We start from the raw sequence: 250102 nt of genomic DNA on the forward strand, positions 1-250102 counted from the left end.
GCTCCTTTGTCCATGGGATTCTGGAGTGGGTTGCCATGCCCTCCTCCAGGGGATCTTCCCAACCCAGGGATCGAACCCGTCTCACATCTCTTGAATTGGCAGGCAAGTTCTTTACCACTCCTGCCTCCTGGAAAACCCAAATTAACTATACTTCAATAAAATTTTTTTTTAAAAAAGAACTGCACTAGAGTAACCCTGGTCATCATGCAGAACTCCTGATCACCTGACCAAGGAGTCCCAGAAAAATTAGTGGTGGGGCCAAGGTGAAGCAGATGCCTAAGGCAATGGCACCCCACTCCAGTACTCTTGCCTGGAAAATCCCATGGATGGAGGAGCCTGGTAGGCTGCAGTCCATGGGGTCGCTAAGAGTCAGACACGACTGAGCGACTTCACTTTCACTTTTCACTTTCATGCATTGGAGGAGGAAATGGCAACTCACTCCAGTGTTCTTGCCTGGAGAATCCCAGGGATGGGGGAGCCTGGTGGGCTGCCGTCTATGGTGTTGCACAGAGTCGGACACAACTGAAGCAACTTAGCAGCAGTAGCAGCAGCAACCTAGGGTGTGGATGCTGGGGGTCAATGGTGGGGATACATGGAGGCTCCTGTGACCTGGAGAACTTGTTCTGTGCAGAGAGCAGCTTCTACTGCCCATACCATTTAACCCTTGTGACAGCTCTGTGTGTCTGGGCCTATTATTATTCCCACTCTACAGATGAGGAAATTGAGGCCCCAAAAGATTTAATAAATGGTTCTGGGTTCCAAAACAAGGATTTAGGGGAACCAGGGCTAGAATGCAGGTCTCTGGACACTCATAGCACTGCCCTGCCTCCCTGAGTGGGAGAAGTCACTTCTCCTCTTAAATGATCTTTCAAGTAAGGAATGGGGGAGTTTTCCTTCTCCTATTCCTTTCAGAAAGTGTCTAAGTCCTTACTAGGTGTGTTTTCCAAAGAAAACAAAAACAAGGCTTCCAGGGCCCAGGAGAGGTAGGATTCAGAGCCTTGCTGTACAAACTGAGTTGTAGGGCCCCAGCCAGGAACAATTGCCTGATCTTCTAAGAATCTCACAGCAGTGCCACATGCCTCGGCTTTCTCCAGGCAACAGAAGGAGGTGGTGGAGGCGGCGGTGGCAGCAGCAGCCTTAGCAGCAGCAGCAAATCTGTCCCCAGCGCACGACAGCACTGTTGTGCTGTGATGGAATACACGTGGCATATGTCTGCAGAGTTACTATCTTGAGAACGGATAGAAAGGGGATTTTTCATATGCCAGATTTCACTTTCCTTTTTGAAACAATCCTTGTAGTAAACAGAGGTTTTCTGATCTTGTGAAGATCCAGGAGATGGGAATTCCTTTACTCATTTTAAGCAAAACTATTGTCTTGTAGAGTCTCAGCCTATTGATGGTGCAAATGTTTTTTTTTTTTAATGTGGAAGCTCTCCTGCCCTCCCTCCAAAGGCCAGGACAGGAAGAGGCGCACCACCAACAGGTGACCAGCCTTGTTCTGGTCTCAGACCACCCCAGTGATGGGACCACCATCTGTCCTGTGACTGCCAGTCGTTGGGGTGGGTAAGAGGAAAGGCTTGCTGAGCATGGGAGTCCTGGGGCAAGAGGAGACAAAGAAGAACCAGGAAGCGAGCAGAATGTAATTTTTAGGAGGAGAATTATTTTGAACTGCGTCTTGTGCACTGACAGCATAATCATCATTATTAGGGCCTCAGATGTAACATGGAGCCCGCCCTGAAGTTAAATTTTCCCTTTCAGATAAGCATGGCCTGTCAACCCAGCCTAAGATGGCTCACTGCAGCCTCCTCCATGCTCGTGGGTAGGAACGCCCCAGCTGCTCCCTCACTGTTAACGTTCATTAAGGACATTGCTTTACTGGTAAACAGGGGCACCTGTTTAACTTAGCCTTATCAAATCAACCTGACAACTACATCATGCAAGCCCCCAGAGCTGTATTTTTCAACCCACTTTTCGTTTTGGGGTGCTTTCTCATAGAAGGGCAGACCTGTGGCCTGAATAATGCTCAGACAGATTGTGTTTAGCTTTCACCAGTATTTTAAAAAATACTTAGCTTAACCAGTATTTTAAAAACTGGTTTTCACGTCAAAATTCTGTTTGCTAGCTTCTCTGGAAAAAAAATCATAAGACTTGGCTACACCGGGCCAACTCCCCTGTGCCAAGTGGCTAGATAGTGGCTCCCTTTGCACAGAGCTTGTTCTCCAGTTTGCCATAATCCCACCACTTCGCATCATCCTCTTTCCACACTCGAAGAAAGGGTACAAATTAAAAGGCAGATGTGAAGGGACTTTCCTGTGGTCCAGTGGTTAAAACTCTGTGTTTCTAATGCAAGGGGCTCAGGTTCAATCCCTGGTAGGGGAACAAAGATCTCACATACCACATGGCATGGTCAAAAACAAATAAATAAATGATACAACCGTAAGAAATAAAATAATTTTTAAAAAGGCAGAAATGGATAAATGAGTTTCAATCTTGGCTCCACCCCTTACTTTCTAGGGCCTCTTAAACAGGTGTGTGCATCTCTCTGAATTCTGTTTTTAATCCCTAGGAAGAAGAAAATAACGAGAAAAGAGCGTTGGCCAAAAGCCTTGCCTTAGAGGACGCACTCGCAAAGAATTTGTCCTGCATGTTTACTGGTGATTATGACAATCCCTGTGAGTGACACAGAGGAGACCCAAAGCTGTATATGAATGGACACAGCTACTAAAATGTAAGTTTGATATAAGCAAGGATTTTGAAAATTTTGTTTTGCTTATTCCTACATCTCCAGAGCTTAGAACAGCCCCTGGCACGTGGTTGGTACTTAATACATGTGCTGAATGAATATGTGGATTTATTGTTTTCCCTGAGTTCATATTCTTCATATGTCAAGTGCTAAATCATCATTTGTTATCGTTTAGTGGCTAAGTCGTGTTCAACTCTTGGCGACCCCATGGACTGCAGCATGCCTGGCTTCCCTGTCCTTCACTATCTCTCTCGGAGTTTGCTCAAACTCGTGTCCTTTGATTCAGTGATGCCATCAACCCATCTCATCCTCTGTGGCTCCCTTCTCCATGAATCACTGGTTCATTGAATAAATATAAATGCAAACAGACATATAGGCTGAGTATCTCAAATTTATAGGTGCTGATTTTTTCCCCCTTATTTTCAAAATATCAGAAATCAGGGAGATTCTTAAGAGTTGATGAAAACTTCATACTCACTTGAGTCACAGCCTATGAGAAAAATGTGTTTTCCTCCAGGGCTGGGTTTCTAAGATCATAATCTAAATGCCAGGCCACTTTAGGAATCAGTGCTTCGAAAAGTCACAATTAAAATTGCACGCCTTTATGTGGTGCTTCTTGAGAACTCAAGGTGCTGTGCAAACACATTTAAAGCATGAAGTGCTCTCTGAAGCACTTTCCTCAGAAGTAATCCTTCCAGAGAAGAGAGTGCACTTAGGTAAAACCAGTGGTGGGTTCTATACCATGATCTCAACAAGGCTGAACCTCTCAGTGCTGGAGTTTGCCCCCCAGTGGATGCAATTTTCCTGGAAATACCGGAGGTGAGTTGGCTCCCAGTTAGAGTCAAAGCTACCCTTTTGGAATAATACTGGAATTTCATATTATTGAATACATGTGCCTACAGGACTCTTCAATAAGCTTGTGGTTTTGGTATCAGTGGCCTGTAGGGGTCAGCTGTGTTTTTTGTTTGCTAGGCATCTGTTCTTCCTAGTTCTGGTAACTAAATTTCAATTTTCCTGGGGAAGCTGTTTTTTCCGCACTTTCCAATGTGGGGTTTGAGAGATGGCTAGCCTTACCCCCAGTTCCAGATGACAGCACAAACTAGCCAAGATGCCACATCCCCTGGCCACAACCACACATTCAGAGAGAAGCAATTTACCCCAAGCCGATGCAAACAGTAAGACTCCAATCTGGAACTTTTCTTAGTAAAAAGTTCTCTGGGAAAGAGAAGACCTTTTGTCTGATTTGAGAATGTGCTTCTAACACTCTCAGAGGGGCTGCACTCTCAGAGAATGCACAGAAAAGAGAGCCGAGAGATAGAGCAAGAGAGATGATTCCTGGTGAAACTGTTTGAGTGCCTGGATCCAGCTATACCTGAAGTTCAGATTTGTGTCTGGACTCCTGGTTTCAAGAGCCAATAAATTCTCTCTCTCTCTTAAACTGATTTGAAGAGCATTTTAGTTCCTTGCAATGGAGACAATCCTGACTAGCAGATTGGAATCTGAAAATGTAAATCAGAAAAAAGATGTGTAAAACTGAAACTCATTGCTCAGGTGAAACCCCAAACCTTGAAGCACGGCCAAAAGCAGACTGACACCTTTCTCCTTCGCATGCACCTCAAATTCTGTTACAATCAGGCAGACCAATGAGCTAGCAAACAGAAGTGAAGCTGTTTTCCCCTTTCTTTAATATCCTCAAACATGAAAAGAATCTGATTTGTTTTTTTTTCTGGTTTTTGTGTATGTACTGGCCACATTCACTGGCTTTCCTTTCACATGTGTTCATTTGTCTGTTTCCACAGGAGGAAAGCCAGAAGCCAACTCTTAGTGGATTTCCCAGTGCTTTAAAACTCTGTTTTGAGAGGAGTTCCACAGTGTTTGCCACTGAGCCTGTGAGCTCCAGAAAGACATTATTTCACTTGTGCAGCATGTAGAGATGTTCATTTTAATAGGGTTTCTGTGCACCTCCACCTGCCAGGCTCCAACTGCCACACACATGTGAGCAAAAGACAGCCCTCCTCCTCTCCAGAAGGGGTGGTTTCTAGTCCTTGGTCAGCCCTTCCTCAGCTCTTGGGGCTGCACCTTTGCCCCTACTCTCCCTTCTGACCATGTCGGATGCTGCTGTTTCTTTACAAAACACTACATCCTCCAAAAGGAGGGGATATATGTACACATACAGCTGATCCACTTTGCCATACAGTAGAAACTAATACAACATTGTAAAGCAACTATACTCCAATAGAAATTTTAAAATAAATAAAAATATATTCTTAAAGAACAAACACAAAAACATTGCCTCCATTCCCACTTTCCATTCTGAGGAGCTTCAGTAGATTCCTATAGTTTTTGTATTGAATCCATACTCTTCTTCTCATGCCTTAATAAAACCAATACCAATAATAAAGAAAAGTGAACAGTTAGGAGCGCTTCAGTTCAGTCGCTCAGTCATGTCCGACTCTTTGCAACCCCATGGACTGCAGCATACCTGGCCTCCCTGTCCATCACCAACTCCCAGAGTTTACTCAAACTCATGTCCATTGAGTCAGTGATGCCATCCAACCATCTCATCCTCTGTGGTCCCCTTTTCCTCCTGCCCTCAATCTTTCCCAGCATCAGGGTCTTTTCAAATGAGTCAGCTCTTCGCATCAGGTGGCCAAAGTGTTGGAGTTTCAGCTTCAACATCAGTCCTTCCAATGAACATTCAGGACTGATCTCCTTTAGGAGGGACTGGTTGAATCTCCTTGCAGTCCAAGGGACTCGCAAGAGTCTTCTCCACCGTGGCGGATTCATGTTGATGTATGGCAAAACCAATACAATATTGTAAAGTAATTAGCCTCCAATTAAAATAAATAAATTTAGATTTTAATAAAAAGAGTCTCCAATACCACAGTTCAAAAGCATCTTTTCCAGTAGGAGCACTGACTAGGTGCCAAGCTCCATGTCTAGGTTTCATACACATCATCTTAGTTAATCTTCAAAATAACACTCTAGATACACTGTGGGTAGCGATGGGGTGGGAAAAAATCTATAAAGTAGATAACAATGTAATCCATATTTTTTTTTCCAAATGAGGACACTAACACAGAAAGAGGCTAAATAACTTTCTCAAGGACATGTGGCCAATAAGTGATAAGAGTTCGAATGCAACCCTGTCACCCTGGCTCCAGACCCTGTGCTGCTACCAGAAGATTCTGCTGTTTCAAAAGCTCCTCTTACAGTCTGCCCTGTCCCTACCTTGTTTCTCACAACTCTCCAGTTTCCACAGCCGACCTAGGCTGGGCTTATGCCTGGGCCCACCATTCCCTAATGGTATGGCCTTTGCTTATTTGTTCAATCTTTCATTCATTCATTTATTCACTCAGCAAATATTTACTAAGCCCCTGTCCCAGGTGTTCATGTCATCTGGATGACATGACCAAGAAAGCTCTTTTCTCTCACCACTTCTCCAAATCTTGCCTTTCCGGCTGTGTTCCAGACCCTCTCTTTCATACATCCCACCTTCCAATGCGGCCAGCATGGTGTCCCTCTTCGTGAATGCTAAGGGCAGAGAAGGGCATGACATAGTTTAGCCTTCAGTTTCACAGGGTCTTTGTGGAGCTCTCATACTGTCCCACTGTCCTGTCAGGAGTCTGAAGTCTGGAGGACCAAGTCAGAGAACTTGCTCCTTTCATATCCATCACAGTGTAGTGTGTGTATTAGGCATCCAAGAGACATTCTTTCATCTAGTTGGTGAGTGAACAAATGGGGCCAATGAAAATAGAGTGATTTTTTAAAAATATTTATGTATTTGGATGCATCAGGTCTTAGTTGCAGCATGCAGGATCTTCATTGCGCCATCCGTTATCTTTTGTTACGGGGCATAGACTCTCTCTAGTTGTGGTGAGTGGGCTCCCATGGGCTCAGTAGTTGTGGCACGGGCTAAGTTGCCCTGTGGCATATGGGCTCTTAGTTCCCTGACCAAGGATTGAATCTGCATCGTGCTCATTGCAAGGCAGATTCTTAACCACAGGACCACCAGGGAAGTCCCCCAAATACAATGAGTTTGAAAATGGCCTTCTGAAAACCTGAATCTGTGTCTTTCCTTTGACTTAGAATTCACATCGAGTTAATGACAGTCTCACGAAGTAGGTATTGTACCCATTTTACAGATAAGACTGAGGGACAAGGAAGGTGGATAACTTGTCTGATTTCACAAAATGGATAAATCACAGAGCATATGTTCCCCACCCCTGCATTATGCTGCCTCCACAATCCTTGGATGGTTTTCCTGAGCTCACAAATGTTGAAAATCCTTTGCCATTTCTGTGGCTAATCCATTCACAAAACTTTGCGTTGTCAGGACCTTCAGTTCAGCTCAGTTCAGTTCAGTCGCTCAGTCGTGTCCGACTCTTTGCAACCCCACGAATAGCAGCATGCCAGGCCTCCCTGTCCATCACCAACTCCTGGAGTTCACTCAGACTCACGTCCATTGAGTCGGTGATGCCATCCAGCCATCTCATCCTCTGTTGTCCCCTTCTCCTCCTGCCCCCAATCCCTCCTAGCATCAGAGTCTTTTCCAATAAGTCAACTCTTCTCATGAAGTGGCCAAAGACTGGAGTTTCAGAACCTTTCACACAGGCATTTTTCTGTATTTTCAGGAAAGAAAATTTGAAGAAACTCCAGCAACTTCTACATCTGGCTGACTATTCACTTCTGGGATTGGAAGTCAAATCCTAGAAATGGCCATGCTCCTTGGCCATGTCTCAGTTCTGGATTGCTGCCAAGTAACATTCCTTGAGTTTGTATTCATGATAGCGCTCCTTCCTCAAGGGAGTGGTGGGAATGAGAGTGGGGAACATTCTATTTTTCCTTTGATGGTTATGCCCCATCACACCCAAGTTCAGTTCAGTTCAGTCGCTCAGTTGTGTCCAACTCTTTGCGACCCCATGAATCCCAGCACGCCAGGCCTCCCTGTCCATCACCATCTCCTGGAGTTCACTCAAACTCACGTCCATCGAGTAGGTGATACCATCCAGCTGCCATCTCATCCTCTGTCATCCCCTTCTCCTCCTGCCCCCAATCCCTACCAGCATCAGAGTCTTTTCCAATGAGTCGACTCTTCACATGAGGTGGCCAAAGTACTGGAGTTTCAGCTTTAGCATCACCCAGGGCTGATCTCCTTTAGAATGGACTGGTTGGATCTCCTTGCAGTCCAAGGGACTCTCAAGAGTCTTCTCCAACTCCACAGTTCAAAAGCATCAATTCTTCAGGGCTCAGCTTTCTTTATAGTCCAAGTCTCACATCCATACATGACTACTGGAAAAACCATAGCTTTGGCTAGACGGACCTTTGTGGGCAAAGTAATGTCTCTGCTTTTTAATATGCTGTCTAGATTGGTCATAGCTTGTCTTCCAAGGAGCAAGCATATTTTAATTTCATGGATGCAGTCACCATCTGCAGTGATTTTGGAGCCCCCCAAAATAGTCTGTCACTCTTTCCACTGTTCCCCCATCTATTTGCCATGTGATGATGGGACCAGATGCCATGATCTTAGTTTTCTGAATGTTGAGTTTTAAGCCAACTTTTTCACTCTCCTCTTTCACTTTCATCAAGAGGCTCTTTAGTTCTTCTTCACTTTCTGCCATAAGAGTGGTGTCATCTGCATATCTGAGGTTACAATCTTGATTCCAGCTTGTTTTTCATCCAGTCCAGCATTTCTCATGATGTACTCTACATATAAGTTAAATAAGCAGGGTGACAATATACAGCCTTGACGTATTCCTTTCCCAATTTGGAACCAGTCTGTTGCTCCATGTCCAGTCTAACTGTTGCTTCTTGACCTGCATACAGATTTCTCAGGAGGCAGGTCAGGTGGTCTGGTATTCCCATTTCTTGAAGAATATTCCACAGTTTGTGGTGATTCACACAGTCAAAGTCTTTGGCGTAGTCAATAAAGCAGAAGTAGATGTTTCTCTGGAACTCTCTTGCTTTTTCGATGATCCAGTGAATGTTGGCAATTTGATCTCTGGTTCCTCTGCCTTTTCTAAATCCAGCTTGAACATCTGGAAGTTCTTGGTTCATGTACTGTTGAAGCCTATCTTGGAAAATTTTGGGCATTACTTTGCTAGCATATGAGATGACTGAAATTGTGCAATAGCTTGAGCATTCTTTAGCATTGCCTTTCTTTGGATTTGGAATGAAAACTGACCTTTTCCAGTCCTTTGGCCACTGCTAAGTTTTCCAAATTTGCTGGCATATTGAGTGTAGCACTTTCACAGCATCATCTTTTAGGATTTTGAAACAGCTCAACTGGAATTCCATCACCTCTACTAGCTTTGTTCGTAGTGATGCTTCCTAAGGTCCACTTGCCTTCTCATTCCAGGATGTCTGGCTCTAGGTGAGTGATCACACCATTGTGATTATCTGGGTCATGAAGATCTTTTTTTAATAGTTCTTCTGTGTATTCTTGCCACCTCTCCTTAATGTCTTCTGCTTCTGTTAGGTCCATACCATTTCTGTCCTTTATTGTGCCCATCTTTGCATAAAATGTTCCCTTGGTATCTCTAATTTTCTTGAAGAGATCTCTAGTCTTTCCCATCCTGTTGTTTTCCTCTATTTCTTTGCATTGATCGCTGAGGAAGGCTTTCTTATCTCTCCTTGCTAGTCTTTGGAACTCTGCACTCAGATGCTTATATCTTTCCTTTTCTCCTTTGCCTTTTGCTTCTCTTCTATTCACAGCTATTGTAAGGCCTCTCAGACAACCATTTTTCCTTTTTGCATTTCTTTTTCTTGGGGATGGTCTTGATCATTGCCTCCTATACAATGTTACGAACCTCTGTCCATAGTTCTTCAGGCACTCTGTCTATCAGATCTAATCCCTTGAATCTATTTCTCACTTCCATTGTATAATCGTAAGGGATTTGATTTAGGTCATACCTGAATGGTCTAGTGGTTTTCCCTACTTTCTTCAATTTAAGTCTGAATTTGGCAGTAAGGAGTTTATGACCCAAGCCACAGTCAGCTCCCAGTCTTGTTTTTGCTGACTGTATGGAGATGACAAGAGTGAACATCAACATTTTAGGAATCTGCGAACTAAAATGGACTGGTATGGGTAAATTTAACTCAGATGACCAGTATATCTACTACTGTGGGAAAGAATCCCTTAGAAGAAATGGAATAGCCATTATAGTCAACAAGAGTCAAGTACAACATATACAGTACTTGGATGCAATCTCAAAAATGACAAAATGATCTCTGTTTGTTTCCAAGGCAAACCATTCAATATCACAGTAATCCAAGTCTATGCCCTGATCAGTAATGCTGAAGAAGCTGAAGTTGAATGGTTCTGTGAAGACCTACAAGACCTTCTAGAACTAACACCCAAAAAAGATGTCCTTTTCATTATAGGGGACTGGAATGCAAAAATAGGAAGTCAAGAAATACCTGGAGTAACAGGCAAATTTGGCCTTGGCGTACAGAATGAAGCAAGGCAAAGGCTAACAGAGCTTTGCCAAGAGAATGCACTGGTCATAGCAAACACCCTCTTCCAACAACACAAGAGAAGACTCTACACGTGGACATCACCAGATGGTCAACACTGAAATCAGATTGATTATATTCTTTGCAGCCAAAGATGGAGAAGCTCTATACAGTCAGCAAAAACAAGACCAGGAGCTGACTGTGGCTCAGATCATGAACTGCTTATTGCCATCATCCCAAACAACTCAGTAAAATGGGAGTGGCCAAGGACCTTACTGAAAACACCATTCTTCTCCCACAGCATGGCCCTATATGTCCAGCTGCCCTCTCTTCCAAGGCAGTTAACCCTGCCCCCACTCTCATCTCACCTTGCTCTGCCCACATTACAGCCTCAGAAGCTCTGAGCTTTCCTGTAGGGCCTCCATCAGGTTCTTCTCACTGCTCCTCCTTCCTTGCAGTCCTCATTTTCGTAATCTCCCTTTCCTTAATGCTGTTAGCACACCCTTCCTTTCAGTAGTCCCTCCTCAAACCACTGTTCCTTCTTCCTCTAGATCCCCTCTCCATTCTCTCCACTCCCAGACTTCTCCCCTCTACTGCATCCCTCAAACCTCATTCCAGCCCAGCTCTTCCCCCACGCATCCCTAACCTGCACTTAGAGCTCCTCTCCTCAGCCCAACCAGCCACCCCAGGTCTGGCTGCCCCTGCTCTGCTCCCACCATCTTCCTGCCTCCTAATCTCTGCTCTTTGGGACCTGGGCTCATGTTTTAAATCTCTCTCCTTTTAGTACAACTCTGTCTGGAGCCATGATTCTTCTCTTTCACAGCTGTCTTCCCCCCACCCCATTTATATGCTAGTTTCTTTTTTAAATGTAAAAATAAACAAGTGTTTATTTTTTAATTTTTTTAATGTTTTTAATTTTTTTAATGTTAATTTAAAAAAATTTTTTTAAACTTTTTTAATGTTTCTTTTTTATATGCTAGTTTCTTTTTTAAATGTAAAAATAAACAAGTGTCACTTGAAACAAAACTATTAAGTAAACAGTACAGGTGGTACTTGGATATGAGATGCACCACTCATAAACTTTTAATCTTCAAGGATCGTGCCTTAAGCACCCATTGCCAGTCAAAGATGCTCACTAGAAGTTATTTATAAAGTAACTTTTGGGTTTAAAATCCCATACTCTAAGAGGGAAGGACAACATATATGAAACTTCCATAGTGGTGCAGGGTGTAGGAGAGTAAAACTTAAATGGAACTCAGAAAGAAGTAAAGGGATAGAATAAGCAGTGGCTCTCAAACCAGGACCTCCACAGGATCTTACATTTTCATTTTGAAACTGACGGTCTATGTCTAGTGACTGGAAAGTCACAGAGATGTAGGCATACCATTATAGTGAGCTAGGGGAGGAAACTGAAGGGAAAATCAATTTCTAAACTGAAAATAAATCGGACTTCAACTAGGACTTTCAGAGTTGTGCTAAGCTTTGCTCTGGGTGTTTCAGTGCTTTCTCTTTCTGTTGGCAGAGAAGGAGGGCTGCAGGACTGGAGGACTGGGCTGGCCTACAGCCTGTTCTTCATCCTGAGTGAATGGCTGCACTACTTGTTGTGAGGCTTATGGGTAAAGTTGCCAGAGAGCAATCCAGTTATCAACCTCAGCCCCAGTCCTCTCATGTACAGTTTTCGAAGCAAACCCTCGAACCTAGTTGGATCTAGAAGAAGACGCGGAGAGAAGCGGCCCACAAGCGAAGCCTGCAGCACGCTTAGCACTGAATCCCTTATGGATTCGGTGCGGACACAGGCCCTGAGGCCAGGCACTTGCCCTGACGGCGAGGGGATAACGTCTGGAGTCTCGGAGCACTGATCCAGCCTGAGGTGACTGCCTTTTGGAGCCTCGGGTATCCATGCCCACTTATCCGTGCCTACTTTAAGGCCAGAGCAGGGAAGCCGGAGCCGGACGGCCGGACCCGGACCTCGAGTTACCGTAAACCTCTCGGGAGCTCTCTGGGTGGCGCCTTCGGGCCTCGCTGCTGGGGGCGGGGCTCGCGCTGTGACACCGCCCCCCGCCTCGCCCCGCCCCGCGCGTGTTGCCAGGGTGATCAGGTGACTCCGCGCTCGCGGCGCTCGGGGAGGCCGTGACGTCAGGCGAGCCTAGTGTCCTCACTTGCTCCTTGGCAGGTGCGGCGCTACTTGTGCGGTCTCGTCAGGTTCCAGCGGGTCCCGGCCGAACCAGTGCTCAGCGGATTCGTAGAGAGGAGAGGTGAGGCCCGCGGTGGACCCGGGCCCAGCCAAGCTGGGACCAAGGAGGGGGTTAGGCGCGGGCAGCGCCCTTCCGGGCTTTTGCGCACCCCCGAGATCCCCAGAGGGCGCCGGGAGAGCGACGGGCTCCCGGGCGCGATGGGCGGACTCGAGCCGGGAAGCGAGCAGCTGGGGGAGAGGCCGGGAGCCGGCGGAGCTGTTGGAGCCGGCCTGATACACACCCCAGCGCTTAGCGGCTGCCCCTCCGGGTCCAGTCGCAGCGCCGCTGGCTGAGGCTGGGAAGATCCCGCACTGCCCGCCGGGGCCTCTGGGCCGAGGACTTAGGGGCTCCGCGTAGCGAGGAGTCGGCTGACTGAGAGCTAGGCTTGCCACACCCGGTCTCGAGGGACGTCTGCGGGAGGCGTCCGCGTCTCTTTGCCTTGAGCTGCGATTTCTAGAGTGCTGCGGGCGACCCACTCCATGCGCAGAACCGAGCCTGCTGGGGACGCGAGGCCGGGTGGGAGCTGGGACCAGAGGTGTTCAGAAAAGATGTTTCAATCCTGTTGAGTGCGGTTGATAGAAATGTGAATAGACCTGTTGGGGGGAGTGAAATCTGAGCGGAGCCCCAAGGGATGGGGCTAATCTCCGGCAGCTGTGGGGGTTGGAAGAGTAGGGGGAGGGAACGGGGACCTCTGGGAAAGAGACCTTGAGCTGGAAGTAAAGGAAAGACTTACTGGATTGAGTGCTAGGGCGGTTTTGGGGTCGGAGGAGAAGTTTGGAAAGTTAGGTTAGGGCCCATTTGAAAAAACTCTTCTGAGTGCTTAGCTGAGGGTTTGTGGGTGGGAGCCCATTGAAGCGTCGGCTGGATTGCGGTAGGGGGAATACTGGTATGGGGAGACTGAGGAGGCTGTTGTGACAGCCTGGAAAAGAGATGACAACGCCTAGAACTCTAATCTGTTGGGATTCTGGAAACCTTGCTTCGGAAATGTTTGTAGGAGACAGGGATGGGGGCGTAGGCAGCCAGGTGCCAATTATCCTAGAATTTTAAATAATTCCTTCTTCTGAGGGAAAAGAAGCACCCAGCTGCCTTCTCTTATCTCATTTGATCCGATCAGTTATGACTGTTTACGGGATTTGCCTTCCTCCATTTGCATTGAGGTTGTATTGTCCACAGCACTTACCCTTTAGAGGTTTCAGAGTGTTCTACAACACCTCTTATACCTTGCTGCTGCTAAGTCGCTTCAGTCGTGTCCGACTCAGTGTGACCCCATAGACGGCAGCCCACCAGGCTCCCCCGTCCCTGGGATTCTCCAGGCAAGAACACTGGAGTGGGTTGCCATTGCCTTCTCCTAGGTGAAACCCAAAGTCCAAGTGAATGATAGGAGATTTAATGGCACAGAAGTTCTTGAAGGATAATGAGTGCCCAAAACATGAATATGGGGGCACTGGGGAAGCTGAAAGGAGTTCCATGCTCTTTGTTAATTGTAGAACAAATTCCCCTCTTCCTACCTACTACTTTCAGTGTGTGGGCTTTCCAGGTAACGCTGCATAAGTGTTAATTGGCCATTTTTGTCTTAAATTCTTAAGAAGTGAAAAGAAGATATTTTGATTATTGAAGAGGAATGATTGATGTACAATTTTTTCCAACTCTGAAATTTACTGATCCTGTGGGGGAAAAAAAAAATTAAAAAAAAAAAAACCAGCTGTCCCTTTTATATTGAATCTTCCACAAACTTCTTTTTTCTGGAGGAAGTGAAATAGCTGAAACTTCTCACCAACTTATTTTGTATTTGCTTGACTCCAGAAAACAGAATTGAACCTCCAGGGATCCTGTACAGTAAAAGCCAGTTGAGGGAATTGCTGAGAACTTGGCAAGGTTTGTGTATAAATGGAGAAACCAGCACAGCACCCAAGGGAGGACAAATTCAGAGTGGTGGTATCTGGGGAAAGTGAACTTCCAGTCAGATCAGCAACATCATTCTCTGTAAATGACATCTTAAGACAGGCCATTTGAGCATTGAGCAATGTGTGTTTACAACATATTTCTACTAACCCGGAGAACTTTTCCCCTTGTGTGCTTATTCATTGGTAGGGTTTGTTAGTGTTTTTTATTGGGCTCTCCAGGAGCCCCATAATTTTAAGAATCACTGGAGATTAAATTTCTGGGCCACATTTTTAAAAAATTGTTATCAATTTTCTAAATCTCTTTGGAAATATTTGAAACAGCCAGTTAATCATGCTTTCTTTGTAAACGGTCCCCCCACCCTCCAAACACGATAACTAATAGGGATAGAGTAGGATAATCCCCTGGAGTAGGAAATGGCAACTCACTTCAGTATTCCTGCCTGGAAAATTCCATGGACAGAGGAGCCTGGTGGCCTGCAATCCATGGGATCGAAAAGAGTCGGACTGAGCGCACATGCAAGCAAGCACAAGGATAAGCAAATAGTTAGCTTAGAAACCCGGTTAGGGAATTGTAGATAGAGAGGGAACTTCAGGGGGCTTTGGGAGACTACAGTAAGATTAATGATCACTCAAGAAAATAATGGGAAGATTCTGAGACCATGTGCGCTTGCTTGACTCGTAAAGCAAAACAAGTCACTTAGCATCAAAGCCAGATTGGTTGGCTTAACAATAAAATCAAATCTAACCTGCTTAGCAACAAAACCATGCAACAGAAGCACAAGACATGCCCCCAGACAATAAAGCAGTGGTGGCTTGAGACCTACCTCCTACCCAGTGAGCTCAGTGAGTTAATGATCCCTAAAACATACTTTTTGACCCCTAAGACATGTTCATTGCACAGTGCCCCCCAAGCAATAAAACAATAGTAGAGAATAAGGCCCATAACCTACCCAGTAGCGTCATCAAGTTAATGACCCTCAGGACGTGCTCTGTGCACACAAAAACAGTCATTTATGGAAAGGTGACTTTTCAAAATGAAAGACCCACATTGTACTGAGACCCGAATAACTTCTCCAAAGTGCTATGACAGTCCTGGCCCGATCAAATAGGGACAAGAAAACTTGCCTGCTCTACCTGGGGGAAGAACTGATCATGGAAGTGTGACACTACTCAAGAAAGACAGAGATCTTCTCCCCCACCCCTCTCTTTTTCTGATTATAAAAATGTAACCCACTGAGTACTCAGGGCAGTGCAACACTTGCCTGCCTGCTTGTAAACCTTACAAGCATCTTGTTCTAGTAAATCTCATCTGTCACTTTGCCTCTCGCTGAATTCTTTTCTGTGCTGAGGCATAAAAGACTGGGAGCTCTTCGGAGGCCCCTGAGACGACACCCAGCGGTTTCCAAACTATGTGCTGTCAGGGCAGTTAGGTAAGCCAAGAGTTTTGGGAAATTTTCCGCTTTCATTCACCCTTGCTACCTCCACAAGTTTTCTACTGGTAGAGAATTTAAGACTCTGATAGGAAGAAAAAATAGTGTTTCCCTAAACACAGTCTATGATAAACACCAGGGCTGGTTGTTCTGTTGAAGAACAGAAATAACCTCCCTTAAGGGAAACTGGGCCCAGGTGAGAGGCAGGGCTGGGGTATGAGCCCGAGACCCCCATGGAACCTTCTAGGCCTGTGCCTTTGTCAGCCAACAGCAGGCCCTCCTTTCCTGGCTGGAAACATTCCTCACCCTTGAAATGGGGTAATGGGCAGTGCTCTCTTCACAGAGATTCTGAAGGAGTATTCATAGGACGCTTATATGAAATTTGAGCTCCTCCAAAGCAAATATTTTGCTTTGTTGGATGAATGGTATTTTTTTGAGATACCGTGAAATAAAAAAAAGAGGTGGACATTCTGAATTTTTATAAAAGCTTCATTGAGCACCCTAAGGTTTTTTTGTTTTTGTTTCCTGGTATATTTGGGTTTGGTCACCAGTAAACCAATAGTGTGATCTGGAGGCCTAAGGGTAAGTTCATGTTTGCATTTCATATGTAAATAAGTTCAGACTGTTTTACATTGTATCCAGCTGGTTTAGAGTGCCTGAAGTAAACCAGTAACCTAGCAGCCTCTTGGGCTTTTGACCCAGCATCCTTTCAACCCAGGAGTTAGTTATTAAGCTCTTCAGAGACTGAAGTGAGCAATAATGCTCACTAAATTGAATGAGGAGTGAAATAGTCACCTTTTAAAATTCCCCTCTCCTACTATGTCACTCTGCCAGTTCTTGGTCAGGTAGGGATTCAGGTGCTTGCTGAAGCATCCAGGGACCCTACAGAACTACAAAATCCATCTCTTAGACTTGTGGAGTAGTTATCACATGAGGGAAGTTGCTGACAGGAGAGGCTTCCTGTTTTTCTCATGCTGAATTGAAAGCTGTATTCTAGGCCTCCAACCTCCTCACACTTAACCAAGGCTACTAATTGACTTGGCTGTAAAATGGGAGTCAGTAATTAAAACCCAGCAGTTTAGAAGCAAGGGGAGTGGGCATGAGTTGACCCTCCAAGCTCTGACCAAAAAGTTCACACCATCTTGGATACTGTATATAAAGGGCTCTTCAAAAGGAAGTGAACTGAGAATGACTTCTTTTGTAGTTTTTGACGCACATGTGGAATATTACTGCAGAATCCGCCTGCAATATGGGAGACCTGGGTTCAATCCCTGGGTTGGGGAGATCTCCTGGAGAAGGGAACGGCTAACCACTCCAGTATTCTGGCCTGGAGAATTCCATGGATTATGTAGCCCTTGGGGTTGTAAAGAGTCGGACACGACTGAGCGACTTTCACTGTGCTGTGTGGAATATTAGTACTTATTTAAGCCTCAGAATCAGAGCTGGGAAACTGAATGGGCCCTCCCTTCTAAAGCAAGGGAGATAAATGCTTTGCATCCAGTCTCTGTGGGCAGGCAGCAAGTCTTTTATGTCTTTGCCAAAAACAAGAGATAGTGTCTATTTTTCTGAACCTTTCGATTATAGTGTCGACTTAAAAAATATTCACAACTTAAAGTTGAGTGTTATTTGGTGGGAATTTTGAGGACTTTTAAGCCCAGAAAACAGCTTCTGAAGTAATCCTGAGAAAATTGCTCCAAGGAGATGAGAAGGGGAGCCAGGTTATATAGAAATTTTGCAACAAAAGGCAGGTAGTCTGAACATCAAAAGGTTATTATCATTTAAAGAAAACCAGATAACCCAAGTTAAGGAATATATCTATTTTCTGTATGTGGAAGATGTGAGAGGCTGAGCTAACTGAGATTATTCCTTTGATATACACCTCAGCTATCAGGCCAGTATCCTGTGAATGAATATCCTCAGTTCATCAGGGCTTACTCTCACCGTAGGAAGAGGCTTGAGTCTGAGGGAGGCTGGATGGCAGGCATTCTCCTTCCTGAGTTCCCTTGGGGCTGCCTGGCTCAGGCTCACGATTGAGGGCTGCAATTGAATTGCTAATGATGGTGATATCCCTGTTTACTAATCGGGCAGGAAACACTCCATTTCTCAATAGGCCTCCCTCATTTTATTGTACTTGGCTCCGTTGTGCTTTGCATATACTGCGATTATTAGGGATTGAAGGTTTGTGGCAACCCTATGTCTGTCAATGTCATTTTTCAACAGCAGTTGTTCACTTTGTGTGTATGTGTCACATTTTGGTAATTGTCACAATACTTCAAACCTCCACCAGCAAAGAGATTACAATTTGCTGAAGGCTTGGATGTTTGTTAGCATTTTTCAGCAATAAAATATTTTTAAATTAGGTGCGTTCAGTTCAGTCGCTCGGCTGTGTCCGACTCTTTGCGACCCCATGGACTGCAGCACGCCAAGCTTCCCTGTCCATCACCAACTCCCAGAACTTTCTCAAACTCATGTCCAATGAGTCGATGATGCCATCCCACCATCTCATCCTCTGTCGTCCCCTTCTCCTGCTTTGTCTTTCCCAGCATCAGAGGTTGTACATTAAGGTGTGTACATTGTTTTTTTAGACGTAATACTTTTGCACCCTCAGACTATCGTATAGTGAATACATAACCTTTATCTGCACTGGGAAGCCAAAAAACTTGTGTTAGTTGCTTTATTGTGATATTCAGTTTATTGTGATGATGCAAGTAAATGATATAAGGGAGTCTTGGTAATCATGGTGAGAAGAGGGTTTGATTTACCTGAATTTACTCATTAGAGAGTAATACCTTATTCACAGATGCCTCTTATCACTTCTCTGATTTGTGCTAAAGAGTTATTAGTGTCAAGAAAATTGGCCCAGAAAATAGTTTTAATGACTGAAAACTATCTGACCTCGTGGCCAGTGTTCACAAAAAAGTAGGGGTTGGGGGCTGTTGAGTTGTAAAGTTCTCTGGGACGAAGAAGACCTGGGAAGTGGTGCCTGGCTTCTGGCCTCAGTACTTTGCCCATCAGCTTTCAGTGTTGGGACCTTGGGTAGGATCATGTGGGTACAAGACATGTGAAGAGGGGGACTTCTGTAGGAATGTGCCTAGCTCATGAGTCCTTATCTTTCAGCTTGTTTTTACTGCTTTCCTGCTGCCTGCCAGCTTCCCATAAACCCCAGACCCAGTGTCCCTCCTTCCCCCGCCCCCCAGCCTTTCTTCTGCAACACCCTAAGATTGTTTCTTCAGTCTCTGATGCAGTTTCTGCATCCTTCCGGTTCTGCTGACTTTGTGGAGCTAAACCTTGGCAAATCTTGATATGTGATGGTGGCAGTAGAAACACCAGTGATGGCTGTTGTTGCTATTTAGTTGCTCAGTCATGTCCAACTCTTTTGCAACCCCATGGACTGTAGCCTGCCAGGCTCCTCTGTCCATGGGATTTTCCAGGCAAGAATACTGGAGTGGGTTGCCATTTTCTATTCCAGGGGATCTTCCCAACCCAGGGATTGAACCCACGTGCACTGTGGATTCTTTACCACTGAGCCTCCTGGGAAGGCCCCAGTGAGGGCTAGTTGCATGCAAAGTCAAAGGGCTTGGAGGTGGATGCTTTACCTCTTTCTCACAGTTCATTTGTATTCCACCTGCATGATTTTTGTCTTATTTCTTTGCCATCAGTACTGTTAACATTTTTTTCTTTAAAATGTGCCATTTAAAAAAAAACCCTCCAGAAGTTATTTCAGGGGGGAACTATGATTGGCTTAAATTGGAAACAGCTATCACCTGACAAAGGCAAATCTTAAAAAGCATAACTGTTACAATTGTCCACATTCCCCACACCTGCCGTGTATCCCACTTGGAAAAATACTGCCTTCATCCAAAGATACGACTCACTGTGAGTTTTTTCGGGCGGCAGTAGACAGGTGATAGGGATGGTTTGAGGGTAGCCAGGTTTCAGAGCGGGCCCCTTGAACCCCACCTCTTGACACTCCTAGTGGCTCTGTGATACCAGGAAGACAGCAGAGTGAAGGGTCTAGGAACTAAAAAGAAATGCATGCAGTCAGTTGAAACCACTGCTGTTTTGATAGGTTTGCCAAAAGGAGGTCTGGGTGGTGGTGAACCTGTATACTATATCATCAATAAGTTCTAGGCCCTCTGCCAAGGATGTGACTTTATTGGTGCTGTGTTCTATTGCTCTTCCTGTGCAAGTGTGTGCTTGGAAAACTCAAAATTTTGCTCAGGGTGGATGCAGTTTGTGTTTTTTGTTTTGGTTTCAAGTAATTACCACCCCATACTCCTTTGATCTCCTTGGCTTCCATATATTAACATACAGTTGCTCTTGGTGGGTGTAACTAATGATAGAACTCTGAAGTTAGCATCTAGCCTCTGTTTTGTGTAACCTTTTTGTCTGTAATGCCTATTTTAAAAATTCTAAGAAAATGAAGAAAAGAAAGGAGGAAGAAATGAACTGCCCTGGGTTGTCTGGTCCTTGGGGTGACCACATGGCAGGTGTGACTGGTACTTGCTGGTGCGCAATGAAATCCACTCTTGTCCTTTGAAGCCGCCCTGCGGTGCTGACTGAGCTGCGGCTCCTGCAGAGGGTCAGGAGAGCTTGCTTTAATGATGAAGCAAAGCCAGGGCCGGTCTGGTAGCCGGCAGGAACCAGGAGTGCTCAGTTAAATTACCAGCACATGAAGCTGTAGGGGCCTCTTTCTAAGCTATCAAGATTTCAGCTATCCCACAAAGCCTAGTCTAATGCTCTGGGAGGGGGCAGGCAGAGCCCGTCTTTCAGGGGCCGTGCTGGTGGGGGACCTGGCCTGGGAAGTGGCCTCGTCAGCTTGTAGGAGGGACGGACCTGTGCCTTTCTAGTGTGTCCTCTCAAGTTAGCAGGGGGCAGAGTTCCTCCCTTTTTTCTCTCTCCCTGCTCTAACCTGTCCTTTCATCTCCTCAACTCACTTTCTCTATTAACAGCTTTCTTCCCTTTTACTTTTCCTTCTGTTCACTGCTGCTTTCGCTTCTGCCCTCCCTCTTGCTGAACTCATTTTCTCTCCATTGTCACTTTGAGGACTGGCTGTTTGAAGTTGCAGAGTGACAATGCCATCTTGTACATCCCAGTGACTAGATGTAATTCAGAGATCCCAGCCTTTCTTCCTGAGGAGGAGCCAGTCTTCACTTCCCCATGGCTTTCAGATAGCTACATTAGTGGGGTACTGACCAGAGTCCCTGAACTTATGGCCGGATGAAGCTGGACATTGGAGTTCCAAAGGAGGTAGTGAGAGGTGGGGGAATTGCTGGCATTTGGGGAGCTGTCTGTCAGACAAGGGGCTGAGTGAGGTCCACCTTTGAGGAGTCCTTCCAGAAGCTGAAGACAGTAGTCTGCCCTGCATTCAGGTGTCCTGTGGTTTCTGCAGAGAGCCATCCAAGATTAATAAAGGCTGGAGAAGGAGCCCTTGGTGAGGTTCGCCTAGAATCTATGGGTCTGTTCACAGCTGTGGATCCTGCCCTGAAGCTGGAACAAAACATATTCTCAGTAGTAGTTGGATGGTTGTTGGAAGCATCTAGAAGCGTGGCTTTCCAGCTCAATAAGTTAAGAAATAGGTTGTGTGCCTGTTCAGTCGTGTCCGACTCTTCACGACCTTATGAGCTATAGCCCGCCAGGTTCCTCTGTCCATGGAACTGTCCAGACAAGGATCCTGGAGTGGGTACATTCCCTCCTCCAGGGGATTTTTCCCGTCCAGGGATTGAACCTGAGTCTCCTGTGTCTCCTGTATTGACAGGTGGATTCTTTTCTACTGCACCACCTGGGTTCTCCTAAAAGCTATGAATAGACTTTACCTAAAGATAATTTCCATTTTTTACCATGTATAGTCACCTCTCAGTAGTTCCAGGACCCTCTCACCAAAATTATGTGGATGTTCAAATCTCTTAGATAAAATGACATAGTATTTGCATATAACCTATGCATATCCTCTGAATACTTTAAATTATCTCTGGATTACTTGTAATACCTAACACATTGTAAATGCTTTATAAATGGTTGCCATTCAAGCTTTCCTTTCTGGAACTCTCTGGGATTTTTTTTTTCTGAATATTTTTAATTTGCTGTTGGTTGAATCCAAGGTTGTGAAACCTGCAGATACAGAGGGCCAACTGTGTAGAAAAGTGTGTATGACAAAAAAAGTACAGTTTAATGAATAATTATATTCACTAATATAACTGTAACCTATTCAGGTCTAGAAATAGAACTTTATTTTTAAACCCAAATGAGATAGTAAGAATGCTTTGTATTGTAATTTGCTTTTTTCACTGTGTTCGCACTTTTCCATTATCAGTGCATATAATTCTACCTCATTCTTCTTAAGGGTCAAATAGAAATTCTGTGGTTTGGAAATTCCATTGCTTATTTAACTGTCCCCATATTGGTGGACCTTTAGGATGTTACCTATCATTTATGTATGTGTATGTATTTTATATATAATATATGTTATATAGTTATTATAAGCAAATATTATAATAAATATTTGTGTTTGTGGTGGCAAAGAATCAGCCTGCCAATGCTGGAGATTCAGGTTCTATCCCTGGGTGGAGAAGATCCCCTGGAGAAGGAAATGGCAACCCACTCCAGTATTCTTGCCTGGGAAATATCATGCACAGAGGAAGAGTTGGACGTGACTTAGTGACTAAACAACAAACAAATATATATGTATTTGTATGTATTTTATATATAATATGTTATATAGTTGTAAACAAATGTTATAGTAAATATTTGTGTTTGTGGTATAAAATTGTGTAAGTGGTGGGTTTTTTTTTTTTTGGCATACTGGCACTAGTCTATACCTGTAGGATAAATCCTAAAGGAGGAATTTCTCGTTCATAGAATAGACTTCTTTTTATTATTTGAAAGTTTCACTTAAAAATGAGTCTTTATTGAAGAATTTATAAGGAAAAAGAATGAACTCTCAATAAAAAGAAAGGGTGTTTCCTCCAAACATTAGAGAGGAATGGGATTCTGATGCCTGGATGGTTCAGCATACACTATTTTAGTTGTTGGTAGATATTTTCAGGGAGCGATTTTTGTTGTTTTTGCATTTGCATTTCTCTTTTTAAATTTTATTGAGGTATAGTTGATTTACAATGCTGTGTCAATTTCTGCTGTACAGCAGAGTGACTCAGTCATACATATATATTCTATCCATATTCTTTTCCCTCATAACTTGTCACAGGATATTGAATATAGTTCCCTGTGCTATTCAGTAGGACCTTGTTGTTATCCGTCGCATACATAAAAGTTTGCCTGTGCTAATCCCAGACTTCAGTCCTTTCCTCCCCTACTCCCTCTCCCCATTGGCAACCACAAGTCAGTTCTCTGTATCCGCGAGTCTGTTTATGTTCCGCAGATATGTTGACTTGTGTTGTCTTCTATATTCCACATGTAAGTGATAGCATATGGTATTTGTCTTTCTCTTTCTGATTTGCTTCACTTAGTATGGTAATCTCTAGGTCCATCCATGTTATTTCATTCTTTTTGATGGTTGAGTAATTCAGGAAGCTTTTTTTTTTTTTGAGGGCTGTTTAGTAAAGGTTATATATCTTATTCCTTAGGGAGTGACAGGCCTAGGATCCAGCCAGAGATTCTGTATAGAAAGCTTTATGCAGTGAGATTTTAGCAGATGATATGTTTTCTGTGTTGAGGGGAACTTCTCTGGATTCTCACAGTCTCCAAGGCTGCAAGTTTATTGTTGGAGGGAGATGAGATTGGCTATAGCCAGGTTTTCAAATAATATTGACCTATTGTGGATTATTAACGTGTGTATGACTTTTCAGACTTCATTGTTCTTCATCTAATATATCAGGACAAATGGAGAATGCTTATATCTTTGTGTTAGTTTAATTTTGGAGATAGTGGCTTAAAGCAGTTACCTGAGTGGCTTTAGCAAGCCATGTTACTAAACAATTTGTAGATTTTTTTAGTTTCATGTGTAACTCAGTTATATAAGCAATAAATAGTTTTTATAGCCTTTGTAAGAAGGGGAAACAAGACAGTCTGTGAAATTCTTCATTACTCTAGGACAGGGCCTCCAGGGGTGGATGATTCACTATTATTTTTTTGCCTCCCTTGTTCATTTTGAGGCCCTTGTTCAGTGAAGAGCCCATTTCTGAGCTCTGTGTCATTGTGCATTCCACTGAGAGGCTACTATGCTAAAGCCACAAGCCAAAATGCTGATACAAAAGGCATGCCCTGGTTTATTCATTCATTCATTATGTGAGGACAGCTCCAGGCCCAGTTAACTCTCTGGCAAACAAAAGATCATGAATGAAGTAGGGATGGTTAATAATATTTGGGAGATTGATACCAGAATCAGTATTTAGACAGTAATGAATAAAACAGCAGGTTGTCTCCTTCCCACCTGTTCCCCAAAGAAAAACAACTTAGGAAATGGTAACACAGCCAAACGTGTTACCCATCGTGAGGAAGTCATAAAAACAAAGATCTTGTCTATGTCACAGTATCAACTGTCAGAGTCTCCTGGTGTTGCTCTGTTATCGTGAATGTCACTGCCACCTTTTAGAAGGGAATCCTGGGAATTCCCTGGTGGTCCAGTGGTTAATACTCTGTGCTTTCACTGAGGAGGCCACAGGTTCAATCCCTGGTCCAGGAACTAAGATCCCATAAGCCATGCAGCATGGCCAAAAAAAAAAAAAATTCAGTTGAAGTGAACCCTTGCTGTTGCTGTTCCCCAGGGCCCCAGTGTGAAGCTTGCATGTCAGGAGTAGGTTCTTCCTAGATGAAGGCTTGTGGCTGTGGAATGCCTGTTCTTGTGGCTTTGGGGTTCAGATTTGATGCCGTTGCTTCTTTTCTTGGCCCACAGCAGACTCACACTATGTGGCCCACTTCCTCTGTTGGCAGGGTCATTCTCTACTTGTACATGAGTTTCAATAAACTTGAGTAACTCTTTGAAATAACTGCCCTCTGAACCAGGCAAAGCATCTGGTCTGTTTAGCCAAACCACCCACACCATACTCTTGAAATTTGGTGAACTTCCAGACTTTTCCATATGATGCAGTAACCAACAAATGGAAAAGATAATTTTATTTTTATTACCAGAGGTACTGAAGAGGAAGAGCAAGCCAGCCAGAGTTAGTTCTTCCTCTGATATCCTCATTACTGGGCCTGTCAGGTAGTAAATACTTAATGTTGAATAAACAAATGATCAGGGTTGCCTATAGTTTTCTGCAAAACAAAATTGCATGAATCCTATTAAAAGATATAAAGAATACCTAGAAAAAGTTATAAAAATAAGAGAAAAAGAAGCTGCAATGATCCTGAAAGTTTACTGTTAGCAAGGTTGTTTTTGAGTGTTGTCTCTGACAAGAGTGTGAGGTTTGAGTAATCTGAATTCCTCTTTCTGCCTAATTCTCGGTGTGATCGTTGCTTCTTCTTAAAAGCCTTCTCTGACTCCCCTGACCTGTTGTCTCTGCTTTTTTTAGAATGGCCAGATGACTGTGAATAGAATAAACAAACATGTCAACACCAAAATTAACGAAAACTATAAACCTGAGATGATAGAGCAGCACAGAACTAGTAATTCTAAAGCTTTTTTTTAGCACAGTCATACCCAAAATTATGGGTATGAGAATAAAAAAAAAACCTGAGTGACCTAGAATACAAAATAATCTATTCACAAAGATCCTATTAAAAGGCCAGCTAATTAGGGAGTTCAAAAAAAGACACAGAGGTCTTTAGAATAAGATCAGCTTTCATGTTTTCAAACTTTGCAGTTTTGTAAAATCCCCAAAAGGATATGTAAAGGGAGAGGGATAAGCATAACTTCTGGCTTTGAATGTAAGAATAGTTCCAAGGTGGGGAAAGTCTGTATGTAACCTAGAGAAATTTTTTTTTAACCCCAAGTTTGTTACTTAGCCAAATGACTTCTCAGTTTGAAGCAGAAGAAAACATTTAAACAGCTTAAGGAACTGTGGTGTCTTGTGAAGAAAAGAATCATGGGACTTGCCTGGCTGTTCAGTGGTTAAGACTCTGAGCTTATACGGCAGGCGGCACAGATTTGATCCTTGGTTGGGAACTAAGATCCTATATGCCTCGTGGTATAACCAAAAAAAAAAAAAAATCACAATTACAAAAATCACTGTAAAAAGCAGTGATGAGCAGATATAAAGTAGTTTATCCATAAAGGAGAATTTTTAGTAATAGGAAGGGAAATTAGTACTAGAAGGAGACAGAAGGTTTACAGAGGCATTCTAGCTATTAAAAAAAAAATAGGTGGGTAGCATGAAAACACCAAAAAGCACTAAGAAAACAATTTTTTTCTGACTGAAATGTTTAAAAATACAGAATAAATAACAATTGCCTGTAATTCTGGCACCCAGGGAAAACCACTATAAATGCTTTTTTTTTCCCCATCTAGCCAAATTTTATTTGTCTACTGTTACTGTACACTTAAAGCATGAAAATCTTAATGTACAACTCCAGGGGTATTCATGTAATCATGACTCAGCTTAAGATGGGAACATCTCCATTATCCCAGAAGTCACCTCCAGTGCCTCTTCCAGTCAATATCCGTAGATTCGTTTTGGCTGTTCTTGAACCTCATATAAATGGAATCTTAACAATATGAAGTCTAGGTTCTTTCATTGATCATTATCTGTTTGACTCATCCACGTTGCTGCAGATAGTAATCATTCTTTCCTTATTGGTGGGCAGTTTCTATTTGATAGACTATACTGTAATCTTTCTGTTCTGCTGTTGATGAACATTTGGATAGTTTCCAGTTTGAGGCTATAATAAATCAAGCTGCTTTGACCTTTTTTTTTTTGGTCCGGATCACACAGCATATGGGATCTTTAGTTCCCTGACCAGAGATAGCACCCACACCCCCTGTATTGGAGGTGCAGAATCTTAACCACTGGACCACCAGGGAAGTCACTGACGATTCTTGCATATGTCTTTGGTGTGCTTATGCACTCATTTTACTTCAGTGTATTTCTAAGAGAAAAGTTGCTAGGTCATAAGGTAAATACTGCCTGAGTCATGAATATATTATAAACTTTGTTCTAAAGGTATGATTGCTTTAGCTTTTATATAAAAATCCATGGTGTAGTATGAATTATTCATGGTTTATAAGGATGGAGATCATTTTTTTTTCTCCCATAAGAATAGTTGGCACTATTTATTGAAAAGACTAATTTTTACTTTCTGAGTTGCAGTGGTACCTTTCTATTAAATTAGGTGACTACTATGTGGGTCTCTTGTAGGATTCTTGATTCTGTAACATTGATCCTTTATTAATATTTATTTTAAAGAAAATCAGGATCATGCTATTGCATTTTTCTTACACTTAATATTATATCATGCTTTGAAAGCAAATTAAAAATAAGTGCAAAGAAACTATTATATAGATATACCATAATTTATTGTTTTGGTTTTTTTGGACATTTGGGTTTTCTTTCTTTTTTCTTTTTTGTTTTGCTCTTTTATGTTGCAGGCTTTCCGCAAATGTCTTGATAATCCTTGTTCATTCATTTATTTATGAGGCAATAAAAAGTCGATTAGAAGTTCTCTGTTCATGGGTTTTATTGTGGAATAACTGGGTGAGTCATTTCTTTGCACTCTCGAGTATCATTATCAATATATTTTTCCCCTTGGGGCTGCTCAGTTTTTCCAGAGGAACATTCTCCACCCTACTGCCTGCAAGGTCAGTGCCAAGATACCAGGTATCTTGTCATTTAAAAACTAACAACTTTGAAAAACTGTTCTTTCCTTCATCTCTACTTTACTGAGGTCTTTGACTGTTATCTCCATGGACCACTTTCTGAAAGAATAGTTTCTACTCTTCTCATTTTATGGTTGAATGACTGAAAATCCTGTGACTTCGAGCATGTCTTGAGTGGGATCATCAGATACTGTTCAATGCAGTCTTTTAAAAAAGTTTTTATTTTATATTGGGTTATAGTTGATTTATAATGTTGTGTTAGTTTCAGGTATATAGCAAAGTAATTCAGTTATTCATATTTAGGTATCTGTTCTTTTTCAGATTCTTTTCCCATTTAGATTGAGTAGAGTTCCCTGTGCTATACAGTAGGCCCTTGTTGGTTATCTATTTTAAATATAGTGTGTATATGTCAATCCCAAACTCATGTTTCCCCTTCAGTTACCATAAATTTGTTCTCTAAGTCTGTTTCTGTTTTATAAATAAGTTCATTTGTATCATCTTTTTTTAAGATTCTGCATATAAGCATTATCATATGATATTTGTCTTTGTCTGTCTGTCTTACTTCACTTAGTTATGATAATCTCCAGGTCCATCCATGTTGCTGCAAATGACATTATTGTTTTTATGGCTGAGCAATATTCCATTGTACGTATGTACCACATCTTTATCTGTTCATCTGTTGATGGACACTTAGGTTGCTTTCATGTCTTGGCTATTGTAAACAGTGCTGCAGTAAACATATGGGTGCATGAATTAAGACATGGGATTGCAAAAGAATCAGACATGGTTTATAACTAAACAACAAATCCTTGCAAACCGTGGTTTTCTCCAGATATGTGCCCAGGAGTGGAATTGCTGGATCATATAGTAGCTCTGTTTTTAGTTTTTTAAGGAACCTTTGTACTGTTCTCCTTAGGGGCCGCACCAGTGTACATTCCCACCAACGGTGTAGGGAGGGCTTCCCTTTTCTCCACACCCTCTCCAGTATCTGTTGTTCATAGACTTTTGGATGATGACCGTGCTGACTGATGTGAAGTGATAGATAATTAGCAATGTTGAGCATCTTTTCATGTGCCTATTGGCCATCTGTATGTCTTCTTTGGAGAAATGTCTATTTAGGTCTTCTGCCTGTTTTTTGATTAGGTTGTTTCTTTGATGTTGGGGTACATGAGTTGTTTGTATATTTTGGAGATTAATCCCTGTTGGTCACATCATTGGCAAATATTTTCTCCCATTCTGTGGGTTGTCTTTTCACTTTGTTTATAGTTTGCTGTGCAAAAGCTTTTGAGTTTAATTAGGTCCTATTTGTTTATTTTTGTTTTTATTTCCATTACTTTCAGAGTCAGATGAAAAAGACATTGCTGTGTTTTATGTCATAGAGCATTCTGACTGTTTTCCTCTAAGTTTTATAGTATCTGGTCTTATATTTAGGTCTTTTAATCTATTTTGAGTTTATTTCTGTGTATGGTGTTTAAAAAAAAATTATTTCATTCTTTTACATGTAGCTGTCCAGTTTTCCCAGCACCACTTATTGAAGAGACTCTGTTTCCTCCATTGTATATTTTTGTTTCCTTTGTCATAGATTAATTGACCATAGTAGCTTGGCTTTATTTCTGGGTTTTCTATCCTGTTCCATTGGTCTATATTTCTGTTTTTGTGCCAGTACCATATTGTTTTTATGACTCTAGCTTTGTAGTATAGTCTGAAGTCAGGGAACCTAACTCCTTCAACCATTTTTCTTTCTCAAAATTGCTTTGACTATTCAGGGTCTTTTGTGTCTCCATAAAAATTTTTAAATGTTTTGTTCTAGTTATGTGAAAAATGCCACTGGTAATTTAATAGGGATTGCATTGAATCTGTAGATTGCCTTGAGTGTTATAGTCATTTTGACAATATTGATTCTTCCAGTCCAAGAACATGGTATTTCTTTCCATCTGTTTGTGTCATCTTCGATTTCTTTCATCAGTGTCTTACAGTTTTCAGAGTACAGGTCTTTTGTCTCCTTAGGCAGGTTTATTACTAGGTATTTCATTCTTTTTGATGCAATGGAAAATGGGATTGTTTCTTTAATTCTCTTTCATTGTTAGTGTAGAGAAATGCAACAGATTGCTGTGTGTTAATTTTGTATTCTACAATGTTACCAAGTTCCTTGATGAACTCTAGTAGTTACCCAGTAGCCTCTTTAGGATTTTTTATGTATAGTATCATGCCATCTGTAAAGAGTGAAAGTTTTACTTCTTCTGCAGTTTGAATTCCTTTTATTTCTTTTTCTCCTCTGATTGCCATGGCTAGGACTTCCAACACTATGTTGAGTAACAGTGGCAAGAGGGGACATCCTTCTCTTGTTCCTGATCTTAGAGAAAATGCTTTCAGCTTTTCACCATTGAGTGTGAGGTTAGCTGTGGGTTTGTCATATATGGCCTTTATTATGTTGAGGTTAGCTCCCTCTATGCCCACTTTCTGGAGAGTTTTATCATAAATGGATGTTGAATTTTGTCATAAAGTTGTTCTGCATCTATTGAGATGATCGTATTTATTCTTCAGGTTGTTGATGGTGTATCACATTGATTGGTTTGTGTATATTAAAGAGTCTTTGCATCCCTGGGATAAATTCCACTTGATTATGATGTATAAGCCTTTTAATATATTGTTGACTTTGATTTGCTAGTATTTTGTTGAGTATTTTTGCATTTATGTTCATCAGTGATACTGGCCTCTAATTTTCTATTTTTGTAGCATCTTTGTCAGGTTTTAGTAGCAGGGTGATGGTGGCCTCATAGAATGAATTAAGGAGTGTTCCTTTCTCTGAAATTTTTTTTGAATAGTTTCATAAGGGTAGATGTACAATTTTCTCTAAATGTTTGATAGAATTTGCCTGTGAAGCCATCTGGTCCTGGACTTTTCTTTGTTGGGAATTTTAAATCATAGTTTCAGTACTTGTGATTGATCTTTTCATATTTTCTATTTCTTCTTGGTTCAGTTCTGCAAGTTTGTACCTTTCTAAGAATTTGTCCATTTCTTCTAGGTTGTCCATTTTATTGGCATATAGTTGTTTGTAGTCTCTTATGATCGTTTGTATTTTTGTGGTGTCAGTGTAATATCTTTTTCATTTCTATTTTATTGATTTGAGCACTCTCCCTTTTTTCATGATGAATCTGACTAAAGGTTTATCAATTTTATCTTTTCAGAGAACCAGCTTTTAATTTCATTGATTGTTTCTGGGTTTGTGTGTGTGTGTGTGTCTATTTCATTTATTTCTGCTCTAATCTTTAGGATTTATTTCCTTTTATTAACTTTGGGTTTTGTTTGTCCTTTCTCTAGTTGCTTTAGATGTCAGGTTAGGTTGTTAGATATTTTTCTTGTTTCCTGAGGTAAGATTATATTGCTATAAACCTCTCTCTACTTCTAGAACTACTTTTGTTGCATCCCGTAGGTTTTAGGTTGTTGTGTTTTCACTGTTGTTTGTCTACAGGTGTTTGTTTTTTTTTTTTTTTTTAATTTCCTCCTTGATTTCATTGGTGATCCATTGGTTGTTTAGTAACAGTGTTTAGCCTCCACGTGTCTGTGTTTTTTACAGTTTTTTCCCTGTAATTGATTTCTAATCTCATAGCATTGTGGTTGGATAAGATGTTTGATATTATTTTAATTTTCTTAAATTTACTGAGACTTGCTTTGTGGCCCAGCATGTGATCATTCTTGGAGTATGTTCCATGTGCACTTGAAAAGAATGTGTATTCATCTGATTTGGGGATGGAATGTTCTATAAATATCAGTTAAGTCTTTGTAGTCTAATGTGTCATTTAAGACCTGTGTTTCCTTTTAAATTTTCTGTCTTTATGATCTGTCCTTTGATGAAAGTGGGGTCTTAAAGTCCCTCACTATTATTGTGTTACTGTCATTTCCTCGTTTTGTGGTTGTTAGTATTTATCTTAAATATTGAGATGCTCCTATGTTGGGTGCATATATATATTTACAATTGTTATATCTTGTTCTTGAATTGATCCCTTGATCATTATGTAGTGTCCTTCCTTGTCTCTTGTAACAGTCTTTATTTTAAAGTCTATTTTGTCTGCTATGAGTATTGACACTCCAGGTTTCTTTTGATTTCCATTTGCATGGAGATTTCCGTTCCCTCACTTTTAGTCTGTATGCATCCCTAGATCTGAATTGGGTCTCTTGTAGGGAGAGAAAAATAGGTCTTGTCTTTTTTAAGACAGGCAGTTTCTGTCTTCTGTTGGAACATTTAATCCGTTTATATTTAGGGTAATTATTGGTATGTATGTTCTTATTGCCATTTTGTTAATTGTTTTGGATTTGTTTTTGTAAGTCTTTTTTCCTCTTTGTTCTTGTCTCTTGTGATTTGATAACTAACTTTAGTGTTGTTTTGGATTGCTTTTCTTTGTGTGTGGGTTGGTTTTTCTTTTTTTTCATCTATTGTGGATTTTTGGTTTGTGGTTTCCATGAAGTTTTGATACAGTGGTCTATATATAAACAAAACTGTTTTAAGTTGCTGGTCTTTTAATTTCAAATGCATTTTCAATATCCTGCATTGTGCTTTCCTCTTCTTATGATTGCGGGTTTTGATATCATATTTGTATGTGGATGATTTCCTACCTTTACTATATGTTTGCTTTGCTGGTGAGCTTTTCCATTCATAATTTTCCTGTTTCTAGTTTAGCCTTTTCTTTTCCACCTAGAGAAGCTCCTTTAGCGTTTGTTGGAAAGTTGGTCGGCTCGTGCTAAATTCTCTTAGCTCTTGCTTGTCTGTAAAGCTTTTGATTTCTCCATCAAATTTGAATGAGAGTCCAGCTGGGTGGAGTTCTTGGTTGTGGGTTCTTCCCTTTCATCACTTTAAATATAGTGTGCCACTCCCTTCTGGCCTGCAGAATTTCTGCTGAAAAATCAGCTGATAACCTTAGGGGAATTCTTATATATGGTTTCTTTTTTTGGTTTTGTTTCTCCACTGTGCAGCTTATGGGATTTTAGTTCTACCAGGGTTCTTGAACTCGGGATATGGCAATGAAAGTGCCATATCCTAACCACTGGACCAACAGAGAACTTCCCCCTTGTATGTTATTTGTTGCTTTTCCCTTGTTGCTTTTAACAACTTAATGACTGGAGACATATTAATATATCTGTTATCCAAGCATTATTGACTGGAAACATTTCAGTATTCACTTACATAAGAAATTGCCAGCCACAGGCATTAGTTTCTGCAGAAATCTCCCAGTCAATAATGTATTAATATTTTCTGTCAGTTTGATTACTATGCCTCTCAGCACACTCTTCCTTGGGTTTATTCTGCCTGGGACTCTCTGTGCTTCCTGGACTTGGGTATGACTGTTTGCTTTCCCACGATAGGGTAGTTTTCAGCTATTATCTCTTCAGGTATTTTTTTCAGGTCCTTTCTTTTTTCCTTCTGGGACCCCTATAATGCAAGTTGTGTGTTTAGTGTTGTCCCAGAGGTCTCTGAGACCATCCTTTTTTTTTTTTTCCATTATTTTTTCTTTATTCGGTTCCATGGCAATAATTTACACTGTTCTGTCTTCCAGCTCACTTACCAATCCTTCTGCCTCATTTATTCTGCTATTGATTTTTTTCTAGCATATTTTTCATTTCAGTTAGTGTTCATCTCTGTTTATTCTTTAGATTTTCTACCTCTTTGTTAAACAGTTCTTGTATCTTCTTGATCTGTGCCTCCATTCTTTCTCTGAGACCTTGGATCATATTTACTGTCATTACTCTGAATTCTTTTTCAGATGGATTCAATGCAGTCTTAATTGATCCTGGCTGCTGCTTGCTTTGAACGGTCTTTTTTGGAGCTCTGCTGCTGCTGCTGCTAAGTTGCTTCAGTTGTGTCTGACTCTGTGCGACCCCATAGACAGCAGCCCACCAGGCTCCCCCGTCCCTGGGATTCTCCAGGAAAGAACACTGGAGTGGGTTGCCATTTCCTTCTCCAATGCATGAAAGTGAAAAGTGAAAGGGAAGTCGCTCAGTCGTGTCCAACTCTTAGCGACCCCATGGACTGTAGCTTACCAGGCTCCTCTGTCCATGGGATTTTCCAGGCAAGAGTACTGGAGTGGGTTGCCATTGCCGTCTCCGTTTGGAGCTGTGAACTGTCCTTAATGCTGCAGTTTCCACTGTTTACATTTGATCTTCAGTATAACACACTCTCCCAGAGCAGTGCTTACATTTCACCCAACCAAATTTATAATGGAAAAATTCATGTTTTAAAGTTTTGTATCATACCTTAAATTTAAAGCTCATTTATATTTTTGTTATGTTAAATGGTTTGTACTAGACTGTGTTAATGTGAGGGAATCTTTCTTTACTTGGGTTTGCTTCTGTGCAAACTTGGGAACAATTGATTCCCACTGGGTGAACTCCTGCTTTTCAAAAAGATGCCAGCTCTGGAATCCTTGATCTCAACATAGATGGAGTTTCTGTGATTTTTGATGTTCTCTTCTTGGAATTTTTTTCCAGCCTAGAGGACACTGAAAATAAATCCAGATTTTATTGCCCTAAGATGATTGTGTTCTGGGAAAACAGGGACAGAGTGTGCAGTAGGGTTGGGTCGTGACAGTAGAGCACTGTTGGGTTTATCCTCTTTATAAGTGCCTCTGAGTAGCACATGAGGTTCCCCCCAACCCCAGACATCAAGCAATTTGTCAGGCAGGAGAAAGATATGCACCAAAAATGAGGGGGAAACATGATTGAGGGAGAAGAGGGAAGATACATTTATTTGAGAGAGTTTTGAGGGTCCCAGGAATAGTGAGGAATACATACACAGAAATCAATCAAGAAAAGTCATGAAACATTGAGGTGTGAGGTTGTGATATTTCTAAATACTTTGTTCTCTTTTCCTTTTCACTGCTCATTGTTTTTAGAAGGGCAGTGTCTTCAGAGAAATATAGGTCTAGATTTTGCTAGAGGGAGAACAATCATTATTACAGGGTCTTGTTGGATTAATGAAGTTATTAAACTAGTTTTGATGGAATTAGGTCAATTCAGAGGATACCCACTGACCCCACCCCCTATACACACACACTGAATTTTAGGAAAGAATAGTTATGATGGCTGTGTTCTGTAACTAATGGAATAGCCATAGGGGATTAATAAGACTGATTACTGTATTAGCCAGGGCTCACTAGCTTTACCACAGCCTTCCAGGTAGGAGAGAGGAAATGCAGAAGTAGTCAGCAGTTAAGTATGCTCAGATTCATGTGATGATTGCGGTGTTAGTCACCACCAGCCTTTGCCTTAGGTTAAAGGGAAAGTCATTCTCAGCTCAGAGTATGATGCCATGTTGGAATAGGCCAGAGAGCAAAGAGGGAAAAGAACTCCCATTCTTTTCTGAATCCCTGTTAGGCCCCTGGAAAAAGAAGAATGGAGACAGAAGACAGATGTGGTCAAAAGAGAGAGTGTCCAGCCATTCTGACTCCATATTATAAAGTTTCAGTTTATTATCACCTCCTTCAAATGACAGTCTCCTCACTCACACCTCCTCCTACTGGGTTTAAGCCCCTACTCCAGCCCAGTAATCTGTTTACCACCTTTTCTAAAAAACACCATCCTTATGTTTCTCTTTTTAACCCATTGTCCAGGGAAGGATTTGAACCATGTTCATTTCTATACCCCGCTGCTTAGACCAGTGCCAGGCATAGTCAGCACTACATAAAAGTCTGCTTGCTTGAACATCACTCAGGGATTCCTTAGCTTACCTTACTATTGGCTCCTAGCACTGGAAATTCTACAGAGGTAGTAGCTTAGGTTAGGTTTGGATTCAGTCTGATTTATGAGCTATTATAAAGTCATCTTTTAATTTCATGGCTGCAATCACCATCTGCAGTGATTTTGGACCCCCAAAAAAATGAAGTCTGACACTGTTTCCGCTGTTTCCCTGTCTCTTTGCCATGAAGTGATGGGACCAGATGCCATGATCTTCGTTTTCTGAATGTTGAGCTTTAAGCCAACTTTTTCACTCTCTTCTTTCACTTTCATCAAGAGGCTTTTTAGTTCCTCTTCACTTTCTGTCATAAGGGTGGTGTCATCTGCATATCTGAGGTTATTGATATTTCTCCCGGCAATCCGATTCCAGCTTGTGCTTCTTCCAGCCCAGCGTTTCTCATGATGTATTCTGCATATAAGTTAAATAAGCAGGGTGACAATATACAGCCTTGATGTACTCCTTTTCCTATTTGGAACCAGTCTGTTGTTCCATGTCCAGTTCTAACTGTTGCTTCCTGACCTGCATATAGGTTTCTCAAGAGGCTGATCAGGTGGTCTGGTATTCCCATCTCTTTCAGAATTTTCCACAGTTTATTGTGATCCACACAGTCAAAGGCTTTGGCGTAGTCAATAAAGCAGAAATAGATGTTTTTCTGGAACTCTCTTGCTTTTTTGATGATCCAGCAGATGTTGGCAATTTGATCTCTGGTTCCTCTGCCTTTTCTAAAACCAGCTTGAACATCTGGAAGTTCATGGTTCACATATTGCTGAAGCCTGGCTTGGAGAATTTTGAGCATTACTTTGCTAGCGTGTGAGATGAGTGCAATTGTGTGGTAGTTTGAGCATTCTTTGGGATTGGAATGAAAACTGACCTTTTCCAGTCCTGTGGCCACTGCTGAGTTTTCCAAATTTGCTGGCATATTGAGTGCAGCACTTTCACAGCATCATCTTTCAGGATTATGACCAACCTAGATAGCATATTCAAAAGCAGAGACATTATTTTGCCAACAAAGGTCTGTCTAGTCAAGGCTATGGTTTTTCCAGTAGTCATGTATGGATGTGAGAGTTGGACTGTGAAGAAAGCTGAGCGCCAAAGAATTGATGCTTTTGAACTGTGGTGTTGGAGAAGACTCTTGAGAGTCCTTGGACTGCAAGGAGATCCAACCATTCCATCCTAAAGGAGATCAGTCCTAGGTGTTCTTTGGAAGGAATGATGCTAAAACTGAAACTCCAGTACTTTAGCCACCTCATGCGAAGAGTTGACTCATTGGAAAATACCCTAATGCTGGGAGGGATTAGGGGCAGGAGGAAAAGGGGACAACAGAGGATGAGATGGCTGGATGGCATCACCGACTCGATGGACCTCAGTTTGAGTGAACTCCTGGAGTTGTTGATGGACAGGGAGGCCTGGCGTGCTGCAATTCATGAGGTCACAAAGAGTCGGACACGACTGAGCGACTGAACTGAACTGAACTGATAAAGTCATCTGGAATTCCATTTCTTTCCTTCTTCCTGCTGTACCTTTCTAAAGTACCTACTTCATCTTAAGGCTGGTGACCCCCTCAGGGCTGAAGATTGGCTGTCAGCAATTTGTAGCCCATGTCCTTGGTGGACTATGTGTTTGCCTATGTTAAGGCAAAAGGACGTTTGGGAGCGTGTTTGAAGAGCCCTAAGATTTTAACTGATCAAACCACTTTAGAAATAATCCGAGTGGCCAAGGGTTGCCATTTGTGATTGGCTTAGTCCTAAATTCCTTGAATCAATCTTGATGGAAAAGAGGAAAGGGTCACCTGGATTGGCTTAGGTTAGACTGGGTTTACCCTGGAGCTGGTAAGGAATGAGCTTCCTATGAAGCACATGAACTGCAGGAGGAAAGAATGGATCCGTAACTGGAAATCTGACTTCTTATGAAGGGGTATATGGTTGTTGTGTGGGCAGCCAGCAAAGTCCACTATTTTAATCCATATTTTTTAGGGAGGCTTACCTTATTTATAAGTAAGAAAAGTAATTTATTACTTTATAAGAAGTTGTTCTCTTCTTTTTATAGAGTCATTTATGAATTTGTTGATTGCATGTTATAAAGAATTAATGGTGAAATTATTAAATTTTGAGCAAGAGACTCTTTCCTTTATTAACTTAGATAAAACATTACATATCAGCACAGGAGAGGGGTAAAAGTACCAGGCAGCAAGATGGCAGTATCCGATTCATCCAGCGTGTGTGGACTTTGCATTCCGCAGTAATGCTTTTAATCAGGAAGTCCTTGATCAGGCACTTCGGGGGCTACAGAGATGATAGAAAGGAGATGCTGACCCCCTCCAGACTTCAGGCCTTATCAAGAAAATGGATAAAAGGCTCTGGGTGCTGGGAGGAAGTGGCCTCCCTCACAGAAGAAAGCACCCAGAACAGGAACTGTAAGACAGTGGGGGTTCCTGGTGAGCCCTCCAGAGTCCTGGGAGCCTGGATGGTCAGAGAAGATGCTTGGCATCCTCTGTAAATAGCTCTACCCTTTGCGCGGTGCCACCGAGCACACTGCTCAGCTGCGCAGAGCTGGGGTCTGGGGCGAGCGACCAGGCCACCCAGCGCCCGGGGCGGAGCAGCCCTTACCCCGTCCCTGGTCACTCACTGCTGGCGTGGCTGCCTGGCCTGATTCCTGGGGTCACAGCCTGTCGTCTAGTGAGGCAGGCAGACAGAAAGCAATCAGATACTTAAGATATTTGCCAGTAGTGAGAAGAAAACAAAATGGGCAGAGCTGAAAGTGTGCAAGAGGTTTAGGAAATCTCTAAGGCAATTTGTAAATTGTCTCATGATTACAGTTTTTTTCTAATGATTTTGTCAGGTTAAAAACAAATAACTTTCACCGTTTATCTCCTAGGTGTACTCTGAAGTCCCTGATGAACCAAGGGAACCCTCCGCCGTATCCAGGCCCCGGTCCGACGGCCCCGTATCCCCCTTATCCATCGCAACCGATGGGGCCTGGGTACTACCCTCCAGGACCTCCAGGGGGACCCTACCCACCTCCTCAGGGCGGGTACCCCTACCAAGGATACCCGCAGTATGGCTGGCAGGGCGGACCTCAGGAGCCTCCTAAAACCACAGGTACTATGACGTGAATGGGGTGGGTGCACAGTCGGCCCTCCATGTCTGTGGGTTCCGTACCCATGAGTTCAGCCAACCACCAGATTGAAAATGTTTGGGGAAAGAAATTCTGGAAATTTCCAAAAAGCAGAATTTGAGTTTGCTGCACTCTAGAAACTACTCCCATAACATTCCTGTTGTATTTACAACTATTTAAACAACGTTTACATTGTGTTGGGTGTTATAAATAATCTATAAGTGATTTAAAGCATGCAGAAGGACTTGTGTAGGTTATATGCCAATGCCTTTCATATAAATATGTATATATAAGGCACTCGAGGCACCACAGGTGTTGGTGTCATGTGGGTCCTAGAACAAGTAAGTCCCCACAGACACTGAGGGACGACTGTGTGTGCCTGGGTGCACATGTGCAGTCCCACGTCACCAAAGGAGATGTTTGCTTTGCATGTTTTCCTTGGCAGAGGAGAAACTCTGGCCTTTGTGTGCTGTGGTTGACATTCCCAAAGCTTGCTGACTGCATAGGTTGGCTTCTAACTCAGGAGCGTTGACTCAGTTCTGCTTCCTTCTTCACATCTCTTGACCCCTTCCTTCCTTCACATCACTTCCTGGCCGGCATGTTTTCTGAGGGCACCTCCTCAAGCAGCGAATGGGGGCAAATTAGCAGTTGGATTCTTGCTCTGGCAGCCAGTTTTGTTTTCCAAGTTTAGCCTGTTGGGATTATTTTATCTCTCAACTTGTTGACCCTCAAGTCATCCTCTTGCCCCTGCTGTTGAGGTTGGTTTTCTTTGCTAACGTGTCTTCATAATTCTGTGTAACCTGCTGGCTGAGTTGTCAGCAGGCTCGTGGTCCGTCTTGTGTGCCAGAACAGTGCTTCTCAAAGTTTACTCCGGAGACAAGGGCCAGTCCGTGAGCAGCTTTCAGGCTGCCATGAGGTAAATACAGAAAGTGCAAACATTTTTAGAGTAAACATCTAAAAGCTTTGAAAATAGTTTGACATTGCTGTGACATTCAAGCCTGTAGTCCTGCATTTTACAAAAGTAGCCGCCTGTGAAGGGCTGGAAGGAAACACCTTGAGAAGCGCTGTGTGTGTCCGGGTGACTGCTGTGACTGCTCTATAACCTTGCGGTTTGCAGAGTTGCTCTCTTAGAGCTTCCAGCTTTTGAATATAGCTCATTCTTACCGAGTGCTTATTATGTGCCGGGTGCTTTCCTAAGAGCTTTATATACATTCACATTTAATCCTTGCAACAGTCTTACGAGGTTATTCCCATTTTCCAGGGAAGTGATTGAGGCACAGAGTGGAGTAATGACTTGCCCAAGGCCCCCCAGCTAGAAATGGCAGAGCCCAGATCTGAATCCTGACAGGTTAACTGTGGACTCTGTACCTGTATCTTGTTGCTGTTGTCCCTCTCCTCTCTTTTCTGAACTGCCACATTCGTCTGAATTTTAGAACCTTAAGCTGCCTCAGAGATTTTCTGAGGTTAATTTACAGTTTAACCCCTAAGGTTTAATAGTTTAACCCCTAAGGTTAAATTTTATAGTTTAACCCCTCACTAATCAAAAGTAGTAACAGAATTGAAGGTTATTTTTATTTCAGAATTTGAGGGTTCTTTAGAATGGGTGGATACCAAGGAAGAAAAATAGGTTTAAGAGGAGTTGTGGGCTCAGTATGGGAAAGATTACACTTTTATGGTATTAAGTCAGAGGCTATATTAAGGTTGAATAGATTTGAATACCTTTAAAAGATTTAGTTTATTTTGAAGAAAAACTTCTACAATCCAAGGCTCTGTTTTAAAGTGTTACAACGTGTGCTTGGAGGAGTTCAGGAAGTACAACCAGTATAATCAGAATAGTTGGCATCCAGGTCTGTGACATCAGAGGGGGATTTCCTGAAAATAAAGCTCAGTTTCTAGGTTTCTGTTTCAAAATAAGGTAACCCTGTGATGAATGAAAGAAGGCAGTCTGAAAAGACCACACAATGTATGATTCTGTTTATGTGCAGTTCAAGACTAAGCCAAACTAACCTGTGGTTCTGGAGATCCAAATAGTGGAGTGGGGGGCTAGGGTGGGGTTTGTTATTGACTGGGAAGGGACCAGGGAACCTTCTGGGTATTAGGAGTATGCTTTTATCTTAATCTGGGTATAAACATTTTACAAGCCTCAAACTTTATATCTGTGCACTTTAGTATATATGTCAATTAAAAAAAAGTCAGCCCAGCATTTGTATTAAACAATAGACTCAGTCCAGTGCCTCCCTAGGTTGTATCTTTCACCCAGAGCCCTTCTGGCCTATATAATACAGGCAGTACAGGCCTTCCAAACATTTCCGGGCCTGTATTGTTTGTACTGATTATAAGTAGCATTCAGTGGATAGGAATGTTCCAGAGCTTGTCTAGAATAAGTGCTTCCTGGGCTCGGTGGACCTTGTCCCCTCATGCAGAAAATATTTATGGGTTTGGCCCTCTTTCTTAACTTTGGTGTCATTTAAGTGTTAATATTATGTCAGCATTTTTGAGGAAAAAATAGGATCTTAATTGTTCTTAGGATTAAAAGGTTCTTTTAGTTCAGTGTTATCAGTTTGTCATGATTTCATAAATGCAGTTGAAAGCTGTTGAACATCCTTCTCTACAGGATTTCTCGCTCACATCAGTCTGGGTATTGTTAATTGCCTACACCCATTCTGCACCAGACTTGGCAGGCGATGCCAGATGGTGAAGTCCTTCTCTCAGCCTGGGTTCTGGGGGATCCAGATTCTGTGAATGGGACCCCCTGACCCCCCTCACTAAGAGATGCACCTTTAGGGAACCCGTTTCATTTATTTCTCTCTGTTGCTCCTGGGATTCTCAGTCAGAATCATTTTTGGGGCCTATATTCTAAGCACGAGAATTTGAGCGCCCTGAAGAAATTTAAAGGGTTTTTTTTCCTCTAGCAGGATGATTTTAGATGTATCTACTGCTGCATATGCCATCTCTCAGCTGGAGTTCTAGTGTGTAGTCCATTCTGTTAACAGCCACCTAGGTGGAAATTATTCTAAGGTCTTAGTGAAAGTGAAAGTTGCTCAGTTGTGTCTAACTCTTTGTGATCCCATGGACTATACAGTCCATGGGATTCTCCAAGCCAGAATGTTGGGGTGGGTAGCCTTTCCCTTCTCCAGGGTATCTTCCCAACCCAGGGATTGAACCCAGGTCTCCCGCATTGCAGGCAGATTCTTTACCAGCCGAGCTGGAGGGGGGTCTTAGCTATTCTTAATTGATGTTTGGTAATTAGTAAGGATTTAATAAAGATGTGTTGAATGTACAAGAAGGTAGGTAGATGCCTGATCTAAGCAGACCCTTTTTTGGTACTCTGTTTATAGTTCAAATTTCATTTTCTCAGATATTATATTTTTTTAAGCCTTTGTTTTTCTCAGCAAACCAGCTTTTCGGGAACCATGTGATTGGAAGGAGCAGGTGTTTGTGAGAATGAGGCTTCCCTGGGGAGCACACCCTCAATATGTCAAGGATCTCCGGGGATGATTTTTAATAATAATAGTTAATATTTCTTGCATTGGCATTAGCTTCCCATGATTGTCACAGTGACCCTCTGGCATTAGTCCCATGTTATAGTGGAATATGAGGCTCAGTTACTATTGTATAACATATCACTCAGAAACTAAGTGGCTTAAAACAACAGTGATTTATTATTTCTCATGGTCCAGTGTGTTGGCTTTAGGGGATCTCTCCTGGGGTCACTTGCATGACTTAATTCAGCTGTCAGCCTGGCTGGAGCCGAAATGTCCAAGACGACCTCACTCACATGACTAAGACCTCGTTTACCTCTATGAGGCCTCTCTCTGCACATCTCCCTGTCCTTCAAGAGTCTGAAAGCAGCAGCTGCCAGGCTTTTAATAGTGAGGCCTGTATCCTGTTGCGCAAAGGCTGGCCAGGTTCAGCAGGAGGGGAAATAGATGCCATCTCCCCCACTTCTGCTTTTTTGGTAACAGTTTGGTTTAGATACAATTCGCGTAGCATACAGCTATCCTACTTCAAGTGTACAGTCCAATGGGTTTTGGTGTAGTCACAGAGTTGTGTGACCATCACCACTAATTCCAGAACATTTTCATCACCCTGAAAAGAGACTCTTTGGCAGTTACTCCCCATATCCTTAAATCTCCTCCTCCATTAATTTATTTTCTGTCTCTGTAGATTTGTCTGTGCTGAACTTTGAATCATGTAATATGTAGTCTTTTATGACTGGCTTCTTTTACTGAGTGTAATGTTTTCAAGGTTCATCCACGTTGTAGCAAATATCAGTGCTCCATTCCTTTGCCAAATAATACTGTATGGATATACCATATTTTATTCATCCTTTCATTAGTTGATGGATATTTTCTTTTTAAATCTTATGAATAATAAATAAATGGCTGTTACAAACATTGGTGTAAAACAGACTTCATCTCACTAGGAGGAATAGGGGCTTCCTAGGTGGCTCAGTGTGATAAGGAATCTGCAGTGTGGGAGACGCAGGAGACGGGTTCAATCCCTGGGTCGGGAAGATCCCCTGGAGGAGGAAATGGCAACCCACTCCAGTATTCTTGCCTGGAGAATCCCATGGACAGAGGAACCTGGCGGGCTACTGTCCATAGGATTGCAGATTTGAATGCAACTGAACAGGCACACACTAGGAGAAACAGCATGGGAATCCAGGGTGAGAGGAGCTGTGGCCGTCTTGGCAATTGGTCCACCACGCTCTGGTCTTTGCTTTTAACAGTTCACATCCCTCCCATGTGAAAAATATACCCACCCCCTTATTAGACTATCAGATGTCTCATCCAGTAACTACCCTGGCTTGGAGTTAAGGCTCTCACCACTGAGGATGGCCTCAAACCAGCCATGTTGCTCCCTTCAGTCCCTGCTCCTCATTCTCATTCTGCCCAATCCTACAGAGAGATCACACAGAATATCAGTACCTCCATGAAACTTTCCCACCTGAATCCCACAACTTCCGTAGACTTACCACTCCTAGGTGCTTCAGCTGCACTCCATACAGACTTCTTTCAAAGCACTTCCTCTCAGCAAATTCAGTTAGGTTTCATGTTCCGTAAAGAACCTCTTAAATGACTGACTGCAGTCAACCTTGCTCTTACTGTTTTAGTTTAGACTTCACCATTTGTGTTAGTCAAGACTCATAAGACTGCAAGTAATAGAATCTCAGCCTTAAATATTAACGAACAACAGAGGATCTTCAGAGACCTGAGTAAAGGCCCCAAATGATAAGACGGGAAAAAGGGTCACTGAGGGAACAGAGGCAACACAGGGAGCAAAAACCTTGCTAGAAAAAGAAAGGGAGGAGAGGAATCTTATAGTATTCTTAGATATGCAAGATTTCTTATTGAAATAAGAGTAGGGATGCTCTATAAAAAGCAACTCAGGAAACAAAAGCACTTGGGCAAGGAGCTATATCAGCCCAAGGATTTGGTTCAAAGACCCTTTTGGAAAGCCAGGTCTTACCAAACCAGAATTTAAGGCTTTTTCCCTCAGGTGGAAGTTTGACATGTGTTTTGGGTGTCTATTACTATGTAGTCAGTCACTTTAGTCGCTCAGTCTCATCCGACTCTTTGTGACCCCGCAGACTGCAACACACCAGGCTTCCCTGTCCATCACCAACTCCCGGAGTTCACTCAAACTCATGTCCATTGAGTCAGTGATGCCATCCAACCATCTCATCCTCTGTCGCCCCTTCTCCTCCTGCCTTCAATCTTTCCCAGCATCAGGGTCTTTTCCAGTGAGTCAGCTCTTCGCACCAGGTGGCCAAAGTATTGGAGTTTCAGCTTCAGCATCAGTCCTTCCAATGGATATTCAGGACTGATTTCCTTTAGGATGGACTGGTTGGATCTCCCTGCAGTAATACACATTCAGTTCAGTTCAGTTCAGTCGCTCAGTCGTGTGCAACTCTTTGCGACCCCAGGAATTGCAGCACGCCAGGCCTCCCTGTCCATCACCCAGAGTTCACTCAAACTCACGTCCATCGAGTCGGTGATGCATCCAGCCATCTCATCCTCTGTCGTCCCCTTTTCCTCCTGCCCCCAATCCCTCCCAGCATCAGGGTATTTTCCAATGAGTCAACTCTTGCATGAGGTGGCACGAAGAGTCAGCTCTTCAGCATGAGCTGAAACTGGAGTTTCAGCTTTAGTATCATTCCTTCCAAAGAACACCCAGGGCTGATCTCCTTTAGAATGGACTGGTTGGATCTCCTTGCAGTCCAAGGGACTCTCAAGAGTCTTCTCCCACACCACAGTTCAAAAGCATCAATTCTTCGGCACTCAGCTTTCTTCACAGTCCAACTCTCGCATCCATACATGACCACTGGAAAAACCATAGCCTTGACTAAACAGATCTTTGTGTAGTAAATTACCCTAAATTTTGCCATTAATGATTCTATAATTTGGCAGAACTTAGCCAGAAAGATGTGTCTCTGCTCGCTGGGGCTGGAGCATAGAGGATGACCTAGAGGGGGCTGGGCTGAGTCTGTGTGCTTTCTACCCTTGAATGGGATTTACACACTTTCCTTCTTGGCTTTCATATTTATAGCTGTCTAAAGGGATACTCTTGGTTTGGCTTACACCTGTATCACAGAGGAAGAAGCTATTTGGTTTGGCAGATTCTTTGGAAGGGAGAGGGAGGTAAGGGCATGACTGGCTGTCTCACTGCTGGGAGAGGTCAGGTGATGCACAGGCTGAGAAGTTACTCTCTTCATCTGTATGCAGTCCAGGCTTGGGCTTTTCCACTCCTACTGGCTTGATCTGACCCTTTTATTTCCCATGGAAGTTTAAGTTTTGTAGCATTCTGTCAGTTGTTTCAGTTTCAGTGAAATCTTATACTTCTGCTTCATTATAACAAGAAATTGTTCTTTCAAATGCAAAAATGAAACAAACAAAAAACCCCAAATGCATCTGGTGTCCTTTCCGCCTCCAGCTGCCTCCACATGGCCCCTCAGTGAGGCTGACTGGGGCCACACAGTGTGACAGCCTCAGGAGGTCTGGGCTCCTTTGGCATCAGAGTGCAAAAGTAGCAGCTCCCAGGCCTTCCTTACAAAAAAAAGAAAAGAAACAAAAAACTTTTCATTTAACTTCTAATTTTGAAAAAATTCCAGACTTTATAAAAGCTTTGCAGAAATAGTACAAGCAGTTCTGTGTACCTTTCACCCAGATTTCCCCAAACTTTATATAACTTCAGAGTAATGATCAGCCTGGCTTTTTCACTGCCCGGACTGACAAGTCTCAGCATGTCACTTCCATCACACTCTCTCAGTCAGAGAAGGCACAGGCCTATGCAGCAAAACTTCAGTGTGTGTGTGTGTGTGTGTGTGTGTGTGTGTGTGTGTGAGCTCATGTTCAGTGAAGCATTCTAAATAACAAAAGTCTTTCTAGGTTCTTGGGCATATGCCATAGTAACAAAACTATTTAAGGTGGCAGTTAAACACAGCAGCATCTCCAGTCTTATGTCAGAAAATAGGCCATCTGTCTTTTTAAGGAAAACTCTGTGAATTGGTTAGAAAGTCAGGAAGTCAGAGGTTTTTAAATTCTGTCACCAAAATTGAAATGGCTCCCACTCGGATACCTCAAATCATCAAAAGTGTCGGGTTGCCCAGCTTATCACTCTCCCAAGCTCATGGGAGATGTCACTCACCAATTCCAGCTCTATCTGCTCAGCCCAAATGTGGCTTCAGAAGCCTCCTTACCAAAGGGTCCTAGGCAGCAGCTATGAACAAGGCTTAAATTGTTTGTTAGGTAGGATGCGGCCATTTACCATTCCTTGTGCCCTCTTTCTTCAGTTCAGAAGAACTGTCTATCAGCAACTCCCGGAGTTTACCCAAACTCATGTACATTGAGTCGGTGATGCCATCCAACCATCTCATCCTCTGTCGTTCCCTTCTCCTCCTGCCTTCAATCTTTCCCAGCATCAGGGTCTTTTCAAATGAGTCAGCTCTTCGCATCAGGTGGCCAGAGTATCGGAGTTTCAGCTTCAACATCAGTCCCTCCAATAAAGACCCAGGACTGATCTCCTTTAGGAGGGACTGGTTGGATCTCCTTGCAGTCCAAGGGATTCTCAAGAGTCTTCTCCAACAGTTCAAAAGCATCAGTTATTTGGCGCTCAGCTTTCTTTATAGTCTAACTCTCACACCCATACATGACTACTGGAAAAACCGTAGCCTTGACAAGACAGGCCTTTGTTGGCAAAGTAACGTCTCTGCTTTTTTTTTTTTTTTTTTTTGTCTCTGCTTTTTAATACTGTCTAGGTTGGTCATAACTTTCCTTCCAAGGAGTAAGCATCTTTTAATTTCATGGCTGCAATCACCATCTACAGTGATTTTGGAGCCTTCCAAAATAAAGTCAGCCACTGTTTCCACTCTTTCCCTGTCTGTTTGCCGTGAAGTGATGGGACTGGATGCCATGATCTTAGTTTTCTGAATGTTGAGCTTTAAGCCAACTTTCTTATTCTCCTCTTTCACTTTCCTCAAGAGGCTCTTTAGTTCTTCTTCACTTTCTGCCATAAGGGTGGTATCATCTGCATATCTGAGGTTATTGATATTTCTCCCAGCAGTCTTGATTCCAGCTTGTGCTTCATCCAGCCTGGCATTTTGCATGATGTATTCTGCATATAAGTTAAAGAAGCAGGAATACAGCCTTGACATACTCCTTTTCCTTTTTGGAACCAGTCTGTTGTTCCATGTCCAGTTCTAACTGTTGCTTCCTGACCTGGATACAGGTTTCTCAAGAGGCAGGTCAGGTGGTCTGGTATTCCCATCTCTTGAAGAATTTTCCAGTTTGTGGTAGTCCACACAGTCAAAGGCTTTGGCATAGTCAATAAAACAGAAATAGATGTTTTTCTGGAACTCTCTTGCTTTTTCAATGATCCAACAGATGTTGGCAATTTGATCTCTGGTTCCTCTGCCTTTTCCAAAACCAGCTTGAACATCTGGAAGTTCACGGTTCACATATTGCTGAAGCCTGGCTTGGAGAATTTTGAGCATTACTTTACTAGCGTGTGAGATGAGTGCAATTGTGCGGTAGCTTGAGCATTCTTTGGGGTTGCCTTTCTTTGGGATTGGAATGAAAACGGACCTTTTCCAGGCCTGTGGCCACTGCTAAGTTTTCCAACTTTGCTGACGTATTGAGTGCAGCACTTCCACAGCATCCTTTAGTATTTGAAATAGCTCAACTGGAATTCCATCACCTCCACTAGCTTTGTTCGTAGTGAAGCTTCCTAAGGCCCACTTGCCTTCACATTCCAGGATGTCTGGCTCTAGGCCCTCTTTCTTAGAGATACTGAAATACAGAGAGGTTTAGTGACTTGCTGGGTGCTTGTGTTTTGACAAGGACCTAAGTCCTGAATCCAGGCTGAATGCATTTCCTCTTTACTGCATGCTGCTGCGATCCAGCACTGATCCGCAGCAGCCCTCAGACACCCATCCGAGGAAAGTACCTTCTTCTCAGCCTATTTCTTCCCCTGTCTCCCCCTCTGTTTCCTCCCTCCCCCTCGCCCCCCAGCCACAGAAAGAAACACAGAAAGCTGGTAGTTATAACAGGGATAACCACTTTCCTAGTAGACAGGTGGCAAGTGTGATAAAAGCTGAATTTAAATCCCCTTATTAGTGCTAGGACCTGGGTAGATGGGTTAACCTCTCAGATCTTTGAGTGTGCCTGCTTCCCCTTGTAAGCTTCAGGAAGGTGATCTTTTTCTCTCAGCCTCTGTTTCCACAGAACCTAGAACAGTGCTAACTCATGGTATACGCTCAGTAAATGTCTGCTGAATGGATGGAAATAACATCAGTTCGAAAGATGTTTGTGAATTCATGTTCCATTTCTGGTCCCCTTTCCCTTTGAGACTCTTCCCTTGCTATTTAACTGTCATAGGTCCAGATACTGGGGTTTTATTCATGTTCTTCTGGGTTAGGACTGACATTTGGCAATGTATGGATGTAAATGAAATCTGCTTCAGCAGAGTCCCTAGGATGTCCCCATGGAGTTCAGAAGGCTGATTGGCCTTTGCACGGGGTTTCTGAGCCTGTAAAGTGTGCCTGTTTTTGCTCTTTGTAATTTGAAGATGCAAAGGTGAGTGCTTGCGGGAGGAGAGCCCTACCCGGGTCACTGGCCAACCAGCCGGCCTGTCCCCAGTCCACAGTCGGTGCAGGCTGGCGGCACAGCCTGGTTTGCCTGCGCACCACCTTCATGTCTGATGCTGCTCTTTCAGCACAGGGGTAAACAAAGAAAGACTTGAACGATCCAGAATCTCTGCTAAGAAATTACAGCTGGCTTGTTTGAGCCATTTATGCTTTTTTTTTAAAATCAGAAACTCTGATGAGGCATATTTCATTGCCCCGGGAAGCCTTTCCAGGGTAAAGCCCAGCACAGTACCTTCTTCACCAGGTGTCAGATGACAGAATGTCCCAGCAAGGACTCTGCGTGGAGCCACCAAAAGCCACACTGGCTCAGGAATCTAGGTGGAGTCTCTCCAGTTCCCTGAGCTTCCGCTTCCTTATCTGTCATACTGTGATCGCGGGACTGAGGCGAAACATAAAGTCATATACTGTCCAGTGTACAGGCAGGGAGGACTCAGCACCCTCCCTTGGCCCACACCACTATTCTGAATTTTTGCTTGGGGGTGGATGGGGCTGCTGAAGACAGGAAGCTGTCAGGGGAAAGGTGGGGATCCCAGTTGGTGAGAGTCATTCCGGATCTCCCCGCCAGAATCCCCACCGGCCTGAGGCAGCCATGGGACCCTCAACTCCAGAGTCACGTCATCCGCCTTATAACTGGTCTCCCTCCTCCTGCTCTTGCCCCTGCTGTCTGCTTTCTCCCCCAGACCCTCTAGATGCTTCCCTTGTCACTCAGAGTAAAAACCAGTCCTTAGGTGACCAGCCAGGCCCTCCATGGGCAGGCTGCCACTATGCACTGCTCCAGTACTCCTTGGTATTTGTGGTATTTGCCGTTCCCTTCCCCTCTGCCTTTCTCTTTGCTCCGAAATCCACCCGGCCTGTGTTCTCTTGATTCTTGCTCAGCTGTCACCTAGTCAGAGAGGCCTTCCACCCACCTTCCCTCTCCCCACCGCATCAATCGTAACACCCTAGCCTGCACTCTCTCCCCACTCTGCCCGCCTCTTTTCCCTTCCCAGCACATTGCTCGCGGGTTCCTTGGCTGCCTTCGTCCTCCTGCTGGAACGTAGGTTGCTTGAAGGCAGGGCCTTTTGTACATCATGTTTTTTACTTGATTCCAAGGGTGTGTTGGCTGGCAGGCTGTCCCCTCCAGGGTCCTCTGCCTGCACAGGTGTCTCTGCAGCACCCTCCTTGTGACGTTACCTTGGGTTCCTCTCCCTTCTCATCTTCTCTGTATAGAATCCTGGGAGTGGCTCTGAGTTTTTGCTGTGGGTCAGACCTGGTGCTGAACACTGTATATCCTTCAGCTTTTAATTAGGGGACAGCTCCATGAGGTAGGTCTTATTAAAGAAGAGTTTGCCCAAGGTCAGAGCTAGTAAGTGGCAAGCAGTCATTCTAACACCATGTGTGACCTGAGACAGACCCAGTGACCACAAGGAGGAAGGTCTCTAGAAAGGGAGGAGGAAGAAGAGGATGAGCAAAGAAGGGGTATGAGATGGAGACAGTAAGGTGCCCAGAGCTGGCACAGTAGCTGGTAGTGAGTAGGGTTTCCAGAAAGAGCTATAGAAAGCATCAATCCCAGGGCCTGTCCAGACAAAGGCACAGAAATGGGGCAAAAGGGACAGCTGCCTGTGGTCTGGGCCAGCCTGAACACGCTCACCCCTTAACCAGGAGGGGGTGGGCTGCTTGTGGGGTCCTCCGGGGATTTGTGGCTCTTGACAAGGGCTGTGGCACCAGCTATTTCTCTCAGCACTGCAGACCTCCCCTCTCCCTGATGCAGGGGGGGCCAGGACTGCGGCCCACTGGGCTTTCAGCTTGCTCATCCTTACTTTGGAGAGAAAACTGCTCCTCCTTACTTTTGGTCATGGTCTCTTGGCTTCCATTTAGTTTGAGGCTTTGCTGCTGGCCTGGGTTTCTGTGTGATAGGCCAGAAGTTTTGATTTACCTGAAGATAAAGAGGTTTTGGGGAGAGCTGTTCCTCACCTAACCCTTGAGTGTGCCAGAGTAGAACCTATAAAAGTTAAGGGTTTAAACATTTCTTTTCCCTTCCTATTATTAGAATAAAGACCAACATTTCCAAAGGCCTTGAGAGGTCCTTCATGTTCTAGCCTTGCTAGCAGATTCTGTTTCCACTTCCTCAACCTCCCTAGGCCTCTCCTCCCGTATGGCTTTTGCAAATGGTGTTTCCTCTGTATGGCTTGCAAAATCATACCTTTCTTGACTCAGTGCGAGTAACTCTTATTAATCCTTCCCATCTCGCTCTTGCGTCGCATCAGTGACACTGAGTGGTACCTCACCCTCACTCCCCAGCGTAGCCTGGGTCAGCTCTCTGCCCTTCATAGCATGCTCTAGGTTTGTAATTTTACAGCCTTGGCTCTAGTTAGAGAATTAAGGTCTCCACCACTGTCCAAAAGTGTCCTGATTGCAGAGACCTTGAATAAATTGACTGACCCCTTGATTCCCCGGTGAGTACTTGAGTGATTAAAGATGAAGAGGAGTTTGAACATACACAGGAGAGAGGACAGAGTGAGTTTCTGGAGTAAGCTTTGTCAAGTTGTTAAACTTTAAACCTGAATTTGCAGAAAGGATCATTTACACCCCTTTCCCCTCCCTCGTGTAATTCATTTGTTGGTCTGGGCTCTGAGCAGGATATTCAGAGTCACGGGTGTGTGAATTATCAGAACTGAGAGGTGCAGCTTTGGGTCATTTTTGCTTCCACTGAGTGGTCTGGTCACTGAATATAGTAACAACTCTCATAGAAAAAAATTTTTTCCACTCGTAGTCCAGATACCCCATTATCTCAAATCATTTTTGTGTTCTCATTCGCCCAGCAGTTCTTGCTGAGATGCGCGTGTTGTCTGCACCTGGCGGCCACTGTCGTGTAGAGCCCGTTGTGTGTCGGGTCCCGTCCTCCACCCCACGTACCTGTATAAGCAGATTCCCTGTAGGGCAGGGTGTCTCACCCTTGGCACCTTGATATTTGGGTTGGATGGTTTTGGCAGGGGGAACACAGAGCTGCCCTGTGCACTGTGTGGTTGGCAGCATCCCTGGCCTCTGCCCACTATGTGCCAGTAGTATCCGCTCAGTTATGACAACCAGCAGTGTCGTCCAGACGTTACCAGATGTTCCTGAGGGGCTCAGATCACTTGCCTTTGAGAACCACTTCTATAGAGTCTTTCATATGAAAGCTGTAAGTTGGGCTTTTGAGCCCAGTGGACGAAAAGCTTTATCAGCAGCTAAAAAATTCATGACGTTTTTTTGGTGGCCAGCCCAGGAAAAAGCCTCCAGGAACCTGGAGCTTTAAAGAATTCACTCATGACTTCTTACTGGATAGACAAGCTTTGTTTCTGAGCCTCTCTGCAGGTGGGCCTGGAGAATCTGGGTGTCTGAAAGCAATTCCTAGGTTAAAACTAGCAGGACAAGAAGAGTTTGAGGCCAGTGTTCTTAGTTTTTGAACATTTAATATTAATTATTAATTGTTGAATAATTAATAAAAGCTAAATAAAAGAACGAATAGTTATCAAGTGGTTATGGTGTATCAGGCATTTTTATGAGTCAGCTCTTTTAGTCCTTGTAACAACCCTGTGAAATAGGTTTCTTACCATCCCCATCATACAGATCAGAGGTCCCCAAGCCCCGGGCCCCAGACTGCTGCCAGTCTGTGGTCTTTTAGGAACTGGGCCCCACAGCAGGTGGTGAGCAGTGAGTGAGTGAGTGAAGCTTCATCTGTATTTAAAGCCGCTCCCCACTGTTCACGTTACCACCTGAGCTCCACCTCCTGCCAGATCAGCCACATTAGATTCTCAAGTTCAGGCCCTACTGTGAACTGAACCTGCAAGGGATCGGGGTTGGGGGCTGCTTATGAGAATATGAGAATCGTCCCAAAACCATCCTCCTCGCCCCATCCATGAAAAATGAAAAATAATTGTCTTCCACGAAACTGGTCCCCAGTGCCTAAAAGCTAGGGACCACTGGTATAGATGAAGGAACTGAAGCAGAGAAAGCATGAACCTTGTTCATGGTCCTACAACTAGGAGGTTGTAGGGCTGAGATTCAGACCCACCAGTCTTAACCCCAAAGCCTGTGCTCCTCTGTGACTACTGAGCACCTAGTGAGGTACCCCATGCTGGGCTGGAAGCTCTATGGACATGGCTTTGATTCTTTCTATAGTCCTCCTGGGTAAGTTATCCCAGACCTTACAGTCAGGGAACCTGAGTCTTAGGCTGTGATGGCTTGACCATGGTTCCCCGGGGATCTGACCCAAAGCCTGACACGCTTCCATGTATCATTCGGCCTCCCATGAATGAATGTAAGTTTTTTTCTGTTTTTTTTTTTTTTTTTAATAACTTTGTCTTTCACTTTTCCTTGGAATCTCACCTCTTGCTCCAATAGTTGTTAAATGCCTTGTGTAATTTAGTGCCAAGCACTAAGTAAATGTTGCTGTTTCTAATTAGATCTTGTTCAGGTGTTTTGTGTATATTATCTTATTTAATCCGTACAGCAGTCCTGTGCTGGTGGTTTCCTATTTCAGAGATGCGGACACAGGTTCAGAGAGATGAATTTAACTGGCCTAAAGTCAGAGAGTAACTCCCTGAGCCTTGAATTGAACCCACGTCTGTCTGGTTTCAAATTGTGTTCTTAACTTGCATGCTTATTTACATTACATTAGAAAATGCCCTTGAAATACTTCAAAATATTAATAATATCTATAATAGTTTAAATATAAAATGTATAATATTCATAACAATAACATACATTGTTAACAGCAATGAAGAGGCAGGCTCACCTCTTCTCTCTGGGACCCTCAGTTGCAACTCTTCACAAAAGCAGATGAGACTAGTCTTTAGTGAGTGGGCTCTTGGCACCAGTTTTGATTCTGAGTCCCCAGGTTTGTGACCTCAGGCTTTGACTTGACAGATCTGCTCCGGTAGGCCTGCGCTTAAATGAAGCCCCATGCCCTGTCCCCCACTCCCTAGTGACAGCCCAAGGTCTGGGACGTGGCGTCACATGAAGACAGCCTGGTCACAAGGACACTGGGAGACCACAGGCTCCTAAAGATGGCCTTGGGCTTTTAATTCTTTTTGGATTTAGAGACACAGTCTGTTTTGGTCAAGTGCTTAATGCAAAACACTTTTGCTTTTTCAAAAGCCTTGGCCCGCCCAGCACTCAGGGGTAATGGAGTATAAAAGGGCGGCTGCTCTTTGCAGGTCCAGTCTGCTCAGCTGGCCAGGGGCATGTGGCAGGGGTTTGAAGTCCTGCCTGCCCCCAGACAACTCTGCCGCACTGCTTCCTCAGCCTCCCCCGCCCTCCAGATGCAGCTGGGGTTTTCTGCTCTAATACTGCTCTCATCCCGGAGAAGGCAATGGCACCCCACTCCAGTACTCTTGCCTGGAAAATCCTATGGACGGAGGAGCCTGGTGGGCTGCAGTCCATGGGCTCGCTGAGGGTCGGACACGACTGAGCAGCTTCACTTTCACTTTTCATTTTCATGCATTGGAGAAGGAAATGGCAACCCACTCCAGTGTTCTTTCCTGGAGAATCCCAGGGACAACAGAGCCTGGTGGGCTGCCGTCTACGGGGTCGCACAGAGTCAGACAAACGACTTAGCAGCAACTGCTCTCATCCAGTCTTGAAAGTTGACAAACGCCTTTCCTTCACATCTCACATAAGCCTTTTCAGTTAGGTTGGTATAAACAATGAGGAAATTGGTTTGGCGGGCAAGGAGAGGAAGGCTGCTTTTGGTGAAAGGTATCCAGGGAAACTGGGAGGCGCGGGTGGGCTTGGAGCCAGCACCAGGGTGTTGGGACTGCCCTGTGAGTGTGAGGCCATTAGAGTGGCAGGGTCTTTCCCTAGGATGAACCCTTCCAAACAGAAGTAAGACTAGCCTTGTTGAGAGGCGGCCCAGGCCCGAGCACAGGCCCTGAGGCTCTGCCTGCACCCGTGCTGCTGTGGCCCTGTGCCCACGGGCACCTGCTTCCCCGCAGTCAGTGTGGTTAGCCACCGGGGAAAAAATCTATATTCGGTTTACATTGTGGCTCCCCAGAGTTGAGATTCTCTAAAAGGTGGGATGCAACATGGGATGGTTGTAACTAAAATGCTGGCATTGAAGATGGTAAGGACTGACAGCCTCATTAGTGGATGAGGGCTTTGCCCAGCAGACGCTGACACGTGTGTGGGGATCAAGCCCAGTGTGGTCAGGGGCCAGAGTGGCTTTCTCCAAACCCTGACTTGGTGCCGCTTATCCAGAGCCCAGGCCGCTGCTCCTGGGGACAACCAGGTTCTCACACAGAAAAACATGGCTTTGTTTTTAAAGAACTTTTTAATTTACAGAAATAGCTCTTCTTTATAAAAAGTAATATGCCCATACTTTTGCTATCCAGAGACAATAGTTAACATTTTCATGTAAATCTTTTGGTCTGTGTTTAGTTCTTCATGATGCAGCCCTTTTGAAATTTGACTGTTATGTTCATCTCTGTCCAGGAGATCTATTTGTAGCTGATATAAATGCTGCATAAAAGTGTGGTTGGGTGTTCTGAGTTTTTTTCCTTCTTCTTAAATTCATTAAGTCTGTATCTCCTCAGCTGCATCTTGGCCCCATACAATGTGGGAGTCTTGTGAGCAGTGAGCAGTGGCTCTCAGTGAGGTCTCCATGCAGATGTCAGTCTCACCATGCTGACTTAATGCCTGCCCTCCACCCAGTCGCCAGAAGTGCCTTTCCTTCTAGCCCTTTATTTTTTTACAGTAACAGTAATACTTACAGTATATTATCCACTTACTTCGTGCCTGGCACTGTGCTGCTTTTCAAGTTAGTCATCTAATCTTTATAACAATCCCAAGAGGTGGGTGGTGGTATTGCCTCCATTTTTCAGATGAGCCACAGAGAAGTGAAGGGAAATAAGTGCATTTTATTGAAATGGGCTATTTTCGGTGTGGCAGGCTTAGCCCCAGAGCCAGTGAAGCCAGATCTGCAGCTGCTGGATTGGGCCGGGGGTGGGGCACTACAGGGATGAGGAGAGCCCAGCTCCTGCCCTGAGAGCTGGTCTCAAACCCACCGAGAACCGCCAGCGAGCGGATCGTGGCAGTATTAGTAGCCTGCCCTGGCCTTCTGGCTGTTCCACACTTGGCCTTGGCTCCTTGAGGGAGTGGCTTCCTCCTCCAGGAAATGCGTTTTCCTATCCACTCTTCTGGGAAGCCTTATCAGCTTGCAACCAGGAAGCTTGCTGCAGTGTGCTGTCAAGGCTGCCCACCCTTGTAGAGAAGATCAGGAGCGTTCAGGGTGGTATGGCTGTAGATGCCAACCCTTTTAGTTTCGAGAAGCCAGTACCGCTTGCCTCCTTGTCCCAGTGCTGGGCTTGGTGGCTTTTTCCTCAGATCTGTGGTGCGATGAAAAAGGTGACTCCCTCCCTCCGGCTGCCCTTACACATTCTCAGCCTTTTAGACTCTAGAGGTTTTCTGAAGCTGGAGAAGGGCAACCCCACCCCCCACGCACATGTACAAGTGCAGGCACACGCACACACTTTTCCTCTAGAGGTTATCCCTGGGTGTATGTGGTGACATGGAGAGCTTTGTTCTTGGGATCCCAGGCATCAGAGTCTTTTCCCAGGGACATGCCTGCTTCAAGACTGTAAATCAGAAATGGTCCAGGGAAGATTCTAGTGCCTTTCAATTGCATTTTCCTTAGGGGAAAAAAAGAATTCCATTAGATTTTCTTTTTGGTAGTGTCTTGATTCCCTCTGAGCTTTTCCATTTACCCCTGAAATAAGTCCATTTGGTAGCCTGGGATACCTTGTCAGCCTGGAGGATTTTAGAGTGGACCAGATTGCTTTTGAGTAAAAATGGATTTTTGCTTCTGAGAGTAGGCATATCATGGGTAGTTTATAAAGGATCAGTATTCCCCTCTCCACCCCAGTCCCTGTCCAGCACCCCGGGCAGCCGTGGGTAACCATGAATTCCTCACAGCTATGGGCGCAGTGCCCTAGGCCTACGGATCTGAAGGAAAGGCTCTCAGGAGGGTCCCCCTCTTGAGAAGGTGAAGCCTGGGGCTGTGGGGCCCACTCTCCCCAGCCCAGCCAGGCCTGGCATCCTGAGCTGTTTGTGCTGGCTTCACTCATTCCAAGATATCCTCCTAGTCACATGGATTCCTTCTGGGATAGAGTGATGGCCCTGATACCCTCAACCATTTCAGAGAAGTTCAGGATGAGCCAAGATCTCTCGAAGGATTTAAATTGACCAAAGTGAGAGTGGCACCTTCCTTCAGAACTTGAGACTGACAGGATATTCATATCTTTTCTTAGTCGCACTCTGCCATTGCTTCAGAGAGGAGCCAGCTGAGGCTGTATCTGAGCTTGCCTGCAAGGCCAGCTACAAACAGCTTTTCCAGCTGAGGTAAAAGGTGCAAGACACCTTTTGTTCAGTCCTCCATTCATTCACTCATTCATTCCATGTCTCCTGTACCTCAGGTCTGTGGAGTAGACTCGGGGCGTGGTTAGTAACGTTGGCGTGTGCAGCATAGAATCGGGAGCTAAGGGTCACCAGACTTCATCTTGGAGACCTAAAGGAATTCCTCCTGGACTGGGCATTTCCACTTTGCGGGCCTAGTGGAAGGGGCAGGAGAGTGAGGGGCTGGTAGGAGGATTCTTGGGGGTCGCCGGCTCCAGCTGCTGCTGTGGTGGGGTGGGGGGTCGTGGGGATGCCTAGTGGTTGTGCCTCATTAGGCGGCTGTGCCCCCTGCCTTCCTGGGTCATTGCCCAGCAGCCTGGCATCCACAAGGAGGGGGTCTAGGCAATACTTAACGGAAATAGACACCTCTTTTACCCGATTTCCACATCACTTGGTTGTTCTTCAAAAACCTCAGTTCATCAGGTAGAAGGAGAAGCTGTCTGTAGGCTCTCCTAGCAGCTTCACATAATGCCAGGGCCACTTCCAGCTGTCTTGGCACCTCTGTCCTTCAGGTCTCTGTCTTGAGAGTAGTAATGGCAGCTGACAAAAACTTCGAGCCTGCTGTATACTAGGTGGTTAGTGTGGCTTAACTAAGTCCCCGGGACGAGGTGCTGTTATTATTCCCATCTCACAAGCGAGAAAACCAAAGCTGAGAGAGGTGGTCACCCTTCAAAGTGGCACGTAGAGTGGACCCTGGGGTACCCGACTCTACAACCGCCTTTCCTCATCCCCACAGGGTTCCTTGGTGCGCTGTTAGGAGGCCAGGGTCTGTTTGTGTGGTGACCTCGGGGTGCTCCTGACTCAGGACGACAGCTGGGCAACAGGAGGGGGCCCTCGGCCGAGGGGGCTGGGCTTTCTGACTTTGCTGAGAGGCCTTGCGTTCTCCAGACCAGCAGGTCTATGAATAAACCTGCCACTTTGGGCAACTGAACCCTGCTCAGCAGATGGGGAGCAGTCAGCTGCCTCCGTCACTCTTGACACAATGGGGCTCCCTTTGTACCCGCTCCATCACCAGGTCTCACCTCACCTAGCTTCCCACCTCAGCCTTTCATGGCAAGGATTAGCCTGTCGCTTCCTGTTTCACTGGAAAGGTGGTTGGTCACGATGTTGGGAGACTTTTTGGATCTAGCTTCAGTGACAAGCTGGCTAGAACTATTAATATTAATAGTAGAGTTGACCATGGAAAGAAGCTTTTCTATGGGCCAGGTTCCCCCTCTGCCCGCCTTTCTCCACTAGGGACGTCTCTGGCCTCACATTTGCCGAGGGGCACATCTCAGCAGGTTGGGTGGTGGTTTTCAGGGCCCTTCCTGGTTGACTTCTGGGTGGATGCTGGGTTGTGGCAGTTACAGAGCAGGAGGAACTGTTGGGGATTACTCGGCAGAGCCCAGGGGCCCCTCACAGTTCTTTCCATATCTACAAGGACAACCTTTGTTGCTGGGAAATGGCTGGTGGTGTGCTTCAGGTAGTAGAGGCCTGTGGAGGAGACAGTCGTTACAAGTGAGGTTTGCCTTGCTGAAATCACCACTCAGCGTGCTCACTGAGAGTGGTCATCCTGTCCCGCCCCGCCCTAGAGGTCACTGTGTACCAGGGCTCTGCACTGGAGTGCATTCAGGTGAAAACCCAGCTATTTTTACTGTCGCCAAATTAAGCTTGACCAAGGAGGAAGAAATCAACCTGGGGCATTTTGCATAAATATATCTGCTAGGACTGTTAATCAATAACGTAGGAACCTGGTACCTGCAGAAGCCAGTTGTGGTCTGTATACGTAAGATAAAGATACACTTGGTGTTCGATAAAAAACAATAGGGTGGTGTTTGCCTTGTGAGAAAATGCAGCAAGACCTATTTGAATGAGACTCCCGAGGCCGGTGCTCAACGTGAGTCAGGCTAACATTGCCGATAGCAGAGGGGCCTGTGCCCGTCTGTGCCTGGACACTAATGGGAAGGGCCCAGCAGTGACCTCCATGCTGATCTCTGTCCATCTGGGCCTGTTCCAAAGAGCCAGTTCAGTTCAGTCACTCAGTCGTGTTCGATTCTTTGCGACCCCATGGACTGCAGCACACCAGGCTTCCCTGTCCATCACCAACTCCTGGAGCTCGCTCAAACTCATGTCCATCGAGTCAGTGATGCCATCAAACCATCTCATCCTCTGTTGTCCCTTTCTCCTGCCCTCAATCTTTCCCAGCATCAGGGTCTTTTCCAGTGAGTCAGCTCTCCATATCAGGTGGCCAAAGTATTGGAGTTTCAGCTTCAGCATCAGTCCTTCCAGTGAACACTAAGGACTCATCTCCTTTAGGATTGACTGGTTGGATCTCCTTGCAGTCCAAGGGACTTTCAAGAGTCTTATCCAACATCACAGTTGAAAAGCATCAACTCTTTGTCATTCAGCTTTCTTTACAGTCCAACTCTCACATCCATACATGACTTAGGGAAAAACCATAGCTTTTACTAGACGGCCCTTTGTTGGCAAAGTAATGTCTCTGCTTTTTAATATGCTGTCTAGGTTGGTCATAGCTTTTCTTCCAAGGAGCAAGAGTCTTTTAATTTCATGGCTGCAGTCACCGTCTGCAGTGATTTTGGAGCCCCCCAAAATAAAGTCAGCCACTGTTTCCATTGTTTCCCTGTCTATTTGCCATGAAGTGATGGGACTGGATGCCATGATCTTAGTTTTCTGAATGTTGAGTTTTAAGCCAACTTTTTCACTCTCCTCTTTCACTTTCACCAAGAGGCCCTTTAGTTCTTCACTTTCTGCCATAAGGGTGGTGTCATCTGCATATCTGAGGTTATTGATATTTCTCCTGGCAATCTTGATTCCAGCTTGTGCTTCATCCAGCCTGGCATTTCTCATGATGTACTCTGCATATAAGTTAAAGAAGCAGGGTGACAATATACAGCCTTGACGTACTCCTTTCCCGACTTGGAACCAGTCTGTTGTTCCATGTCCAGTTCTAACAGTTGCTTCTTGACCTGCATACAGATTTCTCAGGAGGCAGGTCAGGTGGTCTGGTATTCCCATTTCTTGAAGAATATTCCACAGTTTGTTGTGATCCACACAGTCAAAAGCTTTGGCGTAGTCAATAAAACAGAAGTAGATGTTTTTTCTGGAACTCTCTTGCTTTTTCAATGATCCAGTGGATGTTGGCAATTTGATCTCTGGTTCCTCTGCCTTTTCTAAATCCAGCTTGAACATCTGGAAGTTCTCAGTTTACGTACTGTTGAAGCCTGGCTTGGAGAATTTTGAGCATTACTTTGCTAGCATGTGAGATGAGTGCAATTGTGTGGTAGTTTGAGCATTCTTTGGCATTACCTTTCTTTGAGATTGGAATGACAACTGACCTTTTCCAGTCCTATGGTCACTGCTGAGTTTTCCAAGTTTGCTGGCATATTGAGTTCAGCACTTTCACAGCATCATCTTTCTGGATTTGAAATAGCTCAACTGGAATTCCATCACCTCCACTAGCTTTGTTCATGATGATGCTTTCTAAGGCCCACTTGCCTTCTCATTCCAGGATGTCTGGCTCTAGTCCAGTCATCACACTATCATGGTTATCTAGGTCATGAATATCTTTTTTGTATAGATCTTCTGTGTATTCTTGCCACCTTTTCCTAATATATTTTGCTTTTGTTAGGTCCATACCATTTCTGTCCTTTATTGTGCCCATCTTTGCATAAAATGTTCCCTTGGTATCTCTAATTTTCTTGAAGAGATCTCTAGTCTTTCCCATTCTGTTGTTTTCCTCTATTTCTTTGCATTGATTGCTGAGGAAGGCTTTCTTATCTCTCCTTACTATTCTTTGGAACTCTGCATTCAGATGCTTGAATCTTTCCTTTTCTCCTTTGCCATTTGCTTCTCTTCATTTCTCAGCTATTTGTAAGGCCTCCTCAGACAACCATTTTGCCTTTTTGCATTTCTTTTTCTTAGGGATGGTCTTGATCATTGCCTCCTGTACAGTGTCACAAACCTCTGTCCATAGTTCTTCAGGCACTCTGTCTATCAGATCTAATCCCATGAATCTATATGTCACTTCTACTCTATAATCGTAAGGGATTTGATTTAGGTCATACTTGAATGGTCTAGTGGTTTTCCCTACTTTCTTCAATTTAAGTCAGAATTTGGCAATAAGGAGTTCATGATCTGAGCCACAGTCAGCTCCCGGTCTTATTTTTGCTGACTGTATAGAGCTTCTCCATCTTTGGCTGCAAAGAGTATAATCAGTCTGATTTCTGTATTGACCATCCGCTGATGTCCTTGTGTAGAGTCTTCTTTTGTGCTGTTGGAAAAGGGTGTTTGCTATGACCAGTGCATTCTCTTGGCAGAATTCTAGTAGCCTTTGACCTGTTTCATTTTGTATTCCAAGGCCAAATTTGCCCTTTATTCCAGGTATCTCTTGACTTTCTACTTTTGCATTCCAGTCCCCTATGATGAAAAGGACATCTTTTTTGGGTGTTAGTTCTAGAAGGTCTTGTGGGTCTTCATAGAACCATTCAACTTCAGCTTCTTCAGCATTACTGGTTGGGGCATAGACTTGGATTACTGTGATATTGAATGGTTTGCCTTGGAAACAAACAGAGATCATTCTGTCATTTTTGAGATTGCACCCAAGTACTGACCCAGGAGAAGGGAGCAGTGACTCCACAAGAGACTGACCTAGACTTGCCTGTGAGTGTCCAGGAGTCTCCGGTGGATGCCTGGCTCAGCAGTGGCCTGCTGCAGGGTCGGGGCCATTGAGTGTAGCAGTGCGTGCGTGGGACCTTTTGAAGGAGGTCACCATTATCTTCATCACCTCCACCATAGTTTGGTCTCAGGTCAAATAACAGGGAGAGCACACAGCCCCACCCTTCAACAGAAAATTGCGTTAAAGACTTACTGAACGTGGCCCCACCCATCAGAACAAGACCCAGTTTTCCCCACAGTCAGTCTCTCCCATCAGGAAGCTTCCATAAGCCTCTTCTCCATATCCATCAGAGGGAAGACAGAATGAAAACCACAGTCACAGAAAACTAACCAAACTGGTCACATGGACCACAGCCTTGTCTAACTCAGTAAAACTATGAGCTGTGCTGTGTGGGGCCACCCAAGACGGGTGGGTCACGGTGGAGAGGTCTGACAGAATGTGGTCCACTGGAGAAGGGAATGGCAAACCACTTCAGTAATCTTGCCTTGAGAACCCCATGAACAGTTATGAAAAGGCAAAAAGATACGACACTGAAAGATGAACTCCCCAGGTCAGTAGGCGCCCAGTATGCTTCTGGGGAAGAGTGGAGAAATAACTCCAGAAATAATGAAGAGACGGAGCCAAAGCAAAAACAACACCCAGTTGTGGATGTGACTGGTGATGGCAGCAAGGTCCGATGCTGTAAAGAGCAATATTGCATAGGAACCTGGAATGTCAGGTCCATGAATCAAAGTAAATTGGAAGTGGTCAAACAGGAGATGGCAAGAGTGAACGTCGACATTTTAGGAATCAGTGAACTAAAATGGACTGGAATGGGTGAATTTAACTCAGAAGACTACTGTGGGCAGGAATCCCTTAGAAAAAATGGAGTAGCTGTCATAGTCAACAAGAGAGTCCAAAAAGCCAGCTCCCCTCTGATGAACCTCTTTTTTTTCCTGCAATGGCACCCCACTCCAGTACTCTTGCCTGGAAAATCCCATGGACGGAGGAGCCTGGTAGGCTGCAGTCCATGGGGTCGCTAAGAGTCGGACACGACTGAGCGACTTCACTTTCACTTTTCACTTCCATGCATTGGAGAAGGAAATGGCAACCCACTCCAGTGTTCTTGCCTGGAGAATCCCAGGGACGGGGGAGCCTGGTGGGCTGCCGTCTCTGGGGTCGCACAGAGTCGGACACAACTGAAGCGACTTAGCAGCAGCAGCAGTGCCTGAAACCAAAAAAAAAAAAATTTTCCTAGTTCTGTTTAGCATCCAAAATCATGGCAGTTGTTTTCTTATATTCAGGGGCAGCGATGTTGGGAGTTTGTGGGTTCTGAGTCTATTTCTGTTCTCTTACCTTTTCTCTCATCACTTGTTCCCCCGATTGCCTGGTTCTAAGCGTCTTTCTTGCTGCTCAGCAGGCTGTGAAATAACAGATCCTGCGGTCAGGCCCCATCACCACCACTCCCTCCTTGGGAGTTCAGGCCATGATGACTCTTACCAGTCAGGAGAGGTCGGGGCTGGAACACAGCTGGGCCAGCCTACAACACTGCCTGTTTGTAAGTGAGCCGCTCAAAGCCCGCGTTTCTCTAGGTTTTCTTGTGAAGGAAGGAACGCAAGGACAGGGCAGTAATGGGCTGGCATTCCTGTCTCTTCAGCTCACCAAAAGGCCTTGTCCAGGCTCTCTGGTGATTACTGGTGCCCCCAGCATGGCGTGCCAGTGCGCTTCCTCAGCTGGCTCGTGGGCTTTTCCGTCCAGGCTGTCTGTGAGCCGCCTGAGTCAGGCCCGGTGTCCTTTATTCCCAGACTCCCCTGCAGAGTTGGCCATGTCAGGGAAATGAGAAGTGAGCGTGTGGGCTGGGAGGGACCCTGAGCAGTGTCTCTGTCTCCTCTGGCACATCCTCTGTCTGTGAGGTCCGGCTGGAGCGTTCTGGAGGGGTCTTCGGGCCAGAGGGTGGGCAGGCACCTGACTGGCAGAGCATCCCTCCTCTGAGGGGTGGCAGGATCCACCATACCACCAGCCCAGGAGAATGGCCACAGCTGCTGGCGCAGAACGGCCCTGGGGCACCAGCCCACAGAGCTTTGCCTGCTGGGAAGCAAAGCTCTGATCCGTATCCCTTTCCCCAGGTGTTGATATGCTTGGAACCCTCTCAAATAAGCAGAGGATGAGAGTGTAGGCTTTATCGTTTTAACCACTCTTAAGTGTACAGTACGGGTGGCAGTGAGCCTGTTGACATTATTGTGCAGCCGTCACCACCATCTGTATCCAAAACTTGGTTCATCACCCCAAACTAGAACTCCTTACCTGCTAGCCCCTGGCAACCACCATCCCACTTCCTGTCTCTACGAATTTGACTCCTTTAGGTACCTCATGTAGCAGGAGTCTTACAGTATTTGTCCTTCTGTGACTGGCTTACTTCACTTAGCAAAATGTCTTTAATCCATGTTGTGTCATATGTCAAAATTCCTTTCTTGGATTGAAGAGTATTCCATTGTATGTGTAAACCGTGTTTTGTTTATCCTTTCGTCCACCGGTGGATACCTGGGTGGCTTCCACCTTTTGGTAATGCAAATACGCTGCTGTGGACATAGGTGTGCAAATACCTGTCCAAGCGCCTGCTTTCAGTTCTTTTGAGTAGGAGTTGTAAAGCACAGGAGAAGGATGTCTTTGAAGGTCAGTTTCTGATGACTCACCCTTCTCCACTGAGAGCTGGGCTTATGGGCCAAAAGGAAGCTTTACTCATGGCCTAATTTTAGACTATAACGCAACCACCACTGGTCACTCATAACATCAGGCTTCCTTTTGATATTTGATAGGATTTCACAACATGTTAAAATTCCAGTTTTATGTATTAGCTTTTGTTGACTACACTTAGCTGGCGACTCCCTTGTGATTGTGGCAGCCCCTTGTCACTCAGTGGTGGGCATTGACCCTCGGCAGTGCGCTTCCTTACAGCTGGCTTGTTCCAGGGGTGCAGGCTCTTGCTGACTTCGCCCCTCCTCACCCGAGTTGAGCTGGTCTTCTGGCCTTGTCCCCACCCCTGGCTCCGTCTTGGGACCCAAAACCCTGAGCCTCTGCCAGCTGAGAATATTGAAGTCACTTGTCTTCAACTCCCAGCAGCTTTGGGCAGTCATGGTGTTATCCCCCAGGTCTACTGGTTCTCATCATCTGTTTTTATTTGATCCGGTTTTCTTACACAACATTTAGCATTATTCGAATTATATGTCATTTTTTCCCCCAGGAAAATAAAATGCTTTTCTGAAACAGCTTGGCATTTGGAGTTGCCACAGGAAGTGGTCTTCCCCGCACCAGCTTAGACCAGCCTGAGGCCCACGGTGTTGGTGAGGTGGACACATCCAGGGATGACAGGCCTTCAGCGGATTCACCTGTCCTGTCGTGGGTCCCTCGACCTCTAGAGGAGACTTCTTTGGCCAGTGCCCATCTGTATTTGCCAGACCAGTTAGGAAGTGGACATGGGAGCACTGGGAGAAGACCTGCTCCCTGCACTCGAGGACCTTTATAGTCCTTTATAGTCTGTTAATAGCTATGGCACTCAGAAACCCTGAGGATAAACCAGCCATTTCTGAGGCAGTCCTGTTTTCTTACCTGTTCCAGCGCTTCAGGTAAACAGAAAGCACTGCTGGCCCACAAAGGGAAAGGCCGAGCTCTTAGCCCCAGGCTGCGTTCTAGACACTGACTGACTACTGCGCAAGCAGCCTCCCCTTTTCATCTGAGGACTGCCCTCGGGCCTGTCTCTGTCTCTGCTTGGTATTTCTCAGACCAAGGTTTCTGAATGATTGTACTGATAGGTGATAGCAGCAGATCCGCGTCAGAAAGATCTGGGTTGGGCTGGACCAGGTCGGAAAGGCTTCTGGGAGACGCAGGGAGCCCCAGGTGAGGGTGCTGTCCTGCAGGCGGCCATTCTAGTCTCCTGAGGGTTGCCTTATTTGGCTCTGGTTTTAGATGCTGGAGGAAGAAGGGAGGAGTTTACCTTCAAACAAACAGATAAGATGCTTCTCAGAGCGTCTGAAAGATCTGTGTGTTGAGTCGAAGGGGAGAGCCTTTCACATAGTAACCCAACCTTGAGCACTATCTCTGGCCTGACCCTGGGAGGAGCCTGCAAGTGGATCAGGCCACTATTCCTGGCGCTGACGTGGAGCACAGGGGCACTTCTCTGCCCTGGGGCAGGCGAGCAGTTCTCTGGCAGAGAGAGGAGGAGAGTAAGCTGTTCATGGGGTGCACAGCCAGACCTGGGAGGGGGGCTGGCATCTCTGCTCAGGTGTCACAGGCTGGATGGGAAGGTGGATGACTGGCAGGTGGTCTGGGAGGTCCTGTGCCACCCACTGTGGACTCTCCCGCTGGGTCAGTGCCCGGGTCTCAGCAGGCGGGGTGGGTTGTCGCTGGCCGCGGGTCTGGCAGTCAGGACGCAGGTCTGTCTCTGGTCCTTGGGTTACACCTTGTACTGTTGTCCTGTTTATTCCCCTGCTAACCAGGTCCCTCTTCTGTCCCAGGCTCCCTGTCCTGGACTCGCTCTGAACTTCCCAGAGTCGCACCTCCCTAACCCTGAACTTGGGCTCTGATGCCTTGTGGTTGGTTGAGGCCGAAGGAAAAGTGACAGGGAATGACAGAGAGAGAGAGAGAGTGTGAGTGTGTGTGTGTGTGTGTGTGTGTGTGTGTGTGTGCGCGCGCGCGCCTAAGTTGGGGTGAGAGCAGGGCCTAGAATTGCGGGCAGCTCTCCTCCAGCAGTCTTCCGTCCTGCTGTGGGGGCCGCGGAGGTGGGGGCCTGACTCTGTTCTGCCACTCCCCTCCTCCGGGCTTTGGGCACACCCTCCCTCCGGCGGGACCTGTTACCCTCTGCACAGTGAAGGACTAGGTGACCTTGCAGGCCCTTGGCTCCCAGAACAGCCTGTAACTGCCTCCTGGCCTCTGGTTTATTTCTGAGTCCGGGTGAGCCCCCGAACCCCTTCTCTCTACCTGTGTGTAGGCCACCTCTTTAGTCAGTCCTGGGAGGGGTCTCCCTGAGAGTCAGTCATTTTAACATGGTAATAACACCAATGAGCATTTATTGAATAGTGACAATGTGCTGGGCACTGTGCACGTCTAATCTCCTTTTTTCCCTGCAACCCTGTCGGGTATAGATTACTGGTGTCACTCTTATTTTACAGCACAGGAAGCTGAGGCTAAGAGAGGTTGTCACCTGTTTGTTACATGGCCAACCAGTAGATAAGCCTATATTTAAATCCAATTTGATACATCTTATTAAAAATCTCTGTTCTGAAATTCTAATTGTGGTCTCTCACTAAATTGGAGCAGAGTGTCTGGGAATTGAGACCTGGACTGGGGCAGCCATATCTGATAGGGAAGTTTCTGCCCTGCTTCTCTGAACTTCCCCATCTCTGAAATCTGATGAGAACTCACTGCCTACTTACCCCACTCCTACTCCTGTTCAACCTCGGGTTCCTAGGAAGAGACACTGGAACCTCTGGGGCTGCTTTGGGGGGGACAGGGGTCTGTGCTGGGGGGCTGGGTCTGTGCTGGGGGGCCGGGTCTGTGCTGGCGGGGGGCGGGGGCAGGTCTGTGCCGGGGGGCTGGGTCTGTGTGGGGGCTCTGCTGAAGTGGTGGGAGCAGAAAGATCTTGATGTTGGCACTCAAAGCAGTGTATGAGAGGGGAGCCAGGAGGGGTGGTGAGGGACCTGAAGGCGGTCCCTGGCAGATCACGGGCTCCCCGGGGTTTGTAAGGCTAGACCGACTTTACCTGCTCCTCGGCGCCCTTTATGCCAGACCAGGCTCAGGTGGGCTCCTGACTCCCTCCTGCCCAAACCCGGAGTGGAAGAGAAGAGGCTGGGGTTGGTTTGGGAAATGCCAGCAACTCCTGTCACTGGAGAGGGAAGAGTGCAAAAGGAACCCTGGAAGCGGGGCTGTTGGGGACCTGGTATGGTGGCGGGTTTTCTGGCTCATGGGGCCCAGCCTTAGGAATTGCACCAGCGTGAGGACCCCCTGGTCTCCAGGCTCCTTGTGGGGGGAGTGGTGATCTGATCCAGCCGCTGCTTGCCAGGTTGGCCCAGCAGAAACCCTAGCTTGTGCCTGGGGCTGAGTCAGCAAGGCCTGAGGGAAATCAGAATTGCGTTGAAGGCAAATCTGATGGGTCAAACTCCAGGTCATAGGGGCCACCAGGCCCAGCTGTGGAGGGAGCAGCATCACTGGGACCACAGGTTAGGGGAGCTGGGCCGAGGGTGGTCTGTAGGTGATCGTGACACTGGGGAAGACATCCGGGACTGAGGCCAGCGCCACCAGGGAACCCGGATCAGTCGATGCCAGCTGCCCCCAGAGAAAGCCCCAGAGCTAGCACAGTGGCAGAGGCGAGGGGGGGTCTAAGCTGTGCTGAACCTGGACAGCCCTCCCTCCTGCCCACAGGACCCCAGCAGTGGCATGGAGGAGCAGCAGCTTTGAGTGGGACTTTGGAACTGGACGAGCCTGGATTTGAGAAAAACATAAAATGCAAAAGCAGAGTAAAAGCCCCTCCCCCCCCACATTCTGACCTTTGTTTCTTATATTCTTTCAGATATCTGTCTGTATGTCTGTGTGTATGTGTATCCTTTTCATTGTACAAACATAACAAGCACACTGCTGTATACCTTGCTTTTATCCTTTGCTTAATTTATTGGCAGGATGGAAGAACCATCTCCTTCTTCTTAATGGCCATTTAGTATTCTATTCTATGGGATGTATTAGCTTACCTAGTCAGTCTCCAGGTGATGGACATCAAGGTTGTTGGTAGCTTGGGGTTATTTTGATACAGCCGCAATCACAATGTACACACATTTTTGAACAATGAAACAATTGTTTCTATAGAAAAACCCTAGATACAGATTTTGTGGGTCAAAACTCTATGCAGCACCCTCCCCCCCACACACACACATTCTCTTTCAAAGGGCTTCTATAAATTCACACTCCTGCAAACTGTTTGAGAGTTACAAATGATAGTAACAGAGCTGTTGTGAGGATTAAATGAGACAATGTGTAAAGCTTTCAGTCAGTGCCTGCCGTATCTGGCTGCAGGGCGGGCCTCACCACAAACTTTAACTTTGTCCAGGCAGGTACTGGGTCGTGTTTGGTGGTCAGCTTGGGGAAGGGGAGGTGGCAGGCAACAGTGATCTGACAGCTGACTTCGCTGGTGGCTCAGACGGTAAAGCGTCTGTCTACAATGCGGGAGACCTGGGTTTGATCCCTGGGTCGGGAAGATCCCCTGGTGAAGGAAATGGCAATCCACTCCAGTACTCTTGCCTGGAAAATCCCATGGACAGAGGAGCCTGGTAGGCTACAGTCCATGGGGTCGCAGAGTCGGACACGACTGGGCGACTTCACTTTCACTTTCAAGCAGATGCCACCTTCACTCCCACATCCAGGAAGCTACCTGACACGTGCAGGTAGTGACACCGGGGCGGGGCGGGCAGATAGGCGTGGCTCCCCTTCCCGGAGCTGACAGTCTGGAGAGGGAGGGAGACTGGAATCCGGCTCCTCACGTGCGCTAGGTGCTTGAGCAGCACGGGCCGCCGCGGCTCACAGTCGCCTCTGACTGGGTCTCTCTCTCCCCGCCCCTCCCCTGCCCCCCAGCGTACGTGGTGGAGCGGGAGAGGAAGACGGAAGACACCGGGTGTCAAGCGGCCCTGGCTGCGTGCTGGGCCGCTCTCTGCTGCTGCTGCCTCCTGGAAAGCCTGGACTGAGCAGCGGCGCCCCAAGTGCTCCCTGCAGGCCCGCTACCTTCTGTTACTGGAATAAAAAACTAGTGCTGCACAGTTGACAGTTTTTCTTTCATTAAAAATTACCTCATCTGCAGACTTCAACATTTTAGCATCTGGAATGGGTGTGAAATGGTATCTCGCTATTTTACCTTCCCTGCTTACTAGTGACCTTGAACATAAATATGTTTTTGACTTGTCTTTACCAATCTTGTGACTTGTTTGAGTCTTAGCCCATTTTTTCTACTTGTTTGTCTTCTCTTACTGATTAGTAGGGAAACTTAAAAATTCCACACACTAATATTTGTCACTTTCATAGGTTTGGAAATATCTTCTGCCTGTTTCTTAACATTTTTATAGTGTGTTTTCTAGTATGAAAGTTTCTAAATGTTATGTTTATCAATCTTTCCCTCATGCTTTGTGTGTTTTAATCTTCGATGCAAAGATAAGTCTATATTTCTTCTAAAACTTTTTAACAGTCTTTAGTCCACCTAAATTGGTTTTTGATTACGGTGTAGGATAGGGTTCTGGTTTTTTCTGTTTTGATAGTTCCAATACCATTTATGGATTAGGTCACCCTTTCCCCATTGATTTAAAATAAGATTTGTCATACACCAAATTCCCACATACAAATAGGCTAGAATGGGGAGTCTGGTGTGATAAGCATCTTCGCTGCGCCCCCCCCCCCCCCCCCGCCCCCCGCCCCGGACATGTGTACCCACATACCCTTTTCTTCTTTAGAACTTTCTTGGCCTTTTACTCATTTAATCAGGACTTTAGGATGCGTGTGTCATCCTAAAATGACACACTGTCATGGAAAGCTGCCATGTCTGACTTTGATTTAGAATAAATGGAGGAGAACTGACGTATTTAGAGTGCTGTCTTCCTATCAGGAACATGATTTCTCTTAATTTTTAAAAAACTGTTTATTTACGGCTGTGCTGGGGAGGTCCTTCTGAACAGCAGCAAGTATAGATCCTTCATAACCATCATTTCAGTCTGATAGATTATTCTAGTATAAACTGTTCTGTAAGAAACTCCCCATGTAACTGCAATGTGGAATAGATACTGTGGAACTGCAGTTGAGGCAAGGAGGGGCCGTCACCTGCCTCTTGTCTAGAATCCCTGGGACCTGAGGAATACATCTGAGAACCTTAGTTGGTCTGGATTTTCCAGCACATTTGGCCAAGGGAGATTTGGGCTGAATGGTTTCTCTGCCCTATAATGTCCTTCCGAGATACTGCCTTGTAAGCAGAATTAATCAGTCTGAAGATCTGGGTGTAGTATTCCATTGTCTGGAGGTAACAGTTACCTATTGTTTACCTATTCATTTACCTATTGAAGGACATTTGGGTTGTTGCCACTTTTAGGTGATTATAAATTTATGTACAGGTTTTTGTGTGAACATAAGTTCTCATTTCTCTAAGAAGTATGATTTCTGGCTTAAATGATTGTGTATTAACTTTAAGAAGCTGTTTTTCCGAGTGGCTATACCATTATGCATCCCTGTCAGCAGTGACTGGGGGTTCCAGTTGCCCTGTGTCCTTGTCAGCACTTATTGTCAGTGATTTTAATTTTAGCCACTCTGATAGGTGTGGTTTTAATTTGCATTTTTTAAATGGCTAATGATGTTGTCATGTATTTGTTCTTCTCAAATCCTGTTTGGTGACATGTCTGTTGACTTCTCACTGTGGAGTTTTGAGAGTGTTTCTACATTCTAGATACAAGGTTTGTACTGGATGTTATTTCCATGTATTTTCTCCCAGTCTGTAGCTTGTCTTTTCATCTCAACCATGTCTTCCATAGTGCACAAGTTTAAATTTTGATTAAATCCAAACTATCATGCTTTTGTTGTTAGATTGGAGAACTCTTTGCCTAACTCCGGGTCATGAGGAATCTGTCTTCTTCTAAATTTTTATAGTTTTACATTTAGATCTATGAGCCATTTGGGGTTGTTTACATAAAATGTGAGGCTTAAAATGGCTGAAGTTCTTGGGGTTTTGTGTGCCAGTCATTCGTTTGGAAAGACTGTCCTTTCTGCATGGAGTCGCTCTCGCGTTTGTCAGACACAGTTGGCGTGTTCCTGTGGCGCTGCTGCTGTCCTGTGCTGCTCCTGTCATCTGGCAGTCCCTCCTCCTGAACTGACTGTCGTGACTCCTGTAGCTTTATATTAACCTTAAAATAAGGTAGCATTAAGTCCTCCAACTTTATTCTTTTTCCATATTTTTTGTTATTCTAGTTCTCTTAATTTTTTCCATATATTTTAGAATCAGTTTATCTATAAACAATGGTTGGGATTATGATTAGAATTGCATTAAATCTATAGATTATGAGGCTTGGCGGGTATTTAATGGCACGACTTGTTCCCTCCTGGGCTTCCCTTGTGGCTCAGCTGGTAAAGAATCCGCCTGCAATGCAGGAGACCTGGGTTCAATCCCTGGGTTAGGAAGATCCCCTGGAGAAGGGAAAGGCTACCCGCTCCAGTATTCTGGCCTGGAGAATTCCATGGACTCTATAGTCCATGGGGTTGCGAAGAGTTGAACACGACTGAGCGCCTTTCACTTCACTTGTTCCCTCTTATATGCCATAACCTCTAATGAAGCCAGGCAGCCTGCTCCCTCATTTGCTCTGTTGTGGTAATTCTAGCTTATGATTGATTGTATTGGTGTCTTTTGAAGCTTTGCGGTAGAGGTGTGTCTACATCGAACTGAGTAGGAACAGTCATGAAAAGATGACCAGTATGTTGAGGGGCTTGTGGGCCAAGTCATGCTCTGAAGCAGGTCAGCCACCATCATTAGCAACCTTGATCTCTGCCTCCTTCCTGAGTAGGTTGTGAGCAAGACCTGCTGGTCATTAAAGGAACCTCCCTGCCTTGGGGTCTTTAAACTGCAGCCACAGGGTCATAGAACTGTCCTGTACTGGGCATGATCTGAATTTTTTCTAGATTCTCCTTTAATTTCTTCTGCCTGGCATAGCAGCCTCACTCGTATTTATTTCTTAAAAACCCACATTAGAAATATATTCATGATGCATCACAATATAATGAATTGCGTCCTCCTGTCTGCTGTAGTAACATCAGCCATGATGTCAGGACTTCTCATACTCTTCCCTTTGACCTTCCCTAGGTCACACCATGGTTCCTCTCACCTGAGGCAATGGCACACACAGACTTGGAGCAGAATAGCTGGTGCTGAGGGGTCGCTGTGTGCATTCTCAACCTGCGTATTCCCCCCATCACTGTTCTTCAGTCCCCTCCCTAGTCTCTTGGCTGAATTCAGGATTCTAGAACACCGGCTGTTCTGTCTCTTGGTCTCAGGGTATATAAGGTCACTCACTGAAGTCTTTTGCCATCACCCTAGCCAATCATTTGAGTTTCCCTTTTGATCACCTATTTTCTTTTCTCATCAGCAGAAGCAGTAGCTCTTGATTATCTTCTCAGATTTTTAGAAAAAATAAAAAACAAAAGATTTATCTAGGTTTTTCATTCTATAAGCTTGGATAGAGCACCCGTCCCCTAAGCTGTTCAGCCCTTGCGTCAGCCTGGGGCATTTCTGTAGATGTGGGCCCGAGGTGCTCACTGTGGCCAAGTTGTCAAGACGAAGCTTGGTGCACACTGCCAGGCAGCACACGTGGTTGCAGAGGCTGCACTGGAACTCCTGGCACCTCAGGTCTTCAGCTCTGTGGACATAAACAGTTAGCTTTTCAAATTGTGAAAGATAATGTGTGAAAGCTCAGTGGTAAGGAATCCACCTGCCAATGCAGGAGACGTGGGTTCGATCCCTGGGTCATGAAGCTCTCCTGGAGAAGGAAATAGCAACCCACTCCAGTGTTCTTGTCTGTGAAATCCCATGGACAGAGGAGCCTGGGGGGCCGCAGTCCCCGGAGTCACAAAGAGTCAGACATGACTGAGCACCAATGATATGATCTCACCCCATGGTGAAACCTGGCTGTAAATTGATACTTCTTTTTTTGACCCATCTTAATGATATTCACCTTTGTCCACATTACATTTTCACATGTCCTCTTAAGGCAGCAGCTTCCCCTGCCATCTTTCCTTCCCATAGAGGAGGATGCAGGGGCTCCAAGATGTCAAGTGACTTAACCCAAAGTCACCCAGCTACAGAACAGAGCCAGGGCCTCTCAACTCAGTTCTGTAGGCCCTGGTCTTAACCTCTTCTGTCGCTACAGGGAAGAAAGGAAGCCTTTTTTGTGTGTTGTGTAAGTGCAATGAGTTCCTGTCTCCACACTCGTAGAACAAACAGCCTGGCCCTACTGACTAGTGAGCACGGCTGGATCTCCACCGCGTGCACCCAGACTGGCAGCTTCCAGCCCTGCGTCGAGTCCCATCGGAGGAAGAGGGACAGCACTCGTGCGTTCTCGGTCACATGCCCTCTTCAGGCTCCTTAGCAACCTCCTTGCCTTTTGCAGCATCTCCATCTGGGAGGATGTCCTTTCACTTGAGTATTTTACGACTGTGGACAGAAGTCTTTTTGAATGTGTACATGCTTTGTTGACTGTTCTCTCTTGTATTATGTTCTCCTGCGGCCCTTAGTGTGTGCATTGTCTCAGGGACAGCCACAGACGCATCACATCCAGGCAGACGCTCACCCGTGTACGTATGAGGGTCTCCTTACTCCCTTTATCTCGAGAAATGGGATGTTGCTGAATATTTCTCTATTCTCTTGAGGGGCCTCAACAGCTAAAGCTGTTTGTATTCAGCTTTCCTAGCCCCTGCGATACACACACACAGCCCCTTGCTTCTCCCTGGGTTGTCTCTTCCTTCCCTTTTCTGAGCAACTGTGCTTCACGTGGACAGCTGGTTCCTCTGCTTTTGTCATCCCGTGATTTAGTGCTACAAGTACGAACCCCAACCTGAATATGGACTGGTGGGAGGAGCCCCTCCCTGCACACAGACTGAGAATAAGGAAACAGACTACAGTGATCTTCTTAAGGAAACAGACTTCAGTGATCTTTCTGTAGGATACTGTCACACTGTGGTTCCCATTTATTGAGTCCTCCCTGCTTCACTCTGTGCCAGGCCCCAGGCCAAACATTTTATGTTTTTGTCACGAAACGTAGGCACTATGCCCCTTCCCCACTTCGCCAGCCAGAGGCTGGGGCATGGGCAAGCTGTCACTTGTGCAGTGCCCTGCAGAGAGCCCATGTACACGGCTGTTGCCCTCAGAGAATAAAGTAACAAGTGGTGGGGGCTCAGGGGAAGTCTGAAGTCGATTTCTTCAGGGGGACAGTCCAAGTACACCTCCCCCACACGCCCCCAAGAAGTGCCTTGTTCTGGGCCGAACGGCTGCCAGGAGGGACCCTGGAGCTCACTCGTCTCCCGGCTGGCTGCTGCTGCGCCAGGGCCATTCTGCTCTCTTTGGGGACACACTGTGGGGAGGGTGAGGGCTAGATCTTGCTCGCACACAGACCCTGGATTTCAAGGGAGAATGGGGCAGTGGAGGAGAGGCCTTTTGCCTCTCCACAATCTGGGTTTCAGGTCACCTGCAGGCAGCCTGCCGTCTCATCTTAAGTGAGCGTAACCTTGATGTGCAGACAGCACTGGGCCAGGAGTGCTGGGTGACAGGCCAGGGCCTACCATCAACTCACCATGCAGCCTTGACTACCACCTGCCTTCTGAGCTCAGGATCCTTTTCTTACCAAAAAATGACTGCCACATGATCTCCAAAGCAGTTTCATTTGCAATTCTGGCATCCAGGATGTGCTCAACTGCCCCTGTATCCACAACCACCTCTGTCCCAGTGGCCCCAGCAGGTCTAACCCAAGGATAGGGTCTCAGGAGGTGGTGGCAGTCCAGTCTTACTTACCAGACTGGTGTGAGATGTCCACATGTACTTAACCTTTTTGTAGTTCATGAAAAAATTTTACCATCAGGTCTGCTATTCATAGGACTGACTGTGTTGGACAGGACGAAAGTACAAGCTGGCCTGCGACTGAGCACTCTGGGTGCTCTGGCTGAGGCAGGCTAGGGTCGCCCAGACCCCCAGAAGGCTTGGCCGTGATGGCTGCTGGGTTTTGTCCAGCAGCTCCTCCTCAGAGGATGGTGGTGGCTGCACTTCTGGAGATCTCGGGACAGGGACCCACAGTCAGCAGACTCCCACCCTTTCCAGACCAATCCGCAGCAAAACTTGGCACTCAGTGTCTGACAGTGATGCTGGACTGGCTGGCTGCTCAGTGGGGCGGCAGGCAGTAGGCACGTGAGTGGACAGATGAACTGGTGGGCCAGCTCCCAGCCTGCCGTGCCTTAGAGTAGGTGTCTTGGGACACTGAAGCAAGGAGAGGGACAGAGTCGTGGCAGACATGGCTGAAGTGGCAGGAGGAGCAGGGCAGGCGTGAGGCCCGGGAGGGCCGGCGTTGTCACAGCGCGAGAGGACCAAGGCTGTGCTGGTGCACCAGCCCGCACCCCTCCTGCCGTGGAGAGAGGAAGCTGCGCCTCACCTCTCCTGCTCTTAACCTCCAGGCTCCAGTGAAAACCACACTCCCTTGACTGCCTCTATGCTCCTGGCCGCCCTTCATCCCCTACGGCAGCCCTCCCCCAGCGTATTTACCTGGTGCTCGTGGCCTTCAGAGCAGGTGGCAGAGGGGTACTGCCTTTAGGACAGCTTCCGTCCCAGGTGCAGCCCCCTTGTGCTGAGTAAAAAATGGTCCCACCGCACGTGCACACCCAAGGAAAGCTCGAGTGCATCCTCAGCCAGCAGTGTGTCCTCTCTGGCTGCTCGGAAGGCGCAGGAGCTGTCCTGGGGCCGTCTTGAGATTGTACTTATTCCTCAGATGCATTAAGATTTTTCCCTCTTCCTACCTCTTGGTCTGAGCAGGAGGAGGGCTGTTCGGCATCCTCTGATACCTCATGGAAGGCTGGCCTTATGTTGTTTTGGATGCTGGTTTAGAAGACGGGGTGAAGACAGCTGAGCACTGACCACAGGCCTCCTGCCTCTGGCAGCGCTGTCACCTCCACTGGGGGCACTCCCGGGGCGGCGCTGGGCTGTGGTGGTTTCAGCAGTAAAGCAGCAGCATGGGGTGCCCACCACTGGTCTGAGCCTGCACAAGAGGCCAAGGTGCACCTTCCTTCGTTTCTGGAGCAAGAAGGCCTGAGACGTCAGAACTGTCTGGAAGGCCCCAGTCTGTTGTATTTGCTTCTCCTTACTAGCTTCCTGGGCTGGGACTGCAGATAGATGCAGGCACAAGAACTCAGAGCCTGCTAAGGCTCAATTACCACTTCAAAGCCCTTGATTAATCATTTAAAATGTCTGAGCTGAGCAAGTCGAGGTTTCAGATTCCAGGATGGGGCTGACTGAGAACTGGAGCCTTTGGCTAAGAGTCTCCACTCACATTCCTGCCCGGGTCCCTGTGTGGCCTGGAGCCTGCTTGCCCACTGCATGCCCAGAACCAGGGTTCTGAGTAGCCCATGTGAATACCTGTTCCCTGGGTGTACACTATGGTAGTCCTAGAATTTGGGACTGCTGGTTGGTGTGGCTGGTGGCCCTGGAGAAGACCCCAGGGCTTGGTGAGCAGGCAGCTGGGCCCAGGGGGCTGTGTGCCTCCAAGCATCTTGCATTTGTCTTCTCTGCTTCCAGCTGAGGCAAGACAGTGGATGAGGATCCTCTGCCACAGTCTGCTCAGCGCCCCTGGGCCTTTCTGACCGAGGCTGGGCCTCCAAGTCACACACATGCTCACACACCCTTCCCTCTACATCCCCCAACCCCTACACCACCACTACTCACACTGTCTTTTGCACCGCATTCACGTGGCAACTCTGAGTATTGGCCCCACCCCTGGAATGGGGCTGAGGACACTGAAGGTTGGTACCAAAGAGCCGTGTTGGGGCAAGGCAGACAAGCTGGTGAAGGAACCTCGAGACCTGCTCTCCAACTCAACCACAGTTTTCTGGAAATTGAGAGTCTGTTCAGTCCCTTTCCTGGGACCAGGGCACAGGCTGAATAAGGTGGCCTTGACTCCTGAAATACTACACAGCAAATGGTACGGTAAGCCTTTTGGCTGCTATGTGCGTGGGCCCATCTGTAAAGGCCTGCCTGCGTTAGCAGGAGCTGGCGCCCAGGCTGGCCACAAGGGGGCATTGGACCCCTCAGTAGGAGCGCTGTGTGAGCAGCCCCTGCACACACCAGACCCGGTGCCCCTCACTGGGCACTTACTGCTCCCACTGCACTTTTGATCCCTCTCCATTGTTCCTTCCTTTAAAAGAAAAAAAAATTTTTTTTAATTCTGGAATAATTGTAGATTTACAGATGAGTCAGAAATAGTACAGTTGCTGTATACCCTTGATCCAGCCTCCCTTAAAGTTTAACATCTTACATAACATGGTCCTGCCACCCCCCACCCCCCCATGCTCAGCTTGCCAGTACAGGCCAGTTGCCAGTAAGGCTCATGTGGCCTGGGTGTGGAAACACCTGTGTTAGAATCCTCTACGCCCCAGCTCCTTCTGGGGAACCAGTACGGCCAGCGAAGCTGTGGTGTATATACAGTGCCCTGACTTAAGGTACCCAGGGAGGCTGTCCTGGCCCAGGACTTGGGCAGCACGGCTGCATCCTGACTGCTGAGCTAGGGCAGTGTGGGAGCTCTCGGGGGGGGAAGGGGGGTTCACCACTGCAGGGCAGGGATGGGGAGGGGTGGCAGAGTAGAGGATGTGAGGAGCAGAAGCCTCGAGGTGAGGTGGGGCCCTGGGCAGACCAGACCCCACTGCTCAGTGCAGCAGGCCCCTCTGAAGGCGCAGTACCTCAGACTGCGCAGGTAGGCAGGGCACCTAGGAAGATTCGGTTATAAAATACACAGTTTCCGGGCCCCACAGTGGGTGCTGTGAGGCCTTCCTCAGAGCTTTCTCCTGTGCCCGTCATCCCTGTTTTGGTGATGGAAAGAAAGCAAGGAAATCACTTCACTCCTACCTCCAGACCTACTTTACCAAACAGACTCCTCCACACCCCCGCCCCCCGTCTTCTCTACAGTCTGGGGGGATAGGTTCTGTCCTCAGCTAATGCGAAGGAAAAAGACATAATAAGGGCTTTGGAAGACTCAGTGCTCCAGGAAATAACTGACCGGGTTTCTAAGGTAGGTACAGCACTAACTACCCCCATCAAGGCTGACGCAGCCCTCAGGCTTGAAGTTCTTTTTTTTTTTTTAAGCCAGACTGACTATTTCTAACCTCTGTAACCACTGTCTGGGGGTAATCAGCTGAGTCTCTCCACTGCACCAGGCTGTGGAGGACGTCATGTGAAATAAGCCCTGGCTAGGACAGACGTGGACTAGAGGAGGAAGGTGACAGGAGGAAGGGCTGGGAGTGGGGAAGCCTGGAGCAGACAGGTGTCCTGTGGGGCTGTGAAGGCCTTAAGCACGGGTTGGGGCACTTAGTAAGCACCTCGTAAAGGCAGCTTGAGAGAGACTGCAGGGCCCAGCACACAGGAGCCCAGTGCTGGGCTAGGTCTCTGGCCTGGGTCCAATAGGCTGCGTTTGCAGGGGAGGGAGCCTTTCTGTCCTCAGCCTGTCAAGGAGAATGCAACCAGAGATTAGGCAAGGGAAGCCACAGCCAACCCCTGTCCAGCGCTACCCATGCAGGATCAGGGGAGGCTGGGAACCTGGGTCGGTCATCAGGGCAGAAATGGCAGGTCGCCCTGCCTGGGGCTTTCCTGCTCTGGTGACCCGAGTTGGGTGTGCGCTGGCTGGTGAGAGAAGACTGTCCTGGAGCCCATTCACTCCTGTGCTCCTCCTGGTCCCTTTGCTATCTTAGCTGGGGCCTGGGCTCACATTGCTGCTCTGGCTGTTTCTGTGCTTGAACAAGAGACTTGACCTCTCTGAACCTCGAGTTCCTTACCTGTGAAATGGGAACATCCACCACATAGTTCCACATAGGTCATGTGCCTTATCAGGCTGTCTTCTTTTTGACTAGGTTGACTAGGCTCCCCTGGTGGTGGGTCTTGACTCCCAGACCCTGAACAGCTTTTCCTGTGTTGCTGAGTGGGGGCCAAATGAGATTTAGACCTGTGCCGTGAGAGAAGGGAAAGGGCTATCTCTGTGGAGGGCAGCTGCTGATACAACAGAACTTGGACAAGCTCACACTACCCAGCGTGTTCTAGCTACTATATACCAGGCTCTAGAGAGAGGAGCTGCCAAGCGAGGAGGTATAAAAACAGATAAGCAAAAACAGAACTGAAAGATGATTGCCCAAGGATTGGTTTAACTTAGAAGATTCATGTATTCATGAACTTGCAAAAAAAAAATTTAAGATCCTTACTGCTTTATAACTTGAGTTTGATGATGGTAGCTGTTTTGAGATTGTCTTAAAAGTGTCTGCAGATCAGGCCACAGTCAACCATCAGATATTCTAACAGGAAGTGAGGCTGATGTCAGCCACAAGTCAGTTGATGAGTAAAGGGCGGCTGGGGGTCCTTCTTGATCTGGGGATTGTTTAGCACTCATCTCTCCTAATAGAGCACTTAGCCCTGACAGGGCTCCAAGTTCCTACTCCATTCAGAGGAAACACAAGAGTACCAAGCTCCAGCCATACCCTCCCACTTGCCCAGGTTTTCATCCTGCCTTCCATTGCTTTGTGCAAAAGTTTAGAGGCTGGAGCACATTCTGCATTGGTCAGGTATGAAAAAAACCAAGATTCTTAATTAATCTTTTACAGCCTAAAGCCCCTTTAGATTATAGTTACCCTCTTGCTCTTGAGAGATGGCTTAGGTATATCTGAGGAAACCCTACCCCCACCCCCCAGTTCCCCTGTAAGATTTGGAACAGGGTGCTCCCTGGTTTATAAACCCAGTAGGGTTAGCCAGCTCTGGCCAGAGCACAACGGACATTCCTTACTTAACTCAGGCTGGCCTGGTGTGAGGCCACTGTGGAGGTTCCCCTGGGCTTGCCCTCCTGCGGGGATGACTGTCCTTAGCAGGAAGGGCGACAGTCCTAAGCTACCCTTCCTGCATTCATCACCGAGATTGCCTCCGTGGCTCTGGCTGCTGTATGGAGCTCTCCCTTGGTCTGGGTGGTGCTGGCTTTGTAGGGCCTGGGGTTTATTGTTAAGTTACTATTAGTTCATTCTCACCCTCTGTGCCCTTCCCCCTGCAGTGTACGTGGTAGAAGACCAAAGAAGGGATGACCTGGGCACATCTACCTGCCTCACAGCCTGCTGGACGGCCCTCTGTTGCTGCTGTCTCTGGGACATGCTCACCTGACCAGCCCAGCTCTCCTGTCCTGCCAGCTCTGCCACCACCGCACACGGGTGTGCCTGCCCCGCCTCTTCTGATTGATTGCTGAAATCAACGACTAGCTCTGCACAGACATTTCTACCTTCAACTCAGTGGGATTCTAGATTAGCACGGGTTGCTGCTGTTTAATTCAGTGACTTGATCTTTTTAATGTTCAAATCCATTCTTATTGGCCTTTCACAAATGTCCTAAATGACTTTTCTCTTTATTTTTTTGGCCAATGCCTTAGTTATAAAATATATATTTATAATTTTAGAATTATATTCAGGTTTGATGTAATTTACCACTGAATGATTTCTCTGCTCACATCCTGTATGTTTCAATAAATTTGTCTAAGCCTCAACTGTCTCAGTTATTTCAGATAGAATCTAAGCCCTGGATTTCTCAGCCACTGACCAGTATACAAGGAAGCTGATTTACCTGTTCATCCTGGCAGCTCCTAGGAAGGCAGGGTCCAAAGCCAGGTGTCCTTCAGTTGGGTCATGGGGCCCTCGCCAAGCGAGCATTCTCTCCCCAGGCCCACTGAGAGACGGCCTCACCAAGGAGCCACGCTGGCTTTTTACCTGAGCCTAGAGCAGGGTGTCCTGGTAACCATGGCTGCCCCCAGGGCCGGACAGACCTGAGTCTGTCTGTTCCTGCTATGCCCTCCCAGAACCTACCCCCTCCGTTGCCACACAAGGAGAGATAGCTGTCACAATATTAAATACAAACTAGCCGGTCAGGCCATCCATCTCAGCTTTGGCCACAGGGTGGCGCTGGGCCGCCATAGCAGCAAGTCTCATTTTCCTTCAGAGGCCCATCCTGAGGCACAGCTGACAGCTCTCCCTGCCTAACTGCGCCTGCCCACTTTTCTTCTACAGTTGCTGACAAATATTTAACTATTAGCTCTCTTGCTTTAAAAACAAAAATATGTAACTACCATCTCTCTCTCTAAAAGCAAAAAGCCATGACTTTGTATCATCACCTGATTTCTGTGGAGTAAACGGTAGGTACCCCCATGGCTGATTTGAAGCTACCAACGTGGTATCTTGAACATGGAGTCGGGAAGAGAAGGGCAGGCTCACACTGCTAGGTTGTATTTCCACCATCCAGACACAACAGACTGTCAACCTCAAAAACACAGATAATGGTCAAATTCAGTAAAGTAATTCAGAAAGGATAAGTTCTTAATAATTATTAACCTTACTTTTAATATAATAGTAAATTTACAAATGTAATTTTTAATAACGACTATTGTTTAACCAACTCAGTGGACCTGAATTTGAGCAAACTCCAGGAGACAGTGGAGAACAGAGGTGCCTGGCGTGCTGCAGTCCATGGGGGTTGCAGAGACTCAGACATGAGGACTCTAGGCAGACTGCCACTGAGCCTGCTCTCCCTTTTTCCTCATCTGCATACTACTGATACATGGAGGCTCAGAAGTTGAGGGGTTTACCTAGAGGAACAGAAACAGAAAAAAGGGCAAGACTTCAATGCATAAGGAGCAGGGCCACAGCCCTAGAGAGGCAACATGGAGAAGTGAGGTGGAGACACACTTTGCCTCTCTGGTCCTCTGTTCTCATCCATCAGCTCAAGAAAAGCAGACTTAGCAGAGTGGGACAGATGTCTTTTATTGGTCTGACTGGCGTGACCAGCAGTAGGCCCCGGAAGAACTCCCCTGTCTGTCCTGGCTCCCCTCTTCCCTTCCCTGGAGTTCATGATTCAACCACAGGGGAGAAGGGTGGCAGGCAGAGCCAGGATAAAACATACAAGGATGAGATCTGAAAGGGGCTCCAGGCCATGCATAAAACATAAGGTTACTAGACCATCCAGATAAAATGTCCCTCAGGCAGAGCAGTTTCCCTACACAGGCCCCTCGCCAGGAATGGCAGGGGTCAGAAGGAAGAGGTTCCTGAGAGGCTGCCTACTGTGCCCTTCGCGCCATCAGCATCTCCCGGATATTGTCCTCAGCTTCCTTCACACTCCGCTCCAGATAGGATTTTTTCTGCTGCAATATGAGAAGGAAACAAGGGTTAGGATCAGGGTGAATGTGCCAAGCTGACAGATGCTGCTTTTATGCCCAAGGGTTATGGCTTCTCTGTGACTAGTGACTTCCAGGAGCCTACTGTCTATTGACAGCCAGGTGTACACACCTGCTCCAGAGCGTTCCCCAACCCCGACGCCTGGGCACCGGGGAGGGTGTCGCTCAGTTCCGGAAGCAGAAGTGCTCTGTAGAAAGCAACAGCACTCTTCCCCAAGAAGGAAGCAGACTCTAAAAACAGGCGTCGTGGTACATGAAGTTACACCAGACAGACAAAGGCCAGGAAATTCCAGGACAAAGCTCTGGCCCCATAACAGACTGTCTCTCAAGGTTTTCCAAAGCCCAGGCCAGGCGCCTGTAGCTGTCGCTGCTGCAGAGCGGACAGCGTGCCCTCCGCTCTGTCCAGCGCGACGGGAGACCGGCTGCCTCACGGACTGAGAAGCTGTATCACACGGCTCACCGAGGCAGATGAGTCAGGATGAAATCTGTTTTTCTAATGAAACCACTGGCCTACCAGGAATCCAGGACAATGACACACTGAGTAAAACAGACCTTCTGGAAGTGTACCTCCTACCCCATCTGGGTCCTAAATTAAAAATCTTGACTTAGACAAAGAACTTCACTTTCAGGAGCCACATCTGGACCAGGATTACGAAAGATTAGTCAAAGGAAATGATGTCTGTGCGTTATTTGCCCCGTGGCCACCCCAGAAGCCTGGCTTCACCACTGGCCCCTGCCCTGAGGGCACACTGTGGCTCCGCCCACTGAACAGACATGACAGCAAGTCTCCCTTTTGGGGAGTGCTCAAAATAACCCCCTGCCAGGGCGCATGGGATGGAGCCACACTAGAGTCAGAGGTGCAGAGCCCTAGCCCAGAGACAGCCACTGCCCCTCCCTCACCCCAGCAACTGAGGGTTTTGACTGCTGAGGTTCCCAGATAACCCAGGGAAGCCAGGGGAGGGCGGCGGCAGAGGGCAGGTAAGCAGCCTGGTTTCAGGCCTTGCAAAGACCTGATCCCCAACCTCTGAAGCAGAAAAATGGAAATGAGGGCTTCTACTGCCCAGGGCCTTCACCATGAAACCTCTCTGGCACCCCTTCTCCATACCCCTGCCTCCAACTTCTCCCACTCTCTGTCCAGACATTTATTAAATGATACACTGGAAAGTACAGTTTCCTTTAGGTGCCATGTGCTGAGGCAGCCACAATTTTAAGTTAGTTGATTCACAGCGCTGTGCCAATTTCCACTGCATGGCAGAATACCTCAGTACACACATTCATGTTCTCTTTCATATCCCTCCACCGTGCCCCTCACAGGACATGGAGCACACTTCCCGGCTCTACACAGCAGGGCCCACCATTCATCCATCCTGTGTAACGCTCTGCATCTGCTAATCCCACAAATCTTTATCACAGTTCTTATGTGAACTTCTGGTTCCTGTTTGTCTCTGAACTTTAAATTTCTTGAAGGCCAGGAAGAGCCCTGTCTCTTTACCCATCTCCCATCCCTTCAACTTGCACTCAATTCCTTACAAAAGAACAAGATCTCCACAAAAACTCCTAGTGACCATGGTGATTCTATGGCCACAAGTGTGTTACTGCCAAGAAAATTTTGTGCACCGCTAAACCTGGTACAGTCCTATCTATCACTGTGATATCAGAGTGGGAACTTAAACTTCCTCTGATAAACAATTGTTAGATTTACTTGTGAGTAAAAAAGGCAAATACTTAGTAACTCCTGACACACCACTGAAGAATGTACATGTACCAGCTGTTGCATGGTAGCTAGAGAGTGAGTGCCACGCACCATCCGGGCACCTTTTGGGTCCCAGCCCGGTAAGGAATCCAAGGAAGAGGAGAGGCGAGCAAGTGGGGTTCTAGCCCTGCAGTTCAGCCAGAGCTCAGGACCCACATCTGCTGCATTTCATGTCCACCCACTTGCTGCCCCAATGAACAAAACCATCAAACTGAACACCAGCAAGAGCCTTTCTCCCTACAGCCCCAGCCTCTGGCCAATCGAATCCAGGTTGTAACTCTCAACTTTAAAATTCTTTATTCTGTCACATCTCTTCCTTCCATCTTCCACTTCCAATTTCATTACTTTTTCATTATTTTTACTACTGCATATCCTAAAGTCTTCAAGTTTCAAAATAATGTAAAATGAACTTGTCTATCTTTAAATCTTCAGTTTAAACAGACTTACTGGACAGTAAAGAATTTTTTTCATCCCAACAGATGGGGCATCTCTAGCATAGTCCTGCCTTCCAACTGTATTTCAGTTGTCTCATCCTCAAACACGTAAACCCAGCAGACCCTCACAGTCAAACCTGTCCCAAAGCACATGAAATGGGTTGAATTGTGTCTCGTGAAGAGACATGAGGCAGTCCTGACCCCTGGTATGTGTCAATGTGACCTTATTCGGAAACAGGGTCTTTGCAGATGTAACCAGGTTAAGATGCGGGCACGCTAGGTTAGGGCAGGATCTATATCCAATGACTCCTGTCCTTGTAAGAAGGCCACACAAAGACTAAGGGACACACGGGGGAGACGCCGTGCAGAGAGTGGGAGGTGCACCTCCAAGAGGAGGAAGGCCGAGGGTGGCCCACAACCACCATCAGCCAGACAGCAGGAAGGAGTCTTCCCCAAACCCTTCACATGGAGCACAGCCTGCAACACCTTGATTCTGGACTTTCACCTTCCAGAATTGCAAAAAAAAAAAAAAAAAAAAAAAAAAAAAAATCAATTTCTGTTGTTTTAAACCACCCAGTTTCTGGTAACTTGTTATGCGGCCCTAGGATACCAACACAGCACCTGAAGTGAAGGGCGCTCCCAGAGACAGAGTGTACCCCAAGGCTCTTGTGGACCATACATTTCACCACACCGCATCACAGAGGCTTAGTTAAGGAGCCCTGAAAGTGAGAATGCTGGGGCTGTATTTATCTCAGAAATAATTGTTGTAGAATTGACCCAAATACAAATGAGACTATCAGAGAGAATGGATAAAATTAAGGAACCAATGATTAAGTTAAACCTTCTCTTCCTTGAATTTCCAGTTTAAAACCATTAGTCAAACCAGAAACCGTGTGGACCTGGCTCTTCCTCATTCCTGTAAATAACTCCATTTTCGCAACTCAAGGCAAAAACTTCAATGTCATCCTTGAATTTTCTTTCTTTCACACCTGACATCCAATCAAACAACAAATCCTGCTAGCGCTATCTCAAAATCTCCAGACTCTGACCTTAATCAAGAGCTTCCTAAGTGGTCTCCTTTCTTCTATCCTTGACCACCCCTTTCAGTTTCTTCACAGTGCCCAGAGTCATCTTTCAACATTTAAAACCTTCCAACGGCTTCCTGTCTCTCTCAAGAGGCAAAAGCCTTTCAAAGAGCCACGTACAGTCCTGCTCTAAGCTGACTCTCTGGCCTCCCCTCCCACGTCTCCCTCTCTCACTTCGGCTCCAGCCCCCTGGCCTCCAAGCTGTCCCACAGATCCACCAGCCATGCCCCTGCCTGTCCTTTGCCTTTGGTTCTCTCTGTAGGGCCCTTCTTCCCCAGATATCCGCATTACTTGTTCCTTCAGGTCTTTCTCAAATGTCACCTATGGAAAGGCCTTCGTGACCACGTGTGTAGCTCCATACTCTATTCTCCTCACTCTGTGATTTTCCTCCTTAGGACCTGTCCACCTGAAGGCGAGTATATGTTTGTCTGTCTTCCCTATGAGAAGAAATGGTCCTTGATGGCAAGACTCTGCTCATGATAGAGTCCCAGTGTCTAGAAGAATGGCTGGTTCATAACAGGAACTCAGTAGCTGAATAATACATTTATCATGGGAAACGAGGCCTTTCTGATTTCCTTGTATGCACACTCCGTTTTTGTTTCCCTCCCAATCTGAATGAATAAGGAATACCCACCAGAGGAAGCAAAGGCAGAAAATGATCATTCTCTTTCAAGGTGGTTCTCAGTTTCTGGCATTGCCCTCTAACCTCTGCCTCAAGAAATACACAGGTTTAAAACTCAGACCTCACTGATACTGACATGGATATCAAAACCTCGCTCCCGTGAACAGGCCCTACATACGGGTCAAAGCCCTTATGCTTTAACTGGTTAACTTGTGAAACCATAATACAAACCATCCCCATTTCCCGCATCCTAGAGTCAGAAATCCTTGAGAAAGGGCTCCACGTGATGTCTGTCAGGGCTGCTGTGTGCAACAAGGGCATAATGACTGCTGTGGAAACTCTAGGAGGCATTTTCAACCCCCACCTTCCATCCCGAGTCCTGGGAAGGCATTTGCTTGCCTCACTGCAGCACCTTTCGGCCTTACTGAGCACTCCCTCAGAACCCTTTCCGTAGGAAATTCTCTAGTGGCATCAAACCACAGGGCTCTGCGCGCAGCAACATTCTTGTGGGCCTTGTCCTGACGCAAAATTCTGAGCTTTCCTGTGGGGCTCAGCATGGCCAGGGAAATGACATTGTTGGCCTTCTTGCTCATCAGCGTGAAGTCCTTCTTTCCGGAGTCAGACTGAGGGCCTGGAGTTCATTCTCATCCTCTCACAGAGGAAAGAGGCTCAAGTCCTCTAGAACTTTTCTGACATGACACAATCTCTCAAATAGACTCCTGAGGTAATGCATCTTGTGACACTATCTCTATAGACTTTTCTTAGGAACATTGTTTTCCTTTCTTTCTCGAAAGTAATGCTTTTCCTGTCTGTCCTACCTTGGGGTATATAAGTTTTTTCCTCTCTCCCTTTTTATTTTCCAACTTATTAAATGAGGATTTAGACAATACCAAATTAAAAACTCAAGAGATTCAATGATTCTCCTGTTCTCTCAGTTCGTGGAACCATAAAATGGTCAGAGGGGGCCGGTTGCCCATAATGGGGAAATTTAGCAAGAGGCCAGCATCTGAGGCTGAGAAGGCATGTTTTGGCAGATGGGGTAAAATGTGAAGAGGGCAGGGAAACAAGAGGAAGAAGAGAAAAACAAAGGCCATGCAAGGGCACAATGAGAGAAGTCAGAAAGGGAAATGAGACAGGGATGGGCAGAGGTCTGAAAGTGCAAGTGCGACGAGAGTCTGCATGGGTGAGGAGCACCAGAGGCAGAAAGGGCAGGCCAAACCTGACCAGGACCTGGAGATAAGAGACAAGTGATCCAAGGACACACGTCCACCTGTGAACTCATCTGCGTTTATCCACTTCACCATTAGGAAACAATGAGGCTGCAAGGTAACTGCTGAGCTACATATGGCCGGGAGATGAGCTCAAAGAACGAGAGAGCAATTTTAGGCATGGAGCACGAGAATAAAAAGAAGCCTAAGAAGCGGTTACTGTCTCCATATCTTTTAGAAACTGCTTTCAAGACACCTTTCAGAAGTTCCTCTACTGAAAGACAGGGACAAAAGGCTTGGATTAGTTGAGCAATGACCTTTTTTTTTCTCCCAGATGTTCTTTTAAAGAGAACATCTAAAGAGATTCTAACACAGCTACCATATGAGGCCAGACTCCCATATCCCACCTATGATCACATGGCTCAATCTACCCAAGGCAGAGCAAACTCAAGTTCCTTAGAGCAGAGATATACCAGGGTAGAGGCAGGGGGAGGAAAGGGGTCTTATTTCCTCCAAATAATAACGTTTATTAGCATTTTAATCTACCTAAAGTGTGTGATCTCTACCTACTATTACTCTCCCTACCACATCAGTTTCATTTAAGTCTCAGAGAAAGACCCGTACATTAGACAATGTGAGAAACAAGAGAAACAAAGAAAACAAGCTCACAGGTTAAGTGAAGAGCAAGGTCGGGCACCTGTTCCAATGCATGTGGCAAAGATCAGGCTTTAGCCAAAGAATCATTATGTTCACAGGCACCAAGCTTAAAGGGGGTAAGATAAGACAATGATCATGTTAAAGAGATATATAGCTAATGGAGGTAGGGAACTTGGCTCAAAGAATATTAAGCAGAGAAGGAATCCAATCACTAACTTAAATATCTAAAACAACGGCTCTTGAAGTGTGGTCCCCTGACCAGCAGCACCATCAACACCTGGGAACTTATTAGAAATCCACGTTCTTAGGTCCCAACCCAGACTTACTGAATCAGCACCTCTAGAGATGGAGCCTGGCAATCTGTTTTCACAAGCCCTCCAGGTGATTCTGATGCACACTGAAGTTTGAGAACCTCCTTCAAAAATGGACTCCAGCAAACTCCTTCAATAAAGGGCTGCTGCTGCTGCTGCTAAGTCACTTCAGTCGTGTCCAACTCTGTGTGACCCCATAGACGGCAGCCCACCAGGCTCCCCCATCCCTGGGATTCTCCAGGCAAGAACACTGGAGTGGGTTGCCATTTCCTTCTTCAATGCATGAAGGGCTAGAGAGTAAATATTTTAGGCTTTGTGGAACTGCCTCTGTCACATCTACTCAACTCTGCCACTGTAGTGCAAACGCAACATAAAAAATGTGTAAGCAGGACTTCCCAGTGGCCCAGTGGTTAAGAATCCCTGGGCCGGGAAGATCCCACATGCTGATGGGCAACCAAGCCTGTGCGCCACAACTACAGAAGCCCATACACTCTATAGAGCCGGTGCCCCGCAATGAGAGAAGCCACCACAATGAGAAGCCCATGCACCGCAACTAGAGAGTAGCTGCCACTCATCACAACTAAACAAAGTCTGAGCACAGCAACAAAGATCCACCAGCACAGCCAAAAATAAAAATTTTTTAATATGTAAACAGATGGGCTAGCTGTGTTCTAAAAACACAAAAACAAGAAGCAAGCCAGATCTAGCCAGCAAGGTTTGCCAACTTCTCTTCTTTATAAAAAGAGGGAGCCTTAACAAGGTAGAACTGAATCCAGCAAGCAGAGATTTTAACTTTCAATGAAAGCTGCCTAATAAAAGCATAAATCTCCATCCATCCAGCCTTCCATTCATTCATCAAGCCTACTGCCAAACCATTTTCTTTTTTCCTCCAAAATCCCTGGTCCTTGAAGTCTGTGGCATCACAGTGTGCCACCCTCTTCTCCCCTCCTTGCTGCCGCAATCTACCAGTAGTCTGGGTGCGGCCCCTCATTCATCGATGGCTCACCGTCTCCCTCTCCACCACACCTGCACCGCTCAAGGTGACTTTAACAAGAGTAGAGATGATCCATTTAATACTATGACCTTCTCTCCCCTCTCACAATTTTTACTTTACCCCACCTAAGTCACCCACGCCATAGTCATATCCCAGAGATACTGACACCAGTAACTGTACCTCCTCCAGAATTTCAGTTTCACCACCACCACTTCATATTTTTCCAGGTCATTTTGATCTGATAACTCTCCCTCCAGCACTTCTTCAACCTCATCACTCAACAAATTTTTCATTATCCACTCTGCTTCCAGGACTTTCTCCCCTCCCACCCAGCTCAGCTTCCACAGTCAATCATTTATATTTATTCCCCTTCTGAACTCCCTTTTGCCCCCTCTCTCCCTCTGTTGCACTCCCCTGGCAAAATACTAACAACCCAAGCTAATCCAACCAGCCATCTACTCCACATTTGTACCCGACTAGCTGAACGTAGCTGGAGAAAAACACGGAACTGTGCTACAGTTTCACTTAAATTCAAGACCATGAATTTCAGCACTCACCCAGTGTCCAGAAGCTCTATTAAATTTCCTTAACATATTAACTTCTCTGCTCTCCCAAATAACTATTTCATGCTTTCCTGTCTCCTCAAATTTCCTATACTCTTTCTTCCTCTCTCATTCCCAGCTCAGAGAAAACAGAAGCAATCTGAGGAGAATTATCTCTTTTCACTACCAAATCCATCACCTGACTTACACCTATACACATACTCTCTTCTTTCTCCATGTTGGAGACGCTCCAAAATGGACAGAGTGTCTCTGTTTTTATAAAAACACAATTCCACTTGGGGGTTGAATCCATCCACTTTTCAAAATTTTCACTCCCACAGTTATCCTTTTTCTTTCTTCTTAATCTTCAACTTCTCTTTCTCTGCAAGGTAACTATTGGTAAGGCAAGTCACACACCCAACACACAACCACACTTTTCTTGACCTCACATTCCCCTGTAAGTACTGTCTCCTTTCTCTCCTCTCCGTCTTGCAAAACCTCCTGAACTAACTGTTCAGCAGCTGCCTTCACTTCCTCACTTCGCATTATCTCTTCAAACCTCTCCAATCACGCTTCCCATCTACTCTACTGAACTGACTGAAGTCCAGGTCGCCAATGATCTCTATGTTACCCAAAGCAGTGGCTACTCTCTGTTCTCTTCTTACTCAACCTGTTCATTCTTACTCATCAACAGCATTCAACACAATTCTTCAAATAACTTCTTCTCTTAGCTTTCATGACACCACACTCTTATCTTTCTCCTACTACTGGCTACTCCTTCTAAGCTCTCTTTTGCTGACTACTTCTCTGCTCAACTTCAAAATGTTGGTATTTTCTGGGAAGCTGTCCTTAACTTCTCTTCTCTTCATCACTCTATCTTAGAAACCCTCATCTACTCTCAGCTTTAAACATCATTATGATTCCCAAATCTGTATCTCCAACCCAGACTCCCCTTAATTCCAGATTTACACATCAAATTGCTTATAAAACGTATCTTCCTGGTTGTCAAACCCAAAATTAACATGTCTAAAATAAGCACAATTGATTTATACATTCAATTGCTCAATTTAAAAACCAGAGAAACAAAAAAATACAGAAGCCACTCTTTTCTTCTCTTTTCCTTGAATCCAATATCCCCCCTTCCATCCACCCATCAGTCTTAACTTACTTCCAAAGATATCCCCAAACCATCCTCTTCTTTCTATCCAGCACCACAGCTACCATCCTAGCTCAAGCCTCTATCATCCTCGCCTGGATGTTTGTCATGGATATTTTAACAAGTAAATCAGGGTTACTTTCTGCTCAAAACCCTTGAATGTCTTCCCATTACACTTCAAATAAAATCTGAACTCTTCACCCCAGGAATAAGGCCCTGCATCATTTGGTCCATGCTAACCACTCCAACCTTATTACAACTCTTTCCTTTTCTCACTTGCTTAAACAATTCAAAATGTTTTCTAACAAGACATTTGTATCATCTGTGCCCTCCACCTGGAATGTTCTTCCTTTGGATACTTTTAAGTGGCTGGCTGTTTCCTCTCATGCAGACCTCAGCCGAAATTTCATCTTTTCTGAGAGGCCTGCCCAACAGCTCTCTAAAACATCACTTTACTACGTATTTTCTTGCTTACATTGTCTTCTTGCTTATATTGTCATTGTCTATATCTGAATATGAGTTTCATAAAAGTAAGGATTTTCTCTGATGTGATTAATCCTTCATCCTCAGTACCAAGAAGTGACACATAATTTAACCAATATTTATTGGGCACTCAATACATGTTATACCCGAAGAGCACTGGGCTTAGAGCAGTGAACAAGTCACACACTTATTCACAGAGGTCACACTGTTGCTGGACACACAGACACTTAATCACCATTGCAATAAGGGCTCTGAGGGGAAACCACAGTGTCTAAGAGAGGAAGGGGCTTCCCTGATGGCTCAGCAGTGAAGAATCTGCCTGCAATGCAGGAGATGTGAGTTCGATTCCTGGGTTGGGAAGATCCCCTGAAGGAGGAAATTAGTAACCCACTCCAGTATTCTTGTCTGGGAAACCCCATGGACAGAGGAGCTTGGTGGACTACGGTCCAAAGGGTCGCAAAGAGTCGGACACGACTGAGTGTCTGAGCATGCTAACACAGGAAACACCTGGTATAATCAAGGAAATCACAGAAGCACTTTTGAATAAGCTATGAAGGATGAATGGAAATTAAGTGGAGAGGTTAGCAGGGGGAGAGAGCAATTCCAGGCAAATGGAGCAGCATGTGCAAAGGTCAAATGAAGCAAGACACGTCTGGGAACTAAATGACAGCAAGTGAGGTCGAAGTACTGAAGGGGGAGGGAGGGATAGATAAGACAGAAGGATAAGGCTGGTGAGGTTGAGTCAGATCACAGAGGGTCAAAAGCCATATTAAAGATCTTAAAGATGATGAAAAGCCACTGGGTCTTAAGACAGAGTAACAAAAATCAAATTTCCACTGGAAACAAAAACTACTCTGGCTGCAACACAGAGAATGAGCTAGAGCAAGGCTTCCTGCAGAAAGCCCGGTGAGTAATGAAAGGGTAATAGATGTATCCATGATATTGATCCCTTTAGTCCCTGGAGTAGCCAAAGGGCCCCCCATCTCCCCTGGGCAGTTGCTGCCACCTTGAGCACCCTCTGTCCCCTTATCCCAGAGAACCATGCAAATACTATTCTCTAGGTGCTGTGATGTGAAAAGGGTTGGGAAGCACGCGGTTAGAGAATACAAGTGTGAATGCTGAGAAACCTATTAGGAAGCCATTGTAATAATCTTGGAAAGAGATGACAGTATCTTAGTGATGGCAATGGAGCTAGAGAAGATTTTAAGAGAAAAAGATATCAGAGGACTTCACCATAACCTTCATTATTAATCAGAAGGTGGCGGGGGGGGGGTGTCAAGAACACCTCCCAAGGGGATCAGGTTTGGAAGGAAAGATTCTAAATTTAGTTTTAGACATGCCGAGTTTAAGGTACTTGTGAAACATCTAAGTGAGATGTGAAAAGAAAACTAGATTGCATCCCTGAAGTTCACAGAAGTCTGGGCTAGAGATACAAGTTTACATATAGGTACTTGAAGCCATGAGAATGATTGGAATTCTTTGAGAAAGAACTCAGAATACAAGGACTTAGCCTTATAGGAAGTTAACATTTAGGAAGAATGAAAGGAAGAAGAGGCACCAGCCAGTAATATCTAAAGAGGAGGGGCACTGTTTCACAAAAACCAAGAGAAGGGTGGTTCAGGAAAAAAGGATGAGATGACTAGAAATCACTGCTGCTGCTGCTGTTGCTGCTAAGTCACTTCAGTCGTGTCCAACTCTGTGCAACCCAATGGACGGCAGCCCACCAGGCTCCCCCATCCCTGGGATTCTCCAGGCAAGAACACTGGAGTGGGTTGCCATTGCTTTCTCCAATGCATGAAAGTGAAAAGTGAAAGTGAACTCACTCAGTCGTGTCCGACTTTTAGCGACCCCATGGACTGCAGCCCACCGGGCTCCTCCGTCCATGGGACTCTCCAGGCAAGAGTACTGGAGTGGGGTGCCATTGCCTTCTCCGAGAAATCACTGGATGTGTTCAAGTAGGAACCACGACAACACATCAGAAATGTTGAGGGCAGTGGGGGGAGTGTTCCATCAAGGGGCCTCTGGAATATCTTCCAACTTTAAAACGTCCGGGAACCCCAGGGACAGGGGAACCTGGTGGGCTGCCGTCTACAGGGTCGCACAGAGTCGGAGACGACTGAAGTGACTTAGCAGCAGGAAATGTCCTGGCAGTCCAGTGGTTAGGACTCCTTGCTCTCACTGCTGAGGGCCCGGATTCAATCCCTGGCCGAGGAACTAAGATCCCACAAGCCAAGCAGCACAGCCAAAAAAACTGAAAATAAAAATTAAAAGTCTATAGCTCTTTGAGACCTGACCCTAAAACTTCATGAAGGGAAACCACCTGGTATTTTAATTGTCACAGATGAGCCCTAAGAGTACGTTAAGTGTCAGGACAAATTAATTTTACCTCTTAACTTCAAAGGAGACACTGGGCTTCACATAGGTCTAACACAAGAGTTGCAGAGTATCAGTACACCCAAGGAAATTATTAGAAGGGCCGAATTGCTATATTCAGGAAATAAACACACAAAGAAAATATCCTTCAGAGATCACGCAATGCCACAACTGAGAACTGTGTGTTGTACAAATCTCCTAACAGTATACTAAACATGCTAAGTGTTTGATTCAGGGCCTGCAGGAAAGAGATCAGAAAAACGATGGGCAAAGACAACTACCAATATCACAACCCTGGGGTCTCTGATTCCTTAGAGCCCAACTAGAACATTATTCTAAGTTTCATCATATTTGAAAAATAAATGTACACAGTACATAATAAATAAGTCTCATGAAAACAAGTTTTACAAAAGGAAATTTTCTAATATGCATTAGTTTCTTCTGCTTCTCCAGGGTCAGAAAGCCTGACCTATCAACAGGACTATCGAAACTATCCAAGTCTTCCAAATGAGCAAATAAAACAAGTTTTACTATTTCAGTTTGTCTTTAGTTTGCCCTCTTACAAGAAGAGCAAGAGGATCAAATCAACAGTGTTTACTATGGAGTTTGGCCTGTAGGCATGGTAAAGGGTTAGGTGAACAAAGGTGTGCCTTCTGAGAGCGGAAGTAAGGGCAACACCTTGCATTCTTAGAAGTGGAGGTGTAACTGACTCACTTGTGGTGGCAAGACTAACATGCAAATATGTGTGGCAAAAGCCAGAAGTCAGTCTGATTCTACTCTTTGCTCCAAGCAAGTTAAGAATTTCTATTTTCTTACAACTCAACAACAAAAGATACACAACCCACTTAAAAAACAAACAAGGGACCCTCAAGTAGACATTTCTCCAAGGAAGATATATTAGTGGCCGATTAGCACATGAAAAGATGTTCAACATCATTATTCACTGGGGAAATGCAAACAAAACCACGATGTGATACTATTTTATACCCACTAATATGGTTACAATCAAAAATGGCAAATAAGTGTTAATGAAGACACAGAGAAATCAGAACCCTCATATATGATGGTGGGAAATGTAAAATGATGCAGCCGCTATGGAAAACAGTTTAGTAGCTACTCAAGAAATTGAAAAGACAAAATAACCATCAGACCCAGCAATTCCACTCCTAGGTATATATCCAAGTAAGAAAAATGAAGACAGGTGTAGTACCAGAAACTTGTGATTGTTAGTAGCATTACTCATAATAGCCCAAAAGTAGGAACCACCCAAATGTCTATCAGTTGATAAGCAGATAAACTAAATGTAGTATATATCCATATAACTGAATATTATTCAGCCATAAAAGGAAAGAAGTACTGATACATGTTACAACACAGATGAACTTTGAAAACACTAAGCTAAGTGAAAGAAGCTAGACTCAGAAAGCCACATACTGTGTGATCCATTTATACGAATATCCAGAACAGGCAAATCTACAAAGACAAAAAATAGATGAATGATTACCAGGTGCTGGGGGAAGGGGAAATGGGAAGCAAATGCTTAATGATTTAGGGGTTTCTTCTGGGGGGTGATGAACATGTCCTAGAATTAGACAGTAATAAGGCTGTGTTTAAAAACAGGCATAGCAATGCAAGTTCCGAAGGAATTAATTTTCAGAGCAAATTAGTCTTTACTCCACCCAGAGGCTGACAGTAACACATACACAAACCAGGCAGGATAAAATAAACTGATGTATTAATTTCTGAAAATTAATGTTATCAGCAGAAACATTAACATTTCATGAGTTTATAAGGTACTCTGGGAGAGACTATGGACAAACAAAGGCAAGGAAACTTCTATGTGATCACAATATTACTTTCCAATCGAGTAACATATTTATACAACTAAAAAAATAGAGATACGGCAACCGGAAACCCATAAAAGGACCAGGAGACAGTGAAAACAAGTAAGAGCTCAAAGCCACTAAAAGCACAGATGCATGACTCATGGGCACCTCCTCTGCTGATTTGTACAGGTCATCAGAGGGCAGAACCAGAGAACTACAAACTCACTCTAACACCAAAGGGTTATTTTATAAAGCTTTCAAAAAACCTCAGCTTTCTTTTTACTCAGAAAGAGAAAAGGGAAACTGATAGTTACACCTGTTCATGTCACCAAGAAATCACTGCTCTCTAACTCTGAGCTAAACCTCTAGGTCGGACAAGCAGCCCAAGACCTTGGCTCATTGCTCTGAGGGCACTGGAAAGTCAGGTCACATTGCCCAGTGACACTTCTCCATCCAGGCTGATAAAGGGGCTCGTATCATGATGAAATCACTCCACAGACCAGACGTTGCAGCTGCCACTTGTCCCAACTCCACACCCACCCAAGTTACCATGGAACTGGTACAAACAGAACAGAGTTGAACATGCTATTAGCTCTGATCTAAGTAGCTGACATAAGACCAATTAAATTTATAATGACACTGGAGTAATAAAGAGCACTTGGCACACTTCTCTTTGCAAACATGATTCAAGGGGTGGTTTTTCTTTTGCCCTTCCTTCAATTTCCAGACACAAGGCCACTTAGAAGCCACTTTATCTCTTTACTCAAAGAGTTGGTGTTTAGGGGTTTATAATTTTATAAGAAAAGGACCACTAATATTAGACGACCCAGCTATTGGAAGTATCCAACCATGGCGAGGAATCCTCATTTCTTTCACAGCAAAAGTGGTTGGAAATGAGAATCTGGAATCCTGGGTTCCCACTAAGGCCTGCCCTCTCTTTCTCATCAATTCTGATTCTGGCTCTGTGAAGGACATGTGATCTCCATTTCTAAAACACTGGCAGAGGCCAGCTAGTTGCAGTTAGTTCAGTCACTTGGTCGTGTCTGACTTTTGCAACCCCCAAAGACTGCAGCACGCCAGGCTTCCCTGTCCATCACCAACTCCCAGAACCTACTCAAACTCATGTCCATTGCATTGGTGATGTCATCCAACCATCTCATCCTTTGTCATCCCCTTCTCCTCCCGCCTTCAATCCCGCCCAGCTAGTTTAGGAGATGGCTTCACCACAGAATCCATGGCCATTAGGAAGTGAGAGCAGGAGATCTCACCAACCTGTTGGCACTTACATCCTTGAGCCCACTGACTAGCCTTAACATGTCTGTATTTATGCTACATGTGAAAGGAGTCATCGGGTCCCTTGCCCACATTTACATGTATACACTGAAGCTATCAACAATGGATCCTTTGAATAAAATACAGAAAGTTACACGTTCTTATAGAATACCCTACAGCAAACTGAATAAATTACATATATTTATTAGTGTGAACAGAACTCAAAAAAAGGCAAGTTACTTAAAGACATGAACAATATAATGTCATTTGTTGATTATAGGATGTTATGAAACATGGCTTGGAAAGTTATACCTAATAGCTCAGAGTAGTTTCTCCTAGTTAGTGGGAATGAAACGAATGTATAGCCAGGAGGCAAGTTACAAAGCAGACTTCAATTTCATTAGTATGGTTTTATTTTTGTAAAAAAACAAAAATAAATAAACATTACCGTATGCTAACATTTGTTAGCTCTGGGTGATGAGTACACAGGTGTTTGTTGTATTAGTTTTGTACATTTGTGTACCTTTATTTTTTTCCCAATTAAAAGGAAACTTTTATCTTATAAGCATGTGGTGGCAAAATGCTCCATCAGTAAATAGTTACTGAGCATCCATCATATGCAATTAACAAAACCCTGCATTTACCAAGTAGTTAATGGGTGCCAGCCACCAAGTGATTTGTCTGTATCATGTTATGAGGTAGGTACTTCCTGTAAGAACGAAGAAATGCTGATTCTCTTCACCTCCGGTTTTCACCAGCTATCCATCCTGGTCTCCCCAGTCTACTCTCAGGAAGACTACTGGCTTTTCTGACTGGTGTGTTTAGAAAAAGGAACTATGGCTTGGCTCCTGCCACTTTGCCAGGATTTACCTGCTTGCAGAAGGTACACATTTTCCTCATAAATTTAACCGATATGCTCTCCCTGCCTCTGCAGGAGGCCTGTGCTTGTCCCAAACTTCCAGAGATTTGCTGGGTAACTTAATTCTGGATCAGTATTAGAAATCATTATTACTGCTGCACATCTAAGAAACATCCTTCAACCTAATCTTCACCAGTAATAACAGATGGTGACTGCAGCCATGAAATTAAAAGATGCTTACTCCTTGGAAGGAAAGTTATGACCAACCTAGGTAGCATATTCAAAAGCAGAGACATTACTTTGCCAACAAAGGTCCATCTAGTCAAGGCTATGGTTTTTCCTGTGGTCATGTATGGATGTGAGAGTTGGACTGTGAAGAAGGCTGAGCGCCGAAGAATGGATGCTTTTGAACTGTGGTGTTGGAGAAGACTCTGGAGAGTCCCTTGGACTGCAAGGCGATCCAACCAGTCCATTCTGAAGGAGATCAGCCCTGGGATTTCTTTGGAAGGAATGATGCTAAAGCTGAAACTCCAGTACTTTGGCCACCTCATGCGAAGAGTTGACTCATTGGAAAAGACTGATGCTGGGAGGGATTGGAGGCAGGAGAAGAAGGGGACGACAGAGGATGAGATGGCTGGATGGCATCACTGACTCGATGGATATGAGTCTGGGTGAACTCCGGGAGTTGGTGATGGACAGGGAGGCCTGGCGTGCTGCAATTCATGGGGTCGCAAAGAGTCGGACACGACTGAGCGATTGATCTGATCTGATCTGATATTTTAAATTTTCATATCAATATGCCCAACTTTCAGTTGATTCCATACTTAAACAGGAAATAAGAGGGTTATTTACTGTCCTTATGCATCAACCCTGCTGTTGTTGCTATTTTATAGAAAAGTATATTCAGGCTTAGAGACACTAAGTAATTTACCCAAGGTGATAGTATGTGGCAGAGTTAGAGTTCAAATTCATATTTACTGATTCCAGAGTTTATCTTCTTAATAATTACGTCAAGGCATTATGCTGTGCTTATCAGAGCCAAGAAAAGCAGTGCCAATTACTTGCTAAGAATTTGTAAGAGGAACTCGAAACATATTCTAAAGGTTGAAGTTATTTCTTAATACACACTGAAAGAGGGCAGGAAACTGCACGTTTGTATATGCATGTGTGTTGAGTGTATATAAACACCAGTGAAAGTACTGTATTATAAAATCCTTTTAGGGAACTTTTATCCTTCAGCACTGGCAGGCACGCTTGCTTCCACCCATGCAAGCACACTCCTCCATCAGGTCTCACCCAAGAAACCAGACACACACAGGCAGTGTTAAAATCTCCTGTGCTTTAAAGGAGCTATGCTGCACCACTCCCTGCAGTGCAGCCCCCAGAGCCCGGTCAGCTCTGAGATGAACTAGATGTCGGTCTCTACATTCTGCAATGTCTCCCCAGAGAAAGCAAACTGTCCTTCAACAGACCAGGCCTGCCCAGCTCCAGGTCAGTGCTAATGAGAGAAGGCCACAAAGCCGTAGAAACTTAGGGCTAACTGGGCTGACAGCGACTGCTGCAGCACAAAACCAGGGGCCGCACAGCCCCCTAACCATGGAGGAAGCCGGTCTCATCACTGCAGCTTGGCCCCTTCACAGCAGAGGCTTGCCCATGGGGGTGCTCACTCAGTTCTCTGAATTCACACTGCACACGGTCCACACCTCTGTACAGAGCTTTTACATCCTGCTGCAGTGCCCTTGGTTCAGTACATGACCTTTTTTATACCTCCTATAAGCAGCTACCTTTTCTCCTTAGTTGATCTAATCCAGTTCTATGACTTTAAATGCCACCTACAAACTGACAATTTATAGACAATTCTCAATTTTATTTCACTAGCCTGGAGTTCCAGATTCCTATTTCCAACTGTCTATTCAACATTTCTACTTGGGTGTCTAACAGTATCTCAAAGGTTAACAAGGCCCAAAACAACTTTCAATCTGCTTTTAAAATTACTTTTGAAACTTGAAAATTGACTAAGAAATACTGATCTATGCATTATCAACAGCATATATGTTCCCATAAACATGCAGAATCTCTGTGGAGCCCATCACACATGGAGTGCTGTGTGGAAACCAGAGTGAATGAAGAGCATTGCACTGGGAACAACTACTCACCCAGAACAAGGAGAACTTAAAGGGAGTATACACCATACTGATTTCATTCATTTTAGCCTCCACTTCTTTCCCTTAGGCCTTTCCAGCTTCGTTTTTCACTTTAACTCTCCATTCTACCACTCTACTTTCAGACTTCTGGTCATAGCATTTTTTTGCTTTGAAATGCTGACCCCCCTGAACCAATCCTATGTATTAATAATAAAATTCTAATTGATCTTCAAGGCCCAGCTAAAATGCCTCCTTCTCTCATGAACCCAATCCAGATCTCTACAACAGGTGATGAGTGATATATGTGGGAGGAAGGAAGTATGATTCTTTTGTGACAGGTTCAAAACTTTCAGTCTCTTTCATCCCTACACTCAGTTGTTTTGGCTCTACCTTAGAATATATCCAGATTCTGATCATCTCCACTGCTACCACCATGGTCCAAGCCACCATCAATCTTAATGCAACAGCCTCCTGACAAGTCTCCTTGCTCCCACACTTACTCTCCATAATCCATTCTCACCAAAGCATCCAGAATGGTGAAATTTAAAATGTAAATGTAAATCAGATAATATCATTCCTCTGGTTCAAAACCCTCCCAAAACTCCCAACTTCAGACCATAATACAAAATCCTTAATATGGCCTACAAAGCCCTATATAATCTATTCCCTGATACCTCTCTGATTTCATCTCCTACTATTCTTGCTCACTCAGCTCCAGCTGACATGGCCTCCTTGCTGTTCCCACAACTCATCAAATATGCTCTCACCTCCAGCGTTTTTATACTCACTGTTCCCTCTGCTTGGAACCCTCTTCTCCGAGATGTACTCATAGCTTGCTCTCTTACTCTCTTCAGGTCTCTCTGCTCAAATATCACCATGTCAGAGAAACCCTCCCTGTCAGCACTACATAAGACAGCTTATATCTCACCATTCTCTCTTTATCCTGTGTTGTTTGTTTTTCTAACATTTATCAATTATTTATTATCTGTCCCCTCACTCCCATTCTCCAGAATATAAGTTTCATGCCTTCAGGGTCTTTGCTAATTATGTTTTCTTTGCCTATAATAGTGCATGGCACACAGTATTACAATAGACTGTAGGTTTCTTGATGTATAAAAATAAGAACAAAAAACCTCCATAGTTAGTCAAAACACCAAAGTATACTGTATAATCAAGACACCCAGCAAACATTTAATGATGCATTTTTTTTTACATGCATACACTTCTTCTGGCCAACTTATTACTGGCCAGAGTCTTAGCTCATGAATCTTAGAATTGTTTACCCAGGTGGCACTAGTGGTAAAGAATCTGTGCCAATGCAGGAGACAGAAGAGATACAGGTTTGCTCCCTGGGTCTGGAAGATCCTCTGGAGGAAGAAATGACAACCCACTCCAGCATTTTTGCCTAGAAAATCTCACAGACAGAGGAACCTGGCAGGCTACAATCCATGGGGTCACAAAGAGGTAGACAGGACTGAGTGCACACACAGCCCAAAGGAAGGAACATCCACTGTAGGTGGGAAATTCAAACCCTGATACTGAAAGCATCAACACTTAAAAATTAAGGCAGCTGACATTTTACAATTAATTTCAAAACTTGATCCATTTCAAGGATCAACTCTAGTACCAGAAGCTCCTCTTCCTCTTATGTTTTCCATCACCATCTACCTTTTATTTCCCTCTCATGCCTTCTCTAAAGAGATAAAGACACTAAGCCTGCCTTAATGAAGAATCTGAATTTGAACCTCAAAAATCCAGAAGTGCAAAGTGATTTTTTTTTTTAACAAATTTCTAGAGCTGATTAAACTTGGCCATAAATGATATCAATCTTGAGCTACTTGTAACGGTTTTAAGTGCTGCCATACATGTCATTCCACATGAATCACAAGACTTCATCATCAACTATATAGCACAGGTAGTGCTGAAGACTGTGCTCTAAATTGTATCTCTAAGACCCTTTAGTTCAGTTAAAATGATTACGTGTTTCATTAAATTAGGCAGTAAGGCAGGCTGGTGACTTAAGAAATGCCTAAAAGGAGTAAGCATTCCCAAAGCTTGCAGTGTCCAACCGCTCAGATTTCAAAGCTTTAGGTAAATATCAGGATCTTCATTAAAAACAGGCTTTCCCAAGATACTCCTTAGCAAGAATCTCTAATAAAAGCAATCCATTCTTTCTTTGGCAGTAAAGTGGCCAGATTCAAACCAAAACAAAACACACACAGAAAAAAAACAAAACAATTATTACACAAAGGGATTTCTGGATAGGACTTCAGACGCAAAAATCAATAAGCAACTTCAGAATATAAAAATCAATAAATGCTCAGGTGAGTCAACAAAGAATGTGGAATACCAGAAATATAACTGCAAATTTGCTTCCAATTTTCACACACTCTACTGCTGGTAAATGCATAACAGGGGACAAGAAAGACACTTAACTCATTCCTTCAGTTATCATCAATTCCTGGGTGGGGAGATCCCCTGCAGAAGGGATAGGCTACCCAACTCCAATATTCTTGGGCTTCCCTTGTCGCTCAGCTGATAAAGAATCCACCTGAAATGCGGGAGACCTGGGTTTGATCCCTGGGTTGGGAAGATCCCCTGGAGGACAGGAAGGCTACCCACTCCAGTATTCTGGCCTAAAAAATTCCATGGACTGTATAGTCCACGGGGTCACAAAGAGTCAAACACAAATGAGCGACTTTCATTTCAGTGATCTTCAATACTTTACTAACAAGTACTAGATTGCTTTCATTCCAATCCCAAAGAAAGGCAATGCCAAAGAATGCTCAAACTACCACACAATTGCACTCATCTCACATGCTACTAAAGTAATGCTTAAAATTTCTTCAAGCCAGGCCTCAGCAATACGTGAACTGTGAACTTCCAGATGTTCAAGCTGGTTTTAGAAAAGGCAGAGGAACCAGAGATCAAATTGCCAACATCCACTGGATCATGGAAAAAGCAAGAAAGTTCCAGAAAAACATCTATTTCTGCTTTATTGACTATGCCAAAGCCTTTGACTGTGTGGATCACAATAAACTGTGGAAAATTCTGAAAGAGATGGGAATACCAGACCACCTGACCTGCCTCTTGAGAAACCTGTATGCAGGTCAGGAAGCAACAGTTAGAACTGGACATGGAACAACAGACTGGTTCCAAATAGGAAAAGGAGTACGTCAAGGCTGTATATTGTCACCCTGCTTCTTTAACTTATATGCAGAGTACATCTTGAGAAACGCTGAGCTGGAGGAAACACAAGCTGAAATCAAGATTGCCAGGAGAAATATCAATAACCTCAGATATGCAGATGACACCACCCTTATGACAGAAAGTTAAGAAAAACTCAAGAGCCTCTTGATGAAAGTGTAAGAGGAGAGTGAAAAAGTTGGCTTAAAGCTCATCATTCAGAAAACTAGGATCACAGCATCCGGTCCCATCACTTCATGGCAAATAGATGGGAAACAGTGGCTGACTTCATTTTTGGGGGCTCCAAAATCACTGCAGATGGTGATTGCAGCCATGAAATTAAAAGATGCTTACTCCTTGGAAGGAAAGTTAGGACCAACCTAGAGAGCATATTGAAAAGCAGAGACATTACTTTGCCAAAAAAGGTCCATCTAGTCAAGGCTATGGTTTTTCCTGTGGTCATGTATGGATGTGAGAGTTGGACTGTGAAGAAGGCTGAGCGCCGAAGAACTGATGCTTTTGAACTGTGGTGTTGGAGAAGACTTTTGAGAGTCCCTTGGAATGCAAGGAGATCCGACCAGTCCATCCTAAATGAGATCAGTTCTGGGTGTTCATTGGTAGGACTGATGTTGAAGCTGAAACTCCAATACTTTGGCCACCTCATGCGAAGAGCTGATTCACTGAAAAGACCCTGATGCTGGGAAAGATTGAGGGCAGGAGGAAAAGGGGACGACAGAGGATGAGGTGGTTGGATGGCATCACCGACTCAATGGACATGGGTTTGGGTGGACTCCGGGAGTTGGTGATGGACAGGGAGGCCTGGCGTGCTGCGGTTCATGGGGTTGCAAAGAGTCAGACACAACTGAGCGACTGAACTGAAATGACTGACTAGATTGCTATCTCCACTTTACAGAAAGTTATTTCTACTACTAGAAAGAAGTTAAGGTGAAGAAAGATCAAGAGCCAAATCCACAGAAAGGTTTATGCTGGCAATGTGAGTTAAAATTATCAATACATGCAGATGTACTGAAGTCACATATGTGATTAATTTTAAACAACCTGACTCTCTGGGAACACTGAGTTAGTGTAGTAGAGAATACTATATAGATGTCTATTCTTACAATATCCATTTCTAATCACCATCTTCTCCACCTCACCCTCTCTCACAGGCTAACTGCACATTTCCACTGTCAAAAACCACATTAAAGTTATGCAAAAGACCACAACCACTTGGTTAATCTCAAGCATAACCACTGATTAGAACAAGCTCTTTGAGTCCCCCAGCTCCGGCTCTCCACTATAAGTGGATGTGCATATGTGAGCCCTATGGGCTTGGGGAAAGAGAGAGCTCAATGTACTTGTCAGCACTTCAAACAAAAAACCCATTCAATGAGAATGGCACCATGTTACTTTTGCCCTTTCTCCTTAGGAACTAAATTAAACAGATTACAGACAGTGGCAAGAGCTGGTCTTATAACAGCCTCCCCCTTATTTGTTATTTTTAGCAATTTAGTCCGACAACGCCCGACAACTAAACATGCCTAGAATAGCTAAAGGGAGGGGGGATTATCAGATACTACCAGCAAAACACTAGTCATCACTTCCTCCAACCCTAAGAAAGAATCATTTTCCATGTCTTTATAGCATCACACAGCATTTGAGCTTTTAGAGTCTCATATAAAAACAGAGCACGTATAAAACATCAGTGGAAACTGATAATGCTTCCTGACATGAAGTATTGTTCCACCCTCATGTGTTTTCTTAAAAACAAAAGCAGAATAAAATGAACTAAACTGTTTTATACAAAAGTTAGGAGTTTAATGCATGTGTGTCCATTTTGGAAAAATTCCCTCACAAGATAATTACCTACCCAAAAGAACAGCCTCATGAATAGTGATGGAATTCAAATATTTTTATTATCCTGGTGGCAAGTGAGAGATTTGTTTGAAACAAGACAAAGTGAGATGGGAGAAAATCCTCTAATTAATCATAATTAGCAAGACAGCATCAACCATCAACAGTACTTTTAAATGAAATAATGGAGTAAAAATGCTTTGAAAAATGAATAAAATGGTAAAAATAAAAATAGTAAAGCCCTAAGCAGTATAACTATCTATATCAGATTAACTAAAATTCATTAAAACACATTTTATAAAATTTGCCACTTATAAAAAATGTCCACATACACTCAAGGAATTTAATAATTTTTCAACATTTTCTGAATATTTTTGCCACTCTTCTAAGTATCATGTATTTTACATGATCACTAAAAGATAAAACACTACAAATAATAACATTCCTTGAGAATGCTACTTTATGAATGTGGAGTTAATAAGCTATTACACAGCTCTATCCAAAAGTATCTCTAGAACAGGTGATACCTAATGTAAACTACCTTTAAGCCATCACACACACAATCTCTGTGATTTCAGTAACTTAAACAACTACTGCAAAGATCAAAGGAGATGCTATCACCTTGTATTACATTTTAGCTGGCAAAGCTATAGACAGACAACTAATTTTATTTACCTGCAAAAATATGATTACAATTTACTTTTTTAAATTAAGATAATGATCTTAATAGAAAGGAAACTGGGTTTTTTTGTTCTGGTCTGCCTCCCTTCATCTTTTCATTTTAAGGGGGCATTTTTGCTTCTAAAGTGGCAATTCAAAAAAAGAACAAGGTTCTAACAATAAGTGTAATAGAAGTAACCCTAGATATCTTCTAGTCCAACCTTCTTCTTTTACAGATGAGGACATCGAGGGTTAGAATACAGCAAGGGCTAGAATCCAGAACTCATAACTCAACAGAAGGCATTTAAATGAGAATTTAGTATTTAAATTAGGAATTTAGAGTAACGAATGCTCTACTACAAGTCTAGTTGACTTTGAGATCTCTATTTATACAGGTTCAAATATTAGTTTGGATCTTGTTTTTTTGAGTTAACATACACAGTGTGCTCATTTAATACAGGTGTGGCCTGTCCACATTAAGTATTGAACAACTCATTTCTTCTGGACAGCATCTATTACTTCAGATTAAAGGAGACCTACCATATAAAGACCGATCAGAGTAAGAATTTAGTACGTGCTGTGTGTGCAAAGTCCTTTAGTCACATCTGACTCTTTGCAACCCGATGGACTGTAGCCTTCCACACTCCTTTGTCCGTGGGATTTTCCAGGCAAGAATAATGGAGTGGGTTGCCATGGCCTCCTCTCGGGGATCTTCTCAACCCAGGGATCAAACCTGCATCTCATGTCTCCTGTATTGGCAGGACGGTTCTTCACCACTACTGCCACCTGGGAAGCCCCAAAAATCTAGTACAAACAAAAGTATACTGACCAACTTCACCTTACCATCAAGTTACAAGAGCAAGGAGGCATACAAATAACAGAACACAAAATTCAAATTCTAACTCATCAAAAGAAATAGTTCACTAGGCAGCCTGAAAATGAATGGAGGAACTCTCAGGCATGGGAGGGAGGAGGCTAAGGACAAATATTTATGGCTAGACAAAGAAAAATACAGACCATATAAAGCATACAGCAGCAAAGGTTGAGGTCAACAACCCTCTAAAGCATTCAAAGGAAGAGTCTGGTGTGGTTACGGACATGTGTTCCACCCTGGGAATGTATCCTAGAAGAAAAGAATAACTGAATCAAGATTCAAAAAGCTTAATTCTGGACTAACTGGAATGCAAAACCTTTTTAAAATCTTAATCACAAAATGAAGACACAGAAATGAACAGATCAAATCAAACGAGTATGTGTGTAAAATATCTGTAATATGCACTTCAGAGACAAACAAGAAATGGTCAATAAAGGGCAAATGTATCTGGACTGGTTACATCTAAGTTCTTACCAGAACTGAAATACTTCTACTGAGGAAATGAAATATACAGACAGTTTACATTTGGGCAAATACTAGCACTTGAATCATATCACATATATATTTACCAAGATACTGATAATATTGATAATAACCAATAAATACTCAACCAGAAAAAGGACCATACATGGGCTTTTTCAGATTCACTCTCCTCTGAAAGCCACAGAGGAGGATCACAGAAAGCCACAGAGGAGGATCACATAGCTACATTAAGCTACATGTCCTAAAACACCAGGACATGCAGAGAGAGAGAGAGAGAGAGAGAGTGTGTTTGTGTGTGTGTGTGTGTAATATATATATACATATATAGTTCACTATAACTCTAGCCTTCCAACCATCAGGCCCTTTTAGATTTAAGTCTTAAGTAACTAAAAACTATGTTAAAAACATTCATTTTTATGTATGCTGAGAATGCAAATGAACTCTACAAAGAGATAAGTATTCATCAGATACACAGATGACACTACCCTTATGGCAGAAAGCGAAGAACCTAAAGAGCCTCTTGATGAAAATGAAAGAGGAGAGTGAAAAAGCTGGCTTAAAACTCAACATTCAAAAAATAAAGATCATGGCATCTAGTCCCATCATTTCATGGCAAATAGATGGGGAAACAATGGAAACAGTGACAGACTTTTTTGGGCTCCAAAATCACTGCAGATGGTGACTGCAGCCATGAAATTCAAAGACACTTGCTCCTTGGAAGAAAAGCTATGACCAACCTAGACAGCATATTAAAAAGCAGAGACATTACTTTGCCGACAAAGGTCCATCTAGTCAAAGCTATGGTTTTTCCAGTAGTCATGTATGGATGTAAGAGTTGGACTATAAAGAAAGCTGAGTGCCAAAGAATTGATGCTTTTGAACTGTGGTGTTGGAGAAGACTCTTGCAAGTCCCTTGGACTGCAAGGAGATCCAACCAGTCCATCCTAAAGGAAATCAGTCCTAAATATTCATTGGAAGGACTGATGTTGAAGCTGAAACTCCAATACTTTGGCCACCTGATGCAAAGAACTGACCCATATGAAAAAACCCTGATGCTGGGCAAGACTGAAGGCAGGAAGAGAAGGGGACAACAGATGATGAGATGGCTGGATGGCATCACTGACTCGATGAACATGAGTTTGAGCAAGCTCCGGGAGTTGGTGATGGACAGGGAAGCCTAGCATGCTGCAGTCCATGGGGTCGCAAAGAGTCAGACACAACTGAGTGACTGAACTGATTCATATCTGAAATCCCAACATATGGAACAATAAGAGAAGTTTCACCCAAGACTCCCAAATTCAAATCAACATAGAAAAGAGATGATTTGCTAAACTTGCAATTTTTTTTTTTTTTCAATTTTAAAGATACCAGACATGCCTAGCTATCTAGTTACTACTGAAGGTGGGTACTCACCAAGCTAACTTTTAGAGCACAGACATTTTATATTTCACTTCTCTCTAGACACTCAAACTCCCCTGGGATACAGTAGGAGATGTCTTTGGAAAACAGATCTCCTCAGCAAGAGGCTAAGCGATAAACTATGCAAATATTTTATGAAAACATCTTGTCTTCTTAAGGGTAAAAATGAGCTGTCTGCATGTACCCCAGTGTTCACTGCAGCACTACTTAAAACAGCCAGGACATGGAAGCAACTTAAGATGTCCATCGACAAATGAATGATGGCGGTACATATATTCAAAGGGATATTAGCCATAAAAAAGAACAAATTTGAGGATGAACCTAGAGCCTGTTATGCAGAGTGAACTAAGTCAAAAAGAAAAAGACAAATATCATATATTAATGCATATATATATATATATGGAATCTAGAAAAATGGTACTGATCAATCAATTTGGGGAGTCACAACAGAGATGCAGACATACAGAACAGACTTGTGGACATAGTGGGGGAAGGAGAGGGTCGGATGAATTGACAGAGTTAGCACTGAATCTAATACATTACCATATGTAAAACAACCAGTGGGAATTTGCTGTATGACACAGGGAACTCAATCAAGTCCTCTGTAACAACCAAGACCAGTGGGATAGGATATAGGTGGGAAGGAGGTTCAAGAGGCAGGGGACATATGTATACCAATGGCTGATTCATGTTGATACATGGCAGAAACCAACACAACACTGTAAAGCTATCATCCTCCAATTAAAAATTTTAAAAATGAGCTGTCTGGAAAGATAAATTGTGGCGCAACTATATAACGGACTACATACAGCAATGAAAATGAACAAATCACAATCTCAACATGAACATATCGAATAGTTTACAGACACAATGTTGAGGGAAAGAAGAAAAGCAAAAAATACGGAGATTGATGTTGTTCATATACAGTTCAAAAACTTTTGAGGGGTACCTACAGAGGTAGTAAAACTTTTTATAAAAGAAAATAAATATCCAGAAGTTACAGTTACCTGGGGGAGGGGGAGAACAGGTGAATGGAAGTGGGTGGCACTCTGGTGTCCTGTCAATGTTTGATTTCTTGACTTGGATGATTGTTACAGGTGACTGCTTTATCATTACTGATTCAACTACATGAATTTTAATACACATTTCTGTAAATGCTGTATTTCACTACAAAATAAAGAAATGATGAATTTTTTAATGGATTCTAAACTCTGAGGTACGCAAGCAGATGAACCACTGGGTATAATTCTTGTTTAATATATGTAAAACATTCTGCCACTGGCTTTGCTCTCACCTGCCCTTCTCTCTTCATTGAAAACACAGATAAGAATCAGTGCTTAACATACAGTAGTGTCCACCTGACATCACCTCCAAAGAGGCTGTCCCATCATACACACAAAGGTACCAGCTCAAAAGTGAAGTATTTAGGGCAAAAACTAGGCATCCATCCAAGTGCCTACCAGTCACCACCCATGCTGTGGAAAAAATGATCCTCCTTAGGCAGAGTGAAATATCCTTAATCATGGGAACTACTCCAAAACATTTTCTCATCAGAGTCTCAGAACTCAGCCAACTGCAGAGTGTCACAGGCACCTCCTATCCACTTTTCTTGCCACTAGTCTTCCTACTTGTTTCAGGAACTATCATCTGACTCTAAGAGCCACTTTTATGGAAGAGTCAGGACTTGCACAGTTTCTCAGATTTTACTTATAGCATGGGCTGGAGAGCTATTTCACAACTCTGGGATTGAAACATTCTGCGTCAGAGTGGTATTATGCAGGGCAGAATGTCTTAATTTCCTTATTCTTATTTTTTATTGTGTCATTGCTGAGCTAACCTGGGTGGTGAAGGGTGGGAACCACGTCAGAGAAAGAGAGGAAGGAAAGCCGTCAACCAATATTTGCATGTGCCTAAAATATAAGGTGAATTTTAGACTTTAGGCAGATGAGCCTGAAGCAGTAATTCAATGAGAGAGAACACAGGAGAATGATGGTCAAAATGTATTCAAACACATCACTGAAAGCTTACAGTTATCTCAAGTATTCCAAATACTTGAGAGTCAAAGGCAAAAGGGGTCAAAAATTCAGCTCTAGCTCATCTAAATGCTGAATCTAAGTTTTTGCCAACTGTAAAAGTCCACAAGTAATTGTTTTTTGGTTTTTTTTTTTTACCCCCCAAAAGTGAGCAGAAATATAGGATGTATTTTTCACTCTTTAGAAGATATATATCTCTTCAATCCATCAATAAGGTTTTAGGTCACTTTAACTAAAACTGAAATAAAAACAAACAAACAAAAAAAACAACTCAGGTCTTCCCTGGTGGTCCTGTGGTTAGGAATCCGCCTGCCAGTGCAGGGGACGCAGGTTCAATCCCTGGTTCAGGAAGATGCCATATGCTGCAGGGCAACTAAGCTTGTGGACCACAACCACTGAGCCCACACCGCCAACAAGCCACCACAATGAGAAGGCCCCGCACTGCAACTACACAGTAGCCCCTACTTGCTGCAACAAAAAAAGCCCGCAAGCAGCAACAAAGACCCAGAGCAGCCATAAAAAAAATAAAACTTTTAAAAATTTGTACTTTCCCGGAGAAGGGGATGGCAATCCACTCCAGGATTCTTGCCTGGAAAATCCCACAGACAGAGGAGCCTGGTGGGCTACAGTCCATTGGGTCGCAAAGAGTCGGACACAGCTGAGCAAACAACACTACATTACTACTGTATTTTGTGTCTGATACCTCAAAAGTGTCTGTGAGTTTAATGATAGGGTGTCTAATTAAATTCTTAAATCTCAAAAAAATAAAAACTTGTACTTAGCAATGCTGTATATTTCAAAAATTATTTTTATACAGACAGATGAGACACATAAAGTCCTAATCAGAAATCCCAGTTATATGCATGTCATTTTTAAGAAGTACAATTTTATACTTTCTAATAACATATACTGTATTATGTGTTATATACTCAGGCAGCTTCCTTAAAGTTATTTGTTATCAGTATTTTTAAAAAAAATAATGAATTCCCTCAATGACATAAACAACATGGTTACTCTACCATACTAAAGGCATCATTTTATTTTTTCTCTTCAATTGGAGTAGCATCATTGGTCTGCTAATCACCACGAGGATGAAACTGTGACATTTGCTCCCAGAACCTGATCAATCATCTTTATAAAGGAAAGGTAAAAATCTATATAACACTATCACATTGTGAGTCTGTTATGAAGACACTTCCTAATCTAACCCAAGAAACTGATTATAGCCTGAAAAACCAACATAGGGGTATTAAAATGTAAAATACTGAATTTTAGAAAGAAAAAGACAGCCTATCTTCCCAAGGTTAACATGGTACTTATTTCTACCCTTCTAGTAGGTAACAGCACTCCCTATTAAGAGGACATGAGAGCAGAGACTCCCCTGGAGGTCCAGTGGGTAAGACTCTGGGCTTCCACTGCAGGGGCCATGGGTCTAATCCCTGGTTGGGGAACTAAGGACGTGAGTGCAACATTATAGTATTCCCACTTTTGCTCCAGAAGAGGAAAAGGGCCAGAAAATGAGATACCAGGCTAGTTGACAATGTCAGCACAGCATACTAGCGTTATTAAAAGCTAAACAAATTTCAGGTAATCCTTGCACTCATAAGTTAAGGACTAGGGGAAAAAAATATGGAGAGGGCAAAAAGAAACTAAGAATGGAGGTGGAGAAAAGGCAGTCTAAAAAATTACTAACTAAGGTGGGCTCTCAGATCAGACCAGCACCTATGCTACGTCATGGTTGATCCATAGTGTCATTTATATAGACTTCTGGTAGGGGATGCAAAGGCATACCCAGCGAACCAGGTCAGAAACTGGAACTCTTGACCCAAACCAAAAACCTTACTTCATAAGGGATGAAAGGTGCTAAACGAAGCAGCCTGGCCTTAGTCTGCAGAGTTATTGTATAAATTATGCTTCCTCAACTTAACAGTAAGGTATCTGAGGGTTCAAAATTATTAACAATAATGATAAGTATGTTGGACTGGCAAGAAATACTAATGCTCAAAAGAAGAGACTATATTTGAAAGGCAGAGTAATAACTGGAAGACATTGAGAAAAACTATTTAGAGCTCTGAATCTGTATCAGGCTTCCCAAGTAATAGGAAGTAATATTTGTAATGACTTCAACTGATAATAGTTTATAGGCTCAAATCCTCACATTGTGCTATGAAACTAGAAAAATTAGAACAAGGGGAAAGCACTTAATTTAATACTGAGGAATCAGAAGATGCTTCTTAGAAGTAGCCCTAAACTAAGATCTTAAGGATTAACAGAGTTGGTAGGAAGAAGAAGAATAAGTTCCCAGACAGAACTACTCTTTTTATAGTTGTTAACAAGCATTTCAAATACCAAAAAGCGAGCTAATCTAGTCTATCATCTGACAGATATAAGAATACTCTTACCAGTATTTGAGAGACTCCATGAAAGGAAACTTTTGGAAAATGAATTTCCTGATATTCACCAGAGCTAAATAGTATGCTAAAATCATCATCTGTGGCAATTTTACACCTTGATGTTTCTTTTTAACTATGAAAGTTAACATATACTTGTTACAATTTACCCAACACAGAGGTTATAAGAAAAAAACAATTACAGCCACACCCCATCTAATTTCCTTAGGGTAACTAGTGTTAATTTAATAGACACTTACAACAATCATACTCAATGTTCATATACAGATCTTGGCTTTTGTTTGTTTTCATAAAAAGAAAATTATTTACACATTACTTTGCCACTTATTCATCAGGACAATGTTTAGATATATCTATCAACAATTGCAAAAACACATTTTCTTTTTCTTTTTTTTGGTACTCTACATGAAATAGTTTTGTTCACTTGTTTTTTTTTAAAGGTATTTTTGTTTGGAAAACTCAACCTAGAAGAGTTGGGCTGACAAAAATAATAAAGTAGGAAATAATAAAAACCTGATTACTACAAGGCAAGTTTTCTTTTTTCTGTTGTTTGCTTATTTGTTTTGTTTCACAATACATTTTCTAAGTTACAAAGCCATTATCAAGTCTGCTTAAATTTTAATCAGTAGTCAAACAAAAATAAGCCTAAGTAACCTAAAACACCACATCCTTGCCCAGGCCATGCCAAGTTGGTGTCCTTGAGAAATCCCCAAAAGGCTATAAGGGATGTCTCATCAATTCAGTAAAAGGCTGAGTCAGATTCTGAACCACTGCCTCAAATACTATTCAAAGAAATTAGATAAAGTGACCTATGAAGTCACTGAATCCACCCCCACCTCAGGAAATCTTGGTCCCCAAAAATAATGACCAATTTTTTGTCCTTTCCAACTTTTACTACACAGAGGATAGACCATTCACCAAAGTCCAAGAAAACTATTTCATTAAAGGTTTTAAGGACTTTCCAGGTGCCTTCCCTGAAAGCTCATCTGGTAAAGAATCCACCTGCAATGCAGGAGACCCCAGTTCAATCCCTGTGTTGGGAAGATCTCCTGGAGAAAAAAATGGCAACCCGCTCCAGTGTTCCTGGACAGAGGAGCCAGGCAGGCTACAGTCCATGGGATCACAAAAAGTCAGACACGAGTCGTACAACTAAACAGCAACAGCAAAGGTTTTAATGTGTAAGAAGATGATAATAATAAACTCCCTATTTTCCAAACACTTATAAAGTTATTATTCTTACCTATCATCTTTTTCCTTAAGAAAAAAAAGATTGTTTTCTTGACTGGAGCACTATTCTTCAGATAAATAATTAGTTTTAGCTTGGTTGCCATGCCCTCCTTCAGGGAATCCTCCCAATTCAGGGACTGAACCCAGGTCTCCTGCATTGCAGGCGGATTCTTTACTGTCTGAGCCACCAGGGAAGCCCAATTACAGCTTACTACTCACTCTGTCCTTATCTAGAATTACAACATGTAAGAGTCATATATCTAGATTCTTTAACTATTATTATCATTACCCACTCTCACACCCATCTGCCACAATATGTGGTATTCACATACACACTGTGCTTTTATTTTTTAAAAATAAACATGTTCACTCAAAGGAAATGGAAGAAACACATTCAGGTTAACAATATCCTATCCTAAAGTATCCAAAACTCCCTAAAGTTTTAAGAGACTAGTCTTTTTTTTTTTTTTTTGGTCATACACTGCCATAAAAAGACTGCATCATTAGCTCTAGCACAATCAGAAAAAATAAAAGCAATGTGACATGACCTTGGCAGGCACACATTTTCATTTCATGTGACAAAATGAGATCATTACTTTTCTCCTAAAAGCTGACTACAGCTATTATTCACTCAAAACCTACTTACTTCCAATTCTTTAATTTTTTCTTCTGCTATCTTCTGTTTCTCTAACAGCTGATTATGAATTGCCTCCTTGGATTGAAGAATAAACCTAAAAACACAAATGGTTGAAGATTAAGCCACTTGACCACTATGTTTATCAATAACCATATGCCACAAATACTAAATGAAGAAAACCAGAAGGATCATCTCCCAACTCAGAACAAATAAAATGCATTATGTTAATATGACCAACTTCCTCACAAAACGTCCTCAGGCTGAAGCCTTCTTGGCTGAGAAGGAATAAAAGTTTAAAAGTAAATTTTGCCTTCAAGAAGGGAATCAGGCTTCAAGGATATTCATAGACAAGAAAAAAAGGAAGGGAGATAAAAATCTATTGCAGGCTAAAAGAAAACTGAACAAACAATAAAAATCTCCCCCCCCCCCAATTTTAATTTTTCAGTTTTCTGTATCAAATTTTATCTAGATATCTTTCAAACAATATTTGTAAATCACAGCTCTTCCTCCAATCTTTAAAAAATTTTCTCTGAAACAGCAGTAACTCATGACCTTTTAAAGTCACAATCAAGTACTGTGTTAGGATCAATGCATTAGTGTTTATATGAGTTCCTCACACAAAAAGCACTGTATAAGTCCCAGTATCTTTTACTATATCCAGAGTGTATAATACCTCTGAAAAGCTCAAAAAGCACAAGTGGAAATTTTCAACTTTTTCCATTTTACATTCAGGCACATTAGTTACAGTAGGTGAGGGCAGAAATATGGGGAAGCTTTAAAAATTAATACTAAATCTGTTTTGGGACTTTATGTTCATAAGTCTTGCTGCAGGCAAAGGAAGAACAAACTATTTTTATAGCCTAAAGTAAGTAAACTGAAATATTTCCCTTCCACTGGAAGCAAGGGAAAATCTCAATTACTCAAATCTCTTTTCAGAATTGTCCAACTCAGTTATAAAAAATTTAAAAAAAAATTAATTACACAGACTGTTTCTTCTCTTTGCATATAACTTAAGAGTTAAGCAAAAAACTAAACATCATCTCTTAAGAACCCAAAGAAGAAAGCACATTAAGTTAGCAACAGAATGTTTCCTCTACCAAGGGCACAAAAACAACACCCTATCTCACAAAAACAACACTGTATCTAGGTAGGTTCTTACCAAGCGGGTTTGTTGTCACACCAGATAACAAAAAAGGACAACTCTAGCTTTGCCCAGACACCTGGGAGGAAACTTCTTTCCTCTCTTCATGAATACACCCTGACATACAAACACAGTATGGTGTGATTCTTTCTTTCACTCCACAAATTATTAAGCATGTGTCCTGACAAAGACAGTCCAGGAAATTTAATTGATAATCCTAGTCTTCAGTACTAACTTGACCCTTTGCAAAAATCTTATTCATATATTTACTGCAAAGATAGCCCACATTCATGAAAAACAAGGATTACCATGTAATGCTTTGTGTCCAAAATACTCATATTATTAGCCCAAGAGACAGGTGCTATTTCTGATAAGACTACTGTTTACAGAATATTTTTCTCAGAACTAATTATTTAGTGTAGTATTCAAGGAAAAGAGTTGTTTTGAACTGTAATAAGTCTTGTGACAACATATAAAAAGTATTACAAATCAAGGCCCCAGAGTTACCAAATTATGTCATTATAAAAACGCACAATTTTACTAACAAAGGCTTTTGGCCAAGGAAATAATTTTCAGAGTAAAATATACATTTTTAAATAGCACTGATTGCTGGCCAGTGAGTAGTATTCTCAAATAACAGGTCATTAGACATTATCTTTATTAGTGTCTGGGAAATTTTCAAAGCTAAGATTAGAGGTCAAGTCATTACTTATGTGGTCTTTAAAAATAAAGTATCTGAACAGATACTAAATCCCTTGAGCAGAAAATAAAATTACTAGAAAGCAAGAACACTCAACAAAAACATGTTTTTCCATGACCACACACCCCTGAGGTATCTATACTGAACTGGGCCAACTTCAAAGGCCAAAGAGATGTCATCAAAGCTGACCAATCTATTTACAAGCCTGAGGACATCTTAGCCTTGAAAATTTTAAACAGGGATGAGTATGGAGTAAATGCAAATGTCTACTTCAAAGAATAATTACATAGAAAAATTTCAAAAAAAAATTACAGAAAATTTGGTTTAGTCCTCAATTTTCAAAATGCCAAAGATACATTGTATTGAGGATTGGAAGGAGTCCCCAGAAACATTTGGATTTCTGGGAAAAGTCTTTAGAAAACACCTTTATCCGGTGTCAAAAAGAAGAAAAAATGAGTTATTAGATGTTACTTTGAAGACAGCTATTCAAAGAAATAGAGGAAAATAACAGAATGGGAAAGACTAGAGATCTCTTCAAGAAAATTAGAGATACCAAGGGAATATTTTATGCAAAGATGGGCTCGATAAAGGACAGAAATGGTATGGACCTAACAGAAGCAGAAGATATTAAGAAGAGGTGGCAAGAATACACAGAAGAACTGTACAAAAAAGATCTTCACGACCCAGATAATCACGATGGTGTGATCACTCACCTAGAGAGTCAGACATCCTGGAATGTGAAGTCAAGTGGGCGTTAGAAAGCATCACTACGAACAAAGCTAGTGGAGGTGATGGAATTCCAGATGAGCTATTTCAAATCCAGAAAGATGATGCTGTGAAAGTGCTGCACTCAATATGCCAGCAAATTTGGAAAACTCAGCACTGGCCACAGGACTGGAAAAGGTCAGTCTTCGTTCCAATCCCAAAGAAAGGCAATGCCAAAGAATGCTCAAACTACCGCACAGTTGCACCCATCTCAGACGCTAGTGAAGTAATGCTCAAAATTCTCCAAGCCAGGCTTCAGCAATACGTGAACCGTGAACTTCCAGATGTTCAAACTGGTTTTAGAAAAGGCAGAGGAACCAGAGATCAAATTGCCAACATCCGCTGGATCATGGAAAAAGCAAGAGAGTTCCAGAAAAACATCTATTTCTGCTTTATTGACTATGCCAAAGCCTTTGACTGTGTGGATCACAATAAACTGTGGAAAATTCTTCAAGAGATGGGAATACCAGACCACCTGACCTGCCTCTTGAGAAACCTGTATGCAGGTCAGGAAGCAACAGTTAGAACTGCACATGGAACAACAGACTGGTTCCAAATAGGAAAAGGAGTACGTCAAGGCTGTATATTGTCACCCTGCTTCTTTAACTTATATGCAGAGTACATCATGAGAAACGCTGGGCTGGAAGAAGCACAAGCTGGAATCAAGATTGCCGGGAGAAATATCAATAACCTCAGACATGCAAATGACACCACCCTTATGGCAGAAAGTGAGGAGGGACTAAAAAGCCTCTTGATGAAAGTGAAAGAGGAGAGTGAAAAAGTTGGCTCAAAACTCAACATTCAGAAAACTAAGATCATAGCATCTGGTCCCATCACTTCATGGGAAACAGATGGGGAAACAGTGGGAACAGTGTCAGACTTAATGTTTTTGGGCTCCAAAATCACTGCAGATGGTGACTGCAGCCATGAAATCAAAAGACGCTTACTCCTTGGAAGGAAAGTTATGACCAACCTAGATAGCATATTCAAAAGCAGAGACATTATTTTGCCAAAAAAGGTCCATCTAGTCAAGGCTATGGTTTTTCCAGTGCTCATGTATGGATGTGAGAGTTGGACTGTGAAGAAAGCTGAGCGCCAAAGAATTGATGCTTTTGAACTGTGGTGTTGGAGAAGACTCTTGAGAGTCCCTTGGACTGCAAGGAGATCCAACCAGTCCATTCTAAGGAGATCAGTCCTGGGTGTTCTTTGGAAGGACTGATGCTGAAGCTGAAACTCCAGTACTTTGGCCACCTCATGTGAAGAGTTGACTCACTGGAAAAGACTCTGATGCTGGGAGGGATTGGGGGCAGGAGGATGAGACGGCTGGAAGGCATCACCGACTTGATGGACCTGAGTTTGGGTGAACTCCGGGAGTTGGTGATGGACAGGGAGGCCTGGTGTGCTGCAATTCATGGGATTGCAAAGAGTCGGACACGACTGAGCGACTGAACTGATGAGTGGTATATAATAAGTATTACGTACACTACTTCTCAAAGTAGAGACTCTCATAGGCATCTTGCCTGATGGTTTATGGAAAGCCAAATGGTAGATAAACTGTTCTACAGCTCAGAATGTGCTGCAAAGGAAAAATAGAGCATGAAATGAAAAGTTATTTTCATATAACAAATGATATATCCAAAATGTACTTATTAATCCTCAGTATTACATAACCTACAATTGTCACTGCTTTGTAAAAAAGCCTCTACATTGGAAATCAATGCCATGTGGCTATGCATGTAATCTACCAATGATGCGTAGCCTGCCGTTTCATTTCCTCATTTATTTGTAACTATGCCATTTGAAAAACATAATTTTACAATGACGTCTGGTTTTATCTGAGAAACATCAGAAGCTGTGTTCTGAACTGTCCTGCAGTTTGGTACATAACTTCCGTTTTCTAATGATTCAGCACGTATCAACAGTGTTATTCCCTGCCAAAACACAACCTAGAATCAGTGGCAATGCTGTCTTTGGCTACACTTGCAAAGTATGGTAACCTGGACACACACTATTCAGAAATAATGATATGCTTATGATAATGCACTTTGTCTGGGTGGAAATTTTTAGAATATAAAAACATATTTTAGTGGTATTTAAGGAATCCACAAATTATATAGCATAGAAAAAGCTAAATAAGAATGATCATATCTTATTCCTTTGTCTCATTCCATGATGATGAAATAACTTTGCCTGTGTGCACAAAGGGCCTACATGCAAATTTTTTTTCCATAGGTTTTTAGCAAACAAAAACACCCTAAATCCCTTAGTAAAAAAGCAATTAAATTACTCAGGCTTTCACAACTCTCCACATTGTAAAAGCCTGAGTAAGACTTCTATTATTGGCATCTTGTAGAGCAGACATCCAGGACAAAGAAAAAAAAATTTTTTTAACATTTTGCTGAGCAACCACAAATATTCCACAAAGTGGAGAAAAGGGAACCTTCGTGCACTGTTGGTGGGGATGTAAATTGGTGCAGTCACTACAGAAAACAGTATAGAGATACCTCAAAAAATTAAATATAGAACTATCCTATTATCCAGCAATTCCACTCCTGAATATTTATAGGAAGAAAATGAAAACACAAATTAGAAAAGATATATTCACCCATATGTTCATTGCATCATTATTTGTAATAGGATATGGAAGGAACCTAAGTGTCCATCAATAGATGAATGGATAAAAGACATAAGATATATACATATATATACACACATAAATATATGAGGAAATATTATTCAGCCATAAGAAGAATGAAATCTTCCCATATGTAACAATATGAATAGAACCAGAGGGTATTACGCTAAGTAAAATTAGTCAAAGGAAGACAAATACCCTATGATTTCACTTATATGTGGAATCTCAAAAACAAATTAACAAACTTAGTAAAAAAAGAAACACTGTTATAGATACAGAGAACTAACAGGAAACCACCAGAGAGGAGGGGCAAGGGGAAGAAACAGGTGAGGGAGATAATGAGGAACAAAATTCCAGGTGCAAAATAAATGAGTCAAAGGTATAAAATGTACAGCATGGGGGTCACACTCAACAGCATCTTTCTGTGGTGACATATCACAACTAGATTTGCCATGGTGATCATTCTGAATGTACAGAAATATCAAATCACTATGATGTATAACAGGAACTAACATAACATTTTAGGTCAATTATACTTTAAAAACATACTAACTCATAGAAAAAGAATCAGATTTGTAGTTATGAGAAGCAGGGAGTGAGGGAAGGGGAACTGGATAAAGGCAGTCAAAAGGTACAAACTCCCTATAAGACAAGTAAGTACTAGAGATGTAGTGTTTAACATAGTAAATATAATTAACATTACTGTATGTTATATATGAAGTTGTAGAGTAAGTCTAAGCGTTCTCATCACAAAGAAAAAATATTTTTCTCTATTCTTTAATTGTGTATCTATGAGATAAATGTTCACTAAACTTAGGTGACAAACATTTCATAATATATGTAAGCCAAATCATTACTGTACACCTTAAACATACACAATGCTTTTTTGTCAACTTCATCTCATTAAAACTAACAATAAAAAAAGAAATACAGAGGGCCAAATGAAGTGAAATGTGGACATGAATTTGAGCCAACTCCAGGAGATAGTGAAGGGACAGGGAAGCCTGTGTGCTGCAGTCCATGGGGTCACAAAGAGTTGAACACAACTTTGCAACTGAACAACTACAAGAAGAAAGCAATAAACTGGTTTCACCTTGAGCGATTCTGCTGAATCTAGAGACCATGAGCATCCAAACTGTCAAAGAAACAGGATTTAAAACAGAAGATAAAACCTAGGCACCATCCAAAGTAAGGACATTATTAAGATAATCCTGAATTAAAGGATTCCACCTCAGTCTAGGGAGGGGGGGAAAAAAACGTGTCTCTCAGTATGTAAAATAAAAGAAACTTGTCTATCCATACCATGGTATTGAGTAAAATGAAATTAAAAAAAGGTCCCCTAAGAATTTGTAACCCTAAGCTGACTTCCTCATGGGTTGTGGTCCAAATTCAAGCTGATTTCCTGATGGGCTGTGGTCCAATCCAACCTATCAGGGAATTACCTGGAAATCGGTGGTTAAGACTCCACACTTTCACTACCAAGCATGCAGTTCAATCTCTGGTCAAGGAACTAAGATTCATAAGCTGTGCATGGTGGCCAAAAATAAAACACGAAAATAAAAAAATAAAAAAAAAAACCTACTATATACGGTCCAGAAAATTTCACTCACAGAATTTAATTTTACAGTGTTCCTACTCACATAAATGGCAAAGGTCTAGTAAACGTGAAGATGGGTTAAGAAAAATTAATCAAACTGAAACACAAGAGAAAAAATGGCATGAAAACCAATAAAGCAAAAACAGGATATAGCAGGCAAGAGATAATAATTAAGCTGCCTAACATATGTGTTGAGAAGGAAATGGCAACCCACTCAGTATCTTGCCAGGATCCCACGGACAGAGGAGCCTGGCGGGGCTACAGTCCATGGAGTCGCAAAGATTTGGACACGAATGAGCAACTAACACACAACATATGTGTAATTAGAGACCCAAAAATAGGAAGAAAATAGAGAATATTTGAAGAAATAATGGACAAAAATTTTTCTAAAACAAATGAAAAAAAGAAGCCAAATCACAGTTCCAAGACACCCAGAGAAACCCAGACAAAAATAAATACAACAGAACAAAATTACATGTAACATAATCAAACTATTGAGAACTAGAAAGAAACTTTGAAAGTAGAAAATGACACACTGCATTAAAAGAAACAATGGTAAGAGTTACATCAAACTTCTTGCCACAAATATGCAAGAAGAAGACAATGGAATGACATTTTCAATGTACTAAAAGACAAAAGCTATTAATCAGCATTACACACACATTGAACACATCTTTCAAAAATGAAGGGGAAATTCAAACTAACACTCAGAGAACTTATTCTAGCAAACATAAACAAGGAATTTCATAAGTAGTTGTTCCAGCAGGAGTATGATAACATATGTCAAACTTACAAAGGAATGAAAAGCACTAAAAATATTACAAATTAAGATAAATATACTGCTCAATGTATGTGCCAGCCTGGATGGAATGGGGTTTAGGAGAGAATGGATATGCTTATATGTATAACTGAGTCCCTTTGCTGTTCACCTGAAACTACCACAACACTGTTAAAATCGGCTATACCCCAACACAAAATAAAAAGTTTAAAGTTTAGAATAACAACAACAAAAAAGATGTAAATATAAAACACATGTTTTTTCTCATTGTTAATGATTTTAAAAATAGTTCACTGTCTAAAACATGGGTTGACAAACTACTGCTTGCAGGCTGAACTGGTCACACTCATTTGTTTACAGAATGTCTATGGTTGCGTTCTCCCAACAATGGCAGTAAGAGAGCTGAGACAGGAATTATACAGTCAGCAAAACTATTTATATCCCATTAAAAAGCAAGCTTGTCAAATTCTATAAAGCAATTATTCAATTAAAAAATAAAAAGCTTGTTAACCCATGATCTAAAGCAAAATAGTAACAATATACCATGGACTTCAATACATATCTTAAAATGTATAACAATAAAAAAAGTGCAGAAATTTGAAATATAACAAGATGAAGTGATATTATTTAACAACAGGTTACAATAAACTAAAGACATATTGCATAAAAATAAGGTAATAGCTAAATAAAAAAAAAATTTTTACTAAAGACTAATAAGCCAAAATGAAGATAACACAGGATCATAAAACATACTCAATTAATCTAAAAGAAGGCAGAAAAAGAAAAAAAGGAATATAGAACAGATGAGAAAAAGACAAAGCAAGCAGCAAGGTGGTAGATTTAAATCCAATTACAGCATTAATTACTGGAAATGTAAACGATCTAAAGACCCCAATTAAAAGGCAAAGATTGCCAGATTTAATCTAAAAGCATGACCTAACTACATGCAATCACAAGAAATCCCCTTTCAATAAAAAGACACAGATATGTTCCAAGTAAAAGCACAACCATCACACCCTCAAGGATGGAAATAATCAAAAAAGACAGATAATAACAATTTTTAAGAGCATATGGAGAAGTTGGAACCCTCATACTTTGCTGATGGATACATGAAATAGTATAGCTGCTGTGGAAGATTCTGACAGTTCCTTAAAATGTTAAGAGTTACACTTCAGCAATTCTACTTCTAGAAATATACTAAGAGAAAAGAACAAATACACACAAACACACATGCACAAAAACTTGACTATAAGTGTTCAAAGTAGATTATTCACAATAACCAAAAAGTACAATTAAAATGTGCATCAAATGATAAATGGATAAATAAAATGTGGCACAGTCATACAAAGGAATATTATTTGGCAAAGGAACAAAGTACTGGCACATGCTACAACGTGGATTAACCTTTACTACATAATGCTGACAAGAGAGACACGATCATACACTATATGACTGTAAGGTTATATTTATGTGAAATATCCAAAATGGGCAAGTCTATACAGACAGAATGATTAGTGATTGCAAAGGGCGAGGGGAAGGGCTTCCCAGGTGGTGCAGGGGTAAAGAATCCACCTGCCAATGCAGGAGACACAAGAGACATGGGTTTGATTTCTGGGTTGGAGAGATCCGTTAAAGAAGGAAATGGCAAGCCACTCCAGTATTCTGGCCTGGAAAATTCCGTGGACAGAGGAGTCTGGCAAGCTACAGTCTATAGGGACGCAGAGAGTCAGACACAACTAAGCATGCGCACGCACACACACGGCCAGAGGAAAGGGGTATTATGGAATAACTGATAATAGGTTTAAGAATACTTTTTGTGGCTATATTTTTCCGGGGACTTCCCTAGTAGTCCAGTGGTTAAGAATCCACCTGTCAATGCAGGAGACACAGGTTCAAACCCTGCTCCAGGATGATCCCATGTGTCATGGGGCAACAAACACCTTAAGCCACAACTTCTGAAGCCTGCACACCCTAGAACCTGTGTTCTGCACTAAGAGAAGTCACTGCAATGAGAAGCCCATTCATGTAGCCCCCGCTCACCACAACTAGAGAAAGTCTGTGCACAGCAACAAAGACCCAGTGTAGCCAAAAATATATAAAAATCTTTAAAATTTTCATAAATATTAAAAAAACACTAAATTGTATACTTTAAAACTATTAAGAGTGAATTTTGTTATAATTAATTTTATCTTTAAAAAAATAACCAAGGGACTTCCGTGCTGGTCCAGTGGCTAAGATTCCATGCTCCCAATGCAGAGGGCCTGGGTTTGATCCTGGTCAGGGAACTCAATCCCACACGCCACAACAAAAGAGTTCACACGCCACAACTAAAGATGCTGCATACCACAACAAAGATCGAAGATCCCGTGTACAACAACTAAGACCCAGTGCAGCCAAGTAAATATTTTTTAATATTTAAAAAATAAAATATAGCCAAGAGTGGACTTTCTTGGTGGCCAGGTGGCTAAGACTTCATGTTCTCAATGCAGGGGGCCTGGGTTCAATTCCTGTTCAGGGAACCAGATCCCACCATGCTGCAACTACGAGTTTCCATGCCACAACTAAGAGTTTGCAAGCCATGATTAAAGATCCCTCATGACACAACTAAAAGATTCTACATACTGCAAATAAGACCTAGCACAGTCAAATAAATAAGCAAAAACTTAAAAAAAAAAACAAAAAAAAACAAATACTTAAACTGACATTTCATCAAAGCGGTAAGAATGACAAATAAATGCTCAACATCATTAGTTTTTAGAGACATAAAAATTAAGCCCACAAAGAGATACTGTTACAGTTATTACAATAGCTAGAATTAACAACAAAAAAAGGCAATACCAAGTGCTGGTGAAGATGGAAGCAACTAGAACTCTCACATACAGATGGTGGGCATGCAAAATGGTATAGCCACTCTGGAAAAGAGTTTGGCAGTTTCTTATAAATGTAAGCAATCATTTACCCTTCAACACAGTAATCCCACTCCTAGATATTTACCTAAGAGAAACAAAACATATGTCCATGCAAAGACTGTACACAAATATTTACGGCTGGGTTATCCAGAATTACCAAAAACTGGAAACTCAAAGTCCACCAAGAATTGCATGGACGAACTGTGGTACCATTATACAACAGTATGCTATTGAGCAATGAAAACGAACAAACTACTGACATACTAAGCAACATGGAGATGTCTCAAAACCATTATGTTAAGCCAAGCAAGACAGATGCAGAAGGTTGCATACATTATGATTCTATTTACAAAACATTCTTAAAAAAGCAAAACTACAAGAACAAAAAGCAAATCAACAGTTGTTAGGGGGTGAGGGTTAAGAGATAACTAACTACAAACGAATATAAAGGAATGTTTTGAGGGGATGTAAATATTCTATAGCTTAACTGTGGTGATAATTACACAGCAGCATGTTTCTTAAAACATACAGAACTATACAACTAAAATGTTAACACAGAAGAAATCCACCCTTACACACCGATCCCCAGCTAGCTACCTGCTTTGGACAGCATCATGTGGACCATGCAGACCCCACATGTCTCCAAAGTTTGGGGCGTGGGGGGCCTGGGGCACATGGTGTGTAGTTATGGTTCAGCTGGGGGATCTTGAGCAGTCCTAGGAAGATGTTGCAGGAGCCTCACTGTGTGTGGAACAGCACAGAAGCCCCCTTCCTTATTACCAGTCTCTTCAAACCGTATGCCAGATATTCTCAATGTTACAGTGATGAGTACATTAAATTATTTTTGGAACATTTTGAGATTGCTGAATTAAATATCAACTAAATGTAAATTATAAACCTAAGATGGCATAGTGGAAGGATGTGAGCTCACCTCTTTATGGAAACCCCAAAATCACAACTGCCGAACCATTAACAGAAAAACACTGGAACCGACCAAAAAAGATATCAAAGATAAAGAAAAATCCACAGGACAGCACAGAAGGAGCACAATCATGATAAAATCAAATCCTATATCCACTGGGTGGGCAACCCACAAACTAGAAAATAACTACATCACAGTTCTTGCACAACAGTTCTAAGCCACCTGTCAGGCCCTCCAGCCTGTGGATCTGGCAACAAGAGTAGATCCCAGAGAATCTAGCTTTGAAGGTCAGCAGGGTTTGATCACAGGAAGTCCACAGGACTGGGGGAAACATAAACTCCATTCCTGGAGCGGGCACACAAGGTCTCAAAAGCACTAGGACCCAGGGAAAAAACCAATGACCTCAGAAGAGCCTGGGCCAGATCTACCTGCTGGAACTGGAGTGTCTCCTGTGGAAGCAAAGAGCAGCTGGGGCCCACTGCAGGGAAAAAGACACCGGCAGCAGTAGTTCTGGGGAGTGCTCACTGGCATGAGCCCTCTGAAAGGCTGCCATTTTCTCATAAGAACTGGCCCCACCCAACAACCTGTAGGTTCCAGTGCAGGTACACTTTGGATCAAAAAACCAACACAGTGAAAACACAGCCCCATGCATTAGTAGAAAAAGTGCTTAAATTCTTCCTAAGCATACAGCTGCCCAATAAATACAACCCTTGACACAGCCCTGCCCACCAGACGGACAAGACCCAGCTCCACCACCCAGTGGGCAAGAACCAGTACCTCCGAGCAGGAAACCTGCACAAGTTTCTTAGACTCATCCACCAGGAAGAAGACAGCAGGATCAAGAGCTATAATCCTGCAGCCTGCGAAACAGAAACTGTAATCACAGAAAGTGAGGCAAAAGGAGATAGCAAAGGAACATGTCCCATATCAAGGAACAGGATAAAACCTCAGAAGATGTGAACTGGAGATAGGCAATTTAGACAAAAAAGAATTTAGAATAATAACAGTAGAGATATTTAAGAATCTCACGAGAAAAAATGGAGGTACATCAAGAAGATACAAGAAATGTTTAACAAAGACCTAGAAGAACTAAGAATGAACAGAGATGAGCAATACAATACCTGAAATGAAAAGTACAATAGAAGAAATCAATTGCAGAATAACTGAGGCTGAAAAACGGATAAGTGAGCTGGAAGACAGAACTGTGGAAATCACCGCCATGGAACAGAAAAAAGGAAAAAGGAATTAGGACAGTCTCAGAGACCTCTGGGACAGCATTAAACACACCAACATGAGCATTACAGGGGTCCCAGAAGGAGACCGAGAAGGCAATGGCAACCCTCTCCAGTATTCTTGCCTGGAGAGTCCCAGGGACAGAGGAGCCTGGTGGGCTGCCATCTATGGGGTCGCACAGAGTCGGACACAACTGAAGCAACTTAGCAGCAGCAGCAGCAGCAGCAGCAAAAGGAGAAGAGAGAGCGGGAAAGAACCTGAGAAAATATTTTATAATAAAATTTTTATTATATAATAAAAAATTACCTGAACAGATAATGGCTGAAAACTTCTCTAACATGGGAAAGAGAAGAGTCACCCAAATCCATGAAGCACAGAGAGCCCCAGGCAGGATAAACCCAAGGAAGAACACACCAAGAGACAACAGCAATCAAACTGACAAAAATTAAAGACAAAGAAAAAAATATTAAAAGCAACAAGGCAAGAGCAATAAATAATACGCAAGGAAACTTTCACAAGATTATCAGTTGATTTCTCAGCAGACGGTCTGTGGACTGTAAGGCAGTGGCAGAATATATTTAAAGAGATGAAAAGGAAGAACTTACAACCAAGAACACTGTACCTAGCAAGGCTTTCATTCAGATTTGATGGAGAAAAAGCTTTACAGGCAAGCAAAAGCTAAGACAATTCAATGCCACAAGATAACCTACAACAATTGCTAAAGGAACTTCTCTAAATAGAAAAGGCCTCTATTAGACATAAGAAAACTGCAATCACAAAAACCACCAGAAAAGGCAAGCATAAAGCAAAAGTAGTAAACATCTACACACAAATATGACATCAAAGCCAGCAATACTGAGAAGAGAGCACAAATGCAGAATACTGAAAATGCATTTGAAATTAAAACTAAAGATTGTAACTAAAACAATCTTGTTTATATATAGACTACTATAGCAAAACCTCATGGGAACCACAAACCAAAAATCTACAATAGATATGCACATAAAAAAGAAAAAGCAATCCAAATGCAAAGATAGACATCAAATCACAAAAATACAAAAGAGGAAGGGAAGAAGACCCACAAAAACAAATTTAAAACAATAGAAATATACATATTGATAATTACCTTTAATATAAATGGATTAAGTGCTCCAACAAAAAGACACAGATTGAATGGCTACAAAAACAAGGCTTGCATATATGCTGTCTGTAACAGATGCTCTTCAGATCTAAGGACACATACAGACCTAAAAGTGAGGGGATAGAAGGTATTCCATGCAAATGCAAATCAAAAGAAAGCCAGAATAGCAATACTCACAGCAGACAAAACAGACACTAAAATAAAGAAAGAATGTCACAAGAGAGAAAGAAGGACACTAAACAATGAACGAGGAATCAATCCAAGAAGAGTAACAATTATAAAATACGTATGTACCCAACATAGGAAGGACAGATGCTGATACTGAAGCACCAATACTCAGACCACCTGATGTGAAGAGTCACTGGAAAAGACCCAGAGGCTGGGAAAGATTGAAGGCAAAAGGAGAAGAGGGCAGCAGAGGATGAAATAGTCAAACAGCATCACTGACTCAACGCGCTTGAATTTAAGCAAACTCCAGGACAGTGAAGGACAGGGAAGCCTAGCATGCTGCAGTCCATGTGGTCGCAGAGTCAATATACAATGGTGACTCAACAACAACCCAACAAAGGAACACCCCAATATATAAGGTAAATTCTAACACTCAAAGAAAGAGAAACGGACATTAACACAATTAATGGTGGGGGATTTTAACACTTCACTCTCACCAATGGGGAGATCATCCACACAGAATATCAATTTTAAAAAACACAGGCTTTAAATGACACATTAGATCAGACAGACTTAACTGATATTTATAGGACATGCAAAAGCAGCAGAACGCACTTTCTTCTCAACTGCACATGGAACGTTCTCCAGAACAGACTACATCTTGGGCCACAAAACAAGACTTGGTAACTTTCAGAATACTGAAATCATATAAAGCACCTTTTCCAACCACAATTTTATGAGATTAGAAATCAATTACAGAGGGAAAAAAACTGTAAAAACACAAGCATGTGGAAGCTAAACAACATGCTACTAACCAACCAATAGATTACTGATGAAATCAAAGAGGAAATTAAAAAAAAAATACCTAGAGACAAATGACAATGAAAATACAATCCAAAACCTGAGATATGGCAAAAGCAATGCTAAGAAGGAAGTCCACAGCAATACAACCTTACCTCAGGAAACAAGAAAAATCTGAAACAGTCTAACCTGATACCTAAAGTAACAGGGGAAGAGGAATAAACAAAAGCCAAAGGTAGCAGAAGTAAGGAATCATAAAGATCAGAGTAGAAATAAACAGAGATGAAGTAAACAATAAAAGGATCAAACTAAAAGTTGGTCCTTTAAAAGATAAACAAATTTGTTAAGGCTTTAGCTAAACTTATCAAAAAAGAAAAAAGAGAGAGGGCTCAAATAAATAAAATCAGAAATGGAAAAGGAGAAGTTACAATGGACACCACAGAAATATAAAAGATGAGAGACTACTACAATCATACGCAAAAAACCCTGACAACTTGGAGGAAATTTTCTAAATTTTTAAAATGTACAATATTCCAAGCCTGAACCAGGAAGAAATAGAAAATATAAACAGATCAATCACAAGTACTGAAATTGAAACTGTGATTTTAAAACTCCCAGTAAATAAACATCATAGTCAACAAAAGAGTCCGAAATGCAGTACCTGGATGCAATCTCAAAAATGACAGAATGATCTCTGTTCGTTTCCAAGGCAAACCATTCAATATCATGGCAATGCAAGTCTAAGCCCTGACCAGTAATGCTGAAGAAGCTGAAGTTGAACGGTTCTATGGAGACCTACAAGACCTTCTAGAATTAACACCCAAAAAAAGATGTCCTTTTCATCATAGTGGACTGGAATGCAAAAGTAGGAAATCAAGAAACAGCTGGAGTAACAGGCAAATTTGGCCTTGGAGTACAGAATGAAGCAGGGCAAAGGCTAACAGAGTTTTGCCAAGAGAACACACTGGTCACAGCAAACACCCTCTTCCAACAACACAAGAGAAGACTATACACATGGACATCACCAGATGGTCAACACCAAAATCAGATTGATTATATTCTTTGTAGCCAAAGATGGAGAAGCTCTATACAGTCAGCAAAAACAAGACCGGGAGCTGACTGTGGCTCAGATCATGAACTCCTTATTGCCCAATTCAGACTTAAATTGAAGAAAGTAGGGAAAATCACTAGACCATTCAGGTATGACCTAAATCAAATCCCTTATGATTATATAGTGGAAGTAAGAAATAGATTTATGTGACTAGATCTGATAGAGTGCCTGAAGAACTATAAACACAGGTTCCTGTGATAATGTACAGGAGACAGGGATGAAGACCATCTCCGAGAAGAAAATGCAAAGAAGCAAAATGGCTGTCTGGTGAGGCCTTACAAATAGCCATGAAAAGAAAAGAAGCGAAAAGCAAGGGAGAAAAGAAAAGATAACACGTTTGAAGGCAGAATTCCAAAGAATAGCAAGGAGAGATAGGAAAGCCTTCCTCAGTGATCAATGCAAAGAAACAGAGGAAAACAACAGAATGGGAAAGACTAGAGATCTCGTCAAGAAAATTAGAGATACTGCCGGGAGCCAGCACGGGAGTCCCCACCCATGACAAAGTCATGTGGGAGAGTTCTGGTGGGCAAGGCGAGCCAGAACTCAAGGGGTGCCCCTCTGGGCCTGCCTGAGCGTCTACCCCAAAACCAGAGTCTGTCTGTTTTACTGCTTCATGACTTTCACCAACTCCTCTGACAGTCACGGGGGGCTATCCGCGACCACCTTTTCTCTGAAAGAAATCAACTTAGAGCCCTAGCTAATTAGCCTCCTGGGCATAATAGGAGTGTTTCAATCCAAACCCCTCAGACGGCTCTCCAACTTGCCTGACAGGTTTACCAGGACTAAACTGAACTGAATAAATAAAAGTCCAAGACCAGATAGCCTCACAGGGGAACTCTATAAAACATTCAGAGAAGAATTAACATCTATCCTTCTGAAACTCTTTCAAAAAATTGCATAGGAAAGAACATTTCCAAGCTAATTCTATAACACCACCATCACCCTGATACCGAAGCCAGGCAAAGGTACCACAAAAAATGAAAAACTACAGGCCAATATCACTGATGAACATAGATGCAAAAAAAAAAATCAACAAAAACTAGCAAACTCTATACAACAATACACTAAAAGGATCATTTACCACAATCAAGTGGGATTTATCCCAGAGGTGCAAGGATTCTTCAAATCATGGGATACATCACATCAACAAACTGAAGAATAAACATCATACGACCATCTCAATAGATGTAGAACAACCTTCTCACAAAATTCAACACCCATTTACGATAAAAAAATCTCCAAAAAGTGGGTATTAAGGGAACATGGCTCAATATAATAAAGGCCATATCTAACAAACACACAGCTAACATCATACTCAATGGTGAAACGCTGAAAGCATTTTTCTCTAAGATCAGGAACAAGGAGACAAGGATGTCCACTCCCACCACTGATATTCAAACAGTGTTGGAAGTCCTAGCCATGGCAATCAGAGAAGAAAAATAAAAAGAATCCAATTGGAAAAGAAGTAAAACTGTCACTGTTTGCAGATGACACGATACTATATTTGACAATCCTAAGGATGCTACGAAAAGCTACTAGAGCTCATCAATGAATTAGGTAAAGCTGCATGATACAAAATATACAGAAATCTGCTGCATTTTTAAACACTAACAATGAAAGATCAGAAAGAGATCTTAAGAAGCCAATCCCAGTTACTACTGCTAGGAAAACTGGACAGCTACGTGTAAAAAAAGGAAATTAGAACAATTCCTAACACCATACCCAAAGATAAACTCAAAATGGATTAAAACGTAAATGTAAGACCAAAAACTATAAAACTCTTAGAGGTAAACATATACAGAACATTTGACATAAAGCAAGATCCTCTATGACCCACCTTCTACAGTAATGGAAATAAAAACAAACAAGTGGGACCTAATTAAACTTAAAAGCTTTTGCAAAGCAAAGGAAATTATAAACAAGGTGAAAAGACAAACCTCAGAATTGGAGAAAATTAATAGCAAATGAAACAAGTGACAAAGGGTTAATTTCCAAAATATACAAGCAGCTCATACAACTCAATACCAGAAAAATAAACAACCCAATCAAAAGGTGGGAGAAAGACCTTCTTGCGCCAAAGAAGACATACAGACAGCTAACAAACATGAAAAGATGCTCAACATCACTCATTATTAGAGAAATACAAATCAAAACTACAATGAGGTATCACCTCACACCAGTCAGAATGGTCATCATCAAAAAGTCTACAAACAATAAATGCTGGAGAGGTATGGAAAAGGGAACCCTCTTGTACTACTGGTGGGAATGTAAACAGCCACTATGGAGATTCCTTAAAAAACTAGGAATAAAACTACCACACGACCCAGCAATCCCACTACTATGCATATACCCTGAGGAGACCAAAACTGAAAAAGACACAGTACCCCAATGTTCACTGCAACAGTATTTAAAATAGCCAGAACTTGGAAGCAACCTAGATGTCCATTGAAAGGTGAATGGATAAAGAAGCTGTCGTACATATATACAATGGTTCAGTTATTCAGTCGTGTCCGACTCTTTGCAATCCGGTGAATCACAGCACGCCAGGCCTCCATATCCATCACCAACTCCCAAGTTCACTCAAACTTATGTCCATTGAGTTGGTGATGCCATCCAGCCATCTCATCCTCTGTAGTCCCCTTCTCCTCCTGCCCCCAATCCCTCCCAGCATCAGGGTCTTTTCCAATGAGTCAACTCTTCGCATGAGGTGGCCAAAGTATTGGGGTTTCAGCTTCTGCATCAGTCCTTCCAATGAACACCCAGGACTAATCTCCTTTAGGATGGACTGGTTGGATCTCCTTGCAGTTCAAGGGACTCTCAAGAGTCTTCTCCAACACCACAGTTCAAAAGCATCAATTCTTTGGCGCTCAGCTTTCTTCACAGTCCAACTCACATCCATACATGACCACTGGAAAAACCATACCTTGACTAGACGGACCTTTGTTGGCAAAGCAATATCTCTGCTTTTGAATATGCTATCTAGGTTGGTCATAACTTTCCTTCCAAGGAGCAAGCGTCTTTTTAATTTCATGGCTGCAATCACCATCTGCAGTGATTTTGGAGCCCCCAAAATAGTCTTACTCTGTCATAAAAAAGAATGCATTTGAGTCAATTCTAATGAGGTAGATGAACCTAGAGCCTAATATACAGAGTGAAGTCAGAAAGAGAAATATCATATACTAACATGTATGTATGGAATCTAGAAAGATGGTACTGATGAAATTATTTGCAGGGCAGCAATGCTGAAACGGGCTTCCCTGGTAGCTTAGCTGGTAACAAATCCGCTTGCAAAGCAAGAGACCCCAGTTTGATTCCTGGGTCGGGAAGTTCCCCTGGAGAAGGGACAGGCTACCCACTCCAGCATTCTTGTGCTTCCCTGGTGGCTCAGACAGTAAAGAATTCATCTGCAATGCAGGATACCTGGGTTTGATCCCTTTGTTGGGAAGATTCCCCTGGAGGAGGGCATAGCAACCCACTCCAGTATTCTTGCCTGGAGAATCCCCATGGACAGAGGTGCCTGGTGGGCTACGGTCCATGGTATCTCAAAGAGTCGGACACAACTGAGAGACTAAGCACACACACAATGGAGAAACAGACATAGAGAACAGACTTATGGACACAGGGAAGAGAAAGAAGGTGAGCTGTATGGAGAGAGTAACATGGAAACTTATATTACCACATGCGAACTTATATTACCACATGCAAACCAGACAGCCAATGGGAATTTGCTGTATGATTCAGGGAACTCAAAACAGGGGCTCTGTAACAACCTAGAGGGGTGGGATTGGGAGGGAGATGGGAGGCAAGTTCAAGAGGGAGGGGACATATGTATACCTATGGCTGATTCATGCTGATATTTGGCAGAAAACAACAAAATTCTGTAAAGCAATTATCCTTCAATTAAAAAATTATTTTTTAAAGAAAAAAAAAAAGTAAAATACCTAGGAATAAACCTAAGAAGACAAAAGGCCTGTACTGTAAAAACTATGACACTGATGAAAGAAACTGAAGATAACAGAACAGATGGAAAGATATATCATGTTCTTGGATTGGAATAATCAATATTATTAAAATGAATATGCTACCCAAAGCAATCTATAGATTCAATGTAATCCCTGTCAAATTACCAATGGCATTTTTCACAGAACTAGATCAAAAAATTTAATTTCTATTGAAACACAAAAGACCCTGAATAGCCAAAGCAATCTAGAGAAAGAAAAAGAGCCAGAGGAATCAGGCTCACTAGCTGCACACTATACCACAAAGCTACAGTCATCAAAACAGTGGTACATATGCATTACCATTGGTAAAACAGCCAGTGGGAATTTGATGTATGACACAGGGAGCTCAACTGGGTGCTCTATGACAAGCTAGAGGGTGGGATGGGGTGGGGGATGGGAGGGAGAGGGAGAGGACATATGTATACCTATGGCTGATTCATGTTGATATATGGCAGAAACCAACATAACATTGTAAAGCAATTATCCTCCAATTAAAAATAAACTAAAAAAAAAAAAAACAGTATGGTACAGGCACAAAAACAGAAATACAGATCAACTGAACAAGACAAAAAGCCCAGAAATAAATCCAAGCACCTATGGTCAATTAATCTATGACAAAGGAGATAAAAATATACAATGGAGAAAAGAGTGTCTCTTCAATAAGTGGTGCTAGGAAAACTGGACAGCTACATGTAAAAAATGAAATAGAACTATTTTTAACACCATACACAAAAATAAATTCAAAACTCTAAGGCCAGACGCTATAAAACCCTTAAGAGTAAAACACAGGCAGAATACTCTATGATATAAATCGCAGTGATATCTTCTTTGCGTCACCTCCTAGAGTGATGAAAATCAAAACAAAAACAAACAAATGGGACCTAATAAACTCAAAAGCTTTGCACAGCAAAGGAAACCATAAGCAAAATGAAAAGACAATCCACAGAATAGGAGAAAATATTTCCAATAATGCAACCATTGACGGATTAATCTCCAAAATATACAAAAAGCTCCGGCAGCTCAATTCAAAAATCAATCAAAAACTGGACACAAGATCTAAAATAGACAATTCTCCAAAGGAAACACACAGCATAAACCAGAAGCACATGAAAATATGCTCAGAATATATATGGAGGAAACCATGGTGTGAAAACATACATGCACTCCAATGTTCCCTGCAGTACTATCTGCAATTATAAGACATGGAAGCAACCCAAATGTTCATCAACAGAAGAATGGATAAAGAAATGTAGTATATATATACACATACACACACGCACACACACACACACACACTGGAATATTACTCAGACATAAAAAGGAATGAAATAATGCCATCTGCAGCAACATGAATGGAACTAGAGATTATCATACTATGGAAGTAAGTCAAATACAAATATCAAATGATATCATTCATATGTGGAATGTAATTTTTAAAAAATGATAGAAATGAACTTAATCACAAAACAGAAACAGACTTACAGATTATTTGATTAAACAGATATCCAGATACAAACATTTTATAAATATGGTTACCAAAAGGGAAATGTGGTGGGAAGGGATAATTAGGAGCTTGAGATTAACATACATGCAGTATTATTTATAAGACAGATAATCAACAAGAACCTACTGTATACCTTATGAACTACTCAATATTCTGTGATAACCAATACGAGAAAAGAATCTGAAAAATAATGAATATAACTGAATGACTTTACTGTACACCCAAACTAACACAACCTTATAAATCAACTCTACTCCAATAAAATGTTTTAAATAAACAAAATAATAAGTACACTCAAAGATATAACAACAGAACTGACAGACGGAAACACTGTGAGAAAAAAAGGAAATTAAAAAAGAAATGAAGGCTTCCCTGCTGGCTCAGTGATAAAGAATCTGCCTGCCAATGCAGCAGACATGGGTTGGATCCCTGATCTGGGAAGATCCCATATACCACAGAACAACTAAGCCCGGGCACCACACTACTGAGTCTGTGCTCTAGAGCCCGAGAGCCGCAACTACTGAAGCCCTTAGGCTCTAAAGCCCATGCTCCACAACAAGAAAAGCCACGGCAATGAGAAGCCAGCAACTGCAATTGGAGAGTAGTCTCTGCTCACTGCAACTAGAGAAAAAGTCTGCACAGCAACAAAGACTCAGCACAGCCAAAAATAAATAAATTAAAAAAAAAAAAAAAAAAAAGAAGTGAGCTGGAATTTCCCTGGCAGTCCAGTGGCTACTCACCATTTTCAATGCAGAGGATATGGGATCAATCCCTGGCTGGGGAACTAAAATACTACACACATCTCCTGACTAAGCCACCAGGGAGCCCACTGGATCTTATTAATCATAATGTATCAATATTCCTTCAACTGAAACAAATATACTACACAAATTCAAGATATAAAAGGAGGAGACTGGGGAGGAAGAATGTGAGAGCTCTTGGTACTTTCTGCTCAGTTTTCTTTTAAAGTTATGCTCTAAAAAATAAAAGTCTATTAATTAAAATAAAGCAGGTTGAGAACATGTTAAAAGCATATAGGAGATTCCCTGATAAAAACCTACAGAATATTATCAAAAATTAATATAAACTGAGTGATACTGCTGCATCTTAGTACTGTACTATTCATGCTCCCCTTACCAACTACTATATTCTTTAAGTCCTTCTTTCCTTTTCTCTTCCAGTGCCCATATTAAAAGCATTATGCAAGCTCTGGGCTAAGCTATTTGTACCCAAAGTCCCTCTGAGAACTCTTTTATTTTCAAGGCTTAAACTTGGCTGTCTCAGCAGTAAAGAATCCACCTGCAATGCAGTAGACACAGGTTTAATCCCTGGGTCAGGAAGATTCCCTGGAGAAGGAAATGGCAATCCACATCAATACTTTTGCCTGAGAAATCCCATGGACAGAGGAGCCTGGTAGGCTACAGTCCATGGGGTCACAAGAGTTGGTCATGGCTTTAACGACTAAACCACCACAAACTTGGCTAATGAATCTCAAAATAGTACAAATCCCTATCACCTGCACTATCATCTAATGGTCACTTCCACTTATATTTTCCACATTTCCTCAAATTCAACAAGTCCCAAATTAAACTCATTTTATCTACCCAGGCCAACACTGCCTACAATCAGGTTTCCCCATTTCAAATGCAGTCTCTATCAATGTCACCACTTGCCCACTCACCTAAGTCCCAAACCTATAGCTATTCTCTGTGCCCCCATATTCCCAATTTATCTCCAAGGCTCATCACTTTCTTTCACCCTCTTCCTCTCCATCCCACTTCTTCCACCTTAATTATGCCCTTAATACTATACTCCTGAATTACTTCAAGAATTTCCCACCTATATTCCCTAATTAAACTCCCTAATTCTTCTTAAATATTTTACATAATTCTTATGTAGCTAGCCCTGAACTGTTGGACACTGCAATGATTACTGTTGATGATTTTAGCAGATGCTACTGGTTGGCTATCCAATATCTGTTCTTCTTTATTGACAGAGTCCCAGTTTTGTCTGGGTAGCCTGCGCTGTTGAGTGACTCCGGGAGGTGAATTCTGCAGTAAATTTTGGTCTTTCCTAATTATGGCAGTTCCAACCCCCAAGATTTAAGCCAAGCATGTAGCTCAGCTCTTGTCGTGAAATATGAGAGATGGTCCTTTTGATGACTTCAAGGAAAGATTTCTTTGCTCACAAAAAGTGACACAAAAAAACATGATAACTTTCTAACTCTGGATGTTGTCACACCTGAATGAAATCCTTGGAATTCCTGCAACCAATCTCAAGATGAAGCTGGCAAACACAGGGGGGAGGGCAGAGGCAAGAATACTTTAAAAAGTGGAACTAAAGCCCAAAATACAGTCCCTGAGGAAGACTAATAGGCACGATATGGACAGATCTCAGAAGTATTAAGCTTAATCAAAGAAGCCACAAAAGGAGTATATACCATAATGATTCTACTTATATATTCTATATAAAGTTCTAAAACAGGCAAAACTAATCTACAGCGATAGAAATCTGACTATCAGTTGCCCAGGGCAGGATTTAGGGGAGTGCATTGGCTAAAGCAAGGAAGAACATTTTAGAGAGATGAAAATGTTCTATATCATGATTGGAGTATAACCACCACTTTGTCAAAATTCACCCAACTCTACTCTTAAAATGAATGCATTTTACTATATGTAAGTTATAGCTCAATAAAGTTGATTTAAGAAAGATAGACAGTTAGTACTATGGTATGCCAGATGGTTTAAAGTGGCAGGAGAAAAATAAAGCCAAGGAAAAAAAAAAGAGTACACAAGGCAAGTAGGTGGGAGGTGAAGTATGCATATACCAATTTTAAACTGGGCGGTCATTAAGAGTGGATATACATATATGTATAACTGATTCACTTCGCTATTTTGCAGAAAGTAACACAACATTGTAATTAACTATATATCAATTAAAAAAATTTAATATATTGATAAATAACTAAATAGGGTAGTCACAAAAGGTCTCAATGCCTACTTAGTACAGACTGAAGGAAGGGAAGTTATAAGCCATACAGACATCTGGAAGAAAGATCTATATTTTAAAAGAATCACTCTCGGACTTTCTTGATGGTGCAGTGCTTAAGACTCCACCTGCCAATGCAAGGGACATGGGTTCGATCCCTAGTTGGGGAAGACTTCACATGCCAGAGGGCAATTAAGCCCAGTGCATCACAACTACTGAGCCTGTGCGCTACAATTACTGAAGCCCTGTGCCCTGGAGCCCATGCTCTGCAACAAGAGAAGCCACCACAATGGGAAGCCCGCAGACTGCAACTAGAGAGTAGCCCCTGCTTGCCTCAACTAGAGAAAGCCTGAAAGCAGCAACGAAGACCCAGCACAGCCTAAAAATTAATTAAAAAAAAAAAAAAGAATCACTCTGGCTACACAGTTGAGAAAAGCTATAATGTGGTAAGGATGGAGGCAGGAAACCCATTTAAGAGAAAACTGCAATCCAATGACAGTTTAGACCAACTTGGTAACAAGTAATGTGCAGATTCTAGACAAAATTTAGACAGTCTTTGCTAACGGACTGAACTTAAGACTAAAAGAGAGGAGTCAAGGATGAGCCAAGATTTAGAAGAACTAAAAGGAAAGAAAATGCATTTGCTGAAATGAGAAAGACTGAAGAAGGAACTGGTTAATTTGTAAAGAAGAAGAATTTTGTGTGGAGTCCCATCCCAAGATCACAGTAGCAAGGCCTCGTACCAAGGCCATAGATGTAAAGCCCAGAACCAAGGTCACCTCTCAAGTTGACTGAGCCCCTTTGTAACCACTGCCTGCCAAAAGCCCCCCTGATCATTACCAGCCAGCTTCCTGACTCCAAATTAGGCAAAAATGCCACTCCAGTACTCACCCTATAGCACCCTCACCAATTACCTAATGCCATCCTTCCAGTAGGATTCTTCTTTGTCCCGAGGCTATAAAAATTGGGTACTTAAACCATGAAAAGCGACAGCTCTCCCTGAGCCGGCCTGTTGTTCTCACAGCCGGCTCTCGCTGGTGTGTCAGAAAGTCGGCATTTGCAATGCCCCTCACTATCTCTGCTCTTTGTTCTCAATAAATTCACTCCTTTCTGAAATACTCTGTGTCTGGAAATTCTTTTCCAACTCGTCAACCCTATTCAGACTGCCACAACATTTTGGACTCCCCTGGTGGCACACTGGAAAGAAATCCACCTGCGAAGGCAGGTGACAAGGGTTCAATCCCTGGTGCAGGAAGATTCCACATGCCATGGAGCAACTGAGCCTATGTGCCACAACTACTGAGCCTGTGCTCTAGTGTCTGTGCTCTACAACAAGAGAAGCCACTGCAATCAGAAGCCTGCACCAAAACAAAGGGTGGCCCCCGTTCGCCGCAACTAGAGAAAGCCCGTGAAAAGCAATGAAGACTCAGCACGGCCAAAAATACACAAAATTTTAAATAATATTTTTATTTTGGTCAAGTTAGTTTTGAGATGCCTATTAGCCCATCAAAAAGAAATGTAAAGGAAGGAGGTAGATATATCCAAGTCTGGAGTTCAGGGAAGGGAAGATAAAATTCTGGGAGTTGTCAGAATACAAAAAAGCATTTAAAGAGAGAAGCCTGGATGAGATCACTAAGAAACTGACTATATATAAGAAAAGAGAAAAAAAATCCAAAGGCTGAGATGAGCCCAAACAATATTTGGAAATGGGAAAGAAAAGGAAACAGTGAAGGAGACTGAGAAGGAATGACCAGTGAAATTGAAGGAAAACTAAGAGGCAGTATCCTAGAAGCCATGGGAAAAAAGTACATAAAGGAAAGAAATATAAACTGGACTAAATGCTACTGATAGGTTAAATAAGATGAGGATTGGGAATTCACTGGAATTATTTTAAAAAATCATGGTTCCATAAGGAACCCAATTTCATGTAAACATTCCTTGTTCTAGATGAGTAACTCATATACTGATAGGTTCAATCTGTACTAGTTAAAAATCACTGTGTATTTTTTAAATCAAAGTATTACTCCAAAATTAGAAACAGTAGTATGTTAATCTATTTTAAACATGACACTTATTTTTGGTCACTACTTGGTATTCTAAGCATGCTGGTAAATAATCACCTCTGATGTTTACCACTTTTACTCTGGCCTCATCAAAACCTAAACATTTCCACACATAAGCATCGAGCTATGCTATAAATTTTTCCAAGATGTGATCTTTATTTCACTCGTAGGTTAAAATATAACACTGGATAAACTAGAATCACCAGATAATAAAAAATGAGTACTGAAGAACACAAACAGAAGACTATTGGTGCAAAAGCAGAAAGTCACAGAGAAACATAAATACAATTTGGTACAAGCACAAAAGAATTACACACATACAAGATGCATACTGTGGTCCAAATCTTTTTACCCTAAGCCAAACAATGTAAAAGGCTTTGCTTAGGCCAGTTATGCTCTTACCTATTTAAAGATACATTTTCGATACTGGGCTCCTCCTGCTGTGAAATTTTGATGTAAGAATATTTCAAGTCCTCAAAGGGTAGCCCTTCAAAGCCAAAGGGTAGTGTTTTCCAAGTAATCTGGTTCATTTCAAGGTAACTGATCTTAGAACAAGAGTTGGCAATGAGCGTTTCTGGTCAGAACAACTAGATAACGTTCTCCCAGAATGTCCATTCAGACCTAAATTCTAAAAATAAAGTGGGCATGCATTCTTCACAAAACCACAGGCACTAATGGTGCATGCAACACAATGCAATCCTAATTATTCTATCTGGGCAAAAGACATTTGCAATTCACAGCAATTCCTGACAAAACTAATAGATGGAAAAAACACCAATAAGTCATTACTTGTATATTCATATATATGGACTGGCTCTTACCTTTTAAGCCAGTTTTTTTTTTTTCTAGTTCTTTTTTGGATGTTTCATTAAGCAGATTATGTTCCTTGACCTGACCATATCAGTCTTCTCTCAAACAGATTAGATAGCAAGTTGTTCCTAAATTTGCCACTATGAGATAAGTGACAGCTAAAATCAGAAAATCCTTGGTACAGCTTAAAATTGATTGTTTTTTACTTCAGAGAAATTCAACCTGATTTAAGTCAGTTACAGCACCCAAATCCCCAAGGACAAAGGAACAAAGTTCAAGATTACTGCTAGCTTTATTTTTATTTACAGAGGAACAACAAGGTAATTTTTTTCACCCTTCCCTCAGTTAACTACATTAATTTCGTGCTTATCACCAACTGGAATACACTGTACCACTATCCTCTCATGTTGCTGATTAATTACTTTCATGCAACAAAAGCACATGAGGAAAAAAAAGGCAGGCTTTTTGATGTCAGGAGATGGCAGAAGCAAACTCCTCCAAGTAACAGTAACAAAATCAATCAATTACATTTACCTTTTCTCAACAAGTTCTAGCATAAATGAACCAACCCTACAACAAAGACACATTAAATAAAATTTTTATTTCAGTATGTTTGTACATCCCAAGGTAAGTGTACAAACTCTCTTTTTTTTTTTTAACAATAAACTCCTAAGTAACACAACATTTTGGAAATTAATTTCCAGTGTTTCAATGAGATTGTTTGGATCTTGGAGGACATGGGAGGGGAAGAAGGGAGAGAATTATTAAAACTACTCTTTCTGCAGAAGAAACATAGCTATGTCATTCCTACGCAAATGTTTGTTAACTTCTCCTGGCATAAAAACAGTGATGTCATTCTACACACCAGTCAGAAGACTTATAATGAACACCAAGTTTTTAAATCACTGACAGCTTAAGAAAATTAAGACTATGACTCAGAAATCTCCTCTCCCTAGAGTATCACATCTGTGGAAGAGGAGACTATGCCCAGCTGGGGTTATATACATACTCAACATCAACAAAACTGAAGTCATTTTCCCCTGCACAACAGAAAGAGTTGTTTTTTCCCCATTAGAACTCTGAGAAATGAAAGCCATGACTTTATACAGCTCTGTATAAAAACACAAGAAGGGTGGTTCATATTCTATTAGGATAAGCAGCTCAACATCAAAACTCCTCTTCCTTTTAAAATAAAACCTAAAAAATGATTAAATTTCTTCTTACCACTGAAAATTATTTTATCTTTGCTTCATTTTCTCTGCTCTAAAATACAGACTAACACCTTTAAAGACAGTATATAAAGGAGCTTATAAATTTGAATTTGCAATGTGACCCTCACACCAAAAGTAGACTGCATTTTTTCTCTCCAACAGTAAGCATAAAATATCTAAACTTGGTTCTAGTGAGACTATTATTACTATAATATCAATAATACTTAACAATGTCTATTACACCAAGATCTGTGGTTTGTCTCCTAATGTATTAGGAATAAAATATAATGCAACTTATCTTCAGCTTTAAAATTACCTCAAATTGACTGGAATATCAACTCTACATGAAGTAAAACGGCTGCAAAACTTAAGACAGCCTGATTATATCCCTTTTGACTAATATTTAATATATCTAAACCAAGAGCAACTGCAAATGTTTCATCTTGACTTTTCTAAATGTTACAATCCAAATTACAAGTCAACATTCAAGCTAAAAATTAAAATCAAAACAAAACTAACGTAACATTCTAAACAAAGGGCAGTTCAACCAAACTGTCACAGTTCAGATTTCTACATCATAATTAGTTGAAAATCTGTTCAATTATTTGGATTTTTTTTTAATTTTGTTACCCATCAGAAATATACCTACTGTTTTCATTTTCTACCTGTGCCACATTTATCTTAAGTTTTATACTTGTGGATTTTTCAACCACCAGAGATCAACCATCAAATTACTTCAACAAGTAGAAATAGCAACACCGCTCCCAAACAGCAATTTCTGCATTGCTAGACACTTATCTAGTTGGTAGATTTATACCATTGTTCATTCTTAGTTCCTTAAATGTAAAAAATATCCACAGAATGGTGGCATACCTCTAAATTAGTTTAAATATGGTACAAAGTTATTTTTAGTTAGGTTCAAGTTTTAGAAAGGCACTAATCATTCTTCTCAAAGGCTAATCTACTCAAGTTCCTCTCATTAAAGAAATATAAAGCTTAATTTATCTCTTTTGGAAAGAAGAAGTGTTATTAATGTAATGCTCAAGCACAAAGATATTAGAATAATGGACCTAATATCAAATCAGAGTCTGGATCATACCTATTGTTAATAAAAATAAATTTGACCTTTATTCTAATGATGGTCCTTTCAAACATCAGTATGACTAAATGTCATTTATGTGCACTTTCAGATGTAATACTAACTTTGAAAAATATTCTTATTTATACTATGCAAAGGAAAATGGAAGAAAACTACCATAAATAATTACAAGCTGGTTTTTATTCACACACACACAAAAAATCTACAAGAAACATTCATGTAATATTTATCTGAGATCTGTGTCTATTCCTTCCTTGCATGCTAGAAAGATGAAAAGACAAACACGTCCAACTATTCAGACACATCATTCCACAGTTGTAACTTTCATCATAGTTCTCAAAGCAGTATGGTGAGGTCAGCTCACAAACAGCTTAAGTAGCAAAACTAGAAATTGGTGGTAGTAGTATCAGGCTACATAACAGCCCCTCCAAAGAATATGAAGTAAGAGAACTAAAATGTGCTGGCAACATGCCAAGAGACTAGATGGACGATAACTTTTGAGCAACGAATATGCAGAGTTTATAGTATACAGCAATTCATCATCTCTTACCCTGTAGCTTGATTTTCTATGTTTTAACCCGAAAATGGCCACATATAAAAGATATTTAACACTACCAGTTTTCTCCATACTCATGACTGGGAAAGGCATCTGGGCTTGAAATGACTTTGTAAACTAAATGCACACCCTAAAATGAAAAATATGACTTCCATCCTATGTAAGCATAAGCAAGGTAAAATATACAATTATACCAGTATTACTCTGCACAGAACAGCCTTTACTCTCCAAGGATTATACTGCCCTCAGCGTAATCCTAAAGGCTTGGGGTTTTTCTATATTGTCAATGCTGACAATCTCTGCAACTGGTTGGCATTTAGAATTAGTCAACCTCACAAGATTTAATAAAGAATTAATTCTGTCAGATTAGAGGACATAATTTTGGTCAGAAACAATTCCTTTGACCTTACTCAAAATATGTTACTTTTAAATTTTCTTCTTTATTGAATCATATATTTAAAAAGCATAATAAACTTCAATTCTTAAGTCTCTGACACTTACTAAACATTTCCTTTCTAAAGGACCAAAAGAAAATGCAGTTATTTTAGCCAACAGAATTATATTCAATTCAAACCAACACACATTTAACACGCATTTTGTGCCAGACATTATACTGAGGACTGAGGAAACAAAGATATGTATATGGTCTTTGACAATCTAGTTGGGGAGACCAGACCATTTCAAACTCAATCAGGTTCTGCCCGCTACCCTCATGTCACCACCCACGTGCTCTACTATCTACAGGAACAAAAGCTCTGGTATCATTCAGGAACATGTTAGTAAATCTGCCAGGGAAGATGGAAAACTCTTCAGAGAAGATATGCTCTGTCTTAAAGGATGTGAATTTCAGGAGGAAAAGTGGGATACTGCAGGCCAAGAAGGACAGAAGGAGCAAAACCAAGAAAACACAAAAACATGGCATGAGCGAGGAAGCCCATGTGACGAGGGTAGGGTAACAATTTTGGGTACATGAGCTACTCCCCTTCTACCTTCAGCCCATGACAGACCTCACTGATCAATTAAAGCATGTTTAAGCCCACATGAGACTCAAACTCAACAGATAACTCAAAACCAATGAAAAGAAGTAAGTCCATGAGATGAAATTTATGTGCTATCCTCAGCCTGGGAATAGAAAGTGGTAGGATTTGAGGCTAGAAGGGTAAATTAAGGACAGATTATGAATGACCATGAATGCTAGGCTAACAAGTTTAGATTTTATCCTGTGGGCAACCAAGGATGAACAAAAGATTTTATGAAAAATAATGACATAATCATATCTGGCAGATGTGTGAAGAAAGCATTTAAACCAACACAATAAGGGCAGAAAGAACAGTTCAGAAGCTATTGCTTCTTAGTCCAGGCAAGAGGGCTGAATTTCAGCAATGGTAAAACTGGAGGTTCTAAAACAAAAATGTAATGTTTTAGATTTTATAATTCTTGGTTTTAAAACAACAGTTTGAGAAAAATTAGCATTCTAATTAGAATTCCCTAACAATTTTCAAAAAGGAAAAGAAAAGACAAATTAAGGTAAAGACTAGAATTAAAGAAGTGAATCACAATGATACTCAAGATTACTCAAGACTATAAATTCAGAAATAGCTATTTCAGGCTTAGCATCAAGAAAGAGAACATCCTCATGACCAGACTAATACTCAGCAAGTCTTTTCCTCCTGAGGGCACTAACACTCTAGCCAAACAACAAACACAACTTACCTTACATGCCCCTACAAACTCCAGTGAGATGCACAAAGTACAAAAGACAAATTTAAAACCAAAGTTTAAAACCGTGTAGATATTCCACATTATCTAAACACTTAAAGCTACTTATTTCTTTTAAGAAACATAATTCACATGAAATAAATCTTTTAGAAATACTACTGTTCTACCATTAACTAATTCATATCCCAGCCTTTAAACTCTAAAATTCTTGGAGTGGAATACAACCAATAAGTAGCACTTTGGGCAATAAGCAAAAAAAGGCAACTTGTCTACCATCTCCACAGAATGTTTAGTAAATGAAATTATTCTATTAAAAATTAAAACTTCACTATAGATTGGGCTTCTCTGGTGGCTCACTGGTAGAATCCGCCCACCAGTGCAGAAGACACAGGTTCAATCCCTGGTCCCAGAAGATCCCATACACCGTGGAGCAGCTAAGCCTGTGAGCCACAACTATTGGGCCTGTACTCTAGAGCCCGGGAACCACAACTACGGAAGACTGTGCACCCTAGAGCCTGTGCTCTGCAACAAGAGAAGCCACCACAACAAGAAGCCAGAGCGCTGCAACCAGAGTAGCCCCTGCTCCCCAAAACTAGAGAGCGCCAGCGTGCAGAAACAAAGACCCAGCAAAGCCAAAACAAATAAAAAAACAAAATTATTAAAAAAAAAAAATTCACTATAGATCAAAAGACCAAAGTGTTTTTCTTTTCAGGAGAGAGAAATTCTTTAACGGCAGCAAGCAAAGGCTAATGTAATGATGTGAAACCGAAGCACAACATGTTAACAAGCATGCTATAAAAGCTACCATTACTGTTTTAAGACCTAAGGATATTCATAACAAAGATAAAATTATCCTGCAGTGAATGCCAACAATGCACTTCATGCTACACAGACACATATTCAAGGGTTCTACTTTGTTTTCATCCCAATTCTTTTGTGTCCCAGTAACAAACTCTCAAATTGGAATTTTCTTCCTTTTAAAACAAGCTAAAATGAAAAAATGGACTCCAACAATAAGATTTTATTTACTTATCCATGCTGTTTATTCTCAGAGAGCAAATCAGATGAACAGTTTATCATATAATCTACTTCTGTTTCAAACCAATATGGATTAGCCAGTCATGAGCAGAGTCTATTTCTCATGATGTCATTCTAAAGCCATCAGTAAATGTTACACATGCCGTGCTTCCTTCAAATCAATCACAAAACAAATCATCCTAGACTGAGGTCAAATTCCTTTCCAAGTAAAGGAGCTCCAAACTTAAGTAATGGTCCACTTACTAAGTAATATTCAAAGACCAAATTCCAGAAAAACCCTTCTCTTGTACCTCCTTCACTTAAAAAAAAAAATCAGTCTCCTTTTAGCTCAGTGTAATGGAATGTGACCTGCAGTTAAGGGCTTTTCCATTCCTATTTACCACTTAGAGAACATGAAGCAGATGTAGTCTCCCTCAGAATGGCAATATAGTTTTTAAAAGAAAAAAAAAAGTGAAGTGCAGGTGGTTAATCATATAATAAGAATTAGAACGAACAAGGTAAATTGACTTACTAGATTTCTCATGTTTGACAGAATGAGTATATTTAAATAGACAACTGAATATTTATTTTTGTTTTACAACCTGATCAGACATCTAAGATTCATGACTTGTGTGACTATTAATAATCAGGTTGGGAAGAAGAGGTTAAAACTACAACTACTTAAAAAAAAATCTTCACACACAAAACTACTATAAACATCTTTTCACAACAAATCATATTTTTACCATTGAAGTTACACACATAAGTACCTAAGTATGGAGAGAAGAACATGGAATAAATATTTTTAAAATGTACTTCGAAGTTTAAGATTAAACACATCTACCTGGAATTCAGTTTCTCATTTAAAAGAAAAAAGATATTTGACCTAGTGTTCTTTAAAGCTACTATAATACTTTAACCCAAGTTGTAAAGTGAACAAATTCTATGACTTAATTCAGATAAACTTCTTTCAGGATAACCCCCTTAAGGATATACTTTACTTACATTCTTCCTACACCTTCATACATGTTAGTCTCATCTACCAAAGTCATAATCTCTGTATCTGTAAGATGTGCATGCTTTTTCGTTCTGTTCAGCTGTTCAATCTGTACATCTGCAAGCTTCACCTTCTGTTGAGTGTCAATAACTTTGGCTTGAAGCTCTGTGAAGGCCTAAAAAGAAATGTCCTTGATTTAGTAGGTGCAACATTTTACAGTAAATGTTTAAATCAAATCTAATATATTATAATGAAGCCAGCTAAACAGAAAAAGCTGTGAAATTTACCACAGCAAACATCTCAAAGCCAGTCTGCTAAAAACTTGAGCCCTGAACAATTCAGTGATTAGAAGCACTGACCCTCCGTGCAGTTGAAAATCCAAGTATAATTTATAGTTGACTCTCCATATTGCAGTTCCTCTGTATCCCTGGTTCTACATTTGCTGATTCACCCAACTACATATCATGTAGTACTCCAGTATTTACTATTTTAAAAATCTGTGTACAACTGGATCGCTGCAGTTTAAACCAATGCTGTTTGAGAGTCAACTGTACTGAACTTACCCAGTCCTCAGAAGATGCAACCTATCTGAAGAAGCTGAACAAAGGCATGGTAAATAATAACCATATCAAGTAGCAGGTACCCAAGCAGTAATAAAAGCTCTAAAGGCAAAAATCAGAAACCCAGAGACCCAAATCAAGAACCATAAATGTAACAACTCACCACATCTGTACTACTCAAGATTATTTAAAGCACTTTCCCACACTTGTTCAAAATATTAACATGTGAATATTAATATGAGAATACTGACAGATAATAAATGTCTCATTTTCTCTTTTCAATAATCCTGAGTTAAGGATGGCAGATTCATAAGCACAGTTTACAAATTAACTAAACATTTTGAAGAGATATAAATGACCTTCACAGGGCTGAACAACTACTAGCTCAAAAACCAAGTACTTAACTTCTTCTGACCGCTAGTTACTTAATCTTTCTACTCTACTATCCACAGTAATATTCAGAAAATGAATATTTTAAGAGAAAGACACACAAAAAATTCAAAGCATTGATAAAAGAATTGCATCATAATCTTCATATGTACACAATAAGCCAAACTTGACCTCTGAGTACTCTTAACTCAAAAGGTTTTCGATACTTCTGAAGTGCCTAGAATGATTTTCAGATGCTGTCAAATTCTGACTTAATAATAACATCTGTGGCTGCAATGCATGGCAAAAAGCTACTAAACTTTTATTCTGACTTTGTTCTCACCTACTAGTAAGGTTTCAAAAGATTTATCTAGAGGGGAGAGGAGGTACCTAAAGTTTAGTCTCCATCCCTCCCCCTCCCCCCAAAATTATAAACATATTAAAAGACCTTTAAACAAGTTTCTTCTGTAATTATATTGGTTGCCAAAACGACCCAATTTAAGCCTGTAATTATTTTCTTAGTTTGCATTCACTGTCCATAGGTTTCCCAGCAACAGATTCAAATAATATTGAGGGGTAAGTCCATTCACAGCTGTATTCTATTGTTAGCTCTCACTAAACCCTAACTTAAATTTGAACTTTTAACAGAAAAAAAAGGTAAACTTTTAAAACACTTTAAGACACAGTTTGCTAAGGAAGCTAGTATATTGTTAAAGCTGAGATAATACAGCACTAGAGAGCACCGTAAGGAGTAAAGGTGCAAGTTCCAAACAAAACGCAATACACACACACACACACAAATCCTCAGAGCAATAATACACTGCTTCATCTATTACGTGGAAGAGCTACTTCAACTGTCTTATTCTCATGCAAAGGTTGATCACAAGACAGTCTTAAACAAAATTTGCTCTTCTAACCTAAAGTAGTGGTCAAAAGGTGTGAAGTGAGGCAGAGAATGCAGTATTCTAGAACCAACCTTGGGCTGAATCTTCTGTTAAACTGTTTCCTTTTCTAGAAAAGTATTGGTTTAAAGTAGATGAAGTCTAGGCTCCTTTCCAATCCCCATCCTCCCTCCCTTGGCAAAAAAAAAAAAAAAAAAGGATATGCTTTTGAGTCGGTAGTGGTGTCAGAATCCTGACAACTCTTAGGTGGTGAAAACGTTTCTGTGTAACATTTCTAGGCAACTGTTTGAAAAGAGAAACTCAATTCCTTGATACCAATTTTATCTGGAAAACTTTGACTTGCTTCTTCTTTGACAAGTCTTTAAAAACGGCAGGGCGGGGAGGGGGGCGGTTGTTGGCAAAGCCCTAAGATGAACATTGCTATGAGGATACCTGACTGAACTGTATGAAGCGACCTTACAAGATATGGGATTAAAGAACTGACCTAAAAACAGACTGGACTTGAAGTTTTTCAAAGTAAATTAGGATACAGAATTACAGATGCTACAGCTCGGGCAAGCAGGCTAAACAGGCTCCAACTGGAAGCGCTCACTTCAGGCCTCACTATGGAACTGAAGGCACCAAGAGCAACGAAAGGACTCTGGAGCTCGGAACAAGGGAACAAAACAGCTATAGGCCCGCCAAACTTAACCAGGCCCAGCCCAACTGGCTCTTACCCGGCAAAGAGCCGCTCGCCCTCGACTCCAGCCTAAGGAGGCCCGGTCCCGCCTTTGAACTCTGAGAAACCATTCCCCATTTCCCTGAGGCCTCTTTCCTTCCGCAGCACTCGAGACTCATTCGATATTCTTGTCCACAGTCCCCTTAGCTTCCAAACAAAAGCTTCCGCCTGCTCAAGACCCTCTTTTACCTTCTTCAACTCCAGATCCACGGGGGCCGCCATCTTGCTTCACTATTGCGCCTGCGCAGTGGGAGAAGCCCGGAAAGAGGGTGGGGGAAGGGCGCGCCCTGAAGGTTTGATAGCGCCTTTTCCTTCTGCGCCTGCGCATGAGGGGGCTGCTTGGTTTTCCTACCTTCCCCGTCGTTAACGCCTAAAATAACCGGGATTCCGATTCAGAGTACGTCTTCCCCACGTTACCTATAGGCCTGCCTTGATTCTCCACGTCCTTCCAAACACAGCACAATGCACAGATTTCGTGTGTGGTTTTTAAGCACTTCGACAAATAGTTTAGTTTGTGTCGCTAAATTAAAATGTGTGTAGATCAGGCTAAAACCTCTGAAGTCATTCATGCCTTCAGCGGGTCCGGTGCTGTCAGGGAGGGATGAGAAAAAATCAGCCTGAGTTTCAGGCGTGGCAGCATGGAGAAGACCAGAAGGCGTAGTTGAAGTGTTTTCCCAAAGAACTTACTTCTATTGAATGCTCTCAGAAGACCTTGTAGACACAGGAGTTCTCACGAGAGACCAAATTTCTTTTTAAAAGAAAAAAAATGCAGATTCTCTGATCCTCATCCCAAACTTTATTAGAATCTTTGATATGGGGCACAGAAATATGTACTTTTGCAAACGCCTTTTATGATCTGGTCTAAGTGGTCTGCAAACCACATTTTGAGAATCGGCTGTAAAATAGCTGGCATTTGAACCAGAAGGATGACTAGAAGGATGGACATGAAAGAAATGGGTATCTTCCTTACTCTAAAAACCTGTGAGTCAGAGGAAAGGGCAGGGAGTTTGGAACTAAACAAATCTATTCAAGGTTTGGTCTACATTGAGCATAGGTATGTCTGCTTCCATTTACTAGTTGTGTATCAATAGAGTTTGTCTCCTCATTTAGTATGAGAATAACAGTATTGACCTAACAGAGTTATTCTGAGGAGTAAATAAGGTCAGGATGGAAAGCTCCAGGCATAGCACAATGCACACAGTAGGCACACAAGAAAAAGCTGTAATTAAGTTCATGTAGTTAGCATTGTTATATTTGTCTTTCAAGGTCCAGCAAGCAGACACATAATATGTATCCTTTATGTATTTTTTTATTTTTTACATCACTCATCACACAGATCATAAACAATCTCTCCTCGGAATTTCAAGACTACTTCTGTTCCTTTTTCAAGACACATGACACTTTCTGTCTTAAAAAAAATTTTTTATTAGACTTATTAGCTATTCAAACGTCCATCATTGGATAAATGGATAAACAAAATGTGAGGACATTACACTAAGTGAAATAAACCAGTCATGAAAAGACAAATACTGTATGATTCCATTGTACGAGGGACTTGGTGGTGGTGGTGGTTTAGTCACTAGGTTGTGTCTGACTCCTGTAACCCCACAGACTATAGCTAGCCAGGCATCTCTGTCCATGGGATTTCCCAGGCAAGAATACTGAAGTGGTTGCCATGTCCTTCTCCAATATAAGGGACTTGGAGTAGACAAAATCATAAAGATAGAAAGTAGAATGGTGTTGCCAGGAGGCAGGAGGAAGGGATAGAAAGGAAAAAAATGTTTAATGTATTTATTTATTTTTGGCTATACTGGGTCTTCAGAGAAGGCAATGGCACCCCACTCCAGTACTCTTGCATGGAAAATCCCATGGATGGAGGAGCCTGGTAGGCTGCAGTCCATGGGGTCGCTAAGAGTCAGACCTGACTGAGCGACTTCCCTTTCACTTTTCACTTTCATGCATTGGAGAAGGAAATGGCAACCCACTCCAATGTTCTTGCCTGGAGAATCCCAGGGATGGGGGAGCCTGGTGGGCTGCCGTCTATGGGGTCGCACATGACTGAAGCGACTTAGCAGCAGCAGCATACTGGGTCTTCATTGCTGCGGGGGCCACTCTCTAGTTGTGATGCATGGACTTCTCATTGTGGTGGCTTCTCTTGTTGTGGAGCACAGACTCCAGGGTGCAAGGGCTTCAGCAGTTCAGCCACATGGCTCAGTACTTGTGGCTCCTGGGCTCTAGAGCACAGGCTCAATAGTGTGGTGTGTGGGCTTAGTCACTCCATGGGCATGTGGAATCTTGCCAGATCAGGGATCAAACCAGTGTCTCCTGCATTGGCAGGTGGATTCTTTACCACTGAGCTACCAGGTAAGCCCAGGAATTCTTGTTTAATAGATATAGAGTTTCAGTTTTATAAGATGAAAAGAGTTCTGGAGATGGATGGTAGTGATAGTAACACAACAATGTCAATGTATTTAATACCACTGAACTGTACACTTAAAAATGATTACAATAGTAAATGTTAGGTATATTTCACCACATTTTAAAAAATTAAAAAACGTATTTGTTATTTTTTCAAATCTACATGTTCTTTTCTTTTTCATAATGATATGCAGTGATATATTCTTGCCTAATGGTGAAAATAATTAAAACATAATTCACATAACTATTTTTTAATTTCTTTATGTCTTATCAGTTGAAATCTTTGGGGTATGAATTCTTGCACTGTTGGGCATCTGCTGGTCTTTCTTATGAGAGCTGATTTTCTCATTTGACTCATAAATTTTTCATTAGAACCCGTCTTCAGTGTCCAGCATGTCCATGGACTATAGAAACGTCTCACATTCACTTTTTTTTTTGCTGCACCTTGTGGCTTTTGGGATTTTAGTTCCCTAGCCAGGGACTGAACCCAGACCCTTAGCATGAAAATACCAAGTCCTAACCACTAGACTGGCAGGGAATTCCTCCACATTCACTTCTACCAGAGCCCTGAGAGAGTCATAGGTTCCAGACCAATTTTTATGCTAATTCTTGATACTACATGAATGAAGCAAACTTAGGGAAAAATAAACTTTGCCCAGAGCATAAAGTTGGCAGAATGTGATATACATTTATGATGGGCAGCCACTATATTATCACCCTTTTATTTTGGACTTCAAAATAAATGTTATTGCCTTTCCCTCTTTAGAGTTTCTAAAATGACAGGAAGACACTGTCTATGAAAGCCCTAAAAGGTTTTCAGTCCTTGGACACTTGTCTAGAGAAGAACCATGCTGAGCTTGCTTCTATTATTTTTATTTGGGAAAAAAAAAAAACAAAAACAGCCTTCACACTGAAAACTTCACTAGTACAGGGATATACTCCTGAGGTGCAAACAGACCACAGTTGTGGAACTTAAAAAGTGATCCCCTATTACCCTTCAGCTCTGCCAACCCATGCACAATACCCTTATTTATTCATTCAACAAATATTTATTGAATATCTGTTAGGTCCTTGGGATATAACAACAACAAGAGACAAATTCCCTGTCCCCATGGAGCACACATTCCAGTGGGAAAAGAGAAACAATAAACATGCCAACAAGTAATTTAATAAACTAATTAGTGTTATTAAGAAGGAAACAGCAATGTGGTTAGCGGCTGCTGGGTGGAGGCCACTTAGGTGTGGGAAGCTCTCTGGAAGACCATAACATTTGAAATCAGACCTGGAAAATGAGAATTAGATAGCTGTGCAAAGAGCTGGGGAAACAGCCTTCCAGACAGAAGAAACAGCAAGAACAAAGAGTTTAGGATGGGAGCAGTCTTGGCATATTTGAAGAACAAACGGAAGACGCCAGCATGGCTGGATGCAGAGATTGGTAGAAGGCAGTGACATCAGAGAGTTGCACAGGGGGCCAGACCATGAAAGACCTTTAAGCTACAGTCAGGGATCAGAGTGTTATTCTGAGTGTGATTATAAGCCAGTGAATAATTTCAAGCAGAGGACTGATATGATCTGAAGAGATTGATATGATTCTATTTTAAGGTGATCATTGAGGGTTCAAGGTGGAGAATGGATTGGAAGGAGCAAGCTTGGAAGCAAAGAGACCAGTCGGGAGATTACTGCAGTGGTACACGAGACAGATGCTAATGGTCTGAGGATGATGACAATGGAGACAGATAGCAGTAGATGGATTCAGGTAGAGATTACTAAACTTAATGAAGGAATGGATTGGGGGCAGAGGGGGTGGCAATGAAACAAAGAGATGAATCAAAGATGATTTGTAATCTCAAAATAAATATGCTGAGTGAGAGAAACCAGATGAGAAAGAGTAACATGCTGTATGATTCCATGTCTAAAGTTCTAGAATATGCAAACAAATCTAAAGTGACAGAAAGAAGATCAGTGGTTACCAGACAGATTGGGGGTGGTGAAACCTAAGGAAGAAGCACAAGGAAGTGATTACAAAGGAGCATTAGATAACTTTTGTGGTGATGGATATACTTATTATCTTAATTCTGAAGGTTTCCTAGGTGGAAACTTATCAAAGTGTACACTTAAACATATTCAGTTCATCATATGTCAATTATATGTCAATCAAGATGTTTTAAAAGAAAAGCAAAGACTCCAAGGTTTTTGACCCAAGCAAACTATTAATAGTTGAATGATAATGTCTTTTACAAAGAAGAGAAAGTTAATTCTTATGATATAGCCTATAAGCAGTTTCAAAGCTGCTCTATAGGAATAGTAAGAATAATATTTCTCCCTGTGAACAGACTGTATTAGTTAGAGATATGTTCAGCTGCTATAATAAAGATCCAAAACAACAATGGCTAAAACAAGATAGAAGTTTATTTCTCTCCATCTCAATCATCCAGGCAAAAGCAATGTAGGGTAAGTATGTGAGTTCTACAATGCCACAGTTCCCAGGCTCCTTCTATCTTATCCCTGTGATCGAAGATGACTCATCACTACCATGTTCATAGCCTAGCTACAAGGAAGGGGAAAGGACCCAGGGGTTGGGGTGGGGGCGGGGGACACTCACTCTGTCCCTTTAAAGGCGTAACCCAGAAATAAAAATGTGGCTCTGTTCATATCACATTAGCCCAGACAGAATCACATGACCATTCCTGGAGACCAGAAAAACTGGGAAATGTAGTTATTATTGTGGGCAATTATGTGACCAGCTAGACACCAGGAATTATATTATTATGAAAGAGAAATCAAAGAGATACTGGGTTAAAATTAGCAGTTTCTGACATCAGAGCTTTTCAGCTTACAAAGCCATTTCTTATTTATCAAGTTATTTGATCTTAACAACTTTGTAAGATGGATAGACTCTGAAGGGTTCATTCCACTTGAAAGTTTAGCAGAGTAGTTAAGAGTATAGACTTTGAAATCTGACCTTCTAGTTTCAAATTCTGTTTCTACTATTTACTAGCTGCAAGATTCAAGGAAAAGGACTTAACTTCTCAAGTCTCCTTCTCTTCAACTATAAAACAGAGATAGTAATAGTACCCATCCCATAGGTTTTTATAAGGATTAAGTGAGATAATGCATGCAAAGTTCTTGATATACAGTTACACCTAATCTACACTAGCTACTATTATGTGTCAAGTATTACAAACCTACAGATAAATAAAAGAGCAGTTCACAGTACAGCAGGTGTCACAGATAAACAGTTATGAAAGAATCTGAAAATTCAGCTGTAGAGAAAGTGACACCAGGAATTGGAAGAACAGAGAAGAGGGACTCCTAATCCAGGAATCTTGCAGGAAAAGTAAGAGTTTGCAGCAAAGAAAGTAGAAACGATATTCCTAGAAGAGACTAAGACACCAAGGCAAGAGCCTAGTGTCTTTGGGGGAATACAAATTGTTTGGTATGGCTGAAGCACAGAGCATGTTAAACACAGAGAGAAAGGACAGAGCGATGACAGCCAGCAGTGGAGGGCCTTCGAAGTCAAGCTCATTGAGTGCAATGGTCATTGAATGCAATGGAGTGTTGTAAGCAAGGGAGTGACTGGTCACATTTATTTACACTCCAGAAAATTGTGGTGGCTGCTTTAGGGGGAGTGATTCCTAGAAGGCAGAAGATGAGAAACCAGATCAGAATAGAGTAGCCAAGCAGATAGCAAGGGCCCAAAACTAAGGCAGTGGGAGAGAGGAGAGCCCTAGGGTGCATCTGCTTTTCAAAATTCCTTTCCTGTTTTGAGCAAGTTCTCTCTTAACTCTACCTTATCTCAGCTGCTTTTGCATCACTTAATTTACTACAGAAACATCTTCTTTGATAATATTTCTATATTCAGGTGATCAACCATCATGGTTTACCTAAGACTATACCAGTTTTTGCACTGAAAGCCCTGTGATCTGGGAAACCGCTTAATCCTGGGCAGGCCAGGACAGCCACTCAGCTTACAGAGAGACTGTGTACTGGATAACAGAAAAATTCTGGACCCAGATTGCCTGGATTCAAATCCTAGCCCAATTATGAATCAAGTGTAGGACCTTGAGCAAGTTACTTTACCTCTCTGTAGTTCAATTTCCCCACATGAAAAATGGAGATGATGCAATGTAGTAACTACCTCACAGGGTTATTGTGAAGATTAACTGAGTGAATAATATAGAGCTGGCCTTTTGTATCTGTGGATGCAATTTCAAGATAAGGGCTGACTCTAAAGGACTTGGACATCCTGAGATTTTGATATCCATGGGATCAGAAGAACCAATCCCTGGTGAATACTGAGGGACAACTATACTATTTAAAATTTAGACTGATACCCAGAAAATTGCATTTGCCATGACCATTCTGAAATTATAGCTGTTATAAACCTACTGGGCTTCCCAGCTGGCACTAGTGGTAAAGAAACTGCCTGCCAATGCAGGAAACACAGGAGTCACAGGTTCGATCACTGGGTTGGGAAGATCCCATGGAGGAGAAAATGGCAACCCACTGCAGTATTCTTGCCTGGAAAATTCCATGGACAGAGGAGTCTGATGGGCTACAGTCCATTGGGTCGCAAAGAGTCAGACACGACTGAGCGACTGAACACCCATAAACCTACTGTCTTCTGGTTTATTTCACTTCTGTCCCACACATCCTCTTGCTCTGTCATTATTTCTTGGATGTCTCCAGATCTTTCACTTCAAGCTCCAGTCACCTTACCCAAGGATGGTGAGAAAAGTAGTTCTGTGATCCTAGGGTCTCTGTTATCTGTGGGTAGCCTCTTGGAGCATTAAATTGAGTTTAATAGTGTTGAAGGCCTTTAAGATTCTCTTCCAAGTGGGCTACTTCCTGATATCCTCAGGAATAGGGAATTTGCACCTGTTTCTTCTGAAAATGAATTATGCAGGGGTCTGCCTAGGAGTAGGTTAGGATGGGGTGGGGCATTCGTATGACTTATATGGTTCTGTGAGGGCTTTAGGGACAAGAATAGGGAGTGGTCCTTCCCAAGTGACACATTTGCAAAGAAACTGAAGTAGCTCTTCTGGCTGACAAAGTAAGATTTGGGGCTGGGACATTCCTAGGAGGGAGCCTTAGCTGTGCCTAGCAAATGAAACAGTCATTGTGAACTGCAAAGAGAGGAAGTGAGTTGTCCTAAGGAGGAACAGTCAGCAGCTTTTCCCAGGCACCTGGCCACATTTGATTCAAACTGTTTATGAAAAGTCCAAAGAAAGTGGGTACTTTCAGTCAGTCTGATGATTTAACCTTGCCTCAGAGATGAAACTGGGTAACAGAGCATAACAAAGACTGGGATATTTACCCCATTGCTCACCGGAGAAAGTGAGGGTGTGGGGCCTGGCAGAGGTGAGAGCCAAGAATAGGAGACTCAAGAATAGGGAAGCAATAAAATCAGAAAAATCAAAAGCTTAGTGGAGAATCCATGTCTCTATCACCCAGCTCACCCTAAATGGAAAATGTTCATTGTCCTTTAAAACAGGAAGAAGAATACAATGGAGTTGGGTTGAGATCTGGACAAAACTCCACATGCAATTTTTAAATAGGCTCCAAAAAAGCATCAACATGGAAGAATGTTTTTCTGTCCTCAGAGCTGTTCCTAGGACATGGTGACTAAAGCTTTTCCCCAGAGCACTCACATAGAGCAGCTCCAAATTTTTTAAACAAGGGTTTCTAAAGTGTAAGAAGCTTTAAAACTTACTATTTTTCCTTTCAGAAATTAGAACATGAGTAAGTGTAACACCTAATAAGCAGAAAACTTAGTTGAAACAAGAAGTCGCACATTGCCCACCTTGTTATTAACTCTCATCTGTAGTCACAAGCAACTCCAGGCTTCCATTTTATCAGTTTAGCCTCCAAGCAGAGAGAGACCTCTTTCCTTTATGTTTCCAGAAAGAGTGCCAGGATTGGATTTTCCAGGCCTAGGTTGGATCATATGCCCATCTTTGAAACAATCACAATAGCCAATGGCATGGCTCTTGATCAGCCAGGAGCAGGTAATACAGCCATTTCTGGAAGGTTAAGGGTACAGCCCCACCCAAAAAGCACATGGACTGAGAATGAGGGAAAAGTGTCTTCTTTACCAAAGGATAAAGTGTAACTATCAAAGAAAGAGGTGATGGATGTCACAAATAGGGAAAAAAATGTGTCCACTACACCTTAGTGTCCAAAATTTCAATTTTCTCAATCCTCTCTCTTAATGACTAGGTCAATTCCATTTCAGTCAATACATGAACTTCATGATAGTGAACCTCTATTCTTCCTGAGATGGTGGAGGTCAAGGACTTCACGGAAACAGTCTTGTTTTGCAATGGAGTCCTTGGATCATAGGATATGGAGGGTCCCACCCAAGGGCACTGAATCTAAGTTTTAGTATCGTTTGGCTTTTTTAGCTCAGGGACACTAAGGACTATCTCTTTGTTTCATTGACGACAAATTGTAGCAGGCATTGTTGAGGGGATGTGGAAGTTACCACTTCCTTTTGTCCCCTCAGCTAAGGTCAAATGCTAAGGTCAGCTTGGGCTTGGGAAGATGGCAAAGGGTAGCTGGCTGTGGGTGAGTGACCTCATAGGTCTTGGTCTTTCTAACCACAGGGATTAGAAGAATACATAAGAAGTCCCTAGCAGAAATACTTGTCCGGAAACATCAGCTTCTGAGGACAGAAAGCCACATAGAATCAGGGGGCAAACTGCAACGGATCCTAATCAGTCCATCCATTTGTCACATACCCTCTCATTTTATAGTTGAAAATATAGAAAATACACAGAAATATATAGGACAGTATAAAATAGAAATATAGAAAACGAAGCTCACAAAAGAGAAGCAGTTTGTCTAGAACATAGCAAATTGGTATCCAAGCTGAAACTAGAGCCCAGGAGTCTTGGATTTCCTTCCAGAGTTCCTTCCATGCCACCTTATGGCCTCCTTTGAGTGGATCCTGGCAAAACTATGCTGAATCTCAAACAGAATTTAGAATCAAAAGGTTCCATTTGTCTTGGGAATATGGGACTCCTTTTTGTACCCATTTACCCTTGACTGGACTTTAACATGCAGATCTTGGAAAAGGGCCTCAATCCCAGGGCACAAAGAGAAGTTGAGATAGGAAAAGCTCTAGGCCTCTGCTCCCTAGAAGAAACATGAACCTGGTGTTATTTCAGATTTGGACTACACATGAACTCTGGGTACACCATAAGCACAACTGTGCTTCATGACTTGTGGGATCTTAGTTCCCCAACTAGTGCTCACATCCGGGTCCTCGACAGTGAAAGCACAGAGTCCTAACCACTGGACCGTCAAGGAGTTCCCCAGGAAATCTTCAAAAGCACGATATCTGGGCCCCTCCTCCTGGGGAGATAGATTCAGTGGATCTGTGTGCTGGAGCCCAGAGAACCTGCATGTTACCAGGAACTTACCAGGAAGGAAATATTCATGAAATGCTTTTCTGGAAGAGAGAAAGAAAAATTAGCTCAGAACTTTAAAGCCATTCTGATATAAATGCTTCAGGTGCTTATTACAAAGAGAAAATGAGAATTCCTGGAAAGGGAACGAAGTTGAAACCCAAGAAGCCGTAGAGAGAACAGTGGAATTAAGCAGGTGCCGAGTTTCTGTTGTACTGCCCTGTGACCACAGGTCATACCCGGCAGATCAGCTCCTAGCCCAGACTTTGTTTCCCTGACTCTACCCCCCAGTGACTGTGTGATTCTGTGAATTCCCAGTCCTCAGGGCAGTAGAGCATTAGTGCAAATCAATCCCTTCTTGGTATTTTTATAGTTTCTGAACAAAAACTACTCACACATTGGCTTTGTGCATCTGCTAATCCCATTAGATTCTAACTCTCAACCCACCGCCCTACACCCCTCTCCCTTGGCAACCGCAAGTCTGTTCTCTCAGTCTGTGCTGACTCCAAAATGTAAAGTAGATGCCTCTGTTATCTTCTCAGAGAATCCTACACTTTTTTTCCATGGCATTTATCACAGTTTTTAATATATTTATTTGCATGATTTTTTAAAAATATTTATTTATTTGCTGCACTGGCTCTTCACTGCCGAATATGGAGTCTTAGTTGCAGCATGGAAGATCTAGTCCCCCTACCAGGGATCAAACCTGTATCCTCTGCATTGCGTATGTGGAGTCTTAGCCACTGGACCACCAGGGAAGTCCCAAATCACTTTTTTAAAAAAAAAAAAAGGTAACTCATGCAATAACCACATATTAAATGAAAACTGTATAAATTATATATAGCAGGGAAAGAAAATTAGCTTCATGCTCCTGACCCCCTGATTCTCAGCTCTTCTTCCCACAGCCAAATGCCATTATATTCTATAAAAATTCTATATAGTTTTGTGGGTCCATGTAATTATTTGTTAAATGGCTATCTCCTATATTAAACTGAGAGTATGTACTGTGTGTATTTGTTCATTGCCTTATCCCTAGTGTTTGGCACATAATTAGAAATTCATCAATGTTTGCGGGGTAAAAGAAAGGATCTCAAAAGAAGAGAGAGACTGGGTCAGTATCAGAACTGCCAGCTTTTGCACATCTTCCCTGCCCCCTCAGCTCTGAGCACACAGTAAACTTGACCAAAGTTCCTGCGGGCTCCCAGCTCTCCATCAACACCTTCTGGAGAGTAGCTGCTTACATGATGCTGAAACTATAGTTCCCTTGTCTATCTCTCAGGTGTCAGTGAGCTCCTCAGGGCTGGGACCATGTTTAACTCTTTTAAAATGTCATGTTAAGCATCTCAGACATTAACACTTTCCGACTGGCTGCTTAAACTAACCTGACTCATTGGACTGTTGACTCCTTTGCAATTCTGGTCTAAGCCTGTCGGAGCAGCTCAGAGTTATTATTTTTCTGATAAAGGCTAGCGTTTACTTCAACATCTCTAGTTTAGAGAGATGCACTTTACCTAAGCCTTCCTGCAGATTCTCATTCCTTTTGGGACTCAGTTTCCTCATCTATAAAATGGGGGTGGTCATGCCAACCTTCCAGGGTTGTCGTGATAATTAAATGAGGTCTTATGTAAAAGCACTGAGCACATCAAGGTGATTGTTCAATTCTCAACATCCTTTCAGCAAGAAGAAGCGTCTAGGTGTCTGTTTTGCTGAAAAGAAGAGAAGCTCTCTCTGTGTAGGAAGTAGGGCAAGCAGACAGGAACTTTCATTCCGACCCACGTTCAAACACTATTGAGACAGTGATGTGCAAATCACTAGAGAAGTAAAAACTGCCCACTTTGGACAAGGACTTGAAATATAATGATTGCATGTCAAAGATGCTGCTGAGTGATGCATCCTCAGGACAGAATACAGAGACTTAAGAGGTTCCTCAAGGCTATATGTGGAGTGATTCATATAGGTGATTTCAGTAGTTAAGAATCTGCCTGCCAATGCAGGAGACATAAGAGATGCGGATTTGATCCTGGGTCGGGAAGATCCCCTGGAGTAGGAAATGGCAACCCACTCCAGTATTCTTGCATGGGAAATGTCCATGGACAGAGGAGCCTGGCACACTACAGTCCACGGGGTTGCAAAGAGTTGGACACGACTGAGCACACACGCAAGGCCAAATGCAGTCTGGTCTCCCCCCTCCCCGCCCACTGTCTCATCTTGCAGCACTTCCTCCATCCTCCCCTCTAGGGTCCAGCCACACTGAACTTCCTTCGTTCTTCCACACACCCTTTTGATGCCAGGCTTTTGCACATTCTTCCATCTGCTGGTCACCCACTTATTTTAAGCTTAAAAATTTCTTTTCCAGGAAGAGCTCTCTTGACCTCCTGAACCAGAATAGGTCACTGTTGTGGGCCACCCCATAGAAACCTGTCCTTCTCCTTTCCTAGCACTCATTACATATGTAAATTCCCAAAGGGCCTTATTCAACCATCTATGTATTCGACAATCATTTCTAGAATTCCTACTATGTGCCAGGTCTTGTTTGGCAGCCTGAGGATACAGTGGGAGGCGAGATAAGCCATAGACCCTACTCATGACACTAACATTCTAGTGAGGGAGGTAGACAATAAACAAATAAGCCTGCTCTTGTCGATGCTGCATTTGCAGAACTGGACATTGTATACCCCCATACAGTAGATACTCAATAAATGCTTGTTGAGGTGAAGGAACGTAAGTAAGGGTGAGTGGCAGCCAGCCTCAGGGAAGAGGCAAGGGTGGCCAGTGTCAGAATCAACGTGCCTCACTACTGCAGGGTCATTTCACCCTGAAGATCTGTTGAACTTACAAGAGGGATCAAAATGGGCTGGAGTCTACCCTCTCCTGTTGGTCTCTAAGAACATGAGCCTGGGGAGGGGAAGAAGTGGCTTACCTTCACTTCTGTCTGCCCTGGGCCTGTGTAGGCATATAACAAATAGGGATAAATGAATGGGCACAAGCCCCAAACTTACCAGATGATCTTATCCTCTCCTGTGCATTCCTGTGCCAGGCACTGGCTAGCTGGTTGCCAAACCCATTTCCTCTTTCTCATAGACACCCACCTAGACTATGCTTTCCCACTTCTCTTATAGCTAGATGTGACCACATGATGAGCTTTTGTCAGTGGGATGTGGACAGAAGTGATAGAAACTCCCATGCACAATCCTTCATGTTCTTGCTACATCACAGTGACCTCAGAGGTCAAGTCATGTATTAAAGATGGCAGAGATCCAAGATGAAAGGACTTAGGTCCCTGAACTAATATTTGGAGAAGAGCCTCCCATTTATTAAGAACACCCTATTTTTTGGCTGTGCTGCGTGGCATTCAGAATCTTAGTTCTCCAACCACAGATCAAACCTGTGCCCCTTGCAGTGGAAGTATGGTGTCTTAACCACTGAACCACCAGGGAAGCCTTAATAACACCTATTTTAGACTTGATCTGAGAAATAAACCACTGTGATGGACCACTAAGCTGGGCATTTACCTGTTAAGAGCTGCTAGCATTATCTTAATTATATAGTTCCTTACTCTGCCCAGGATGATGATACCTCTCCAGCCCAGAGCCTCTCCTTTGGAGCTAAGCTCCAAACTTAGCTCTACAACTAAGCACCAGACACCCTACTGATAGGGTGGGATGTCAAATGTGGTCAATACTGGGCTTGCTCTCTTTATCCCCAACCAGCTTCTCCTTCTCCAGTAAGGCCCATCTCAGTGGATGGCACCACAGTCCATCCAGGCACATAAGCCTAAAACTCAGTCTTCCTTGACTCTTCTCCCTTTCTCTCCTCCATATGCCTTATAAACATCTCTTGCATTCATGTACTTCTCCTCTTCCTCACTGCTCCCACCATCAGATACTGCTATCCGGTTACTACAATAGCCACCCCTAAACAGTCTCACTACTCTACCATTGCTACCCTTCTAGCTTGCTCTCCATACTATAGCCCAAGTCATCTACTCAAAAGCAGATCCAATCACAGCATCCCCTACCCACCCTTACTATTTTTTAATTAATCAAGTTTTAATTGACATATAGTTGATTTACATTGTTTCAGGTATATAGCAAAGTGGTTATACAAAACCTTTTTCAGAATATTTTCCATTATAGCCAGTTATAAGATATTGAATATAGTTCCCTGAGCTACACAACAGATCCCTGTTGTTTATCTATTTATATTTCATATACAGTAGTATGTATCTGTTAATCCCAAACTTCTGATTTATCCCTCCCCCACCCCTATTCCCCTTTGGTAACCATAAGTTTTCTATATCTTCTTTGTCCATTCACCTGTTGATGGACATTTAGGTTGTTTCCATGTCTTGGCTACTGTGAAGAGTGCTGCTCTGAACATTGGGGTACCACACTTACTCCCCATCACCCTGCGGATCCAGTATAAACTCCTTGGCAGTGTCTTGAAGGCCCTGCATGATCTGAGCCAGCCTCCCTCTACCTCCTCGCTCCTCTGCTGACCCCAGCCCAGCTGTCTGCCCTCCTGTCACAGCAAATTCAGTTCCTCATTCATATCATCCTCCCTCCCCCAACTAACTGTTCCTCTGCTTAGAACAAGCTTAACCCCTCTCTTCCCCTGGGCCACATCTGCTCATCTTTTAGGACTCAGCTTGAATTTCACTTCCTCCAGAGGTGGCCTCCTTGACCCCTGGAGCAGGCTCACCCACCTGGCACTGCCTACTGCCCATCACAAGTCTCTTGATACTTGATTGGTGTGACTTATTTAATTGTCTATCTTTCCTGTTAGAGTGCAAATTCCAAGAGGGCAGAGCCTGAGTCCTGTTCACTCTTGTGTTCTTAGCTTCTAGAACAAAATAGGAATCACTGTATGACGGTAAATGAACATATGCTGTCAGTAAACTAGATCAGTAACTATCAACTAAAAGTTGCAATATGGCCTCTGTCAGCAGCCTCTTAGGAATATCAGTGCTCTTTCATGATAGCAGTTGATTCTCAGAGTTTCTCTGTGATCTGAGTCAGTGGTGATGTGCTCTGATTTCTTAATGAGGAAACAGAGCTCCAAGGGAGCAGGTGATCTGCCCCAGGGAAGCAGAGAGGTGAGGCAGTCACAGGGATCCAACTATGACCACACCACCTCCACCTCCCCCCACCCCACTTTTCTTGTTTCTGAGCACCAGGCGGAAATGTAATGTCATGACACACTGGGGGATTTCTTTCTTCCACTGCATTTTTCTGATGTGACTCCAGCCTGGGGGTTGGGGGAGCACAGGCCACAGCGGGAGGGAGGCGGTGGCGGGGAGGTTCGCTGCCACCACATTCCTCAGCGTCCTCCGTTTGCATAGCTCTGAGAGAGAAGAAAGAAGTTAGCAAGCTTTGGCAGACGCACTGGGCATTCAGCTCCTGTTCTGGCAGCTGCAGAGCCTGGGCCCAAACACATACTCTGCCAAGGCCAGGGAGGCCAGCCCTCTCCCGGCCCAGGCTGCCAGAATGAGGTAGAGAAGGTCAGGGCCTCTGCCTAAGATGGGGGATCACAGAAAGAGTCCCCTTCTTTCTGCCTAGTCAGGCAGCCAGTTGGCCAGGAGCCAGTAAGTGTGCATGCATGGGGTGGGGAATTAATGTCAGGGCTTCAAGGCAAATCCTTCCAGGTTAGAGGGCTGGTGTGGACACTGGAGAGCCTGGGGGGCTATCTCTGCGCTTGCACACCCTGGAGATATTGGAGGGGAAGCCTCTGGACAGATGTCCCCACCCAGTTGCTGGGGCCACTGCCACCAGATTCCAGAGAGGGCCACAAGTCACAGACCACAGACCATAGCTTGAGAAAGAATACGCCTTGCTCACCATGGAAACCAGGCTTCCTAGGAAAAGGTCACATAGTTGATGTGGCTGTCATCCAGACACCTTAAAAGAAGCCCTGTTCCTACTTTTCCTAAGGACGCCTGCCCGTAGAGAAGGCCTGAGATAATGGGGATAGCCGCTGACCTATTGTGCCTGGCTCCAGGCAGGGACCTGTCAGAGCTTCCCCCTCTCAGAAAAGCCCAGTGCTGTATGCACATCCATAGCCTGACTCTGACTTGTACCCGCACAGCCATGAGTCTGGCAAGGAGACTGCCAACAAGATCCACAATGGTAAAAACCAGCAGAGGGCTAGAAGTCAGAGCTTGTCAATAGATATCCTGGATTGAGTACATCCTTCACACTGGGTATTATGATAAATGCTTTACATGCACCATAATCCTCACAAAAATCCTAATAGGAAAAGTGAAGCTTTATACAACTAGAGATTATCATACCAAGTGAAATAAGTCAGAAAGAGAAAGATAACATATGATATCACTCATAACTGGAATCTAAAATAACACAAATGAACCTATCTATGAAACAGAAACAGAATCACAGACATAGAGAACAGACTGGTGGTTCCCTAGGGAGAGCGGGTTGGGGGAGGGATGGAGTGGAGATTGGGGTTAACAAAGCTAAGCTTTTATATAGAACAGATAAACAAGGTCCTACTGGTTAGCACAGAGAACTATATTCAATACCCTATGATAAACCATAACAGAAAAGAATTTTTAAAAAGTAAAGCTTTGAGAGGTCAAATAACTTGTCTAAGATTATTCTACAACCAGAAATTGGCCTGGTCAGGATTTGAGGACTTCCCGGATGGCTCAGCGGTAAAGAATCCACCTGCAATGCAGGAGCCACAGAAGCTGGGGTTTCAATCCTTGGGTTGGGAAGATCCCCTGAAGGAGGAAATGGCAACCCACTCCAGTGTTCTTGCCTGGAAAATCCCATGGACCCAGCTTTGTCTAATGCAGAGCCTGAACTCTTAACCTCTCCCCTATTTTCACTCATTTCTTTATTCATGCATTCATTCATTTATTCAATTGTCCATTCATGTATGCATCAAGCATTTAGTGAGAGCCTCTGATGAGCTAGAAACTGTGTCAGGTACAGGCAGAGAGAGCTGGAAAAGAACACTCTCCATGAGCTCCATGAGCTCACAGTGGGAAAAACAGATGAGCAATGACCATACACAGTGCAATGGAAGCCATGGTAGAGGAAAACCAAAGCTGCTATGAGAAGAGGACCAATTTTCCTTGCATCGTCCAGGCCCAGTTGCTGTGAAAGTGCAGAGGAGGGGTGACAAACACAACTGGGACCGGTGGACTTTCTCCAGGCGTCCAAACTAGGAAAGGATGTTTGTACCTGCAGGGCGGAACTTGGATCAGGCTTCTCTCACCTTGAATCTTGGGGTCTAGAGTTGCATCCACTGGGCAGGAGAGCACACTTACATGCAAATGGACCTGATCAGGCCCTCCTTACCAAGCACAGGGCTTCCCAGGGCCACTGATCCACTCAGTACCACAGAAGAAATAGAAAGAAATCAAGCCTTCCTAGACAGTCTTGGGTGAGAGTGTGGTATACATAACCAGGCTTAACCCAGACACTAATGGCATAAGGAAGAACAAGCTGGTAGCTTCTTCCTTTTTTCACACTCTCAGTGAAGCATGCCTGCTATCGAAATCTGGAGGACAACAAAAATAAAACCAGTCTCTCATCATAGGGAAACCAACCCAATGACTTCTAGGTTACAAGGAAATGAGGGTTGGGGAAAAGGGTGACTTAATTCCTCCCATCTGTCTGGTTGCTGCACCCACATCATACATCTTTGGGGAAGCCTCCCACACAGACTATGAGCCACTAACTACAGCACTCCAGCTCTGAAAGGAGCCCTTTTCCTTAGATGCCCTGTTGTTTAGTAATGGCCAAGATGCTGGGAGGGAAGAAAGAAGGGAGGGGAGATGTTCTCTGAAGAGCAAGAGGGCTGGCTTCCTTTACAGCTGTGTGGGTGGCAGTGAGCTAAGAAGTCCCGTTTTCTTCTCCATCAGTCAAGGGGGCAATCAAGAAAAAATATGCAATTTAAAAAATTCAAAAAGAAAATCCAAACCACAACAATCTCCAAATTACATTAACATGGTGGTGGCCTGACACTCCAGAAACCAACCATGGAAGGGGCAATTCTAACTTCCCTCTCCTGCTCTCAGACAAGTTTAGCCTTTTCCTTTTTTCCAGGAATGACACTGCCTGATGTCCTGTTCCCAGAGGCCTGTCTCAGCTTGGGCACCTCACCACAGCAAGAAGGAAAACACAGAGCCTTCTTCTCTCTTTGGAGAACAGGGGTCAAGATAGAAGCTTGAGGTCAGTGAGGAGCCTGGGCCCTGCCGGACTAGGCAGCATACACCAAATTGCATTCATTCCTCTGAGTTCAGGGCCTTCTTCCATTAAACTGGAGATAATAATACTACCCATCTCCCCCAGGCACTATAAGGATTAAATAAGATCCTCTAACAGAAGAGTTGTGAAATACCATATGTCAAGTGTCTTTTCTTTTTTTCCTTTTTCTATCTTCAAGTCCTTCTTATTTACCTTTTTGGTTCCATTTTTCTCCTCCTTGCATCTTTTTCCCACCCATCACTCTCACTTGTAGTGCCTTTCTTTACCTCATTTGGGCTTAATATGTCCATGAAAGAATTCTTGATTTCTGTGGCCCTTGTGAACATGCCTTCTGTGTTCCTTCCCATCCTGATGAACAGAACCATTATGCAGCCAGTTTCTCAGGCTAAAATCCAAGAAATCAACCTTGATTCTTCTCTCTCCCATAGTGCCCACCTTTGATCCACCAGCCTATCTTATAGGTGGTTCCTCCAATATGTATCCTGTATCTGAACATCACCTCCTCTGCTCCCACTGTAATCCTGGCCACCATCATGTCTTGCCTGGATGACTCCAAAGGTCTCCTAACTTTTGTCCCCTAAGACACCTTCTCTATATCAAAGTCATATGTGTTAAACCTACATCAAATCATATCACTCCTCTGCTCAAAACACTCCACTGGCTTCCAGATTGTTCACCACAGCCTACAAGGCCCCACATGATCTGGTCCTTACCTCCTTTTTAAATCTTCAATGCCTATGCTGCAGCTCAGGGGTTCTTTTTTTGTCACACACACATACTAAGCTTATTCTTTGCGTGCCTGATCTTGTTTTTCCCAGTTCAGATGTTATCTCCTCAGAGAGACCTTTTTTGAGCCACGTATATAAATTAATTCTACCCCCACTGACTCTCTAGCAGATCACACTTGTGTATTTCTGAAATTATTCTATTTCTTTATTTACACATATATTGTTGATCCATGTGTCATTCTTGTTCACTGTTCTCCAGAAACAAGGATAGTACTTGGCACATTATAAGTGCCCGGTCAATTTTTTTGAATGAGTAAATGAATGTACTTGCTGCAAGACAACTTCTTCTCCCTCCCCTGCCTCCCACAACTCCATCAAAATGCCCTCCCTCTTCTTCAGAGCATGGATTTCATTGGAAGTTGACAGAGAGGCCTCTACAAATATTCACTGAATGAATGAAGCTAAAATGAATTATGTCAACTAAGAACGCTAGCCTCTTAACACACGGCTGTTCCCAGGAGTATCAGCATTCTCAAACAGGAAGCTTGAATTTCAGGCACTGCTGACAAAGGGAAAAATTTCAGGCCAGCCAAGTTGAAGTGATATGTTTGGATTGAGTTGCTGTTCCATGGCTTCTTAAATCCACAAATATTTGTTAAAAACCAAAACTGATGGCAAAATGTAAGACAATTGAAAAGTATTGCTTGTCTCTAAGGAAAAGAACTGTGGACTGAGAATCAGAAGCCTGGGTTTCAATCCTGGATGTGCCACTAATTAGCTTTTTGGACAGGTTGCTGATGATAATCAACATTTACTGAGCATCTAACATTTGGCTGGTCCTGAGTAAGGCACTTCACTCACACATATAATTTCTGCAACTCTTCCAGGTGGGTATTTTTAGTATGTCTAGTTTATAGGTAGGAAGGAAGGTTCAGAGAGGTCAGGTATCATGCATGAAACAGTGGAGCCTAGACGCGGGCTCAAGTGTGTGTCAGGCTGCACTCCTGCTCCTCCCCTGGCACCCTAATAAGGCACCTTGGGGCAAGAGAAGAAACTCCGAGGAGCTGCTCTCTCAGATTCCTTTGATGGGATTTCTTCACTCTATTGTTTTTGGATTTGGGAGGAAGAGAAGATAAATATGGCCCCAAGAACTCATTTGGGAATGTAGTTAGTGGTTAAAGGATTAGGTTAACAGTCTGACTTTACCCCTTAACTTAAGCAACTACAACACAGGAGAGTCAGAGCACTTCTCTCCTAACCCAGCGGACCCGGTTCAGTGAGCACTCAATGACTGTTAAATCTTTATTAACCTGATAACAATGATTATGAACATCATAAAATAAAGTCTCTCCAAGGCTGCTGAAAGGGAAGTTCATAGACAAGAGGTAGATGCTTCTCAGTACTCACAAGGGCCCAATCTCTTCTGCTGACCAATCTTGAAAAGTGGCTGATGGTTCAGAGGCTCCCAGAGTCACTGTATCAGCCAGGTAGATGCCCAGGGGACCTCCTCTGAGGATGCTGAGGAGAGATTTCAGCAGCGGCAGGGGCAGGAGGAGAAGGCAGCTGAAAGGCAGGAAGCCCAGAGCCCACAGGAAACATTAGCTGTGCTCAGAAAAGCCCAGCCCTGTGTGAGGACTAGAGGCTTGAAGCTTAGAAGCAGGAAAGGGAGCCCCATGAAGAGTTCAAAGTAACTCATACTCCAATTACTTCTGACATCTGTACCATTTTTTCTGACTACTACAGTAATACATTGGTATTTTACAGAGCTTTGCATAATGCAAACAGCAAAAGAGTCCCCTACCCAAGTTTTAAGAATCTTTGAAGTTTAAACAAAAAAAAAAAAGAAAAAACAAAGAAGAATCTTTGAAGTTTAGTACCCTTAAAAATATTGCACAAATCACACTCAATAAATTTTCTCAAAGTAAGGGGCACCTAGGTAGTCAGTACCTAAATCTTGGAATATAACATTATTAGAACACCAGAAGTATCACCATCTGTCCCCTTCCAGTCATTACAGATCCTAATAGCAATCCCTTTCCTGATTTCTTTCCCTATATATTAGTTTTAAAATTTTAAATAAATGGCATCACACAGAATCCTTTTGAGTCTGGTTTCTTTGATTCAGCAGTATGTTGTGCTGTGTGCTCGGTTATGTCTGACTCTCTACAACCCCATGGATTGTGGCCCACCAGGCTCCTCTGTCCTTGGGATTTTCCAGGCAAAAATACTGGAGTATGTTGAGATTCATCCATATTGCTATTTAACATTTCATTATATAGCTGTACCACAATGTATTTATTCATCATCAAATACTGATGAGCAATCGGGTAGTTCCCAGTTTTCAGTTATTGTAAATAATGCAAAGATCATTCTTGCACATACCTTTTGATGAACATACATACTCATTTGTCTTGTGTATATCCCTGGAAGTGCTTGGTTACAGGTGTGCATGTGTTCAGTTCTGGATATTCAAAGAGATATAAGATCTCTGTGTGGGCTCCTGGAGAAACTTCACAGTGTCACAACTCTCTACGAGAAGAGGATGAGGAGGGGGCATCCATTAGCTCTTGTTCCATGGCCTCCCAATGGATCTCTGCCTCCAGTCTATCCAGGGCACCATGACCTGCCCCAAATTCCATTCACCCTGTCATTCCCATCCATCCTCCCCAACAAAGACCCTTCTTTAAACTCAACCACACTTCCAGGGCAGTACTGCATCCCGTATCTGTCCATTTGCTGGCCTTGGACTGGATTTTAGTCATCTCTTATATTCACTTATCCACATAACAAATATTGTGTGCCTACAACTCAATTACACTGTTTTACAATCTGGGATTGGAGCAATGTCCACACCCCAATCTTCATGGAGCTAGCATTCTAGTAGGAAGAGATAGACAAAAACAAATAAGAATATGTTAGTGGTGATGAGGGCAGTGGAGAAAAATAAGGCAGAATAACAAGGAGAGCAAGAGTGGGCTGGGAAGGAATGTGCTATTGTGTAACAGGGTGGTCGGGAAAGGCCTGTAAGGCAGACAAGATCTGGATTATGTTTTAAATGATCACTGAGTTTTATGTTGGATATGGGCTATATGGGAGTGAGGAGGAAGAAAGGGGACATCACAAGAGTCTGGGTAAGAGAGAATTCCCTGGTGGTTCAATAGTTAGGACTCCACACTTTCACTGCTGAGGGCACAGGTTCAACTCCTGGTCAGGGAACTAAGATCCCCACAAGTGGTGAGACAAAATCAAAAGTTAAAAAAAAAAAGTCTAGGTGAGAGATGATGGCGAAATTTGACTGAGATTGTGATGGTGGCAGTGAGAAGTGGCTGCGCTCTGCATATATCCAAAAGATAGGTCTGACAAGATTGGTTGATGGATGATAGATGGAATGTAGAGCACGAGAGGGGAGTCAAACGTGCCTGTTTCCACCAGGAGCAATGCCTGCTTGCACAGACAGCATAGTAGGGTCAGGCCCTGAGGCCAAGGTCTGCTGACTGAAAGCGTAGATGTCTTTCTTGGTTACAACCTTTCCTTTGTGAAAGTCTGTTCTCTCTTGCCTCAGATATGCTATCATATAAGTATTAAGACAAATAATAAAAGTCAGATTACCAGTTGCAGCTCTGTCACTTACCAACTAGGTATCCTCAGGCAAGTTACATAGACTTTCCAAGCCTCAGTTTCTGATTCTGGAAAAATGGGACAACAGTAGCTTCTACACAGGATTGTTGGGGATACTGAGATAGTATATATAAACAGACTTGGTGCAGAGCCCAACAGAGAGTCAGGGCTTAGAAAATACCTACATTAAACCACTTCCCAGTTAAAACAAGCACACAGAAGACTACAGAGTAAGGGTTATCTTTATTTGAATTGCAAAGTATAAACATGAACCAAGTTTGGAAATACAGTTTTAGAAATACAAGTTTGGAAATACAGGTTTGTAACAGTTCAGTAATGGCACCAGAAACTTCCAGAAGGGACCATGACAGCATACCTTTGTAGTTTGGGTGAGGTGGGTGGGATTACACAAAAGCCCTCCCCACCTCCATCCTTCTCTGTAGCAATTGGTAGGTTATCAATTACTAAGAACAGTCAGCTCCAATGTTTCCTGTTCCTCCTCAGCCTTTTTCTTTGTGAATACCTTCTCTAGGTTATCCCCTGCTGCATTGACCCCTGCATGGAGTAGCACCAGAAGAACGGCAGGAGTAAGAGAAATGTCTTGACACAAGGGACAGTGAGTTCCCACTCTGTGGACCTGGGCCCACGGAGAGTGAGGGGCCAGGAAAGCTGGAGGCATGGAAGCCCAACCTCTTCTGGGATTGGGCAGGGAGAGGACACAGGATAACACTGATATCTGTTACATCTTGACATCAGCACCGCGGGCTTTCAAAACACAAACGGTAGACACAATCGCCTAGGCAAGACTGCAGTCCAACTCACAGAGTGGATCTGACAAAGTTAATTCCTACATCCTGACCATACAGAACTCCCCCTGTGGCACTCTGATCATGGAAGATCTTCAGAAATGTGGACAGACAATGGATGACTACAGATGGGTCACAGAGCCATCTCATGTTTGCAGCAGAAGAGTCTAATGTTGAGCCAGATGGTGGGGGATGTGGGGTGGAGGGCCAGGAAATTTCCAAAGTAACAGTCTAGGCACTTGAAAAATTATTGTTAGATTGTTAAAAACTAAATAAATTAACATACATAGAATAAAATAAATATATAATTTAAGAGGCATTTTACAAACAAACAAACAAACAAAAATAGTTGTTATTTTTCCATCTGGGTAGAAGTCCCAAAATTCAGAGTTCTCAGGTCTATGGTATTTCACAGTTAACCCATCAAATCCAGCGCTGGAGGGTCCAAATGGCAGATCCCTTGGTGGTGACTTGAGTACATGGCTTCTCGATCTTTGTTACTTTCTTCCAGTCCCCAAATCTTTCTTTCTTCCTCTCCTTCTGTTTTTTCAGTCAAAGATCCTGGAGCATATGGAATTTAACTGGCATTTTTAATCCAGAAGAGAAGTGTTCAAACAAACGTATGGGGGTAAGTAGGGCTTGGTGCAGGAGAATCAGGACACGAAGGTCCCTCACTTTTGCTTTCTTCTGACCCAGATCCCACTGGACATATTCTGTTTGGCACTTGAAAGCTCTGGTATTTTGGCAAAGCAATTATGGGAGGCCCAATCTAGATGGCAACTGGGGATGAAGCAATCTTCATGGCTAGCTGTGAAGTCCTTCCCCTCTGTAGAATCTGTGATCAACTTGTATCTTCTCAGAGGTAGCAGTCCCCAGCTGATTCCTAAAGTACAAGAAGAAGGTATTTAAAGCTGGATCCAGCTTAAGAGGTCTTAAGAGTCTCCTAGGTCCAGCTTTAAGAAGTGGAAAATCTAAAAACAAACAACAACAACAACAAAAAGAAGTGGAAAGATCTTCTGAGAAGGGGTGGGAAGGAGAGGAGAAGAGGATGGGAGAAGCTGTCTTCTCAGGCATCTCTCTTGGGTATCTCTCTGGCAACTTTCACCCTAAGTAGAGATGCAGCACTGACAAGCTTTTTGAAAATAATTCCGCAATGGGTCCCTGACTCCATGGAAGCCTGCCCCCTAACTCCCAGTCAAGAGAAAAATGCCTAGAAAGAAGAATCCAGCATGTCTGGATCTCTTCCTAGATCCAGGAAAGGCGGTGATGGTACCATGGGGCAAAGGATGGACCATTACCTTGAGCGCAGGTTCCTCTCAGTGGGACGTAGTCATGCCCAACTTCACTTTCTCTTCATTTTCCACATCATAACCTCCTCTCCTGTGGTACCTGAGGAAGGTAAGTTTTGTGAGCAAGTTCTGCCTGCTGTAACAGGGTGTGGGTTCCAGAGCTGGCCCTCCTAAAAGATTCTGGCGCAGTGATTCTCTTCACATTTGGAAAAACCCAGAGGACATGGTGGGTCAACAGACCTCTGCCCAAAGGTCCAAATGCCCATATCCAAAGGATGCCTGTCTCTTAATTGCAGGCCACAATTTGCCAAGAGTTTTCATCTAATTTATACAATCCTCACAACATGTTTATGAAGTAGGGGAACAGAGATTACAATCCCTGGAAGATTACAACTCTTAGAAAGACAGGTAATTAGATCCAGGTCTCACAACAGATGAGCTGCACTGCTTATAAATGGGCACAGAGTGCTTAATAGGTCCCTCCGATCTAGAACAGAAGCAGGATCAGAAGTGTGGCCTGAGGTCCAGATGCCTCAGATTTAGAAAAATATACCAATAGCACCATTCATGCTCCGTTGACCAAATCACATCCTGATGCCAACAGAAAATAGAGAAAAAAGAACTGTGTGAAGACGTGGCTTCATGGGAGGGCTGCAGAGCCTGCTAGAACAGGACATCCTATGACCTGGTGACTTTGGCCCTGGGCTCTAGACACTGGACACACGTCATACCAAAGAAGCCAGGCTCTTGGAGGGCCCGTACCCAGGAATGTCAGTCAGGCTCTTAGCCCAGGATTTGGCAGAGGGTAGGGGGAGTACGGGGTGGGGTTGGAGGTTTGGAGGGCTCATGTGACCATCAGATAAAAGATCCTAACGAAGGAGAAATAGAAGTGATTTTCAGAAACAGCCTGTAACACTCACCAAAACATGAGAAGCCCCATGATGACCAGCAGACAGACGGATGACAGCACCACAGCCACCACAACCAGGATGGTTGTGTGATCGTACGTATATAAGCGATTCTTCACCGGGAGGCTCAGCCCGTGGCACCTCTCTCCGTGATAACCTGGGTGGCAGCTGGTCCAAAACAGAACAAAGCAGAGACGAAGTTAGTGGTCTGGTTTCACTCCTGGTGATGGGCTGCCTACATAAGCCAAACTCCACTCCTCACAGCTTCAGCCTCTCTGTCTCTGTGATCCCTGTTGCTCCTCTATTCTTTTCTAGTACAAGGCTCTTTGGAAGCCCCTCTAAAGGCTCTGTGGCATTCCTCCTTCACTCCAAGCCCTCCCCTTCTTCATTCCCTTTGGTTTTCTGGCCCCAGAATCCTGCTCCAGGCAGGAAAAAAGGACGGACTGCAGGTTTTGGCTAGATAGGTTCCACTTGTGGATGATTAACTACATGTGTGTAAAGATGTTGTTTCAGTCAGTTCAGAGGACTTAGGCACATGGGTTGAACTGAGGGGATTCAGTATCACTCTCTCTAGTGAGGCCCCTCATCACTCTGACCCAGAAATAAACCCAGCCTTCCCCACCGATGCTCCCAGCAGCCAGTCCCTCTCTGCCACTGCCCAGCCTATTAATAGGCCTTGTTCCTTTGCCAGGAGTCGTTTTTCTCAAGTTTCCTTCATTTAACTCCCAGCTCCCCCTGGGTGCAAGGCCCAACTTGAAAGCTGAATTCTGGCCTTTGACCTCTGAACATCCAGCTATCATCCCAAGACAAAGCAACAAAGCAAGAAAAACATCTTGCCCAGCTGTCCTGCCAGCGCATTTTAGATCATCAGAAACAACCCCCTCGGCTTTTTCACTCAAGAAATAAATCAGGAGCTTCCCTGGAGGTCCAGTGGTTAAGACTCTGTGCTTCCAAGGCGGATTTGATCCCTGGTCAGGGAACTAGGATCCTTGCCACAGGGCATGGCCAAAAAGAAAAAGAAAGAAATCACAGGCAACAGCCTCTTCTAACACAAAACTTTTCCTGGAAGCTCTTGGGAAGACTGAGAAATGCCCACTGTTGATCAGGCACATTCATGTCCCTTTCTTTATCTGAGCAGCCCACGGATCCTTTGATGTAGGTAGGAGCCCATGTCACAGAAAGGCAGAGAAATTTTCCCCATGGTCACACAGCAGGGCAGAAACACAGATGCAGACTGTCTGACGCTGAACTCAGCGTGCTGCTCACTCGCATCCACGAATGCCTAGTCACGGAAGTGGTGGCACTGTCTGCCCATGGCCTTTAGGCCATTTGCTGCAAAAGGAAGCACCAAGAAGTTGGGGGCCCTTTATTCTGAACTGCACATCCTCTGGGGAGAAGGTGAGGCACCTGGCTCCTCAGAGCAAAGCATCTCTTGTTCCTGTGGAAGGGTAGCAGGCAAGTTCCAAGGAACAGACCGACGCCAGCCCAGGGGCAGGCTGCCCCTGCCATCCTGCCCAGCACCTCTTCCTCTCCCATCTCCTGCACGTTTTGAGAACCATCTCATTGCAAGATAAAGGTAGGTCAGGCCCACAGCACAGAGTTCCGTGCCCAGCCTCTCCACACAACTGTCCCATCGACCCAGGTGGGCAAGATAATGACCCCTCTTCTTGCCGGGACATACAGGATGCTCTCAGGAGAACCCCTGGAACATCACCTGTGCACCACACTTTACAAGACACTATTCTTATCAACTAGCTTAACTAAGACAACACCCTGGTAGGCAGCAATAGCCTCTTTTACATATTGAAAGACTAAGATTAAGGTCAGAAGAGAGTAAACAATTTGCCAAATGTTTCAAAACTAGAGAGCAGAAGGGCCAAATTCCAAATTCATAATTCTTTCCATTCTGAACACTGTTACCCCAAGGAAACACATATCTGATGGGCTTGATGGATTTTGGGGGTTGTCTGACTCTGATTTCTTAATTATTAGTATCTTGAATGATAAATAAATAATAATTAATAGCACACATTATAAGTTTACTATGAGCCAAGTACTGTGCTAATGGCTTTACAAGGATCATTTCTTCTTAAAAATATCCCTCTGAAGTAGGAGTTACTATCTCCATTTTAAAGATGAAGGGACTGAGGTTGGACTTCTGTTAGATAACCTGCCCAAGACTACACAGTGTGTGAATGGTAGAGTCGAGTCAAGATTCAACCCAGTAATCTGGCTGACTTCAGAGACTGTGCTTTCCTGGGGGGAGGGGAGCTGAAGTTGAGTCTGTTTTTCACTTCAAGCCCATCATTCAAACCCCACAGGTACTTACTCAGATGATAGAAATAAAGCTTGGTCTCAGAGTCCCGCAATTCAGTTACATAATCCCTCCACCCCCTCCGCCACCCTGAGTCAAAAGGATAATAATGTAAACATCCTAATATTACCCACCTCCCCCTCCCTTTGTAGACAACTCCTGGCTCCCCCAGGGAAGGGGCATTCCAAGCATCCCAGGGTGGTGACAAGATCGTGTCTCTTGCCCAGAGCCGGCGACCCATCAAACTGGGACGTGTTCCTCCTACCCACGTCTGTGGCCCGTTTCAGAACGTGTATTATAACAGAACCCTCTAGAGTCCAGAGACATCTTCCAAGTTGGATTTCTCCATGCCTATCCCAGGAGGTGGAGGGGCACCATTTGGCAGAGGGGACTCTGAATATATGAGTTCCAGACTGGCTCTGCTACTATTTCTAGCCAGGTGATCTGGAGCAAGGGAGGGTCACGTTTCCAAGCTTTGATTTTCTCATGTGAAAGACAGGAATAATAAGTGCCTACCTCACTAGAGCTTTATGAAGATCAAATGAGATAATATGGATAAAAGCACTGAATAAAGGCCAAATCCCACTTGTGTGGGAGTTAATCAGATTCCAGAGGATACTGCCCATATCCTTAGGAAAGGGGTACCAGAGTGAGAGTCAAGGGGAAGGGGGCTCGCTATTGCTTCTTGGCAACTGGGCAGCGAGGCCAAGTAGAGCCCTCTTTCAGCCCTGAGTCCTCCTCAGGCTAACTGTCCCTAGACTTCCTCCAGCCACAGGAAATTTTGCAGTCAATTTCTGGGTCAGCAGCTCGTCAGGAGCCCCAGGAAACTGCTCTTTGAGGGTAACATTTGGCTGGTGACACAAAAGGGTTTTCCTGTGGATTGATGGCTGTGGAGGGCTGGTTTAGGAAGCTGGCCAGCCTCAAGCTTACCACGGCAGCCTGGACACACCCTGGCTGGCAGTTGCTGGGTCTGGAGGCTAGAAGGAGCCACAGAGGGCCCCAGATTTAGGTGCCCAGATGTCACATTCTCCCAAACCAGGAGCTCTGTGTCTTTTTGCTGCCTGCTGCCCTGAGTACCAAGGGCTGGAGGCAGGAGGCAGAAAAACCAGACACAGAATCCAGCCCCTTGAAAATCTTGCCTTGGAAGCAGACAAAGTCGTCACATCAGACTTCAACCTGTTCTTCAACTAGTAAAAGCCTTAAGAGACCTCTAGTATAATAGCTGCTCTCTATAAAACTGTGCTCCAACTCTGTAAGAACAAACGGGGAAGAAGGAAGCAAGCCAACACCTAGTGCAGCCTGGGGGCATGAAAAGCATGTTGGACTGGAAGTTAGGCACCTGAGTGCCTGTCCTATTTCCACCCACTTTATTTAGCTGCTGATCTCAAACCAAATCATTTCCTACTTCCGGGCTCCAGTTTCCTTATCTTTCAAGTAGAGACAGTAAGCCCTGCCTAACCAGCAGAGTGTTTTTGAGAATACAGGGCTATATTTTCCCATCCCCTAGAATAACTGGCACCAAGTGGGTGGTCAACATATACCTGTTGGGCTCAATTCATATTAAATGTAAACTGTTAAGCTCCAGGAAAAAGGAGAGAAGGCATCATCACAGTCTTCATCACCATCCCTAGGGGCACCTTGGCCCTGGACACCATTACCTAGGTTCTTTGGGCTTAGGTGGTCGGTCGAGCCCAGGTGTCCAGGAGAGCAGCCTTACAAGGGTTCTCAGCTGAGCAATGGGAGTCCATCCACCAGTGCCCTGGCCAGTTCAGCCCAGACAGATTCCTGGCCTGAATCCATCTTGACAACCCTCAGAGTCACTGCCTCCACCCTGTGTTAATGAGGCCATTTTACAAATTTAAGACAAACATTCCCTGCCCTGTCCCCAGACCTCTGGAAGAAGAATATGGGGACTGTTTAGGTTACTCTTAAGCATCCCCATCCAACACCAAGTTCCTGATACAGATATTAAAGGAGAGGACCCACAAGTGACTGTGGACATGGAGAGGGGTGATGGATCCTACTGCCAAATACAGGGCAACTCTGCTATATGAGATCAGATGGCAAAAGGAAGCTTAAAAAAAAAAAAAATCAAAGGATCTGTACCAATCACAGAAGCAGAAGTGCCAGGCAGCCAAGCCTTCCTGCCACGCTGGGAGGCAGTGTGCACACAGTAGTTTCCTGATCTGCCCAGAGTCTCCCAGGTCACAGAGGCTGCCTCCCCATAGAAACTCCAGCCCAACAGAAGAGAGGGCATGATTGCAGCCTGATGTGGGTGTGGGTCTTGGGTACAGTGGTGACATTATGCCTGCCACAGAGCATGGCAGTGTCGTCATCCCTGAGGGACTGCCAAGGCAGCCGTTTGCTGGGCTCAGCCTAGCAGAGTAGCTGGGGAACCCATGGCCCCTCCACCCACACCCCTGCCCAGGGAAGGGGTGGTGCCGTCTGACCGGGGGCTGATGCCTACTGAGATGGGTTCTATTTTCCGTTAATCCTGCACAAAGGAAGTGTTCTCCCACCCCCATGGCCAAAGGTCAATACCCACCACGTCCCCCACATCCTGGCCCTCGCTGGGGTGAGGAAGAAGGGTTTCTCCCTGCTCCCACAATGATTGCTTTCTGTACAATCCTGCCATGCCTTACAATTAACCCACATCTGCTCACTCACATGCACATTTGTCTGAGCACACCTGCACAGCACACGTCCAAAGGTACCTCGTACCTGCCTGCAGGACTTAGGAAAGGAGGCCACGGGAGCTGCACTCCGCCCAGGAGCCCCACTCTGCCGTGTTTCCTACTCGCTTCTCCCATCTGGAGTAGGGCATGAGGCAGAGATGAAGAACCTGCCTTCAGGTGTCAGCTCTCTTAGTCACATGCTCATTTCTGAACAAGCAGGAAATGCCCCCAAAGATGAAAGAGCGTCACAAACCCACGCCACAGGAAATTGCATCCTATGTTGGGGGGAGCCCCTTCCGCTGACTAAAAATATTTCCCCTCCTCCCAACTTCCTCCCAGAGGGTGAGAAGAAACTGAGTGGATTTATGAATTCAAGGAACAGTGATAATGGAAGAACAGCCACTAGGCTGACAGACCGAGCTGATAACAGCCCCAGGGAAGGGACACTTACATGCAGGTTGGAACCCGGAGCTCCTTCACGTATTTGCATTCTCCATGGATGCAGAAGTCCTTGTATCTCCGAAGACATGGGTTTCTCTTCTTCCCTAACCCCTTGCCTTTCTTCTTTCTTTTCCCACGCTCCTCCTTGCTTGGTGTGGCCAGAGCTTGTGGCTTGGAGGAGAAAGCAGCTGCAGTAGAAAAGTACCCTGTTAAGTCTTTGACTCCCTCAAGGGAAAAAAAAATCAGAACAGCACAGTGTTTGGAAGGACACTTTGATTCTACCTAAAGTCAGAGTCTGGGCAGACCACCCAAAAGTGGTAGAGGAAGTAGAGGCTGGTGGGGGGGTCCCAACGAAGGCATTTCACAACCTCATTTTAAGAATCTCATTCTAAGAATGCTAGCTTCAGTTGAGTAATTGCAGCTGATTGGGCAATTCTACCGACCTCACTCCTACCCCTGTCTATACTCAGCTCCTACTCCCCCATACCCACTTGGTTCTATTTTGGCCTTAAATCAGCCTCATTTCCTGATGTTGCACTCAGTGACCCACTTACAGGAAAACAGTGTCAGAGATAAAAACTGCTTCTGGAGAAAGCACTTGGAGGGTATTTTAGAGGAAAGAGGTTTCTAAAATAATAATAATGCCCAGGCGGTACCCTCTGGGGTACCCTGTAGCACCAGGATACCATAAGCCCAGACCAGAACCCAGCTCAGGGACAGCAAGCAGGCCATCCCTGGTCAGACACTTGCTTCTTAACTTAAAAAAAATTTTTTTAATTTTAATTTTAAAAAATATTATTGATCTATAATTGATTTATAATATTGTGCTAATTTCAAAGAGCCTTGCTTTTTTGACATCAAGCAAAATATTTACCCTGCTCGGTGCTCTTTGCAGTTCACTACTTCTCGAAGGCCCATTTACATTTATCCCCAGATGTCCTGTTTATTGCTTTCTAGGATGGGGTGCCCAAGAGGCAGAAAGACGGAGAGCAAAGAACTACCAAAAGGAACTAGAACAATGATGGCTCTCTCCATTCTTTCGATGCTTCAAAGGAGAAAAACAATCTCACACAGACACCCAGCTGGGACTGACCTTGGGCTATGCCCATCAGCCCAGGGGTCTGACGCCAGTCTTCCCTCCCCTGTCCCAGCAGAAGAAAAGGTGCCTGCTGTCTATGGCTATAGGCACATGTCTGGCAGAAGGGTGAGCATCATACATTATTAGATTGAAGGCTTAGGATTCTGAAAGTAGAATTAACTTCAAAATATATGGCTTTCCATTTTCAGATGAAAAACCAAGGTCATGCAGGTTTGGGATCTGAAATGTGGTCTCTGGACTCCATATCCAGTGCTCTTCCCCAACACACTAAGCTGCCTCATACACCCCAGCAGTGTCCTCCTCCAGACAAGCCCAGAGCACTTGGGATGCTGAGCCAGGAACCAGACAATGAATGGGCTCTGAAGTCAGCAGAATGGTGCTCGAATTACAGCCATGTGATCCTGGGCAAGTCCCTTAATCTCTCTGAACCCTGAGGTTCTTGGTAAAAAGTGAACAGGCGTTCCTATTTCAGAGGGTTGCAGCAGGATTAATTAATTCACAATAACATGTTAAGTGACTAGAACACACTTAGTAAATGGTAACAGTTACTTATTTCAGGTGACAGGATCCCTAAACTTGAAAAATAGTCTTTGCCCAGCAAACCTGAGAAAAGAGAAGAGACAGGTGCCAATAGTCCCATAGTCCCCTGTTCCTACCGTGCAGACCCAGGCCCCTTCAGAACTCAGCCCCTTCAGAACTCAGAAGAGGCAGATGCTCAGAGGAAATTAGTGACCACAGTTGTGGTGAAACTGAGGCAGGAGGAAGGAGCCAATCAGAAAAGGGAGGGAGAGAGTGACAGGGTGACAGCCAGGCTCCTGCTGGGGAGAGGGAGCAGTGAGTCAGGTCTGCGAGGTATGAGGAGCTGTGTGGGTGGAGAGTGAGTCACAGCCCAGCTCTGCCCTGCCTAGGAGAGGGCCAGGAGAATCCAGGTTGTTCAGGCCAGGGGTGACCCCCGCCCCCTGGAGGGCTACTGTGAGAGGATGGAAGGTGAGAGCCCAGCCTCAGCTTTGGAGTGGACAGCACCTAAGGTAATCCCTGGGTAAGGAAGAAGAAGAGTGGCAGAAAAGCAGGCGGAGTTAGAACAGGTGGGTATCTTTCCAACCAAATATAGTCATTCCGGGGCTCCAGGGTTCAGTCCCTGCTCCACCCTCAAGAATCTCTGCAGGTGACTGGGGGCAGGGAAACAGGCGATACTGGAGGTTCTGGACTCTGCCCTGCACTTGTATGTACTTGGCCACAGTACCTTTGCTGGTTGAAGGATCCCACCTGGCCCTTCCTCCTCTGGAGCCCCTCTCAGGGTCTCCAAGTGGTCAGGAAGTATCCAGGCTTGTGAAGGATTTGTGGACACCCAGCATATCAAAACAGCTCTCTAGGGTCCCAGTGCTCGCCATTCACAGCCTCCCCAAGAGGTGCTGGCCTCACCTGGCAGGACCAAGTGTTCCTCATTCCCCACTGTTTCCCCAACTTGGAGACAGGTGGATGGAGGAGACTAATCCTGCACACCTGGTATGTGCCTAGCACCTCCACATCTGTGATTTTATACATAATAGTCAATTAATGTGGAAATTAGATCTTGTGCACATTTTTATATAGAAACTCTAGGGAAAGCATCTCAACCAGTCCTTGTTCCTGTCACCTAGCTTACCTCAGAGAAGAACACACAAAAACCCAAGCACCTTGCCTGTCTCAATTTGCCCCCAAGTATGCAGAAAGGCAGCAATGTGGCATGTGAGACCCGAGGACAAAAAAGATAACAGGACCTACGTTTTAGGATCCCCAAGGGAGCTTGTCAGGCCAAGAGGCTTTTCCTTGAAGTCCTCTCTTGAAAAGCTCCAAACCACAACTGTGCCCAATCGGCATAAATGCCAGATCCTATGATACTTCAACTGACCACCAGGGTCCGAAGATGGGCAGCCCTCACACGCACCTCTGAAAAGGTCCAGGTTTGCCTCTTCCAAGTCCAGGACTTCCCGGCCTTGGCCACCTCCCGCGGGCAGCAGCTGGTCCGTAGATTGAGTAGGGGAGTCCAGATTGCTGGTTCCAGCAGCCAGGCCTCTCCGAAGCCGCTCCAGGCTCTCGGCAGTCACCAACGCCGAAAGCACTGCGGGTAAGGGGCGAGGCCGCCTCAGACCCCCAGCCCAGACCCCAGTCGCCATGCACCGCGGCCGGCTCCCGCAAGCCAGGGAGCACGGGCCCCACTAAATGGCTCGCGCCGGGGGCGCTGCAGCGATCTTCCCCTGTGCCCCCAGCAGAGAGTCCCCATCCCCCCAGACCTCCGGGAGCGGCGGCAGCCCGCTTACCTGCAGCAAGAAAGAGCTTCAGCACCACCGACGGCAGCAGCTTCATGGTCCCGGACTCGGCGGAGGCGAGGCAGCAATCACTTTGGGGGGCGGCGACCACCGGACGCTGGCACGGGAGCCGGGAGGGAGAAGCTCTGGAGATCCCGGCGGGCACGGTCGGCTGCGGGCCTCTGGGTGCAAGCCTGCCTGGGATTTGCGCGGAGCTCGCGGCCGCTGGGCGTCTCTCTATTCACTCCGTCTGTCCGACCGCCCGAGCCCTAGTGCCTCAAGCAAGAGAGCCAGCTGCTTGCCGCGCGCAGCTCCCTGGGTCGACTGAGCACTCCTCGGCGTGCAGCCTGGAATAAGGCTCCGGGAGGCGCCGAGGCTCCGCCCCGCCCCCCGCGGCCCCCTCCCGCCTCCCGCTCTGGGATGCCGGCCGGGCTCCAGGCGCCGACCGCTCAGCCCCCGACCCCGCGGGCGCGGCGGGGAAAAGGGGCGGGAGAAAGGGGCGGCGCTCACATATTTTGGGACTAGGCCAGTGCAGCCGCGGCCTGACTGTGGGTAGGGCTGCTGACCGGCAGGTGGCGGGGACCAGTTCCTACCTTTCCCCAAATGCTGGTCCGCCGCTGCAACCTTGTGACCGCTGAGCTGCGCTTCGCCCTTGGACACCCCTCGTTCTTTCTTCCCTTCCAGGCCTGGTCCCTTCGGTTATCCGTGCTCTAAACCAGAGATCTCCGCCCATGTCTTCGTCTGAGTTTCAGAAACCTGCTTCTTTGCCTACCCACAAATCAAGGAGTAAATAATAATTAATTAATTTATCATTTAAAAATTAAACACATGAATGCTAGCAAGTGTCGTAAGCCTAAGGTTACCAGAGTTGCAGCTGCAGGCATCTGGTATCAACCCAGCAAAAGCAAAGGAAGTTAGTATTCTTCCATCCACTGGAGTGGCTTCTTTCCATCTTTGTCCCAGATGACATAGTCTCCATTAGGATTTTTGAACTCTGGATTATAATTCCCAGGCTTATAGAATTGAAGAAACACAGGCTGTGAAACAAGCCTCATACTTTTCTTTGTCTTGAAACGCCATCTTCTTCAACAGAAAAGCTGAGCCCCCTCCCACAGGACCCAGCTGGCTGGCCTAGGTTGCCACCTTCAACAGGTGCCAGGAGATTGATGTGTTTCTCTAACAATCTATGTATTTTTACAGAAATCCTCTGGAGTCAATGTCCTGACCCAAAGAAAAACTCTCAGTAGGCATTTCAGCTCCCAGGGACATGCTGGGGCGGGAGTTGTATGACACAAGGCTGGGTTGGCATTCAGAGCCCTCACATTGTGCCAGATAGAGCTGCTTGCCTGCTTCAGCCCATGTGTAGGGATAAAAACAGGCCTGCTATTTATACACAGCCTGTTCCACTCTCCCTCCCCATCCATAATTCTGCAGGAGTCCATGGGGCTCTGGCTTCTTAACTTGCCCCTAGCAACTCTCCCCAGGTTTAGGTTTCCATAGTGCCCTGGAATCACTATAGACCTAAGCTGGAATCCTGACTTGGCTTCTTACTGTGTGACCTTGGACAAGATGTTTAATCTCACTGAGTCTCAGTTTCCAAGTCTCTCAAATGGGAACAACAAAAATAATAATGCCTACTTTATAGAGAGCTTCTTGAAGATTGATCAAGGGAACAGACATGTTCTAGTAAATGTGCCATATTATTATCATTATTATTACTAAGCATTCTACATTGACCATTCCATTTCCTTAGAGACTCTTTTCTCTCTCTTCCCCACAGGTCTGAGGCTTCATGTGTGGTTGGGCTGGTTTTAGGAGGAAGCTTACCTATCGCCTATTTGGCCAAGCGCCACTGTGGGATTGTTCCTTTGGGTGATCAGTATCGGGCCTAGGACCTCAGTAGACAGTCACCACCCAGGCCACACCTTTGTTCTCCCTCAACAGCTGCCTGACAACCTGCTTCCCCACAACAAAACTGCCTCAGGGTTAGGGCTCTCCCCAGGGGAGGGTAGGGGGAACACTTCCTGACACCAGCCAGGTCACCCCTCCCCCCCGTCCCTGCCAGGGCCACACCCTGCTCTCCTGTCTCAGCCTGCCTCTCACACGCTCTGTCCTTCCGCCCTCTCACCCTCACATCAGTCGTAGCCCATTCATGGGGCAACTCCAAGTTTTCATCACACCTGTGAGCCTCACCCCAGCTATGTTTGTATGTCAGCCACTTTTTACAGGAAGGACCTGGAGAAAGAATTCAAAAGGCCTGGAATGGTTTGGGGACAGTCACTTCTCTCAGAACTTTGAGTGTCCTCTAATCTGAAAAAGAAATCACGGACTTACCTGGTGGTCCAGTGGTTAAGAATCCACCTGCCAACGCAAGGGACACAAGTTCGGTCCCTGGTCCCAGAAGATCCCACATGCTGTGGAGCAACTAAGCCTGTGTGCCACAACTATTGAGCCCACGAGCCCCAACTACTGAAGCTTGCGGGCTAGAGCCTATGCTACGAAACAAGAGAGTAGCCTCCACTCATCACAATCAGAGAAAGCCCACACGCAGCAAAGACCCAGCTCAGCCAATAAATAAATTAATTTCCAAAAATAGAAAAAGGAGGGGCTTCCCTGGTGACTCAGTGGTAAAGAATCTGCCTGCCAATGTAGGAGATGCAGGTTCAATCCCTGGTTCAGAAAGATCCCACGTGCCACAAAGCAACTAAGCCCAAGAGCCACAACTCTTGAGCCTATGCTCTAGAGCCTGGGAGTTGCAACTACTGAAGTCTGGGTGCCTAGAGCCTGTGCTCCTCAACAAGAGAAGCCCACAGTAAGAAGCCTGCACAACAACGAACCCAGCAGAGCCAAAAATAAATTAAAAATATTTAAAAAATAGAAAAAGGAATCGCAATTCATTCTGGGGCAGTATCATTAACTCATTTATTCCACAATCACTGAACACTTTTCAGGCACTAAGACACAGCAAAAAACAAGACAGCCAAGGATGTGCTATTATGGAGCTCACATTCTACAGTAGGGGGAGACAGGCAACACATTAAATAAATTAAAAAGGAAAATAGATCCTATGATGACAAATACTAAGATGAAAGTTAAGTTTTAATGGTATACTCTAGGATGCTATGTCCCAGTGCTCGGAACAACACTTTAGATTTGGTGACTGATTAGCAAAGGTCTTTCTGAGCCTGTGACCTGGAAGCTGATGCTTGAATAACAGAAGGAACCAGACTTGTGATGATCCACTGCTGAAGTATTCTAAGCAGAGCAACTCGGGCAAAGACTTTGAGGTAGAAACAAGCCTGGAGCACTCAGGGAACAGCTAGAAGGCCAGAAAGGAGGGAGGGTTAGATAACATTAAAGCAAAGACCAAGGACAGATAACAGAGGATGTTATAGGCCCCAGGTTGTTGTTATTGTTTATTTGCTAAGTCATGTCTGACTCTCTTTGAAAGCCTTTGAACTGTAGCCCACCATGATACTCCTCTGTCCAAGCAAGAATACTGGAGTAGGTTTCCATTTCCTTCTCCAGGGGTCCTCTCCTGCATTGGCAGGCAAATTCTTTACCACTGAGCCACCAGGGAAGCCCCCAAGCCCCAGGCAGATGCTGGTTTTTATTTCCTATCTCTGTGAGCATCAAAGGCGATGTCAGTGGGAAAGCACAGTTATAAAGGATTCTTTCACCTCCTCCCCTTTCTCCACCCAGGCCTCCTCATGCTCTTTGGCGTTCAAGCACCAAGGACACACTCCTGAGGAAGCAGACAGGCCACTCTGCTTTCCCTGACTATCTAGTGATGGACAATGGGCAACTGAGGCTTGGAAACCTGCTGGCCCTGGGCCACCAGTGAGTCCCAAGGGGGCAAATCCACAGCAGAAACCCTGGCATCCTGCTTCCTAGCTCTGTGCTGGGTTCCCAGGCCTCTGGAAAGGCAGGCTTCATGGGACCCTGAGTGTCACTGACTCTCTGCTAGGCCACACAGACCTACATTTGGGAAGAGCACTTGTGAGCCAGTGGGGAAGAGGTGCTGGTGGGTGACAAGAAAGGGGAGAAGGGGACATGAAGGGACCCACCTGAGTCCCTTCCCCAAATGTGGCTGAGATGTCTATGCAGGTCAATTGTTGCTCCCACACCTGACTGTGCATCAGAATTACCTGAGAATTTATTTAAGATAAAGAGGTCCAAGCCTCATCCCAGTTCTCCTAATTCAAAACTTCCTGGGGTGGGGCCCAAACATTTACATTTTGAGCATGTAATTCTGACATCAACCAGGATTTAAAGCACTGGTTTACATAATTAACTAGGGTAATGAATTAAGCATATGAGCAAAATCTGAACCTCTGAGGCAGAGACGGTCGAGCTTTAAGCAATGACACTTCCCATGTGCTCATAATGTTTCATAATCTTCACAACTGCCCTAAGACTAGATACTCCTCCCTATTTTAAAGGGGTAAAGCTAAAAACAGGTGAGTAACAGCCCAATGCCACCCAGTTATCAAGAATCTCAGACTCAATTAGAATTCCTCTCTTTCTTCTGGGCCTGTGCTCTTAAGGTTCAGTGCTACTCTGAACAAACACATGAGACGATGGCCACCCTCCCTCTGCCTCTACGGACAGTAACGTCCTCAGCTTCACTGAGGCTCAGTGCTCCATCTGTCCTGGGGGAGGTGGTAAGAATCTCTGCCTCACAGACTAGAAGGAGGCCTAGGTAAGAGCAGCAGGGCAGTTAACGAAATGGGTACACTCTCGGGAGCCAGACTGTCATGGGTTCAAATTTGGGTTCTGCTATTTTTCTAGCTTTCTAACTTTGGACATGTTAGTCAATTTCTCTGATCTATAGTTTGTTCATCTGCAAAATGGGGGCAATAATAATAGGAGAATAGGATGCCTGGCCCATTGTAGGTGCTGACTTGGTGACAGCCGCAGTTAAGAGCAGATACTTTCTTCCACTTTCTTCCTTCCCCCCATCCTTTCTTTCTTCCTTCATTCTTCCCTCCCTTCCTTCCAGTGGGAGTTTTGTAAGGTGCTGCTTTAACCTGGACCAGTCATCCTCAGTTGAAGTGGTCCCTCTCTGCTGGGAGATGGCCATAATTACCAATGAGACAGTGGCTCTGCAAGGCCACTCAGAGTTTCAGAAACCTCCACCCAAGAAAGAAGTCCTGACTCACAACATGTATCCCGTGGGGGAGGGATACAGCTGTCTTCTTCTTCTATTCTGACCTGGAGAAGTGAGTGCTAAGTGGACCCAGAGCTCAGCTGGCTGGGGAGACTGCTAAAGGAGGGGTTCCTCCATGGAGGATACTTCTATCACAAGGTGGCCATGGGCCCAGTTACCCAAATTTGGAAGCTCAGGGTAAGGGGTCATTGCTCCTATCCCAGTATGATTTCTCTCATCCATATCTCTTTCCCCATCAGAGCCGGTTGATCCAGCAGTTTTGGGGGTGCAGCTGGATTTCAACTCAGGCCTACCCTTTGAAGTCCCCTTGCACCTCCTATGCTGACTGGGGGCCCCTGGAGGAAGTGCCAGATAATGCTTCATGCATACCCAGGGGGTGGAGAGGCTCTGCTGTCTGATTGCCTCGAGTCAAGATCCTTTGAATAGGGTGAAAGTAGGGATGGATGGAGGGGGAGGTTAGAGGATATCTGGAACTCATGTCATCCACAGAAGATGTGGAGGAAAGGGATTTATGATGTGATTGGCGAAGGCCTGGATTCCAGGCCATCCTCCTCCATTTCTGGGCCCATTTCTGTGACTTCAAGAGATTTAAATTTGCAGTCCCAGGACTTTACCCCTTCAGTCATCCCCTAGCATAGACGGCTATGTGATTCTTGTGCATCACACAACCTGCCTCCCTCCTCAAGCCTCAGGTTCCTCTGTGTAAAATGAAACTTTGAAACAATTGTTCTGTATTCAGGCACTGGCCAGTGATGTCCATCCTGAACTGTTTGCAGTCATGTTGCTGCGAAAAGGCTTGCCGAGACAATTCTATGACGATCTACAGTGCCTGATCTACAAGATGTGATAACCTTTCTATGTGATAACCTTTCTCTCTGTGCCTCAACTTTGTCTTCTGATGGGAAGAGAATAACAATCTTCTTAGGGGGCTCTTGACAATTGAAGGAGATAGCACCTCCGAAAGTGCTTGGCAAAAGGGAAAGCACTATATGAATAGGCCAGAACTACTATTAACATCTCCAGAGCTCAGTCTTGGAACAAGGTCACATCACATCCTATACCAGGAATGTGTAAGTTTCGTTCCCTTTAGAAATGTGGTCGGGGCTTCCCTAGTGGCTCAGTAGTAAAGAATCTACCTGTCAATGCAGGGGACATGGGTTCTGATCTCTGATCCAGAAAATTCCCACATGCCTCGGAGCAACTAAGTCCATGCACCACAACTATTGAGACTGTGCTCTAGAGCTCGTGAGCCATCACTACTGAAGCCCGTGTGCCGTAAAGCCCATGCTCCGCAACAAGGGAAACCACAGCAGTGAGAAACCTGAGCACTGAAACTAGAGAGTAGCCCTTGCTCGCTACATCCAGAGGAAAGCCCCTGTGGCAATGAAGACCCAGCACAGCCAAAAATAAATAAATAATTAAAGAAAAAAAAAAAAAGGAAAGAAATTTGGTCACAGAGAGCTGCAATTTAACAACATCCATTTGCCTTTTTATTATTTTATTTTATTTTGGGGGCTGTGCCTAGTGGCTTGCAGGATCTTAGTTCCCCAACCAGGGATCAGGCCCATGCCCCCTGAAGTGGAAGCGCAGAGTCCTAACCACTGGACCACCAAGGAAGTTCCATTTGTTCTTTTTTATAACTTAGGATTGATCTAAGACAATGATTCACAAAGGAAGAGGTACTAACTCTTAGGGAACATTTTAGAAATCTGTGGGAAAGTTTTCATTGTCACCAATTGAGGAACCCAGACGGAGGAGCCTGGTGGGCTGCAGTCCATGGGGTCGCTAAGAGTCAGACACAACTGAGCGACTTCACTTTCACTTTTTACTTTCAAGCACTGGAGAAGAAAATGGCAACCCACTCCAGTGTTCTTGCCTGGAGAATCCCAGGGACAGGGGAGCCTTATGGGCTGCCGATTATGGGGTCGCACAGAGTCGGACACGACTGATGCAACTTAGCAGCAGCAGCAGCAGCAGGCATTTATTTGTGAGGGAAAGCTGTTGGGCTCACACTATTAAGAACTGCCTGTTGTGGAGAAGGAAATGGCAACCCATTCCAGTATTCTTGCCTGGGAAATCCCACAGACAGGGGGGCCTGGTGACTCCCTACAGTTCATGGGGTTGCAAAGAGCTGGACATGATTTATGGGGACTAAACAACAACAATGTGATATCTATTCATAGGTAAATCATATAGTATACTATGATTACTTTGTCTTTTCCAGTGCATTTTGTTTTCCCTGGAGTGAAATGATTTTCTGACGTTTTTATATTGGGTTAATTTTCTATGTACTTAGTAGTAATTCAAATCCAAACACTTCCTCAGTTATGTAAATCTCTTTTCAAAATCTTCAAGTTCATTGAGGGTTATGTTAAGTTTGTCTTCTTGAAGAAATCACTCCTAAAGTTCTCTAACAATGTGGGTTCAGTGTTCTCTTAGCCTGGTTCCCCGTTACTGTCACCCTCAGGATTCCTTCTGATTCTGCCTTGCGTTGGATCTTCTGAACCCTGGACCCCCATGTCTGTATGTATTCGATCCAAACCTCTGTTTTTTGGTAGAGGACATTCTCCGGTAGTTTTCTAATAAAAGGAGTTTGGGAGATGGAAAAAAAAGAATTGCCCCTGGGAATTGGAGGAAGCTTCAATGACATTTAAGATTCTTGATGGGTTGTTTGTAAAGGTGACTTGGACGGATGTGTCAATAAGCAATTTATGGGGGAAAAAATTGCCGCACATTCCACACTGCTGTTGAGTGTCCCACCAGACACTCATATGGGTAAAACTCTTGATTACAATTACTTGAACCTAATTCACACAGAAACACAAAAAGAGGGACTTCCCTGGTGGTGTTGTGGCTGGAACTCTGTGCTCCCAATGCAAGAGGTTTGGGTCTGATCCCTGGTTGGAGAACTTCTGCAGCTAAGAGCTCACACGCTGCAACTGAAGATCCAGCTTGCAGCTAGGACCTACAGCAAGGCCAAATAAATAAGTCAATATTTTTAAAAACACAAAAATGGTTTTTGCACTGTTTTCCAGGAATGGAATTAAGCGTGAATTATTAATTTTGGTGGTATTTGAGTTGCTGAACAAAAAACCTATATTTATATTTGTAGTTGTCACATTTCAAGACAAGTCTGTGTAGGTGCAAGTAATGGGCTACTTCATTGAGATTTCTAGAGTAGTTGTGGCCAAGAATTTGATATTCAAATATCATATTTTTAATCACGTTTATATTAATTAGGGTATTGACTATATATATATATATATATACACACATATATACATATGCACACATATATATTTTAATGCTTAGAGCACACCACGTGGCACACCACGTGGGATCTTTGTTCCTCAACAAGGGATGGAACCCATACAACCTGCATTGAGAATGTGGAGTTATAGCTGCTAGACCACCAGAGAGATCCTGGATATTGACTTTCTTTAAAGAGAAAAGTGTGCAGATAGGATATTATTGTTAACTTCATTTCAGAATATTAAAGGGTTGTTAATATCTTTGTAATAAAAAAGGAAATACTGATTCAGAAAGGGTTGAGAACCACTAACATAAGACATATTCACATGGAATATGAATATCTGTATCCTTTATAAAAGCACTGTTCTGGATATTACTACATATAAGGCCCCTGGCCAGTGCCTGAATGAAGTACAATAAATTCTCTTGTAGCTCAGTGTTAGAAAGTTTGGCTCATCTAGTATCTGGTAGAAGTACTTCCTTTTATGAGACAATGCAAGTGTAGAATTCATATGTTCCCTTTTTGCATCCACCGCCAGGAAGCTCACAGTTAAGCTTTTATGCTCAATTACAGTAATTATCCCCTATTCAGCATTATGAGGACAATTATTTCTTTCTTCTCCAATTTCATTTCATTACGGGGTTCTTTAATCCTTCTTTAAATACTTGTTTCTATGTCTCTTGCTGTCTAAACCTTTTCTGAAAGTAAGGAGAGCATAAGTAATTACTCTGAAACTCAACAATCACATACCTGCAGTTGCCTTTCCAACAATTCCTGAGCCTGGCAGTCTGGGTCAGAGGCGCCTGGTAGAGCGATTTAGGCTCAGACAGTTTTGCTCTTTTTCCTCTGCTTCTTTCTTTCAAGTGGTTCAGAGGTAAAGAATCTGTCTGCAACGCAGGAGACCTGGGTTCAATCTCTGGGTTGGGAGGATCCCCCGGAGAAGGAAATGGCAACCCACTCCAGTATTCTTGCCTGGGAAATCCCACGGACAGAGGAGCCTGGCAGGCTATAGTCCATGGGGTTGCAAAGAATCGGACATGACTGACGAGACTAACACGATTTCCTTTCATAGGCTCTCACTCTTCCACTCCAGATGGAGTCAGGGTATTGTGAGAAGTGGAAGCAGGCTCCAGCTGTTAGGGTACACTCCAAGTCTTGACTGGATGTTGGTGGTCTGGGGTCAAAGTGGGGTCAGAGAAGGGCACCCCAGCTCCAGGATGAGAGAAGCCCAAAGCTCCAGCTGGAGAGACCCTCCTTCCACACACACTCCACACCTTGTCTGAATCCCTCAGCAAGGAGGCTTTGAAGCTCAGGTTGAGGCATGCAACTGACCCCTTTTTAAACCCTGGGCCAACCAGACCCTAGCTCTGATCTTGAGCAAGGTACCTCTCTGAGCCTCATCTGCTTCCTCACCAGAAATGAGAATGTTAGCTATCTCAAAGGGCTACTACAAAGACTCACTGAGATAACCTGCAAGGTGTTCAGGCAGTGACTGGAACATAACAAGTGTTCAGAAAACCACCAGTGGCTGTTCATTCCAGTCTGCTCTGGGTTGGTATGACTCATAGGCCTGTCTACTGCCCCACAGCTGTGAGCTCCTGGAGGCAAGAGTATGCATTCAATTGTGGCTCCTCATTCATAAGCTTAGTGACTATGGCAAAGTGCTTTCCTTTCTGAGCCTCAGTGTCTTTACAATAAAATAAGGATAATGAAATACACCTAAAATTTGTGGTATGAGTAAAATTTGGAGGTATGGGCATTTGAAAATTTATTTTAGTTTTAATCTTATGAATATTTTCTGTTTTTTTCTATAATGTGACGTGAAGTCGCTCAGTCGTGTCTAACTCTTCGTGACCCCATGGACTGTAGTCCACCAGGTTCCTCTGTCCATGGGGATCCTCCAGGCAAGAATATTGGAGTGGGTTGCCATTTCCTTCTCCAGGGGATCTTCCCGACCCAGGGATCGAACTTGGGTCTCCCGTGTTGCAGGCAGACTTTTTATCCTTTGTGCCACCAGGGAAGATATTTTCTATAACAAATATAAGTTATTCATATAAGTCATTTTTTTCTAAAAAATGCTTTTTTTCTGGGAAAAAAAAGAAAAAAAACTTAAATTTATTGAATACTTGCTACTCAATTTTAGGTGTTGTTCCAAGCACTTTACATGCATTATTTCATTTCATTCTCACTCCCATTTTATAGATGAGAAAACCAAGTCTTGAGGAGCAATTTGTCCAGTTGGGTGTAAGTGAAGCTATACATACGATAAAATTGCATAAAACTATACACACAAACACACACAGACACATGAGCGCCAATAGAAACAAGTGAAACCTGAATAATGCCTGCAGTCTAGTCAACAGTGTTGTACTTATGTCATCATTGTGGTTTTGATGTTGTACTGTTGTTATGTGAGATGTTACCACCGGGGGAAGCTGGATGATAGGTACCAGCCAGAGACTTACTTTTTTTTCTTGCAACTTTTTCTATAATTAGACTCACATAAACAGTTTTTTAAAAATAAATTAAAAGTTTGTAAAAAGAAAGTTTTTTAAAAGCTTGTCCTAAGGATAATATTAGAAAATGTGCCACGCACAGTGGTTGGATGCAATTGACATTTCAGCATACATTTTCTTTTCTCTCCACTCTAGAAGTGACTATATTCATAGTTTTTAATAATAACAGCCTCCCTTTATTGTGTTTACTATTTACCAGGCCTATTATACATGCATTGTTTCTTTAATAAAGCCTATGAAGTGGGCACGTTTATAGGGTTAGGAAAACTCGGGTTCTGCGAGGATAAATCTCTTCTCCACTTGCTAGACAGTGACCAAGCTGGAATTTACACCCAGGCAGCCAGCTGGTGACATGGCTCCCCCATGTACTGCTAAAGGTCTGCTTTAAACACTGTCGCAGTTTTGGTAGAAGAAAACAGGTTCAGAGGCGGGAAGAGCTTTGCTCAAGAACACCTGACAAGTCTGTGACTGAGCCAGGAGGAGAACCAAGTCTTTGCATCCTGGGCCAGGGCATTTTCCAGGGCTCATGCCCAGTACTGATCTCTCAGACAGCACACTTTCACTGGCCCTGTCTGGGAGACCACTGATGCCCACAGACAGATCTTCACTCACTCCCTCATCAACCTGTGCAGCTCAGAGCACTTGAGACCTAAGAGAAAAAAGGGTCTGGAGAGGATGGAGGCATGGTGGCCCTCTACTATAGGCAGCCTGGGGAGCCAGAGTAGCTGGGGCCAGAGAGGGCAGGGCAAACCCTCTGAACTTTAGCTGGAGTAGGGGTGGGAAGGGAGGACATGTTTGTGAGGGGGTATTCATGCTAAATCCTGCTCCTGTCCCCCTCAGGCTTCCTTGAGTCACTGGCCCCTGGGGTTAGGACGCATTCTTGAAGGAGTGGTCACAGGGATTCCCTGAACTTTCAGTTCTTAGGCCAGTTTCTATTCATCCTGGATTGAAACCAATTTCCCCCCTCAGACTCAGCACCCATTCCCAACTGGTAATAGGGTGACTCGATCCTCTAATTCCTGCCCTGGGACCTCCGTGAACTTGGAGATATTTGCCACAAGTCCAGACCTGGAGTTGGTGGGGAATCCCATTTCTCAGAGAGGAAATGGGTCCCAGGTATCTAGTGGGGGGTTTGATTGACCCACATCAGATGAGCCTGATGGGTCTCTCGCCCCAGGCCTGTTGCTCCCCGCTACACCCCAAGGCAAGGCAAAGTATTCAAGGACCTCTTTCGTGCCGCCCCTCCATCTGTGCACTCTACGGGCCCGCGCAAGAAGCAAACTCCGCCGCTTGGCCCAAGGGAGCGGCTCTAGCGATCCAGTCCGCGGGGAGCAGCGCCCTCGTGTGGTCTCCAGAAGAAGCGCAGCGCTTCCCTTAGCCCCTCCCTTTCTATGAGCTCATTGAACAGGTATTTATTGAGTGCCACTAGGTGCTCTAGGGGCAGTGGTGAAGAAGATAGATAAAATATCTACTTTGTGGACTGTACGTTCCAGTGTGTGTGTGTGGAGGGGTAGGCAATAAACGATTAAAAATAAATAAATAAACAAGGCAGTTACTAGTAGTGACAATTGCCAGGGAGAAAATAAAACAGAGAAAAGTGATGAAGAAACTAAAAATTCCATGAGTAGGTAATGTCCGAAATGAGACTTAGGTGACAGGGATGCAGTCCTGTGATAATCTGGGGGTAAAAACCCTTCTTGCAGAGAGAAAAAGTGCTGCACAGACCCTCCCTCAGGAACAGGCTTCACGTAACAGAGGGAGGCCAGTGTGGCTGGAAAGGAGCGAGCAATGACAGAACAGTAAGAGCCCATCAGGGAGGTGGGCTGGGGCCAGACTATAGATCAGATCTTCAGGCCATGACAGAGTTTAATTATTCTACTAAGAGTAATGAGAATGTATTGTGTGGATTTTCAGCAGAATAAAAGGACCATTACGTTTGGATGAAATGGAAATGTAGTTTAAACATTAAAAATAAAAATAATAGGGCTTCCCTGGTAGCTCAGTGGTAAAGAATCTGCCTGCCAATGCAGGAGACACAGTTTTGATCCCTACTCTGGGAAGATCTCCCATGGCATGGAACAACTAAGCCTGTGCACCCAACTATTGAGCTCAAGCTCTAGAGCCCAAGCTCTGCAACCAGAGAAACCACTGCAGTGAGAAATCCACACCTTGCAATGAAGAGTAGCCCCACTTCATGCAACTAGAAAAAAGCCCTCGAAGCAACGAAGACCCAGAACTGCAGAAAATAAAAAACGAGATTATTAAAATAATAATATAATAGGGCTTCTCTTGTGGCTCAGCTGGTAAAGAATCTGCCTGCAATGCAGGAGACCTGGGTTCGATCCCTGGGTTGGGAAGATTCCCTGGAGAAGGGAAAGGCTACCCACTCCAGTATTCTGGCCTGGAGAATTCCATGGACTGTATAGTCCATGGGGTCGCAGTGAGCTGGACACAACTGAGCGACTTTCACTTACACTAACTAATAATATAAAAAGGTCCTCTTGGCTGCTTTGTGGAGAATGAAAGAGTGGAAGCAGAGAGATCTCCATAAGAAATTAGAAAGCTGCTGAAATAATTCAGGTGAGACATGATTATAGCTTGGAACAAGGAGGTAATGTTGGAAGTAGGGAGGTGTGGTTGAATTCTGGGTCTGTTTTGAAGGTTGAGTCAATAGGACTTGCTAACAGACCATGTTCTCCCTTGCTCATCTAGCTCCAGGAACTCCTCCACACACACACCCTAGGTGGCTCCTCCATCTTCACTGGGGGGCTGAGTTAGAGAGGCCAATCCCAGGCACACAGCTAAATTAGGAAGTTTCCAGGTGTGGCTGAACAAATGAAGTTAAGATGCGGACCTATGTTCTCCATGAACGGCCTCTACTTTCCATCATTAGCCCATTTAATGACAGGGTCTCTTCTTGCTGTCTCCCTTCTTCGTTAGTCTGCCTAACTTCTACAGACCCAGTTATTTAGTAGGCCTCTGTTTCTCCAAATGGGTACTCTCAGGGTGTGTTGGTGACACCCAAAACAGTCCACTGTATTTTGTGTTTGTATTTGATACAGAGTATGGGGTGGTATAATCTGGGGGTCAGTCCTCAGACCCAAGCCAGTGATAGACTCCCATTAATTTACACAAAATACAATAGGGTCAGACCTGATCCCACAGGAAACACGCATAACACTTTTGCTCCAGGTTGGGCGTTTCTGGAGAGCCTGGAAAAGGTCAGGTTGGCCTCACACTCAGGCTAGCCAAGAGGGGAAAACAACCACAGGGGAGGTGACCAGTTGGCTCTGGAGTCAGCAGGTCTGGCTCTGTTTGTGTTGTATGGCGGGGTGGAGGGAGGTCGGGGGTGGGGGTGGGGGATGCATTATAAATGCAGCCAGCCAGAGGGCCCCTGGCCTCAGAACCTAGGACCACACCAGTCCCTGAGAGTTTGTAGAAGCTTCGCTGAGATGAAGTTGCCAGGCCAAGAGGGGTCTGACATCTCCAGTGCTAGTGAAAATGTGCCTACAGGACAGCTGGACAGTGGCCCTGGCTCTGGCCTCAGCCCTGATGGCCCCTTAGACACAGACAGCAGGGAACTGGAGGTACACAAGGACCCTCCGCTCTTCATTCAGCTGAATGAGCTGCTGGGCTGGCCCCACGCACCCGAGTGGAAAGAGACAGGCAGGTGAGTGGGATCCAGGACAGTTTTATGGGGTCCTTCCCCTTCCCCCATTGGGTCCTCCTCCATGACCCCAGCTCTTCCTGTGTGCGGGGTTGGTATTATCACCTCCAATCATGAGTTTCTTTTTGTGTTCCCCATTTCAGACCCTCATGCCCTATGGTGCTCAGCCTTTTCTGCAGTCTGGTTTTGAGTTCCCCAAGATCCATGATGAGGGGGTGACTTCCCTGGGGAGGGGCTCTGTACCACTGGGCCCATGACTTCACCCTTGTCTCACCTTCCCTGGCTCTCCTGCGTCCTCACTCTTGGACCTGGGAGAGATGCCCCCGGTAACACTGTCTGCCCCTCTCACCATAGGTGGGTGCTGTTTGAGGAGAAGTTGGAAGTGGGTGCAGGACGGTGGAGCACCCCCCACGTGCCCACCGTGGCACTACCCAGCCTCCAGAAGCTCCGCAGCTTGTTGGCCAAGGGCCTTGTCCTGCTGGACTGTCCAGCTCTGAGCCTCCAGGAGCTCACAGGTGCCCTGGGACCCTTTGCTGGGAGGGCCTGGGCATCCTCATGATTTCTCTAAGATTTTCCCCATGAAGTCTTGGAATTTTCCAGAGCCCACCCCACCCTACTCTTGAGAATTATCCACCCCTGTATCACAAGGAAGAGGTGGAAATGCAGAGGGGAAGAGCAAGTCCATTGGTTGGACTTGTGTTCCCTGAGACTCTTGGAAGGGAAAGAAGCCTGGGCAGAGTGGAAAGGGGAAGAATTCAGGGGCAGGGAGTTCTCAGGAAAGGATGGGAGCCCCACCTCTGTTCTCCAGAGCAAGTGACCAGAGTGGAGTCGCTGAGCCCAGAGCTGAGAGGGAAGCTGAAGGCTTTGCTGCTGCAGAGACCCCAGCACCTCATCCAGACCCCATGCACCAGCCCCTGCTGGGGTAAGAGGGCCCTCCCTGGGCCCAAGACCAAAATCCCTGGGGTGGGAGGACCCCAGGTCTCCCCTTACCTTCCTGGACCAGCAGTGGCCTGGCATTGGGTCAGACCTCAACTTAGGACTCGAGGGTGAGAAGCAGCAGGGGCAGTCCTGACGGGAGAGGAAGGGCTAGAAAGAAGCACAAGGGCCAGAGCTCCATGAAGAGATGTTCTTGGCGGGCATCGTGGTGAGCTTTACACACAGCAGATCATTTCATCTTCACAACAACACTGGGAGGTAACACCATAATTATCCTCATTTTAGTGATGAGAAAACTGAGGAGTAGCGGGGGGAAGGTGTGCTCCAGTTTCCATAACAATGCAAAGCTGGTCAGGGAACCCTGGTGGATCCACCCCCAAGGCCTGTGGTTTTTTTATAATATATAGATATTCAGTTCAGTTCAATTCAGTTGCTCAGTCATGTCCGACTCTTTGGAACCCCATGGACTGCAGCATGCCAGACTTCCCTGTCCATCACCAACTCCCGGAGGTTACTCAAACTCATCTCCATTGAGTCAGTAATGCCATCCAACCATCTCATCCTCTGTCGTCCCCTTCTCCTCCTGCCTTCAATCTTTCCTAGCATCAGGGTCTTTTCAAATGAGTCAGCTCTTCACATCAGGTGGCAAAGTATTGGAGTTTCAGCTTCAGCATCAGTCCTTCCAATGAACACTCAGGACTGATCTCCTTTAGGATGGACTGGTTGGATCTCCTTGCAGTCCAAGGGACTCTCAAGAATATTCTCCAACATCACAGTTCAAAACCATCAACTCTTTGGCTCTCAGCTTTCTTTATAGTCCAACTCTCACATCCATACATGACTACTGGAAAAACCATAGCCTTGATGAGACAGACCTTTGTTGGCAAAGTAATGTCTCTGCTTTTTAATATGCTGTCTAGGGTGGTCATAACTTTTCTTCCAAGGAGTAAGTGTCTTTTCATTTCATGGCTGCAGCCACCATCTGCAGTGATTATGATATGCTGCTGCTGCTAAGTCACTTCAGTCGTGTCCGACTCTGTGCGACCCCATAGACTGCAGCCCACCAGGCTACCCTGTTTCTGGGATTCTCCAGGCAAGAACACTGGAGTGGGTTGCCATTTCCTTCTCCAATGCATGAAAGTGAAAAGTGAAAGTGAAGTCGCTCAGTCGTGTCCGACTCCCAGCGACCCCATGGACTGCAGCCTACCAGGCTCCTCTGTCCGTGGGATTTTCCAGGCAAGAGTACTGGAGTGGGGTGCCATTGCCTTCTCCAGATTATGATATAGCTTTTATTTATTATTATTATTTGTTTGGCTGTGCTGGGTATTCCTTGCCGAGCAAGGGCTTTCTCTAGTCACAGCAAGTAGGGGCTGCTCTCTAGTTGGGCTTAGTTGCTCTGTGGCATGTGCAATCTTCCCATACCAGGGACTGAACCCATATTCCCTGCACTGGCAGGTGGATTCTTAACCACTGGACCACTAGGGAAGTCCCCAAAGCCTGTGCTCTTAAACATAATCCTGTTTTGTAGGATCTGCCCATCCAAGAGAGGCTTCTCTGGAGCAGGAAGCCCCCCTGAAGGAACAGGTTTGTGGCCCTTCCAAGGGCAGGGCTGGGAGAGAGGTCAGGGGAGCCACCCTCCACTGGGCTCCTCATCAGTCAAGATCCTGCCTACATCCTCTCCCCTGAATAACCTTTCATCGTCTGTGTCTCCTTGAACCCCCACCCAGCATCAGAACCCTCTAAGACAGAAGTTTGCTGCAGGGGCTGAAGCAGGAGCTGTGCTGGCAGGACAGCTGGGCTTCCTGGAACAGCCACTGGGGGTCTTTGTGCGACTGCGGGATCCAGTGGTACTGGGGCCCCTTATTGAGGTGCCCCTCCCCAGCAGGTGAGGTGGCTGAGTTGGGGGTCAGGGATCCTGGAATCCAGAAAAGGCCTTTACCCAGGAGGGTATTAGGAGGTCTTTGGGACCAGTTCTTTAGGGTGTGTGGGGGGTGGTGCTTAGGGAGGGGTAGTGGTTAGAGCTGCAAAGAAGGTGTGAGCGTGTATACGGGGAGTAGTAATGAGGTCAGAGGCCAGGGCTGCCCTGTGAGATAGCAGCCTCTGATTCTCTCCAGGACCTGGTTCTTTCCTCAGGTTTTTCTGCCTGCTCCTCGGTCCCCCTACACTGGGAAGGGGCTACCATGAGATGGGCCGAGCAGTGGCCATCCTCCTCAGTGACCTGGTGAGCTGGACAGGCGTGTGTGTCTGTGTGCATGCACATAGGCTTGTGTCAAGTGAGTGTGTGTGTACTCTCTAGGTGTGACTGAGGACGACAGTGAAGCAGAATGTGGCTTCCTGTCTGTAAGCAGGAGGATTGAAATTGCCTTGGCTACCACCACAGCCCCCCTTACCTAGCACAGAGCTGGCACACAGTAGGCACCCACAGATACTCCCTGAATGCATGCATGCCTGAATGAATGCTTAAATGACTCATCTGCCTATGTGACCTGTGTCTAGTTTTGAAACTGTGAAAATGCATGTAAGCACAGATTTGTATTTAGACTGTATTTAGTGCCTCTCTGTGCCCCTGTCCCCAGCAATTTCAGTGGAGAGTTCGGCGGGCCAGCAGCCTTCATGACCTTCTGGCAGCCCTGGATGCTTTCCTAGAGGAAGTGACAGTGCTCCCTCCAGGTCGATGGGACCCGACAGCTCGGATTCCCCCACCTAAATGCCTGCCGTCTGAGCACAAAAGGTATCTGGGGGGGTCATCATGCCATAGAGATCCTTCCAGTGTTGAGGAAGGGAAGTGGGGAAGGGGGGCAAGAAGAAAGGGGCAGACCTGCGTTCTGCTGGACCACTCTGTGGCTGTGAGACCTTGAGTACCTTCCCGTGCTGGAGCCTGGCTTTCACTATTAGAAGGCAACCTGGACCTTGTGGAGTTGCGGCGCCCCTAGCCCGCAAACACACAACCCGCCGCCAGGGGGCGGATCGCCGAGAACTCCGGCGCCGAGTCGCGGTCTGGTCGCAGAGCCTTAGCCAACTCGGGTTCCCCTGGTCCTCAGGCTCCCTTCACAATTGCGGGTGGCCAAGGGGCCCTCTGTCCGGAGAAGGACCCCAGCTGAGGACAGGCACGGCCGCAGACAGCACGCGGCTAACCCGGAGTTGCGGCGGACGGGCAGGTGAGGCGTGCTGAGGTGGAAGCCAGGGTACGTTGGGTGGGGGGGCAGTGGGCTGTCATGGGCTTGAGGTGTGCAGTCACTGTGGGGGACGCGGGGGGAGGCTCACCTGGCCCCAGGGACTTGGGATGCTGAAGCCTGGATCACTGACAACCCATGGGCGGGAGGCTGTTCGGGGGCCTTGTCCAGGACGTGCGGAGGAAGGCCTCGTGGTACCCCAGCGACTTCTTGGACGCCCTGCACCCCCAGTGCTTCTCGGCCGTGCTCTACATTTACCTGGCCACCATCACTAACGCCATCACTTTTGGGGGTCTGCTGGGAGAAGCCACCGACGGTGCGCAGGTGGGTGGGTGGGAAGCAGGCCTATCTTCTGTGTTCCACCAGCCATGCCCTACGCCCTCCTCTAGTGTCTATGGGTGGGCTGAGGAGGCTCCTAGGGAACTTGGGTACCTGTGCTGACAGGGGCCATTGTTGGCTTCTAGGGGGTGCTGGAAAGCTTCCTGGGCACGGCAGTGACTGGAGCTGCCTTCTGCCTGATGGCTGGCCAGCCCCTCACCATCCTTGGCAGCACCGGGCCAGTGCTGGTCTTTGAACGTCTGCTCTTCTCCTTCAGCAGGTAGGAGAATTCCCACCTCACCTGACCTCACTAGCACACCCTCAGCCTGGTATCAGCTGGGTCAGTAGGGGAGGGTAGAAACTGGCTCCAGGGGCACCTGACCTGGGTTAGGTTGGGAGTAAGAGTGGGCCCAGGCAAACCCTGCTGACTCTCACCTCCCCCAGAGATCACAGCCTGGATTACCTGCCCTTCCGCCTGTGGGTTGGCATCTGGGTGGCCATCTTTTGCCTGGTGCTGGTGGCCACGGAGGCCAGCGTGCTGGTGCGCTACTTTACCCGCTTCACCGAGGAAGGCTTCTGTGCTCTCATCAGTCTCATCTTCATCTATGATGCTGTTGGAAAAATGCTGACCTTGACCCATACCTATCCCATCCAGAGACCTGGCTCTCCCACCTATGGCTGTCTCTGCCAGTACCCAGATCCAGGAGGTTGGTGAGGGAAATTGTTGTTGTTTGGTCACTAAGTTATGTTCAACTCTTTTTGCAACCCCATGGACTGTAGCCTGCCAGGCTCTTCTGTCCATGGGATTTCCCAGCAAAGAATATTGGAGCGGTTGTCATTCCCTTCACCAGGGTATCTTCCCCACCCAGGGATCAAACTCACATCTCCTGCATTGGCAGACAGATTCTTTACCACTGAGCCACCTGGGAAGCCCGAGGGAAATAGGGAGCTTGGCAAAATAAGGGAGGATGCAGGAAGGGTTGTCCCCTTAGTTAAGTTCAGCAAAATGCTGAGTACCTACCCAGTAGCCAGCAGCAAACTTCCTTTTTTGGTTCTGAGTCAGATGAAAAATAAGTCAACAGAGCAGGCCCAATTTCTTCTTTTACTTCTGCCAGTGCTAAGAGAAGACCATGGTTATATCTATGAGTATGTGGGCTTCCTAATGACGAAACCAAAATTGGATTGACTTACTCACAGTCGTGGCCATGCTGGACAGGGACTGTCTCACCCTAGAGGAGCAGAGCTCAATGCATGCAGGGTGCTTACTCCCTAGAGAGGAAGAGGAAGGGGCAGGACCAGGCATGCCCAGCTTCTTCTCCCAAAGTCACCAACCAAATAAATCACCGCTCTTCCCCTGGGCCATGTGAGTGACAGGGTGGAGAGGAGCTCGGACTATTGCACCAGCACATTTCCTTCCACATGGCCAGGAACACCAGGACTGGGGAATAGGCATCCTCTCAAGAGTGCCAGACTCTGTACCAGGCACGAACAACAATAATTCTGATGCTGGTGGAAACACACAGATGTGTGTGCTCAGTCATTTACTAGGCACTTGCTTTGGCCGGTCCTGTGCCAGCCACCAGGGATACAGATAGGGAGGGAATTTGAAGGGATAAGGGCAAGAGGCAGTGTCCTGAGAATAGACTGGGTAGTGATTGGAGTCAGCAGACAGATGAGTCAGAACAAAGAACTCTCTGGTTCAGCTGGACCTGTGAAATTAGGCTTCTAATTAGGGCTGGAGAAGGTTCCCAGGGGAAGAAAACTCACTTGAATTCTCTGCTTCCCAGGAAATGAGTCTCAGTGGACAAGCACAAACCCTAAAGACAGAGATGACATCTTGAGCATGGTGAGGGCCTGTTCCTGGGAGGGCCTGAGAAAGAGAGGGTGGAGGTCAAAGAAGTCAGTGGTTCCAGGCTCTTCTGACCCTTCATAGGCCACTGAGGCCCAACCATTTGCTATGGCTGGAGATCTCTTATCTGGTGTCCTCAGTCTCAGTGGGCATCGGTGGACCTTTATCCCACTGCCCATAATCCCAACCTGGATGACCTCTCCACACAGGACCTAGGCCTGGTCAATGCATCCTTGCTGCCCCCACCTGAGTGTGCCCAGCGGGGAGGCCATCCTCGTGGGCCCGGCTGTCATACAGTCCCAGATATTGCCTTCTTCTCCATCCTCCTCTTCCTTACTTCCTTCCTCTTTGCCATGGCCCTCAAGCACGTAAAGACCAGTCGCTTCTTCCCCTCCGTGGTGAGTGTCACCTGGACTTCTGTGGGAGAGAACTGGCTCTTGGCCTTGGGCCCTGTCTGCAAATGGGAAAGGGGGCAGAAGGAGGGGGTGGTGGCCTGAACCTGACTGAGTGTCCGCTGGGTGGCCAGGTACGCAAGATGCTGGGTGACTTCTCCTCGGTCCTGGCCATCCTGCTAGGCTGTGGCCTCGATGCCTTCCTTGGCCTAGCCACACCGAAGCTCATGGTGCCCAGAGAGTTCAAGGTGAGAGCTGGGCATGGAGGGGAGAGGGCAAAGCAGGGTCAGCAGACAGGACCCTAGAGGAGGAAGATGAATCGATACCACACTTCTCTAGCCTTCCGTTTTCTCATTCATAAGATAGAAATAGTATAATAATGGTCTTACAGAATTGTTGTGAGGGCGCATTGTGTGCCAGACACATAGTAAGCCTAGGATAGGTAGCTACTGTTGCAGGTAAGAGGTTGAAAGAGTGGGTTCTGGTCAGCTAGCCCTGGGTCTGAGTCCCATTTCTGTCACTTCCTAGCTGTGTGTCTTGGGGAAGTTAAACCACATTCTGAGCCTCAATTTCTTCATCTATAAAATGGAAATAATAAATAACAATAGTTTCTGCCTCATAGCTTGTTTTGAGGTTCACAGAAGATCATAGTCCAAAGCACTGTCACATTACTGGGACTGGCTCATACCAACACCTCAATTAAAGCTAGTTATTGTTGTTCTGTGTTCTCCCTACCCTCGGCACGGCCCTACTCACTACTCCCCACTCTCTACTTTGCACCCCCAATTGCCTGCTCTGATGAGGTCAAGCTAGAGCTCCCTGCCCAGGGCATGACAGTGCACAGGACAAGGCTCAGCGCTCACTTAGTACCTAAACTTTGTCGGTGCATTTGGAGACCTCCCCTCCAGCTTCCCTCAGGACAGGAAAGCAGGGTGGCTCCAAGGCTCCAAGGCAGCCTTAGGGGCTCAGAACCCAAGATAGCAACTGAGGCCCTCCCCGACACAGACGCCTTGTAATCAGAGCAGACGCAGACACACCCAGCCCTACCCCTGCCCCAGCCCCAGATCAGGGCAGGTCTGAACCTGAGTTGCCCGGCTCTTGGTGGGGGAGGGGGGGGTTGCTTAGGGAGAAGTGCTCTGTACATCAAGAAGTGTGGGTGGGCCTCATCCACTACCTCCTCCTCTTACAGGGAGGGAAGGACCCTAAGAGTCAAAGTCCAGAGCCCCTGGTTCCAGCCCAAGCCCCAGGCTGGTCTCCGTCCTTCTGCCCTGGGATGCGCTGAACCAGCTGTACACACACAAGACTGCTCCCACCTAGCATCCATCGTCTTACAGTGGGTGGGGAGGGGGGCATTGTGGAAGAATGCCATGGCTAGAGTGTGTAGATGAGGTGTTCTTAAGATAGCCTCTCCAACTTGTCCATGGACTCCTCTTCCCCAGCCCACACTCCCTGGACGTGGCTGGCTGGTGTCACCTTTTGGAGCCAACCCCTGGTGGCTGAGTGTGGCAGCTGCCCTGCCTGCTCTGCTATTGTCTATCCTCATTTTCATGGACCAGCAGATCACAGGGGTCATCCTCAACCGTGCTGAATACAGACTGCGGGTAAGGCCTGTGGGGTCAGACCCCAGGTCCCTAGCCCAAGGGACAGGAGCTCCAGGGTGGGGTCTGGGTTCCCCCTTTCCCACCCCAGAGGACAGAGGGCCCAGATCTGGGCTAGCTTCATCCTCACTGCCCCACACTGCCTGCAGAAGGGAGCTGGCTTCCACCTGGACCTCTTCTGTGTGGCTGTGCTCATGCCCTTCACATCAGCGCTTGGGCTGCCCTGGTATGTCTCAGCCACTGTCATCTCCCTGGCCCACATGGACAGTCTTCGGAGAGAAAGCAGAGCCTGTGCCCCAGGGGAGGCTCCCAGCTTTCTGGGCATCAGGTAAGGCCAGTATTCAGGAGACTGGAATGAGACGTGGGCAGCAAGGTTGGGTACTGGGTACAGGGCAGAGTTATTTGGGCAACTTAAATTCTAAGCTGGTGACTCCAGAGGGCTCTCTCACTGCCCCATGAGCACTGCAGTGGGGTGAATGGGTGGGTGCTGGGCTCCTTCAGTCATGGGACTGGGATGGGCCTCCAGGGGAGCATCATGGAGGTGAGTGTGAAGGCTGAGCAAGGATGAGGTGCCACCTAAGAATCCCACTCTGTGTAGAAGCACTTCATTGATATTATAGAGTAACATCACAAAAACAATTTTATTGGAAATGCAATCTAATTGTTGAAAGTATGGGAAATCAACTTTGTACATTATGAAGTAAAAGTTTTTATGGTGGTATAAGATTGCTTAATTTTCCATCAAAATAAAAACAAAGAGCAACTTTGAACTTGAGCTGCTGAAGAGGACTGGGACCCTCGTATAGAGGTAACCTGTCCCTTCTTCTCCACCAATTTTTCACACCAAGCTCAGATCCCCTCCCTTCCAGGGAACTATCAGGGGATCCCTCCACTTCCCTCATGCCAGGGCCCCCAACCTGGCACCCCAGGGGCTCCCCCAGAGCTAACTCCTCCTTTCCCCACAGAGAGCAGAGGCTGACGGGCCTGGCAGTATTCATCCTCACAGGAATCTCCATCTTCCTGGCACCTATACTCAAGGTACCTTAAACAAGCCATCATCAGGGGCAAGGCAGTAAAAATAATAAATATAGCAAGAATCAACATTGGATGAACATTTACTACATACTGGGCACTGTGTTAAGTCTTCTTCAACCACAGTCTCATTTAATCCTGGCATTACCCATGAGAAGCATATACACTTTTAAAGTGAGGAAGCTGAAAGTTAAAGAGGTTAAGGAACTTACAAGAGACCACCAAGAGACCTGGTTTCTCAGATCTATCTGAGAACCTGAACTGTGACCCAGTTGGCTTTCTACCCAGTGGAGCCGAGTAGAGACACGCCATCATCCCCAGGGGCCAAGCACTAGCTACTCTTACTCCATACTCAATGAGGCTTAGACTAAGAACATGATCATCACAATCCAGGAAAACTTCTGAGGCAAAACCCCTTCACATCTCCCTCACCAGATGTTTATAGAATACCTGCTGAGTGCAAGGCTCTGAGAGGCACCTGGGAGAAGGGAATGGGAAGAGGAAGGATACTGAAAAAGAGTATGGAACCAAGCCCCTGTCAGCAACACATACACATGAATAAAAATTATGTAACAAGTAACAGCAGAAAGGTTCAACAAGCCAGTACAGCAGAGCAGTCAAGGAGGGTGTGGAGAATTGCACACAAGAGTCACTGGCAGGACGACAGGAGGTTAGGGGAGGGAAAGGTCATGGAAGCTGGATGAGAGAAGAGTAGTTGAAAGAGCCAGATGGACTGGATCGGCCGCTGACTAAACTAGGTGACTCCCGTTCAGCAGATATTTACCGAGCATAAGCCATATGCCAAGCACTGTTCCAGGGACTGGGGATATAGTGGTGATCAAAAGAGGTCATCCACATCTTGCATTCTGGTGAGAGGAGACAGATAAAAACAATTAAAACAATAAAATGGGATAATTTCAGATAGTGATAACTTCTGTGAAAATAAAAGAGGGTGGGGTGATCTTAATGGTGCACTTAATGGTGCTGGGCAGGCAAGGCCTTTCTGGGGTGTCACGACAGGAGTAATGAGAGGGAGGTCAGGGAAGAGCATTTAGGTGGAGGGACTAGCAAAGCAAAAGGCCTTGCAAAGGGGTAGAAGTAAATGTGGGCATATTGAGGAAAGGAAAGGGGGCCAGTACAACAGGAACAGAGAGAACAGAGAGGAATGCGAGAGAGGAGTGGAGAGCTAATGGGCAAGTTACTTAGCCTCTCTGAAATCCAACTTCTCCATCTGTAAAATGGAGACAATTATAGAATTTACCTCATTTGACTGATGTGAACATTCAATGAAATCAGGCATGCAAAGTGGGTATGTTCAGATCTTGGAGGCTGGAGGCTGGGCTTGGGGGCTAAATGGGGTTATCTGGGCAGCTAGCAGAGGCGAACTGCTTTGCCAGCTCTCCAATTCTCTCTACCAGTTCATCCCAATGCCTCTTCTCTATGGCATTTTCCTGTACATGGGGGTGACAGCGATTAGCAGCATCCAGGTGAGCCCATTACTTCCTGCCTACATTTGCTAGTTCTCCTCCTCTTTTCCTGCTTCTCCTGGGCACAGAGCCTCTGCTGCCACACTCTGGATGGAGAGGGGACCAAGGGAGCCTTCTGACCTCCAAGCTAGGCTTCGATAGCTAACAGTGACACCCTCCAGACTACCTGAGTACCCTGTTTTCTTCCTCCCCTTGTTCCCCCAGTTCATGAAGAGGGTGCAGCTATTATTGATACCAGCGAAGCACCAGCCAGACCTTCTGTTCTTGCGGCATGTGCCCCTGAGCAGGGTCCACCTGTTCACAGCCATCCAGCTTGCCTGCCTGGGTCTGCTTTGGATAATCAAGTCTACCCCTGCAGCTATCATCTTCCCCATCATGGTGACTTGTGGCAGGGTTGGGTGGTGTCCTGGTGGCTCTGAGCCTGGAAGGGTGGTCAAGTCCTCACAAGAGGAAGAATCTCTCCTCTGTCACTTGTCCTGGCTCTGCCTGGTTGGGAATCTCAGGACAAGGAAAGATGGCCAAGGGATGACTGTGAGGCTCTGGACCTGGGATATCTGGTTTAATTCCTTTCCCAACCTCTTTGGGCTCGTCAACCACAGGTAGGGATAGAAGGCCCAGAAGGAAACTGAGGACCTGGGAGAGGCAAGGCTGGCACTCTTTTACCCAGTTAGGTGATACTGTAAGCTTCTGGCTTTGTTCTTACCCACTGAGGAAGTTAAGAGTCATGGGCTTTGCTTTGGAACCAATCTGGTTACTACATCTCAGTTCTGTGACCTTGAGAAGTTAGTAAGCTCCCAGGGTCTCAGTTTCCTCCTCTGTACAATGGAAATAATTATCATGTCTACCTCATATGAATGTGTTAGCATTCACTGAAACTATACACAATGCGGCTGTTGTTAACGTTCCTGCTGCTATTGCTGACAGCCCTTGGCTTTGTTTCTATCCCTGCAGTTGCTGGGCCTGGTGGGGGTCCGAAAGGCACTGGAGTGGGTCTTCTCGCCACAGGAACTCCTCTGGCTGGATGAGCTGATGCCGGAGAAGGAGAGAGGCATCCCTGAAAAGGGCGTGGAGCCAGAGTACTCGTTCAGTGGAAGTGACAGTGAAGATGTGAGCTCCTGGAGAACAGGGCAGGGGTTGGGGAGAGAAGTCATCTCCAGGAGTTTAACTGAAGTATAATATCTCTATTAAGTCTGAAGATCTGATCAACACAGTGACTCCTCCTAGTTCTGTATTAACATAGGCACACTGAAAGAGTGAGGGAAATTTTTCTTCATGTGAGTCCAGGGCTGTATGAGGGTTGGAAATGGTCGGGGACAAAACTCTTAAGTGGATTGTCTTACCCAGGATCTTTGTCTTAAGGTGGGTTTATATCCTTTCCCTCTCTGGGTCCTATTCTTTCTGCTCTTTCTCTCAGTCTTTTGTCTTTTTATTCCCAACTCATCTTGAGATCTCTGTTCCACAGTCAGAGCTGATGTATCAGCCAAAGGCTCCGGAAATCAACATCTCTGTGAATTAGCTGGAGTAGGAGTATGGAGTTGAGACCCAGGAAAATGAGGTAAGGCTGTGAGGGAAATGCCCCCAGGGTCGAGGGTGGGGCGGTGGAAAGCTCGTCTGTGTGCTGAATGGCTGTTTCCTCTACATGTTCCAGTCCTTCATGAACCCCAGAGTGGGAGTGGGTAGGAGAATCTCTCCAGAGGAAAGCTGGAAACAAGAGAGGGTACCTGGGCCTGGCTCCCTGTGGCACTGAAGTCTAGCCAGTAGAGGGAGCTCAAGCTCACATCAACCTGGCAGGGATGGGAACTGGGGAAGGGAAGGGTTCGAAGATAAAAGAATGGAAAGGAATGGGAGGAGAGAAAGAGAGGATAAAGCTCCCAGCAGCTTGCTTGCTTGCTGAGCCTTGGAGGCTCCTTCCAGAGGCTGCCAAGAACCACACTACAAACAAGTGAGGGTGGGGGGTTCTTTGTCACTTGCCCTGTCTTCCATTCTTTTATTTTATTCATCTATTTCTCAAAATATTTTCTTAGCACTTCTGGAGTGTCCAGGTACTAGTGGTATAATAGTCACGGTTCCTGACCTCAGGAAGTTAAAATTCCTGTGGGAAAGACACACTGGAAACTGTTAGAGTGGGCTAGTGCTGGCTCAGGGAAGGAGAGGCTGTGGCAGCAGAGAGGCCTCCAAGGAGGGTGGTGAAGTGGTGGGAGCTGGGTAGGGCTTCCAAGAGGAAGTGGTCCATAATTTGAAAACTGAAGAACAAACAGAAGCTAGTCAGGATAAGATGAAGGGAAAACGTTCTAGGCAAAGGGTGTAGCACGTGCAAAAGCCTGGAATTTTTCCCCTTTGATAAAATGAACTCTTTGGGGTTTGTCCTCTCCATGGTTCCCCAAGTCCAAGAGCCTGAGTCCCCACCAGCTGCAGTGGAAAATTCTGGGGGCTAGAGGGAGACAGGGCAAATCATGGTCTAGCCCAGAACGAGATCTCCTGAGCTCGCCTTACTCCCGGTCACTACGGCTGGCTCTGTTCGTTGTCTTACTTGTGTCCCTGAGCACTTGCTCTGACCCCACTATGTTTTCTCTCTGTTCACAGGTATTTACTCAGGAAGTCAGGAAATTACTGGCCTTTGGCTTAACTGCCAGATGCTCAGTCAGCTGGGAGCCTGGAACACTGGGGCAGGACTGGAAGGCAGCTGGCCAAGACCTCAGTCACCCTCCTGAGCTTGGGGTGGAGAGTGGCAGGGAACAAGCAGGCTTGCTTTGTGGTTAGGAAAGTCTGGTAAGTCAGAGGGACTGACCAGGCCCCATTCACTCTTTACTCCATTAAAGGAACTTAAGTCTAGGAGCCCTTCTCATTTTGAAACTTCTATCCTCACAGATTCTCTTTTATACAATCAGGGGGTTGCCAGGGAACTCTTCTCAGTTTGCAAAAGGGAAAAATGTCCCTCTTTCCAGAATAAGTACTCCTCTATTTTAAAGTGTTTTTACATGTATAAGAATAAACAATTTTTTTTTAACCACAGAAGTGAATGAGATTACTGCAAAATATTGGAACACTCTAGAAATGTATAATTTTGAAGTGGAAACCATTCCAGAGATAACTAGGGCCCACCTTTTAGTATATATTGTTCAGGTTTCTTGAGTTCTATAACATGCATGATACTTAGGATGCATTGGATGTTTTCCCCATGTCAGTACTGCATACATATCCAACTTATTCTTTTTGCATAGAATAAATAACTTTACAAGCTGGGAAAGATATCATATATATAAAAGAGTATATAAAATGTCTTCTGCAAGGGCAAGAATTTCCCCAGAGTATATACCTAGGAGTGAAGTTAAGGAGTAACAATAAAAAGAACACCTGCCAAAGAAGATATAGAGATGGCCAACAAACACATTAAAAGAGGATCAACACTGCTTGTTATTAGAGAAATATAAATCAAAACTACAATGAGACACCACCTCACACCAGTCAGAATGGCCATCATAAAAACATCTACAAACAATAAATGCTGGAGAGGGTGTGGAGAAAAGGGAACCCTCTTGCACTGTTGGTGGGAATGTAAATTGATAAAACCACTGTGGAGAAGAGTAAAGAGGTTCCTTTAAAAATGAAACTACCATATGATCCAGCAATCCCACTACTGGGCATATACCTTCAGGAAACTATAATTCAAAAAAACACATGTAAAAAATAATAAAAAACAAAAAGCAAACAAACAAAAAGACACATGTACCCCAGTATTCATTGCAGCACTATTTACAATAGCCAAGACATGAAAGCAACCTAAATGTTCATCAACAGATGAATAGATAAAGATGTTGTACATATGTACAATGGGATATTACTGAGCCATAAAAAGGAATGAAACTGATCATTTGTAGTGATGTGGATGAATCTCGAGTCTGTGATACAGAGTGAAGTCAGAAAGAGAAAAATATTTATATTGACACATATATATGAAATTTAGAAAGTGGCACTAATGAACCTATTTGCAGGGCAGGAATAAAGATGCAGATGTAGAGAATAGACTGTGGACACAGAAGGGGAAGAAGAGGGTGGGATGAATTGAGAAAGTAGCACTGACATATATACACTATAATGGGTAAAACAGATAGCTAGTGGGAAGCTGCTATTAAACACAGGGAGCCCAGTCTGGTGCTCTGTGATGACTTAGAGGAATGGGATGGGATGGGGGAGAGAGGGGATATATGTATACATATAGCTGATTCATATTGTTGTACAGCAGAGTGTAACACAATATTGTAAAGCAGTTATACTCCAATTAAAAAATAAATAACAGACAAGCAAATAAATAAATAAAAAATTTAAAAGAACACATGTATCCAACACTCAGGTGAGAGGTATCCTGTCATTGATGGTGGCATTATTCAGTCACTAAGTCATTTATGATTCTTTGAAACCCTCAGACTGCAGCATTCAAGGCTCCCCTGTCCTTCATTATTGCCTGCAGTTTGATCAGATTCATGTCTGTTGAGTCAGGGATGCTACCCAACCATCTCACCCTCTGTCGTTCCCATTCCTTTTGCCTTCAGTCTTTCTCAGCATCAGGATCTTTTCCAAAGAGTTGGCTCTTTGCATCAGATAGCCAAGGTATTGGAGCTTCAGCTTCAGCATTAGTCCTTCTAATGAATATTCAGGGTTGCTTTAGTTTAGGATTGACTGGTTTGATCTCCTTGCATTCCAAGGGACTCTCAAGAGTCTGCTTCAGCACCACAATTCAAAAGCATCAATTCTTCGGTGCTCAGTCTTCTTCATGGTTCAACATTCACACCTGTACCTGACCATTGGAAAAAACATAGGTTTGACTATATGGAACTTTGTCAGCAAAGTGATGTCTCTGCTTTTTAATATGCTGTCTAGATTTGTCATAGCTTTCCTTCCAAGAAGCAAGTGTCTTCTAATTCCATGGGTGCAGTCACCATCTGCAGTGATTTTGGAGCCCAAGAAAAAGAAAGTCTGTCACTGTTTCCACTGTTTCCCCATCTATTTGCCATGAAGTGATGGGACTGGATGCCATGATCTTAGTTTTTTGAATACTGAGTTTTAGGCCAGCTTTTTCATTCTGTTCTTTCACTCTCATCAAGAGGCTCTTTGAGTTCCTCTTCACTTTCTGCAGTTAGAGTGGTATCATCTGCATATCTAAGGTTGTTGATATTTCTCCCAGTCTTACTTCCGGCTTGTGCTTCATCCAGCCCAGCATTTCAAATGATGTACTCTACATGTAAGTTAAATAAGCAGGGTGACAATATACCAGTCCCCCCCCCCCCCCACCAGTAATGCTGAAGAAGCTGAAGTTTAACAGTTCTATGAAGACCTACAAGACCTTCTAGAACTAACACCCAAAAAAGATGTCCTTTTCATTATAGGGAACTGGAATGCAAAAGTAGGAAGTCAAGAGATACCTGGAGTAACAGGCAAATTTGGCCTTGGAGTACAAAATGAAACAGGTCAAAGGCTAACAGAGTTTTGCCAAGAGAACACACTGGTCATAGAAAACACCCTCTTCCAAGAACACAAGAGAAGACTCTACACATGGACATCACCAGATGGTCAATACCAAAATCAGATTGATTATATTCTTTGCAGCCAAAAATGGAGACGCTCTAGACAGTCAGCAAAAACAAGACTGGGAGCTGAGTGTGGCTCAGATCATGAACTCGTTATTGCCAAATTCAGACTTAAATTGAAGAAAGTAGGGAAAACCACTAGACCATTCAGGTATGACCTAAATCAAATCCCTTACAATTATACAGTGGAAGTGACAAATAGATTCATGGGTTTAGATCTGATAGCCTGCCTGAAGAACTATGGAAGGAGGTTCATGATATTGTACAGGAGGCAGTGATCAAGATCATCCCCCCCAAAAAAGAAATGCAAAAAGGCAAAATGGTTGTCTGAGGAGGCCTTATGAATAGCTGAGAAAAGAAGAGAAGCAAAAGGCAAAGGGGAAAAGGAAAGACATACCCATTTGAATGCAGAGTTCCAAAGAATAGCAAGGAGAGATAAGAAAACCTTTTAAAGTGATCAATACAAAAAATAGAGGAAAACGATAGAATGGGAAAGACTAGAGATCTCATCAAGAAAATCAGAGCTACCAAGGGAACATTTCATGCAAAGATGGGCTCAATAAAGGACAGAAATGGTATGAACCTAACAGAAGCAGAAGATGTTAAGAAGAGGTGGCTAGAATACACAGAAGAACTGTACAAAAAAGATCTTCATGACCCAGATAATCACGATGGTGTGATCACTGACCTAGAGCCAGACATCCTGGAATGTGAAGTCAAGTGGGTCTTAGAAAGCATCACTACAAACAAAGCTAGTGGAGGTGATGGAATTCCAGTTGAGCTATTTCAAATCCTAAAAGATGATGCTGTGAAAGTGCTACACTCAATATGCCAGAAAATTTGGAAAACTCAGCAGTGGCCACAGGACTGGAAAAGGTCAGTTTTCATTCCAATCCCAAAGAAAGGCAATGGCAAAGAATGTTCAAACTACTGCACAATAGCCCTCATCTCATACGCTAGCAAAGTAATGCTCAAAATTTTCCAAACCAGGCTTTAACAGTACATGAACCGTGAACTTCCAGATGTTCAAGCTGGATTTAGAATAGGCAGAGGAACCAAACTGCCAACATCTGTTCGATCATCAAAAAAGCAAGAGAGTTCCAGAAAAATATCTACTTCTGCTTTATTGACTATGCCAAAGCCTTTGACAGTGTGGATCACAACAAACTGTGGAAAATTCTTCAAGAGATGAGAATACCAGACCACCTGACCTGCCTCCTGAGAAATCTGTATGCTGGTCAAGGAGCAACAGTTAGAACAGGACATGGAACAACAGACTGGTTCCAAATAAGGAAAGGAGTATGTCAAGTCTGTATATTGTCACCCTACTTATTTAACTTTAATGTAGAGTCCATCATGCTAAATTCTGGGCTGGATGAAGCACAAGCTGGAATCAAGATTGCCAGGAGAAATATCAGTAACCTCAGATATGCAGATGACACCACCCTTATGGCAGAAAGAGAAGAAGAACTAAAGAGCCTCCTGATGAAAGTGAAAAGAGGAGAGTGAAAAAGTTGGCTTAAAACTCAACATTCAGAAAACAAAGATCATGGCATCTGGTCCCATCACTTCATGGCAAATAGATGGGTAAACAATGGAAACAGTAACAGACTTAATTTTGGGGGGCTCCAAAATCACTCCAGATGATGACTGCAGCCATGAAATTAAAAGATGCTTGCTCCTTGGAAGACAAGCTATGACCAACCTAGACAGCATGTTAAAAAGCAGAGACATTACTTTGTCGACAAAGGCCATCTAGTCAAAGCTATGGTTTTTCCAGTAGTCATGTATAAGATGTGAGAGTTGGACTATAAAGGAAGCCGAGCACTGAAGAATTGATGCTTTTGAACTATGGTGTTGGAGAAGACTCTTGAGAGTTCCTTGGACAGCAAGGAGATCCAACCAGTCCATCCTAAAGAAAATCAGTCCTGAATATTCATTGGAAGGACTGATGCTCAAACTCCAATACTTTGGCCACCTGATGCAGAAAACTGACTCATTGGAAAAGACCTGATGCTGGGAAAGATTGAGGGCAGGAGGAGAAGGGGACAACAGAGGATGAGATGGTTGGATGGCATCACCAACTCGATGGACATGAATTTGATATAGCTCTGGGAGTTGGTGATGGACAGGGAAGCCTGGCATGCTGCAGTCCATGGGGTCACAAAGAGTTGGACGTGACTGACTGACTGAACTGAACTGAACTGACAATATACAGCCTTGTTGTACTCCTTTACCAATTTTTAACCAATCTGTTGTTCCATGTCCAGTTATAATAGTTGCTTCTTGACCTGCTTCAGTTGTGTCTAGCTCTATGCGACCCCACAGATGGCAGCCCACCAGGCTCCACCGTCCCTGGGATTCTCCAGGTAAGAACACTGGAGTGGGTTGCCATTTCCTTCTCCAACGCATGAAAATGAAAAGTGAAAAGTGAAAGTGAATTCGCTCAGTTGTGTCCGACCCTTCGCAACCCCATGGACTGCAGCCTACCAGGCTCCTCTGTCCATGGGATTTTCCAGGCAAGAGTACTGGAGTGGGGTACCATTGCCTTCTCCGTGACCTGCATCCTAGTACCTCAGAAATCCCTCTGTATGTACCTTACATATTGCACCCCCAATTCCATTAAACACATCTTAATCTTATGGTAATTATTTTCTTGCTTTTCCTTATAGTTTTAACATTTATTTATGCTTGCTGCTGCTGCTAAGTCGCTTCAGTCGTGTCCGACTCTGTGCGACCCAATGGACAGCAGCCCACCAGGCTCCCCCATCCCTGGGATTCTCCAGGCAAGAACACTGGAGTGGGTTGCCATTTCCTTCTCCAACGCATGAAAATGAAAAGTGAAAAGTGAAAGTGAATTCGCTCAGTTGTGTCCGACTCTTCGCAACCCCATGGACTGCAGCCTACCAGGCTCCTCTGTCCATGGGATTTTCCAGGCAAGAGTACTGGAGTGGGGTACCATTGCCTTCTCCGTGACCTGCATCCTAGTACCTCAGAAATCCCTCTGTATGTACCTTACATATTGCACCCCCAATTCCATTAAACACATCTTAATCTTATGGTAATTATTTTCTTGCTTTTCCTTATAGTTTTAACATTTATTTATGCTTGCTGCTGCTGCTAAGTCGCTTCAGTCGTGTCCGACTCTGTGCGACCCAATGGACAGCAGCCCACCAGGCTCCCCCATCCCTGGGATTCTCCAGGCAAGAACACTGGAGTGGGTTGCCATTTTCTTCTCCAATGCATGAAAGTGAAAAATGAAAGTGAAGTCGCTGAGCCGTGTCCGACCCTCAGCGACCCCATGGACTGCAGCCTTCCAGGCTCCTCCATCCATGGGATTTTCCAGGCAAGAGTACTGGAGTGGGGTGCCATTATGTATTTATTATTTTGCCTATTTAAAAATTACTTACTTATAATTTATTTTGACTGTACTGGGTCTTCACTGCTGTACTTGGTCTTTCTCTGGTTGCAGTGGGCAGGGGCTACTTTTTGCAGGTGCATGTGCTTCTCATTGCAGTGGCTTTTCTTGTTGGGGAGCAAGGCTGTAGGTGCATGGGCTTCCGTAGTTGCACCCCTCAGGCTCCGTAGTTGTGGCTCACAGGCCCCAGAGCATACAGGCTCCAATAGTTATGGCTCTTGGGCTCAGTAGTTATGGGCTTTAGTTGCTTCTTTGCGTGTGGAAGCTTTCAGGATCGGGGATCAAACCCGAGTCCCCTACATTGGCAGGTAGATTCCTATTCACTGTACCACCAGGGAAGCCCTGTTTTGCCAATTTTTGAATATTATATAAATGGAATCACAGAGTATGAATTCTCTGGCTGCTTCTTTTAACTCAACATTGTTTTGAGAATCTTTGATGTGATGTATGCAGCTGTAGTTTGCTCATTTCATTGCTGTGTAGCACTCTATTGTATGTCTCTACCACAATCAATTATCCATTTTTCTTTTGACTCCAAGAATTCATTCCTGAAGCCATCTGGACCTGGTGCTTGCTTTGAGAAAAGTTAAGTTCATTCAAATTCTTTAATGGCTATAAGATTTTTTTAAATTAAAGACTATATATTTTTAGGATGGGGAAAAATCTAACTTTAATTTATAATTAACAAAGGTAAAATGAAGTTTGATTTTTTTGTTTTTGTTTTTTTCTTTTTTGGCCTTGCCGCTTGAGGGACCTTTGTTCCCTGACCAAGGATTGAACCTGGGCCCCCCAGCAGTGGAAGTGACAAGTCCTAACTACTGGATCACCAGGGAATTCTCAAAATGAAGGTTTTTATTGGATTATTTGACAGCCTAAAAATTTTTCCCCAAAACATGACAATCCAAACGTCCTGTAAACAATAAACTGTGGCTCCAAAACACACAGCCTTTTTCATTACTGAAAATACTATCTTTATCTTATTTCCATTGGTCCAAGGTGGGTTTTAGCAGCATTATTTTGGTAATTTGGGCTTCTCGTTGCTTCATTTTTTAACCCTCAAAAATGAAAACTACTGTCTCTTTTGCCATGCTTTCCCAGAATGATTTAAGAAATCTGCTTCACTGTTTGCAACACTGGTTGAGAGTAACTTTTGGGGGAAGGTACACAATGAAAAAGACAGTACATAGTCTATTAATATAAATTTATGACCTCAAATAAGGATTTAAACAATTGGAGGGGACTTCCTTGTTGTTCCAGTGGCTACTCCAGGCTCCCAGTGCAGGGGACTTGGATTCAATCCTCGGTCAGGGAACTCTATCCCACATACTACAGCTAAGAGTTAGAATGCTGTCAACAAAGATTGAAGATCCCAACTGCCCAAACTAAGGCCCAGTGCAGCCAAAGAAAGAAAGAAAGAAACATGGGAGCCTGAATCAGTGGTGTAATTTTTTCATGGTGATGAAAGGCACTAAAACAATGACATCTGTATCCATAAGAGAAAGGAAATATGAAGATTAAGTTCATTTTTTTTTCAGTTCTATCAGTTTATTGCTACCAACCCATCACCCTCCACCCTCATGCGCACATGCTCAGTCATGTAACCCCATGGACTGCAGCCTGCCAGGCTCCTCTGTCCATGGACTTTTCCAGGCAAGAATACTGGAGTGGGTTGCCATTTCCTTCTCCAAAGTATTAAGTTCTTAAATGTAGTTTTTAAAATTGAAGAGTCCTAATTTTCCCTTTCATCACATAGGCAGCACTTTTGAAGTAAACAAATCCCTAACTTGATCAGTTTTTTGGAATGCAGATCACAGTATGCCCCAACCTAGCTTCTGATGGTTAGCTGTATCATAAGCTCCATGTCCTCATCTCTGGGAAAGATTATACTTTTTTAGCACAGTTTTAGGTTCATGTTACAGATTATAGGATTTTTCAGGCTCTTTATTTCTTCTTTAGCCAGTTTTGTGGAATTGTATTTTTATAGGAATCTATTCATTTTATCATGTTTTCATATATATTGGCATAAAGTTATCAAAACCTTTGTCTGTTTAATCTATGTAGCACACTTAGCTATAGTCCCTTATCATTTTGTTGTTGTTGTTGTAAATATTTATACATTTCTGAATTTTTAATATCATTTGCATTTTCTATTTTTGTTCTTGGTCACTCTTGCCAGAAGTTAGCTACTTAGTCTATTTTATTAGTCTTTTCAAATTAACTTCTGGTTTTGTTGATCTTCCCTATTAATCCTTTTACTTCATTAATTTCTACTCTTTATTATTTCCTTCTATTTTCTGTGGTTTATTCTGTTAATTTTCTAACTTCTTAGCTCATTATTTTGAACTTTATTTCTGCCATTGATTTTCTTCATAGTACCACTTTAACTGCACCCCAGTTTTGATATAGTATCCTCATTACCATTTATTTCTAAGTATTTTCTAATTTCTACTATGAATTTCTCTTTGACCCACAAGTTGTTGAAAAATATATTTTTAAAAATTTCCAAATAACACTTAGTAAAGTAGGCACTTGAAATTCCAGGTGGAAATTCAGAATGTATATGTATTCAGAATTCTTCTTTACAAATAAAAAAGAAGAAACAAATTTTCTTTACAAATATAAAATCTTTCATTAAACAGGAAAGTCTTAAATGCCAGTCAAAGCAACTTACCTTTAATAAGCATTCTTAGACGCAGTGCTGTCATAGTAAATCCATTGCTGGCTAAGATGCCTATTCGAGATTAAGATATATTTTCTCCATGTCTTCGTGGGGGGTTTGGATATAATACAGAAGACTCTAAGGGTATATAGTTAGCCTCTTAATGGCTCTAGTAACTGTTCTCAGTTTACTCTGCCTTCCTCCATAAACATGTATTAAATGAAGACCCTCTCCAGCACCAGGACACAGCCAGCAACAGCTTGTGCTGAAAGAGACAAGTGTCAGGTGTGTTCCTGAGACTCTTCCTGCCCTATTGGAAGCTCCACGACTGAGGGCAAATGGGTCACATGGTTGCCACTGAGGGACCGGCTGAAGTGCTTCAACTTTTTCAGAAATCATTCTCATAAAGCTTGGACAGCAGGCCAATCTGCTGAATGGGTGGAAATCTTTTCTTGTCATTCTTTCAAAAACGGATGATAGAGGTGAAAATAAAAGATGGAAGATACAAAGAAAAAAAAAAATTCCAGGGACTTCCCTGGTGGTCCAGTGGTTAAAAATCTACCTTCCAGTGCAGGGGATGTGGATTCGATCCTGATTGGAGAACTAAGATCCCACGAGCCACAAGGCCCACAAGCCACAACTACTGAACCCATGGGCTCTGGAGCCCAGCTCAGCCAAAAAAAAATTGTTTCCAAACATATGACTTTTTTCCCCTTATCTTTTTATAGCTGATTTCTTTTTTTTTGATTAATTAATTTATTTTTATTTTACTTTTTTTAAATTTTATTTTATTTTTTAACTTTACAATATTGTATTGGTTTTGCCATATATCAACATGAATCCGCCACAGGTATACACATGTTCCCCATCCTGAACTCTCCTCCCTCCTCCCTCCCCATACCATCCCTCTGGGTCGTCCCAGTGCACCAGCCCCAAGCATCCAGTATCGTGCATCGAACCTGGACTGGTGATTCGTTTCATATATGATATTATACATGTTTCAATGCCATTCTCCCAAATCATCCCACCCTCTCCCTCTCCCACAGAGTCCAAAAGACTGTTCTATACATCAGTGTCTCATTTGCTGTCTCATATATAGGGTTATTGTTACCATCTTTCTAAATTCCATATATATGCATTAGTATACTGTATTGGTGTTTTTCTTTCTGGCTTACTTCACTCTGTATAATAGGCTCCAGTTTCATCCACTTCATTAGAACTGATTCAAATGTATTCTTTTTAATGGCTGAGTAATACTCCATTGTGTATATGTACCATAGCTTTCTTATCCATTCATCTGCTGATGGACATCTAGGTTGCTTCCATGCCCTGGCTATTATAAACAGTGCTACGATGAACACTGGGGTACACGTGCCTCTTTCCCTTCTGGTTTCCTCAGTGTGTGTGCCCAGCAGTGGGATTGCTGGGTCATAAGGCAGTTCTATTTCCAGTTTTTTAAGGAATCTCCACACTGTTCTCCATAGTGGCTATACTAGTTTGCATTCCCACCAACAGTGTAAGAGGGTTCCCTTTTCTCCACACCCTCTCCAGCATTTATTGCTTGTAGACTTTTGGATCACAGCCATTCTGACTGGCGTGCAATGGTACCTCATAGTGGTTTTGATTTGCATTTCTCTGATAATGAGTGATGTTGAGCATCTTTTCATGTGTTTGTTAGCCATCTGTATGTCTTCTTTGGAGAAATGTCTATTTAATTCTTTGGCCCATTTTTTGATCTAACTTAACTGCATTTGGAGATCCAACCAGTCCATTCTGAAGGAGATCAGCCCTGGGATTTCTTTGGAAGGAATGATGCTAAAGCTGAAACTCCAGTACTTTGGCCACCTCATGCGAAGAGTTGACTCATTGGAAAAGACTCTGATGCTGGGAGGGATTGGGGGCAGGAGGAGAAGGGGACGACAGAGGATGAGATGGCTGGATAGCATCACTGACCTGATGGATGTGAGTCTGAGTGAACTCCGGGAGTTGGTGATGGACAGGGAGGCCTGGCGTGCTGCGATTCATGGGGTCGCAGAGAGTCGGACACAACTGAGCGACTGAACTGAACTGAACTGAACTGCATTTAGACATTTGTTAGGTTAACTTTATGTGTGTGGTTGATTTTTGGAAATGTTCCATAGATGCTTGAAAAAGAATGTTTATGCTCCAATTTTTGGGAGCAATTGCTATCTATTTCTATTAGGACAGCCTACTAACGGTGCTGTTTAAAATGTTCTATGGATTTCATAACTTCTTTTTGGGTCTGTTTGAACTATCAAATACCAGAGGAGGTATTTCAATATACTTACTCTGATAATTGATTAATATCTCCTTGTAGACATGTCAAGTTTTGCTTTTATATTGTTTTAAAAGCTGTGGTATTGGGCACTTTCCAGTTTAGAATTGTTATATTTTCCTGGTTAATTGTTATATCTTCCTTGTTAATTGGTTTATTATTTTGTAATGACTAGGAATGCTTTCTGCTTAAAAGTTATTTTGTCTTCTAAAAATAGTTAATTCAGCTTTATTTTGGTTAGAATTTACCTATATTGTACATTCACAGTCTTTGAATTTTAGTCTTTCTGTGTTTTGATATTTTAGGTGTATCTATTATAAATAGCACATAGCCAGATAGTTTTTTTAATTCAATTTGACAATCCGTCTTTTAGTTAGAGAACTCAGTATATTTATATTTTTTATAGTAATTTTATAGTAATTACTAACATAGTTGGTTTTCTATTCTGTTTTTCTGTTTCTTTTCCCTTTTCTTGTCTTATTTTGGATTGATTGTGATTTCTTGTCTTTTATTTCTCTTTTTCATTTTCCTCCCTCTGCTCATTTAGGATATGAAAAAAAAAAAATGAAAGTTAAGGATGACTGCAATGTTTTTCATGTAAGTAACAGGAAGAATGGAATTGCCATTGACTGAGTTCATATTTGGGCATTTTAAGTATGATGCTTTTTAGATAAAAAGGCAGAGATGTCCAATATGCAGCTGGTCATGGAAATCTGAAAAGTTCAGTGGGGGAGGTCTAAATCAGATAAAAATTTATAAGTTTATTAGTATATAAAGTATATTTAAAATGGACTAGGTAAGATGGCCAAGAGAATGGACTTAGAAAAGAGATTCAAGGATCAAATTTTGGAACACTCCAGTGTTAGGAGGTTGAGGAGCAACTGGGAAAGAAGAAGACTGAGAGGCTGGTGACATGGAAGCAAAGCCAGAAGAACATGGCGTCATTCTTGTAGCAATAAAATGTTTTACAGAGATGTGTTTGTTTGGGGATCATTCTCTTTACTTTTGTACCAGTTCATCTATGAATTTTAAAGTTAAAAAGTATATTTAACCTAGCATTATATTTGTTTAACCTAGCATTTAGTGTTTAGGTTGTTCGGAAATTTTAATCCACACAATGCCAGAAATGGAAATTCTGATGCTTTATTTTAGTGTTATAAAGAATAGTCCAAGTGTCTATTGATTGAAAGAATATGTACCAAAAGTATCATTTAAACTTTAGATAATTGTATATTTTGTTCATTTTAACAGCATCTATATATTGTTGAAAGCACCTTCATTTAAATGCTTAAAATTTTTTTAAACATTTCTTTTTAAGTCATTATTGAATTTGTTATAATACTGCTTTAATTTTAGGTTTTTTGGCTATGAGGCATGTGGATCTTAGCTCCCTGACCAGGGATCAAACCCGCACCCCCTGCACTGGAAGGCAAAGTCCTAACCACCAGACCACCATGTAAAACCCCTAATATTTATCTTTATTTATTTATTTGGCTGCACCGGGTCTTAGTTGCGGCATGCAGGATCTAGTTCCCTGACTAGGGATTGAACCCAGGCCTCTTGCATTGGGAGTGTGGAGTCTTAGCCACTGGACCACCAAGGGATTCCCAGAAAACATCTTCACTAAGACTTATTTAAATATTGAACAAACAGTTACTGAACATCCACAGTGTCCTATCAAATAAGGTTTCTGATTTCATGGAATTTACATTATAGTGAAGGAGAGAAGTAAAAAGCAATGAATAAGATCATCTCAGATAATGGCAAATAAAAATCAAATCGGGTAGTATGATAAGGATGGGGAGAAAACATTATTTAAGATGAATGTTCAGGGAAGGCTTCGCTGAGGAGGTGATCTTAAGGTAAGACCTGAGTGACAAAGAATCAGTCAAATTACCATCTGCCTGCAGTCAAGGAGTGGTAAACATACACATGAATTTAGGAGCTCTATAGTCTTTTTTTTTTTTTTTTTGGTCGTGCCAGGGCAACATTTTAGTTCCTCGACCAGAGATTGAATCTGTGCTTCCTGAAGTGGAAGCATGGGGTCCTACCCACTGGACCACCAGGGAATTCCCAAGAGCTCAACAGTCTTTAGATTGGGAACCACTGTCACAGAGCAAAGATTTTGCGGTCAACACTGGCTTCAAACTTAGCCCTTATCTTGCTCAGTCCAGACCATATGAGCCTGAGATATTCCTTTCCAGGCTCTAACCCACAGACTACAGTTTTCTGTCAGTAAAATGGGGCCCAGAGCCTAGATTCTAGGGTGCTACAAGAGTTAATTAATGCCTATAACATTCTTTAAGTTCTTTAGATGAAAGACCTACTGCTGCATAGAGGGTTATTAGAGCCTCCCAAGCCCCAGGGAAAACGTCTCCATATCCTAGGTTCTCTTCTCTCCAGTCTGTAGCTATGGAACAGTGGTTCTCAAACTTCCATGGGAATTAAAATCAAAGGTTGTTATAATGTGAATTTCTGGGTTCTCTACTTCAAGTTCCTTGTTTGTCTACTTGAAGTTCTGATTCTCCCTAAGGTTCTGGTTCTCATCTTCTTGGTTCTGTGTTCTTCTGTCCTCTTGTCCTGTGCCTCATACTTCCCATTACTCCAGATTTTTGTCTTTGCAAATGGACCTGAGTGCGTTTGTCCATATATACTATGATCAGAGACATCTTTGGTCATTTTTTCTGAAAGTCATTCAGACCAGCTATTGGGAGAGGCAGGAATGTGTCTGTATCTACTTCTCAAATGTAGTCATGAGCTAGAAGGAGGATTTGGGGGAAAGTTTTTAAAAATATATTTATTTATTTATTTTTGGCTGCTTGCACTGGGCCTCCATTGCTGCGAGCAAGTTTTCCCTGGATGTAGCGAGCGGGAGCTTCTCTCTAGTTGTGGAACACAGGTTCTAGGTACATGAGCTTCAGCAGTTGTGATGTAAGAGCTGAGTTGCTCCTTGGCATGTGCGGTCTTCCCGGACTAAGGATCAAATGTGCGTTCTCCACATTGGCAGGTGGATTCTTTACCACTGGACCATGAGGGAAGTCCCAGAAACTTTCAAATAAAAGGAGGAGGAATTGTTGACTGGTACTAAATGGGAGATAAACACGTAGAAAGTACTTAATCCTGATTTGAGGACAAGTTCACTGCTTCTTACTTTTTTTTTTTTTTCTTGGTGCTGTATCCCAGTATATGGGCTGTGCAGGTCTTGAGTTATCAATTCATTCATTCAACAAATATGTATGTATTAAATATCTATCCTATGTCAGGTAGTGTTTATGTGTTGGAATTCACTGTTAAATAAGATCTCTTTTTTTGGGGAGTACCCATTCTAGTAGGATGAGACAGAAAATAAATATATAAATATACATACGTAAGATTGTTTCAGACACTGATAAATACAATAATACAAGCTAATGTGATAAAGAGGGTGATTGACTACCTTAGATTAACATTTGAGCAGATACCTAAATGACAAAAAGGAAGTCTTGAGAATAGGGAGGAGGGAACAGAGGGGAAGCATTTTTGGCAAAGTGAATATCATTGCAAAGGCCTTCAGGCAGGAAGAACTTCAGAATGTTTGAGAGACTGAGAAAAGGCCCATATATCTAGAGTGAAGGAGTGAGGGAGAGAAAATTTCAAGATGAGGCTGGAGTGTCTGAGGATTAGGGTTGTAGGTATAATGTATACCTTGGAAGAAGTAGTGCTGGTGAGACCTTGTCCCTTGGGATAAGAATAGGAGAGGCCAATTCAGAATTGCCAAAACAATCTTGAAAATGAAGGACTGTATTGGGGGACTCACACTTTCCAATTTCAAAACTTAATTCAAAGCTACAGTAATCAAGACAATGCAATACTGGCATAAGGAAAGACATACAGAATTGATAGTCCAGAAACAAACCCTCACTCTTATGGTTAATTAATTTTTGATAAGCATGCCAAGACAATTTAATGGTGAAAGAATGGTCTTTTCAACAAGTGATACTGGGAAAGCTGGATATCTACATGCAAAAGAATAAAGTTGGTCCCTTCCTCACACCATATGCAAAATTTAATTCAAAATGGATCAAAAGTCTAAATGTAAGAGCTAAATCACCTCTTAGAAGAACACATAGGTATAAATTTTCATGACCTTTGATTTGGAAATGGTTTCTCAGATATGATACCAAAAGCACAAATAGCAAAATAAAAAAATTAATTAGGCATAACCAAAATTTAAAACTTCTGTCCTCCAAATGACACTGTCTAGAAAGTTAAAAGGCAACCCATAGAATGGGAGAAATAATTGCAATCATATATCTTTTAAGGGACTTTTATCTACAATTTATTAAGAACTCTTACAAAATAATAATAAAAGAGACAAATAACCTGATTTAACAGTGGACAAGGGGGGAACTTCCCTGGTGGTCCAGAGGTTAAGAATCCACACTCTACTGCAGGGGGCATGGACTCGATCCCTAGTCAGGGAACTAAGATCCCACATGCAGTGCAGCATGGCCAAAAAAAAATAAAAATAAATATTTTTTAAAGTGGACAAGGAATGTAAGTAAACATTTAGACATATAAATGGCCTATAAGCACATGAAAAGATGCTTAACATCATTAGCCATCAAAGAAATGCAAATCAAAAATACAATGAAATACCATTCATATCCACTAAGATGGTTATAAATAACAAGTATTGGTAAGGATGTGGAGAAACTAGAACCCTCACACATTGTTGGTGGGAATGTAAAATGGTATAGCAGCTCTGGAAAACAGTTTGTGTTCCTCAGAAAGTTAAATACAGGATTAACATATGACCCAGTAATTCTACTTCTAGGTATATACCCCAAAGAATTGAAACCAAGCACTCAAATAGACACTTGTACATCAGTGTTCTCAGCAGTGTTATTCAAAGTAGCCAAAAGGTGGAAATAACCCGAATGACCCAGCTACTCAAACTGATGAATAGATAAACAAAATGTATTATATCCATACAGTGAACTATTATTCAGCAATAAAATGGAACAAAGCACTGATCCATACTACAACATTGATGAACATTGAAAGTATCATCTAACTGAAAGAAGTTAATCACAAAGGACCACGTTGTATGATTCCATTTATATGAACTAGCCAGAATAGGCAAATATATGGAGACAAAAGGGATACAAGTGGTTGCCTAGGACTGGGAACCTAGGATGTTGAGAGATAATGGCTAATGGATTCAGGATTCCTTTTTAAGGGTGATGAAAATGTTCTGAAATAGATATGATTGTTATGCAACTCTGTGAATATAATAAAAAGTCACTGAATTATACACTTTGGATGAATCGTGTGGTATGTGAATTATATTTCAATAAAGGTGTTAAAAAATAAAAAGAATGGTAGGGGCCAGAACCTGGTATCTAATTAGCAGAGTCACAACAAGGAGGCTGAAAACCTCTAGGGTCTCCAAGACCAAAGGAATTACCACTGCTGGGCAAGAACTGGGGAATTCTCCAATACCAACTCTAGGAACATACTAGTTAAGTGAGCCCAAGGGAAGAACCATAGCCTTAGGAGGTTTCTGCAGGTTGTTTTCAGAAACCTGTATTTGTTCATCTCCCATGAATATATCCATGTCCAAAGGGGATAATGTGTAGTGATGCAAACTAGAGCTATGTTCCTTCTCTCGATCCTCTGCTCTTTTCAATGACAACATATTTATTTCAGAATCCTTAACTCCAGCCTGGACATATCTCCTGTTCATTGATAACTATAGGATCACAGAGCTGGAAGATCATCTCATTTGAAAGATACAGAAACTGAGTGTCCAGAAGAAATTGACCTGCATGATCACACAGCTAGTAAATGGCACAGTTGTTGTTCAGTCACTAAGTCATGTCTGACTCTTTGCCACCCCATGCACTGCAGCATGCCAGGTTTCCCTGTCCTTTACTATCTCCTGGATAGTAAAGGAGTTTGCTCCAAACTCATGTCCATTGAGTCAGTGATGCTATCAACCATTTCATCCTCTGTTGCCCCCTTCTCCTCCTGCCCTCAATCTTTCCCAGCATCAAGGTCTTTTCCCAAGGGACTGTCAAGAGTCTTCTCTAGCCCCACAATTCAAAAGCAATTCTCACATCTGTACATGACTACTGGAAAAACCATAGCTTTGACTATATGGATCTTTGTCAGCAAAGTGATGTCTCTGCTTTTTAATATGCTGTCGAGGTTTGTCATAGTTTTTCTTCCAAGAAGCAAGCATCTTTTAATTTTGTGCTGCAGTCACCATCCACAGTGATTTTGGAGCCCAAGATAATAAAGTATGTCACTGTTTCCACTTTTTCCCCATCTATTTGCCATGAAGTGATGAGACTGGATACCATGATCTTAGTTTTTTAAATGTTGAGTTTCAAGCCTGCTTTTTCACTCTCCTCTTTTACCCTTATCAAGAGGTTCTTTAGTTCTTCATTTTCTGCCCTTAGAGTGATATCATCTGCATATCTAAGGTTGTTGATATTTTTCCCGGCAATCTTGATTTCAGCTTGTGATTCATCCAGCCCAGCATTTCACATGATGTACTCTGCATTGACATAAATAAGCAATACATAGCCTTATAGACAATATACAGCCTTGACATAGTTCTTTCCCAATTTTGAACCAGTCTGTTGTTCCACGTTGGTTATAACTGCTGCTTCTTGACCTGCATAAAGGTTTCTCAGGAGGCAGGTAAGGTTGTATGGTATTCCCATCTCTTTAAAAATTTTCCACAGTTGTAATCCAGAGTCAAAGGCTTTAGTGTAGTCAATGAAGCAGAAATAGATGTTTTTCTGGAACTCCCCTGCTTTTTCTCTGATCCAAGGGATGTTGGCAATTTGATCTCTGGTTCCTCTGGCGTTTCCTAAATCCAGCTTATACATCTGGAAGTTCTTGGTTCATGTACTATTAACCTAGCTTGAAGGATTTTTTGAACATTACCTTGCTAGCATCTGAAATTAGTGCAATTGTATGGTAGTTTGAACATTCTTTGGCATTGCCTTTCATTCCTTTGGATTGGAATGAAAACTGACCTTTTCCAGTCTTGTGGCCACTGCTGGGTTTTCCAAATTTGCTGACATATTGAGTGCAGCACTTTAACAGCATCATCTTTTAGGATTTTTAAATAGCTCAGCTGGAATTCCATCACCTCCACTAGCTTTTTTGTAGTAGTGCTTCCTAAGGCCCACTTGACTCTCATCTGCCCTTTCCTAGTCTCTTTACTCAGCATAACCCATAAGTCTTATCTGGAGACTTAGACAAGGAGAAGAAGGGAAAGAAGTACCTTTTCCCTTTCACAGACTGATATCAAAGATACGCAGGGCACAGTTCAGACCTCTTATTCCCATGCTTGGCTAATGATGAGTGATGGCTGATTGGGAAAAGACTGAAAACCCAGCAGAGTCTCCACAGGTCATCTACTCCACTCTTCTGCCTCCACTGGAACTGCTATACTACAGTGCTGCAGCCGCTCTGAAACTTTTTGGTCTCAGAACCCCTTTACACTCTGAAAAATTATTACAGACTCAAAGAGCTCTTATTTATATATGTAGGCTTTGTCTATTGATATTTTTGTCTATCAGTGTTTACTGTATCAGAAATTTAAACTGAGGATTTTTTTTTTTTCAGCCATACTGTGTGGCATGTGGGATCTTAGTTCCCTGACCAGAAATCAAACCTGTGCCCCCTGTATTTAAAGTGTGAGTCTTAACCACTGGACCACCAAAGAGGTCTCTAAACTGAGAAATTTTTAAAATCTGTGATTTGATTTCATAAATGTGAACACTAGTTACATATTTTTATGAAAAAATGTATCTTTCAAAACAAGAAGAATTTAATGAGAAGAGCGGAATTTTTAATGTCTGGCTTAATAAAAGACAGATGGATTCTCTTATCTGCTTCCACATTCAGTCAATTGCATATAGCATTTTGGTTGAATAATAGGAAGCAAATTTGGACTCGCACAGATATGAGTTGGAAAAGGGAAAAATATTTTAATGGCTTTTCCAGATAAGCTTAGTTATTTTCTTTAATACCACACCAAAATTAAATGACTGTTAGTTTTGTAAATGTTTAAAACGTAACTATAAAGTTTTCATGCTCTGTTACATTAAAATCCATTGGTCTATCTTTGGATGGTTCTTTTATTCATTTATGGGTTTGCAACATCAAATATTGATCATTTGGGAAATATTGGTCCATTGAGTTATGAAGGACTTGCAAATACTTACACATTTAACAATATAATTTTAAAAAACCACATTTGTTAACATTATAATTATCTCTTCAGAAATATCTTTGTTTTGGGAAACAGTAAACCAATGGTTGTGGATACAATTTTTCAAAATCCTCATTTTTGCCCCAAAGCCTGAATTTCATAACTGGAAACAGATACTGTCAGCTGTTTCCTTTCAAGTGGCAGGCTCCAGAAAATGTCTGCCAAACACACAAGTCTGAATTACCAAAATTTATCTGTCAGTCACACTTTCAAGTAAAAATGGTATTACATGAAAAAGTAGTTAGTTCAGCTTTGCAACTGGAATAGTTGCCTAAGTGATTTTCCTTGAGGCAATCAATGTATCTGAGACAAGCAATGTATAGAAGTGCTTTATGTATATTTCCCATTTCCTCATGTAGAATGTTTAAAATATATATACTCAAGGGTTGAGTTTTAATAAAATTAATTTTACCACTCCATTAAGGATATTCATAGTAAACTTGGCTTTTTTTCCCTTTGAGTGCTGATTAGGGAAGACTACATTAACTGCTAGTACAGTTTGATACCATTGCCTTGAATAGTGCTAAGGCACCAGCAGTTTGAACCCACCACTGCTTTTGTACTATCAGAAAGTCAACATGGTGAAATGTAGTATAGAATGATAATGGAAACAGTTTGACTCACAGCCCTGAAAAGGCTCTGGAGCCTCCAGGAGTCTATAAACCATACTATGAGAACTGGCAATATATGCGTGTGTGTATGTATGGAAATATATGTAAAATAGTTATCTACTAAGTTGACATTTCTCTGAGTTAAATATAATTCCCTACATTTGACCTAAAAAAAGGTGCTTTCTAAATTTTAACTAATTTGCTTTCCCCCCCAAGTTTAATTTATTGGATAAGTAACATAACAACAATAAAGATATTTTAAATTAAAAAAATCATCTACCAATTTCTATAGTTTAATTTTAAGGTAGTAATGGGAGTGCTTTTGGAAATCTTTTATTACAAAAGTATTGTATTCTCATCATAAACAAATTCAAACAATAAATGTACAAATATTTTTATTCAGAAACAGAAATAATTGCACTTTTTCACTCAGCAGTTTACCATGAACATGGGATTACTCACAGGGATTAACTTGGTGGTCCAGTGGCTAATACTCCACACTCCCAATGCAGGGGGCCTGAGTTAAATCCCTGGCCAGGGAACTAGATCCCACATGCCATAACTACAATCTGACACAGCTTTTCAAAATTTTTACAGATTTCACTCATTATTAACAAATACATACTAAGTTATTTTATAGCCATACTACAACTTATTTAGCCACTTTTTTTTTTTTTAGCCACTTTCTTATTGACGGACAAGCAGGGTTTCAATGAATCAGTTCAGTTCAGTTCAGTCACTCAGTCGTGTCCGACTCTTTGTGACCCCATGAATCGCAGCACGCCAGGCCTCCCTGTCCATCACCAACTCCCAGAGTTCACTCAGACTCATCGAGTCCATGATCCAGCAGATGGACTCATGACGTCCATCGAGTCAGTGATGCCATCCAGCCATCTCATCCTCTGTTGTCCCCTTCTCCTCCTGCCCTAAATCCCTCCCAGCATCAGAGACTTTTCCAATGAGTCAACTCTTCGCATGAGGTGGCCAAAGTGCTGGAGTTTCAGCTTTAGCATCATTCTTTCCAAAGACTACCCAGGGCTGATCTCCTTCAGAATGGACTGGTTGGACCTCCTTGCAGTCCAAGGGACTCTCAAGAGTCTTCTCCAACACCACAGTTCAAAGGCATCAATCCTTCGGTGCTCAGCTTTCTTCACAGTCCAACTCTCACATCCATACATGACCACTGGAAAAACCATAGCCTTGACTAGATGGACCTTTGTTGGCAAAGTAATGTCTCTGCTTTTCAATATGCTCTCTAGGTTGCTCATAACTTTCCTTCCAAGGAGTAAGTGTCTTTTAATTTCATGGCTGCAGTCACCATCCACAGTGATTTTGGAGCCCCCAAAAATAAAGTCTGACACTGTTTCCACTGTTTCCCCATCTATTTGCCATGAAGCGATGGGACCAGATACCATGATCTTTGTTTTCTGAATGTTGAGCTTTAAGCCAACTTTTTCACTCTCCTCTTTCACTTTCATCAAGAGGCTTTTTAGTTCCTCTTCACTTTCTACCATAAAAGTGGTGTCATCTGCATATCTGAGGTTATTGATATTTCTCCCGGCAATCTTGATTTCAGCTTGTGTCTCCTCCAGCCCAGCGTTTCTCATGATGTACTCTGCATATAAGTTAAATAAGCAGGGTGACAATATACAGCCTTGATGTACTCCTTTTCCTATTTGGAACCATTCTGTTGTTCCATGTCCAGTTCTAACTGTTGCTTCCTGACCTGCATATACGTTTCTCAAGAGGCAGGTCAGGTGGTCTAGTATTTCCATCTCTTTCAGAATTTTCCACAGTTTATTGTGATCCACACAGTCAAAGGCTTTGGCATAGTCAATAAAGCAGAAATAGATGTTTTTCTGGAACTCTCTTGCTTTTTCAATGATCCAGTGGATGTTGGCAATTTGATCTCTGGTTCCTCTGCCTTTTCTAAAACCAGCTTGTACAAATATTTCTGAGCTCATATGTGAGTTTCTCTGTGCACTATACCCCTCAGAATTGGAAGTGGACTTGCTAATCAAGCAGTTTGTACATTTAAAAATTTGAAGGCATTCCCAAACTGATTTCCCTGAAGACTGTATCAATTTACACACCTGATAAAGGTATATGAGAAAGCAACATAGGACTTTTGAGTGTAACTGTTGCCTATGAGATGATTGGACTTGCCTGGTAGCTCAGACAGTAAAGAATCTGCCTGTAATGCAGGAGACCTGGGTTCAACCTCTGTGTCAGGAAGATCCCCTGAAGTAGGAAATGGCAACCCACATAAGTATTCTTGCTTGGAGAATCCCATGGACAGAGGTGACTGGTGGGCTATAGTCCATGGGGGTCACAGAGAGTTGGACATGACTGAGCGACTTTCACTTCACATGAGACGATCAGGGTCTGAATAGTGGTCTCATTATTGTTCTCCAGGGTTTTTTTTTTTTTTTTTTTTTAATATTTCTGAATCCTTTGGTCACTCTTCAGGGATCCTAATACTCACCTAAAATCCCTACTAGATAGATCAATATTGCTGCTTTCTTAGGATTCTCTATTATGGCTCAATTTTGTATAAAAACCCTGCCAGATTACGGGCAGAGGCATTGGGACAATCAAGGGCTTTAGCCAAACCCCAGAGGCCACTGACAGGCTTGCCCACTTCTCAGACATTTGTCCCACATAACTCTTGTACTGATGAAGCAATCTTCTTCAACTGACAAACCTTTTGCATCTACTTATCTCTGCTGGAAAAGTTCAACTCTGGCTCTTTTCTTTTTGTCACTGGTGTGCCAATGACAGGATTTAAGAGGGCCCTCTATGTGAAAAGTCTCATTGCAGAGTCCTGAACAGTTTTTCTTATAGCTTCTGTGAATTTGTACAAGATGCATGTCTCAACTATACTGTCCATAGGTATATTTTTGGGGCTATAGCAGACACTATGCCACTTCTTCAGGGCAGAACATCTGGGAGGTGGCATTTGTAGCTGCCCTGCAGGTGAAAGCCATGCTGCGTCTCCTATTTTATGAGCCTGCCTTGATGAGCAAGGGGTGTGGTAAACTGAGTTCAGTTCAAACACTCCACAAGAGTCTCCAAGATCAGCCTTCGGAATGACTCAGTTCTCACGTGTAAGCCAAAATTCCTCCCCGAGCTGGAATCCTGGGCTTGCTGTCTTCTCACTCTGGTATGCAACAATGTACCTCAGATTTTTATAGGAAACAGAGGGTTAGATAGATGGGGTCATATAGGAACCAGAGATTTTCCTGGAAGATACTGACCCTAATACCCATTTCTCCAGTTCCTCCTTTATTAAAAGGAGGAGTACTTATTAAAAAGACTAAAGGACTCCTTAAGAGCTCTTCTGATTCAAAACTGCTGATTTACTACATGCCAAAATTAGAGATACCAAGGGAATATTTCATGCAAAGATGGGCTCAATAAAGGACAGAAATGGTATGGACCTAACAGAAGCAGAAGATATTAAGAAGAGGTGGCAAGAATACACAGAAGAACTGTACAAAAAAAGATCTTCATGACCCAGATAATCACGAAGGTGTGATCACTCACACTCACCTAGAGCCAGACATCCTCGAATGTGAAGTCAGGTGGGCCTTAGGAAGCATCACTACAAACAAAGCTAGTGGAGGCCATGGAATTCCAGTTGAGCTGTTTCAAATTCTAAAAGATGATGCTGTGAAAGTGCTGCACTCAATATGTTAGCAAATTTGGAAAACTCAGCAGTGGCCACAGGGCTGGAAAAGGTCAGTTTTCATTCCAATCCCAAAGAAAGGTAATGCCAAAGAATGCTCAAACTACTGCACAATTGCACTCATCTCACACGCTAGTAAAATAATGCTCAGAATTCTCCAAGCCAGGCTTCAGCAACATGTGAACGGTGAACTTTCAGATGTTCAAGGTGGTTTTAGAAAATGCAGAGGAACCAGAGATCAAATTGCCAACATCTGCTGGCTCATTGAAGCAGCAAGAGAGTTTCAGAAAAACATCTATTTCTGCTTTATTGACTATGCCAAAGCCTTTGACTATGTGGATCACAATAAACTGTGGAAAATTCAAGAGATGGTAATACCAGACCACTTGACCTGCCTCTTGAAAACCTGTATACAGGTCAAGAAGCAACAGTTAGAACTGGACATGGAACAACAGACTGGTTCCAAATAGGAAAAGGAGTACATCAAGGCTGTATATTGTCACCTTGCTTATTTAACTTATATGCAGAGTACATCATGAGAAACGCTGGGCTGGAAGAAGCACAAGCTGGAATCAAGATTGCCGAGAGAAATATCAATAATCTCAGCTATGCAGATGACACCACCCCTATGGCAGAAAGTGAAGAAGAACTAAAGAGCCTCTTGATGAAAGTGAAAGAGGAGAGTGAAAAAGTTGGCTTAAAGCTCAACATTCAGAAAACAAAGATCATGGCATCTGGTCCCATCACTTCATGGCAAATAGACAGGGAAACAGTGGAAACAGTGTCTGACTTCATTTTTCTGGGCTCCAAAATCACTGTGGATGGTGATTGCAGCAATGAAATTAAAAGACGCTTGCTCCTTGGAAGGAAAATTATGACCAATCTAGACAGCATATTAAAAAGTAGAGACATTACTTTGCCAACAAAGGTCCATCTAGTCAAGGCTATGGTTTTTCCAGTGGTCATGTATGGATGTGAGAGTTGGACTGTGAAGAAAGCTGAGCGCAGAAGAATTGATGCTTTTGAACTGTGGTGTTGGAGAAGACTCTTGAGAGTCCCTTGGACTGCAAGGAGATCCAACCAGTCCATCCTAAAGGAGATCAGTCCTAGGTGTTCATTGGAGGGACTGATGTTGAAGCTGAAACTTCAATACTTTGGCTACCTGATGCAAAGAACTGACTCATTTGAAAAGACCCTGATGCTGGGAAAGATTGAGGGCAGCAGAAGATGGGGACGACAGAGGATGAAATGGTTGGATAGCATCACCGACACAATGGACATGGGTTTGGATGGACTCCAGGAGTTGGTGATGGACAGGGAGGCCTGGCGTGCTGCAGTTCATGGGGTCGCAAAGAGTTGGACACGACTGAGCGACTGAACTGAACTGAGACCACTATGACTTGAAAAATAAGTTGATTCTTGCTGTGGGGATTACTATTTAACTGTTCTCTCATCAGTTGCTACTTAACTATGCTCAAACCATGAGATTCCAAACTTTTGCCAGTCCTGGGACTTTCTAAAGTCTATGGAAGAAGGCTGTGGTACCACCCAAGAAGAGCTTCTAGAGAGGATGGATGTGGCTGCCCAAGCTATAGGACATAAGCGGATGTTTGGAGTGGTTAGCCTCACGTTCTCTAACTGTGGAACAGGAGAGGTAGGAGCTTCATTGTGATGCACATGGTAGGGTTCTGGGTTTCTCCAAGGCATCTATTGATTGCATTCTCTTTGAACCCTGTTCCTGTCAATGTACTTTACACCTGTGGACTAGTGCATCTCGGCTGAACCAGAACCCCTACATACTTGCTGGTTCTTATTCCTCAGTGTTATTCTTGATTTTCCCTTTGAATTAGTACTGAAGGATGGTGGGAAGCGCACAGAATTGCTACTAGTAACATTTTCAGTATGTATGTATCTTTTAAAACAGGCAAAACCTAAAACATGTTCTCCAAGGACCCACCTCAGGGGTAAGTGACTTAACTTTCATTGCTAACCACATGACTTTTTGCAAAGAGATGTTTCTTTTGTGAAAAGCTACAACTTGACATCTTTTAAAAATTTGTTTCCAGTTATGGTAAAGACATACATCTGCTTCTGTTCAGTATATTTCTCTTGAGGGTTTCTTGCTGACTTACCATGCAATGTTCTATATTGGCTAAGTTCCTCACATTGCTTTCTGAAACAAACAGACTTCTTCATCTGAAAAAGAATCATTCCTGCTTAATTTTTCTAACACTGCCAATAAATATCCTATTTGATCAGTTACTTGACTTTATACCAAAAGTGATTTTTTTTACAAACTTTACTAAATTTTTCCTGATCACTAGAGTAATATATTATTTATAGAAAATTTGAAAACATAAATAAAATAAATAAAAATCACCCATTATCCCACCATCCACAGATAATCTCTCTCCTGGTGTATGCCATTTTGATGTATGGGAATATTCTATTCATTTTAGTGTATTGGGATCACTACATACCCTTTGTTTTATAATTTTATCTTTTATTTAATATAATGTGAACTTCATTTTTAGTGACTATAGGACCAAATTGTATAGTAAAATTCAGCTAACATCAATCAATTCCTATTAGATATTTAGGTTTTATTTATTTTTTTTGCTATATATTTTGTGCCATGTCTGATTAACTCAAATTCCTAGAAGTCCAAGGAATAAGCATTTTCTAAAAGAAAAATTTATGAGAGTAGATCTTAAAATTCTCAACACAGAAAAAAACTAAAACTATGTAAGGTGACATTTGTTAACTAAACTTATTGTGATAATAATTTTGCAAATATATACATATATCAAATTGGGCTTCCCTGGTGGCTCAGCAGTAAAGAATCCACCTTCAATGCAGGAGACAAAGGGACACAGGTTCAATCCCTGGGTCGGGAAGATTCCCTGGAGGAGGACATGGCAACCCACTCCAGTATTCTTGCCTGGAGAATCCCATGGACAGAGGAGCCTGGCGGGCTATATTCCACAGGGTCACAAAGAGTCAGACACGACTGAAGCGACTAAGCATGCACGCATGCACATATATCAAATCATTATGTTGTATACCTTAAACTAATACAATTAGTGTCAAAAATTATATGTTAATTATATGTCAATAAAACTGGAAAAACTCAATAAAAACAAAATAAATGAATGTAAGTAATTAAAATTTAATTTAAAATGAAAACTTTAAATTTTGGAATAGTTTTAAAGAAAAGTTGCAAAGATAGTACAGAGTTCTCAAATAGCCCATCCTGTTTCCTCTGTGACTAACATCTTATATTAGTATGGTGCATTTGTCACAATTAATGAGGCAACACTGATATATTATTATTAGCTGGTTGACATATTATTATCAACTAACGTCCATACTTTGTTCAGATTTCTTTCTTGTTTACCTCATATCCTTTTTCTGTTCCAGGATCCCATTCAGTATACCACATTACATTTAGTCATCATGTCTCCTTAGTTTCATTTTGACTATGACATTTCTCAGACTACTTGCACATAATATCAAGGATATATACTATCAACATGGTTCATAACTGTTGATGTTAGTCTTGAAACCTGGCTGAAGTAGTGTTTGTCAGTTTTCTCTACTATAAAATTACTCTTCCCCCTCCCTTTTCCATACTGTACTCTTTAGAAGGATGTCACTAAGCACAACCTACACTTAAGGAAAAGGGAGTTATGCTTCACCTCCTTGAGAGCAAGTAACTACATAACTTTGGAATTTTTCTACATGGAAGAATTATCTATTCTCTCCATTCATTTATTCAGTCATTTACTTATATCCATGTGAACTCATATTTATTTTATACTTTGGGTTATAATCCACTACTATTTATTTGCTCAAATTGTCCCAGCTTTGGCCATTGGGAATTCTTTCAGTTAGCTCCTGTATCTCTGAGATACCCTCATTATTTTGTGTATGATTAGTACTTTCTTACTTTTTGGCACTATGAGATGATCTAGGCTCATCTTGTATATTTCCTGCCCCAGTCCTAGAATCAGTCATTTCTCTAAGCATCCATGGTTCCTTTTATTGAAGCATGATATTAAAAACCAAGATCTGGGTATAAAGTGTGCATGTTGCTACTGGAATGTCATTTCTAGCTGACAGAGCAAGAAAAAAAGTGTGTATCTAACTTGTGTATATATAAATACCTACATATATTTCTACATATATCCACTTGTAACTATATTAAACTGAGTTCATACTGATGTTTCCAACTCTGACAGCCATCACCTCACAGATCACTGTAGCCTATTCCCCTTGTTTATCTGCCATGTTCCACTCCAACAGTGAGAAAGTAGGCTCCTACCATCTGTTATCTATTTACGCAATTGTTCAATTCCCGTACATATACATAGTTGTTTCAAAACTGCTAATGTGTATCTCCATGGGAAACAACTTGATCAACAATAGTACAGTGCTTATGTGCTGTTTCTTTTGTTTTTAGTCTTAGAGCCACCCACCAGTCTTCTTTGTCCATGGGATTTTCCAGGCAAGAATACTGGAGTGGGTGGCCATTTCTTTCTCCAAGCAATCTTCCCCACCCCGGGATCGAATCCAGGTCTCCTGCACTGCAGGCAGATTCTTTATCAACTGAGCTACCAGGGAAGCTCAGCCTTAGAGCCACCACTCATTTCCAAAGTTACATAGGTCAGTATATTTTCCTCTGCTCCCTTCAGTGAGGTTGTTTCACACATCTGTGATACAATTAGATTCTTTAGTCATGGTCTGCATTCCATTCTGGGATCCCCTGGCCTACTAAATGATTAAAAAATTTTTTTCATATATTAAACGTCACTCTTTGTACTGTAATGTTCTATAGGTTTGTTAAATGAATACCATCATATAGAATACAATATCATAACAGAACTGTACCACTGTAAAAAACCCTCTGCTTCACTTATTCAACTCTTCCCCTACTTCGATCCCTGGCATATTGATCTGTTTACTATCTCCATACTTTTGCCTTTTCCAGAATATCATATAAGTAGAATCATACAGTATGTGGCCTTTTCAAACCGGTTTCTTTCACTTAGCAATTTGCATTTTAAATTCATCTTGGTCTGTGCATAGTTTGACAGGTCATTCCTTTTTATAGTATTCCACTATATGGCTGTATCACAGTTTGCTTACCCGTGCATTTATTGAAGGACATCATGGTTGCTTCCAGAAACAATGATTATGAAGAAAGCTTCTATAAACATCTCCGTGAAGGATTTTACATGGATATAAGTTTTCAAATGAGTGTAAATACTTAATACTGCACTTGTAGATTGTAAGAAAGAGCATGTTTAGCATTGTAAGAACTTTCCAAACTCTTTTCCAGAATGGCTGTACCATTTTGCATTCTCAATCAGTAATGAATGAGAGTTCCTGTTGTTTTGCATCCTTACCAGCAATTGGTACGGTCAGTTCTTTTTTCCAGTAGTCATGTATGGATGTGAGAGTTGGACCATAAAGAAGAATTGTGGTGCTAGAAAAGATTCTTGAGAGTCCCTTGAACTGCAAGGAGATCAAACCAGTCGATCCTAAAGGAAATCAACTTTGAATATATATTGGAAGGACTGATGCTGAAGCTCCAATTCTTTGGACATCTGATGCAAAGAGCCAACTCATTGGAAAAGGCACTGATGCTGGGAAAAATTGAAGGCAAAAGGAGAGGGGGCAGCACAGGATGTGATGGTTAGATAGCATCATTGACTCAATGGACATAAATTTGAACAAACTCTGGGACACAATGAAGGACAGGGGAGCCTGGCATGCTGCAGTCCATGGGGTTGCAAGGAGCTAGACATGACTTAGCAATTGAACAACAACAATAGGAGGAAATAAAAATTTAAAGAAAGGATCTTCATCCACAGTGCCACATTTCTCTTCAGAAAGTTTGTACTTATTTCTCTGAAGTAACTTGTTCCTAACTCTATTGTTCCCCACATTTCATCAGGCACCAAGTCATGCTGATGTTTATGCTTGTTGACAGTTCCATTCTCTCCATTCTGAAAGCCACTCCCCTGATTCAGGCTTTCATTACCTCACACTGGGACTAAACACAACAGCAAGACTGCTTGTTTCCTAGACTCCAGTACCTCCTTGTTACATATCCCAACCATACAATGCAGCCCAAACAAAACAAAACAAAAAGATGTAATCTCCCTGTGACAATTTTTATCTTGGTAACTTTTTCTTTTCAATAACTATGAAGTAAAATTTAAAGCCCTTAGTCCAGTATTCAACATTTCTTTAACCTAACTTCTCTTTAATCCTCTTTCTGATTTCCCTGCACTGACCAAATTAGTCTTTTAGCCATTCCTTTCCATTTGGAAGGCTTTACTTTTATTTTCCTCAGTTAGTTCCAAGTTCAAAATGATAATAATCAAAGCTTTTGCCTAAACTTAATGTATTTTGATTTCTCTTTTACATTCTATCTACTCAATACTGCAAAATAGTTTATTCAGTTCAGTTCAGTTGCTCAGTCGTATCCAACTCTTTGTGACCCCATGGACTGTAGCACACCAGGCTTCCCTGTATATCACCATCTCTCAGTGCTTGCTCAAACTCATGTCCATTGAGTCAGTGATGCCATCCAACCATCTCATCCTGTCGTCCCCTTATCCTCCTGCCTTCAATCTTTCCCAGCATCAAGGTCTATTCCAAGGGGTCAGTTCTTTACATCAGATGGCCAGAGTATTGGAGTTTCAGCTTTAGCATCAGTCCTTCCAATGAATATTCAGGGTTGATTTCTTTTAAGATTGACTGGTTAGATCTCCTTGCAGTCCAAGGGACTCTCAAGAGTCTTCTCCAACACTACAGCTCAAAAGCATCAATTCTTTGGTGCTCAGCTTTCTTTACAGTCCAACTCTCACATCCATACATGACTACTGGAAAAACCACAGCTTTGACTAGATGGGCCTTTGTCGGCAAAGTAATGTCTCTGTTTTTTAATATGCTGTCTAGGTTGGTCATAGCTTTCCTTCCAAGGAGCAAGCATCTTTTAATTTCATGGCTGCAGTCACCATCTGCAGTGATTTTGGAGCTCCCCAAAATAAAGTCTCTCACTGTTTCCATTGTTTCCCCATCTATTTGCCATGAAGTGATGGGATCGGATGCCATTATCTTAGTTTTCTGAATGCTGAGTTTTAAGCCAGCTTTTTCATCCTTCTCTTTCACTTTCATCAGAAGGCTCTTTAGTTCTTCTTTGCTTCCTGCCATAAGGGTGGTGTCATCTGCATATCTGAGGTTATTGATAATTCTCCTGGCAATCTTGATTCCAGCTTGTGCTTTATCCAGTAGTCAAATTTGCTTTTCTGTTGTTTAATACTATTCTCTATTATTCCCACTTGCATTTTACTACCTAATCTTAGTTAATATGTATATTCATCAGTGTAACTGAAAAGAGGTACTTTAAATCATCTGCTTCTTTTATGTTTTCTCTAAAGACTTGGCAAAGTACCATGTATAACAGGAATTAAATAAATGTGAGTTGAATGAACATGTGAAAAATTGCAAAAGTAATTTGAAATATTTTATTTGAATTTTTATTACACAAAAAAATATATCTTCACTGTGGAAAAAAGAAAAGTCTAGAAAATATAAATATTCAAAAAAGAAAAAAATTTAAATAAATCTCCATATAATTCCATTATCCAAAGATAATTACTATTAACAGCTTGGTTTTACATGTAACATATCATACTTTTTCCATACATGTATGATATTTGATTTGAAGTGATGACTATGCTTTGTAATATGGAATGTCTCTTAAGTTATGTACCTTTAAAATGTACCTCAAGGGGCTTCCCGAGTACCTTAGTAGTAAAGAATCTGCCTGCCAATGCAGGAGACATGGTTCCATCCCTGGTCTGGGAAAATTCCACATGCTGTAAGTAAGCCTATAGCCCACAACTATTGAGTCAGTGCCCTAGGGCCCAGGAACCAAAACTCTTGAGTCCACATGCCACAATTACTGAAGCCTACAACCTTAAAGCTCATGTTCTGCAACAAGAGAAGCTATCACAATGAGAAGCTGATGCCCTGCAACTAGAGAGTAGCCCCTGCCAATCACAACTAGAGAGAAGCCCATGAAACAACAAAGACCCAGTACAGCTAAAAATAAATACTTTTTTAAAAAGTATTTAAGAAAAAAGAGAACAAAAATTAACTATAAAAAATAAAGTGTACCTCAAAAGGTCAACTGGACACAGAAAATTTCTTGGTCAAGGTGCATAGCATCACACACAGAAGTATACTAGTCACTTGAAGTAGACTTGGTATTTCTGATTCCCAGTTTAGAGATCCTCCCATCAAATCCTACTTTCTCTCAACCCTACTGCATATTTTCCTTGACATGTTGTCCTTTATCCAGCAATTTAAGGATTATGGAATCATGACAGAATCCCAAGAAAGAAAATGGATATTAATTGTTTTCTCCTCTCTCCATCATTGAGAACTTGAGTGATTCTACCACAAGAGGTATTTATATACTTGATAGTTTTACAAGTTTGAAATACACACACACACACACACACACAAGTATATTTAAGTGTATACGTACATATACTTTTCCCATTTTGGGGTAGGCTAAGTAAATTTTCTGAATAATTTGGTATAATTTTCTTAGGCGGTGTGGTGGGTAGTCCAGTTGCAGGCATAGCTCATTATTTTTAAAAATATGCTTGATTCATACATCTTGCAGGTATATTCAGTTATGGTGTAAATAAGTGGTAGCTTTCGATTTAGTTGCAATTGTATGGTTTTTCAATTGAACAAAGTTGTGCCCAGAACTTCTTGGAGGATGGACAGTAGGTTAGAAAGTTAGGCATCAGTAGCATTGTTTTTGGAGAAGGCAATGGCACCCCACTCCAGTACTCTTGCCTGGAAAATCCCAGGGACGGGGGAGCCTGGTAGGCTGCAGTCCATGGGGTTGCTAAGAGTTGGACACGACTGAGCGACTTTACTTTCACTTTTCACTTTCATGCATTGGAGAAGGAAATGGCAACCCACCCTGGAGAATCCCAGGGATGGGGGAGCCTGGTGGGCTGCCATCTGTGGGGTCACACAGAGTCGGACATGACTGAAGCGACTTAGCAGCAGCAGAAGCAGCAGCATTGTTTGGTTGGAAAAAAAAAAGGGGTGTGGGGCTTCCCTGGAGGCTCAGTGGTAAAGAATCTGCCTGCTAATGCAGGAGACACGGGTTCAACCCCTGATTTGGGAAGACTGCACATGCTGAGAAACAACTAAGACCATGAGTCACAACTTCTGAGCCCAATGCTGAAACTACTGAAGTCCATATGTCCTAGAGCCTGTGCTCTGCAACAAGAGAAGCCACCACAATGAGAAGCTTGTGCACTAGCCTGTGCAACTAGAAAGTAGCCCCTGCTTGCCGCAGCTAGAGAAAAGCCGGAGTAGCACAGCCAAAAATAAATAAAGTTATATTAAAAAAGGAAACAATCTAAATGTTCAACACTATATAGAACTGGATAAACACTAAATTATTGTATCCCTGGTTAACAGAATACTGTGAAGCAGTAAACAAGAATTTCAGAGATCATTATATATACTGGAATATATATATATTCCAGTATATATAATGGAATATCTCTGGAATATATTAGGTGAACAAAACAAGATACAGAAGTGTGGATTGTAAGCTGCCATTTATGTTAAAAAGAGAAAAAAAAGACACGTACAAAATTGCTTATATAGGTATAAACACTTCTAGAAGGAGACTTAAAAATCTAATAACATGGTTTACTTACAAGAGGGGTTCTGGGTGTTTAGTGGATAAAGTAAAAGGACATCTTTCATTGCATTTTTAAAATTCTTTTTGAAATGTGAACTATGTGAATATATTACTCAGATTTTTTAATGTGAAATTACATGGTCTAATAAACTAACATAGTTGGAGAAACCAGAAGACAGTTTTAAATTAAATGTCTCCAACTGTTATGAAAAAGAGATCAAATACTGAAGCGACTTAGCAGCAGCAGCAGCAGCATGCTAATGGTTGAAGTATTATATCAGTTTACCTGATTGATGAAATTCTTCTGCCATTGAGTGTACCATGGAATCAATGTGATATAGTGGGAAGAACATGGGTTTTAGGAGCAGGCAGAAATAAATTCAAATCCTAGCCTTTTTCATTTTTTGGCCTTGCTGGGCCATATATCGGAGAAGGCAATGGCACCCCACTCCAGTACTCTTGCCTGGAAAATCCCGTGGATGGTGGAGCCTGGTAGGCTGCAGTCCATGACCCCAAGAGTCGGACATGACTGAGCGATTTCTCTTTCACTTTTCACTTTCATGCATTGGAAAAGGAAATGGCAACCCACTCCAGTGTTCTTGCCTGGAGAATCCCAGGGACAGGGGAGCCTGGTGGGCTTCTGTCTATGGGGTCGCACAGAGTCGGACACAACTGAAGCGACTTAGCAGCAGCAGCAGGGCCATATGTGGGATCCCAGTTCCCCAACCAGGGATTGAACTCCCAGCCTGGGATTGAACTCCCCACCCCTTGCAGTAGAAATGCATAGTCCCAACTACTGGACCACCAGGGAAATCCCATTCAAATCTTAGCCTTTTAATATACTGGCTTTATATGTTTGGGTAAGCTATTTAACCTTTTTGGAGTTTCAATTTTCTTATCTGTAAAATGGGTGGAATCTTGATAGGGTTATTATAAAGGTTAAAAGACATAACACCCAACAGGAACAAATTTGTTGGTTTACTTAGCCTTCTCTCCTTACATGGGTGAACTGAACTGAGATGAACTGATATGCAGAAATTAAATGTCCTGAGAAACTGCAAGTTGCATGGTAAAGTACCACATGTGTCTAAAGGCCCTGTATCTACAATTCAGTTGTCAATCTCATATTTCTTATGAGGAATAAATTCTTTTATTACCTCATAATTTAAAAAACCCTTGGGCTATACAGTCTTCCCTTTTCCTTCTCTGTCTGAAAGATGATCAAAAGGAAGACAGTGCTTTGCAACACATTACAACTACACCTTAATAAATATTCCCACTGGTTTTCTGTGGGAAATATTTTATTCTAATGTTAATTTCCAACAAATATACTTTTAAGAGGGATATTGTACTCCACTACTTATTCAGAATTTGAAATATCAGTGTATCTTTTTTTTCCCAGTAGTAAATACCATCTTAATATATATCAAAACCAAGGTTACCCATTAAATCACATTAATACTTACTGATATTTTACCCTGAATAAGACTTTTTTTTTGGCTGCACAGCACAGGCTGTGGGATCTTAGTCCTCCTAAGGATCAAAACTGTACCCCCTACATTGGAAAGCAAAGTCTTAACCACTGGACCATCAGGGAAGTCCTGAGTATGACTTTATATATTTATCAAATGTGTTACTTGATATGATGATTTTTCAATTAGTTTTCACATTTGTAAAACCACAAGAATTTTGCATATATGGAAATATTAAATTATATTTAATGTAGACTCTTTATAGCAGTCACCAAAATCTAGGAGACTGAGAGGTCCTAACTCGAATACTGACTGTCAAACTACTGACAACAAGTGTCTCTGGTACAGTTCTTGGTGAAACAAAGGTCATTGCTCAATCATATTTTCTCAGTTATACTCAGGATAGGTTGTTAGGAACTAAGTAGAGAGTATATTTTTCTTTTTTAAATATACTGGGAGAAATGTATATATCCAGATTTTCTTTCTGTCAGTCCTTGAGATTCATTATGTTTGTTTAAATGAATTTAAAGAGTTTGTTCAGGGAGCTTTATCAGAAATTATATTTGTATTAGTGGTAAGAATGACAAACAGTTCCTTTGGAGTGTTGCACCAGTCAATACCTGTTTTTGCCTAAGGATGTAGCCATACCAATTCTGGATAATCCAGCTTTGATGTGGGTTGGGCAGTGCTGGGTTTCTTTTGTTGGTGCTATTAATTGGAGTTGTGACCTAGTCACACATGCCTACTGAAGATATAATGTAATTAAGCTCCATAAATTCTAACTAAAGCCAGTGTACATGGCATTTTACATCAAAACAGTTTTCTAGAAAAGGTACTTTCCCCCCACTTTCTATGATGTACTATCTAGAAGGAATATTTACCTAAAATGTTCTGTTCATGGAAAATAGTCTCTTTTAGGCATGTGAAATGCCAAAGCAAGCATTTACCAAATGTTCACCATCTTCAAAAAGCTCTTTAAATAAATGTTTGGCAGAATTTATTTTAAAAGTCATTTTCAAAATAATTTTTTGGTAGAATTTTTAGATTCCAGTTCAAGGAAGGTGAAATTTTAAAAATTACACAATCAAGATATACAAAGTCCTTTGTTACAGCTGCAAGACAGTAGCCAATACCAAAGTTTTTGTTTTTAGCCAGTCTCTCATGGTTAAACTCATATGGACATTCTCTGGGTCAAAGAATATTCGCCATTCAAACTTTTAAAGCCCTCATTGACAAAGGCGATAGAGAGGGATAATAGAGGTAAAGAGAAAGCTCCTTAAAGCTAAAGGG

At 43.3% G+C, this 250102-nt stretch overlaps 4 protein-coding genes and 4 long non-coding RNA genes across 16 annotated transcripts; 4 read left to right on the top strand and 4 right to left on the bottom strand.

The window, feature by feature from the left end:
- The first annotated feature begins 2692 nt into the window (after window positions 1-2692).
- CYSTM1 (cysteine rich transmembrane module containing 1) lies at window positions 2693-80839 on the top strand. Of its 3 annotated transcripts, none has more exons than XM_055555377.1 (3): window positions 2693-2727; window positions 38079-38302; window positions 80359-80839. In XM_055555377.1, the coding sequence occupies exons 1-3, from the start codon at window positions 2708-2710 to the stop codon at window positions 80463-80465; spliced, it is 351 nt and encodes a 116-aa protein (XP_055411352.1). In that variant the 5' UTR covers window positions 2693-2707; the 3' UTR covers window positions 80466-80839. The 3 variants fall into 3 exon arrangements, 2 of the variants coding, with proteins under 2 accessions (XP_055411352.1, XP_055411351.1); XM_055555376.1 differs by lacking the exon at window positions 80359-80839 and adding an exon at window positions 69143-69327; XR_008705095.1 differs by lacking the exons at window positions 2693-2727; window positions 80359-80839 and adding exons at window positions 12260-12452; window positions 69143-69327.
- On the top strand, window positions 3477-10120 carry LOC129633567 (uncharacterized). The gene is made up of 3 exons (XR_008705098.1): window positions 3477-3561; window positions 7377-7502; window positions 9988-10120. It is a non-coding gene; the product is annotated as an uncharacterized LOC129633567 (long non-coding RNA).
- On the bottom strand, window positions 10868-13312 carry LOC129633556 (uncharacterized). The gene is made up of 2 exons (XR_008705097.1): window positions 13165-13312; window positions 10868-13024 (listed from the first exon to the last, which is right to left on the bottom strand). It is a non-coding gene; the product is annotated as an uncharacterized LOC129633556 (long non-coding RNA).
- On the bottom strand, window positions 14248-15404 carry LOC129633579 (uncharacterized). Its single transcript, XR_008705099.1, has 3 exons — window positions 15286-15404; window positions 14762-14839; window positions 14248-14370 (listed from the first exon to the last, which is right to left on the bottom strand). It is a non-coding gene; the product is annotated as an uncharacterized LOC129633579 (long non-coding RNA).
- An 818-nt stretch (window positions 80840-81657) lies between the features above and the next one.
- Window positions 81658-196972, bottom strand: PFDN1 (prefoldin subunit 1). Of its 7 annotated transcripts, XR_008705086.1 has the most exons (6): window positions 151626-151781; window positions 148896-149062; window positions 115031-115115; window positions 95571-95609; window positions 82406-82485; window positions 81658-81933 (listed from the first exon to the last, which is right to left on the bottom strand). XR_008705086.1 is itself a non-coding variant. In XM_055555374.1 (5 exons), exons 1-5 carry the CDS (start codon window positions 151656-151658, stop codon window positions 81930-81932), a joined length of 369 nt encoding a protein of 122 aa, XP_055411349.1. In that variant the 5' UTR covers window positions 151659-151781; the 3' UTR covers window positions 81658-81929. The 7 variants fall into 7 exon arrangements, 5 of the variants coding, with proteins under 5 accessions (XP_055411349.1, XP_055411348.1, XP_055411346.1 ...); XM_055555374.1 differs by lacking the exon at window positions 95571-95609; XR_008705076.1 differs by lacking the exons at window positions 81658-81933; window positions 95571-95609 and adding an exon at window positions 106955-107060 and having other exon boundaries at window positions 82088-82485.
- Window positions 174068-186007, bottom strand: HBEGF (heparin binding EGF like growth factor). Its single transcript, XM_055555369.1, has 6 exons — window positions 185676-186007; window positions 185303-185476; window positions 182287-182464; window positions 176859-177014; window positions 175948-176038; window positions 174068-175532 (listed from the first exon to the last, which is right to left on the bottom strand). Exons 1-5 carry the CDS (start codon window positions 185719-185721, stop codon window positions 175966-175968), a joined length of 627 nt encoding a protein of 208 aa, XP_055411344.1. The 5' UTR covers window positions 185722-186007; the 3' UTR covers window positions 174068-175532; window positions 175948-175965.
- On the top strand, window positions 185330-189024 carry LOC129633545 (uncharacterized). The gene is made up of 3 exons (XR_008705096.1): window positions 185330-185482; window positions 186348-186449; window positions 187444-189024. It is a non-coding gene; the product is annotated as an uncharacterized LOC129633545 (long non-coding RNA).
- A 3082-nt stretch (window positions 196973-200054) lies between the features above and the next one.
- SLC4A9 (solute carrier family 4 member 9) lies at window positions 200055-214063 on the top strand. Its single transcript, XM_055566785.1, has 22 exons — window positions 200055-200272; window positions 200624-200784; window positions 201078-201191; window positions 202734-202789; window positions 202933-203090; window positions 203339-203426; window positions 203782-203936; window positions 204247-204363; window positions 204528-204702; window positions 204843-204976; window positions 205141-205403; window positions 206484-206542; window positions 206755-206943; window positions 207072-207185; window positions 208377-208538; window positions 208685-208863; window positions 209501-209573; window positions 210986-211054; window positions 211259-211432; window positions 212006-212161; window positions 212517-212609; window positions 213638-214063. The coding sequence occupies exons 1-21, from the start codon at window positions 200055-200057 to the stop codon at window positions 212568-212570; spliced, it is 2868 nt and encodes a 955-aa protein (XP_055422760.1). The 3' UTR covers window positions 212571-212609; window positions 213638-214063.
- Window positions 214064-250102: the final 36039 nt, after the last annotated feature.

This window comes from Bubalus kerabau, chromosome 1 (genome assembly GCF_029407905.1).
Source record: "Bubalus kerabau isolate K-KA32 ecotype Philippines breed swamp buffalo chromosome 1, PCC_UOA_SB_1v2, whole genome shotgun sequence".
Lineage (NCBI taxonomy): Eukaryota > Metazoa > Chordata > Mammalia > Artiodactyla > Bovidae > Bubalus > Bubalus kerabau.

Coding starts and splice junctions, on each gene's coding strand:
- PFDN1 (XM_055555374.1), bottom strand. CDS start 151,658: ATGGCGGCCCCCGTGGATCTGGAGTTGAAGAAG. Junction 149,063..151,625: donor TGGATCTGGAGTTGAAGAAG/GTAAAAGAGGGT, acceptor ATTTCTTTTTAG/GCCTTCACAGAGCTTCAAGC. Junction 115,116..148,895: donor TATGAAGGTGTAGGAAGAAT/GTAAGTAAAGTA, acceptor TTGTGTTTTTAG/GTTTATTCTTCAATCCAAGG.
- HBEGF (XM_055555369.1), bottom strand. CDS start 185,721: ATGAAGCTGCTGCCGTCGGTGGTGCTGAAGCTCTTTCTTGCTGCAG. Junction 185,477..185,675: donor GAAGCTCTTTCTTGCTGCAG/GTAAGCGGGCTG, acceptor CCTTACCCGCAG/TGCTTTCGGCGTTGGTGACT. Junction 177,015..182,286: donor CTCCGGGTTCCAACCTGCAT/GTAAGTGTCCCT, acceptor GTTTTGGACCAG/CTGCCACCCAGGTTATCACG.
- CYSTM1 (XM_055555376.1), top strand. CDS start 2,708: ATGGACACAGCTACTAAAAT. Junction 2,728..38,078: donor ATGGACACAGCTACTAAAAT/GTAAGTTTGATA, acceptor TTTATCTCCTAG/GTGTACTCTGAAGTCCCTGA. Junction 38,303..69,142: donor GGAGCCTCCTAAAACCACAG/GTACTATGACGT, acceptor CCTGCCCCCCAG/CGTACGTGGTGGAGCGGGAG.
- SLC4A9 (XM_055566785.1), top strand. CDS start 200,055: ATGAAGTTGCCAGGCCAAGAGGGGTCTGACATCTCCAGTGCTAGTGAA. Junction 205,404..206,483: donor CCAGTACCCAGATCCAGGAG/GTTGGTGAGGGA, acceptor TCTGCTTCCCAG/GAAATGAGTCTCAGTGGACA. Junction 209,574..210,985: donor TCCTGGCACCTATACTCAAG/GTACCTTAAACA, acceptor TCTCTCTACCAG/TTCATCCCAATGCCTCTTCT.